Source organism: Geotrypetes seraphini, chromosome 18 (assembly GCF_902459505.1).
Source record: "Geotrypetes seraphini chromosome 18, aGeoSer1.1, whole genome shotgun sequence".
Taxonomy (NCBI): Eukaryota; Metazoa; Chordata; class Amphibia; order Gymnophiona; family Dermophiidae; genus Geotrypetes; species Geotrypetes seraphini.
The window spans coordinates 36,003,234-36,265,818 of record NC_047101.1 but is presented as its reverse complement, the minus strand read 5'-3'; the positions used below and the strand labels follow the sequence as shown (position 1 = coordinate 36,265,818).

The window sequence follows — 262,585 nt, the reverse complement described above, 5'->3', positions numbered from 1 at the left end:
TCTTCTGAGACTACATATGTTATTGTTTCATTTATTACAAACCACATAATTGCAGTTTGCTGAAGAACCAAAACAGTTTCGAGAAGATATTTTTGATTTGTGATTCTATTTCCTTTGAATAAAAGTGACCCAAGACAGACCTCATTCACAACACCAATTAACTTATGCTATGTCATTCTGTTGTACATTAGATCTCCTTCCTTTTCCTCCGACCTCCACAGATTTTCTTTACTTCTTTGTAAAAGAAGATTTGCAACTTTTATCACCAGTCTCAATCTGTTCCTTTTAGGCTATTTGTCAATCGTCTAATCTATCTTTTGGGTTACCAATGTGATACAAGCAGAACTTTCTGAAGACACTCATAAGAACAGCCTTACTGGATCAGACCAATGGTTCATCTAGCCCAGTATCCCGTCTTCACAGAGGCCAATCCAAGTCACAAGGACCTGGCAAAAATCCAAATAGTAGCAGCATTCCATGTCACCGATCCAGGGAAAGCAGTGGCTTCCCCATGACTGTCTCAACAGCAGTTTATGGACTTTTCCCCCAGGAGCTCGTCCAAACCTTTTTTAAAACCAGCTACATTAACTGCTTTTACCCATCCTTTGGCAAAGCATTCCAGAGCTTAACTATTCGCTGTGTGAAAAAAATTTCCTCCTACTGGTTTTAAAAGTATTACTCTGTAACTCCCTACTCAGAACAACCATTTACCAAGAATATTTGAAGATAGGGCTGGAAGAGGAGGAGTTACAAAATGAAAGGAGCAGTATTCTATAGATGGAATAGAAAAGGTCAAAAATGGACGAAAACTGGAACAAGCACAAACATCAAATCAGGTGCCATAAGGCGGCAAGAGGGGCCAAAAGAGACTACGAGGAGAAAATAGCCAAGGAGGCAAAAAACTTCAAGCCGTTCTTTCGATATATTAAGGGGAAACGACCTGCGAAGGAATCGGTGGGGCCATTGGATGACCATGGAATAAAGGGAGTGCTAAAGGAGGACAAAGCCATCACCAACAAACTGAACACATTTTTTGTGTTTGTATTTACCGAAGAGGATATACACAACATACCGGAAGCTGACAGGCTATACGCAGGAAACGAAGACGGGAAACTGACAGAGTTGATGGTCAGTCTAGAAAAGGTATACAGGTAGATTGAAAGGCTTAAAAATGATAAATCCCCAGGACCAGATGGCATCCATCCGAGGGTAATCAAGGAACTGAAAGGGGCTATAGCTGAACTGCTCCAACTAATAGCCAACCTGTTGATCCGTGAAAACTACAGACCGGTGAGTCTGACCTCGGTACCGGTAAAGATAGTAGAGGTACTGATAAAGGACTGCATTATTGATCACCTAGACCAGTGGTCGGCAAACTTCGGCTCGTGAGCCACATGCGGCTCTTTAGCCACTTGAGTGCAGATCAGCTACCTAGAGAAGGGGTGCCCAACCTGCTTCCCTTCCCCGTAAAAATAAGGCTACCATACATTCCATCTTGAATGGGACTGTCCCCTTTTTAGAACCCCTGTCCCGTTGTCCCCCACGCACAGCTTCAGGACGCCAAAATGCCCTGTTTTCAGGGACAGCATCCCGAAGCTGTGCGGGGGGAGCAACAGGACAGGCGATTGCTTCCCCTCCCTCCAGCGCTGAAGCCTGCCCTCTCTCCGGACTGGCCCCCGCTTCTGCTGTCTTCTGCCACTGTAAACATCCCCCCACCGGTCCGCTGCCAACCGCTGACCACCGCAACTAAAGAGAAGGAAGGTCCAGGCGCCGGCCCACAAAGCTTCTTCCTGACATCAATTCTGATATCAGAATTGACGTCGGGAAGAAGGTTTGTGGGCAGGCGCCTGGTCCTTTCTTTGCTTTAGTTGTGGCAGTCGGCAGTAGCGGTGGACTGGGGGGGGTGTTTGAAGTGGCGGTAGGCAGCAGCAGTGGGAGCTGGTCTGGGGGGGCAGGCTTCGGCTTTGGTGCTGGAGGAAGGGAGGCAGGCAGGCTGGCTTTAGTGCAGCAGGGAGGGAGGTAGGTAGGCTGGCTAGCCTCGGGGGAGAGGGTAGAACAAAGGCAGTGAGGGGGATATAGGAAGCAGCACTGAGGGCACTAAGGATATGGGAAGGAGGCACTGGGGGCACTAAGGACATAGGAAGGAAGGAGGAAGGGAATAGAAAGGGACAATTGTTGGGCCTGAGTGCAGAAAGAAAATAATGAAAGAAAGGATGCACAGTCAGAAGGAAATGCAACCAGAGACTCATGAAATCACCAGACAGCAAAAGTAGGAAAAATTATTTTATTTTCAATTTAGTGATCAAAATGTGTCCATTTTGAGAATGTATATCTGCTGTCTATATTTTTCACTAAGGCCCCCTTTTACTAAACCGCAATAGCGGTTTTTAGCGCAGGGAGCCTATGAGCATCGAGAGCAGTGCAAGGCATTCAGCGCACCTCCCTTTGCTAAAAACCGCTATCGTGGTTTAGTAAAAGGAGAGGAGGTATTTTTGTCTATTTTTGTATAGTTGTTACTGAGGTGACATTGCATAAAGTCATCTGCTTGACCTCTTTGAAAACCCGTGGAATATAAATGATAATTAACATTTTCTCTGCGTACAGTGTGCTTTGTGTTTTTTTTAATTTTATTGTTGGTAGATCATTTTGACTTGGCCACGAAGGGGGAGGGAGGGGAGCTGCTGAAAGACATCTAATAATCCTTGCAGGCTTGACTGTGCAGGGAATTATTTTTATAAAATCACGTTTTGTTATGTGACTGGCATTATTTAGATTTTAATTTCTATGAATGAATAGAATGAAAAAGGATATAAAATTGCTTGCTTGTTTTTATGTGCATGTGCTGAAGGGAAGTGGAGAGAGAGTGGGCCGAGGACGCTGAAGGGAAATGGGGAAGAGAGAGTGGGGAGAAGACGCTGATTTATAAATTGACAATTGTACAGAATATTGTTTCTTTTTATACTTTAATATAATAAGTTCAGTATAAAACTATTTGAGGCTTGTATGGATGGGATCAAATGGTTTGCGGGGACGAGGACCGAGCTCGCGGGGACAGAGACAAATTTTTTTCCCCGTGTCATTGTCTAGGGCTCTGCCACAAATCGATTTTGACTACGTGCACGCGGGCGAGCGGGGTGTCAGTCAGGTTGACGTAGCCGTCGTAGCGCAAGCGGGCGCGGGGTATGACTCGCGAAAGAAATCTTAAAACGTACTGCTGCCCTTTTGACTAATGAGTTTGCCTACCACTGATCTAGACGGACACAATCTGATAAGGACCAGCCAGCATGGCTGCTTTGAGGGAGTAAACTAATGAGTTTGCCTACCACTGATCTAGACGGACACAATCTGATAAGGACCAGCCAGCATGCTGCTTTGAGGGAGTAAACAGGCAGATAGACAAAGGTGACCCGGTTGACATTGTATATCTGGATTTTCAGAAGGCGTTTGACAAGGTCCCGCATAAACGACTACTTCAAAAACTTGTGAGCCATGGAATTGAGGGTGAAATACTAATGTGGATTAAAAACTGATTAACAGATAGGAAACAGAGAGTGGGGGTAAATGGACAATACTCAGACTGGAAAAGTGTCACGAGTGGAGTGTCACAGGGTTCGGTGCTTGGATCCGTGCTCTTCAACATATTTATAAATGACCTGGAAATTGGTACGATGAGCGAGGTGATTAAATTTGCAGATGATACAAAGTTATTCAGAGTAGTGAAGACACAGAAGGATTGCGAGGACCTGCAACGCAACATAAACGGGCTCGAGAAATGGGCCGCAACATGGCAAATGAGTTTTAACGTAGAAAAGTGTTAGGTGATGTATGTCGGTAACAAAAATCTTATACACGAATACAGGATGTCCGGTGCAGTACTCGGAGATACCCCCTAGGCAAGAGACTTGGGGAGTACTGGTCGACAAGTCAATGAAGCCATCCGCGCAATGCGCGGCGGCGGTGAAAATTGCAAACAGAATGCTAGGAATGATTAAGAAGGGGATCACAAACAGATCGGAGAAGGTTATCATACCGCTGTACAGGGCCGTGATACACCCCCACCTGGAATACTGCATCCAGCACTGGTCGCCGTACATGAAGAAGGACATAGTACTACTCGAAAGGGTCCAGAGAAGAGCAACAAAGGGGCTGGAGGAGTGAGAGATTAGATAAACTGCTCATTAAGGCTTAGAACAATGACAAGGATCTTGCACACCCAGAGTTACTATTTTCAGATTCAAATACCTGAACCCTGGTTAATTGATAGGAGCAAGAGAAGGCAGGTTTGGATAAGAATCCCTGCGGATGAGAACACTAAAGTTCTAGCCAGGATAGCAAAGCACGGCAAGACAAGGCATATCTGTGCTGAGGATTGACTGTTCTAAGACTGGGAGATAAGAAGAAGGAAATTTCCAACAGAATATTTATTTATTTTTCTATACAGTTCTCCCAGGGCAACTCAGAACAGTTTATATGAATTTATTCAGGAACTCAAGCATTTTCCCCGGTCTGTCCTGGTGAGCTCACTATCTAATGTACCTGGTGTAATGGGGGGATTAAGTGACTTGCCCAGGGTCACAAGGAGCAGTGTGGGATTTGAACCCACAACCTCAGAGTGCTGAGGCTGTAGCTTTAACCAGTGCACCACACTCTGGATAACTTCTGGGTCCATTCCAATCGGACCTCTTTCCTCAGTGCCACCTGCTTCTTAAAGGCGGTTAATCAAGGAAGACAGAAAAGAGATATAGCCTGTCCATGACCTTCTTTTCTCTGAAAGTGGAAACATATGAAGTATAAGTTAAACCAATTCCTTCTACCTGACAAGTGAACCCCCGGTGTCTTGTCACTCTTTACTCTATAGATAGATAGATATACATGGTGACTGGGAAAAAAAAAAAAAAAAATAGAACCCATGCATTTTACCTGATTTTACTGTGCGCCTATTTAACCCCTTATTTTACAAAGCCATGCTAGTGTTTTTCACGCCGGCCACTGTGATAACATAGAAGTTAAAATTTTCAGTAAATACGCAGAAATATATTAAAACAACACAACAATAATACATATTACCGCATCCTAATGCTATTGTCACATACCTCGTAAAATACAATAGCAAAAACTTATCAGACCTACGTATTTAGATTAGTAACAAACATGGAGTTACTCCTGTAAAGTACTGGGTTAATTTCAGTTGCAGAATTTGTTCAAAATGGCCTCCTTCATCAAACACCATAAATACATAGAAGTGCACACCATATCTTGTTCTTATTTATTTATATTCTGCACTGTTCTCATAATAGATTCTAGGCAGATAACAGTTAAAAAATATTGTGTCCTACAAAATTATTCATTTAAACAATCATTAAAAATAAAAAGTTTTAAACAATTTTCTAAAAATAAGAAGAAACTGTTATTTATGTATCAATAATCTTAATTACCCTATCCAACCTACCATAAAGATACTAGGTGTAACTTTGGATCATTGCCTAACCATGAGAGACCAGGTGGACTCCTTATTCAGAAAGGGATTTTTCACTCTCTGGAAACTCAGATCTATTAAAGCTTATTTCGATACAGCGGCATTCAGAACCCTAGTCCAATCCCTCGTACTGAGTCTACTTGACTACTGTAACATCGCCTATTTAGCAATTTCCCAAAAGAACATGCAGCGTTTACAATTGATGCAAAATGCAGCGGTCAAACTGATCTTTGGGCTGAGGATGTTTGACCACGTGACACCCTACTACCAGCAGCTGCATTGGCTGCCAATGGAGGCACGCGTAAAGTTTAAATTTGCCTGCTTCTGCTTTAAAGCACTACACGGACTGGCCCCTAAATATATAACTGACCTTTTCGTCTTCGCAGCCAATAGACACAAGAGAAGCTCACATTCCAACTTCGATTCCCCCCCAGTGAGAGGTTGTAAACTGAAAAAACACCATGAACATCTTCTCTCGCACCAAGCAGCATCATGGGGTAAAGACCTAGAACAATTGCTTTCGCCCACTACTTATGAGGAATTTAGGAAACGTCTGAAAACACACCTGTTCCTAAAGTATCTAGACAACTGATCCTCTCTTCTCTCTCCCCTCTATAGCGATTAACTTGTTCTATTGATCACTCTCTCCTCAAAAATGGATTTCCTGTCCTATTAACCCTCTTTCTTCCTCCCCTCTTAAAGTCAATCAATTTGTACCTTTGCTTAATCTTTGTAAACCGCATAGAACTTCACGGTATTGCGGTATATAAGCTGTTATTATTATTTACATATAATCATAATGTGATCATTGAGTTCATCAATATTTCTAATCTTGCTTGTATGCTGTTCCTGCATTGCCACCTAGACTTTATAGTCCATTGGATTTCAGTCCAGGCTGTTGGGTGATGAGTGACTGTTTCTCGAACTCAGTAGGCAACCGCACTGTCTGTCTCAGAGATAAAATACTTGGACAGCTTATGAATATCTAGAAGCAGGACCCACATCAGCAGCATATCTCAGTAATATTTGTCATCTATGTTACACCCAGTTCTACAAAATGAACAGGTGTTCTGATGAGTGCCACCACTCCAACAGACAGCAGGGGGCGTGGGGGAGAGGAACCCCCACACACACTTTACTTCATACTCTTCGCGCTGCTGTTCGGGGGGGGGTGCAAACCCCCCCCCCTTAATAGAGAAAACTTAACTTTTTCTGAAAAAAATAGGGGAAAGTTAAGTTTACTTTATAATGGAGGGTTCCAACCCCCCAACGGCAGCTCGAAGACTATGAAGTAAACTGGGGGGGGGTTCCCCACTCACACCCCGCGTCAGAGCTCTTTAAAAGTAAGTTTTTCACCGGTGCGCTGAATTGTCTGCGCTGCAATGTCGGCGCGCAAATGACTATGAACCAAATAAAAGCATAAAAGATACTAGCATGGAGCAACTGTTGCAACCACTTTACCCTCAAAGCTGAGTGGGGGGAGGGGTCCTGCCAGTAGGGGGTGGTGCTTCAATATTGTGTCTTCCATCACTAGGGGACAGGCAGGTTCCCTGGAATCCTACAGAGTTTGCCTGTCTCCCACTACTGAAAATGTGATAATAAAACAACACCCTCCACGGGTAAGACAATGGGTGGAAGAGTTGCAACCACTGTTCCCTCAGTTGAGGGAACAGTGGTTGCAACTCTAAATCGAGCCATGGGGGAGGGAAAAAGCACAGAGTAGCAGTTGCAACACATCCACCTAATTGGGGAGACTAGATGGGGCATCTGCCATCATCGATTGATACTGTAGGTTCCATATAACAAGGTCATTAGTGTTCAAGGTATTTGACTAAGTGGATCTGTGTTCTATTCTGTCTACATTGTAAAACGTAACAGCAAAAACCACAGTTCAAACTTTTGAGCCGCATTATATGGTCTCTACAGTGAATATCCCTGCTGGCTATAGAAGCATGCATTTTTGAGTAGGATTATTTCAATCAAGTAACCAACGTATAGTATGTATATTTAGAAAAACATCACCTGATTTTTTGGCGTCAAAACTGATAATAAGTTAGACTTCTAATGACACCTTGCCCAATAAGGCAGCACTGCTCCCTGTTTCCATCCCGGAACACCCTCAGAAAATTCAGCCTACACAAGTCAAAGATACATTCTCCTAACATCGGTGAAACAATCGGTTCCGTTCTTCCTTCTGAAAAAAACAACAACACCGCAGTGTTCTGAGATTCAATCCTAACTCCCCCTTTTACTAAACCGCGATAGCAGTTATTAGCGCAGTGAGCCATGCTGAATGCTCTGGAGCTGCTCCCGACGCTCATAGGAAGTCTATGAGAGTTGGGAGTAGCGCGGAGCATTCAATGCGGGTCCCTGTGCTAATTGCTATTGCGGTTTAGTAAAAAGGGGGATAAATCCGCTAAGGTTATCTGACTAAATCATCACTGGGGAATGCTAGACCTTCTAGTATTGTGTAGATATATGTATAGAAAACATTTTAAAAGATATATAGATTGCCTATTTAATATTTGTGTAGTTTCTTGTTATTTTATTGAAGTTAAAAACGAGTGTGTTCCTTTGGAGTATTCTGTCTGCATTGATAGGCTACCTTTCAGTCTGCATTTTGCACACCAAATGTGAATATTCCTTAGTCTGCTTCTTGCTATGCAAAGACTGCGTTATCTCACATCTTAGTTTGTTACTATATGTTAATAGTAGGCTATATAAACCTTGATTATCCACCGTTTAAAGTAGTCGATGTAGCTTTTATACAGTGCTTTGCTAAACCATGTAATAATAGTAAGTCTTCCTTACAAATAACGATACACTCTTATAGAGGACAGGTTCTATTTACTCCTGGGCAATTTTAAAAGATGACACTGAATGTTTATTGCACTTTGGTGCGGTGATGTGGCAATAAAATCTAAAAATATTAGAGGTTGTTAAAGATAGACGCATGTAATGCTTTACAGAGTTTAGCAAAAGCTCTTTGTTTTATGTCAAATTGTAATTCTAATAAAACAATAAAGTTAAAAAGTTCCATAATACATCTCCATGTTTTTACTTTCTTGACATGTGATACAAAAAAACAAGGAGATAAACCCCACGGGGAAACAAATCTAAATCATACAGGTGGGGTACACATCAACCAGGTATATATCAAATTGAGTAAATATTTATTAGAGTATTAATATAACAGTCTTAATCATATATTAACTGTATGTCATGGACCCGACAAGGTCCATGTTTCGGCTTAGGAGCCAGCCTCAGGGGTGTAATTGGCATCCAGCAGGTGGCGCTCTAATCACATTGAAAATAGCTGGGGCAATGAGTTGCGTACTTTCCAGAAACTTAAAAAAGTGTATCCCTCCGATTGAATGAGCAGCAGTATAAGCTCTATCAAAAAGACATTTCTTGACTGCAGCTGCTGCAAGTTAGTTTACTGCTTTCCCAGTATTTACTATTTATATTGTTTACCCAGGGTATTTGTATTGTTTACCCAGGGTAAGGAACTCCGGTCCTCGAGAGCCGTATTCCAGTCGGGTTTTCAGGATTTCCCCAATGAATATGCATTGAAAGCAGTGCATGCAAACAGATCTCATGCATATTCATTGGGGAAATCCTGAAAACCCGACTGGAATACGGCTCTCGAGGATCGGAGTTCCCTACCCCTGGTTTACCCAGTCAATATTCAGCCTGTGGAGCAGCCTCGAACTGTTTGCCACAGACTGCTCAGTGGTGTGCCCTGCAGAGATTCTGGGTGTGTCACATACACAAGAGTCTGTCAGTGTTATGAGCATCTGTGTGCATAAGGATACAACTGCCCAGACATGCATCATTCTTTGACATGATTGGTCTTTGAAAACTGACAAGTAATTGTAGTTTTATTTTTATTTTTTTATGCAGTAGTTATCCTAACTTTGAGTCTCAAGTTTCAAGTTTATTAAAAATTTGATTAATCGCTTATTCAAAATTCTAAGCGATGTACAAAAAGTAAAATTGCAGATTTCAGGGGTGGGGGGGGGGGGGACAAAACAAATAATTAGACTAACCAGACAGAACAAACCAAACCAAACAAAAGAGGAAAAAATGGGGAAAGAAATACAAATTGTTGATAGTAAATAAGACAAATAAGAAAAAAAATCAAAACCTGAGCAACAAAACAATCAAGGCTTTGTTACTGTTTGGATTTTCAGCTCTGACAGAAATTAAATAGAAAAAAAAAAAAAAAGAGAGAGAACTGCAGATGGTAGATGATGAAATGTGTTTACTTGTCAACTATCGAGCCACGTTTTAAGTTAATTTGCACTCAAAAACAAGCTCATCCATCACATTGATTAGAAATTCTAATCTACATGCAATTTTATAATTTTAATTATAATGTTCTTCAAAAATATTTTCTCTCTTTAGGGTGCCGGAGCTAAAAAAAAAAAAAAATTTTAGAGAAACTGCTTTGGAAATTGGCAGGTTTTTTTTTGTGTGTGTGTGTGTTTTTTTTAATGCTGACCACTGAGGGCAGAATTAGTTCCATATGTTCACTGCCAGGCTTGGTCTTTGGTGGATTCCAAAACCTATCTGGATCTGGCCTTGTAAGTTATCTGGGCACTGGCACAGAATACTGGCCAGATCTGGATAATTTCCAGGTCCTTTCCAACTCCACTGCTAAACCACCCTGGAACTAACCAGATAGTGCCATGCCCGTCAAATGTAATATTCAGGAGCAATATCAAGTTATTATATTATGTTATCTATATATTATGTCCTGAAGTCCCCGCCCTTGTGGATAACCGTGGGAAACCATCCCCATATCATTCTTTAAGGAGAGAGAAGAATCAGAGTATGACTGGCCCTCAAGCATTGCATTGAAGAATGCTGATGTAGAAGGACTGAGGTTGAGATAGACACTAGGGACAAATTCCGTCACCGTGTCATTCTCTCCTGACCAAGCCAGTATAATTTACCTGGGTAGTAGTCTTTCCTGCCCAGTTAATCTCACTACCTTGGATGAATCTCTTCATAAAGGCAGTTAATATAGCCCAATAAATAAATATTGCTGAATAGCTACCCCAAAGTTTATATTTGTGGTGTATTGCCTTAGTAGAGACAAAGAATAAGATTGTTGCATGTTTCCGGGGCCAGTTTGTCTTAGTAAATAGTGGACCCACTATTTAAAAAGACAAACTGCAGACCCCACAGCATACCCTGAAGAAAGCCACAGCATGGTGGCCGAAACATCGGTTTCTACCTGACAAGATGCAGTGAGACCTGGAAATCTGCAGCAAAGAATTATGTCTTATTGATCAAGCCATAATATTGTATATTCCAAAAACAGAACAGAAAATGACATCCATTAAATGTTGCAGCTTTGCTCGGTTCAACGATATCTAGTCATCTAAAGTCATCAAATTGCTGCAGGTAATGTCCCACTGGTTGTTTGCAGTCAACTCTGGTATTTCTGATAGTTCCAGAATAAATTTCTACCCATTTCGAGTATGTGGATGGTCCTTGGCGCTTCCTTTTGTTTCATATAGTCTGATAGTTTTGGAAGTTCAGCTTTCATGTTCACCGAGTTTCACAAATAAGGGTAAAAGCAGGTGAAGTTATTTGAGGAAAAACAAATTTAAAAAGGGATGTTATCACATTAATTAGACCCTTTTTTTCTTTTGAAATAGAAAGAATAGAGGATCCAGCCCCTCCCCACCTTCCTCCTCGCCCCCCTGCTGCGCATGCGCCCCCTTGCTTTTCCCCGTACCTTTTTTTAACTTCACCAGTGACAGCAGCATGCCCACGTCGGTGTCAGCTCGCCCTTTGATGTCATGTACTAGGTGTGGGTCCTGAAAGTGACATCAGAGAGAGCGCTGATGCCGATGTGGGCTACGACCTCACGCCAGGGAAGTAAAAAAAGGTACGGGGAGGCATGCGTAGCAAGAAGAGGAGCAGAGGAGCCGAACCCTTAGGAAGACCGTGCCTGGGGCGGACCGCCCCCCTCTCCCCCCCCCCTCCCCTGCACCACACTACCGCTTTTCAATCAAGTGAGAGGAAAGGAACAAGTGAGAGAAAATGACGGTACTGCCTCACCTGTCAGCTGTCTATACCGTGAAACTGTACTTGAAATCAGGAGTGTACATTGGATCTAAGATCTGTTTCCCAAACATACCGAAGTACATTTTAGAAAGGAATACACACTGGAATTCAGGCAGCCTTGTCGAGACTACTGTTCCCTCTTAGCTGAGCGGGAGTCCTCCAGAATGTATTGATACCAGTGGGAGACAATTTCTGAATATTGTGTCTTCCATCACTAAGGAGAGGTAGGTTCCCTGGAGCCCCGACGAGCTTGCCTATCTCTCACTATTGAAAATGTGATAGTGAAACAGCACCCCCCGTCCCCCCCCTTGGCAGGACTGCAAGTGGAGGACTCCTGCTCAATTTAAAAGTAACAGTGGTCGAGACATAGGTTCTGCTAGTATTTTAGAACAGAATCTGTCAATATAGAGCCTGTTCTAAAGTACATGGTGAAATTGATGCTTATGTGCCAGTTATGTGTAGCAGAAACATTCATTTTAGAATCACAAATGTCTAAAATATCAGGTCAACAAAGGCATAGGCTTGATCAAAAAGAACTACAAAGCACCATCTAGATAAGTTGCCTTCACGTATTAATTCCACAAAGCAGATCTCTTTGGCACAATGCAAGTTCTGTTAGCAGTAAATTTGAGAGAATGAGATCAGTGGTGTAGTAAGGAGTTTGGAGGCCAGGGGGGCCAGACCGCCCCCAGGTGTCATGTTAGGAAGGATGCTGCGCTCGCATGCAGCCTGCCTCACAAGTGCAAAAATCAAAGCTTTTTTACTTCCATGCCGGGACCCCGCCCCCATGAGAGAGACTCATCCCGCTCGCTCCGGCATGCACAAAACCGCTGAAGCCAAGCGTTATTAGTGGACTGGAGGCAGGATAGGCACAGTGGGGAAGTGGGGGGGGGGGGGGGGGGAGAGCACGCATATCCAACCAACAAAAGAGTCTTTTGTGGACTGGAGGCAGGATAGCCAGGGAGGGGGAGTGGAAGAGACCATGTATGTACAGACTCAGGGGGCCCGGCCCCTTGAGTCTGCACTTGTGTGCTGTCTTTCTCTCTCTCTTCACCCCACCCCCATGCCTACCTTGCCTCCAGTCCAGTAATAATGCTCAGCCTCAGTGGTTTTACGCATGCCAGAGCAAGCGAAACGAGTCTCTCTCCTGGAGCAGGCGCGGGGCCACAGTGCGGCAGTAAAAAAGTTTCGATTTTTGCAGTGGAGCGGCAGGCCAAGGGTAAGAGCAGCACCCTTCCTGAGATGGTTTGACGGGCCCAACCAAGAAAACAGTCTTTAATGGACCGGAGGCAGGGTAGGCATGGGGAGGGAGAGAGGCCAGACCCATGCAGGGAGGAGGGGACAGGGACAGAACTTAAGTTATGGAACGGAAGAGAATTACACCAGGAGTACCGACCTGTGACTGGCTTTCTCAAGTGTAGGGGAAGGGAAACGTGAAGGGTGGCAGGCACGGGCCAAGAGGGCGCCATTAATTTCCTTCCTCCCCAGCCGCCCTCTACCCTTATTACACCACTGACTGAGATCATGTTCCACATACCACGGCTTAGAAATAAGGTTCATTCCTGTCATGGTATGTGCACAAACTAACCCAATTGGAGAAATTGCCCCGGCACATAAACATTTATGTTCTGAAGCTGTGACAGAGCCTAGTTTTGCTTTTGGGGAAGGGGGGAATCAACTACTGGGGAATGAATGGGGATGATATCCTGTGACATTTCCGCTCCCCGAGACGGTCATGTCAGAGTGAAACCCCGGTCTCAGTCTCTTTCTCGAGACCAGACTCTCCCTGAAAAGGATCAGGAAGAAGATCCTGAAAGCCTAGCTGCCTATCCTGAGTCTTCTAGCCTAGAGCAGTACCCAGAGTATAGGTTAACTGCACGGCCCAGAAAAGCTTCCAGTCACACTAAGAGGTTTAATCAATCTCCCAGTGATATTCTGCCCTGTAGCCTGAGGGGGAGCCCAAGGACACACAAGCTAGGTACACAATCACCCAGTGTAGGGCGTGGCCCTAAGCCTGTTAAGCAGCTCTCCAGAGCATTAAAGGAGGCTGCCCAAGAGAGTCTGGGGGAGAGAGTTCTCTGGGCCAGGAGAAGGCCAGACCTCACTCCAGAGCCAATGGAGTGTGAGGCTCCAATGCCTCAGGAACCAGCAGAGCAGCTGGATACCCCAGAAAGCATGGACCTGGATGAAGGGTGTATGCTGGAGACCGTTATGGAAGAAGCCATGGATGTGGGCTTGGCAACTTTCCACTAAACACTACAGGTACAAGGCTGTACAGCAATAATAGTGGAGAGGAGTTTTTGGCAGAACTGTTTTGATTGTTTGTGCTGTAAAAACTAGCTTAGAGCAGTGCTGCACCAGCTTGATTGGATTGCTACATTGCAGCTGTGCAGGAGCTCAAGAGAAGCCCAAAGGACTGTGAGCTAATCAAGGCTGGAAATTTAGGAGCCTGCAGTAAGGCTTCAGTTTTGTCTTTTGTTTTTGCTTAAAGTTTACTTTATATTCAAGAATGTAAAACACCTGGTGAAGAAACTGGACTGTGTTGGTTAGTAAGCCCAGGACTCCAGCTCAAGGCTGGATAAGTGCTTAAGAGACTAATTGTGCAGTGTTTTTCAGAGACTGTGTGATCAGGTAGAGCAAGCCCTAAAACCTGGACTGGAAGCATACCTGATAGAAAGCTTGCTGTGCTTTCACTGGACTGGGGTGAAAGTTAAAAGTCTTTTTGTTTTCTGTTTTCTTTCTTTTTGCCCTTGTTTGGGAAGAAAGGAAACTTGGACTATAATAATAGCTGATATGATTTATGTGGCAAGTGACTAATTAAACTTCTCACATTATTGTGTTCAACTTGACTCACGGTGCTTTATTTTTAGCAAAGCCCAAGATAGTGAGACACCAGTGAGGTCTCCCCCTTTGGGAGCCACGTCAGGAGTGTGCTACCCTCTACCGGAGGTCTTCTTAACTTTACCAAGACCCCGGCAGGTGACAGTCCCCTAATTCTTCTAGTAAAGTGCTGCTCAATAAAAACACTTCTCTGAAACCTGGGTAGCAGATATAAATTTCAGTATCAATCTTTTTGGACATAGACATTCATATCCCTTCAGAAATGGAAAATACACTTTTATTCTTTAGGCCTGCCTGAAACTCACCAAGACCACACCCCCATGCGATATGCAGGCTTTAGGGGGAAGTTATTAATGCGGGCTACTGTTAAGACGTTATTTTACCATGAATCCTAGTTATCAGTAACTAGTTCTCATTGCATAAAATGGTGTTTGTGTTTGAACAGTATGAGTGAATGACAGAATCGCGTATCTTAAAATGGTACCCACACTGATGACTCCCTCCTTGTGAATATATATCCCAGCGTTGTGAAATCAGAATTTAGGGCCAGATTCTCTAATATAGCCACTACAATGTGTCCGGAATGCTGGCAAGTTGTCCAATTTCAAAACGGTGATCGATTTTGAAACAATTTCACATGCAAATGAGTTTCACAGAGATCCAGCATAATCCTATCCGATCAGTCACTGGAAAAGCGATCGATACATGTGCTGGCAGCTGTTGGGGGCAGAAAGCCTTTTTTTAACGGGCTCTATTTAACCAACCAGGACCTGTTCCTGGCCGGCTAAATAGTGCTGAATATCAAGCGGATTGAGTGCATGATCTTTCAAAAGAGTATGCACTATTTGTAAAAAGGGCACACGATATACAACACCCAGTGGCGTAGCAGGAGTAAGAAGTGCCTGGGGCAGTGGCGTCCCTCCCCCTCCCACCGTATGGCGCCCCCTTCTCTTCCCCCATACCTCAAGTTGCTCACTGCTGCGAGCAACGAGAACTTCAGCGTGCTCCTCACGACTCCTTCGGCTCTCCCTCTAATGTCACTTCCTATGTGCGGCACCCGGAAGTGATGTCAGCCGGAGGGACAATGCAGTTGCTCATGGTGGTGAACAACTAGAGGTATGGGGAAAGGGAAGAAAGGGCGGTAACCCTACTTTTACCACAACTGCCAGCAAGAAGACTTCGTTTAAGGAATTGAAAAAGGACAAAAATGGAAGAAAACTGGAAAAAGCACAAACAGCATCAAAGCAAGTGCCATAAGGTGGTAAGAGGGGCCAAAAGAGACTACAAAGAAAAAATAGCCAAGGAGCCCAAAAACTTTAAGCCGTTCTTTCAATATATTAAGGGGAAACAACCCGCGAAGGAAGCAGTGGGGCCGTTAGATGACCAGGGAATAAAGGGAGTACTAAAGGAGGACAAAGCCATTGCCAACAAACTGAACACATTTTTTGTGTCTGTATTTACCGAAGAGGATATATCCAATATACCAAAAGCCGACAGGCTATACATAGGAAATGAAGACTGGAAACTGACAGGGATGACGGTCAGTCTAGAAGAGGTATGCAGATAGATTGATAGGCTTAAAAATGATAAATCCCTTGGACCGGACGGCATCCACCTGAGGGTAATCAAGGAACTGAAAGGGGTTATAGCTGAACTGCTCCAACTAATAGCCAATCTGTCAATCAAATCAGGAAATTCCGGAAGATTGGAAAGTGGCAAATGTTACACTGATCTTCAAGAAAGGTTCAAAGGGAGATCCAGGAAACTACCAATGAGTCTAACTTCGGTACCGGAAAAAGATGGTAGAGGCGCAGTTAAAGGACCGAATCATCGATCACCTTGATGGACATAAACTGATGAGGACCAGTCAGCATGGCTTCAGCAAAGGAAGATCATGCTTGACAAACTTACTGCACTTCTTCGAAGGAGTAAATGGGCAGATAGACAAAGATGACCCGATCGACATCATATATCTAGATTTTCAGAAGGCATTTGACAAGGTTCCGCATGAATGTCTACTTTGAAAAATTGTGAGCCATGGAATCGAGGGTGATATATTCACGTGGATTAAAAACTGGTTGGCAGATAGGAAACAGAGAGTGAGGGTGAATGGACAATACTCGGACTGGAAAAGTGTCATGAGTGGAGTGCCGCAGGGTTCGGTGCTCGGGCCTGTGCTCTTCAACATATTTATAAATGACCTAGAAATGGGCACGACAAATTAAATTTGCTGACAATACAAAGTTATTCAGAGCAGTGAGGACACAGAAGGATTGCGAAGACCTACAAAGATACATAAATACGCTCGAGGAATGGTCCACGAAATGGCGAATGAGGTTCAACATGGATAAGTGCAAGGTGATGCATGTTGGTAACAAAAATCATATGCATGAATACAGGATGTCCGGTGCTATACTCGGAGAGAGCCCTCAGGAAAAAGACTTGGGCGTACTTGTAGACAAGTCAATGAAACCATCCGTGTAATGTGCGGCGGCGGCAAAAAGAGAAAACAGAATACTAGGAATAATTAAGAAGGGGATCGAACACAAACAGATCTAAAAAGGTTATCATGCCGATATACCGGGCCATGGTACGCCCCCATCTGGAAAACTGCATCCAACACTGGTCGCTGTACATGAAAAAGGACATAGTACTACTCGAAAGGGTCCAGAGAAGAGCGACTAAAATGGTTAAGAGACTGGGGCAGTTGCCGCACAAAGAGAGGCTAGAGAAACTGGGCCTCTTCTCCCTTTGAAAAGAGAAGACAGAGAGGACATGATCAAAACATTCAAGATATTGAAGGGAATTGACTTAATACAGAAAGAGAGATTGTTCACCCTCTCCAAGGTGCAGAGAACGAGGGGGTACTCACTAAAGTTAGAAGGGAAAAGATTCCATACAAAAGTTAAGGACGTTCTTCTTCACCCAGAGAGTGGTAGAAATCTGGAAGCACTCTTCAGAGATTCAAGGCAAGGTTGGATAAGTTCCTACTGGAACAGAACATACCCAAGTAAGGCTAGAAAATAGGGCGGACTACTGGGCACAATGGACCAGTGGTCTGACCCAGCAGCAGCAAATCTTATGTTCTTAATAAAACACCCTAACACAGCTTGATAAAAGGGGACCATAGACTTTAAGTCTACCAATAACAAAGAAAGTACCTGTATTTAATATGTAAGCTGCTCTGATTGTATCACCAAAAGGCAGTATATCAAGAATCTAATAAAAAGAGTCAGAAAGTTAATGTGAACACAGACAATGTGGTTTAATAAATAGGCCTATTAGTTATTGAGTTCTAACCACAAGGTCTACATTATGCAAAACATAGTTCATAAAAATTAAATGTGTCTTTTTGGAAAAAAAATAATCATATACTGTAGTTTACTTTCATCAGTTGCCAACTGGGGTAGGGAAGAGGGGGGAGAAGAACTTTTATGCATGAAAGCAAGACTTGGGTGTGTATGTGGACAGTCAACAGAGGGCTAAAAAGATGTTTGGGTGCACAGGGAGAGGAATAGATGGTAGGAAAATGGAGCTGATGATGCACCTGTATAAAACTCTGGTGAGATCTCATTTGGAATATTAACAATTCTGGCAACCACAACTTCAAAAAGATATAAACAAGATGGAGTTGGTTCAGAGTGTAGCCACCAGGGTTACAAGGAACAGGACAACAGTGCCCTGTGTGGCCACAGCAAACACTGAACCTAGGGGCACTACTCAAAAAGGAGTTAGCCCTGCAGGGTTTAAAGAAAAACAAAACCCCCAACCACAATGTTCTCATTGCAAACAATTTAATACAGTTTTAATGTCAGAATGTGCCAGAGCATTTCAATGCATTCAAATGCAGCAAAACAAAAGGGAAAAATCATGTGAAGCTCTCAGGATTTCCCTGCAAAAAGAAAAAATAAACTTCACTTTTCTAAACAGTTCTTTTCTAGATTTCTTTACTTCAAGCCTGTCTCGTACAGACTCCAGGTAAGTCTTTATAAGCTTTAGCAGTCCAAGTACTTCCAACTCACCGACACTATAGGGGCAGGAGGGAGCCCAAGCCCTCCTTCCCCAACGTAAGGGCCCCCCCGAACCCCGTTGTCCACCACTCCGACCCGCAACCCCCCCGCCGATCCCACGATCCCCCCACCCCCCACCCCCCGCCCCATACATTCAATAACGTTGGTCGGACGGACAGGTGCCAAGCTCGTCCGTCCGACAGGCCAGCCATCTGTTGAATGGCTGGCCTTAGGACCTGATTGGCCCAGGCGGCTCAAATCCAGCTTTTAGGCGAAGGACTGGCTCCTCCTTCGCCTAAAAGCCTTGTTTTGGACGTTTGGGGCTTAGGTTTTTTTTAGGTTGATTATATGGTATAAGTTTAGACGTAGTGGTGGTCTGTGCGTTTAAACAGCTGAACACAGAGGCAGGCCATTATCAAAAAAACCTCCTTTTGGACGTTTTGTTTTGATAATGGAAATTTTCCCTGCTTCTACTTTCAACGTTTAAGGCCTTAGGCCAAAAGGGGACTTAGACGTTTTTGTTTTATTTATTATGCCCCTCATTATGTTCAGATTTTCAGGATTTTGAAACACAGGCATGAACTTTATCATCTAGATTCATACAGAGGGGTTATCCTGAGAGATCTGTTTTTCAAGGCTTAAACAGAGCACAGTTTGCTAATAGAGATAATCTCTTAATACATGAAACTGTCAGATCAAAACCGGATATTGTTTGCACCTTGAAGTTCTCACATTACGCACATATTTGTAACAATTAAAAAACATTGGCATATCCTCACATAAATGTTTCCATAACAAACTACCTATCATAGCATATGCTCAAAATAAAAATTTGTTTCATCAGCATTACCAACTCAAATACCGTATCCTTTAGGTCGCTGTAGCAGTGGGTCATGCTCTGTTTGTAAACATCACAACGGTTAACAGTTACTTCTTCACGTTAAAATATTTAAAGCCTTCTACCCATGGACCTCGGTGGCTACCTTCAGAGCTTACATAGATGACTCAAAAAGATCTTGTAGCCAAAATCTTCATAAGTCCATATTATGTTAATTAAATATTTTCAATATTTTCAAAAATTTCACTTTGCTTATACAGTATCTCCACTTTCATAGTTTCCATACTAGAAAAATTGTTTTAACAACACTCATCTCATAAGTGCTCCCAACGATCTTAAAATGGAACTCCTGACATGATATCATGTTTCGCCATCATGCACACCATTCATCTTCAGCTTATTTTCTCTTTTCTGAAGATGACGGCAGCATCTTGATAGAAAATTTAAATACCTCAGCTACAGGCATACCAATCAGACTACACAATCATACCAACATTATCTACTCAACCTCCACATTTAAACCAAACAGAGAGACAGTATTCAAATTAAATATCCATTGTTACTCCTGATAGCTTAGCTAAGAAATGCAAGATCATACATATGGGCTGCAAAAACATGAAGGAACGGTACAGTTTAGGAGGTAAAGAACTTTTGTGCACAACAGAAGAGTGGGATTTGGATGCAATTGTATGTGATGATCTTAAGGTGGCCAAGCAGGTTGAAAAGGCAACAGCGAAAGCTAGAAGGATGCTAGGGTTCATAGGAAGAGGTAGATTAGCCAGCCTGCCACCGAAGACACATCTTCCCTTCTTTGATAGATGTATATCATCCCATTGTCCAGGAAGCCAAAATGCTCTCAATGACACCATCCACTTAGCCACGCATTCATCTTCAGGATGCATGCTTCTCTGACCTGGCCCTTACCCTTAACAGGGAGGATGGACTGAAGAGGCCTGGTTTGGCACACACGGCGCAGAAGCATTAGCAGGGCGTGACAGAGACCTTCCTAGTCCTGATCAGAGGGTCTTATATATATGCAAACACATTTAAAACTTTGAAAAAGTCAGGATGATAAACAAAAGACAAGGAAACCGATATATAGCAAAGAAAAAGAGGAATTCACTATTTGTGTGAGGTGTTTGGGGCAGAATCATAGAGGAAATCAGGTAATGTGTAACATACTTCTAGAGATATTAAGAACTCCATCTTGAGTTAGTGACTCCATTTTGTGTCAGTGACTTTCTGTTGCTGTCTGTCCCTGTCTTTCTGCATTTCCCGCCTTGAGCCTCAGTATGGCTTAAGAAAGATATAGGGTTTCATATTTATGAATACAGATAGTTATATGTATCTTATGAATGCAATATGTATGTTGGTATGTGTGTGTGGTATCCCACAAGTGATTATGTGTGTGATAAGAGGTATAAATGATATGTGAGAAAATGATTTGTATTTAATTTCAAATGTTTTATATAAGATATAAGAAACTTTAAGGGAGCCTAAGAGGCAACATCTGGAAATAGTTAGAGCCAGAAACACTGTACCAGTTTTTGAGAGACTCAGAGCAGGAAGGGTCAGCTGGTTTGTCCTCCAGCATAGGAGGGAGGGGGAGTAGGTCTCCTCCTTCTTCTAGTGCTGACAGGGACACAAACTTTTCAGCAGATGCGGAAAACAGAAATGCAGGCTGGCTTTAACACAGACAAGCTGTTTGATTTAAGTTTTGAGAATGACAAAAAGGGTATTTGGTATGTTATAATGGTTTTAGGCATATTTAGAAATTAATGTAAACAAAAATATGATTTTTAAAAACTTTGTCTTGGAGTTTGAAAAACGTGCTCCTATGTAAAGAAATGTTCTTTGTTTAAAACCTAAGGACAGCCTCTATTAGCCAATTGGCTGACAAGTGTGATGTCAGACTGGACAGAAAATATATATTGGTGAGCAACGAATTATCGGGTGGGGATTCTTTGCCAGAAATGCCAGTGTTTAGCACCTGTAACGACTCCCACCGATGACGCAATAATCTTCTGATAAATATTATGGAAATAAATAAAATTAATACTTTAAATACCTTTTGCATCATGTGCCATCATTCATGTACATTTTACCCACCTATGAGCAAACCTGGATGCTCAGGACGAGAATACCACCTGGTACCTAACTTCTTCACCTTCTCTCCCAGAGCCACAACTTTTGATACATTCGCAGGGGTACCTGGCACTATCATTAGTGCTAATGTTATATATATCACCAACTAAAAGAGTACACTACTACTTATGAAATACTCAAATACATTTTAAACAGAGGAGTCTTCAAAGGTCTCTTGAACAGTGAATAATTTTGAATATATCTAATACACCAAGGTAAATTATTCATATATTCAGCACTGGCCACTAGTCAGATAGCAACACTGAATATCACAGCTGGCATTTAGAAAAAAAAAATTGCTAACCATGGTAGCTGAATATGGAACTGTTAGATTGTAAGCCCTCTGGGGAGAGGGAAATATCAATTATATCTGCATACATTTGCTTTCACCCACCATTGAAAAGGCATAAGCTAAAGCTCAAATAAATTAATAAGCCAGAGATGCCATATAGCTATTAGAAAGTAGGAGAGATTAACTGATCCCTGTGGTCCCCATACTTCATGGCATTTGGTACAGAACATTTACCCTGCTACATTTTCTTCTTGACAGAAGTATTCTGAAAAATAAATTATTATTGAGAATGAACCTCTAAGACCCGCATTATGTGGAACAGAATTTTTTTTAAAGGACATTCAAGTGTGATCATGAGATATTGATGTTCATTTCTTGTGTATTTTAGAACATGATCTGCTCACATACAACCAGTTCTAAAATAAATGAGACATGGACCTCAAAGTGCTAGCAAAATCCCCCATGAATATCCATTAAAAAAGGAACATAATAGCCTTACTGGGTCAGACCAATGGTCTATCGAGCCCAGAAGTTCGTTCTCATGTACCTGGCCAAAACCCAAGGAGTAGCAATATTCTATGCTACTGATATAGGGCAAGCAGTGGCTTCCCCCATGTCTTTCTCAATAACAGACTATGGACTTTTCCTCCATGAATTTGTCCAAACCTTTCTTAAAACCAGCTACGCTATCCGTTCTCATCTCATCCTCTGGCAACACGTTCCAGAGCTTAACTATTCTCTGAGTGAAAAAAAAATGTCCTCCTATTAGTTTTAAAAGTATTTTGAAGAGCCGGCTATTACGGCCTTCACTGACAGACTACTCGACTCTCTTTATGCTGGTTCAAATAATATGAGTTTAATAATCAATAGCAATAGCTTACAGGAACAAATCACACAGCATACAGAGTAATAGAGCATACACCAGGCTGGCCAGACTGATGGAGAACTTCCGATGAGTTCTGAATCCTTGGTTCAAGGAGCTTTCTTTTATATGATTCTGACAGCTCTGGCCCACGTTGGTGTATGTTACATTTTACATTTTCATTGGTTAATCATATTCCTTATCTCATTTATTAATCTATGGATTGGTTAGCCTAATTGAGTGATACTGTGGGTCACGCCTTTTTTCATCTACTTCTCCCTTACTTCTCCGTAAATGTCCTATTAATATATCAAGAACCTCCCTCGAGCATCTGGGCCTAACGGCTTTTCAGTTCTGTGGTCAGCTCTATCCTTTGTTTCCTGCGCAGCATTCATACTTCTTGTGAAACTTTCAAAAGCTTATCATACCACTATAGGGATAAGATCTCTTTTTCACTAGAATTGTTTTCTCTCCAGCTGTGCCTTCTGTTTGACCCTGCTTCCAAGAAAGCAGAAGTGTCTTTCAGAGCTGACAGTTTCCTAGTCAGAGTGTCCATTTTGTTCTTTCAGCAACCATTTTAGGTCTTAGCTGTATTGGCCTGTTTTGGCCTGTTCCTGCTATATTGGGGAAATTCTCAGGGGTCTTCACCCGGGCTTATAGGATTTCTCATCCCTTCCTCAATTTCCCTGTAGCTTCATTGAGTCCCCTAGTCTTTGTAATTTTTGACAGAGTGAAAAATCGATCCACTTGTACCCGTTTTACTCCACTCAGGATTTTGTAGATTTTAATTATATCTCACCTCAGCCGTCTCTTTTTCAAGCTGAAGAGCCCTAACCATTTTAGTCTTTCCTCATATGAGAGGAGTTCAATTCCCTTTACCATCTTGGTCGCTCTTCTTTGAATCTTTTCTAGCGCCACTATATCTTTCTTGAGATACAGAGATCAGAACTGAACGCAATACTCCAGATGAGGTCGCACCATTGAGTGATACAGGGGCATTATAACATTCTTAGTCTTGTTAACCATCCCTTTTTTAATAATTCCTAGCACCCTGTTTGCTTTTTTTGGCCACTACCACACATTGGGTGAAAAGTTTCATTGTATTGTCTACAACAGTGATTCCCAACCCTGTCCTGGAGGAACACCAGGCCAATTGGGTTTTCAGGCTAGCCCTAATGAATATGCATGAGAGAGATTTGCATATGATGGAAGTGATAGGCATGCAAATTTGCTTCATCCATTTTCATTAGGGCTAGCCTGAAAACCCAATTGGCCTGGTGTTCCTCCAGGACAGGGTTGGGAACCACTGGTCTACAATGATACCAAGATACTTTTATTGGGCGCTAATCCCCAAGGTGGACCCTAACATTCGGTAACTGTAATTCAGGTTAATCTTCCCAATGTGCATCACTTTGCATTTCTCCACATTAAATTTCATCTGCCATTTGGACACCCAGTCTTCCAATTTCCTAATGTCCGCCTGCAATTTTTCACAATCCGCATGTGTTTTAACAATTTTGAACAGTTTAGTGTCAAGTTTCAAGTTTTAGTAAAATTTGATGAATTGCATAACCTTAATACAAAGCAATAAGAACATAAGAACATAAGAATTAACGCTGCTGGGTTAGACCAGTGGTCCATCATGCCCAGCAGTCCACCCACGCGGCGGTCCTCTGGTCAAAGACCAGCACCCTAACCGAGACTAGACCTAACAGCGCACGTTCTTGTTCAGCAGGAACTTGTCTAACTTTGTCTTGAATCCCTGGAGGGTGTTTTCCCCTATAACAGCCTCCGGAAGAGCGTTTCAGCTTTCTACCACTCTCTGGGTGAAGAAGAACTTCCTTACGTTTGTACGGAATCTATCCCCTTTCAACTTTAGAGAGTGCCCTCTCGTTCTCCCTACCTTGGAGAGGGTGAACAACCTGTCCTTATCTACTAAGTCTATCCCCTACAGTACCTTGACTTTTTCGATCATGTCCCCTCTCAATCTCCTCTGTTCGAGGGAGAAGAAGCCCAGTTTCTCTAATCTTTCACTGTATGGCAGCTCCTCCAACCCCTTAACCATCTTAGTCGCTCTTCTCTGGACCCTTTCGAGAAGTACGGTGTCTTTCTTCATGTACGGTGACCAGTGCTGGACGCAGTACTCCAGGTGAGGGCGCACCATGGCCTGGTACAGCGGCATGATAACCTTCTCTGATCTGTTCGTGATCCCCTTCTTTATCATTCTTAGCATTCTATTTGCTCTTTTTTGCTGCCGCTGCACATTGCATGGATGGCTTCATCGACTTGTGGATCAGAACTCCCAAGTCCCTTTCCTGGGAGGTCTCTCCAAGTACTGCCCCGGACATCCTGTATTCGTGCATGAGATTTTTGTTACTGACATGCATCACTTTACACTTATCCACGTTGAACCTCATCTGCCATGTCGACGCCCATTCCTTAAGCCTGATTATGTCACTTTGCAGATCTTCGCAATCCCACTGCGTCTTCACTACTCTGAATAACTTCGTATCGTCCGCAAATTTAATCACCTCACTCGTTGTACCTATGTCCAGATCATTTATAAAGATGTTAAAGATCACGGGTCAAAGCACCGAGCCCTGCGGCACCCCACTGGTGACGCTCTTCCAGTCCGAGTATTGTCCATTTACCCTCACAATCTGTTTCCTATGCTCCAGCCAATTTTTAATCCACATATTTCACCATCGATTCCATGGCTCGCAATTTTCCAAAGTAGTCGTTCATGCGGAACCTTGTCGACCGCCTTCTGAAAATCCAGATATACAATGTCGACCGGATCGCCCTTGTCTATCTGTCTTTTTACTCCCTCAAAGAAGTGCAGCAAGTTCGTCAAACACGATCTGCCTTTGCTAAAACCGTGCTGACTGGTCCTCATCAGCCCGAGGCCGTCAAGGTGATCCTCAATAAAGGCCAGGGCTTTATGGAGTATTGATTTAAGAGTTAGTAGGCAGATCTTATAAGTTATTTGGTGTACTACCGGGAGCCATCTCTCTCTCTCACTCATTCCCTCCCTTGCTGCAAAAGGAGTGGGGAAAGAGAGAGAGATAGAGGGAGAGAGGGATTCAGGGTGCCTCTCTCCCACCCCCTCTACTGCCACATCCAATATTTCTCCCTCTCTTATCCCCGGACTGTGTACAGCATCTTTTGCCCCTGCCCACCAGCCCCATGTCCAACATTTCTGATTCTATCACCCCCCTCCAGTTCCATATCACATCTCTTCCTCCATTCCCTCCAGCACAATGTCCAACATTCCTCCCTCTTGCATCTATTTACATCTGGCTCACTGTTTCCTCTCCACCACCACATGCAACATTTCTTCCTCTTATCTCTCTCTATCTCACTCCTCTCCCATCACCATGTTCAATAATTCTCCTCTTTCTTCCTTTCCCCATGTATACCATCTCTTTCCCTCTCACTCACACCCATGCTTAATTCTCCCTTTCTATTCCCTCCCCCACCCTCAGCATCTCTTTCCTCCATCCTTCCATCCTCTGGTATTTTTCAGTATCAGAACGCATTTAGAATACAAACCTCTTCCCTTCTACTGCAGAGGAACTTGTTTTGTGGCACTGAGCTGGAAGAGAGATGAGAGCTCTTGGTGAGGAGGCTCTTCTGCTAGGAATTGAAAACAGAGACCCTTTGGAGAATAGTTTGGAGGTTTGTTTTGTAACCAAAGAGTATATATCTCTGTTTAATGACCTGTAGGACCCAACAATCTGATGTAATATGAATCCAGCTTTGAGGTAATGGAGAAGTCAACCTCCTATACATAGAGTTTGGGGTAAAGGATGAAATATACTGGCCATGCTCTCTAGAAGTAAGTCAAAAGGACTGCTGCTGTTTAGGCTGAGTTGGCACAGAGATTTTCAGTTGCCTTTGATTCTAGGGTGCCTCTGGGAAACTAGGCAAGTAAGCACAGAAGACTGATGATACTTTTGTCTTGAGTAGTAGTTAGATTGCCTAGAGAAGCTGGAATATCTTCTTGGTGGTAAAGACTGGTGAGATTATGAAGAAGACAAAGTAGTCATGCAATCTGTGTGTCTCTTGATTTTTTTGTAAGGCCTCCTTTATACAAACGCCAAAGAAATAATTTCCTAAATAAGGTACATTAGAGAGACAGTCTTCAACATTTGCATCTAAATCTAAGATTCTTAGCCAGGCTTGTCTGTGCATTGCTAATGAGACTGCAGAGATATGAGAAGTGATCTCAAATGCATCAAAGATAGAATGTACTATATATTTCCTGGTCTCTAAGAAATTATTCATTAGATTTTAGTATGATGAAAAATGCTGTGATGGAATATACTGATCATACAGCAACATCTTTTGAATGAGAGACTTTAAGTAAAAAGTCATATTGAAATTGTAATTTAAAATTCTGTTTGCCAGCATGGATACTTGAAACACTCTCCATCCAAATTTATTCAGAGTTCTACTGACATAAGTTATGGATGTATTTGATTTGTTTCAGGATGGACTCTACCACTAGAGACCAGTGTGGTAACTGTGTCTTATCAAATCCAGGAGATGACTGAATGCAGTAAAGAGCATCTAACGTGAGTGTAGCCACAGATACCAGCAGAAGATTTTCCCAGTTTTTAAATAACGTCTCTTTCATAAGATTAAGGATAGTGTGACCAAACAGACACAAGGCCTGTCAAGGTCCCGGCTAAGGTAAAAGATAAAGTACCAATAAAACCCCAGAAGAAAAATTCCAGGATCTCTCAGGAATTTATTATGAGAAATAGGGTCAGTGACCACCAGGTGGAGCCTGACTTATCTGGGGATGAGATAGGTGAATTATGTACAACTGACCACCAGGGGAGCTCTAGAGGACCCTGGGCTACTGCTGACTCACCTAGAGCAGGGCACGCCCCTAAGGTAGATAAGCCAGCAGTAGCATTCAGACCAGCAAGCCGGTTAGGGAGGAAGTTTGGGCCTTGCCTCCCTAGGAACCCTGCCGAGCCAAACAGGGACAACATGCCCCAACCTATGGAACCAATGGAGGTTGAACAGCTAGAGGATTTGTCTTACCTGTTTGAAGAACCCATGGACTTCCAAGAGTCTTGTGCTGGCTGTGAGAGTAATTTGCCTGAACCTATGCAGCTGTACCTGACTTTGAGCCACAAACAGTGAGTGTGTTTTGGAACTGTTTGTGTGCTGTGTATTTCGTTGTTTTTTTTTGAATGCTGATTATTGTGAGAAAGCTTTGAGAGAGTGGGGAGAGGTTTTGCTTCCATTCTGGGAGGGAATTTGAAAGCCTTTTCTGAAGGCCTTTGTTTTTGGCAAAACCTGTTACTCTCTCCTTTTCCTGGTAACCATATTTTGATTGCCAGAGGCTTTCCTTCATTTGCTGCAAGGACTATAAATTAAGGAAAACTTGAATGCTGAACTGTATTTTGATGAAGTGAAATACCTGCTTTTCAGCAGGCAGAGTAAGCTCTGTATTGAGCTGAGGTCTCAAGGATAAGTGGGACTTAAGAAACACAGAAAGAAAGTTGCACTGTATTGTGAACAGCTTTATTTTCCTGCCTTTTTCCCTTTTGGCAGTTTGTTTATTTTGTTTTTGATTATTAAGGCTGTATGGAATCCTGACTGAGGTTATAAAGCCTGAGAAAGTACTTACCTGCCTTAAAGAATTAAGTAAAAAGAACTTTATACTGACAAGACAATTGTTGAAACTTTATTGTGTTTGATTGAATTTTTCATTGCTACTTTAAACTCCAGTCCTGCAGGGTGACTCCAGGCCGGGTCACACGCGATTGCATTATTGTTTGTAGCCATCAAGTTTCTACAGAGCCCTGCTCTGGGTAATACCGATGGCCACAATAGGAACTTTAATGCATTCCTTAGGCAGATTTTTATAATCCAGTGCATCCATGAATTCTGCCTGAGCTTGAGATTCTGACTATTTTATTGATAGAGCTTGCCCAATTGTCTGATAAACTTGGTGAAAGACAGACTTTCCGTTGGTGATTCATTATAAATAGGAAGAGATGATCTACAGAAATACTATAAGTCTCCTCTGCTGACAACTCTGGATAATCACTAGAAGTGTGAAGAGTTAGGTCAGAGTCATAGTCTTCAATGTCATGCTCTCTCCTCAGTTGGATGTTGTAGAGAGCATTGAGGAGAGTGAAGTTGTGAAGAGCATTGAGGAGATCACCATCCAGAGGAGTTTTGAGGAGACCAATGTGCAGAGGAGCTTCAAGGAGATTGATGTCAAGGAGAACATCAATGTGAGTTTCGATGAACATCGAGATGAGCACTGAGAATAAGATGAACTGCGTTCTCTCGATGTAGACCTATGCGCTGATGCAGGTCCAGGTGTCTGAGCTCGACATCCTGATGAAGATGAAGGCTGATGTCACAGATGTTGAAGTCGTCTGTACTAGAGCCAATGTTGAAGCATGTGCATTGGTGACTCCTTCAAATATCAATGAGGAGGACCAAAAAGTTTATTGTACTGTAATTTTCTGGCTTTTAGCAATCTTTTCTAAAGTTTATTACAGAGCAGGCAGGAAAAATCACAGTATTCAAGAACAAAGCACTGGATGCACAAACTATGAGAATCATTATTTGACATGGTCCTTTGACACTAGGCACACCGCTTAAAACCACTAAGAGCCTTCGGCATTGAAATAAAAATCACCAACGCAAAATCGAAGGAAAGAGTGGTTTGGAGGGGGGTTCAGTTATTTTGCGAACGCAACACACTCAACCTGAAAAAAGGGCTGAGGCCTAAACTTGAACTATCAGTAAAAAGGGAATTTTTTTTTCCAGGAAGGCACAAAACAGATGTTAAAATGTACGCAAAAAATAGACATCTAAAAATAGGTTTTAAAGAAAAAACATACATTGACACACTGAGAGAGAAAGACATCCCCTCAGCTCCATGGAAAATAAAGAACTGGTGGTCCCACAAAACATTGTCAGGTGGAAAGGTACTTGCATATGCATGGTGTGGGCAGTCTCAAGTTTCTAAAGTGACAGAGCACTTGTTGACTGTCCGTAGCGGAGCTCCTTGGATGATGTCACCCTCACATGTGAGAATATACTGCCTTCTTGTCCTCTGATAAACTTAGAGTACTTGATTACTATTCAATATAAACATTTTTTTTAAAAATATAAGAACATAAGTAGTTGCCTCCACTGGGTCAGACCGAGGTCCATCTCGCCCAGCGGTCCGCTCCCGCGGCGGCCCATCAGGTCTGCGACCTGTGAAGTGGTTTCTGACCACTTTTATAACCTACCTCAAGTTCTATCTGTACCCCTCTATCCCTTTATCCTCCAGGAACCTATCCAAACCCTTCTTGAACCCCTGTACAGAGTTAAATAAATAAAAATAACTGCAATGACTGCGGTGGTTCAGAGCCTTGCCTTGAGCAAACAGAAGGAAACACCATGGCCCTTGGGGCTACTGAGCCAGATCCCAACTCATAGCAGCATCACACACAAGTACAATCCTCTGAAATCATCACCAGTCCTGTATTAGGAGGGTAGTGGTGGAAAGGGAATGGGGTGTACATGTTGGGGAGTGTTTGTTGTTGGCTTGGCTTTGTGTTTGGTTAGGTTTGCTTGTCTTGACGTCTAGAGAGGGGTTAGTTGCAGCTGGTGTTGAGATGGCAGGAGATATGTGACATCATGATTGGTTACATAAGAACATAAGAATTGCCGCTGCTGGGTCAGAGCAGTGGTCCATCATATCCAGCAGTCTGCTCATGCGACGGCCCTTAGATCAAAGACCAGTGCCCTAACTGAGACTAGCCTTATCTGCATACGTTCTAGTTCAGCAGGAACTTGTCTAACTTTGTCTTGAATCCCTGGAGGCTGTTTTCCCTTATAACAGCCTCCGGAAGAACGTTCCAGTTTTTTACCACTCTCTGGGTGAAGAAGAACTTCCTTACGTTTGTATAGAACCTATCACCTTTTAACTTTAGAGAGTGCCCTCTCGTTCTCTCTACCTTGTAGAAGGTGAACAACCTGTCTTCATCTAAGTCTATTCCCTTCATTATCTTGAATGTTTCAATCATGTCCCCTCTCAGTCTCCTCTTTTCAAGGGAGAAGAGGCCCAGTTTCTCTAATCTCTCACTGTACAGCAACTCCTCCAGCCCCTTAACCATTTTAGTTGCTCATCTCTGGACCCTTTCGAGTAGTACCATGTCCTTCTTCATGTACGGCGACCAGTGCTGGACACAGTATTCCAGGTGAGGGCGTACCATGGCCCAGTACAGCAGCATGATAACCTTCTCCAATCTATTCGTAATCTCCTTCTTAATCATTCCCAGCATTTTGTTTGCCCTTTTTGCTGCCGCCGCACATTACACGGACAGCTTCATTGACTTGTCGACCAGTACTCCCAAGTCTCTTTCCTGGTGGGTCTATCCAAGTACTGCACCAGACATCCTATATTCGTGTATAAGATTTTTGTTACCGACATGCATTACCTTACACTTATCCACGTTAAACCTCATTTGCCATGTCGCGGCCCATTTCTCGAGCGTGTTTCTGTCACGTTGCAGGTCTTCGCAATCCTCCTGCATCTTCACTACTCTGAATAACTTCATATCGAATTCAAATTTAATCACCTCACTCATTGTACCAATTTCCTGGTCGTTTATAACTATGTTGATGAGCATGGGTCCAAGCACCGAACCCTGTGGCACTCCACTCGTAACGCTTTTCCAGTCTGAGTATTGCCCATTTACCCACACTCTGTTTCCTATCCACCAGCCAGTTTTTAATCCACCCTCAATTCCATGGCTCGCAATTTTTTGAAGTAGTCGTTCATGCGGAACCTTGTCAAACACCTTCTGAAAATCCAGATATACAATGTCGACCGGGTCACTCTTGTCTATCTGCCTGTTTACTCCCTTGAAGAAGTGCAGCAAGTTCGTCGAGCAAGAACTTCCTTTGCTGAAGCCGTGCTGGCTGGTCCTCATCAGCTTTTGTCTATCAAGGTGATCAATGATGCATTCCTTTATCAGTGCCTCTATCATATTTCCCGGTACCGAGGTCAGACTCACCAGTTTAACTCGGTGAATACATTTGGAAGGAGAGGACTGTGATGGTCTGGCATCAGTACCCAAAGTAGCCACACTGCTCCAATCCTACAGTCCTCTCCTTCCAAATGTATTCACCAAGTTAAACTACCCAATCATGATGTCACATATCTCCTGCCATCTCACCACCAGCTGCAACTAACCCCTCTCTAGACATCAAGACAAGCAAACCTAACCAAACACAAAGCCAAGCCAACAACAAACCCTCCCCAAACAGGAGGGGAGTATAAATTCACCACAACGTGTATACCCCATTCCCTTTCCACCACTACCCTCCCAATGAAATGATTCCCTCCTGAACTTCCTGTTACACCTATATCAGCACTGCCTCAAATCCCACCCTATAGTCCCAAACATCTTTTTCCCTCTGAAACTACCCAGCTCCTTCACTAACCACATGTAAACCAATTCCAGCTCTCACCTGCCTTCCACCTTTCCCTTGGTTTCTATGTGTGGCAGCCAATGAAAATTGATCATTGTCATTAACCAGTAAGCAAGTATATTTAGGAATTATTTTTGATTAAATTTATTTTAAAAAAAAAATCTCAAGAGGAGAGAGTCCAAGGATAAGTAGTTGTTTTCATTTTTCAGATTCCTAAACAGGCAGTTAGATGGAAACCTAAGGTCCTTTAAAAATAGAGCAAAATTCCTAGAGTAAGTGAATACTCAGGGTACTGAAATCCCAACATTGGTTCAGAAAGAATAAAAAGTAAAATTTAAAAGGAGGAACAATTTGAGCCCCAAATACTCTTCTCTGTTCTCATATCTTTCACTTTTTTACTTAAAAAAATATTATTCAGTTATAAGTTCACAATCTGAATCTGGCCTAAATGGGACACCAGTAATTCTAATTTTCCAGCATACTCTACAAAAGTAGAGTCATAAATTCCCAATTTAGCTCAATCTTTTCTGGAGAAGTCAGGAGGTCCATCAATGGCACAGAACTGCAAATTTTTCTGAGGCTTCAACAGTGACCCATGTAGACTTCAAGGTCACTACTTTAGGTCTTACCAGAGCAGTCACACATGACAGGAATAGTTTTAGGGGAGTGCAACTAAGGCAACTGCTCTCTGGTCAGAGAGCGCCCTAAGCCAGCTGGAAGCTAAAGATGCACTGCCTGGGTTTGCAGTCCCCAGTTATGTCTAACACCAGCTCTAGCAGGATATATATTTCAAATCTGATATATTCTAATGACAAAATAGAAATACAATTATTTTTTTCTACCTTTTGTCATCTCTGGTTTCTGCTTTCAATCTTCTCTTCACTCTCTTCCTTCCAGCGTCTGCCCTCTCTGTCTCTTCAATCCAGCATCTGCCCCTTCCATCCACTGTCTGTCCTCTTCCCCTTCCATATGGTATCTGTCTTCTTTCTATGCCCCTCTCCCCTTTCCATCTAGCTTGTGCCCCCTCTCTCCTTTTTACATGATTCATTCCAGCCTCACTGCTCTCTTCATTTTTATCTCTCCTACACCAGATCTATCATCGTTGTCCCTCTCTGCTTATTTTTCTGCTGACCCCTTCCTATCATCAATCTCTCTACTTTCTCATGCCTGTGTCCCCCCTTCCCCTCCTCTAATCTCTCTGCCAGCTATTTCCTTCCTTTTTTCATTCTCCCTTCCCTCCTCCTCCTGTCCAGCAGTAACTCTCTTCCCTTCCTCCCCTCCCAGCAGCATCTCTCCTTCTCCCTCTCCAGTAGCAGCTGTCCCTTTTATTTCCCTTGCCCATGTTAATACCCTTCAAGTATTTGAACGTCTGAATCATATCTCCTCTGTCCCTCCTTTCCTCTAGGGTATACATATTCAGGGCTTCCAGTCTCTCCTCATACGTCTTCTGGCGCAAGCCTCCTATCATTTTCGTCACCCTCCTCTGGACCGCTTCAAGTCTTCTTACGTCCTTCGCCAGATACGGTCTCCAAAACTGAACACAGTACTCCAAGTGGGGCCTCACCAACGACCTGTATAGGGGCATCAACACATTCTTCCTTCTACTGGCTACGCCTCTCTTTATACAGCCCAGCATCCTCCTGGCAGTAGCCACCATATTGTCACACTGTTTTCTTTGTGCTAGAAACTGCTATCGCAGTTTCATAGAAGAGGGGGTAAGTGTTTCTGAAAATCCAGGTATGGCCTGTTCACCATGATTTAACCAATCAGGGTCATCTTATGGTTGGTTAAACTATTCTGAATCTCAAGACTTCCAAATCTATCTATCCTCAATTGCACTAAAAACACAATCTTAAATATAGATTTGATGAATACAATTTTTTTTCACCATTTGTCACAGAAAATATAAGCAAGACATATGGACTCATAGCTGTGATAAATGTTTCAGCAGCTGTTTATTACTAACTATAGGAGTGGGCCATCCTTTTAATCATGATAGAGCCCTGAGAATTATGGTACAGTATGATACAACTTCCTGCCATACAAGTATTGATAAGCTTATGAATCATTTTATTTTTATTTTTTCAAACACTTATAGCCAATTGTCCTAAAATAGAAAACACCTCTTTCATTTAGTAAGAAGTGTAAATTATCCAGCTGTTGATTTTCCATTTGACAAGGATTTTTTTTTCCTGATTAAAAATTGGTTCAAATCCAATCCAATCTGATTGCAAACTACACATTTTGATTACCTTATTATACAATTTGTATGGAGCTCTTTCTAGTATTAAAAATACAATTCATTGGCATATATGGTGGGAATATATGACCTGACAGATTTGTTGCATCCAAACAGTTGTGCTGTATCTTAAAATATAAATTTGGGCTGTTTAACTACCTCTCTCCTTAGCATTATAAAATCAAGGTATTTTAATTGAAAGTGATAATGGAATTCTACCATCAAATACACTTCCCAAGAAATTAAAGTTCCAGATTCTAATGCCATCAGTCACGAGACAGATTGCTCTAACAATATTAAAGATCTTCACAAAATCAAGCAATAACAATAAACGCACAAGGAACTTACCAGTGTTTTAACTTACAAATGTGTTCATAAGTTTTTATACAAGTGTATCTTCAGTGTGAAGTCATAAACTCTGAGAGCAAATTGTCCAAAAATCAAAAGCTCTTATGTTTTCAAATAGCCTTGACATCAGTAAGAAACATAGAAACATAGAAGATGACGGCAGAAAAGGGCTACAGCCCATCAAGTCTACCTACTCTGCTTACCCACCCCCTGTCTATGCCCTAATGACCCGATTTTCTTATCTTGACCCTCGTAGGGATCCCACATGGGTATCCCATTTATTCTTAAAGTCTGGCACGCTGTCTGCCTCGATCACCTGCACTGGAAGCTTGTTCCAATGATCAACCACTCTCTCTGTGAAGAAATACTTTCTGGTGTCGCCATGAAATTTTCCGCCCCTGAGTTTGAGCGGGTGCCCTCTTGTGGCCGAGGGTCCCTTGAGAAAGAAAATATCATCTTCCACTTCGACACGTCCCGTGAGGTACTTAAATGTTTCGATCATGTCTCCCCTCTCTGTAAACTGCATTCACTTACTATATTACATAGTTTGGCGTCATCGGCGAATAGTGTTATGGCCTGCTTTAGCCTAATACCATACACCATCATGGGTATACACTTGCATGTGAGTAAATCAAATGTGCCAAATTAAATAAAGTGAAACAAGCTCAAAACTTAACGGTGCGTCCTCAGTGCAAGAACGCAAGGAAAGTATGAATCAAATAGCAGAGACTAGTGCACAATTTTTTCACTTTTCTTGCAAAGAAGTTTATCTTTCATCTTTTCCAAAACTTCAAACAGGTAGCAATTATTTTTGTTTAAGATACGGGCAATCACTTACCCCCTCCTTTACAAAGCCATGTTAGCGTTTTTAGCGCCTGCCACGGCAGTAACAGCTCAGACACTCACAGGAATTCTATGAGCGCTGGAGCTGTTACTGTGGCGGCTGGCGCCAAAAAAGCTAGTGTGGCTTTGTAAAGGAGGGGGGGGGGGGGTTAAAGACGTGTGTGTTACAATATTCTGCTCACACCCTGGCAATTGCCCAAATGATTCATTTTAAAGTTACATCCTGTCTTTAAAGATTTAAATTTGCATATAGCATATTCACATGATAGAAATCTAAAAGACCAATGAGAACACATTAAGAGGATATTAAAAATGTGGAATTTCCAGCATATGCAGCGTTACTTTACATGCTGGTTTTAAGAAAGGTTTGGACAAGTTCCTGGAGGAAAAGTCTATAGTCTGTTATTGAGAAAGACATGGGGGAAGCCACTGCTTGCTCTGGATCGGTAGCATGGAATGTTGCTATTCCTTGGATTTTGGCCAGGTACTAGTGACCTGTATTGGCCACTGTGAAAACGGGCTACTGGGCTTGATGGACCTACATTTGTAGGTTGTAACCAGACAGGCTTCGTGCCTGCCCTGGTTCCGGATAGGGTTCCTATTGAGACTCCCAGTAAAACCCGGAAAGGAGTGCCCAAAGGTTGTCCTTGGAAGAATCGGTCTGATTCTCACCCTGACCTCCAGAGGGAGTTGGAATATCCTGAAAGTCCCCTAGACCAGCAATATTCAGGTCACCAAAGGAGGAGCTCTAGAGCTGCTTTGAGGACTGCTGAATCAGCCAGGTTAGGATGTGGCCCAATCAGTACAAAACCAGCAGCTCAGTTCAAGGGAGGAAGCAGGTTAGGGAGAAGGTTGGGACCTTTGCTCCCTGCGAGTCTCCTTGGGCCAGGCAGAGGCGAACCCGTCTCACCCATGGAGGTACAAGAGGCTGGAGATATTCTGGAAGAAACTGTGCCTGAGCTGGAACTCCCACTGGAAACTGAACTCTTACCAGAGGAAATGAGTTTGGCTGAGGAAGCCATGGAAGTTGGTTTGTCTACCAGCTGTACCTGCTAAAGGAAGCTAACAGGGAAGAATCAGTGAGTGCATTTTTTTTTTCTCTCCTTGTTTTTGTTCAGCTTTCTGTGTGTAAAAGACTGTCTTGAATGAAGCTGAACCTTGAAGGACTTTGTAGTTATTTTTCTGCTCTGTTTTTCTTTTTGTTAAGAAGCTGTTGGTGCCTGAATTGAGGGAGAGGTTTGCTATAATCTGGGAGGGAAATTTGAAGCTATTATAAGCTAAAAAGTAAAGCAAACCTGAGGCACTCTCCTTATCCTGACAGTGCAAGGCTTGGCTGTCAGAGGCTTCTTTTGAAACACTAGCAATAGGGCAGCCAGTGCCTTAAACCCTATTGTGTTATTCAGTGTTTGGAAGGAACTAAAATGCCCTGTTTAGGAGCATGGTTAATTGAGAGCTAAGGAAAACATAAAACCCAGTGGGGTGAAGAAAAAAAAAAAAAGTATTTTTTTTTTTGTTTTATTTATGTTTGGACTGTTCATTACTTTGCTGGGTGAACTTGGACTGAAGATATTTCACTTACCTGTTTTGAGTAGGACTTCTAATAAGCCTGCCCTTATTACTTTGAAGAAAATAAAACCTGAATTTTTTTTTACTTCTCATTCTGAGGAATTGTGGTTTATTTTTGCTTTTGGTTCTTGGTGTCATTTCTTGACTGCAGGGTGGCTCCAGTCTGGGTCACACGCAGGTGTCATTGTTATGTAACCACTGTATGTGCTGAGGAGTCTCACGCAGGCCCCAGACCCGGTTACAAGGTAGACGCGGCCGCTAAGCTTATCGTGGCAAGGGATCTCCCTGCTCCAATAAGTTTAGCGGCCGCCAGTCCCCCCCTCCAAACGAACGCGGCAGGAAAGATACCCAATCCCTCCTGCGTAAAATACCCCCCACCTACCCCGAACGAACGTGGCAGGAGGGATGCCCAATCCCTCCTGCCCGGATCACTCCCCCCTAAAGATCGCCAGCAAGAGGGTGCCTAATCCCTCCTGCCGGAACACCCACCCATGCATGGATCCTCCCAAACCTCTGCTAACCCCCCTCCCAAGACCCACACACGGTCCCCCCACCTCTGCTACCCCCCTCCCCGAACCCCCCACTAACCTCTTCCTACTGTCTAGCCGGCAGGCCTGCCTCTGTCAAAATGAGGCGAACCCCTTCCCGGTGCATTGTGGAATGCACCAGGGAAGGGCCTACGGCATATGGGCCAACCGGAATCTTAGGAATCCCACCATCTACTACATTGCTAATATTGTTGTTTAATATTGTTGCTTTTGTTGGGAGTGACTACCTGAAAATGACCCACCTCCTTATGTAGGTCACTCCCACCTGCTAGTTTAAATGCATAGTTTAAATGTGGTTCTCAAACTTCTTACGCTCCCATTCCTACACCGTCAACACAAATGGCACCATGTCCACTCCTTGGACTCCATCTTGCGGTGTCCCTCAAGGATCACCCCTTTCCCCTATCCTCTTTAACATCTACATGTCCTCCCTGAAACTCTTTCAACTATCCCCCCTGGAAACAATCTACACTTATGCAGATGACATCCTTGTCCTCCTTGAGACTGACCAGAACCTCACCAACCTCCACGAAAACATTACAGCTTGCATAATGAGACTCCGTGCCTGGTCCCTCTCGGTACAGATGAAACTAAACGAATCTAAAACAAAACTACTCTGGCTCGGCCCAAAATTCGAACACCTGCCCACACTTTTCACACTACCCACAGGCGATACACTACAGCTCGAGTTCTCATGCAAGGTCCTTGGTATCACTATCGATTCCTCTCTCTCCCTCAATGACCACCTCAACTCCTTGGCAAAATCATGCTTTTTCAGCCTTCACATGCTGAGGAAAGCTAGATCCTACTTCAGCCAACAACACTTTGTCCAATCCATCATCCTCTCCAAACTAGATTACTGCAACGCCATCTACTTAAATCTATCAAAAAAAAGTATTCTAAGACTCCAGCTAATCCAGAATACTGCAGCCAAACTGATCTTCTCAAAACGCAAGTCTGACTATGCCTCCCCACTCCTTGCCAAACTTCATTGGCTCCCAATAATCTCCAGAATCCATTTCAAATGTTCTTGCCTGGCTTTCAAGATCATTCACAGAATCCTGCCTCCTCTTATCCCACTGTCTTTCAACTCCTCCAGTCCCGACTCCTCCAGAACTGCCCAAAGGCTTAAACTAGCCTTCCCCTCTCCACGCGGCATCCACTATTCAGGCAAACTGGGAAAATCTCTTCTCTTCAAAATCACAGGTCTTTGGCACGACCTCACCACCCCGCTGCGGAACCTGAGCTCCCTTCAGTTATTCCGCAAACAACTGAAAACCTGGCTTTTCAGCAAATTGTAGCTCTATCCTTCCCCCCTTCTACACATAAGTTCATGTAATCCTTTTTCTTCTTCTCTACCCACTATTTTAAGTTCTTGTAAACCGTGTCGAGCTCCATTCTCATGGAGATGATGCGGTATATAAACTTAAGGTTTAGATTAGATTAGATTAGATTAGATATATATGGGCTGAATTTCTCACTAAGGATTCTTTTTCCTGCCACAGTTAGATACAGCCTATCATTACAGAGTAGAGCTGTGCATCTCAAACTGTGTGCCACACTGAGGAGGAAGAGAGGTGCCTGCCAGATGACTTCCCTACGTGGTATAGCGCCAGCGCTGCCCGATTCGCCGAAGGCCTGCATGTTTCCCCCTTCTCTCTAGCATCCTCCGTCTTCCCCCCTGATCTCCCAGTCTCACCTTTAAAGCTAATTACAGCAGCCTGCAGAGGATCGCCGGTAGGTAAAATTATTATTTTTTCTATATAGTGATTAAAATGTGTCATTTTTGAGAATTTATATCTGCTGTGTATATTGTGTGCATATGAAATTACACAATTAGTAAAGGGGATGTGATCTGGGGCAGAGCTTGGGTGGGCCTAGGTATGTGGTTGGGGTACTCAGTTGATATTTGTTAGACTTAGGGGCAGGGCCGCCATCAGAAATTTCTGGGCCCCTTACTGAGCAATCCTATTGGGCCCCCCACGCACCCCTTTCCCCCCCCCCCGACACCCCCCCTTCTTCCATGGACCGAATACACACATACTTTTCTGCTAATGCTCCACCTAAGCCAGTCCCGTAAAATCTTCTCACGTCCATTGGGTGATTTGGCATAGAGGAGATATTCATAAAAAGAACGTCCGTCAAGATCTTTACTCATTTGCTTTAAATCATCTTCCATCATTAATCCAAATTGCACAATTCTTTCTCTGTCTTTGTCCTGAATGGCATCTGGCCACATTGCTGGATCCTTCCAGTCAACAAATTTATGAGCAGGCGCAGAGAACGCACTTTTAAACAAATGTAGTTTATCCTTGTACTCCTTATGTAATTTTAATCATCTATGGATATGTTTGTATGTTTATTGTTCAAATGGTTTTATTTATTTCCCCAAATTTATTTTTGTTATACGCATTGAAAATATTTGATATTGCGTTTAAATCAAAATCTCAATAAACTTGAAACGAGTGCCCGTGAGATTGTGGGAGGGTTAAATACTCAAAACTTAGAAGAATAACAATTTACTTAAAGTTTTTGCTACGCCAGCTTTCTGGTATCTTTACATACAGTGGCGTACGTAGCATATGTAACACCCGGGGCCCATCATTTTTTGGCACCCCCACCCCCCCATCTGTAAGAAAAACATGATTTTTAGTAACAAACCACACGTCACACATGAGTACCTAGGAAAAGGCGGCATCTTACATATTGCAGTGAGCAGTACATCAATACACCCATTGTAAAACTAAACAAGCCAGACCAGCACAGATCAATCCTACACCGTCAATCCTAACAGAAAACCATGTCTTTCGAACACACAGAACACAGAAAACACCTTCGCCTAGTATGGAATATGTCATCACAAACTAACCCCCTTTTACAAAACTGTAGTGTGGATTTTAGCCACAGTGGTAACAGCCCTGACGCTCATAGAATTCTGAGCATCAGAGCTGCTACCACCATGGCTGGCGCTAAAAAACGCTCCACAGTTTTGTAAAAGGGGGGATAAAATAGAAATACTGTACACAGTTTCAACGCTCTAGCTCAGAGGTGCCCAAACTTTTTGAGCTTGTGAGCTACTTTAAAATGACCAAGTCAAAATGATCTACCAACAATAAAATTAAAAAACACAAAGCACACTATACGCTGAGAAAATGTTAATTATCATTCCTATTCTGGGTTTTTTTCAAAGAGGTCAAGGCAGATGACTCTATGCATTGTCACCTCAGTAACAACCATACAAAAATAGACAAATATACCCTCCATCCTTTTTATTAAACCACAATAGCAGTTTTTAGCGCAGGGAGCTGCGCTGAATGCCCAGCGCTGCTCTTGACACTCATAGGCTCCCTGCGCTAAAAACCACTATTGCGGTTTAGTAAAAGGGGACCATATTGTAAAATATAGACAGCAGATATAAATTCAGAACTGTTCATAGTAAGTGAAGGGAATTTTTCATCTCTGGAAATTTACCCAGTTAACTATTAATTTATTTGGGCAAATTCCTTTGAAAACTGTGGTAATACTGCCTCCACTTTGCTAAATTTAAAATAAAATCATTTTTCCTACCTTGTCTGGTGATTTCATGAGTCTCTGGTTGCACTTTCTTCTTCTGACTGTGCATCCAAACTTTCTTCCCTTCTTTCAGCCTGTATGCTTCCTCTCTTCCACACCTCATTCCCTCCCCCAACTTTTTCTTCCTCTCTCCCTGACCTTTCTTTCTCTTTTTCTGTTTCTCTTCTTTCCTTCTGTTTCCCTGCCTGCCCCCTTTCTTTCTTTCTTTCTCCCTGCCGTTCCCCAAGCCACTGCCGCTGCCATCGGGGAACAGGACCCACCAATGGATAACAGGCCCCAAAGCCGACGCCGACGCATGCCCGCCCTGCTTCGGGCCGATCAGTCTTCCTCTCCCCGACGTCAATTCTGCCGTCAGAGAGGAAGTTCCGCCCAGCCAGGCAGCGATTGGCTGGCCCGAACTTCCTCTCCGACTGCAGAATTGACGTCGGGGAGAGGAAGACTGATCGGCCCGATAGATTAGATCGCCAAGACAAAGTGAGTCCTTGGTGATCGACTCACTTTGCCTTGGCAAGCTACTGGCCCCCCTGCCTTAGAACACTGCCTAGGACCCTGGGGGAGCCCGGGCCCCCTGTCAGCTCCGGGCCCCTGAATGCAGGACTGGTAGTACTGCCCTGATGGCGGCCCTGCTTAGGGGGTACTTAGCTTGAAGTAGTTGAGAAACACTGCTGTATGTAATCAGCTGACGCCAGTGCCTCTCCTTCTCTCCAGCCCTCTTCCCTGCTGGCACCCCCTACTGGCATCTCAGGGCCCATCTGGAGGGCCTCTGCACATGATGATGTCATGCATATGCGTGATGTCATCAAGGCAACATCCGCGCACTTCTGGGTGCCTCAAGCGGTGGCTAGTACCTTTAGTGTGCCCCGGCTCGAGAAAGTTTGAGAGACAGTGGTATAGAGGAACATTTTTGAAAAAAAATCATCCAGCAAAAAAACATCCAAATAAAATGTCCATCTCATAGCCAATTTTCAAACAGGAAAAATGTTGGAATTTCCTGTTCAAAATATGGCAGAAGGACATCTTTATGCTAGAGACATCCACCTTAAACAACCATTTTACAAACTGAAACATTTAAATTATAAATGTCACAAAGTTGTTACATTGTGAAAGGATTGTGAAAAATTGCAAGAGGACCTTGTGAGACTGGAAGACTAGGCCTCAAAATGGCAGATGACGTTTATTGTGAGCAAGTGCAAAGTGATGCATATGGGAAAGAGGCAATGGCGTAGTATGGGGGTGGTCATCCCTGGGCGCTGTTGGTGGGTGCATTGGCACCCCCAATCCTCTTCTCCACCCCTCGTTCTTCCCAATACCCCTTGTCGCGTGCATGAGTCCCTTCCCTTCCTTCGTACCTCTTTGCTTTCCCAGCACGAGCAGTATCACAAATGTGCTGCCTGCATTGGTGTCGGCTCTCTCTGACATCACTTCCATGTCCCGCACCTAGGAAGTGACATCAGAGGGAGAGCAAATTTGTGATGCCACTCGCACCTGGAAAATTAAATAGGTAAAGGGGAAAGGAATGGGATGGCACTTGCAGCAGGGGGGAGCAAGAAGAGGGTTGGGGGTGGACACCACCACCCTGGGTGCCGTGCACCCTCAGGTCACTGGAAAGAGGAACCCGAACTATAGCTATTTGATGCTGGGTTCCACGTTAGGAGTCACCACCAAGGGAAAAGATCTAGATCAGGGGTGTCCAACCTTTTGGCTTCGCTGGGCCGCATTGGCCGAAAAAAATGTTTCTGGGGCCGCAAGACGCTGCAGCAAAACAGAGGAAGGAGCCAGCAAGACAGTAAACACCCGAGGACAGCAAAGGAAAACACTGCATCGCCCTCGACCGGGGCTGCACAAAATACTTCACTGGGCCGCATGCGGCCCTTGGGCCGCAGGTTGGACACCCCTGATCTAGATGCTCAATGTGCATTGGCAGCTAAGAAGGCAAATATAATATTTAAGATGAGCCATAAACATTAGTTTAGAAGGAGACAACATCAAATTAATTTTGCTGAATATCATTATTAATATACATCCATGCTGTTACTTTCATTTGTGTATTGATTGATTGTATTAATGTTGGTTTTTTTTTTTATTGTTTAATGTGACTATTATTGTTTGGGACAAACTTTGGTTCCTATATAATGTATTCTGTTATGATTTGTTTGTATTCATAATTTATATAATAAAAAAAAAACTTAATGAACATAAAAAGAAGGCAAATAGAATGTTAAAAATTATTAGGAAAGGAATAGAAAATAAAGATGAAAATGTTATAATGCCCTTATGGTACAGACACAACTTAAATACTGTGTGCAGTTCTGGTTGCCATATCTCTTTTTTGGAATTAGAAAAGGTACAGAGAAGGGCAACAAAAATGATAAAAGGGATGGGGGCGACTTCCCTATGAGGAAAGGCTAGAGCGGCTGTGGCTCTTCAGCTTAGAGCAGAGATGGCTCAGGGGTGATATGATAGAGGTCTATAAATTACTGAGTGGAGTGAGAGAGTAGATGTGAATCGCTTGTTTACTCTTTCCAAAAATACTAGGACTAGGGGGCATCCGACGAAGCTACTAAGGAGTAGATTTAAAACAAACCAGAGAAAATATTTTGTCACATAAAGTGTAATTAAACTCTGGAATTTGTTGCCGGAGAATGGGGTTCAAGAAAGGTTTGAATAATTTTGTAAAAGAGAAGTCCATAAGAACATAAGAAATGCCTTCACCGGATCAGACCGAGGTCCATCTTGTCCGGCGATCCGCGCACGCGGCGGCCCATTTAGGTACTCCTTTTTGGAGACCCGGATTTCCCGTATCCCTCAATATGATTTGCAAGAAGGTGTGCATCCAACTTGCGCTTGAAACCCCGAACAGTAGTCTCCGCCACAACCTCCTCTGGGAGGGCATTCCAAGCGCCAACCCCTCGCTGTGCGAAACAGAACTTCCTAACATTTGTCCTGAACCTGCTGCCGCTCAGTTTCAGGCTATGACCCCGCGTCTGTGTCACCTCCGAAAATGTTAAAAGGCTGTTTCCTGGTCTATTTTATCAAATCCTTTTAATATTTTAAAAGTCTCTATCAAATCCCCTCGCAATCTTCTCTTCTCGAGGGTGAATAGTCCCAGTTTTCTGAGGCGTTCTTTGTAGCTCAAATTTTCCATACCTTTGACTAGTTTCGTGGCTCGCCTCTGCACCCTCTCCAGCAGAGTTATATCCTTGGGGAAATCCACTGCTTATTCATAGGATAAACAGCGTCAAACCTGTTTTACTACTTGGGATCTAGCTAGGTACTTGGGACCTGGGGTGGCCACTGTTGGAAACAGGATCGTGGGCTTGATGGACCTTCAGTCTGTTATGTTCTCGTGCAAGCCAAGTATAGGACAATCACACCATTGTGTCATCACTGATAAGTTTCTCTCTTAGGCATTGGTGGAATGAGGCATTATGACACCACAATCTCAGCTCTGGAATGTTGCTGCTCTTTGGGTTCTTGCCAGGTACTTGGGATCTGGGTTGGCCACTGTTGGAAACAGGAAACTGGGCTTGATGGACCTTTGGTCTGTCCCAGTATGGCAACTCCTATGTTCTTATATGAGCCAAGTATAAGACAATGAAGGCATTATGACATCACTGCTGAGGTTGGCTCTTAGACACTGGTGGTGGAATGAAGGCATTATGACATCACTGCTGAGGTTGGCTCTTAGACACTGGTGGTGGAATGAGGCATTATGACACCACAATCTCAGCTCTGGAATGTTGCTGCTCTTTGGGTTCCTGCCAGGTACTTGGGATCTGGGTTGGCCACTGTTGGAAACAGGAAACTGGGCTTGATGGACCTTTGGTCTGTCCCAGTAGGGCAATTTTTATGCTCTTATGAACAGGGCACAAACATGTCTGTGTCAACGTTCTTATGAAAATAGCCACAGAGTCATCATTACAGAGCAGAGTATTAGCCTAGTGGTTTGTGCAGAGGCCTATAAACTAAGACAAAGAGGTTCAAATTAAAGAATGAAACGGGAGCAAATTTGTCCTCGTCCCCATGGGATTTCAGCATCCCCATCCTGTCCCCGCAAATTCTACCCTTGCCCCTATCCCATTCCTTCAAGCTCTGCCTTAACCTCTCCACTCTCATCTCCAATTCCCCCCACTATCAAACATTCAGGAAGTTAACTAAAACCTACCTTTTTGACAAATTCCTCTGATTTATCCTCCCTCCTCCTCCCTTCTCTTCTGACCTCTCCCCCCAGACCCTTACCGCCTCACGTAACACCGCCATTTGTAACGCCGCTGTATCGAACTTATAACAAATGTAACTACTCTGAACATATAACCTAGCTGCCAAAATAACTTCACCGTATACTTATTGTCTAGAATGTATAGGTAACTTGCCCGAATATGTATCGTCTAAAATGTAAATGTAACATTAACGAAATTGTAACTTCGCTGTAAATGTACAGTCTCTTCATCTGTTAACCGCATAGAACTTCCATGGTAATGCGGTATACAAGAATAAAGTTATTATTATTATTAACCGTAGAGTACAGTAAGTATTTTTCTGTCCCTGAAAGTAGCTCCAAGTTACAGTGGAATTTGAACCTGTGCTCCTTGGTTTGCTTTTTTTTTAATGATATGGTTTCTTACTGTTATTGTCTATGCTGCTTGTATTTTTCTGTGTGCTTTTCTTTCTTTGTCCGGTTCACAGTGCATTTCCTTGAATAGCTCCATGCCGTCCAAAATCCCTGAAGCCATGCACTTAAATAACAAGGTGAGGATCACTAACTCTGAGGCAGTAGAGAAAAGAAACTGCATTGCCAGCACAGACTCGGTACAGAGATAGTGTTCATTAACTGGACCTAAGTAAATGCATTCATTATTTATGAATATCATCTACAATTTTCCGGGAGCCTTACACAAGAGAAAATTGGACTGAATGTTTTAAGCTGATCCTCCCACTAAGGACCCGATTCACTAAAGTCATCAATTTTCAAAGGGTTTGGCTGCCTGACTTCCCAACCAGCAGGCATATATCTATTTTAATGCAACATAGGTAGAGATTATTATGTCTGCATTATCTGCAATGCAGTTACCACATGACAAAGCATTTCTCGGTATTGGGGAACGCTGGGTGTGTCACCATCGACAATATCCAGATAGAGTAGGTTTCTTTAAATTCATACACTAAATATGCCTGCTCACTCTTTTTAACAAGCTAAGCTTGCATTTCAAACTTGTACCTTGCTACAAGGAGGAAAAAAGCTTCAGATCCCCATCCTCAGCCAGAACGAATCTTGCTGAAAGACGAGAAAGAACAAGCTCCGATACCGCCTAGGGAGGAGCGCGGCCGAAGCCGGAGCGAAAGGATGGGAGGGGGGAGGGGGAAGGGAGGAAAAGGAAGGGCCAATCAACAAAGACGCAAGGGGGGGGGGTTTAGGGGACAGGAGGGAGTGGAAGGGAGGTCGCCCTTTCGATACGGCGATCCCGAGAGAGAGACGCGGCTTCCCTTCCTCCCACCTTTTGGCGGTCTGTTACCTCGCAGGTACCGGCGCTTCCAGCTCCAGCGGCGGACTTTCCTCTCCTGCGTCCTCTCTCCGGCAGCTGCACACCGGAGTGTCTCGGACCGGTGTCGGTTTCCCCACGGGACGCTTATGCAGCTGCCGGATGGGTGAGTCCTGGCGGAGAGGGGGTTGGGCCGCTGCACACGCGGCCAGGGGGCGCACCGCCCCGGAGCGCCGGTCGGATACAGTTGGTGCCGTGAGCCGCTAGCCCCAACGCGGCCCGCGGCCTAGGAGGAGGGGAGTCGCTGGCCTTGAATGCCGGTCGCTGGTTGTCTGTGCCGCGAGCCGCTGGCCCTGACGCGACCCGCGGCTAAGGAGTGGAGTCAACAGCCCAGCCCACCGGTCGGGAGGGTTTGAGTGGTGCCCACGTGGCCGAATTTCGTCCTCCTCCGTTGCCGCACGTCGTGTCTGCCTCCGGAGAGCTCCACCGCCGCCCTCCTGCTGCGAGGGAGAGAAATATGTGTTTGATCTCCCCCGATTTCTACTCTGCGGCCGCTTCGGGCCCGATAGGGTTCCGTATCCCTAGCCGCCGCGTCCCGTCCCACTCGCCCTGTCCCCCCGTCTTCTTTCCGCTGGGGGGGGCGGCCCGCCCCGCCCCGGCTGTTTGTCCACCGCCCTGGTCAGAGAAAGGGTAAGAACCTCACGGGCTTAAAAAAAAGCCACCTTGCTCACTGTTACAGGGTTTAAAAGCAAGAGTAATAGTGAGCAAGGAGGGTTTTTTTTTTAAAGCCTGTGAGGTTCTTACCCTTTCAGCAAGATTCGTTTTGGCTGACGATGGGGTTCTGAGGCTTTTTTCCTCCTTGTAGCATGGTATAAGTTTGAAATGCAAATTTAACGTTTAAAAGAGTGATAAGAACATAAGAATTGCCTCTGCTAGGTCAGACCAGTGGTCCATCGTGCCCAGAAGTCCGCTCACGCGGCGGCCCTTAGGTCAAAGACCAGTGCCCTATTTGAGTCTAGCCTTACTTGTGTATGTTCTGTTCCAGTAGGAACTTAATACAACCTTGTCTTGAATGATGCATGATTCTATGAGTGTTGGAGCTTTTGTCGCAGCGGCCGGCAATAAAAAAAAACAACCCTAATGTAGCTTGATAAAAGGGGGTCTAAATGACCACTGAAATGCTGCTCTGCTCTGAAATAGTGCTGCAAGGACCTCTGAATCACTTGAAAAATGTCACCCTTTCTAAAAAAAAAAACCCTTTTTAAGATTTTGAAACTGAAAATAGTCAGATGGAGCAAGATCTGGTGAGTAAGGTGGATGTTCTATGCCAGTGTTTTTTCCCACCTTTTTCCACCTATGGACCGTCAGAAATAAAATAATTATTCTGTGGATCGGCGGTTGAAGAACACTGGGCTAAGTCGTGGGCCAGACCCCACCCCTCTCTACCCAATCTCCACCCCAGACCCCGCCCCCATAATAGTACTAATTGCACCTTGCACTTCCAGTGCCTCATCTGGAAGCCTTCCCTCTGACGTTGCAACGTCTTGCAAAACACTCGCAAACCGAGGTACCACTGTATTTGCCTCTCTGTCAAAATAATTCATGGACATAGTCAACAATTTCAGGAGTTGACATTGTTTGAGGCCTCCCGGACCTTGGCTGAATCTTTGGTCTCAAAATCTCCTTGCTGAAAGTTTGCATACCATTTCTTCAGTGTGGAGTATGATGGGCATTTGTTACACAATGTTTGCATCATACATTCAAGGATTTCCTTTGGAGCTTTCTTCTGCAGGAATAGACACTTCGTGATGACTCGGAGTGCCACACTTGAAAATTCCACACTTTTTGTTGACATGGTTCAGTTAATGATCTGAAACGATGTCAAAACATTGCATTACAATTCTGCAAATTGGCACTCTGCAAAATAAAATAGCACTCTTTCAGCTACAGTGGCAGAATTTAGGAAGTTGGTTGGGCTGAGAACTTTTCTGTACCTCCTCTTATACAGAAGAAAGCAACCACACAAATGAGGGTATTATATCCAATATTGAAAACAACAGTTGCTTAAATAGGTTGTCCTACTGGCTTCCACTCTTATTTTAGAAATTTCTAAATGCTGCATGACTGTTGACAGTCTATCTCAATTTAAAGATACAATTTAGAGCCACTTTTGGTTTTTTTAAATTTATTTTGCCTCCAAAGAAAGACTGCATGAAGTTCAACATTTATCCCAAAATAGAAATATGCAATTAGCCAGGTGGTAATCTATAAAAGGCAGCACAAACAGTCTCACCATACTGCTGTGAAGAAAGCTTGATGATAAGACTGAAATGTCACTTCCTCAAGGCAAGTGAAAAAGGCTCCTTGGGATTTCTTCACTGCAGTATGGTGAGGCAACAAATTAGATATAGATAAGAACATAAGCAATGCCTCCGCTGGGTCAGACCCGAGGTCCATCGCGCCCAGCAGTCCGCTCACGTGGCGGCCTAACAGGTCCAGGACCCGCGCAGTAATCCTCTATCTATACCCCTCTATCCCCTTTTCCAGCAGGAAATTGTCCAATCCTTTCTTAAACCCCAGTACCGTACTGTGCCCTATTACGCCCTCTGGAAGCGCATTCCAGGTGTCCACTACACGGGTAAAGAAGGAGTTCGCCGCCAAGATGCTACCCGTCCGAGAGTGGTAATCTTCAAGGTGTTGAATTATGCCCACAAGGTGGAGATCCTGCGGGCTATTCGGGCGAAAGGCCCCCTCACCTATGAAAATCAGAAGATTTTGTGCTTCCAGGACTTCTCGGTTCAATTGGCTGCCCGGAGAAAGGAATATGCCGCTGTTTGCCGTCAACTCCATGAGCGGCGTATCCAGTTCGCGCTTCTCTATCCTGCACGCCTCAAAGTTCAACATGAAGGTCGCTCTCACTTTTTTGACTCTGCGGCTGATGCCTTGGCTTATGTGCATCGTCTGGCGGGAGCGGCGCCTAGCCCCTGATCGTCCTCTGTTTCCTGGTTTCTGGTTTCTGGACTGTACTGGGCTGGATCTCTTGCTGTTTTGATGCTGCTAGCAAGCTGCCTTGGACTTTGCCATGGACTGACGGTGGGGCGGTGGTGCTGGAGATTAGGGGGCTGCTGCCAGGTTCTCTGCCTGACCCATGTCCGAGGACTCCAGCCCTTTGGATTTGTTCCTGCTGTTCTTGTTTGACTGTGTATTGGATTATAGGGCGCTGTTCCTCTGTGGGGGATGGCGTGCTTTTCTGCCATGGTGCCTCCATCTGCTTTTGACATAGCTCTCGTTTGGTTTCTCTCAACATAAGGGGGATTTATTTTGTTTTATTTATTGATATGTTGTCTTTTTTTGCGGCTTATATTGGGAATGTTTCCCCGCATAACTGCCTGTTCCTCCGCAGTAATTATGCATTCTTGTTTATTTGTTGAGATATGTCTTTAGGCTAATTTCCAGTACTTCTTCTTCGTGGGTTTGTGTTTAGTTTCTATGGAAGTTGGGGGGTGGGCTCGGGAGGGCTTTTCAGCGTGATTGGTATCTGGGTTTCTCCCAGATCTGTGCATGAAAATTTGGGGATGGGAGTTTGGGAGGTTGTTGGGGGGGGGGAGGGCTGCTGGGTGGTTGGGGGTTGGGCTGGGGAGGGGGGTATGTATGTGTGGAATGTTTGGAAGGGTGTGTTTGGGTGTGACTGGAGGTGGTTGTGTGACCCGGGGTATTGGTGTTTGGCTGTATTTGTGTTTTTTTTTGGACTATGGATGACTTTTTGCTCTGGGAAGGAGCCGCTGGCTGGGACGGTTCCCCCGGTAGTCTATTCAGCTATTTTTCTTTTTCTCTTAGCTTTTCCTACTCATGGTAATTAAGTTTATTTCCTGGAATGTCCATGGTATCACATCTCCTGTTAAACGCCAAAAAATTCTTAGTGCATTGAATCGACAAAAGGTGGATATAGCATTTTTGCAGGAGACCCACCTCTCTTCTGCGGAACATGCTAAACTCTGCCGGTGGTGGGTTGGTGAGATCTTGGAGTCTTCGGGTCTGCACCGGAAGGCGGGGGTAGTCATTTTATGTCGTAAGGGTCTGCATTTGACTACCCATAAGGTATGGTCTGACCCGCAGGGGCGTTATCTGGTTGCTAAAGTGACACTTAATAGGCAGGATTTGCTCTTGTGTAATATATATGCTCCTAACACTTGGGATGGGTCCTTTATGCGTTCCCTTACCAGACTTCTTCACCAGGACCTTCCAGTGGTGTTGGGTGGGGATTTTAATCAAGCTTTTGATCCCACTATTGACAAATCTAATCCCCTTCCTCACGACAGGTATGCCCCGAATAGAGGCCTTCCCTTGTTTGCCTCTTCTATGTCTTTGATTGATGTGTGGCGGGTGTTACATCCTGGCGACCGCGACTACACTCACACATCTAGTGCCCATGCAACGCAGTCCCGTATTGATTATTGGTTGCTCACGGATTCCCTGTTTTCGCAGGTGAGCTCGGCGGAGATTGGGGGATATGATGTTTCGGATCATGCTATGATTGTTCTTATTTTAGAGTTTCCTGGAGATACCCCTGGGGGCTTTCATTGGCGGTTTCCTCTCTCGCTCTATTCTGATCAGGAGTTTCATGCTTTCCTGGTGGATAAATGGAAGGACTATGCTTTTCACAATGCGTCTCATAGGGGTGACGCATTTCTTTACTGGGAGGCTGCTAAAGTGGTGTTGCGGGGTGAGATCATTGCTTACTCTAGCCGAAAGAAAAAAAGGCGCGACCGTCAGGTGCTCCGGCTGGAGCGCCAGGTTCAGGAGGATCGTCGCCGCTATGGGGCTCATCCCACCGGAATCAATAGAGCGTTATTATTGGCTTCGCAGTTGTCGTTGCGGGAACTATTACATGATCGGGCAATGAAATCTTTGGCATACTATAAATTTCAACTGTATTTACATGCTAATAAGAGCGGTAAGCTTCTGGCAAATTTGATTCGACGTGCTAAGGGGTTTTCCCCAATTCTCCATCTCCGCCGGGCAGATGGTGGTTTGGTCCACAAAGATGAGGATATGGCGGCGGTGTTTCATCATTATTTCCAGGAGTTGTATGCTGCTCCACCGGTTTCTTCGTTGGCGGGTGATCTTTATTTGGATCAGGTCTCTCATCCGGTGGTGACAGAAGCTCAGAATGCGCGTTTGCAAGCTCCTTTTACAGTTGAAGAGCTATCGCTGGTTCTTGGTAGTTCTCCGCTGCAGAAGGCGGCGGGACCCGATGGCTTTCGCAGTGAATTCTATAGACTTCTACTTGCGGACGTGGCCCCGGTTCTGGTTGATGTGTTTAACACTGCGGTACGCGAGGGGGCTCTTCCGCCTTCTCTTCGGGTTGCTCAGATTGTGGTTCTGCTTAAGCCCGGCAAGGACCCATTACAGGCCTCCTCGTATCGCCCCATATCCCTGTTGAATGCTGAAGCTAAATTCTTTGCTAAATTGTTGGCCAACCGGTTGGCGGGTATTTTGCCCTCTCTGGTGGCGGAGCCTCAAGTTGGGTTCGTCAAAGGACGGTCGTCCACTCGCAATTTACGTACAATATTGACTTCGCTGGAGTGGGTGGAGCGGGAGCAGGTTTCTTCTTTGCTGGTCAGTTTTGATGCCCATAAGGCCTTTGATAGGGTTTTGTGGGATTTTTTGTTTTGTACTCTTCAACATTATGGTATGGGAGGTTTCTTTAGTGATGCGGTGGCTGCATTATATCATGATCCGCTGGCTAGGGTGCTGGTTAATGGAGTTTCTTCGGCGGTGTTTCCAATTCAGCGGGGTACTAGACAGGGTTGCCCCTTGTCTCCTCTTCTTTTCGTACTCACCTTGGATCCCTTAATTCGCGAAATCTCTGCTAATCCGGCGGTTCGGGGTGTTTCTCTTGGCGGCCGAGAGTTTAAGATTTCGGCGTTTGCAGACGATTTGTTGGTTCATTTGACCTCCCCGTGGGACTCCTTTCCTGCTCTTATGTCGCTTTTTACGGAGTATGGCGATTTTTCGGGCTTCCAATTGAATTATGATAAATCTTTGGCATTAGCTACGGCCGAGGCGGTGCGCTTGGAGTGGCCGGGGCAGTTTCCTTTACGGTGGGCGGATGGTGTATTCAAATATTTGGGAGTGCAACTCACGAGCAGTGTGGGACGGTTATATCGTGCTAATGTAGATGTTTTGTTGGCCGCTACGGAGGGTTGTTTTGCAAAGTGGATGTCTTTACCTCTCTCTTTTTATGGAAGGGTTCAGTTGTATAAGATGGTTATTTTTCCCCGCTGGTTGTATGTACTCCAGTTGCTGCCTCTTTGTCTGCGTCGTAGCGATCTTCAACGGCTTCATAGGCAGCTGACCCGATTCCTCTGGCAGGGCAAGAAGTCTCAGATATCGATCTCTTATCTGTTCGGCTCAGGAGGGGTCGGGGGTGCGGGGCTCCCGGATATTGGCCTCTATAATCTGGCTTGCTTGTTGCGATTTTTGGGTGACTGGTACTTACAGAGTGATGACTATCTTTTTCGGGACTTTGAACATGCTCTTTTCTCTCCTTGGCACTTGTTTTCGCTGTCTCAGTTACCTGTTCGCCTCTTGCCTCCCGCGTTCCGTTCTAGTTTCATCCTTAGGTCGTGGCGTTTTTCGTGGAAGGCATTGGTAGGGTTACTGGGGGGGGACCATCAAGTTTCGGATCAGTTGTCTATACGGGGGAATCCGCAGTTTCTGCCTGGCTGTGATAACTCGGTCTTTGTGCGATGGACTGGAGAAGGGTTTCTTCTTCTTGAGCATTTATTGGATGTGGAAGGGGCGCTGAGACCTTGGGGAGATTTTCCCATGCTTCATTCTTTGGGTGTGGGAGGTCTGTTTGCGTACCGGCAAATTCATCATTATGTGGGATCCTTGGCGCGCCCGGGCTTACGGTTCCGATTGGGTAACCAATTTCGTCAATTTTTTGCCCAATTTTATGCTTGTGGCTTGACGGTGTCTGCGTTGCATGGGGCTTTGCGGAGGCTTACTCCTCAGAAGTCTTATACGGCTCTGGAGAGCCGCTGGGGTAGAGATCTGGGCATACCTGGTGAGTCCCTGAACTTTCCTTCCCTTATTGGTCGTATCTCTTCTATTTCTATTAGTGCAGAACTGAGGGAATGCCAATTTCGAGTGGTGTATAGAGCGTATTTTTCCCAAGAGCGGGTCCACAAGGTTGGGGGCATTTCTTCTCCAATCTGCCCTAAGTGTACACTGGGTTGCAACTCCTTTTTTCATGCATTTTGGGGATGCCCTCGAGTGAAAGTCTTTTGGAGAGCCGTACTCCGCTTTTTGGAGCGGCTGGTTGGTCATGCTATTCCGATGTCTCCGGTAGGCTTGCTTTTGGATAGATATGAATCTTTGCGAGTGCCTGCTCGGAGACATCGGTTGCTGATCCGGAAGGGTGCTGTTATAGGAAAGAAGATCATTCTTAGCGTTTGGACGCAAGATATAGCGCCTGCTTACTGGGCTTGGAGGAATCGTTTTCATAATTTGATGCTCTTGGAGCAGCGCCATGCTCGATTATCTGTCCGGCGGACGAAGATTTTCCTGCAGACCTGGGACCCCTACATTTCCTCGCTTTCCCCTAGGGCCAGAAGTCTGGTCTTGAATTCACTCTGTTGTTGATACCTTATGCTCTCAGCTGTTTTCCCCGGGTTGGTGGGTGGATGTTTGAGAGAGTGTGAAAGGTAGGTATGAGTGGTTGGACGTATGTGGAGTTCAGGGGGTAGGGTGGGATTACACATTGTGGGTGGGAGGATGGGAATTGGATCTCTTGTTTTGTTTGATCTGTGCTGAGCGGCATAAGCAAACAGCTTGCTCAGCATAATCCTTTCTTGCTGGGGGGTTTTGGGTATGGAATGGGTCTCATGGTGTGGGTTTGGGTTGGGGTGGGGGTTTGGGATTTGGAGTGGGTGGGGATTGGGGGATTCTTTGGTTGGGGTGAAAATGTGTTTGATGGTACATTTGATGTTCGCGACCTTGTTGTATGGTCGTGTTGTCTTGTGTGTTTATTGATGGTGTGCCAATAAAACATGATTTATACTACACGGGTAAAGAAGAACTTCCTAGCATTTGTTTTGAATCTGTCCCCTTTCAACTTTTCTGAATGCCCTCTCGTTCTTTTATTTTTTGAAAGTGTGAAGAATCTGTCCCTCTCTACTCTCTCTATGCCCTTCATGATCTTGTAAGTCTCTATCATATCCCCTCTAAGTCTCCTCTTCTCCAGGGAAAAGAGTCCCAGTTTCTCCAATCTTTTCTATCTCTCTCTTTCTATTTCTGTCTCTCTCCTTTCTCTCTCTTTCTTTCTATCTCTCTCTCTCTCTCTCTCTCTATTTCTCTCTGTCTCCCTTCCTTTCTCTCTCTCTTTCTGTCCCTCTCTACTCTCTCTATGCCCTTCATGATCTTGTAAGTCTCTATCATATCCCCTCTAAGTCTCCTCTTCTCCAGGGAAAAGAGTCCCAGTTTCTCCAATCTCTCTCTATCTCTCTCTCTCTGTTTCTGTTCCTCTCCCTTTCTCTCTCTCTTTCTTTCTCTCTCTCTCTCTGTCTCCCTTTCTCTCTCTCTTTCTGTCCCTCTCTACTCTCTCTATGCCCTTCATGATCTTGTAAGTCTCTATCATATCCCCTCTAAGTCTCCTCTTCTCCAGGGAAAAGAGACCCAGTTTCTCCAATCTCTCAGCGTATGGAAGGTTTTCTATTTCTTATCAGCCGCGTCGCTCTCCTCTGAACCCTCTCGAGTAGGAGTGATCTAGTGGCTAGAGCTAGAGCCTCAGGACTCTGAGATTTGGGGTTAAAGCCCTGCACTGCTCCTTGTGACCCTGGGCAAGTCACTCAATCCTCCATTGCCCCAGGTAAGTCTGCCGGGACAGATAGGGAAAAATACTTGAGTACCTAAATGTCAACCGCTTAGACAACCTCCATTGATAGGTGGTATATAAATAACTAATAATAAAAAGCGAAAGGCTGACCATTGGCTATACATTTGCACCATATATCCTATAAAATACAATTACTAATATTTAAAATCCTTTATTCAGGTGAACCGCCCTATGTTTCCCAAATTCTGATACACTACCTTACTCCTAGGACATTGTCTTCCCAACAAAATCACTTAATTGTTCCCACTTTCAGGGAAATAGCGTACACCGTCAAAAGCGCACCAGACTTTGGCGTGCCGATGATCCCACGGCAATATTTGCGCAAAGGACATATGCGCACCACCGTTTCCGCCGCTTTTAAGCCTTTCTGTTAGCGCTGTGAGGGGTGGGAGAAGGGAAAACTGCCCCACTACATTTACAAGTCCTCACGCTCCCGTTGGGGGGGGGGGGGTTTGGGGGGAATCCCCCCCAACTACACTGAAAACTCCCATTTTCCTTTCTGTTTTTGCAGTTCAGGAGTTTTCAGTGTAGTGGGGGTGGGGGGTGTCCCCCCACCCCAACAGGAGCACGAGGACTTGTAAATGTAGTGGGGGTTCCCCCCACCCCCTCACAGCACTAACAGAAAGGCTTAAAATGGGCAGAAGCGGCGGCCTACATATGTCCTGTGCGGAAATGTCGCTGGCACGCTTTTGACAGGTCACTGGAAAATAGTATATAAGTCTTTGTTAATAAGTTATTTTCTCTCTAGTCTAACTACTTTTACTTTGATTATTATTATTATTTTTTTATTTATAAAATTTTCATTCTTACAATAAATGAATAGCATAATATATAGTTTATAATAATTATAGTTGTATGTACAATATCATATCATATATATTGAATCCCTTTCCCCTGTTATTTGTTTTTTCATTTTTCCTCATATTAATTTCTTTATTTCCCTCCCTAACCCTATATTATTATTATCAATGTGTTAAGATATCTGATCTTTAGAATATTTTGTCAATGGATCCCATATTTTCTTAAAATTTTTTATATTTCCTTGTTGTAATGCCAATATTTTCTCCATTTTGTATATGTGACACACCGAGTTCCACCAGAATGTATAATTTAGCTTGGTATAATCCTTCCAATTTTGTGTGATTTGCTGCATGGCAACTCCTGTCAATATTAAAAGCAATTTGTTATTGTTTGCTGATATTGGACTTTGTGTTCTCATTGCAGTACCAAATAATATGGTATCATATGAGAGACCAATATGATTTTCTAGTAATATGTTAATTTGGGGCCAAATTAAATTCCAAAAGGCTTTTATGCAAGGACAAAAAAAAATTAAATGATCTAATGTCCCTACTTCTATTTTACAATGCCAGCATCTATTAGATCTAGTATTATCTATTTTTTGCAAGCGCGTCGGGGTCCATAACACTCTATGTAATAAAAATTAAAAAAAATGTATTTTTTTAAATAAATTTTATTATTTTCTAATATGAACAGTGCAATATAAATATATACATCTGAAACATATCAAACCATTACAAAGCACTTTCGAACTACAGAAATTAAAATACATCATTACCCCCCCCCCACCCTGTATAACTCAGAAATGTAAACATACATCAAATATATATGCGGTACCCCTCCTCCCCTCTCCCGGATGTGTATAGGAACAAAACCTAATTTAAAAGAGATATAAGACATAAATATATAACTACATATCTTAAATAAATGCAACAAAAGCTGCTAATGGGCCCCACACTAACTTAAATACCTTATTATTCCCCCAAAATTCTGCATTCATTTTTTCATATTTGTAACTAGAACACAAATTTGCCCACCAAAAAGGAAAATGTAAAGTATCCGAACTCTTCCACTTTCTTGCTATCATTTGGATTATCATGAAAAGCCTGCCTTTATACCGGTCAAATGGGGGTTTAACATACAATAAGGTACCCAGGGCCGCCATCAGGGCAGTACTACCAGTCCTGCATTCAGGGGCCCAGAGCTGACAGGGGGCCCGGGCTCCCCCAGGATCCTAGGCCACAGTTCTTCAACCGCCGGTCCACGGACCGGTGCCAGTCCCAGTGGGGGGGGGGAGGTCCACCCCAGGTGCACAGGAGAGAGCTGGACGTGGGACCCGCGGAGTTAAATACATCTCGAGCCGCGAGGCTCATCTTCTGTTCCTACCTGCCCTGCCGCTCACATATAGCCGATCAGAAGTGTTCCTCGATGTCAGCACTGACGTAGGAGGGAGGGCTCAAGCAAAGCCTGCCCTCCGATGTCAGTGCTGACATCGGAGAATACTTCCGGTCGGCTATTTGTGCGCGGCAGGGCAGGCAGGAAACAGGAGACAAGCCTCTCGGTTCGAGCTCCGTTTTGCTGAGAAAGTTGCAAAGATGGGCTGGGAGGCAAACGCGGAACACAAAAGGGGGAGGGAGTGCGTTTTGGACACAAGGCATGAACTTGGGAGAGAGGAAGGGAGGGAAAGAGATGCTGAGGTGGGGGATGGAATGGATTTTTGGACACAGAAGGCATGGACTTGGGAGAGAGGAAGGGAGGGAAAGAGATGCTGAGGTGGGGGAGGGAATGGGTTTTTGGACACAGAAGGCATGGACTTGGGAGAGAGGAAGGGAGGGAAAGAGATGGTTGTGTACACGGGGAATAGAAGAAAGGAGAATTTTTGGTTATAGGGAGGGAGTGAGGTACAGATAGTGGCATACCAAGGTGGGGGAGGGTGGGGGGCGGTCTGCCCCGCCCTGCCCTGCCCTGCCCTGCCCTGGGTTTACGTCCCAAGGGGGTGCACAGCTGGCCACCCTCCAGTGTTCTCCCTAGGCCAGCAAACTGCGGCTCTTTAGCCACTTGAGTGCCACCGCCGCCATCGGGAACAGGCCGGCGCCAAGTTCTCCCTGCTTTTCCCTGTGGGGCCGATCAACTCTCGCCACTCGCATCAATTCTGATGTTGGAGAGGACGTTCTGGGCCAGCCAGTCGCTGCCTGGCTGGCCTAGAACGTCCTCTCCAACGTTATAATTGACGTCGGGTGGCGAGAGTTGGTCGGCCCCGCGGGGAAGAGAAGCAGGGCGAACTCGGCGCCAGCCTGTTCCCAATGGTGGCAGTGGCAGCCTATTCCCCAGTGGCGGTGGCAGCATTTTCCCAATGGTGGTGGCATAGGGGAGGGCAGGAAGAAAGAAAGAAAGGGGGGACAGCAAGCCAGAAAGAAAGAAAGGGGGCAGGGTGAAACAAAGAAAAATGGGGCACGGAAAGAGAGAGAAAGACAGACAGACATACAGAACGAAAGAGGGTGTGGAGAGAGAAAGAAAGAAGGGGGCAGGGTGAGAGAGAGAAAAAAACAGACATACAGAAAGAAAGGGGGTATGGAGAGAGAGAGAAAAAGAAAGAAGGGGCAGGGTGAAACAAAGAAAGTTTGTGGAGGGAATGAGGTCTGGAGGAGAGGAAGCATACAGGAGGCTGAAAGAATGGAAGAAATATTGGATGCACAGTCAGAAGAATAAAGTGCAACCAGAGACTGATGAAATTACCAAAGGTAGGAAAAATGATTTTATTTTCAATTTAGTGATCAAAATGTGTCTGCTTTGAGAATTTATATATGCTGTCTATATTTTGCACTATGGCCCCCTTTTACTAAACCGCAATAGCGTTTTTTAGCGCAGGGAGCCTATGAGCATTGAGAGCAGCGTGGGGCATTCAGTGCACTCCCTGCGCTAAAAACCGCTATCGCAGTTTAGTAAAAAGGAAGGGGGTATATTTGTCTATTTTTGTATAGTTGTTACTGAGGTAACATTGCATAAAGTCATCCGCCTTGACCTCTTTGAAAACCCATGGAATATAAATGATAATTAACATTTTCCATGCTTACAGAGTGCTTTTGTTTTTAAAATTTTATTGTTGGTAGATCATTGGGACTTGGCCACGAAGGTAAGGGGGAGGGAGGGAGGGGAGCTGCTGAAAGACATCTAGTAATCCTTGCAGGCTTGACTGTGCAGGGAATTATTTTTGTAAAATCATGTTTTGTTATGTGACTGGCATTATTTTGACTTTAATTTCTATGGATAAATAGAATGAAAATGATATAAAATTACTTGCTTGTTTTTATGTATCTGAGTTGAAGAAAAGTGGAGAGAGAGTGGGCTGAGGACGCTGAAGAGAAATGGGGAAGAGAGAGTGGGGAGAAGACGCTGATTTATAGATTGACAATTTTACAGAATATTGTTTCTTTTTACACTTTAATATAATAAGTTCAATATAAAACAATTCAAGGCTTGTGTAGATGGAATCAGGTGGTTTGCGGGGATGGGGACCGAGCTTACGGGGATTAGTCCAATAAAATGGTATTTTCTTAATTCTCATTATTTGTTTTATTTTTATTGGTTAATTTGTAAAGTGGTGATATGTATCAGTTTTTTCAAATTTACATCTACTGTCTTTATATTTTGCACAGTATTAGAGGACATGTATTACTGTTTTTGTGGTGTTGTGGTATCTGGTTTCTTGGCGGTTCAATTTAACTTTTATCTACATATTTCTATTTTTAGTTTGTGATTATTCCATATTGGGTGAGGGTGTATCTGTGTGTATGAAAGGGACATGACTTTCTGATAGCATCGACTGTACAGGATCAATTGACTATGCAAGATCTGGCTTGTTTAGTTTTACAATGTATGTGTTGGTGTTCTAGTGCTCACTGCAGTGTTTCAGATGCTGCTTTTTCCTAGGTACACTTTTGTACGATATGTGGATTGTTACTAAAAATCATATTTTTCATATAGATGGGGGGTGGGTCAAAAAATGATGGGCCCCGGGTGTCACATATGCTAGGTACGCCACTGGTTATGTGTTTAACATGTTCAATTATGTCACTGCCTTGAGCGGATTGCAAGTTTGGGCCCTGCGGCACCATGGGCCCATTATTGGGTTAATTGACTAGTTGCATCACCAACTGCCTGTTTGGGGTTCATGTTTATTGTTTATATGCATAAAATTTGGAAAGGCTGTGCTGAATATATTTACTGGAAAAAAAATGCCTATAAGATTATTATCTGTAATATAATGCGAGTTTTTGAATAAAAGCTGCGGCCAGTTGGTTATCACTTAGTCAATGTGTCATGTTGCCTTTGTGATAAATTTATTGGGATTGTACCTGCTTATGCTTATGTTATGCTTTTCTAAGTTTGAATTATTCATTACCTTTGTCATGAAATAATGCCACAACGAATTAATCTACAATTTACAACTTCCAAACAGAAAAATAAACCAATTTTTAAAGCTCTTCGTGAAGCCATGCTTCTATTTCAGGCTATCTTCATATTTCAACAAAATACTTTTAAGTTAAAATATCTTTGAAATTGCTTGTCATACAAGTACAAACAATTTATTTCACTGGAAAGCTGAACTGCTTTATGTCTGTGACCCCAAGGAGCCCAAAGCAACTGACCTGTGACAGAATCAGAAAGCTTTAAATTGATGACTTTCCTCCCATGAAACAGTCATTGCAGGAGATTAATGTAGATGCTTTTCAGTTGCGACTTGAACTTGCAGACTTCATTTGCTGATTTAACTAGAGGATTTAAAATACACGGTGATGAATTTCACAATATGCAAATTCCTTTAAATGTTAATTACATAAGGGAGACCCCAAACAAAAGAGAAAATAACTCTGACTGATCATTGTTCACGTTTCCTATTAAAAGGAAAATTAAGGCCTTACTTGCGTAGAGGAGTTTGCAATTTTAATATGTGATAGTCTGCATTCAGTCCATTCTTGCAGGCAAGAGTGTTGTGCACTAACCTTTAGATGCAGGCATTTATGCCAATGAAAACCAGGCCTGTGTCTAAGTTGTGTGCAGATCAGGAATATTCTATAAGTGTGCCTAAGTTTTAGGAACTCCCCTGACCTGTCCATGCTCCTTCCCTGACCCTTTTGAGATCCACACATTAGAAAGTACATGTACCACTTTATAGAATACGCTTAGAAAGTCGTTCATGTAAATTCTAATTAGTACAAATCAGTGCCAATAATTGCTTGTTAATTGGCAATTAGCGCAGATTGCTTTGTTGAACAAGTTCTACGTCTAAAGTGGTAATGTGCACAGATTTGTATGTGCTACTTTGGCCGCAGTGTACAGAATCTGGGGGGGTAGCCCACATATTCTAATGGCAAGACTGTCTTCCATACCACTTAGTCTGTTGAAGATTTGCTTCAATCTTTGGGGACAGACATCAATACGATACATACGTATTACTATCGTGTTTGTTGAGTGCCGATCATGGTAAACAGTCTAAATTAACATCGAGACTACTTTTGTAAAGAATTTATATGACAGATACCTAACGAGACCCCTGATGTAAGCCTAGAGCTGAAACACTGGCAGTGTCGGGTCTTTTTAGTGAATAAAGAATCATCTGTCCCAGTTCTATTGTGTTTACTCTTTTCAAGGGAGAAGAGGCCCAGTTTCTCCAATCTCTCACTGTACTGCAACTCTTCCAGCCCTTTAACCATTTTAGTCACTCTTCTCTGGACCCTTTCGAGTAGTACCGTGTCCTTCTTCATCTATAGCGACCAGTGCTAGACGCAGTACTCCAGGTGAGGGCGCACCATGGCCCGGTACAGTGGCATGATAACCTTCTCCAATCTGTTCTTGATCCCCTTTTTTATCATTCCTAGCATTCTGTTTGCCCTTTTTGCCGCCACCGCACATTGCGCAGATGGCTTCATCGACTTGTCAATCAAAACTCACAAGTCTCTTTCCTGGGAGGTCTCTCCAAGTACAGCCCCAGACATCCTGTATTTGTGCATGAGATTTTTGTTACCGACATGCATCACTTTACACTTATCCATGTTGAACTTCATTTGCCATGTCCATGCCCATTTCTCGAGCTTGATTATGCTATGTTGCAGATCTTCGCAATCCCCATGTGTCTTCACTACTCTGAATAACTTTATATCGTGCGCAAATTTAATCACCTCACTCGTTGTACTAATGTCCAGATCATTTATAAAGATGTTGAAGAGCACGGGTTCAAGCACCGAGCCCTGCGGCACCCCACTGGTGACGCTCTTCCAGTCCAAGTATTGTCCATTTACCCCCACTCTCTGTTTCCTATGCTTCAGCCAGTTTTTAATCCACGTGAGTGTTTCACCTTCAGTTCCATGGCTTGCAATTTTCTGAAGTAGTCCATGTGGAATCTTGTCAAATACCTTTTGAAAATCCAAATATACAATGTTGACCGGGTCGCCCTTGTCTATCTGCCTGTTTACTCCCTCAAAGAAGTGTAGCAAGTTCGTCAAACAAGATCTGCCTTTGCTGAAACCGTGCTGACTGGTCCTCATCAGCCCATGTTCATCAAGGTGATCAATGATGCGGTCCTTTATCAGCGCCTCTACCATCTTTCCCGGTACCGAGGTCAGACTCGCCAGTCAGTAGTTTCCTGGATCTTCCCTCGATCTTCCCTCGATCTTCTTTGACTGAATAACCAGAGAATTGGATAGAAGCAGAGTGCTAGATGTGGTGTATGTAGATTTTAGCAAAGCCTTTGACAGTGTTCCACATAGGCATCTAACAAATAAACTGAATGCCCTCAGTATGGGCCCTAAAGTGACTGCAACTGGTTATGTAGAAGGTGACAGAATGTAGCGATCAATGGAGATCACTCTGAGGAAAAGGATGTTACCATGATGTGCCTCAAGGTTCAGTTCTTGGGCCTGTTCTTTTTCATTTTTTTCTAAGCAATATTGCTGAAGGGCTGACTGGTAAGATTTGCCTCTTTGCTGATGATACCAAAATCTGCAATAGAGTGGAAATTTTCTTGCAATTTTCTGAAGTAGTCGTTCATGTGGAATCTTGTCAAATACCTTTTGAAAATCCAAATATACAATGTTGACCGGGTCGCCCTTGTCTATCTGCCTGTTTACTCCCTCAAAGAAGTGTAGCAAGTTCGTCAAACAAGATCTGCCTTTGCTAAAACTGTGCTGACTGGTCCTCATCAGCCCATGTTCATCAAGGTGATCAATGATGCGGTCCTTTATCAGCGCCTCTACCATCTTTCCCGGTACCGAGGTCAGACTCACCAGTCAGTAGTTTCCTGGATCTTCCCTCGAACCTTTCTTGAAGATCGGTGTAACATTCGCCACTTTCCAGCCTTCCGGAATCTTTCCTGATTTGATCGACAGATTGGCTATTAGTTGAAGCAGTCCAGCTATAGTCCTTTCAGTTCCTTGATTACCCTCGGATGGATGCCCTCTGGTCCCGGGGATTTATCGCTCTTAAGCCTTTCAATCTGCCTACATACCTCCTTTAGACTGATCGTCATCCCTGCCACTTTCCCATCTTCGTTTCCAGCATATAGATGGTATGCTGTATATATCCTCTCGGTAAATACAGACGCAAAAAATGTGTTCAGTTTATCGGCAATTGCTTTGTCCTCATTTAGCACTCCCTTTATTCCATTGTCATCCAACGGTCCCACCGCTTCCTTCGCGGGTCGTTTCCCCTTAATATATCGAAAGAACGGCTTGAAGTTTTACACCTCCTTGGCTATTTTTTCCTCGTAGTCTCTTTTGGCCCCTTTTACTGCCTTATGGCACCTGCGTTGATGTTTGTGTTTATTCTAGTTTTTGTCCGTCTTTGACCTTTTCCATTCCTTAAACGAAGTTTTCTTGTCACTGATCGCTTCTTTCACATTTACAGTGAGCTTTGTTCTTTTTTCTCTCGGATCCCTTGTTGATACATGGTATATATAGATTTTGTGCCTCGGTGACTGTGTCCTTAAAAAGGGACCAAGCTTGCTCTAACGTTTTTACAGTGCTTATCCTCTTCTTAATCTTCTTCCCCACCATGAGTCTCATCCTTTTGTAATTCTCACTTAGACAATTAATAGGTGGTATATAAATAAAATTAAAATCTTCTCAAATAGCTGTGGTGAATAAAATATACCCCACCTTAAACCAGTCAGGGACCCTGCTTCCATCAAGCTCTGTAATCTATCCTTGAGAACAGGGGTAATCCCAGAGGACTGGAAGATAGCAAATGTTACGCCTATCTTTAAAAAAGGATCGAGAGGCGACCCGGGGAATTACAGACTGATGAGCTTAACCTCAGTTCCGGGGAAGATGGCCGAATCATTGATCAAGGAAAGAGAACAAGCCAGCATGGTTTCTGTAAAGGAAGATCATGCCAAACAAACCTACTGCATTTCTTTGAGGGAATAAGCAAACAACTGGACAAAGGTGACCCAATAGACATCGTATATCTGGATTTCCAAAAAGCTTTTGACAAGGTACCCCATGAGCGCCTACTAAAGAAGCTGTGGAGCCATGGGGTGAAAGGGGATGTGCACAGATGGGTCAAAAATTGGCTGGCGGACAGAAAGCAGAGGGTAGGAGTTAATGGACACTACTCTGACTGGAAAGGGGTCACGAGTGGTGTCCCACAGGGGTCAGTGCTGGGACCGTTGCTGTTCAATATATTCATTAATGACATGGAAACAGGGACAAAGTGTGAAGTTATAAAATTCGCGGACGACACAAAACCCTCCAATAGGGTCAGAACTGTTGAGGAATTCAAAGATCTACAAAGTGACCTGAACAAGCTGGGTGAGTGGGCAAAAAGATGGCAGATGAGCTTCAATGTAGAGAAATGTAAAGTCATGCACATAGGGAAAGGGAATCCGATGTACAGCTATACGATGGGAGGGAGGGTATTGGAGGAAGGCAACCTTGAAAAAGACTTGGGGGTATTGGTGGACACAACAATGAAGCCAGCGGCACAATGTGCAGCGGCCTCAAAAAAGGCGAACAGAATGTTGGGCATTATCAAAAAAGGTATCACTACAAGAACGAAGGAAGTTATCCTGCCGCTGTATAGAGCAATGGTGCGCCCGCATCTGGAGTACTGCGTCCAGTACTGGTCACTGCACCTTAAGAAGGATATGGTGATGCTCGAGAGGGTCCAGAGAAGAGCAACAAAAATGATTAAAGGCATGGAAAACCTTGCATATACCGAAAGGCTGGAGAAGCTGGGGCTCTTTACCCTGGAAAAGCAGAGACTTAGAGGGGACATGATAGAGACCTATAAAATCATGAAAGGTATAGAGAAGGTGGAGAGGGACAGATTCTTCAGGCTAGCGGGGACATCAAAAACAAGAGGGCATTCAGAAAAACTGAAAGGAGACAGATTCAAAGACGAATGCTAGGAAGTACTTCTTCTCTCAGAGGGTGGTGGACACCTGGAATGCGCTTCCAGGAGAGGTGGTAGGACAGAGTACAATAATGGGTTTCAAAAAGGGCCTGGATGACTTCTTGAAGGAGAAAGGGATTACAGGGTATAGATAGAGGGGTACTATACAGGGTACTTCAGGATTAGGGCATAAACAATTCAGGTGGTGGGCTGCTGGGCACGATGGACCCCTGGTCTGACCCGGCAGAGGCAATACTTATGTTCTTATGTTCTAAGTATTGCTGAACAAGATAACCACTGGAGCTATGACATTAATTCAGTTGTGGAGAATGAAAATCACCTGGGACATTCCCTTTCCAACCGATAAAAAGCTAGATGAAAGAAAACCTGATATAGCATTAAAAGAAAACAATATGAACAAGATATTTATATAGTAATAGAAGTATCACTGCCAAATGATTATTCTGTATATTTTGTGGTGAAGCATAAGATTCTCAAGTTCAAAGAGATACAAACAAAGGCCAAGAAAAAGTGATCAATAAAGGTCTGTTTAAAAGCATTTTCCAAGCACACCTTGATAAGCTGCCTATATAAATAACATCCTATCAATTTAAGGGAAGCTCTCTTTGTCATGGTGCAAGTGTTATGGTAAGCACAAGAAATAAGAACATAAGATTTGCTGCTGCTGGGTCAGACCAGTGGTCCATCATGCCCAGCAGTCCACTCACACAGCGGCCCTAAGGTCAAAGACCAGTGCCCTATTTGAGTCTAGCCTTACCTTGCGTACGTTCTGTTCCAGTAGGAACTTATCCAACCTTGTCTTGAATCCCTGAAGGGTGCTTTCCCCTATAACAGCCTCCGGAAGAGCGTTCCAGGTTTCTACCACTCTCTGAGATCTGAGAAAATGGAGAAGGTGGATGTGATGGGAATACAATTGAATGTAATGGTGTTAGGGTTCAGATTAGATGGGACTCATCTCATGATGAGTCATCAGATATCAAAAACTTTTCCGATAGGTTATGGCCAGCTGGACGTGTTGTATAGACTAAAGCCGATGTTAACGCCTTATGACTTCCATACTGTGGTACAAGTGATGATACTGGAAAGACTGAATTATTGTAATGTGATGTACTTAGGGGTGACAAAATTAAAGTGTAAAGCTTTACAATTTTTGATGAGCTCAACAGCAAGATTGATAACTGGAACTCCACGGATAGCCCATATTACACCCGTGTTCAGACAAATGCATTGGCTTCTGATTCAACAGCGAGTATAATATAAAGTACTGCCAATAATTCATTAGACTGTGTATCATGTAGCTCCTGCCTGCTTTCATGATTTGTTTGTAAGTATAGTAGTTCAAGAAAACTATGATCAAAAGTCTGCTGCATACACGCTAGCCAAACAGCTCATTAATACACAAAAGTCAACAAAGAAGTGTAGAAATAGAGAGTTCAGAAAAAAAAATTTTTGCTCCTTACTTTCAGTACATCAAGTCCTACAATGGCGCTAACACATTCATTGGTCTCTCAAAAAATACTCCACAAAAACATATTAACTATTAGGATAAGTACCTGGCTGCATATTATTATCGAAGAAAGTGAGAAGAGTTAATGTTTTTGGGGAGCAAAAACTTTTTTCTGAGGTCTCTTTTTCTTCACTTTTTTTCTATATTAATGAACTGTTTGGCTAACATGTATGCAATGGAGTTTTGATTTTAGTTGTCTTAAACTACTATATTGTTATTTCAATAACTGTATATTTATAGTAGAAGTTCGTTGTTTGGGTTGTTGGGAGAATATCAGGTATTAAGATCTAAGAGTAGAATGAGATTGTCAGAGGGCAAAGTAGTAAGGATACTTCATGCAAAGAAAAGTGATTCAATGTTATCAACGGTCGGAGTAAAACTTGCAGCTTTTAAAATATTACTAAATTGCAATAGTTATAATATATATTGGATTTTTGATGTTAAGCGTCCTATTCCAAGAGGCTTTCTTCAAAGAACAATCTTATCAGGTTTGAAAGTCATACTTTATCTTTGGATTGGACCTTTAAGACCAACATATAGTCATTGGCGTTCTAGAATGTTACACATTTTAACAATGGAAAGTCTGCAATTGTCAGAATGGGACACTAGACAGGAAAGACAATTTTTTACTATTTGGCAACCTTTTGGCTCTTCTCTCTGGAAAAAAGGAGGCTCAGGGGAGATATGATAGAGACCTTCAAGATCATGAGGGGCATAGAGAGGGTGGATAGGGACAGATTCTTCAGGCAGAAGGGGACAACAGGTACGAGGGGGCATTCGGAGAAACTGAAGGGAGATAGGTTCAAAACGAATGCAAGGAAGTTTTTTTTTTCACCCAAAGGGTCGTGGACACTTGGAATGCGCTACCGGAGGAAGTGATCAGGCAGAATACGGTACAAGGATTCAAACAGGGATTGGATGGATTCCTGAGGGATAAAGGGATCGTGGGATACTGAGGGAGGAGCTGGGAGGTAACACAAGTATAGGAAGTTAATCAGGTAATGAGTATAAACTAACCTGGTCGTGCATGTGCAAGACCGGAGGGCTAGGACTTCGATAGGAAGGCAGGACTTAAATGGGAAACCAAGGTGGCAAGGGAGCCCCTTCTGATGATTCAGACAGGTCTTGACCTGTTTTGGGCCGCCGCGGGAGCGGACTGCTGGGCGAGATGGACCTGTGGTCTGACCCGGCGGAGGCACTGCTTATGTTCTTATGTTCTTATGTTAACACCACATACTTGTAGTTGCATATTATTTAATATGTAATTAGAGTTCTAAAATAGGGGAAAAGGGGAGGAAATTGGGTATATTTGCTTTTAGTGATAATGTTTATTATATATTAACTCTGTAAATGTTGGTTTTCTTCTTGTATTTGAAATGGATTTTTTTTACTATTTTACATTACATTACATTAGTGATTTCTATTCCGCCATTACCTTGCGGTTCAAGGCGGATTACATCCAAACTAAAACAAGAATTACATTTCAACATGAAGTAATAGATTAAACGATGAGATAAAATTTTAAGGGAGAATTATGGGTTTTAGATAATGTTTGGTAACTAGAAAAATTAGAGAGTACTAAGGGTTTATAGCGTGTTAGATGTTGGGTTAGGATTGTTGTGCTGGATAGGTTTAACGTGTTTTTTGAAGAGTATGGTTTTAATTTCTTTCTTGAAGGTTTTGTAATCTGTGGATGAAGATAACAGAGTGGTGAGTTGTTTGTCCAACTTAGCTGCTTTGGAGGCTATTAGGTTGTCATAAAGTTTTTTTCATTTGACATTTTTGGATGGTGGGTAATTTGTTTGTATTTGAAATTTAATACAATATATTAAAATATTTCTAAAGACGTGAAGGGCCTAAGTCGCAAGTCGCCCAAAGTCAGACATTTTAGAAAAATATATCCAACTTTTTTTTTTTTTTTTAATCATCCAACTGTACATCCGGCCGTCTGATCGCCCAGACCACTAAGTCGTCCATCTTTATACCCCATTTTCTTCCAAAAATTCATCCAAGTCACAAACGCCTAGAAAAATACATTTTGGGCATGGGAGGGGGCTAGAAAAGTTGTGGACTGGACACCCAGACATGGCACCAGAATAGTGGGGTACCTTACTGCTGTGAACTTCACAAAAAGGGTCCCACATAAACATCTCACTGCAGCTTATAGGCCATTATGAGCCCCCCAAAACACCCCCAGAATCTAACCTATCTACCACCCCAATATCCCTTATGGCTGCAGGAGCTACTTATATGGCAGTACAAAAGGGTTTGGGGTTTTTTTGGGGGGTGCACATGTTTCACTATGAATGCAGTGATTAGAGTGGCTTAAGGGCCTCGGTCCTCCTCTCCATGGTTCACTAACCCACCCCCAAGACCACTTAAGCCACCTCTGTGCAGCTCTACTAGGCTTTCCTAAGCCAGGCTGCCAGGTGCTGATGTTCTGGAGGCAGATATGTAAAGTTATTACGATTTTTATAGGGGGGGGGGTGTCATTGATCACTGGGGCAGTGTGTGGGGGTCTGTACTTTGTGTCTGCATTGATTATCTTGTCACTTTGGATACCTTCTTGTGACTTAGACCTGGTTTTAGATGGCCTAAGTCACAATGTCCAGGTTCCATCTAGGCAATGTTGTTAAACTTTCGGTTATACATGCAGTACGACTAAGACTAGGACGGCCCAAATCCCACCCTCGACACTCCTCCTGACACGCCCCTTTTAGCTCTGGTCGTTCAGCAGCACTGTGATGGCCTAGGTCGTTTTTAAATACATCTAAAACCCGGTTCAATTATCGGCACTTCGACGACCTATCTCACTGATCGTCTATGTGCCGATTTAGGCTGGTTTTTAGATGTATTTTTGTTTAGATTATGAGCCCCATAGCTGTTTATAAGTACTTTCATGTGAGGAAGTAAGGGGATGAGCAATAGGGCAGGTAATAGACTGTATGTTAATATATGTATTTGTAATGTATTGTACAAGGATTATGTATGTTGCTTTGGAAACCACCTAGGTTTTCGGTAGGTTATAAATTTTTTAATAAATAAATGCACAATATGAGACAGCTAACATGGTATTATCAGCACAGTAGGCAGTAGCGTAGGGTCATGCTAATGTCTAATGCGCTGAAAAAGGAGCCTTTCTGTTAATACACCACATTAGCTGCCTAACACAGGACTGGGGCCCGGACTGGGCATGAAAAAGACAGGATGAATCCAGAGTCTCTCTATTTTCCCCCCTTTCCTTAAGTGTTTGGCCTTTTGGAGTCATCAAGTTCTGATTATCAGATTTCTTTCTAATGGCTGTGAGAAAGGAGTTCCATTTATATCATTGTTTTCACTGATTGTCCTTCTGCTCTGTTATGAGAAATACTGGCTGACCAAGGAGCATGATATCCTGTGTGGCAGAGTTCAGTTTAATGTTCTCTATCTCCACCTGCTGGTAGATGGTCATAACCCACAACTCTCTGGATTCATCTGCTGTGACTAAATGAAAGAATATTATCAGATAAGACTGTTCCTGGAGGGAACACAGTTAAAAAAAAAAAAAAAATCACAAACAACTGAAGTGGGATTTGAGCAAGGGTCCTCTGAGTCCTAACCCACTGCTTTAACCATTAGTCTTACACCTCTGCTCTGCATGAATGTCTATGTGATCAATTTATAAGATAGGCGTTCCCATGCTGCCAAATGGACACACAGGCATCCATGTTCCATTTTTCCCTGTTCATAATTTGGACATTTCATTTTCTAAAATGAATGTTCATGCCGCATGTTTCCAGTACCTGGACATCCATCTCAAGTGTATTTTAGAACAAGCTGTATCCTGTTCTAAAATACATATGAAATAGACATCCAGTGATATAGTAAGGTGGGGTGAGAGAGGGCGGTCCACCCCGGGCACGGTTTTTCTAAGGGCGCAGCACTCCTCCTCCTCTCCACTCCTCTCCTTGCTGTGAGTGCATGCCCCTTGCCTTCCCCATACCTTTTTTAATTTCCTGGCATGAGGTTGCTGCCTGTATCGACATTTGCGCTTTCTCTGACGTCACTTCTGGGACCTGCGCCTAGGAAGTGACATCAAATAGCGAGCGGACACCGACGTGGGTATGCTGTTCATGCCAGAGAAGCTAAAAAGGCACAGGGAAAGGGAAGGGGGCATGGACACGTAGCATAGGGGTGGGGGAAGGGGCACCACCGCACAAGGCTCTGCTCACCCTTACTACGCCCCTGTAGACATCCATTTGTGACGTTCCGACTTAGATGTCCACATTCTGAGTTTGAGCTCCTTTCTAGAATGTCCCAGCAATTATTTTAAATTATTTGGAATATATAGCCTCCCTGCAGATTTGCATTTGCGAGAGCCTACTGTTTTTTAAGCCTCAGCACAAATAAAGAAGCATAAAAAATGCATAGAGCGTCTACTGTACCAACAAAAAAAGCCAGTGTCAACGGAAAAGTAACATAAGACAGTCAATCAAAGGATTTCTCTGTGAAGCCTGATAAGAAGACCTGCTTTAAAGGTAGATGCAGGATGTTACACTCAGTTCTCTAGCATCCTTTATTCTGAAAGTTTCAAAGTACCTGGGTACACTATATATACTTCAGCAAGGCACAGAATCACAACTTTAAGGTACTGTGAACTTGTAGGCTTTAAGTCTAAAAAAATAAAGAAGAATATATATTTCAAAGCATTGAGACAGCAAGAAACATCATTAGAATTTCTCATATATACAAGTATTATTATTGATTGTTATGTTTGGCTGTCATTAATAACATTTTGAGAGAGTACAGATGTCTCCAGAGATTTAAATAATAGAATTACCATATTATAATAAAATGCTTGATTTCAATGTTGTGCTTTAATTAAACCGATATTGTTTCTTTAAATGAGATTAAAATCTGGTCTGCTGCCAAGAGTATAGTAGCTGGATTCCCTAAAATTATATTGAACTGAAACAGAAAATCATGCAGCAAAGACACTGGGGATGGACCATGAGCAATCTGCTAGAACCAGCAGCGTAAAATCAAGCCAGGATGTACAGTAATAAGGTCCTGACAGAGTACTATGTTTCAGCAAGCACAAACGCCTGCATCAGGAGTCACTGTATCTCAAGCTTCACAGAAATAGACCATGCCTTTGCAAATAAACAAATACGGGGTGCACACATAGTAACATAGTAGATGACGGCAGATAAAGACCCGAATGGTCCATCCAGTCTGCCCAACCTGATTCAATTTAATTTTTTTTTTTTTTTTCTTCTTAGCTATTTCTGGGCAAGAATCCAAAGCTTTACCCGGTACTGTGCTTGGGTTCCAACTGCCGAAATCTCTGTTAAGGCTTACTCCAGCCCATCTACACCCTCCCAGCCATTGAAGCCCTCCCCAGCCCATCCTCTACCAAACGGCCATATACAGACACAGAGCGTGCAAGTCTGCCTAGTACTGGCCTTAGTTCAATATTTAATCTTATTTTCTGATTCTAGATCCTTTGTGTTCATCCCACGCTTCTTTGAACTCGGTCACAGTTTTACTCTCTCTGGAGCGCATTCCAGGTATCCACCACCCTCTCCGTAAAGTAGAATTTCCTAACATTGCTTTTGAATCTACCACCTCTCAACCTCAAATTATGTCCTCTGGTTTTACCATTTTCCTTTCTCTGAAAAAGATTTTGTTCTACGTTAATACCCTTCAAGTATTTGAACGTCTGAATCGTATCTCCCCTGTCTCTCCTTTCCTCTAGGGCAGTGGTTCCCAACCCTGTCCTGGAGGAACACCAGGCCAATTGGGTTTTCAGGCTAGCCCTAATGAATATGCATGAAGCAAATTTGTATGCCTATCACTTCCATCATATGCAAATCTCTCTCATGCATATTCATTAGGGCTAGCCTGAAAACCCGATTGGCCTGGTGTTCCTCCAGGACAGTGTTGGGAATCACTGCTCTAGGGTATACATATTCAGGGCTTCCAGTCTCTCCTCATCCAGGAGAATACTGCAAACACAGGTAGGTAATCATGCACCATACATCTACTACTACATGTTAGGACTGGATTTTTTTTTAGTCTGGTCTTATCTGTTTGCACTTGTTAACTGGGTCAAGAAGTAGACTAATCACAATTGAAGAGTTTCAGCGCTTACACTTATCTTTATTAGCAAATTTGCTGGAACGGAAGGGGAGTTTGCAGAAACCCATATAATAGCAACATTCCAAACAGAATCCCAAAGAATAACAAGATTCCGAAATCCCAAATAGTAGTAACATTCCATGCTATTGATCCCAGGGTAAGCAGTGGCTTCTCCCATGTCTGCCTATGATGTGTGCATATATTGTGCTCCAATAAGACACGGACACAATATGTGTACCTACAGCGTAGCTTTTCTCAGCACATGTACACATGTACGACTCTTACCGTGGTCTACTCTGCGCATGTGCCAATTGCTATCACCAGCAACTCATCTTATGTAAATTTGGCAACCCACCACCTCATTTGCATGCATGGTTTTTCAAGAGTGACTCGTCTTGTTGAAATCGTTACATTTATGGCCACGACAGCAGCCCATCGGATTTGACTGCCAATATTAGAGAATCTTCCTCTCAGATCCTTTCAGTCCTTTTGAGTTGGGTTAAATGAATTTGTAATGACTTTTAATGTACATGTTTGGGGAATGTAAAATGAGTGTGACTTGTAAGTACACTGGATTATTAAGATTAAAGTTGAGAGGTATAATTTTTGTAATAATTTTGTAATTAAATGCTATGGTTTTTATTGATAATTTGGAGTTTATATGATTTGAGTATAGTATAATGATTTAAGAATGTGTGGGTAATTGTAGCTTCATATAAGCAGGGTATGCATATTAGGAATATCCTGAAAACCCAGCCTGTTGGTGATCCTTTAACCTTATATTTTCCGTTAGTCAAAATGTCCAAGTATTAGTTTTGTTATTTATGTTGTAATTTTTTATCCCTTAAATCTTTTATTGTAACTCGCTTAGAAATCCTGATAAGCAATTTTATCAAATTTTAATAAAACTTGAAACTTTATCCTCTAAGAATAAGTGAATATCACTGTTCTAGAATATTTTGCAGCCCTTTTTACATGCCATTGTATATTCAAAATGAGAACTACCCATTCCATTGTAGGTAAAAATGAATCATAGAGACATTTAGGGGGGAATTTATCAAATATGTGTCCATGACCTAACCGCTCTGAGTAGCTTTGCTCTTGTTTCAGAAGCTAAGCAGGGTCTGGCCTGGCTGGGAGACCTGGATGGGAGACTACCTGGGAATACTGGGTGCTCATGGCGACACCAGGAAGTATTTCTTCACAGAGAGAGTGGTTGACCATTGGAACAAGCTCCCAGAGCAGGTGATCATGGCCAACAGCGTGCCTGATTTCAAGAATAAGTGGGATGCCCACATCGGATCTCTACGAGTGAAGTGTAAAGGTATCGCCACCTGAGTGTGATCTCTAGGAGGGTAGTTAGGGAGGGTTAATAGAGTGGGCAGACTTGATGGGCTATAGCCCTTTTCTGCCGTCATTTTCTATGTTGGACAGCAGCAACATAGTGGAGCCACACAGGAGAATGTACCAACAAACCATTCCTATACTCTGCTGTGAAACATCACAGGGTAGATTCCTCACTGTGCATGTTGCCATGAGTCAGTGGCATAATGCATCCGTCATCAAGTTCAAGTTCACTTTTATTTGATGAATCGCCTATAACACTTTCTAAGCGATGTACAATTTAAATCATATATGATAACAAACAGTATTAAAAACAAAACTTCTTAACAAATTTTTGAAAAGCAAAAATTTATGACATACAATGTTAGAACTTAAGGGGTTACATCACTAACTAGATACAATAGGGAAAAATGGGGAGCAGTTACAATTTTCAGTCAAGATGGAAAAAACATTAACGGTAAATACATAGGGAAGGGGCAAGAGTAAATTTAGAAGAATAAAAGTATGAGCTTGAAAAACAATGATATTTAACAGCATTTAAAATATTAAATAGTAAAAGCGTCTTTAAATAAAAAAGTTTTCAAAGAATTTTTAAAGGAATTGAGGTCTTTTTCTTTTCTTATATAGAGGGGCAAGGAATTCCAAGTTTGGGGTGCTAACACGGAGAACATTTCGTTTCTTCTTGTGCCTACTATTTTTAAAGAAGGGACTGATAATAGATCTTGAGATATTGTTAAGAGAGGTTATTTTAGCATAAGGGTCTTAATTTGTCCATTGATAAATTCTCCCCTTAGGCTTCTATTTTGTTTGTTTGTTTTTTTTGGCCACCGCTGCACATTGGACGGAAGTTTTCAGCATATTTGTCTACGTTTCTTGAACACTGACCCCCCAAGGTTCCCAATGTGCTTCACTTTGCATTTGCAAGCCTACGTGACCATCTGAGAACCTCATTTGCATGTGGGGTCCTTTGAAAATGACTCGCCTTTTTGAAATTGTTACAATAGCGACCTCGGTAGCAGCCCTTCAGATTTTACCATAAGGTTTTAAGAATCTTCCCCTTAGTGAGTTGGTGGTGTCTGCTTAGACTTCTGATGGTTATTTAGACTTTTATTACTGAATCGCATTAATATTTCTAAGAAAACTCTTTATGGATTCATTGCTCTAAAATGGATCATTTGGGAAAGTGTATTTGGATAACGTGTGCATAACTTATTCATTTCTTCTCTTCATTGGGCTAGATTGCTGTGGGTTATTTCATAAAGATGCTTCTTTCTTACTAGATTTGAATTTTGAGTGCTTTTAAACTAAATTTTAGCACTGGTAGCCTTTAATTTTATTTGCTTTGGCACCTGCTTTTTTTAAAAATATAATTGGGGCAACTTATTTTGCAGTAGCTCAGGGTTTCTCAGGACATGCAATTGAAAAACTGGCGCACTGACATTCAAGATCATTTAAAAATTATATCCAGTGATTCATATTGTAATAATTCAGCTCTAATTAGAGCAAGTCTTCCCCAACAAAATAATTTTCAGTTGATCCTCATAGTGTTGAGTCATACAGAAAAAGAAGGATTACGCATTCAACCATCTTAATTGTATGGTTGAAAGGTAATGATTAAATGGGGTGGCATCTGCTAGATTAGCTTTTATTAGCACTGTAGATATATCAGATCTGTGCTTCAATCAATTACACTGGATTTTGAAAGTGCAAAAAAATATAAATGAAAAGACTTGCTAACTTGCAGGGTTCCGGACGGAAAGCCTAGTGACTACGATATTTTAAAAAATCTGATAGCCCCTAGATTGCAAATCATGATTCACAATGAATAATAATCTATCTTGCATGTATTAATGAGTTAATCCATTTCTCCACTTCCTCAAATACAACTAAACATGAAGTCTATTTGATTGAAAAAAGTATACATGTATACATAAGAAGATATTAAAAGTACGAACAGCCAAACTTGCTGACAAAGACTGAATACCTGTACATAATGCATGCATTACATTACATTAGGGACTTCTATTCCGCCTATACCTTGCAGTTCAAGGCGGATTACAAAAGAGCTAACTGGACATTTCCAGTGAAGTTACAACAGTTTTGGTTTTTTGGGGGTTTTTTTGGTTACAAGAGAGGAGAGGTAGCTGGATTAATTCCGGAAGAACTTGCAAATTGGATATTAAATTGACTGTACGTTACTGTGTGATATAACAAATAGATTACATGAAGAAGTCTTAAACCTAATTCCATAAGATCTCTGTTCATAATAATTGCCAATATGGAGGGCTCTCTCTACTGATTCTTAAGTCTATCCTAAAATCATGAGCAATCATTTAAGAACAGCAATTTGGAAGAATGAGGTGGCTGGAGAAAGATCAATATATGGAAAAGCAAACTGGTAAAGTCTGCTGGATTTTGACATTGGAATGTTTGAATAAATATGTCATTTGAATCAGAGAATTTGTAAGCTAGTTTGGGATAACTTTTGCCATTGACAATTCTGACATCTTCATTTTTATCTCCCAATTTAGGGGTCCTTTTACTAAGGCGCGCTAACCGGAGTGCGACCTCCCTCCAACGCTTCAGAAAACCTTTGAAAACTTGGCTTTTCTCTAAAATGTAACCACTCCCTCCCTCTCCTCTTCACTTAGTCCCATCTTTCTTCCCTTTTTACCAAGCTCTTCTTCTCCCCATTGGAGTTACTTTCTTTTGTAATTCCTGTAAACCGTGTCGAGCTCTACTTCTGTGGAGATGATGGCGGTATACAAACTTAAGGTTTAGTTTAGTTAATTTAGTGCTAAAAATTATCATAAGGTTTATACTTTTTTTGATTATACTGAATTCTAAAATTCTTACCTAAACTCAATACATCAAGGCTGGATCAGAATCTGATTTCAACCAGAGTAAAGCTGATCACTTGGATAAACATGAGTGAAACATTAGTTTAGGCTTTTAGTTTAATATTCATTTCTATTATCAGATCTGAGGTGATTCGCATACACATGTGAACAATTTTCCTCACGGTCATTCTTATTCTATCCAGTCCCACTTTCATTACTCCCATCTAGTCTTCAGTCCTCTAACTCTCCATAGGTTTGTCTCAAGAGTCATGCCTTCAATTGCCTCCTAGGGAGAGGGGAGACATGATCGAAACATTTAAGTACCTCACGGGATGTGTCGAAGTGGAAGATGATATTTTCTTTCTCAAGGGACCCTCGGCCACAAGAGGGCACCCGCTCAAACTCAGGGGCGGAAAATTTCATGGCGACACCAGAAAGTATTTCTTCACAGAGAGAGTGGTTGATCATTGGAACAAGCTTCCAGTGCAGGTGATCGAGGCAGACAGCGTGCCAGACTTTAAGAATAAATGGGATACCCATGTGGGATCCCTACGAGGGTCAAGATAAGGAAATTGGGTCATTAGGGCATAGACAGGGGGTGGGTAAGCAGAGTGGGCAGACTTGATGGGCTATAGCCCTTTTCTGCCGTCATCTTCTATGTTTCTATGTTTCTAGAACTCAAAAGATCCAACAACTCCTCAACCCTTCAGGTAGTATATTCCATCCTAATAGTGCTTGTTGACTAGTACACACCAGTAATACCTGGAAATGTGGCAGAACTACTAGCAGACTGTACCATATTATCACAAACCTTCTCTAAAACCCTCTCTGGCTGATACTCTCAGGTGTTTCTTGGTAATACTATAACCATTTTAAAAGTCATCAACAGCATTTTGCTTGAGACTGAATAGGAACCAATGTGAAGGAAGTTTTATTTTTTAAATTTTTGGATAAAATATTCAGCTGCAGTGAGTTTTGCCTAACTGCCCATAAGGAAAATTAAACAGCTGATGTCATCCAGACGCTGGTTTCACTGGGAGGGTAGAAACATAGAACCCACTTTAAACCTCAAAGAGCTGCGCTGGATGTATGAATTAAACACCATGCTCCCCCCCCCCCCCCCCCCAGGATTTGAACGAAACCAGCGACTGGATGACATCAGCTGTTTCATTTTCCTTATGGGCGGTTAGGTTGTACGCTTCACGCTCCTATTAGTCTTTGATTGGCGCTTGAGCTTCCACATGATAGGGGTGTTGCTTTCTTTAGGATTGCGCAGCACGCTGCGGCCATGTTAGAAATCCCGGCATGTCTCTGCATGTGTAAGCTAAAAGCTATTTGCTTGAACATTTCTAGTAAGCTTAATCTCAAATCAAATGGTTTATTAGAGGAGTCTTAGTCATAGAGATGAATTAATCCCCAACCCTGATGAAGAATGAAACGCATTGGTGGAGAATGAGACAGTAATTGTTCAAAGCTAAGTCTTATGTTTTTTAAACATATTTAAAGAAAACTTTTAAAGTATAGGCACTTTAAGAATACATGAAATATAGAAAATACATATAAAGCACAAATGATGGAAAAAAACCACCGATTTAAAAAGTTCCGGTTGAGAATTTCTCTAAAAACAATAATCTTAGATTAATTAATTTTCCTAAAATTTCCACAGCAACTCCTAGAGAAATGCTCAAACGTTACCTAGTAGAAATACTTGAAATTCCTGAAACTCCACCGTTTACACAGACTTATTGTTTGCCTGTTAAAGACACTAATGATCTGGAGGTCTGGAGGAGAGGAAGCATACAGGAGGCTGAAAGAAGGGAAGAAATATTGCATGCACAGTCAGAAGAATAAAGTGCAACCAGAGACTGATGAAATTACCAAACAAAGGTAGAAAAAATGATTTTATTTTCAATTTAGTGATCAAAATGTGTCCGTTTTGAGAATTTATATCTGCTGTCTATATTTTGCACTATGGCCCCCTTTTACTAACCCCAATAGCGGTTTTTAACGCAGGGAGCCTATGAGCATCGAGAGCAGCATGGGGCATTCAGCGCAGCTCCCTGCGCTAAAAATTGCTATCGCGGTTTAGTAAAAAGGGAGGGGGTATATTTGTCTATTTTTGTATAGTTGTTACTGAGGTAACATTGCATAAAGTCATCTGCCTTGACCTCTTTGAAAACCCACGGAATATAAATGATAATTAACATTTTCTTTGCGTACAGTGTGCTTTGTGTTTTTAAAATTTTATTGTTGGTAGATCATTTTGACTTGGCCACGAAGGTAAGGGAGAGGGAGGGAGGGGAGCTGCTGAAAGACATCTAGGAATCCTTGCAGGCTTGACTGTGCAGGGAATTATTTTTGTAAAATCATGTTTTATTATGTGACTGGCATTATTTAGACTTTAATTTCTATGAATGAATAGAATGAAAATAATATAAAATTACTTGCTTGTTTTTATGTGCGTGCGCTGAAGGAAAGTGGAGAGAGAGTGGGCTGAGGACACTGAAAGGAAATGGGGAAGAGAGAGTGGGGGAAAGGGAAAGGAAAGAGATGCCAAGACCATGGGAGGAAAGGAAAGGAGCTACCAGACTATGGAGGGGGGGAGTAGAGATGTCAGAGGGGAGGGGGAGGAGGCAGAAGCCAGACCAGGTGGAAGGAAGGAGAGAAAGGAAGGAGAAGAGATGCTAGATAATGGAGTGGGAAGGGGGAGACGAAGGAGAGGAGAGAGATGCCAGGGCATGGGGGAAGAAGGGAAACTAAAGGAGACAAAATGCCAGACCAGAGGGAAAGAAAGGAGATGAGGTGCCAGAGGGAGAGATAGGAGGGAGATGCCAGGGCATGGGAGGATAGAAGGGAAGGAGATAGAGATGCCAGACCATGGGGTGGAGTGAGAAGGAAGGAAGGAAAGGAAAAGAGAGATGCCAGAGCATAGGGAAGGAGGTGAAGCCCAAATGAATCATGTACAAAGGAGAGAAAGGGCACAGGATATACAGTTTATTGAAAGGACATAGAAAGAGGGAAGATGCCATATGGAACAGAGAGAGGGTGAACAGTGGATGCGATGGGCAGAGAGAGAGAGGGCACAAGCTGGGTGGAAGGGGCAAAGAGAGGGCAGATGTTGCATGGAAGGGAGAGAGGACAAACGCTGTATAGAAAGAAGAAAGCAAAGAGAAGTTGATTAAAGCAGAAACGACAAAAGGTAGAAAGAATTTTTTGTTGCTTTACTTAGAATCAAGTAGTATTGTAACTGTATTGATAAAATTTTATAAATAGGAAATGGAAATAAGGCAATTTTTTGGACTAAACCCTCTTTTCCTCAGGTCAGTACAGGATACCATAACAGTACTGTTCTGAAGAAAGATTTGGTCTCTGAAAGCTAATTGAAAAATGGATTAGTCCAATAAAATGGTATTTTCTTATTTCTCATTATTTGTTTTATTTTTATTTGTTAATTTGTAAAGTGACGATTGTTATGTATCAGTTTTTTCAAATTTATATCTACTGTCTTTATATTTTGCACAGTATTAGAGGACATGTGTTACTGTTTTTGTGGTTTTGCATTGTATGCAGAGTCTGGTTTCTTGGCGGTTAAGTTTAACTTTTGTCTACATATTTCTATTTTTAGTTTGTGATTTTTCCATATTGGGCGAGGGTGTATCTCTGTTCATTATGTATGAAAAGAACTTAGTTTTCCGTTGGCATTGACTACAGGATCAATTGACTGTGCGGGATCTGGCTTGTTTAGTTTTACAATGTATGTGTTGGTGTTCTAGTGCTCACTGCAGTGTTTAAGATGCTGCCTTTTCCTAGGTACACTCTTGTGTGATATGTGGATTGTTACTAAAAATCATATTTTTCATATAGATGGGGGGAGGGGTGTCAAAAAATGATGGGCCCTGGGTGTCACATATGCTAGGTACGCCACTGATATGGCTACCCTTATTTCTGAATCTTTTCAGATCTTGGATTGGAATTGAATGCAGTACTCAAGTTCCTATGTCCCTCGTTTTCCCCATTCGCAAATTGGGCATTTCAGGTTGTAAATTGGATGTTCATGCTGGAAGTTTCCAATACATGGTTGTTCATAAGCTGTTGTATCCTGTTCTAAAATATATCTACTTACTACTACTATTAATTATTTCTATAGCGCTACCAGACTCACCAGAGTCATAAAGAAGAAGAAGTTTTCTAAACTGTTATGCCTGTCATAAAATTAAAGAGACTCACTTGAAACTAGACAAAACCTTATTTCCACACTGTTTAAGGCCAACACTAAAACTAAGAAGTCTGACTGGCTCACTCTCAGAGAAGAAGATTAAATTTCTCAAGAGCCCACGTTTAATTACCAGAGCTAATCATGGTTATTTAAACTCTTGTTAGGGCCATCATCGAATACAATCTTATTTTCTCTGTGAGCCTTATGTTATTTTATGCTTTTTTGAATTTTTATTATTTACTTGATGTTTTTTCACATTTTACCATAAATATATTATAAATCAAACACTCTACTAAGTGCTCTCATAGTATTCTCTGCTAAATTTGCTAGAAGTAGTCTGGTACTTAGCTCAAAAATAGGAGCCGATTAGCGTCCACACTTAATGAAACTGCAGACGGAGGATCTCCGTTTCGCCCTTCAGAACCGCTATTTTATAAACAGCAAATCTATAAAGAAAATAGATATTTATCTGATTATCAAGCACTTAATATTCTAGTTGTTATATACTTTTAAAATGTCCTAAGAAAATGTCACTTGCCTACACTCCTTTCAGGAAATACTGAAACTCTTTACATTTAACAAATACTTTTAACAAATACTTTTTTCGTTTAACTCATTATTTCAAGTTACTTACTTTTCACATTAAAAGTTTTAGTTAATGTGCTTTAGCTATGCGGACTATGCCGACGCTGCCTCAATCTTGACAGAAGAGAAATGATTAAGATGCCAGCCGCGGACTTTTGATCTTTAAATTCACTGGCGGCGTCTGATGTCATATCCGGAAGACGGACCATTCAGGATGCTTTCTACCCCATACTATACTAGATTGTAAGGGATTATAAAATTTTTAAGATTTTTAATCCTACCTGATGTGGATATTTAATTGCATATTTAATTTTTAACGTTACATTTTTTGACTCTCGATTAAAGGAACTTAAAGTTTTTTCTCAGTTGAAAAACGCTTGCCAATTGACGGCTATGTTTAAACCCTTAGGTTGTACTGTGTGGAGCCTATCTATCCACTTTTGTTCCAATTGTAATAGTTTTTTACCCCTATCTCCTCCTCTGCATGATTCTAGTACATGGTCAATGGCCATGCAAGTCAATTGTTGAAATGTATGTTGATATGATAAACAATGGGCTACCAGCGGAGCCTCTTTTCTTTGCAAATGTAAACATGATTTGTGCTCCGCCATGCGCACTTTAAATTGTCTAGTTGTCTTCCCTATGTACAATTTGGAACAGGGACATTTTATCATGTACACTACATACTCTGATCTGCTTGATGTTTTATGCCTAATGGTATATACCCTATGGTTAAGGGGATTTTCAAATGTGGAACCCTGAATTGTCATACTACAAATTTGACACCCTCCGCAGATTAAAGAGTACATGATTAAGACTGAGCTAGAATAGGTCAATGGAGGAGGCTAATTACATTGTTAAGTTATCATAAAGGCTGCTAGAACCATTTGTCTTAGCAGTGAGATGTATAGACAGGATATCTGAGATGGATGTCTATTTTCAATGTTTTGAGTTGGTCATCTCTTCTAAAATGCCACTCCACACCATCAGGCTTGCAAAGGAAAATCTCAAGGTCAGCTGCACAGAGTGGGTACTTAGTTCCTGCAGATATTTTTACCTATTGGAAACAGGATACTGGTCTAGATGAATCATTGACCTGACCCAGTGTGGCTACTATTATGTTCTTATAGACATCTGTAGTGTAGAATAGGAATGCTCATCTTATAACTGAAGGGAGATAGGTTCAAAACAAATGCAAGGAAGTTTTTTTTTTCACCCAAAGGGTCGTGGACACTTGGAATGCGCTACCGGAGGAAGTGATCAGGCAGAGTACGGTACAGGGATTGGACGGATTCCTGAGGGATAAAGGGATCGTGGGATACTGAGGGAGGAGCTGGGATGTAACACAAGTATAGAAAGCTAACCAGGTAATAAGTATAGAAACCCAATCAGGTCGTGCATGTGCAAGACCGGAGGGTTAGGACTACGATGGGAAGATAGGACTTCAATGAGAAACCAAGGTGGCAAGGGAGCCCCTTCTGGTGATTCAGACAGGTCGTGGCCCTGTTTGGGCCGCCGCGGGAGCGGACTGCCGGGCAGGATGGACCTATGGTCTGACCCGGCGGAGGCACTGCTTATGTTCTTATAACATGTTCTTCTAACTGGGTTACTCACTCTAAATTATTATTTAACCAGGAAATAGATCAACCTCATATGTATTAATGCAGAGTTCAAAAAAATGACGTAAGTCTTTTGACTTTAGAGTTATGCAGTCTTAGGAGCGTTTGGTTTGATAAAGGGGACGGATCTTTGAAAAAGCCTGTAGGCGAAATATGTTGGACGAAGTTCCCACCGGCATTCAACTTAAGTTCTAATATTTAGAAATCTTTAAAACTTTAAAGTTGAATTAAAATATAAAGTATAATAAAGTTAAGCAATCATTCAATTATAAAATTGGTTACAAGAGACAGATGAAGATGATGTAGTATGCTAACTTGGCAGAAAAGTTGTTCCAAGGGTGCACCGCTGAGGTCTTATAAAGCGATAACCTTACATAACATTAGCATTTGCATTCCCACAAAACCAGCAACTGAGAGCTAATCACCATCAATCAATAATCACACAACTCAATTTTATTGGAATAAATATTTGGCCGCAGCTTTATTATCTATCTGAATATTATCTTCACTTACAATACAATCCGTGTCCAAATCCAACAAATCCCCAAAGCATATTTCACACACCCTCAGGGAGCTATTCGGTGTTGAAACTAGCTCCCATTAAATCTTTAAACTTATAACATTCCCCCAAACATGACCCATGGTGACACCAGGCCATGCTGCCCCTCCACTCCCCCCAAACATGACCCACATTGACACCAATCCATGCTTCCCCTCGCAGTGGTGTCACCTACAAGTGTTACATTTATTTATTTATTAACTGCTCATCTCCCAGATCCAATTGGGCCAAACCCATTGTCCAAAGCTGCAACCACCTCCCCCAACCCCATAAGCTCAAACAAACCCACCCAAGTGCAAATATAACCTGTAACCTCCCCTCCCCAACACTGACACAAAACATACCACCGGCATACATGGGAGGGAGGGAGGGATAATTTTTTTCCTGACTACTCTAGTTCAAGTTCAAGTTCAATTTTATTTGATGAATCGCCTATAACACTTTCTAAGCGATGTACAATTTAAAACATCATATAAGATAACAAACAGTATTAAAAACAAAACTTCTTAACAAATTTTTAAAGAGCAAAAATTTATAACATACAATGTTAGAACTTAAGGGGTTACATCACTAACTAGGTACATTAGGGAAAACGGGGCATAGTTACAATTTTCTCAATCTAAGATGGAAGAAACATTAAAGGTAAACACATAGGGAAGGGGCAAAAATATATTTAGAAAGTTAAAATTTTGAGCTTGAAAAACAGAAATTTTTAAACAGAATTTTAAATATTTAAATAATAAAAGCATCTTTAAATAAAAAGGTTTTCAAAGATTTTTTAAAGGAATTGAGGTCTTTTTCTTTTCTTATATAGAGGGGCAAGGCATTCCAAGTTTGAGGTGCTAAAACGGAGAACATTTCATTTCTTCTTGTGCCTATTATTTTTAAAGAAGGGACTGATAATAGATCTTGAGATAAAGATCGAAGGGATCGAGAAGAATGATAAGGAATAATCATTTTGGATATAAATTGTGGTTCATTAGATGCCATAGTCTTAAAGATTAGTAGTGCTATTTTAAAAGTGATTCGGTGGTTAATGGGTAACCTCACAGAACTCACTCCAACCTGCCACAACATCCAACCAAGTCTGTGACTACTCCCCCCCCCCATCACCTTAGAAACCTCCCTAATCCTTTTTTTTTTTTTTTCTTGCAAGCTCTGTCTATTAATTCTTTCTTACCTCCTCTTATAAATTTGTCAATCTTTATTCTACAGACCCTTAACATCAGCTCATATATTCCCCTTACCCTTTACACCCCCAATCCCTTGATTTCACACACACCACCATCCAATAAATATTACCAGCAGGTGACATCAGCTCAGCTAACATTATATTATCACACCAGATGAATCTGAACTCTACATTAATGCATTTGAGGTACATCTTATAACATGGCCACACAATGTATCCCATGCCAGTTGTGTTCATTGGGACATAGGGACCTTACTGCCCCATCTAGAAAGGAGATTAGACTGCAAACGATGAGGGCAGGAGCATTTTCCTGTGTTGGTCCTGAGGCATGGAACAATCTTCCGCAGTATATATGCCAACAAGGGGAGCTTTTTTGGATTTTTGTTTTTAAATTGTGAGCCCTCCAGAAAAAAGAAAAATACCTACTGCCTTTGGGCTTGAAGGTGTCATATATTCAGGTACAATAGATTCCTTCTGCCATCGGAGAACTCGCAATTAAGGGGGGTGGAGGGGGGAAACTAATGACTTGGGAGCATTAAGGCATGATACCTCCTTAATTCTTCTCCCCTTCTTCTCCCCCAAATGTGGAACTGTCTTGGGAGCTCAATGACTGCTTCAGGTATTATGGACATTCTTCACAAAACAACACACAAGTCTGAGGAGTATCCTATGGGTTAGTGCAGTCCCTTGGCTCACAGTTCACCGCACTAACCCATAGGATACTCCTCAGACTTGTGTGTTGTTTTGTGAAGAATGTCCATAATACCTGAAGCAGTCATTGAGCTCCCAAGACAGTTCCACATTTGGGGGAGAAGAAGGGGAGAAGAATTAAGGAGGTGTCATGCCTTAATGCTGCCAGTGGACAACTGCTCAATCAGAGCACCTATCTGTAACCTGGATGTGACAAGTACCAGGTTTAAATAACAACATCCATCTTCTTAGACTTGGATATCTCTTCCCTTCTGTGACTGGAGTTGGATGTCTTTGTCCAAATGTAAGAAAATTCTTAAATCTCACTTTTTTAGTCTGGCCTTTGAGGATGGGTAGGTTAGAGGTGGCCAGTTAAACTGATTAATTTGCAGACCTGTTTGAATGACAGTTGTATATAATATGAATGCAGTCATTCTTTCCTGGTTTTAAACTGATTTGTATTCCTGTGTTGATTTTTATTGTTTTGAGGTTGTAAACTGTCAAGACCCGCTTGTCGGAATAGGCAGTATGACAAATTCACAATAAACACTAACATCCATATTTTGTGCCCTCTCTGGTCTTGCCCAAAACATGCCTAAACCGCGCTCCCTTTTCATATGAACACACTGCTGTGTTAGATGTCTATATCCTGCCTTTGTAAAATTGGGATCTGAATGTCCATGCAATTTTCAGACATCCAAAACAAGAACAGAGCTTCCAAAATAACCACCGCAGTGGCCAGCAGAAGATAAAGTTTTAACAGGCTTGTGAAAATGTTTGATGATCATATGCTAAAAAATATTCAGCACAAATACACCAGACTTTAGTCCTCCCGAACTGACTCATTCTTTCAGGGGTGGCTGGTTGAACTAAAAACACATTCATTTGTGAAGAGGGAACATTTTGTCAGTTCAGATTAAGATGCCATTTTGTCATGCTTAACAGGGTCAGATCTATGTACAGCTGGAAAGATGAAAAGGGATTGAAATCTATACGATTTTATTATGCTGTAATTCAAAACTGAATTTAAACTGGCTATTCTTCCCTTTCCATAAATGCACTTTGAATGCAGAGAGATTTGTATATAATTTATATACCTTAAGTAAATGTACTTAGAACAGAAGAATAAATGTTAAAAAATCTTCTTGAAACATGTAAAAGTAATCCTGTCACCTTGAAACCTGAAGGATATAATTTCATCAAAAAGGTGCTGATATTTACTTGCCAAATATGCATGTAATGATTAGAATACTGGCATATGCACGAGTTTGTATGTTCATAAATGCAGAAAATATGCTTAATCAATATTCTGTTTATATTTATAAAATCTTACATAGTGCTTATTTTACATATGGACAAAGTCTGGGTGAAGCATGGATGGGACTTGCTGCCATATAACCATATGACCAGAGAATTGGATAGAGGGAGTGCACTAGATGTGGTGTATTTAGATTTTAGCAAAGCCTTTGACAGAGTGCCCTCAGCAAGGGCTCCAAAGTGACAAACTGGGTCAGGAACTAGTTGAGTGGAGGGTGACAGAGGGTAGTGGTCAATGGAGATCACTCTGAGGAAGGGGATGTTACCATTGGTGTGCCTCAAGGTTCGGTTCTTGGGCCTGGTATTTTTAACATTTTTGTAAGCGATATTGCTGAAGGGCTCTTAGGTAAGATTTTCCTCTTTGTGATGATACCAAAATCTGCAATAGAATAGATACCCTGATGGTGTGAAAAACATGAGGAAGGACCTAGTGAAGCTTGAAGAATTGTATGAAATTTGGCACCTTCTTCTTCTTCTCTACCTATTGTTTAAGTTCTTGTAAACCGTGTCGAGCTCCTTACTCATGGAGATGATGCGGTATATAAACTTAAGGTTTAGATTAGATTAGATTAATGTTAAGAAATGCAAGGACATGCATTTGGGCTGCAAAAACCTGATAGAATGGTACAGTTTAGGGGGTTAAGAACTTTTGTGCACAAAAGAGGAGAGGGATTTGGGTGTGATAGTAAGGGATGATCTTAAGGTAGCTAATTTACTTCCAGGATTTACCAAGATTTCTTTGAATTCCTCAGGATCTTTACTCTTGAAAAACATTTCTGGTTCAGGTAGCTCGCTTACATCTTCTTCCATAAAGACTGAAGCAAAGAATTCATTCAGTCTCTCTGCTATGGCCTTGTCCTCCCTCAATGCCCTTTTGCTCCTTCATGATCTAAAGATCCCACAGATTTTCTCACAGGCTTTCTGCTTCTGATTTACCTGAAAAAGTTACACTGCTTGCCCTGGAATGTTGCTACTTCTTGGGGTTTGTCCCGGTACTAGGGACCTGGATTGGCCACCGTAAGAATGGGCTACTCGGCTTGATGGACCATTAGTCTGACCCAGTAAGACTATTCTTATGTTCTTATTTTGACTCTATGGCAAGTTTCTCTTCAAATTCTCTTGCAGCTTTCTTTATCAATGCTTTGCATTTAACGTGCCAGTGTTTATTTTGTTTCTTCTTCATGTGAATCCTATCCCATTCTTTGAAGGACATTGTTTTGGCTCTAATAGCCTTTCAGTTTACCTTTTTACCATGCCGGCTGTCGTTTTCTCTTCTTTCCACCTTTGTTACTACTTGGAATTCATCTGGTCTGAGTTTCCAAGATGGTATTTTATCCATTTATTTTAACATTATATTATATTATATTACATTGAGGTGCATTTTCAATAGGACATCTAAGTCTGAATTTGGACATTTTGGAAAAGATACCAAGAAATCCAATAGAGAAAATGTCCATTTTCAAAACAACAAAATGTCTATCCTTTTTTTTTTTTTAAAAATGACCTATCTAGATATTTTGGCCCTTAATACATGTGAAGGGGCATTTTCGATAGGACGTCTGTCTGAGGTTAGACATTTTGGGCAAGATTTCCACAAACCCAGTAGAAAAATGTCCATTTTTAAAGCTGCTAGATGTCTATCTTTTATTTTCGAAAATGACCTATGCATAAGTTTTAGTCCTTAGGACTACTATCTTTTTTGGCCATTATGAAAAATAAAAACATCCACATGAAAAACACACAAAAGCAAGTTTTGTAGACATACCAAACTACCTTGTCTGATCGTGGCAGGGGAATCCCCATCAGCTGAGCCAGTTTTGGGGGATTCCTGCTGACTCAGCAGATGGAGATTACCCCTGCCAGAATCAGTTGATGGGGATTCTTCTGCCCCGATCAGCTGATGGCAAGCCCTCAATAGGCTGTTTTCCCCCATCTCTGGGTAGTAGGAGGGGATGCCTTAATCTTGCCAGTGGCGCGTTTTTGGTGCCACTCTGTTCACATTCACAGTCTTCTGGAGTGTCGTTTAAAGACACTCATACTGTTTTTTAGTCTACATTTGTTCTCTGAGACCATTGTATCTAACTAGACCCCTGAGGAAGGTGTGTTCGCTGAAAAATGGACCTTGTAGGGTCTGGTAGGACTACACATATGGACTTTTATATTTGTATTTATTCTTTTGGAAGAAGTGATAAATAAATCATCTTTTAGAACATCATCATCCACAGTCTTTTGTTTTTATCGTTTGGATTGTTTTTCACTGTGGAACATTGAGTCTTCCATTTTTGTTGCTTTCTGCTAAATAAAAGATTTTCTACAATCGAAGGCACTTGACAAATTGAGCTAAAATGGCATTATTAGCTTGACTAAGAATGGACTTCCCTTTTGAAACAAAGAACAGAGTAAAGTTTCTGTACTATAACCTGACCTAAAACGAGATTGAATCAGATGGAATAAATCAAATTGTTCTATAAAATCCATCAATTTCATGGTAACCCAACTTCCATTATTTTTGTTAAAAGTGGTGTTGAAGCCACTGGTCTATAATTTACTACATCTTTTATTTGTAATTTATGATTTTTTATCAAGGGATTTATTAACTGCCTTTTCATGAAGAGATTCATGCAAAGAAATCAGGTGTTCTTATGTATTTTCCCTATCTGTCCTGGCAGGCTCACTTTTTAAAACAATCTCCATGCCTGATTTAAAGTCCTAACCTTTTTTTTCAGATCCTTTTAGCTTTATTTTAACCATTTTCCTCATTTTATCATAGTCTCTCTTGGAAAATTAAATGCCACTACAGTAGATTTCCTTTGTGATTTCACTCCAGATAAGAGTATTGGCTAAAATTTATGTTATGATCACTGTTTCCCAGTGGATCCAATACCTTTAACTATCGCACTATGCCCTGCATTCCACTAAGGAGTAGATCTAAAATGGCTCTCTCTCATCAATTCCTGGACTAGTTGCTCCAGGAAACAGTCATTTATTATGTCTAAGAATTTTACCTCCCTAGCACGACCTGATGTAACATTTATCCACTCAATATTGGGATAGTTGACATCACTCATTCTTATACTGTTATCCTATTTGTCTGCTTTCCTAATTTCTGCAAACATTTCTTCATCTGTCTGCTCATTCTCTCCCAACAGACGGCACACATGGAATTTCTATCCATAAGGATTTCGCGCTACTATCTGTTTCATGTAGAATGTGTATTCTGTTTGACTTAATTCTGTCTTTAACATATATTGCAACCTCCTCCATTTTGATCCGCTCTATCATTATGATATAATTATTACCCTGATAACAGTCTACCACAGATTATCCTCCTTTTACCAGGTCTATGAGATGCCTCTTCATTTAGTGTATGTTTTATTAACATTTGATATACCGCTTAAGCATATTACAGATCTAAGCGGTTACAATAAAATACAGATACTATACTTAAGACTTTCCTATCTGTCCTGAAGGCTCACAATCTAGCTAAAGTACCTGAGTAACAATTATTAAATGGTACAGATTTAACAAAATTCAATAATAATAATAAAGAAATTGAAAGATTAAAATAAAACACCCCCCCCCTCAAAATCCCAAAACAGTCCAGCAACAGCAAGATTTCCAACTATAGGGTGCAATCCTCAGCAGCAAAACATCAGCTCCAGTCCATATCACCATCGGGCCGCAGCACTGACAAGATGGCAAAAGAATAGCTGCTCCTCACACCACTCTCAGCCCCTTCTGGCTGTTCCACTCAGGGCTCAGTGTCCGATCTAGAGAAAAGACAGCAGCAGAGAACACAGTGTAGATGAGTTTCAGGCCGATCAGAAGAGATTTTAGTTTTGAAAGTAAAATGTGCTCAGAATCACATTGTATGTAATGTAGTCTGGTTTCCTAGAGCAGTAACACAGTGTGGATGAGTTTCAGGCTGCAGATTCCACCCGCAGGGCCAACAGTTGATTTTCCGGATGAGTGCTGCATTGGCTCCTCGTCTCCAACTCCATTAAACTAAGGGCTCCTTTTACAAAGGTGTGTTAGCGTTTTTAGCGCACGCACTGGATTAGCGTGCGCTACCTGAAAAACTACCGCCTGCTCAATTTAGCACGCGCTATTCCGCGCATTAAGGCCCTAACACGCCTTTGGAAAGGAGCCCTAAGTGGCAATAACACAGCAGTAGAGCAAGCCATACAGCAGGAGAGCAAGACTGGCTCTGAGGCAGAAAGACTGTGCCCTTGCTGGTGTGCAGAATGCCGCCATAGGCCGCCTCCTCCATCGATGCACACTCTCTGAGATCTTCACAGTGTGCTGCTCTCACCCTCAGCAAACTCCCCATCAGAAGAATAACCATCCTGCCCTCTCAAAATAGTGATGATTGTTCACTGCCATCGAGGCCGCTAAAGCCGTTAGCTCAAAGAACCAACAGGCATTTGTAGGAAAATGGGAAGAGAATTAAATAAATAAAATAAATAAACTGTAGTATCAAAAATTCAAATCTGATCAGAAACAAAAGGAAAAATTAAAAGATGATGAAAAATCAAGCTAATATGTAGGGGGAAACAAAAAAAAAAAATTCAAAATAAAAATAAGGAAGGGAGACGGCACAGCAGATAACTTAACTGGCCCCATTCACCTCCATAAACTCTAACTCTCCCATTTATTTTTCAGGTTTCTGGCATTTGTATACAGACACTTCAAATTGTGTTTTTAATCTGCATGTACAGAAGTTGACAGGGATAATTAAAAAAAAAAAAAAAAATCTTTATTCATTTTCAAATCAAATATAAAAGTGCCAACAATATACACTCAATTAATTCATAAAACAGCACTTATATCCAAACAAGTATTAATACAAAATACATTTCCCCCCAAGCTCTATCTTTATGGAGATGATGCGGTATACAAATGTAAGGTTTAGTTTAGTTTAGTTTAGATTGACAAAGTTTTCCACCAAAACGTAAAGTTTAGTCTGTCCCAGTTCTTCCAATTTCTCGTTATTAATTGCATGGCCACCCCCGTCATAACAAGAAGTCTGTTTTGTTTTCCATCAATTGGACTCTTAGGTGTCAATAAAGTCCCAAATAAAACAGTATCATAAGACAATTGGACAGAAGCCTCCAATATCCTGTTAATTTTACCCCAGAAATTGAGTATCAAGGGACAGTAAAAGAACAAGTGATCCAGTGCCCCTACCTCAAGATGTTAGACTTAGAACTATCCAACTTTTGCAAACGAACTGGGGTCCAGAAAATTCTATGTAACAAAAAAAAACCCAAGAAGTTTGTCTCATAGATGCTGACGCCATACATCTCATCCTCCAAGTCCAAATCCGTTTCTATTGTGTAGCAGAAATATGCTGCTTTGTTTCAATACTCCAAATATCTTTTACGCTTGTTTTTGGCTTTTTATTCAAATATTCAGATAGTAATTTGTACCACTTGGCTGCCTGATACCCTTGCAAATCTATCTGGAAACATAGGCCCGGCAAGCTATACTGATTTTTTAAGGTGTGCCAATCAGGGAACCCTTTCTGAATGGCCTGTTTCAACTGCAACTATTTATAACCTTCAGATTTTGAAATGCCAAATGATTTTTGCAATTGTAATAAATTTAGCAGTTTCCCATTAGAAATTACATCATCAAGTGTACGTATGCCTGCCTGCAACCAATGTTTCCAGAGGATTTTAGACTCGCCGATTTGTATCTTGGAGTTTAACCATAGGGATTGACATGTGGAATGTTGTATTGGAGTAGGAGTTAAAGTATTCCAGGTAGAAAGAATAATAATATTGTCCTTGTATATTCTAGGCAGCTTGATACTCAAAATATGGCTAAGACGTAATGGAGAAGTGCATTTCTTTTTTTTTTTTTTTTATTTATAATTTTATACAATATTCCCAAGCATAACATCTTGTACAGTAAGATTATAATAAAACAAATAATGACAAAGAAAATAAATTACAGTATAGAAGATATTAACATCTTAACATCTTCTCCTTATGGAAACAATCTCTAGTCCACAATTATTGGGTCCAAGACTTCAATAGAGTGACAAAATCAAAATAATCTTAAACTTAAGAAAATCTAAGTGACTGAAATCGCGGGGAGCTAATCATGAATCTCTGTTGTTACTTCCATTATTTCACCTTTCTCAAGACGTTTCAATGCCACAAATTTAGTTAGGTGTGTCAGATCAAAGAAAACATATTTATCTGAACCATAATGAACAATACATTTACAAGGAAATCTAAGGAAAAATTTTCCTCCCACTGAAATTACTCCAGATTTTTAATAGCAGGAACTGCTTTCTTCGTTTTTGAGTCTCTTTGGTAACGTCCAGAAAAATTTGTACTTTCTGACCCAGGAACTCTTTAGTTCTGTTTTTAAAGAACATCTTCATAATCCAATTCTTATCTGGCATCAATACAACAGTTACCAGCAATGTCGCAGGTTTAACTAATTCCTTCATTGAACTTTCCAGTAATATAGTAATGTCCAATTTTGATTCCTGTTGTCCCTCGTTAATCAATTGCTGATCCAATTTTCTATTAGGCAAGTAAAATACTTGTGTGAATGGTGGAATTAATTCTTCTGAAACTGAGAAAATCTCCAAAAAATATTTTTTTATTTCCCTAGGAGACATAGAAGAAATCCTAGGGAAGTTTAGGAACCGCAGATTATTGGCTCATTGGCCATTTTCAATCATTTCCAGTTTCATCCTGATATTTGTACTATCTCTAATCATAGTTTCTTGTACTTGTTTAACCTCTACTATTTCACTTTCATTTTTTTGAGAAATGATTTTAACTGAGGTCATTTCTGATTGTAATTGAGTCAGTTCTTGTTCCTGCTTATCAATTTTCATTTCCAATACTTTAATTTGTGGATTCAATGAGTTTCCTAATTTAACGACTAAGTCCCAGAGAGACTCCATTGTAATTTCAATGGGTTTTTCAACCAAAAAGGAAGAAGTCTCACCTCCCAAATTTGTTGGTTTCAAGGTTTGTTGTGCCTCCCTTTTCCTTGATGTACCAGCTGCAGTATCCCTCTCCAGACTCAAAAAGTCTTTCGATAGATCCATATCATAGCTAACTGATGAACCAGCCTCCTGGGTTACAGCACTACCTCAATGGACACGCCTGATGCCTACGGCGAGCTAGTATGCTGCGGTTGGGGGGGGAGTGTCTCTTGCTTCTGGGCTCAGCATGACCTCTAGCCCATGGATCCTAGCGGCGTCACTCCGTACCGCCAAGTCCTGCGGGCGATTTCCCGAAGTTGTCGGCTCCCTCTGAAGCCGAGTCAAGAGCCGTTCGATAGTGAGAGGAGGAGGATTTTCAGAGCGCCGCGAGGCTCCGGTGGCACTTCTCCCTCTCCTCTTAGGCATGAGGAAATTCTCAAGACAAGCTGAGCAAATATAATCAGGTAAATTCCAAAATCTACCGAACGCTCAGGAGACACTTCCGAAATTCAGCCACTCTTGGATCCAGTCGAGAAGTGCATTTCTAGTGACTTTTGAATAGAGCTAAATAATTACATTACATTACATTACATTACTGTCTTCTATTCAGCCTGTACCTTGCAGTTCTAAGCGGATTAATTCAAAAGATAACTGGACATTTCCAGGAAGAGGATTACAATTAATGGCGCTGGTAACTAATTCAATTTTGAGGTGAGGTTACAAAGTGGGAAAATGAGGGGAGCGTCAGAAGGAGCTGGAAATATACGAGAAGGTTGCAGATTAGATGCTGGTTAAATTGTTGAGCCTTAGAGGGATATTACAGGTAGGGAGAGGGAGAGGGGAGAATAGCATGGGGGAAAGGAAGGGGGGTTAGGACATCTGGATGAATTTTTTGAATGGTAGGGTTTTGATTTCTTTTCGGAAAGCTTTGAGGTCCATTGTTGCTGTCAGCAGGTTGGTGATGGAGGGGTCCAATTTTGCTGCATGTGTTGCTAGTAGATGTCATACATCTTTTTGTGCTTAGTTCCTTTGAAAGGGGGGGTAGGAGAATGGGGACTGGGTTCTCCTTTGTCTGGATGAGAGGTTCCTGTTTAGGCGGTTGTTTAGGTGGGTGGGTGCCGTTCCGTTTAATGTTTTGAATAATAGGCAGCATAGTTTGAATTGGATGCGGGTTTGTATAGGAAGCCAGTGTGAATCTAGGTAGGCGTTGGTGATGTGATCAAATTTTCCAAGAGAATAGTGTTCTGTACAATCTGTAGTTGTTTTATTAAGTAGGTGGGGCAAGGTAGGTAGAGGATATTGCAGTAGTCCATTAGACTTAGGACTAGGGATTGGACTATGAGTCTGTATTGTTCTTTGTCGAAGAATTTTCTAATTTTGCGTAGGTTGCGCATGGTAAAGAATGCTTTTTGTGTGGTTTTGTTGATTTGCACCTGAAGAGTGCAGCATCTATCTACTGTTACTCCTAGGAGTTTGAGAACGGGCTGTATGGGATATTTGGTGGCATTTATTTCTAGTTCGGTTATAGAAGGGGTTTTGTCCTTTTCAAGCAATAGAAATTTTGTTTTGTCTGGGTTGAGCTTCAGTTTGTGTTCTATTATCCATTTTTCCACTGCTTCTAATGTTTTTTCCAGGTTGTCTGTTGTGGTGGGGTCTTGTGAGTCAAAGGGGAGGAGTATGGTTATATCATCTGCATAGCTGAATGAGGTTACTTCAAGGTTGTCTAGCATGGTACCAAGGGAGGATATGAAGAGATTGAAGAGCGTAGGTGACAGTGGTGACCCTTGAGGAACTCCGCAGGGATTGGTCCAGGGGTCCAAAATAAGATCTTTTGTTTTTACTCTGTATATTCTTGTTTTGAGGAATCCTTGGAACCAATTGTATACTCCGCCTGAGATCCCTATTGCTTCTAATATCTGAAGAAGTATGGTGTGGTCAACCAGGTCAAATGCAACAGAGATGTCAAGTTGAATTATCAGCATCCTTCTTCCTTTGCTAAGGTGCTGCCGGGCTATATCTAGTAGGGATACTAGCAATGTCTCAGTACTGTGATTGGATCTGAACCTTGATTGAGTTGGGTGGAGTAGATTGTGGTCTTAAGGTAGTTGGAGAGGTATTGTGCAACCAGACCTTCTATTAGTTTAACATATAATGGAATTGAGGCAATGGGGCTGTAGTTGGAAGGGGTGTCTATTGGGCCTTTGTGGTCTTTCAGTATTGGGGTGATTATGATTTCTTCTTGGTCTTGTGGGAATTGACCTTCCGTGAGAGTTGTTTGAATCCATTGCAAGAGGCTAGCTCTAAATTTGGGGGAGGCATTTGTTCAGGTCGCATGACGCTTGACTATATTTTTTGTAGAGTCGGTTCATATCCGACCATTGTACCTCTGGGAAGTTGGTCCAGTACCTGTCAGCTGCAGTGGCTTCATCTGTTATAGGGTTTATTATGATCTCGTCAAGGTGGGTTGGTGAGTTGTTGAAGGAGGTTCTGATTGTGGTGATCTTGTTTTTGAAGTGGTCTGCTAGTTGGGTGGCTGTTGGAGGGCAGAGTCCTTGAGTGGCTAGGAATGGCTTAGTGTCGGTTAGGTTTTTTATTTATATGTTGGTTGCTTCTTGCAGGGTTGATTTCAGAGCCGACCACAGTACCTCCACACTGTCATGCTCTGGTTTTGCAGTGCTTTGTAGACATAGTCCCCCATGCATTAAAAGTTAGTCCCTTTAAAATTTAGGACCTTAGTTGATGTATTTGACCTAGTGATTCCTTTCTTCAGGTGGAACCACACCATGTTGTGGTCGCTGGAGGCTAAAGCTTCTCCTACCGACACCTCTGTGACACTGTCCCAGTTAGTGAGCAGCAGGTCCAGGATCGCCTGATCCCTGGTGGGTTCTAGTATCATCTGTTTGAGGCGTGCTCCTCATATGGAGGCTAGTAGCCTCTTGCTCTCACTGGTTGTAGCTGAAAGTTTGTTCCAGTCCACATCGGGCATATTGAAGTCTCTCAACAGCACTGTGTCTCCTCGCAGTGTGATGGTCTCAATGTCTTCAATTAGTTCTTGGTCCGCATCGTCCTTTTGTCTTGGTGGTCTGTACACAACACCAAGATACAGGCATTTGTTATTGCCCCTGGCAAGGTTCACCTAGAGCAGGGGTGTCAAAGTCCCTCCTCGAGGGCCGGAATCCAGTCGGGTTTTCAGGATTTCCCCAATGAATATGCATTGAAAGTAGTGCATGCACATAGATCTCATGCATATTCATTGGGGAAATCCTGAAAACCCGACTGGATTCCGGCCCTCGAGGACCGACTTTGACACCTGTGACCTAGAGGAATTCTACCGTATACTTGATGTCTGTGATTTTAGTAACTTTGATGTCCTCTCTAATGTATAGAGCAACTCCTCCCCCTGATTTGCCTTCTCTTTCGTGACAGAGTAAGTTATATCCTGGTATGACCATATTCCATCCGTGGGACTCCGAGAACCACGTTTCTGATATCGCCACCACATCAAGGTCGGCGTTTCTCATTTCTGTTTCCAGTTCCAGAATTTTATTGCCCAAGCTACGGGAATTAGCATACATGGCTGTCCATTCTTTCTGCTTGCATGGAGTGTTTTCTGCCCGAGATAGTTTGTCCCCTTCAATCTTGCCTTTGTCGCTCTTAGTATTGCCTCTGCCCCCTTCATTATTCGCGCGATTTCTTACTCCACCCTGGAGTCTCTTTCTCCTTCTTTGTTGACGCAATTACTTAGCTCAGATTCCAAGATGGAATCTCTGCCTCTTGCACTGTCTCCCTCTGTACTGCCGCGAGATGTTTTGTCCTCCTTGATCTTGCTCTTGTATCCCTTGATATTGCCTCTGTCCCCTTCAGTATTCGCGTGATTACTTACCTCAGGCTCCAAGATGGAGTTACTTACCCTACTAGTGTGAGAGTGGGTCCCTTCCCTTGGCTCACCTAGTTTAAAGTCATCCAGAGCAGGTGAGCCAGGCGTTGTCCCAGGATGTTCTTCTCTCTTCTGGTTAGGTGTAGCCCATCTGGTCCCTGCAGTCCCTGAAGTGTCCCTCCTGCCTACCCTCCCCCACCCCCCTAGGGACTATGGTTATATTCAGTTGGCCAGCTGTGAGCAGAGCTTTTCACCAGGCTTGAGTTTAGGCCATTGATTCTGAAAGTTAGTTCTGGGGACTCCCCAGCCAGTCAGGTGTTCAGGATATGGAAATTTGTTGCTTACTATATTTGCCCAAATTTAGTCAAATCAATTCTGATAGGTAAATTAAGAGGTGGAATTAATGTTAATACTGGAGTTTCTAGTGATGTCTCCTCCTATGGGACCAGTATGTTTTTCACATAATTGGGGCCTAACTTGTTTAAAATCCTGGACATTTTTTTTTTACAACAGTCAAAATCTGAATTATGTCTGGTTAAAAGCAGTTTGGTTAAATTGAGTTCTATATATGATATGAACAGGAAGGATTTTGTACACACCTTTATGATGAGTTGCTCCAGGTGAATTACATTCATGTACAATCACATGTTTTTCATATCCCCAGATAATAATAATAATAATTTATTTTCTTATATACCGCCCTACCAACAGTTCTAGTCAGTTCACAACAGAAAAAAATCTGAAACATCTCAGCGAAAAAATACAATTTCATAAAAACATTCAGCAGTCAGATACAGCATTAGTTAAAATACAGTTCCCAATATTGCATTTTTGTTTATCAAATAAATAAGTTTTTAATGATTTCCTAAATGTAAAATAAGAGTAGGTTTGAGCAATCAGCGGATTTAACCAGGAGTTCATCTTCCCAGCCTGGTACTCCAATGTCCTGTCCAAAAAAGTTTTGTAACAGCAGGCCCTTGGGTCAGGGAAGACAAACATACCCAAATTTCTGGTACCTTTTGTTGAACAAGACAATTTCAAATAAGAAACCAAATAGGCTGGCAATAATCCATAAAGTGCCTTATAACAAATACACCGAAACTTAAACAACACTCTAGCCCCAAATGGCAACCAATGCAATTCAGCATAGAAAGGACCGCTGAGCAAGATGGACCTCTGGTCTGTCTCAGCGGGGGCAACTTCTTATGACTTGGGAATGGAGCAGTAGCCCAACTGTTAGCACAGTGAGCTGAGAATCACTTAACACTTGATTGCCTTGAGTACAAAACTTAGACAGCGAGAGTACCCACATGTGATATGTAAACCACTTTGATTGTACTCCAGAAAGATAGTATACAAAATCCACAACCCTTTACTCTTTAAAATCTTGGCTGCCTTTAATCTCAGCCCTCTGCTGTATCATTAAGCTAATCCTCCATTCCTGAACAAGTACTGAAATAGGTGTTCTTTTTCCTGGTTTATTCCCTGAACACACGTTGGTAGGTTCTTTTGCATTCTTTATTTTATGATTATGAGACATATGTAAATTAAAGTCTTTGAAATATTTAAGTTCCATTAGGAGGAGCTCTTGCAGTATTTGACCACTGATTGCATTCTGTTTTAGCTAGCATTTTAAAGAGAGTAATCATTTTCCACTGGAAAGAAACAAAATTTGTTTGAATTTCAAGAAGTAAGATTTTAAGCAACATAGATTTTTTTTTCACTATACACAATAGCTGTCCACATTATTTTAACAACAAAATTGTGAGTCCGATTTACTAAGTTTTATTTTCCTCAAAGGCAGATGGTGAGAGCAAGGGTTTAGTAACCCTATGTATAGTGTAAGACTATTGAACTCTACTAAAAGAAACTATTCCCCTCTTCTATTAAACTGCACTAGCAGTTTTTAGCACAGAGAGCTGTGCTGAATGGCCTGCACTGCTCCCGACGCTCTTAGAAACTCTATGAGCGTCGGGAGCAGCGCGGCTCACCACACTAAAAACTGCTAGTGCAGTTTAATAGAAGAGGGGGTATATTTTACTCATACTATACATTAGTACATTATAGAAAATAAATCTTGATTGGAGTAAGGGGGGGGTCAAGAGGGGCAGACCACCCCAGGTGCTGGCTTGGCAGGGGCTCCGGCACTTCTCCCTTCCTATACAACCTTCTCTACCCTCCGTACCTCTTCAAATCTTTGCTGGCCATGAGTAGCATCTTTTACTCACTGTTCTCCCTGGCCTCATCCCTCTCTCTGACATCACGTCCTATTTGTGGGGGCCAGGAAGTGATATCAGAGGAAAGGATGAGGCTGGTGCGAGCAATGAGTATGAGATGTTGCTCGTGACTGGTGAAGGTTTGATGAGGTGTGGGGGTGAGAGGTAAGGGGATGGATGCACGGGGGGGAGTGCATAGTGTCTTGATGCCTGGAGGATAGATCAGTTGGTGCATGGTACGGCTAAATTAGGCGCCTCTGCCCAAGGCAAGCTTCCCCCACTACACCACTGATGGTTGTGGATGCTTTTGTAGCAGATTTAGTTTGGTTTATTTGAGCATCTACTATACTGAAATGGTGAGAGACTTGGTTTCTTTTCACAGTGATTGCAAGCAACACTGAGGCTCTTCCTCCTTCCCTCTGGCTAGGCTGCATGCTGCCAGTGGCTCCTCATTCTTACATGCTGGCATCCAGGTGGGACGAGAGCATTGAGACAAGGGCATCTAGCCCAGTATCCTGTCTTCACAGAGGCCAATCCATAAGTGTTCCTTCCCTGCTCATGCACCCCCCAAAATTCTTTATCATTAACGACCTACATTGCCAACTGTTAGCATGACTCCCACACTCATACTGGTACCCAAATGTCATATCTCCTACCCTCAAACCACAACTGTGCCATCTTCAAGGGTCTCCACAGTTGTGGCAATGCTCAGACAGTACCACAAGTTCCCATGGTGGGTTTCAGTCTGTATTGGAATATATATGATTCCCAATACACCTGCTCCCACAGCCTTGTACACACACAATGGTCCCATCTGTACATCATCGCTGGATCACTCCATCCACTGTCACACACTGCCAGGCCACCTATCAGGGTTCTATGCTATATCATCTCATTGGTGCCACTCCTCAGACTTGACTCCCTGGTGTCAGTAAAAACAACACATACCTGTGCCATTCCTTGCCTCCTGACCCTCAGCAGCACTACTATGCTACCCATGTATGATGTAGTTACCCTAACTCTATGTCTTTATCACACAGACCAATGTTAGCAGGCGGAAGAGGAAGGCCAACAGATGGTGAAGGCCAGCAGGCTGAGGCTGAGGGACTAGATGGCCAGGAAGAGCAGGAATTAGCTCAGGAACAGCAGGAGGTAGCCCAAGAGGTGGCCCAGGATGACTAGGGGGTGGAGAAAGTACCCAAGGAGCTTAAGGTGGACCAGGGAGCCTGGGAGGTTCTATTCCAGGGCACAGAGATGGAGGAGGACCCCTGGGCAGACTTGCCACTCCTGGAAGGGGATGATGAAGAGGAGACTGAGGAGCCTCAGGGCCCACCTGCCCAGCCCCAATGATCTGCTGCTGTGACAGCACCCGCTACAGGGCGCACCCCTCCTGAGCCCCTTATGCAGCTCCTGTAGAAAGTCTCAGTCATGCAAAGAGACTTGCTGCAGGAGGTCAGGTCCTTGGGCAAATTATGGGACTCCTGCAGCAGCTGCCGGAGGCATGCTGGCAGCCTCATTAAGAGACTGGCCCAGGAGGGGCACAATAGTGGGCAGACTGGACAGGCCAACAGTTCATCGAAGGCTAGATCCTGTTCCAACTGTGGCCAATCCAGCTCACAAGTAGCTGGCAACATCCCATTGACTGAAAAGGACAATTATGAGGCCTATCTTTTTTCTTTTTTCTTTTTTTAATTTTGTTTATAAGTTTTCAATATACAATCAAGATAAACTTGTACAGAAAGAGGATTCATGACAAGAAAAAAAATAACACTAAAACTAAATAAGCTTAATATGTTAACATAAATCTTCTCAAGTCCTCAAATTGATCCAAAATATAATTCAAAAGCGAATTAACAAAGAAAAATATTCTTTATGAAATCATAAGCTATCAGAGAGTAAGGACATTTATTCTATTGAGCACTCTCCTTCTCCAATCGAGACAGGGACAGGAAAGTCGTCAGCTGATGAGGTTCAAAGAAAACATACTTCTGAGTTTTATAGAGAATTACACGTTTACAAGGATGTCTAAGAAAAAAAGTTGTCCCCAAAGCCAAAACACCAGGTTTCAACAAAAGAAATTCTTTTCTACACCTTTGGGTCTCCCTTGCCAAATTTGGAAACATTTGTACCTTATAACCTAGAAATTCTTGCCTAAGTTTATAAAACATTCTCATGAGCCAACTCTTTTCGGGGATAAGTGCAAGTGTCAACAATAAAGTAGCTGGAACAGACATTTCCCTATCTGATGATTCTAATACTGCTGAAATGTCTATTTGTTCTTGGTTTGCCACATGTTGAATGTCTCGAGTCTTAGTCGGAAGATAATAAACTTGTGCAAAAGGTAGCAATGAAGACTCGGGAATTTCCAATATTTCTTGAAGATATCGTTTCAGCATTTCTCTAGGTGTTATCATAGGGACTTTTGGAAAGTTAATCAATCTCAAGTTATTATTCCTAGAAAAATTCTCCAGTGATTCAATTTTTCTTCTTAAGTTTGTATTGTCTTTAATCAATGTCTCTTGGAGTTTCTTTGATAGTCCCATATCTTCTTGTAAATTATTTGTTAAAGATTTAGAGACTTCTAGTTCTTTTTTCAAGTTTCCAATTTCACTATCATGATTTTTAATTTTCCCTTCTATTTGTTGGAACTGAGAATTAAAGGTTTTTCCCAAATTAGATATCAAGTCCCAAAGGGATTCTAATGTGACTTCATGGGGTTTTTGTGGCAAGAAAGGTTGTAAAGTTAATTCAAACTGCTCACCAGCTGCTAATTCTTCCTGCTTCTGTATCATCTGGGATGATCTTGCTCCAGTTGGTGTTAAATCTTCACTTTCCAAGTTCGGGCTCTCTTGAAGAAAATGAGAGCCTAAGCTTCTACTCTCCGGTTCGATTTCTCTGGCCTCTGGAGTAGAGTGTCCTCCATCTCCTGGCAACACCCCCTCCCACGGAGAGCTAGTGGTGTGGGGTTGTTGGAGCGGTGCTCTAGCCCCAAGGAGATCGCCTGCACCTCGCCTCGTTGTCGCACCTCCAACGGGGAATCTACCGACGTCACTGTCATGTCCTGCATACGCCGCAGGAGTTCATCAATATTGCCGAATGCAGCCGGCCGGAGCACCGCGAGGCACCAGCCGCGCTCCTGCCTCTTCTCTTCGGCATGCCCAAGAAAAGTTATCCTCAATGAGAAGAAAAAAGGTAAATTATTGATGTGTTCCCCGGCATCCTCCTGTCGAGCTCAGACAGATGCCATCTTGGATCGACCTATGAGGCCTATCTTTCCCATATCCTGTGGAAACTGCATTTCATCAGGACATATGGATTTATGTGGTGGAACATTAACAGTCTACTTGATGTTACTGGCTTCTATGCTAAATGGTGTCAGCACATTCTCTGCAAATAATTGCAACAATAGATGTGTAATGTTGAAAAAGCTAATTACAAGGTGATATGTAAGGTGAATGCAGTTTGCAATTTTTTTTTTTTTTAAACATATGTATCCTGATCCTGTGACTGCAGTAGGGAGATATGGATTTTCCGGGCTTATATTCCCCACAAAGGAAGGATATCCTCCCCTGAGTTATGAAACAGTGCTATATGGTACTGCAGGCTATCAGTAGGTCTGAATTCTCCCAGAAATAATACAGCCTTTTTGGTACTTCATAGAATGGAATGTGCTGATGAGCGAGTAATTAATGACACTTTGAGAAAATGCTCACAGAATAGTGCTAGGTTAAGAGAAATAAACTATTTCTATAAATATAACTAGAACCCTCTTATAATATATGTCGAGTCCTCCAAACCTCCACCAAAAACCTACTCTACCCACCAATCTACAACCCTAATAGCCCTTATGGGTTCAGGTATCACCTACTCTATGGCAGTATTTATTTATTATTTAATTTTAAAATTTCTTTTTTTTGTAAATCATAATTGATTTTTAAACTACAATAGCGCAATACAATTGATATATCAGAAAAACTGCACAAAAACACACCATTAACTATATATTACATTAACAATCATTTCTCCATTCCTGACCTTATTATTTGAACCCACCCACCCTCCCTGGATGTGCAAAGAATGTAATGAAAAAAGAAAGAAATATGACCTTAATTATAATACAATAAAATTAGTCAATTTCTATACCGTTTTTTTCCAAAATGGTTTACATGGAATTGCATACATAAAATATTAAAAGCCAATACCAAATAAGAACAAAAACAAAAACATGACTCATTTGTTATCTCCAGAAATATTGTTAAGGAAATATTTCAAAGAAATACTGGGATTACCCAATACGGAAAACTTCCCAATAATTGATTGTTACTATATTCCCCCAAAGAAAAAGAAAACCAATCAGGAGGTGGACCACCTGGTAACAGATGAAATAAATCTGACACCGTTTTTGGAAGACACTCAAGATGTTATCCAGAGTAGGTCCACCATGGTAATAACATGCATGAGTGAGACAGATAAAATGTTGATAATGAAACTTTACTTTAAAAATAGGCTGACCAAATTTTGTGGAGATTTGGTTAGTATTTTTCCTGATGTCTCAAGAGCTACACAATTAATTAAGAACAAAAACAGGCAGATGCAATCTTACATAAAGTCAATTGCTCGAAGAAATGCATCTACAAATAGTTGTCTTTAACATTTGCCTAAAAGAGTTCCTCTCCACATTTTCGAATCTAGCTAACAAGACCATTCCACAGCTTGACTCCTGCCCATGTAAAAGTCATGACATTCGTTTCCACATATTTAGGGTTAGCCTTTGTTTTCAGCAATGCAGAACTCTCGGAACGTAATGATCTTAGTGGTTGATAACCAGACATCATACTCTTAAAAATTTCAGGAATCGTACCATATAGAAATTGGTGACATAACATAATTGCTTTGTACTGAATTCTGAATACAACTGGTAACCAATGCAATTGTCAAAGATATGGAGTAAAATGTTCATATCTTGATGTTCCAGTTATCAATCTGGCCACAGCATTCTGAGCCACCTGCAATGCCCTGCACCTGGTCTTAGTTATTCTCAGGTACAGGACATCTAGCTGGATCATCCAGCACGTGGAGGGACATAATAAAAAAAACGCCTAAGCCCCCTTTTGCCTAGACCCTAAACGTTGAAAGTAGAAGCAGGGAAAATGTCCATTCTCAAAAAAAACCAAAAACCGTCCAAAAGGAGGGTTTTTTTAAATAATGGCCTGCCTCTATGTTCAGCTGTTTAAACGCCCAGACCACCACTACGTCTAAGCTTACAACATATAGGGCTCCTTTTACAAAGCCACACTAGCGGGTTTAGCGCGCGTGACTTTTAATCACGCGCTAACCCCCGCATTGGCCAAAAAAATTACCGCCTGCTCAAGAGGAGGCGGTAGTGCCTAGCGCGGCCGGTGGTTTAGCGCACGCTATTATGCGCGTTAAACCGCTAGCACGCCTTTGTAAAAGGAGCCCATAATAAACAAAAAAAAAGCCTAAGTCCCAAATGCCCAGGGGCTTCAAGGTAAAATAACATTATTCGCAGATGACGCCAAAATATGCAACATAGTAGGTAAAAGCCCTTTGACCGACAGTATGACGCAGGACCTACTCTTATTGGAACATTGGTCCTCGACTTGGCAGCTAGGCTTCAATGCTAAAAAATGTAAGGTCATGCACCTTGGCAGCATAAATCCGTGCAGAACTTACACTCTAAATGGTGAGACCTTAGCTAGGTCTAAAGCAGAATGTGATTTAGGAGTAATCATCAGTGAAGACATGAAAACTGCCAGTCAAGTGGAGAAAGCTTCATCAAAGGCTAGACAAATGATGGGTTGTAACCGTAGAGGTTTCACAAGCCGGAAGCCCGAAGTCATAATGCCGTTGTACAGATCCATGGTGAGACCTCATCTGGAATATTGTGTACAATTTTGAAGGCCGCATTATCAAAAAGATGTGCTGAGAATTGAGTCGGTTCAGCAAATGGCCACCAGGATGGTCTCAGGGCTCAAGAATCTCCCATATGAGGAAAGGCTGAATAAATTGCAGCTATACTCACTCGAGGAACGTAGAGAGAGGGGAGATTTGATTGAGACATTTAAATATATCACAGGCCGTATCGAGGTGGAAGATGATATCTTCTTTCTTAAAGGACCCTCGGCCACAAGAGGGCATCCACTGAAAATCAGGGGCGGGCAATTTCATGGCAACACCAGGAAGTATTTCTTCACTGAAAGGGTGGTTGATCATTGGAATAATAATAATAATAATAATAACAGCTTATATACCACAATACCGTAAAGTTCTATGCGGTTTACAAAAGATTAAGCAAAGGTACAAATTGACTGACTTCATTAGGGGAAGAAGAAAGAGAAGTAATTAGACAGGAAATTCATTGTTGAGGAGAAAAGTGATCAAAAGGACAGTAGGTCGCTATTGAGAGGAAAGAGATAAGTGGATCAGTTGTCAAGATGTTTTAGGAACAGGTGTGTTTTTAGACGTTTCCTAAATTCCTCATAAGTAGAGGGCGAAAGTAATTGTTCTAGGTCTTTACCCCATGATGCTGCTTGGTGTGAGAGAAGGAATTCATGGTGTTTTTTCAGTTTGCAACCTCTCACTGGGGGGGAAACGAAGTTGGAATGTGAACTTCTCTTGTGTCTGTTGGTTGAGAAGGAGAAAAGGTCAGTAATGTATTTGGGGGCAAGTCCGTGTAATGCTTTAAAACAGAAACAGGCAAATGAACTTCCACTGCAGGTGATTGGAGCCAGCAGCATGCTAGATTTTAAGAAGAAATGGGATACGCATGTGGGCTCTCTGGTAGGGTAAAGTTAGGGGGGTAGGTCATTACGGTGGCCAGACTTGATGGGCTGTGGCCCTTTTCTGCCATCATTTTGTATGTTTCTATGTTTAGGCGAAGGAGGAGCCAGTCCTTCACCTAAAAGCTGGATTCTGTAACCGGTGTCTGTCAAAAACAACACCGGTTACAGAATCCACCCCCCCCTCTCCCAGCAACGATTACGGCAGGAGAGATGGCTCATCTCCCCTGCTGCGATAATGACCCGAAGTGCCATCAACTGCGGCACTTTGGATCGCTATCGTGGCAGGAAAGATAGCAAATCTCTCCTGCCGCGATCCACCCTCCCCCCCCCTGATCGGATTGGGCAGAAGGGAGCCCAACCCCTCCTGCCCCGAAGTAGCCCCACACCCACCTGATCTGATATGGGCAGGAGGGAGCCCAACCCATCCTGCCCGGCGATTCCTCCCCCCTCCCCGTGACAAGATCCGGGCAGGAGGGAGCCCAAGCCCTCCTGCTGCAATGACCCCCCCTACCCCCCACCCCCTCTAAGATACGGGCAGGAGGGATCCCAGGCCCTCCTGCCCCGATGCATCCACCCCCACGACTGCCCCCTCCGCCGAACCCCCACACCCGCCAACCCGCATCTTCACTGCAGTTTATGTTGGTTCTTTTTTGCCTTACTTATCTACAGTGGTCTTTTGGTCAGTTTAGGTATCTTGTAGCATTTAGACACTTCCAAAACAGTTCTGTCAAGAACATCTTGAAAAAGGTTTGGTTCTTGCCCAAGCCGTCCAACTTTAAGCACGCCCAAATCCCACCCATAACACACTTCTCAACACACCCAAGAAGTCTATACAAATAGTGGGAAAACTGTCCTGCTAGCCATCCAGAAAAATTGCTTTGATTATTAGCATTTGGATGTCCCAATGATTAGGAACTCCAAGTGCCAACTTAGGCTTTTTTTTTTTTGGACGCTTTAGTTGTTTTTTTTTTTATTATGCCCTAGTAATATATCTCAAAATAGCAAGAAAAACAACCACCAGCTAGTGGGTCAACCAAAAGTCTGCTGGGGGATCTCTTTCACTTGGTGGATCTGTGTGATTCAATGTCAAGTTTCTGCAGATTTCCTCCAAACCTCTGTGGTGAAGCAGAAACCAACATATTTTTTTTCCTGCTGATCTTGTAGAATAACCACAGCTTATTTATTACTTTTCTTCAAATCAAGCCAGGCTGTTTCACAAATACCTAGCTATAAATAACTGCATAGTTAATTGCAGACAGACATCCTAATGCTTTTTCTTAAAACTCCAAATAATGTGGATACACGTCATAAATAATTCATGCCATCAAACTGTGATTTTAATATATGCATGTATTTATATATTTTGCATGAGAAATGGTAAAGTATCATTCTGGGCTCACTTTTAGTTTTATAGTTAAATCTTTTCAAAAATATGCATTTTGGGTTGATATTAGACAGGCTAAGTTCTAATCTCTCCACTGGAAATATTACTGCACATGTCTCTCTGGTGAGACTGTATACAGTTCTAGAGGCAAAAATAAAATACAGACTTATGCCAATTAGCTATCCAGATCTTTGGAGGTTCCCGGGAGCTGTCTGGATATGGCTAGTGTTAAGTGCCTACCCACATACTGTAACTACTTGGACTTAGGATTGTTTTTTATGTAGTCCAACATGCATGGGGGTCCTTTTATTAAAGGCGCAGCAAAAGTGGCCGTAGCGCACCCCTTATGCGAGTCTTTCCCACGTGCCATGCCCAAAAATTGGCCAATTTTTCTATGTCCAGAATTAATAGCCACATCTTAATTGTGCAATTAGTGGGCAGCCATTAAAAATATTACCACAAGAGCACACACTGCCACCCATTTTGTAGTCTTAAGGGCTCATACGCTAACCCCATGCTAATCAAGGGACCCTCGGCCACAAGAGGGCACCCGCTCAAACTCGGGGGCGGAAAATTTCATGGCGACACCAGAAAGTATTTCTTCACAGAGTGGTTGATCATTGGAACAAGCTTCCAGTGCAGGTGATCGAGGCAGACAGCGTGCCAGACTTTAAGAATAAATGGGATACCCATGTGGGATCCCTACGAGGGTCAAGATAAGGAAACTGGGTCATTAGGGCATAGACAGGGGGTGGGTAAGCAGAGTGGGCAGACTTGATGGGCTGTAGCCCTTTTCTGCCGTCATCTTCTATGTTTCTGTGTTTCTATCATGCTCACTCTCTACCCCAAACATGCCCCCTTCCACAAAATATGTATTTAGTACACAGGGTGGGCATGCAAATTAGCAAATTTACTGTGGGATGCCACAGCACATTCCATGGTAGGCCTTTCTAGCCCATGGTAAGCATGCATTAGTGCTTAATGTAGTTTAGTAAAAAGATTAGGGTTACCAGATGTCTGGATTTCTCGGACATTTCCTCCTTTTGAGGACATGTCTGGGGGTCTGGATGACTTTCCAAAACCCAGCAATTTGCCCGGGTTTTTAAAAGCTTCCTCAAATCAGGTCGGGCAGGGAGGAGGACTACGCATGCACTGACTTCCTTCCTGCCTGACAATGCCTAAGTGTGCATTTCTAGGAGTGGAGCGCGAGTTAGGCGCCGCTAAGCACGATTCTACAAAAAGGTAGGTGCCTGAAATGTAGGCCTTTAGAACCCTCGTCTACATTTCAGATGCCTACGTTCTTATATAGGCGCTGCTAGTTGCGATTCTGTAAATGGTGCCTACGTATGATTGGGAACGGACAATGAGCAATCCACAAGAGCCAGCAGTATGAGTCAAAGCCTTGTTTATTTTAATCCAGGATGTACAGTAACATGGACTCAACACAGTACTGTGTTTCAGCAAACATAAGTGCTTGCATCAGGGGTCACTGTAAATAGGAATTCACAAAACAAAATGGCTTCCTTGTTGATGTATAAATCCAATCCAACCTTGCCGAGTGGTGCCTATAATATAGGCGTGGGTAAGTGTAACTTATAGAATTTGACCCTATAGGGAATATTCTATAAATTACACCAAAACGTAGGTGCTGGTAGGTGCCTTACTGGCACCTAAATTAATTGAAAAATGCTGCTTAAAACAGTGAAAATGGTAAAAATAAAGTGCCTACCAGCACCTAAATAAAAGGCACCAAAATCACGCTTTAGGGTGCTTAATGCTACTATGGGCATGGCTAACTGCAGAAGTGGAGTTAGACTCCATAAAGTGTCTATGTAAGTGCGATTCATGGCATAGATAGGCACCAGTCATGTGAGTGACATGTGATCGGCCGATATCGGCGCCGTATAGAGGTTTCGATCAAATTTCCTCTCTTGGGTCTCAAATATTTCAATTTTTGGAAGCTACTCAAGAAGTTATCACTAAATGTGCCACTATGTTGGTTACATTTTCCTCAGAAGCAGTCAAGAGGGATATTTGAAATTAAATTTTTCTAAACAAGGTCCTTTTTGTGGTCAGCAGATATATGTTTAACCAGATATAGCCAGGCAAACTATTACAGTTTATTACATTCATATAGACTGCTGTTCTACTGTTCTACAGCTTGTCAACTGTATTCAAATACTTGGTCTACCTAAGCTGCTATTGTTTTGCGGTATCCCCGTATTTCAAATGCAGTACTGGTATTTCTTTTGTTTGCAGGCAAATTCAGTGTCATTGAAGCCAATTCTTACAGCTAAAGCTTCACGGTTTTAGCTGTTGAAGCTACATCTTTCCATAGATATAGTAACATAGTAAATGAGGGCAGATAAAGACCTGAACAGTCCATCCAGTCTGCCCATTAGTTATACCCATTAAAAATACATGATTAAATTAACTTGTCTCTTCTTTGATATTTCTGGGTCATAGACTGTAAAGTCTGCCTGGTATTGTCCTAGGTTCCAACTGCTGAAGTTGCCATCTAATCAAGCCATTATGACATCACTACTGAGGTTGGCTCTTAGGCCTTGGTGGAATGAGGCATTATGACATCACAATCTCAGCTCTTCTTTGATATTTCTGGGTCATAGACTGTATTATCCTAGGTTCCAAATGCTGAAGTTGCCGTCCAAGCTCACTCCAGCCTATCTAACCATCCTGTTTGCAGGATATCTACCATAAAGTCTGGCCAGTAACATCCTCATGTTCCAAGTTAGTGGAGTTCCCATGATGCCCCAGCCCAATCCTACACCAAATCATCACATAGGGGATACAGACTGTGCAAGTCTGTCCAGTACCGGTCTTATCCCTGCTAATTCTTGATCATGACTGGCAATAATACATATGTTTATTCATATACTACTCATTTGGATACTTTCTACCAGGACAATCCCGCCGTTGCAAGATAACGTTGCTTAAGTTTTAAAAATTGTTTTATAACTGTAGACAGTTAAGGAGTTAATTATTTGAGAATTTATCCTGTCATTTGCTATTACAATGTATATATTTAGGGCCCTATACTATACGCATATGTAGGTTTACCAGATGTCCGGATATCCCCAGATATGTCTTCCTTTTGATGACATGTCCAGGGGTCCAGATGGCTTTTCAAAACCCGGTACTTTGTTCGGGTTTCGAAAAGCTTCCCAATGCTTCCTGACAAAATTGTATCAGGAAGGGGCATTCGCACATGCATGAATGCAATGCGGTGATGTCACGTGACATCATTGTGTCACATTCACACATGCGCAGATGCTGTCTAGGGGCGGGGCTGGGGGTCGGATCAGGGCATGGCAAAGGTGGAACTGGGCAGTCCTGGGCACATGGCCATGGGTCTGGATTTTCCTGAAGGAAAATCTGGTACCCCTATATATATGGCTCCTAAAAAATTGACACCAACTATAATGTCATCCCTTTTATAGAATTATAAATAGTGCCTGTGTGGGATGGTGTCAGGTCAAAAGCGCGCCGGGACAAAGGCGCGCCCAGACAATTGAGCACAGTGCGGAGGCACGCGCCGCTCAAAATTACTGTTTTTAGGGCTCTGACGGGGGTGTGTGGAGGGGAACCCCCCCACACTTTACTTAATAGACTTTGCGCCGCATTGTGGGGGCGTTGTGGGGGGTTGTAACCCCCCACATTTTACTGAAAACTTCACTTTTTCCCTGTGTTTAGGGAAAAAGTTAAGTTTACAGTAAAATGTGGAGGGTTACAACCCCCCAAACCCCCCATAACACCGGCACAATGTCTATTAAGTAAAGTGTGGGGGGGTTCCCCAACAAAACCCCCCGTCGGAGCCCCTAAAAACTGTAATTTTCTTCAGCACATGCCTCCGTCTTGCGCTCAGTTGTCGGCGTGCGCCTTTGTCTTTCGAGCCGTTGTCTATGAACCGTGTGGGATGCATAACTTAGGTGCCTAAATGCCTGTGTCTAACTTGTGCGAGGATTGGGCAAATTCTATAGTAATGCCTATAACTTCTACGAATGCCCCAATCTACCCATGGCCATGCCCCCTTTTCAAATTTGCACACTGCAACTGGCACATACTTTTCATAGAACTGCGCTTTTCGAGTTGTACATGTAACTTTTAATTAGTCCCAATTAACATCAATTATAAGGTATTAATTGCCAATTATAATTACCAATTGGCGAATTAATTAAGTTGTACACACACATCGGCAATGCGTGCCAATGTGTATGCACATTTGGAGGTTAGTCTTTAAGTGCAATGGTAGTTGAGATGATTTTGATTGCCTGTTAGTTATTGGTTCTAATTTTTGTATTTTCTTTTCCGTTGTAACATCATGTATATAGTACTAATAAAATAAACAAAAAAGGGCTGTATTCATAATTCACTCTCACACATAATTCACTCTCAGCATAGTACAATCTAAGCCCATTTTCTAGAGTTTGCTAACATGGGAATGTCTAAGCACATTTCTAGCATGCCCACTCAACTGAGAATGACACGGTGACAGAATCTGTCACTGTCTCCGTCCCCATGGATTATCATGGAAAACCATTCCATATCATTCTTTAGTGTCTATCTCAACCTCAGTCCTTCTAGACCACCATTCTTCAATGCAAGGCTTGAGGGTCAGTGGCTGAGCCCATTTATACTCTGATTTTTCCTTCTCTCGTTAAAGAATGACACTAAACTAAACTAAACCTTAAGTTTGTATACCGCATCATCTCCACAGAAGTAGAGCTCAACACGGTTTACAGGAATAGATATAGAAGGAACTCCAACGAAAGTAGAAGGACTTAGTAAAGAGAAAGTTTAGAGGGACTTAGTATATTGAATAGAGAGAGGTCAATTATATTTTAGAATAAAGCCAAGTTTTCAAATGTTTTCGGAAGAGTTGGAGGGAGGCTAGACTCCGAAGCGGGGCAGTAAAGCTGTTCCACAAGTTCGGTGATCCTGAAGACGATGGATGTCCCTAATTTTCCTGAATGGGATATGCCTTTTAAAGAGGGGAAGGATAGTTTGAATTTTTGAGTGGATCTGATGGTGTTGGGATTCGAGGAGTTCCAGGATAGTGGAAAAAGGTGAGGAAGGATGCCGTATAGAGATTTGAAGGTTAGGCAGGCGCATTTGTAGTGGACCCTAAGGATTACTGGGAGCCAGTGAAGCTTAGACATAAGCGGGGAAACGTGGTCAAATTTGCTTTTTGCGAAGATTAGTTTAGCTGCGGTGTTCTGAGTCCATTGAAGTCTATGAAGGCTTTTCTTTGTTAGGCTTAAGTAGATGGAATTACAGTAATCCAGTCTGGAAAGAATGATGGATTGTAAGAGGACAGGAAAGTGTTGTTGATGAAAGCAGGATCTCACTTTCCTTAACATGTGAAGATTGAAAAAGCATTTTTTTACTAGGGAGTTAAGGTGGTCGTTGACGGACAGTGTAGAATCAATGATGATGCCCAGAACTTTGCTTGAGTGCTCAAGCTGCAATGTGGTGCCAGAGGATAGTGGGATGAGGGTGGGTAGCTGATCTAATTTTGGGCCAAGCCAAAGTAATTTTGTTTTGGTCTCGTTTAGTTTCATTTGTACGGTGAGGGTCCAGGATTGGAGGTTTGAAATACATGAAGAGATGTTCTCAGAGAGCTTGGTGAGATTAGAGTCTGTCTCGAGGAGGACAAGGATGTCATCAGTGTAAGTGTAAAGTGTTTCCAAGGGGGATAGTTGGAGGAGTTTCAGGGAGGACATATAAATATTGAAAAGAATCGGGGATAGAGGTGAACTCTGAGGAACTCCACAGATCGGTTTCCAAGGGAGGGACGAGGAGCCATTCATGTTAACGGAGTAGGAGCGGGAACATAAGAATTTTGAGAACCCGTCCCCACGGTTAACTGTGGAGACGGGGACAAAGAGTAGCAACATTCCAGAACTGAGATTGTGATGTCATAATGCCTTATTCCACCAATGCCTAAGAGCCAACCTCATCAATGATGTCACAATACCTTGATTATCCTATACTTGGCTCACTTAAAAATATAAGAATTGCCATATTGGGAGAGACCGAAGGTCAATCAAGCCCAGCATCCTGTTTTCAACAGTGGCCAACTCAGGTCCCAATCTTTAGTGTCTCTCAGTTTCAATCCTTCTCCACCAGTATTCTTCAATGCAAGGCTTGAGGGTCAGTGGCTGTGCTCATTCATATTCTGATTCTTCCCTCTCCCCTTAAAGAATGATATGGTGATGGTTTCCCATGATTATCCTCAGGGATAGGGACAAATTCTGTCACTGCGTCATTCTCTAAGAAATAGGGCATTTTCAAAGTGGGGTGGCTTTTTTTTACATGCATCTTGAAAAAAGTTGATGCAGGGACACCCATGTTATAGACACACTAACCAGTTATTGCATACAAAGTCAACATGCTAGCTGCCCCTAAAATTCCTCCTCCAAAAAGAGAAATAAAAAATAAAATATGCCTAGTGTGCCCAAAAGATTACTTTCCACAAAGCACTTTAAAATGCTTTAAAATGCTTTGCAGCAAGTATTTTCATACATACTAAGCATATGTTAGGGCTTAATGCCCTAGTGTTACACGGGCACATAGCACAGCGTGTCAATGTACCCTTACAGAGCACAGGCTGTGAATAAATACAGAGAATAGAAGTTTGTCTTTTATTTTTAAAGAAGCTAACCCAGAATTTTAAATGCCAACAGCCTTCACAGCCATCTCCTTCTATTAAATCAAGAGTTCAGTCACAGCTTCCTTTCTGACTTGAGTTCAGCACTGACTTAAAACCCAAATGCTCAGTAAACACAGGGAATCCACAGAAATGCTCTCCGAGTTTCATCAGCACTCTCACAATCTCTCGTTGAAAAGAGTTTTACAAGCTCAGAAATAATTGTCAATAGCTTTCTGGGCTTTAATAACTTTGCACTCAGCATAACACCACATTTTCCAACTTAGGGCTCCTTCTACGAAGCCGTTTTAGGCCTTTTTAATCGCCAGCCGAAGCGGTATTGGCTTCGACACTCATAGAATTCCTCATAGAATTCTATGAGCTAATACTGCCATGGATAGCGAAAAAAAAGTCTAATGCAGCTTCATAAAAAGGGTTAGACTTTCACAAAATCATTTTTTATTCACCAAATACAATAGTCACAACACCTCGCACAGCTGAAGCATGTTTTTTCTCAGTTTCTATATTTTTACTGGACACTGTCTCACACACATCTTACCTCTTTCACATCTTCAGCCCTTTGTAACAGAAGCAACAGTGGTGTAGTGAGGGTAGGAGGGGCCTGGGGCGTTGGTGCTCTCCTTTCTCCCCACCACTCCTTCCGCGCCTCCCACGCCACACTCCCACTCTTCCTTCCCCCCACATACCTCTGTTAATCTTCGCCAGAGCATGTGGTTTCTCTACTATGTAATGTAATGTAATGTAATGTAATTCATTTCTTATATACCGCTACATCCGTTAGGTTCTAAGCGGTTTACAGAAAATATACATTAAGATTAGAAATAAGAAAGGTACTTGGAAAATTCCCTTACTGTCCCGAAGGCTCACAATCTAACTAAAGTACCTGGAGGGTAATAGAGAAGTGAAAAGTAGAGTTAGAGGAAAAATAAAAATAAAATAAACATTTTAAAAAGACAGCATTGATCTAAATACTTTGGAAGGTAGAGGAGAGGAGAGAAAGGAATAGAAGCAGAATGGGTTATTATGCTATTAGGTTTCCCTCTGATGTCACTTCCTGGCCCCACAACCCGGAAGTGATTCAGAAGGGAACCAGGCCGATGAAGTTCTACGGAGGTATGGGGTAGGGGGGAGGGATGGCATGAGCGTGGCATGGTATGGTGTGGCGGGGAGATGCCAGCGCCCCCATTGAGATGCCAGCCAGGGCAGTCTGCACCAGCCCTCCTTACTATGTCACTGAGAAACAGTGTTCCTTTCCTTAGGAAAAGAACTTGTCTGCATAAAATTCTCCTGCCAGAGAGCAGGATGGTCAATTTGACGTTTGCACTTGTTCAGACAGAATTTTTTCACGCAGACACTGACTTGTTTGCAAATTAGTTCAAATATGACCTTAAAGTTCTAAACAGCCTTTCATCATAAATTCAAAATAAATTTTTTTTTTAAATACTTTTCCATAGCGTTTCCCAAAACACTTAAAACAACTGAGTTTCTTCCAAAATAAACCATTTAACACTTTCATATTAATACTTTCTCAACAGGGGTATAGCCAGTCACCCACACCCACCCATCATTTCTCCCTCCTATCTCCCCAGGCAGTTGGAGTCTCTTAGCTCCATTCCCCTAAACCTCATTACCTCTTACGCCCCTTCCTCTGCAAAGCTGCACTAGCATATTTAGAAACCGGCCGCAGCAGTCACAGCTCAGACGCTCATAGGAATTCTTTGAGCGTTGGACCTGTTACCACAACAGCCGGTGCTAAAAATGGTAGCATGACTTTGTAAAGGAAGAGGACAATTTTTCACAAGCTTCTTGTGATTTTACAACTCAAAATAATCTTGTGTCATTAGCAAATTTGATCACTGGTAAGCTGGGGGCCAGGTGTCCTCTTTTTTTTAAAAAGGAAATCTGTCAACCCTACCCATAATTAACAAAAGACTTTTGACCACTAGGCTACTCTTCAACTTTCACATACATGTTGAAAAATATAGAAATAAATAGGGGGGGGGGGGATTTTCAAATTGTCAGCACTGGGATAAAGACCTCTCTTAGGGGCCATTTTACAAAGCAGTGTTAGGTGATAACAAGCGCCCAGACCGCAAAAATGGCCTTCTATGAGTTATGCTAAGGTGTCCCATGTTAGTTTTGGCATGTGTGTGTACCCTAGAGGAAAGGAGAGACAGGGGAGATATGATTCAGACGTTCAAATACTTAAAGGGTATTAACGTAGAACAAAATCTTTTCCAGAGAAAGGAAAATGGTAAAACCAGAGGACATAATTTGAGGTTGAGGGGTGGTAGATTCAGGGGCAATGTTAGGAAATTCTACTTTACGGAGAGGGTGGTGGATGCCTGGAATGCGCTCCCGAGAGAGGTGGTGGAGAGTAAAACTGTGACTGAGTTCAAAGAAGCGTGGGATGAACACAGAAGATTTAGAATCAGAAAATAATATTAAAGATTGAACTAGGCCAGTTACTGGGCAGACTTGTACGGTCTGTGTCTGTGCATGGCCGTTTGGAGGAGGATGGGCAGGGGAGGGCTTCAATGGCTGGGAGGGTGTAGATGGGCTGGAGTAAGTCTTAACAGAGATTTCGGCAGTTGGAACCCAAGCACAGTACCGGGTAAAGCTTTGGATTCTTGCCCAGAAATAGCTAAGAAGAAAAAAAAAAATAAAATAATAATTTAAATTGAATCAGGTTGGGCAGACTGGATGGACCATTCGGGTCTTTATCTGCCGTCATCTACTATGTTACTATGTTACTATGTTACCTCACTAGTTATTATAAACAAATATAAATATTTTCAAAAAGCAGCAGTCTCAGCACAGATCACTGGGGAACCCCACAATTTAGGAGAATATTGATCATTTAGCCCTATTCTCCTGTTGTCTGTTTTTTTAACAAGTTCTTAATCTATAATAGAACACTGACTCCTATCCCATCACTTTCTAATTTCCTCAAGTCTTTCATTGCCTTTTGAAAATCCAAGAGAAGCAACCTCCCATCACTGCTGTCAGGGCTTCTGCCGGATTTCTTTTCTTTTTTTTTTTTTTTAAACGGTACAGATATTTTGTGTGTATTACACACGCAAAATATCTGCCCAATTTTTTTTTAAAAGAAAAAAAAGCCCCCCCCCCCCGACAAAGCACCCCTCCCGAACCCCAAAAAATTGGTAGTAAGAATGCCCACTCCTTCCTGCCATCTCCACCACTGCTGCAAACGGAGAGAGCAGGAACTAAGGCAGATGCTCAAGGCCCAGCGAACAGGAGGACACATCTTCGGGCACCGGCACCGGCATGTCCTCTGCGTTGGTGCCGGGTGCCAAATGGGGGGTAAGTGATGTGTTTGGTTGGGTGATGGGTACGGGGAGAATGTTGGATCGCGGGGGGGGGGGGGGGTGCTGGATCGCGGGGGGGGGGGGCCTTCGTGATTGGGGGGGAGCAATGCTGGTTCTCGGGGGGGGGGGGGGGGTAGAGCAGTGCCACTGGCCTGGGGGTGGGGAGAAACGAATCAAGCGTGTTTCCCTTACTTTCTATGGGGAAACTCGCTTTGATATATGAGTAATTTAGTATACGAGCATGCTTCTGGAACGAATTATGCTCATAAACCAAGGTGCCACTGTATATTGTATTTCTTTTATCTCATCCCCAAATCTGATTGCTTAGGTAATTAACACTTTTGCTCCAAACCCTGTGTCTTTTGTTCTACTCCAGCCTCTGATTACTGTTCATAGCTTGAAGGATAGCGTTCTGTTTGACACTGATATCAAACCCAGCCATCATTTGTATTCACTAAAATGGATGGTCCAAGGTAAAAGGATCTATAAAAAATGGCAGCAGAAATCTATGTAAGGTAAGCTAATAAAAACAAGAAGAAAAGGAAACTATTATGGTTCTCTAAACAAGTGGCTGAAAAAATAAAGACAAAAGAGATAGTGTTCAAGAAATATAAAGAAACTCAAGAAGAGAAACAGAAAAGAATACTGGATAAAACTTAAATATGTGAAGACAGAAATACAATTGGCGAACACACAGGCGGAAGAAGAATGGCTAGAGATGTAGAAAGAGGAGACAAAACTTTTTTCAGGTATATTGGAGGAAGACTGGGCTATCTCAGCTGGTTTATAGTCGGGACTCCCTGACATCTAGAATGATATCTTAGGAGATCACAGCCATCTCTGAGTGTAAAAGTGATTTTCCCTTTGGGGACAGGGAACTGCATACTCCAGATGCAAATAGCAAAGTCCTCTTGATGACTGTTGGACGCCTGCCCATAACCCCCAATATCTTGTGTGGCAAAGAAGAGGGAAAATACGTGGGGGATTATAGATCAGAGAAATGGATCAAGTGGTACATGCATTGGAGTTTCCTGGGGATTTGAACCCACCACCTGTGAATGATGGAACAAGCATCCTTAACCACTGGGCCACTTCATCTCCTCAGTAGGACAGCATGCCAATCTGTGTGTGTTAGAAGACAATAGTCCTATGGAGACCGGGGCCTGCAGTGTGCAGAGGAGAAGGTCCTCGCCACATATTCATATTATGGCATTGATCAGCCTGATAGCAAACAGCCCTCTATACCCTCCAGTAGATCTATTAATGTGAGTATACTGTAATAAACACTGTGCCGAAAGGTGCACTGATATGATTCACGCCTACTCAGCTTGGAATCAATTTGGAATGTTCTAGATAAAAGGTAAATTTCAACATATCAATGTTCTGGTCACAAAACATTGGTTCTAGTCACAAGAGTTTGAGGGGAATTATTACCATTTTCTATGCTTTTGTAGCATAAGCAATTAAGAAAGAACACTTATTACACAGGAACAAAAAAAATACAAGGTTGTTATATAGTATGGTTTTTTAAATATGATTTCCTAGAAAAATGATACATACTGCAACAGCCCACATGAGTTACTGGCATCTGTGAAAGCGTTGCTAGCATAATGGCTCCTTAATGTACTGTGTTTCAAGAAGCATTATCTTACTCTGGACATGTGCATATATTTTTTATGAGATCTTTTATACATCCTCTATTGCCATAGACAGTGTTCCAAGAATGTTGGGTAGGGAGCTTTAATTTATAGTAATAATTAAACAAATACTTCCCCCCACCCCCTTTTACAAAACTGTAGTGCGTTTTTGTAGCGCTGGCTATGGCACTCATGAGCATCGAAGCTGTTACCGCCATTGCTGGCAATAAAAACCGCACTATGGTTTTGTAAAAGTGGGGAGTATTTGCTTTTCTTTCTCAACCCCAAAGGTAAGGAATCTACTTACTGTATTTTTGTTTTTCTTTTTTAATTCAATTCAGCAGGAGTAACCATTATTTAATTGTAACTAGCTTTTAGCTGGACTTTTGGCTGAAGATAATTTCCAAATCTCTCCTAGACAACCCCAAGTCAATTAGGTTTTCAGGATATCCACATTAAAAATGCATGAAACAGATTTGCATTTACTTCCTCCATCACATGAAAATTGATCTCATGTACATTCATTGAGAATATCCTGAACATCAATTGATTGGAGTTTTTCTTGGACAGGTTTGGGAACCACTAGTTTAGATGTTTGATAGAAAATGAATCTAAATCTAAAAATATGACATTTTCAACTTAGGGCTTCTTCTATCAAACTGCGCTAGCAGTTTTTAGCACAGAGAGCCGCGCTGAATGGCCCACGCTGCTCCCAACGCTCATAGGAACTCTGTGAGCATCGGGAGCAGTGCGGGCCATTCAGTGTAGCTCACCATGCTACAAACTGCTAGCACAATTTGCTAGAAGAGGCCCTTAGAGTTAACCAATGGACCAATATTCAAATACCCTAGAGGAAAGGAGGGACAGGGGAGATATGATTCATACATTCAAATACTTGAAGGGTATTAACATAGAACATATCTTTTCCAGAGAAAGGAAAATGGTAAAACCAGAGGTCATAATTTGAGCTTGAGATTCAAGAGATTCTACTATACAGAGAGGGTGGTGAATGCCTGGAATGCGCTCCCGAGGGAGGTGGTGGAGAGGAAAATGGTGACTGAGTTCAAAGAAGCGTGGGTTGAACACATGGAGGGGCATAATCAATAAGTCGTATAAAAGCTCTATGCGTCGGCGGTGTAAGACGTCCAGGGAAATATGTCGATAATCGAAAGACGTCCAAGCCAGTCGATTATTGGCACGTAACAACGTCCACCAGAAACATGTCCACATGCGCTATACCGAAGCGTCCAACTTTACCTACCAAAATGTCACTCGTCCAAACAGGACGTACAACTATTTTCGCCGCGTTCCGCTGACGACTTGCTAGTCGTATAGCGCTCTTTATCTATTAGTTGGCCTGGCACATGTCCCACTGATGTCACACTGTCCCCAACAACGTCCTGCATGCCCATATATAAACCACCACATGGAAGTGCGACCCTTGTGGGTGTAGTAGGCGTTTAGTGAGGAGCAGGAGAGTGGTTGGTGTTTGGTGGAGGTTAGGATAGTTAATATTGATTACTGAGTGGGATCGAGTGATTGGAGAGTATTTCTGTGAGTGTGTGTGTGAGAGCAAGTGAGAGAGATTGTAAGGGAGACAGACAGGAGAGACAGTGTGAGCGATTGTGGGAATGAAAGATAGTGTAGTGAGGAAGGGCGTGCCAGGAAGAGTGTGTGGCCACCAGGGTGAGTGTGGGAGAGGGTGTGGTACTGTGTGTGTGAGAGCTTTTGTGAGTGTGTGCGGGTGTGATGGTGGAGCGAAGGGAGTCTAACTACCCCCTAGCGGAGACTGAGTCCCTTGTGGAGCTCTGTCTCCAGTATGAGGCACGGGTCTTTGGCCACAATGGCAGGAGGCCACCCCGCAATGTCGCCATGAAGGCCTGGGCCAGAATACGGGACACCCTGCATAGGTGAGAACCCCCCAGTAACTATCACTATGTAGCCAGTGTGTCCTAGTCACTAAACCTGTCACCTATTGCTCCCACCATCTTTCAAGGAACTGCTTGCTTATTCTGTGTTGCCTATATATATATCCTATATAATAAAGAGCTAGCCGCGCATGCGCACTCCTATTTGCGTGTTCTGTGCGGTGTAGATCTGTGGCCGCAGGAGTGCGCATGCGCGAGTCCCCAGCCTTGGCCGCGGCTTGAGGCATATGCGCCAGTTAGCTGCATCGGGCAACAGGAGCGGCTCTGGCAGCGGATGGCGGGAGGAGGGCTCATGGTCCTGCCGCCCCTGTTCACAACGGCCTGCACGTCGCCGACTCACACCCCCCCCCCCCGCAACAACCGCTACCGCTCCTGTTCTTCCCCTCCCTCCAGTCACCGCTGCCATTCCTATTTAAAACGGCCTGCTGAGGTTCGCGGCCAGCTGTAGCGAACCTCGCAGGCCGCTCTCCACGTGGTAGCACGTTCCCTCTGACGCGATCGCGTCAGAGGGAACATGCTACTGAGGTGAACACTCTGAGCTCTGAGCACTCACGATTGGCTGAAGGGTGTCGTGCCAGTTCTGCAGGTACAGGGGGATGCTTTTGTTGGAGAGGTGTGCTGGGGGGGGACAGCTTTGCTCGGGGGGGAGGGGGAAGACACAAGGGGTCAGGGAGAGGGAAAGGGGGCTGTTTTGGGGGAAGGGGTATGCTGGAAGCAGACAGCTTAGCTCTGGGGGGGGCGGGGGAATGACACAAGGACACAGACACAAAGAATGACACACAGGGGGCCATTGAGACAGACAGAAAGAAAGACATTCAGGCAGCGTCCAAGGAGAGACAGTCAGTGTCCAAGGAGAGAAAAACAAATAAACATAGACAGACAGCGGCCAAGGGGAGAGAGAGAAAGAAAGAAAGACAGACACACACATCTATTCTAGCACCCGTTAATGTAACGGGCTTAAAGACTAGTATATATATATATATATATATATATATATATATATATAGGAAACATAGATAGATATTTTGGAGGTGCCCAATAAATAGGCCAGCTCTAGGCACAACTAAAAGACTTCCCTTACTTTAACACTGTATGCAAATTCCCCCTCCTATTGTTTTTTTCCCCATATGTGTCTTATTTACTATGATGTGCCTTATGATGTAGACATATGTGTCTTATTTACATAGATAGATAATGAAGGATAACAATATGTTGGCAGGCAGATGTTTAATATCTGGATATGTCCCTACGTCATCAGAATATACATGACAGATGTGATGTGCTCAGTGCCCTCATAATGCTGCATATGTTTGATAAGGACTGTCACCTGAACCTATTCTCCACCATATCTTTCTTCCAGGCGATATGGTATGTACCGGGACCTCGAGTCACTGAGGCCCAGGACACCTCAGCTGTCCCACCTGCACAGCCTTCTGGTAAGTACCTGTCCTCATCCCCAGTCTCACAGCTATGTCCCATATTCTGAGAGCCCTCTCTTTCATCCGCCTTCCTCTACCCCTCTAATGGGCCAGTGAGTACACCTGCTGTTCAAACCTTCACATAACACCTGTTTGGTACTGCTGATGGCACAGCATGGAATTGGAGTCCACCACCCTTATACTCACAAATTGGAGCATTTGCTATGATCAGCAGGTGTGGTCACGTAAGGTGTCTACACATACACTGCTTTCATCCCCTTCATACTGTCACCAACACACCGCCCTATGGTTGCTGGCTATGTGGTAATACACCTTTGGGATGCATGTTACTTCCAACTCATCTCACCTACACACAGGTAGCGTACCTGTGCTATGCTGTGACATCTATATGTGCTTTTCCCCTATGTAGATGGCAGCTCTGATGAGGAGCAGCCCTGCGGTAGTGGCATGGACACAGCAACTCTGCAGGATCAGCCAGCTACATCTACAATCAGCCAGCAGGAGCTTGAGGGGTCCCAGCACACCCTCACACAGGAGCCTGCGAGTGGAGCTGAGGACCTGCCAATCCTCCCACCACCTGAGCAGTTTGCCACTGTGGTTGGCGAGACTGAAGACGGCAGTGAGGGAGGCCAGGCTGGCCGCTAGAGGGCACCCAGTCGCCAGCGTCGACACCTGGTTCGACTGGCCCAGAAGCTACTGGGCCACAATCTGACCCTGGAGGGGTATCGCCAGCAGAAGCTCCAGCTGCTGAGAGAGGCTGTTGAGGCAAAACAGCAGGGAGTGGAGGCCCAAGGGGAGACGAATGACCTGCGCCAGCTTGTGCATACCAGCACTGCCATCGTTGGCAAGCTGGAATGCCTCCGCAGTGAGCTGCGAGCTGCACACCGTACTCCCTCCACAAGCCACCACCACCCTCCAGCACTGGCTCAGTGCCAACTGGGCACAAAGCCACACAGAAAACAAAGCACCCCCAGGTATTGGGGCCTGTTCCACGCTTGCCTTCCTCGGCTCCCTCAAGATGGCCAGCTTTTGACCACAACACTACCTCCAGCAGTGAGAGTGGCAGCTCAGACACTGATGTGGCGCCAGTTGTTCCAGAGGCTACATCTCTACCTAGAGGGGGAGCTGGGAGGGCTGTCAGGGACCGTGGGCGAGGTAAGGGGAAGTAGGTGGGGGGCTGCAGTTGTTTGTGTATGGAGTGGGGGTGGTTTGACGAGGATGTGTGTATGTAGGGGTGGTGTTTTGCACAATATGTGGGATAATAAAGGTGTTTTTGGAGAAGAACCTATTGTCAGTGCTGTTTTCCAGCTTCAGTTGATGTTCACTGAAGCTGACTTGGTTTTGCAGTCCAGTTAAATGGCACTGGACTGATATAGTGTCAGGTGGCTAGGGTACACCATCCATGTCACACGAAGTGGGTCTGTATTACAAGGTACCTGGCGTGATAGGAGGTAGGATGAGAGAGGGTTGTTTGCAGAGGTGGATGAAACGTGGGGTGACACACAGCAGTGAGAACATAAGTGGGGAGGTTGAGATAAAGATGGTGAGAGTGAGGGGGTATACACACACGATATTACACACTCTTCCCTTACCTGTAGACTGCATGACACACACTCTAGAATAGCTTAGACGTTGTGAAAGCAGGTCTAAGTCAAAACGCTACTTTGAACGTACTGAGCAAACTGATGTGGCTTTGGTTATCGTATTTGTACGTTTGGGGCCCAAACCCGCCCTCGGAACGCCCCCGGAACGCCCCCAAGTTGGATGACTTACGTTCGACGTTTTGCGGCGTGGGACGTGCAGCTGGCCGATTTTTGATTATGGTTACTTGTACGTTTTGCCGGGTAATACGTCCAAACCCCGACTTATGCGCTTTTTTAGACGTTTTTGTGTTTTGATTATTACCCCCAGAGGATCTAGAATCAGAAAATAATATTAAATATTGAACTAAGGCCAGTACTGGGCAGACTTGCACGGTGTCAAACGCTCCTCAGAGCGGAGCTCCTCTGTGACAAAACTTAGGCTCTGGCGTGTCCCCTATGACCAGGGGTATCTTCAGGACTTTTGGTTGGCCCTAGGAAACTGCCTAGGCCTGGGAGAACACAAGGTAAGTCCTGGCTTCAAGTCACCACACCTCAAACAGAGTTCTTCAAGAAAGAATAATGGATTTAATCTGACCTTGGTGGTCCAAAAAGGTGTAACACAAAGGCAAATATCTGCAGCATTTCACAAATTCAGCTTCAAAACAAAATAAAGGTACTAAAGAAAACCAAACACAGTTTGTCTTGCTTGAGTTCTTGCACTCTGGTTCAGCAATAAATTTATACAGTGGTACCTCGGTTTACGAGTGCATCGGTTTGCGAGTGTTTTGCAAGATGAGCAAAACATTCGCAAACTTGGTGCCTCGTAAACCGAGCTTGCCTCGCTGTATGAGCGCCCCCCCCCCCCCGCGAACCGGCACCCCCCCCCCGCTGCCATCGGGCACCCCCCCCCAATGCCATCGGGCACCCCCGCCGCAACCTGAGATCCCCTAACCCACCCGAACCCTCTTCTTACTTCCAGTGTAGCCTCCGCATTGGCACCGGCACCAGCATGTCCTGTGCGTTGGTGCCGGTGCCCGAAAATCTGCTTCATTTGCCGGGCCTTGAGCATGCGCACCAACACACAGGACATGCTGGTGCCGGTGCCAATGCCGATGCGGAGGCTACACTGGAAGTAAGAAGAGGGTTCGGGTGGGTTGGGGGATCTCAGGTCGCGGCGGGGGGGGGGGGTGCCGGTGGCGGCGGGGGGGTGCCTGATGGTGGCGGGGGGGGGTGCACGATGGCAGCGGGGGGGTGCCGGATCGCGGGGAGGAGGGTGCCAGTTTGCGAGGGGGGCCTTCGGGGGAGCAATGCCGGTTCTCGTGGGGGGGGGGGCAGCGCTGCTGGCCTCGGGGGGGGGGGGAAGGTGGGGGGTGGGAACATATCAAAGCAAGTTTCCCTTACTTCCTATGGGGAAACTTGCTTTGATATATGAGCATTTTGGATTACGAGCATGTTCCTGGAACGGATTATGCTCGTAATCCAAGCTACCACTGTACTGATATTCAGAAACAAAACACAAACTTCCTCTGAGCAGTATTTGTCTCAGAGGTATGAAAGATAGCTTTCCAGCAAACTTATAAAGTTCAGATAATTCTTATAGCAGCAAAATTCATGTACTTAGTTAGGCAGCAAGCCACAGCATAGCTTTGCCCAGAGATTACTTTCACTGCAGCTACCTTTTGGAAGGCAGCACAGCTGTGGGAAATCAGGTGATTACCCTACCAGGAAAACAGTAGCCACAGTAAGCTTTCAAAAACAAAAAACACATTCATTCAGTTCCCAAGTTCTTTAGCTCCAAAATTTACTGCGTCCAATATTGGTCACCGTACCTTAAGAAGGATATGGCGTTACTCGAGAGAGTTCAGAGGAGAGCGACACGTCTGATTAAGGGGATGGAAAACCTTTCATACGCTGAGAGATTGGATAAACTGGGTCTCTTTTCCCTGGAGAAGAGGAGACTTAGAGGAGATATGATAGAGACTTACAGGATCATGAAGGGCATAGAGAGAGTAGAGAAGGATAGATTCTTCAAACTTTCAGAAAATAAAAAAACAAGAGGGCATTCGGAAAAGTTGAAAGGGGACAGATTCAAAACGAATGCTAGGAAGTTCTTCTTTACCCAACGTGTGGTGAACACCTGGAATGCGCTTCCAGAGGATGTTATAGGGCAGAGTACGGTACTGGGGTTTAAGAAAGGATTTGACAATTTCCTGCTGGAAAAGGGGATAGAGGGGTATAGATAGAGGATTACTGCACAGGTCCTGGATCTGATGGGCCACCGCGTGAGTGGACTGCTGGGCGCGATGGACCTCAAGTTTGACCCAGCGGAGGCATTGCTTATGTTCTTATGTACTTTAGGAAAGACAGTTATCATCATTCAGGTAAGTATACTTCTCACACCACAAATACTGATTAGCTCAAAGACAGACAGTAAATTCCTAAAGCATTTCTTGCTCGGAGAGAAAAAAAAAAAACAACAAAAAACCACCAGCTGCTTCTCAGCTACTCACTGTCTTTCAATTAGTGTCCATGAGTTCTATCTGGCTCTCTAGCATAGGGCCAGCGTCTTGCACTTCCATACCTTCCACACATTCAGGGATCTGGAAGTCTGAGGTGGGGAGGCTTTCTTCCACCTCCTGCATTGGCCAATCTGGAACCTGTGTCCTTCCTTCTTGGCTCCAAAGCTCTTGCACTGCTTTGGGCTGCTGGAGTGACTCACCCTTGTCACTCTCTCCTCTCCCTGATGCTTGCTTCAGCCTGCTTTTAATCAGTCCACAGCCAATCCCCTTCAGCCTGTAGAGGGGGGATGGGCTTTGGTGCTACTGCAGGCTTTTCTTGTTTGTACTGCCTGGGATTCCTAGGCTCCCCTAGTTTATCTTTGACTGCCCTAGCTGACTTATGAACAGCCTGCTGTTGCTGCCAGTCTGCCTGCCCCTGATCACCACCGCTCTGGTCATATGGGCAAGGGAGGTCAGCCTCCAGTTGGTCACCAGAATTAACCTGGTCAGCTCTTCTGCACCAGATCCTATTAGGGGCAAAACTAGTGCTGGTGCTAGGTTTGTCACAACGGTCTGTGTCTGTATATGGCCGTTTGGGGGAGGATGAGCTGGAGAGGGCTTCAATGGTTGGGAGGGTGTAGATGGGCTGGAGTCGGTTGTGATGGAAATTTCAGCAGTTGGAACCCAAGCACAGTACCAGGTAGAGCTTTGGATTCTTGCCCAGATATAGCTAAGAAGAAAGAATTTAAAATGAATCAAATTGGGCAGACTGGATGGACCATTCGGGTCTTTATCTGCTGTCATCTACTATGTTACTATGTATCATGTTTCTATGTTTCTATATATACTCTGGAAAAAAGATGGGAGAGAGTGGTTATGATAGAAAGTTTAGTCTTTTTCAAATGAAGAAAAACTCCAGAAAGAGAGGGCATAGGATGAAGTTAAGAGGTGGTAGGCTCAGGATTAATCTAAGGAAATATTTTTTAATGGAAAAGGTAATAGATGCGTGGAATAGTCTCCCGGTAGAGGTGGTAGAGACAAAGACTGTGTCTGAATTCAAGAAAGTGTGGGACAGGCGCATAGGATCTGTTAGGGAGAGGGGGAGATAGTGGATGGGCCATTTGGCCTTTATCTCCTTTCTATGAGCAGCTAATCAGTGAACCGAGAGGCATGCATTTATATTAACCCACTGTGTGCTAGCCTACCTGCTATAGCTGTAGCAGTCACAGAGTAAGTAGTTGGCTTGGGGAGTTGAGTTACTAATGACTCTTGCACCTTCTGCTTAACATGGAAACTGGCACCTGATTTGGTGGTCATGCTTTTGCACAATGCCTCCTTCTTTAATAGCGGTGATTCCGGCACAACATTCCTCTTTTTCTCTCCTTTTAGAGTTAAATGATGTGGTAGACATATTAGGCAGCTTTTAAAGGTAATATATAGAAAGAAAACAAAGCATAAATGAAATAAGGTGATATGACCTTTCTTATTGGACTAGCAATGCATTTTTTAATGAATTTTAATTGTTAGTACAATAAAAAAGATATCACCTTATTTCATTAATGTTTTATTTTATTTCTGTCTCTCTCCTTACAACCAACCTCCTTTCTCCACCCAGAGGAGTTAGGGCTCGAGCTTGGCAGGAGGGATGCTATCTTTGGAGAAGGCTGGGGGGATCGGTGGATGGGAGGGAGGGAAGAGAGGAATCAGGGATCTCCCTGCAGTTTCAGCTGCTCGCAACAGGAGAATCCGTAATTGGAACCTAAACACAGTACCGGGCAGAGCTTTGGATTCTTGCCCAGAAATAGCCAAGAAGAAGGAAAAAAAAATTAAATTGGGTCAGGTTGGGCAGACTGGATGGATCATTCGGGTCTTTATCTGCCTTCATCTACTATGTTACTTTGTTAATCAGCTGAGCTGGCAGGACTCCCCAAAGCCCTGGTTTTAGGGAGTCCTTCTGGCTCAGTTGATTGGGCCCCAGTGGTAATCAGCTGATGGCAAGCCATGGACTATTTCAATTTTTAATTTTGACATTTCTGACAGGGTAGGACAATTGGTAGATGTAGGACAATTGGGTATGACAATTGGTAGGAAGATCCTACCAATTGTCTCCTACCAACTGTTGTATCCTACGAATTGTCTTCCTACCAATTGGCGGGATCTCGAACATCACTTATTGTTGTGTTTATTTTTCTTATATTATAGAACAGAATCTGATGACATACAGCTTGTTCTAAAATATATGAGAAATGGATGTCCAGGTACTAGTAACATCCAGCATCAACATTGTTTCACAAACCAAAATGTCCAAATACTGAATGAGGAAAACCAAGAGACATGACAGCATAGGAAAATCGGTGTTATGCAATGGACACATAGGGGGGACTTTTATTAAGGTGCGCTAGCCTATTTAGCACACGCTATATGCTAACGCACCCATTATATTCTATGGATGCGTTAGCATTCAGCACGCGCTAAATCGGCTAGCGCGCCTTAGTAAAAGATCCCCATAGAGAGGTAGCTCAATAGTTAAGAGTAGTGACTAGAGAACCAGGGAACAGGTTCAAATCCATCTGTTTGCGATTTTATTTTAATGGAAATCCCTCTAGGAATTGAAAAATATCGACTGTGCACCACTTCAATAACCTTCAGGCTGTGAGGTTTCTAATACAATCAGGTATGGTAGGTGGGGGGGTTTTTCCTAGAAGGCTTGCACTTAAAAAAAATATATATATATATATCAGAAAGAGCTACAATGGGATTTGAACCTACAGTAAGCCACTTGCTTCTGAACCCACGTCAAATCCCACAAGACAGAGCCTCTGAAGGATGTGTTAAAAATCTAAAGATGTGTGATTTATTTAGTTCAACTAGAAAGATATGTATTGCTATCTCCCCTGTCCCACATACAAAAATCCATAATACTAATAAATAAATCTTTTGACCAGTTTACAACCACCCTTGGTACTGAAGAGGTTAATAGCAGGCTGAACCTTGCAGCCAGTGGCAGCACGCATGTGTTAAATCCCTGCTGCAACAACGTACATCATTTCCACTTTGACCTCTCAGTTAATCTGCATTCAGGCAGTTCGGATCTAGAGAATTGGTTTCCCCCCTTCCTGACGGATTTTGCACGAGTGTATTTCTGCCTTGTGATTGCTCCTTCTTCCAAGCTGCCTTTTCCATTTTGTAGCTGCAGGAAAGGATCCGATTCCTAGCCTGCTTCACATTTATTCTTGCAGGCTGGTACAATGTCTGCTCACATTCATTGTACCTGCTAGGGGGAGGGGGGGTACCAGCACTCACCCATCAATAACAGAAAGGATGACAAAGGGAGGCAGAAAGATGGAGAGAGGTCCCATGAAGCAACCGAACCCTGGAAGCATTGCATCTTCCCACCGAATGATCATCAGGACCCTTCTGCTTCTTTGCCTCATCCATTGGTAAGATGCACAATTCTGCTTAGATTCTGTAGGAAGCAGCTCTGCTGATGCCTTTTGGCATATCCGTAGCCATGGGAATCGGTTTTGTGTTCCGTTCCGCCGTTCTTTCAAGCAAATTAATGGGCTCTGAATAGAATGAGGTGTTTCAAGGCACTTGTTCTTAATGAAATCTGCTGTCCAGGTTAATAATGCAGTCATGGCGTGCCAGGGTGCACAGCAACCATGCCAATGGCTAGCAGTGTTTGTAGATTGTATGCCATTGCCTTACCCTCAGACAAGTGCAGCGGGCTCTCTGTCTAATATTTGTATTTATAGCTGGTTATTTTCAGTGGATCTATAGCATTGCAGAACTCCATAACACCATAAACCAAACAATGCACAGTGCCCAGGAGAGTTCTTGAGCACTGAACTCCCCCCCCCCCCCCATACACACACACACAAAGACGAGCAAACACATCTAGGCTTGTATTCTCTCATGCTGGTGATATTTTAGTTTTCATATAATTGGAGAGGAGAAATTTAACCGGTGCAGGAGTCTGTTTACTGCTGATGTCCATCTGTGCGGACACACCTGGACCTATATGCAAATTTTTGTTATATGCAAGATTTCATTAACATATTTATCTATGTGTGCATGTGTAATCTCGTATATTATCTCTGAATGGCAGAAAGAAATAACATTTTAAAAAAAAGCTATCTCAGTTCCGCTGCAGTGATATGTATCATGCTGAAGCAAGCATTCCTGTAAAAACTGTGGTGTGTGCATTTAACAATTAAAAAAACGAGGATACGGGTAGACTGCTTGTCACAGCATCTGGCTCTTCACAGCCTCTGCTAAGCTTTCGTTAAATGCACACATTTGATTGATTCCACCAATATATCCACCCTAAGTTGATTCCCTCCTTTATTTTGAGTGATCTTTTAAGAATAGACGGCTTGATGTTCGCGCTTACTTTCATATACCAGGTTTGAGGGCTGCCATATTGAAACAGGAAAGCGAGATTAAAGCATGGCAAATGTACTACAAGTCTGTTTCAGTGGTGTTTCCTGTGTAGATCAAAGTCACTTATTGGATGTGTATTGATGATGTCTCTTGTCTAATCCTTGAAGCTGAAATTCATATTTTCATGTGGACTGCAAGAAGTTTTAAGATGTGGGAGATGACAAGGGGTGAGCATGAACATATAATGAGAGTATTGCCAAATATTTTTGATTTACACAAGTTATAAACGTGACGTCTAATGGGTGGTGATACTTGCTATACATGTTACAAACAGAAAAGAAACTTAAGCAGATAGATTTGAAAAGTATGTTACAGTATTTTATGGATGGAGTTTGAAGTGAAACCTCAAGCAGGCAGATATAAAAACTTTTTTTTATATTCCCTAGTCTTTTAGAAAATTACTCAAAACTCACCTATTCCGAGACCAAGACCCTTAATGCCCCTTTCTACCCTCCTCCTCCCCCCGTCCTGATCTACTCCCCTCCCCCTTCTCCCTCCTCTCCCCCCACTTCGCTCCTTGCTGTTTGCAACTCTATGATCAATTTGATATGTAACCACTTGTAATCTCTGTTTAACTAATGTGAACCGCCTAGAACTCTTCGGGGTATGGCGGTATACAAAAATAAAGTTATTATTATTATTTTTGAGGAAATTGATAGAATCTTTATGCCAGAGGCTGGGGGAAAACATTTCAAATTTGAAAAATCAAAACATATGATTGAAACAATTACCATGGATTCTTCAAAATGGATCCACAAGCAGGTAACATTTGCTGCACGGTATTCCAAAATTTGAATTGGATTTTCAAATCTGTTTCAGGTTTTTGTCTGAAAGTTGTAATTTTGGCAAATCAATAGACCTTGAAATCTATTTTTACAGATTATTAAATTGTTTAATGAGTGTATTTCAGCGTATGCATCTCTAAGGGCTCCTTTTATTAAGCCGCAGTAGAGGTTTCTATGGCGGGCCGGCAAAGTAAATGCTCCGACATTCATGGGAATTCTATGAGCGTTGGACCATTTACCTTGCTGGCCTTTACCGCAGCTTTGTAAAAACCAGCATAAATGTCATGCAACAAGGAGGTTTTCTACTGAAAATAAGACAATTTTATGTCCTAAAAATGCTCTAGGGCTTATTTTCGGGGATGTCTCCCTTCCTCCCCTCTCACCCATCCCCTTCGCAACATCTTTCCATCCCTCCCTCCCATCTTCCCACACAGCAGATCCCTGCCGACCCTCCCACTGCGAGACTGACATACCTCTGCTCTAAATAGCAGTGGCGGCATCACTCTGAACAGAGGGAAGGCCCCAGCAGAAAAAGCCTGTTCAGAGTGCTGCTGCCGCCGCTGCTGTTTGGAGTGGAGGTATGTCGGTCTCACATAAGAACCTAAGAACATAAGAATTGCCGCTGCTGGGTCAGACCAGTGGCCCATCGTGCCCAGCAGTCTGCTCACGCGGCAGCCCTTAGGTCAAAAACCAGTGCCCTGAGACTAGCCTTACCTGTGTACGTTGTGGTTGAGCAGGAACTTGCTTAACTTTATCTTGAATCCCTGGAGGGTGTTTTCCCCTATAACAGCCACCAGAAGAGAATTCCAGTTCCCACCACTTTCTGGGTGAAGAACTTCCTTACATTTGTATGGAATCTATCCCCTTTTAGCTTTAGAGAGTGCCTTCTTGTTCTCTCTACCTTGGAGAGGGTGAACAACCTGTCTCTATCTACTAAGTCTATTCCCTTCATTATCTTGAATGTTTTGATCATGTCCCCTCTCAAGGGAGAAGAGGCCCAGTTTCTCTAATCTCTCACTATACGGCTGCTCCTCCAGCCCCTTAACCATTTTAGTCGCTCTTCTCTGGACCCTTTCAAGCAGTACCGTGTCCTTCTTCATGTACAGCGACCAGTGCTGGACGCAGTATTCCAGGTGGAGGCGTGCCATGGCCAGGTACAGCGGCATGATAACCTTCTCCGATCTGCTCGTGATCCCCTTCTTAATCATTCCTAGCATTTTGTTTGCCCTTTTCGCAACTGCCGCGCATTGCGCAGATGGCTTCATCGACTTGTTGACCAGTACTCCCAAGTATCTTTCCTGGGGGGGTCTCTTATACACCAGACTTCCTGTATTTGTGTATAAGATTTTTCTTACCGACATGCATCACCTTATACTTATCCACATTAAACCTCATTTGCCATGTCGCAGCCCATTTCTCAAGCGTGTATATGTCACGTTGCAGGTCTTCGCAATCCTTCTGCGTCTGAGTAACTTCGTATCATCTGCAAATTTAATCTCTTCGCTTGTCGTACCAATTTCCAGGTCATTTATAAATATTTGAAGAGCATGGGTCAAAGCACCGAACCCTGCGGCACTCCACTTGTGACGCTTTTCAGTCCGAGTATTGTCCATTTATCCCAACTCAAGGTCAGAGGGTCGGCGGGGTTCTGCTGTATGGGGGGATGGGAGGGAGGGATGCAAATATGTTGCACAAAGGGATGGGTGAGAGGGGAGGAAAGATGTTGCACATGGTGGGTGGGGGGGAGAGAAAGCACTGCCACCAGCAATTCAGGTAGAACTATTGTTGGGGATGGAGTCGAGGAGTGTCAAGGACATTCAGGAGGGGCTTCGAGGGTCGATCTAAACATAGAAACATAGAAATAGATGGCAGATAAGGGCCACGGCCCATCTAGTCTGCCCACCCTAATGACCCTCTCCTACCTTTCTCTGCGAAAAGATCCCACTTGACGATCCCATTTGGCCTTAAAATCAGGCACGCTGCTGGCCTCAATAACCTGAAGTGGAAGACTATTCCAGCGATCAACCACCCTTTCAGTGAAAAATAATTTCCTGGTGTCCCCATGCAGTTTTCCGCCCCTAATTTTCCATGGATGCCCCCTTGTTGCCGCTGGGCCCTTGAAGAAGAAGATATCTTCTTCCACCTCGATGCGGCCTGTGAGATACTTGAATGTCTCGATCATGTCTCCCCTCTCTCTACGTTCCTTGAGTGAGTATAGCTGTAATTTATCTAGCTGTCCTCGTACGGGAGATCCTTGAGTCCTGAGACCATCCGGGTGGCCATTCTCTGGACTGACTCGAGTCTCAGCACATCTTTGCGGTAATGTGGCCTCCAGAATTGTACACAGGGCTTATTTTTGGGGTAGGGCTTATATTAGGAGCACCTTTAAAAATCATGCTAGGACTTATTTTCGGGGAAACACGGTATAAGTATAGTAAATAGTGAAAGTCTTCAGTATTAAACACTGAAATTAATATGCATTTAGGTTCATTTTTGAAAGAGAAATGAGCAAAAGAATAATAATTCAAATTGCTATTTTTGAAACCCAGGATAAAACAATTTTCTGCAGTTCATTAAAATCTCAAGGAGGCATGTTGGAAGCATGTTTCAGGTGAGACTAGGGCGGTCCTATAATTTGGATGTTGGGGGGGGAGTTTGCTAATGGAATATTGTAAAAACATACAGGGGATAAAATAGAATGTTTTTGACTAGACCTGTTTCAAAAATGACTACGACTCGGATTCTGTAAACGGCGTGTTAACTTAGGCGCTGTTCACATCAAAGGTAGGCCTTGAAAACCCTTGCCTGCATTTACAGTGCCTACCTTTGCTGAAGGCATGATTCTATAAACAGCGCCATCGAGTGATTGACAAGTGATCGTCAGCCACTTTTAAGGCGGACGCTGACAACGGCACCGTTTCTAGAATCCAGGCCTAAGTGCCAAAAGGGTGCCCAAACTGGCCAGATGACTACTGGAAGGATAATAGCATGACCTCCCCCTTTAATCCCCCAGTGGCGACTGACCCCCCTCCCACCTCCCTAAGAGGTAAAAGTGACAGTACATACCAGCTGCAGATATAATGGCTATTCTTAAAGCAGTAAGTAGGTCCTTGGAGTAGCCTAGTGCTTTGTGCAGTGGACTGTAAAGAAGGGGACCTAGGCCCATATCCCATTTGTTGTAGAAAGTGTGACTACCCCCAAAAAACATAGAATACCTGCAGGCATAAGGGTATTGTAGTGGTATACAATTGGGTAGGAAGGGAAGGGATTGGGACTTGTGTACCACTTTTAGTAGTTATACAACCACATTCAAAGTGGTTTACATACAGGTACTTCAAGCATTTTCCCTATCTGTCCCGGTGGGCTCAAAATCTATCTAACGTACCTGGGGCAGTAAAGAATTGAGCAACTTACCCAGGGTTGCAGGGAGCAGCATAGGGTTTGAACCCACAACCTCTGGGTGCTGAGGCTGTAGCTCTAACCACTATACCATATTCTCAGTACATTTTTTACTATTCCTGGAGGGCTCACCATACAATCTAATTGGATTATGATGCGATGTGTACCTGGGACTTATTCTGTGAGTTTACTGCAGCCTGTTCCACTGCTCTGCTGGCCAGTCTAATAAAACTGCTGGCCCCCAGACATCCCAATGGCTTCTTTTTATACATTTTTTCTTTGAAACTGGTCATTTAAGAAAGATGCATTGAGCACAAAACCATCTAAAATAGGGTCATTTTAAAACAAAACAAAAAAAAAAAAAGTTTTTCTGATTAAAAAATGACCATGTTTGGCACTGGAGTTTTGGATAATTTTTGCAAAATGTCCAAAATAGGACATTCACTCTGTCTAAGTGGAAAAATAAACTTTTCTGAAACATGTATTTGGCCAAAAAAAATCTTACAAATCTTTATTTATTAGACATCTTGGGGGAAACTTTCTAATACTTGTCTGCAAATAGCTCCTATAAATGTATTTGCAGCTATACATTTACAAAATGTAGGCGCGATGCATTGACATTTTTGAAGGAGTAGTTTGGGTACAGCTGGAGTGAGTTTATAGAGATAAAAGGTTTATGAAATATGCATAGAGCACATGAACATACTTTGGGAGTAGATGTCAATTTGTTTGAATTTATGTACTATAAATGATAGTTAGGATATAATCTATAATAATAAAATGCTAGCCGCGCATGCACACTCTCGCTGCGTGTTCCCTGAGATCTGATCTGTTGCGCTGTGCTGGCGAGAGTGCGCATGCGCATACGACGTCACCAGCCGACGATCGCCTCCACAAGCCCACTCCCAGCCAGCCGACGATCGCTTCCACAAGCCGGGACTGGGGCACAAAGAGCGCCTCCTGCCCCCCCCTCTACGGGACGAACCGAGAAATGGAGCAGGGCCACCCTCCGCGACAGACCAGAGGAGTCCGAGTCCTTTGCCGCCCCCCCCTTCCCTTCCCTTCCCGCGGACCCGACTACGAACCTGGCGATTCAAGCAGCGTGTGCAGCAGTCTTCACATGCTGCTTTGGGGCCTTCTATTGCCCTGATTTGCTCTGCCGCATCTCTGATGATGTCATCAGGGACGTGCCAGAGTAAATCAGGGCAGTAGAAGAACCCGAAGCAGCATGTGAAGACTGCTGCACATGCAGCTTGAATCACCAGGTTCGCAGTCGGGCCCGCAGGAAGTGAAGGGGTGGGTGGCAAGGACTCTCTATCCGAGTAAAGAACAAACGGCAGAGACCAGGCCTGTACTAACTCCCGTGGACAGGGGGAGCAGGAAGAGGTGCTGATGGACAGGGGGAGAAAAATGAAGGGAGGCCTACTGCTGGACAGGGGGAGCAGGAAGAGGTGCTGATGGACGGGGGGGAAAGGAAGGGAGGCCTACTGCTGGACAGGGGGAGCAGGAAGAGGTGCTGATGGACAGGGGGAAAAATGAAGGGAGGCCTACTGATGGACAGGGGGAGCAGGAAGAGGTGCTGATGGACAGGGGGAAAAATGAAGGGAGGCCTACTGCTGGACAGGGGGATCAGGAAGAGGTGCTGATGGACGGGGGGAAAGGAAGGGAGGCCTACTGCTGGACAGGGGGAGCAGGAAGAGGTGCTGATGGACAGGGAGGGGGGAAATGAAGGGAGGCATACTGCTGGACAGGGGGAGCAGGAAGAGGTGCTGATGGACGGGGGAAAGGAAGGGAGGCCTACTGCTGGACAGGGGGAGCAGGAAGAGGTGCTGATGGACAGGGAGGGGGGAAAGGAAGGGAGGCCTACTGCTGGACAGGGGGAGCAGGAAGAGGTGCTGATGGACGGGGGGAAAGGAAGGGAGGCCTACTGCTGGACAGGGGGAGCAGGAAGAGGTGCTGATGGATGGGGGGGAAGGAAGGGAGGCCTACTGCTGGACAGGGGGAGCAGGAAGAGGTGCTGATGGACAGGGGGGAGGTAAAACAAAGGGAGAAGGGCTGCTGCTGGATAAGGGGAGCAGTGAAGGGGTGGTGGTGGACACAGGGGAGGTAAAAAGAAGGGAGAATGGACAGGGAGAAACGCAAGGGGTGGTGGTCGACAGCCAAAAGAAAGAAAGACAGAAATACAGAAAGCGGCTAAGGAGACAGAGAAAGAAAGAAATAAAGGCAGACACACACATATATTCTAGCACCCGTTAATGTAACGGGCTATAAAGCTAGTATTTTTATAAAGTCACACATGCTCTTATTGTGCCTTTATCAAGTTAAGGGGAATTCCATGAAGCAGCCTATCAGGTGAAGCCCCCTGACTGACTGAGAGGTTTGTGAATCTTCATATAAGCATTTAACTATTATGCTCAATTTTGGGACATTATTTTAAAAAACAAAAAAAACATTAAGGCATGCTAATACACAGTGGCGTACCTAGGGGGGGGGCGGGGGGGGCGGGCCGCCCCGGGTACCAGCCCTAAGGGGGTGTTCCCGGCCTTGCCGTTCAGTCCCCCGCCACCCCCGAAGGACCGCTCGCCCCCCTGGCCTCCCCGCACCACCTATGAACAGCCGCAGCAGGATCGCGAAGTCAGCGTCAGCATCCCTGCGCTGCTTCCTACGACGCGATCCCGCCCCTCCTCTGACGTCAGAGGAGGGGCGGGACCGTGGCGCAGGAAGCAGCAGGGATCGCTGACGCTGACTTCGCGATCCTGCTGCGGCTGTTCATAGGTGGTGCGGGGAGGCCAGGGGGGCGAGCGGTCCTTCGGGGGTGGCGGGGGACTGAACGGCAAGGCCGGGAACACCCCCTTAGGGCTGGTACCCGACGCTGACTTCGCGATCCTGCTGCGGCTGTTCATAGGTGGTGCGGGGAGGCCAGGGGGGCGAGCGGTCCTTCGGGGTGGGTCGGGGCATCAGGCCTTCAGGGTGGGGCGGGCGGGCAGGCAAGCAGGCTTTCAAGGGGGAGGGGGTGACAGGCAGGCAGGCAGGCCTTCAAGGGGGGACAGGCCTTCGGGGGGGGGTGCAGACATTCAAGGGGTGCAGGCCTTCAAGGGGGGCAGGCAGGCCTTCAGGGGGGTGCAGACCTTCGGGGGGGGGTGTAGGCCTTTGGGGGGGTGCAGACCTTCAAGGGGGTGCAGGCCTTCAAGGGGGGAAAGGCAGGCAGGCCTTCAAGGGGGGGACAGGCCTACAAGGGGGGGGGACAGGCCTCCAAGGGGGGGGACAGGCCTACAAGGGGGGGGACAGGCCTTCAAGGGGGGGTGCAGGCCTTCAAGGGGGGGTGCAGGCCTTCAAGGGGGGTGCAGGCCTTCAAGGGGGGAAAGGCAGGCAGGCCTTCAAGGGGGGGACAGGCCTTCAAGGGGGAGACAGGCCTTCAAGGGGGGGAAAGGCAGGCAGGCAGGCCTTAAAGGGGGGACAGGCCTACAAGGGGGTGGGACAGGCCTTCAAGGGGGGGACAGGCCTTCGGGGGGGTGCAGACCTTCAAGGGAGTGCAGGCCTTCGGGGGGGGGGTGCAGTCCTTCAGGGGTGGGGTTTAGGCCTTCAGAGGGGGACAGACCTTCGGGTGGGAGGTAAAGTCCTTCGGGGGGTGCAGGTCTTCAGGGGTGGGGTGTAGCCCTTCGGAGGGGGGACAGACCTTCGGGGGAGGGGGGGTCCTGGTGTAAAAGTACACAGAGGGAGAGAGGGAAGGGGGGGTTCAAAGATACATGCATATGCCAGACTTTGGGGGTTAGAAATAATGGGTCTAAAAACAGAGGAGTGGGAGAGAGATGGTGCATAATGGGATTTAGGGAGGGAAGGAACAGAAAGGGAGAGAACTTGGAAACAGGGGATGGTGTGGAGGGGGGATAGAGATACTGGATAGGAGGATAGTTGGGAACAGAAAGGGAGAGATGGTGGATCCTGGGGTGGTGGGGAGTTGAGAAAAGGTGAATCTGTGGATGGAGACAAAAAAAAGGAAAGATGCCAGATCTCCGGGAGAGGGAAGGGAAACGGAAGGGGAGAACAGAGATGGCAGACGGATGGTTAGCACGGAGAAAGGAGACCCTGGCAAGCAAGACAACAAGAGCCTGGGACCAACAAGATTTGAATATTGATCAGAGAACAAAAGGTAGAAAAAATAATTTTATTTTCTGTTTTGTGATTACAATATGTTAGATTTGAAAAGTGTACATGAGACAGCTTGAAATGGGAACTTTTCTATTTTTGTGAATGGCAAGGCTGAGTTCAGTTAAAATATATGCTTTATAAGAAAATATAATAATGTGTTTTATAAAGTTTATAAGCATTGCTGGCATACTCGGTGAGGTGTTCCTAGTGTTGGTGGTGGTGGTAGCATGTCAGTGTGTTGAGAGGAAGAGGTAGTTTGGGAAATTCTGCTGAGCAAACTCTGGGCCCATTTCCACCCCCAGTTAGTCCACTCCACTCAACTGGTTCACACACTGAGTGGGTCTTTGGGTGTTATTTCTGGGTAGTTGTTTTAGAATCTCTTCCAGTGGTTTGTCAGTATCTCCTTCTGGTCCAAGGAAGGAAACTTTGTCAACCTTAGCATTGACCTTCAGAATATGTTTGTAACAGCGCTGCTTGTGTGGCATTAGGCTATGTAGTGATCGAAAGAAAAAAACAGACCTTTGCACATTTTTGCACTATATGGTGGGTGTATGAGGAGATTCATTTCCTGCACAGTTAAGTCCATTTTTTCTACTGAATAATAGTATAGGTACAATGAAAGTAAATAGCAAAAATGTTTGAGTAGATAATTAAGGAAATCTTTTTCATATTGCTTGCTTATGGACTGGGAAAAAAGACTGTTCAAGCAAATGTCTCCAGAACTGCTTTAATGGAAAAATGTGATTTTTTTTTTTTTAAGTACTTTGTGAAATTTATTGTTGTTGTGAAATTTATTGTTATACTTTGTTTAAACTTAAAAAGCGGTGTCATTAACAGTGAATCTAATCGAAAAATCGATTCAACAGGGTGAATCGGATCGAATGAAATATTTTTCTCTGAATCGGGCAGCACTATTGGCTACCATGAGAATGGGCTACTGGGCATGATGGACCATTGGTGTGACCCAGTTAGGCTATTCTTATGTTATGTTCTCATCTGTAGGGGCCTTTGTTTTCACTTCTTATTTTAATGTATTTTTTTCCTGGGAACTTATCAGTGTTTTTTTATAATGGGAACAAAAATGGAAGAGAATTAATGTGTGTGGAATGGGGGGGGGTAACTAATTTCTTCAGCTAAATAATTCAATCCACTTCAAACAGACATAGGAGAACTCACGCACCATTCACACACCCTCCAACCAAAAACGTCAAAAGAAAAAAAACTGTTCGACAACCTCCTAGCCATTCGAGCTGCAACACTTGACCCCCAACTCTACAACCTATTGACCTCGACCACAAACTACAAAACCTTAAAAAAAGAAATAAAAACCCTTCTATTAAAAAAACACATAAAACCAAACTAACATAATCAGAACTGTCCCAAGCATCACCTGCAACTACTCCATATGTACTTCTGATGTCATGACAATTCAGACATAATTTATGTTATGTTATGTTTGGAATAATGGTTACATAAATGAGGTTCAATAAAAGAAAATTTTCTGTGGGAGCATTTGTTGGAACTTCTGTTATCCTGATTTCTTCTATCTGTGGGCTTTCTTTAGCTAACCTACTTATCTGGGGCTTTCCACTTCTGCAGCTGCCCTTTTCACGGTCCACTTTGCCCTTGCACTCTCTGGGGAGGGGGGGTTGGGTCTGGGCTTGGTGGGGTAGGTGTGTCTGGTAGTTTTGTCTGGGTGGTGGCTGGGTGTTTCTTGGGTGCTTGTTGTGCGGATTGGTGTGTCTGGTGAGCGGTCTGGGTGTTGTTGCTTGTGGGGGTTTTTTTCATTATAAAATATGGCTGAGGGTCTAGTCCGGCTTATTATTCTTGTGGGTTCTGGGGTGGGATTTGTTTGCTTGCCCCAAGTTTTGGCCTTTTGTTGTGTATTGCTATGCCTCTCATTGGCAATTTTCTCTTGGGAGAGGCTTGTTCATGCTTGTTGTTGCTGTTACTCTCATTCTGTGTTCTTTTTGATAATGTATAAGTTTCTGTACAGACCATGGTTGCTTGTCTGGACCTTTTGCCATTCTCAATAAAAATACTTTGGAAAAAAAAAAAAAAAAAAAAAGAAAATTTTCACTGCCTGTTTCTATTCTGACCATTTATTCCATTTCATGGTTATTGCAAAAAAAAAAAAAAAAAAAAATTTTACATGAGGGGGGGGGGGGGGGTGTCAAAAAATGATGGGCCCCGGGTGCCACATACCCTAGGTACGCCACTGCTAATACATAAGAAAATAGGGAAAGGAAAGGGGACTTGCATGCTGCCATTTTGTTGCTTTGGAATTTCAGAGGTGGGTCAGAGCAGTGCCCAGCAGTCCGCTCACGCGGCGGCACTTAGGTCAAAGACCTAACTGAGACTAGCCTTGCCTGCATACGTTCCAGTTCAGCAGGAACTTGTCTAACTTTGTCTTGAATCCTTGGAGGGTGTTTTCCCCCATAACAGCCTCCGGAAGAGCGTTCCAGTTTTCTACCACTCTCTGGGTGAAGAAGAACATCCTTACGTTTGTACAGAATCTATCCCCTTTTAACTTTAATAATAATAATAACTTTATTTTTGTATACCACAATACCACAAAAAGTTCAGAGCGGTTTACAATGCAAGAGACTGTACAGCGAAGATACAATGCAAAAGAATGTACAATGCAGTTGTGGGCAGTTTACAGTGTAAGAGACTGTACATGTACAGCGAAGATACAATGCATGAGAAAGTACAGTACAGTTGAGAGCAGTTTACAATGCAAGAGACTGTCCATATACAGCGAGGATACAATGTCAGAGAATGTACAATGCAGTTGAGAGCAGGCACTAAAGAAATTTATCAAAGAGGTAAGATTTGAGAGATTTCCTGAAGAATGAGTAGGATGGAGCAGATGAGATGAGGGTAGTCAGGCAGTCAGCCCTCTCGTTCTCTCCACTTTGGAGAGGGTGAACAATCTGTCGTTATCTACTAAGTCTATTCCCTTCATTATCTTGAATGTTTCGATCATGTCCCCTCTCAGTTTCCTCTTTTTAAAGGAGAAGAGGCCCAGTTTCTCTAATCTCTTGCTGTATGGCAACTCCTCCAGCAGCATGATAAACTTCTCCGATCTGCTTGTGATCCCCTTAATCATTCCTAGCATTCTGTTCGCCCTTTTCACAGCCGCCACGCATTGTGCGGACGGCTTCATAAGAACATAAGCAATGCCTCCACTGGGTCAGACCTGAGATCCATCGTGCCCAGCAGTCCACTCACGCGGCGGCCCAACAGGTCCAGGACCTGTTCAGTAATCCTCTATTTATACCCCTCTATCCCCTTTTCCAGCAGGAAATTGTCCAATCCTTTCTTAAACTGTGTACTGTACTCTGCCCTATTACGCCCTCTGGAAGCACATTCCAGGTGTCCACCACTCGTTGGGTAAAGAAGAACTTCCTAGCATTCGTTTTGAATCTGTCCCCTTTCAACTTTTCCGAGTGTCCTCTTGTTCTTTTATTTTTTGAAAGTTTGAAGAATCTGTCCCTCTCTACTCTCTCTATGCCCTTCATGATCTTATAAGTCTCTATCATATCCCCTCTAAGTCTCCTCTTCTCCAGGGAAAAGAGACCCAGTTTCTCCAATCTCTCAGCATATGAGAGGTTTTCCATCCCTTTTATCAAAAGTGTCGCTCTCCTCTGAACCCTCTCGAGTAACGCCATATCCTTCTTAAGGTACGGATACCAATATTGGACGCAGTATTCCAGATGCGGGTGCACCATCGCCCGATACAATGGCAAGATAACTTCTTTTGTCCTTGTTGTAATACCCTTCTTGATTATGCCTAGCATTCTATTTGCTTTCTTAGCGGCTGCTGCGCACTGTGCCGTCGGCTTCATTGTCATGTCCACCATTACCCCCAAGTCCCTTTCTTGGTTACTCTCATTCAATAATATCCCTCCCATCGTATAGTTGTACCTCGGGTTTCTGTTTCCCACATGCAATACTTTACATTTCTCAACGTTGAACTTCATCTGCCATCTCGCCGCCCATTCCCCCAGTTTGTTTAAGTCCCTTTGCAATTCTTCGCATTCCTCTTTAGTCCCAGCTCCACTAAATAGTTTTGTATCATCCGCAAATTTTATTATCTCACACTTCGTGCCTGTTTCTAGATCATTTATGAATATATTAAATAGCAGCGGCCCGAGCACTGAGCCCTGGGAACACCACTCGTGACCCTCATCCACTCCGAGTAGTGGCCCTTCACCCCTACTCTCTATTTCCTACCCGCCAACCAGTTTCTGATCCATCTATGTACATCTCCGTCCACTCCATGGTTCTTCAGTTTCCGGAGTAGACGCTCGTGAGGCACCTTGTCAAAGGCTTTTTGGAAATCAAGGTATATGATGTCTATGGGGTCTCCTCTGTCCATCAGTTGGTTAATTCCTTCGAAGAAGTGCAATAAGTTCGTTAGGCACGATCTCCCCCTGCAGAAACCATGTTGGCTTGTTATCAGAAGTTTGTTTCTTTCCAAATGTTCATCGATGTGTTCTTTAATCAGTGCTTCCGCCATTTTCATCGACTTGTCGACCAGTACTCCCAAGTCTCTTTCCTGGGGGTCTCTCCAAGTACTGCACCGGACATCCTGAATTTGTGTATAAGAGTACAAAAGTGCAAACTACATAACAAAGAATACTATCAGTGGAGGTGGCAAATCATTCCCGGACGGGAATCAGTCAATACGGTGGAGCATACAACAGTCTACTTAACTGAATGACTATTGTGCCGTAATACAAGACAAAGCCACTGGTTGAATAAGTCCCCCTTTTTCCTTTACCCAGAAGGTATGCTAAGCTCTAAATACGGTATTTTTTAGGAAGTATGAACCCCCCCCCCCCCTTAAATCACAGGTCGGGAGTCTCTGGCTCCTGCTAGACTCAACACTCTGATCTCACAAATTCAAACAACCTTTAAAAATTGTCTCAATCACCTACGTCAACTAAGAAATCTCTCCATATATTGAAAAGACAAGTCTGATCACAGTGGGCCATGCCACGATAACATCATGACTAGACTACTGTAATGCTCTGTACACTGGTCTAATCAAAAGGAGTTTGCATCAGCTGTAACTAATTCAGAATGCTGCAAAGACCAACAACCCCAAAACCCGCACTAGCTGAAACAGAGTGAGATCTATCTAGATAAACTTATCCAATCAAGTTTCATCAATGAAAAGATATTTTCCTGTTAAGGTCATGATACACCAACAGGGAAACCTTAAAAAAAAAAAATACCCCAAGGTTATAACAAATGTGATCTCAAAAGCCAGACAAGGTTTTTGCCTCATCTGAGTGACATTGGTTACGTCTGTAAAGAAGTGAATTGTTGACCACAATAGGAAAGGTATTTCTTTTAAAAGAAAGATTGTAATACTAATTTTGTTCTCGCTCATTGACAAGAGTGACTTAAAAGTGTGGGTCTAGTAGAAATCAAATCTGTGGGACTTTCTAGGATGCGTGTGAAATCCAAACTCAGTGTTCTCCCCAGAACTTTTTTTCCAGCCGGGTGGCATGAAAAAGTAACCGGGGAGAGCACTGCAGACTTCTTGCCACTTCAAGAGAAACAAAATCACCTTCTGCCCAATTGGTACCCATTGCCCACCCAATTGTTTCCAGTAAGTCATTTGTTGTGTTTATTGTTAATAAATGTTTGACTTTCTTTAGTAAGGCTACATGCTTATTTTAAATGTAAACCACCTTGAAACTACATATAGGCGATATATCAAATTTTAAATAAACTTTGAAACTTTGATTATCCCACTAAATTAGGAAGATTAAGGAAACCTGTAAAATAATTAAACAAAAGTATTTCAGGAGATATCAAACGAGCAATTGGAAAATTGAGAAGCCAAAGGCTTCATGGTTTAGCATCATTTTCCAGCCCCTGTCTTTATTATTGACAGAAAGACTTTTCTTTAATTGTAGAAATCCCAGTCATCTGGAAAGAAAGGAGTTGTTTGTGATTCTAGAAACTGAACTTGCCTTTCCACAGAAATAAGTTTAACATCAAATTCCATAAGCTTGGAGATTCAGTCCTGGTCACCACTGACCATGCATTACATAAAGAAACTTCTTAAGGCCCAGATGACTTTAGAAACCATAGGCAAAGTTAAAGGCTTTGGCTTCTGGATATCAGGAAATCTGCCTCCATCACTTTCAAAACTGAACACTACGCAGGGGGAGCCCTGAGGTAAGGCGAAAGAGTCCTCTGCAGGACTCAATGAAGATCTTTCTAGGGGAGAGTTCACCTTCCAAGAGTCACTACATTTAAAATTTGGAGTTAAATATTGATCCATACCGTCCTTCACAGATGATATAGCCAATGGATCTTACTTTAAGTTTTAAGTTTCAAGTTTCAAGTTTATTATGGGACTTGATAAATCGCTTAATCGGATATTCTAAGCGATTTACATTTAAAATTTACAACGTAAAATCAAAAAACAATAACAATGCAATACATAATAATATATACAATTTAAATAATGGCTAAAATATTCTAAATTTAAACAATGTTAAATACTGGGAAAGGAGGGATGAAATATAATTTTAAAGTAAAGAAGAAACATTAAGGGCAAATACAAAAAGGATATAGTTAAAACAGGTTCAACCAAATAAATAATTCATGAAGTATAAAATTATGTAGAAAAGGCATCTTTAAAAAGGAAAGTTTTTAACTCAGATTTAAATTTTCTAAGGTCTTTCTCCTCCCGTAAAGTAATAGGGAGGGCGTTCCAAGTTTGAGGTGCCGTACAAGAAAAAATGAGTTGTCTTTAGCATAACTTTCCTCTTATGCATATTTCATAAGCCAACATTGACTCACTGGCTTCCAATTATTTCTAGTCTATTTCAAATGTGCTTGCTTTACATTTAAGATCTTGTATTGCATTTTTCCTTCCTTACCTCCTCTATTTTGGAATTCTATAAGATCTGAGATTACCAAACCTACTCCAATTATTCCGCAAACATCTGAAAACTTGGCTTTTTTCAAAATTGTGATCTTCGCTTCCTTCTATATTATCCCTATCCCTACTGTATTTTTTTTTTCCTTCATTTTCTGTAAACCCTGTCGAGCTCTATTTTTATAGAGAAGATGTGATATATAAGCTTAATGTTTAGTTTAATTTCCCAAATATTCCAAGTTTCCTGAATCTAAAATGATCCAAAAGCATTCCAAAGGGCATGCCTGTGGATAAACATTGCCCACATAAGGATAACATAGTAACATAGTAGATGACAGCAGATAAAGACCCAAATGGTCCATCCAGTCTGCCCAACCTGATTCAATTTAAATTTTTTAATTTTTTTTTCTTAGCTATTTCTGGGCAAGAATCCAAAGCTCTACCCAGTACTGTGCTTGGGTTCCAACTGCCAAAATCTCTGTTAAAACCTACTCCAGCCCATCTACACCCTCCCAGCCCATCCCCCACCAAACGGCCATACACAGACACAGACCGTGCAAGTCTGCCCAGTACTGGCCTTAGTTCAATATTTAATCTTATTTTCTGACTCTAGATCCTTTGTGTTTATCCCACACTTCTTTGAACTCAGTCACAGTTTTACTCTCCACCATCTCTCTCGGGAGCGCATTCCAGGCATCCACCACCCTCTCCGTAAAGTAGAATTTCCTAACATTGCCTTTGAATCTACCACTCCTCAACCTCAAATTATGTCCTCTGGTTTTTACCATTTTCCTTTCTCTGGAAAAGATTTTGTTCTACGTTAATACCCTTCAAGTATTTGAACGTCTGAATCATATCTCCCCTGTATCTCCTTTCCTCTAGGGTATACGTATCCAGGGCTTCCAGTCTCTCCTCATAATAGAATTCTAGTAATTATTTGCTTTCTTAACTGTCACTGCACAGTGAGCAGAGTTTCAACATATGATTAACGATGAAACGTAGATTCTCTCCTAGATGGTGACTCTTAGGGCTCCTTTTATAAAGCCGCATTAGCGGTTTAACGCATGTAATAGCACATGCTAATTTGCTGGCAGCGCTAGCCGCTACCACCTCCTCTTGAGCAGGCGATAGTTTTTCGGCCAGCACGGGGGTTAGCACGCACTAAAAATGTGCGTACGATAAAGTCGCTAACGCGGCTTCATAAAAGGAGCCCTCAATGTTCAACCTTGCATCATGTAGCTATAATTTGGGATCCTCTTTCTTTCAAGCATCACTTCTCACTTTACACTCGCTCATATTAAACATCATCTGTCATTGGGATTACCAGTCTCACAAGGTCCTCTTGCAATTTTTCACAGTCCTTTAGTGATTTAACAACTTTGAATAATAACTTTGTTATCAACAAATTTTGGACTTCTTTTACAAAGCCACGGTAGAGATTTCTACTGCAAGCCAGTGAGGTAAATGATCTCACACTCATAACAATTCTACGAGTGTTGGAGTATTTACCTCGACAGCCCACGGTAAAAGCCTCTACCGCAGCTTTGTAAAAAACAATGTGAATTAGTTCATCAGTTATTACCATCTCCAGAACATGTTTAAATATATTAAAAAGCAGCGTCCCAGAACAGACTCCTGGAGAACCCCACTATCTACCAATTCTACCTCTCTTATCAAATAATTATAATCTTTAGACCAACTCAAAATATGAAGGACAGTAATCTCCACTATCAGAAAAAAAATGTCTAAACACTGTTAAAGGAGGAGAAAAGCCTCAGATCCCCGTATGCTGCAAGTACAAGACTGAAGAGAGGGAAACCACCTCATCGGCCAATAAACCTCCAAACTTGAGCAAATGCTCTAGTATGCTTCTACAGTCTTGTATTTCCAGCATACGTTGATCTGAGGCTTTTTTCCTCCTTTAACAGTGTTTAACGGTGTTTAGACATTTTTTTTGATAGTGAGGATTACTGTCCTTCATATTTTGAGTTGGTCTAAAGATTATAAGTATTTCATAAGAGAGGTAGAATTGGTGGATATTGATTTTTCCCTCTTTCCTACTCCATTGAAAATATCTACCTTTTAACCCTACTCTTTGTTTTCTTGGAGGATTAGGCCTAGTAGTTACTGCAGCAGCCTAAGAACTTGGGCAACTGAGTTTGATTCCCATTGCGGCTCCTTGTGACTTTGGGCCAGAGCTGACAATGGGTCAATGGGTCATAGGTCAAATGGGTCAACAATAGTATAGAGGTCATGCGGGTCACAGGTTAGTGTCCGTGACCCACTGACCCACAATAAAATTTATCCATAGCAGTTTGAAATTTTAATATAATGCTGAAAATAAGTTTTTTTTTTTTCTTTCTGATTTCGGTGTCTGCACAATAAAATATCATTGCAGTTATCCATTAAAATATAGAGGGTTAAGTTCGACAAAGCAGAATGAAGAATTGCAGAGAGCATACATACAGTCATATATACATTAATAATGGAAAATAAATAATAATAAAAATAAAAGAAGAGGAGAACTTTCATCATTGCTGTCACAATTAGAAGTACAGTAAATTCTCAGCTATCCAGCACCCAAGGGGATAACTGTAGTTTCTGGTTGCTTGAGAGTTACTGTAAAAATAGTTTTGTCTCCTTTCCCATCTCACTCTATCATCCCCCTACCACCACTTGTAGATCCAGTAAGTAAAAGTAAGAGGACAAGAAGGCTGCTTGGGTTCTCAAAAGTAGTAGCTGAGAAGGTAAGGAATAAGAGGTTAGCTTTCATAAGCTACAAAAGAGGAAGACAGGCAAAAATATCTGGAAAAGTTAAGAGAGGCTGGTCATATAGTCAGGAAAGTAAAGATGCAAATGAAAGAAAAAATAGCTAACATGGTAAAACAGGGAGCCAAGACATTTTTTAGATATATTAGTAATAGGAAGAAGTGCAAAAGTGGCATTGTGAGACTCAAAAGGTGAAGGGGAGGAATATGTAGAAGCTGATAAATAAAAGGCTGAATTGCTTAACATATATTTCTGTTCTGTGTTCACGGCTGAAGCACCAGGAGCGGGACCGTAGAAGACAAACGTGAATAGGAATGGAGGAGTAATAGACCCTGATCGATTTTCAGAGGGTTGTGTTTGTGAGGAGCTAGCTAAAATAAAGCTAGACAAAGCGATGGGGCCGGATGCTGTACATTGGAGGGTGCTGAAGGAACTTAGGGAAGTTCTGGTAGCTCTGCTGACTGACCTTTTCAACGAGTCTAGAGTCGGGAGTGGTACCGGAGGACTGGAGAAGGGCAGATGTGTCCCTCTCCACAAAAGTGGAAGTAAGGAAGACGTAGGGAATTACAGGCCGGTAAGTCTGACTTCTATGTTGAGCAAATTAATAGAAATGCTTTTAAAATAGAGAATGGTCAAGTTTCTGGAATCCTGTGAATCTTGTCAGACAAATCTGATCAATTTCTTTGACTGGGTGACCAGAGAATTGAATAGAGGATGTGCGCTAGATGTGGTGTATTTAGATTTTAGCAAAGCCTTTAACAGTGTTCCACACAGACGTCTAATAAATAAACTGAGTGCCCTTGGGATGGGTCCCAAAGTGATAGGCTGGGTCAAGAAATGGTTGAGTGGAAGGCGACAGAGGGTAGTGAGCAATGGAGATCGCTCTGAGGAAAGGGATGTCACCATTGGTGTGCCTAAAGGTTCTGTTCTTTTTAACATTTTTATAAACGATATTGCTTAAGGGTTGCCAGGTAAGATTTGCCTCTTTGAAGATGATACCAAAATCTGCAATAGAGTACACACGCTGAATGCTGTGAATATAATGTGACCATTTATTTTTTCATCAAAAAGGGACATCTATTAATATTCAGTCCCGCCTCCAATCCCGCCCTAGCTACACCCCAATCCCACCCTAGCCCCGCCCCCAATTTCTTCCTTTCGTTTTCATGTACACACAATATCTTATTATTTCATAATGGTAACCATAAAATTTTTAAAAAACCACAAAGCACCCTATCCGCAGAGAAAATGTTAATTATTTATATTTGGGGGGTTTTCAACGATGTTACCTCAGTAACTAGAGAAACATAGACAAATATAGTGCAAAATATAGACAGCAGATATAAATTCTCAAAACAGACACATTTTTATCACTAAATTGAAAATAAAATCATTTTTCCTACCTTTGTTGTCTGGTGATTTCATGAGTCTCTGGTTGTATTTCCTTCTGACTGTGCATCCTATATTTCATTTCTTTCTGCACTCAGGCCCAACAATTGTCCCTTTCTATTCCCTCCCTACTTCCTTCCTATGTCCTTAGTGCCCCCAGATCCAGTGTCAGTTCTCCTTTGTACTTTTGTTCCAGGTCTCCCTCTCACTCTCTCCCTCCTCTGTTATGATCTTGCCTCTCTCTGCTCTTCCTCAGGGGCTCTCCCCCTCTGTCTGCACCTCCCAAAGTCCTGCTTCTGCTTTCTGTCTTTCCCCTTTGGTCCAGGCCTTTATCTCTCTAGTCTTTCTTCTACTTACAACCCCCCCTTCTCTGCCGTTTTCTCTCCTTTCTTCATCCCTCCTTCCTATGTCCCCTCACTGCCTTCCAGCCTTTGTCCCAACCCCTCCCAAAAAGCCTGCTGGCCTACCTCCCCAAAGCCAGCCTTCCCCAAAGCCAGTCTGCCTGTCTACCTCCCCCAGAGCCAGCCTTCCTGCCTCCCCCAAAGTCAGCCAGTCTGCCTGCCTACCTGCCCCAGAGCCAGCCAGCCTACCTGCCTCCCCCAGAGCCTGCCTGCCTGCCTACCTCCCCCAAAGCCTGCCTAACTACCTCCATCCCCCAGAGCCAGCCAGCCTGCCTGCCTACCTCCCCAAAGCCTGCCTGCCTGCCTACCTCCCCCAAAGCCTGCCTACCTACCTCCATCCCCCAGAGCCAGCCAGCCTGCATGCCTACCTCCCCAGAGCCTGCCTGCCTGCCTGCCTACCTCCCCCAAAGCCTGCCTACCTACCTCCCTCCACCAGAGCCAGCCAGCCTGCCTGCCTGCCTACCTACCTCCCTCCCCCAGAGCCAGCCTGCCTGCCTACCTCCTCCCCCCCTACCGCGGAGAACAAAAGCCTCCCTCCAGGCCCGATTTAGATCCACTGCCGCTGCTCCTCTGCTGCCACTACTCGAACCCGGAAGCCTTCTTCCCGACGTCAATTCTGACGTCGGAGAGGACGTTCCGGGCCAGCTAGGCAGCGATTGGATGGCCTGGAACGTCCTCTCCGACATCAGAATTGACGTCGGGAAGAAGGCTTCTGGGTTCGAGTAGTGGCAGCAGAGGAGCAGCGGCGGTGGACCTAAATTGGGCCTGGAGGGAGGCTTTTTTTTTTTTTGGTGCAGCAGGGGAGGGACAGGAAGCGATCGCCTGTCCCATTGTCCCCGTGCACAGCTTTGGGACGCTGTCCCTGAAAACGGGACATTTTGGCGTCCCGAAGCTGTGTGTGGGGACAACGGGACAGAGGATCCGAAAACGGGACTGTCCCGTTCAAAACGGGACGTATGGTCACCTTATGTGAATAACATGAAGAAAGACCTGGTGAAGCTTGAAGAATGATCTAAAACTTGGAAGCTACTATTTAATGCTGCAAAAACCCAAGGGAATGGTACAGTTTAGGGGGTGAATAACTTATGTGCATGACAGAAGGGTGGGACTTGGGTGTACCTTCAAAAAGATATAAAAAGGATGGAGTTGGTCCAGAGGAAGGCTACTAAAATGGTGTGTGGTCATCGTCATAAGGCATATGGGGACAGACTTAAAGATCTCAATCTGTATACTTTGGAGGAAAGGCGAGAGAGGGGAGATATGATAGAGACGTTTAAATACCTACATAAGTAAACGCACAGGAGTCAAGTCTCTTTCATTTAAAAGGAAACTCTAGACTGAGAGGGTATAGGATGAAGTTAAGAGATGATAGGCTCCGGAGTAATCTAAGGAAATACTTGTTTACAGAAAGGGTGGTAGAGACAGACACTGTGTCTGAATTCAAAAGGGCCTGGGATAGGCACGTGGGATCTCTCGGAGGGAGAAAGTGCTGATGGTTACTACGGATGGGCAGACTAGATGGGACATTTGGCCTTTATCTGCCATCATGTTTCTATGTTTCTCTTCTTTTGGGGTCACATTCTCTCCCACTTTCTCTATCCCTTTCACTTCCACGTTCTCTCCCCCTTCTCCCCTACTTTCTCATCCCTCCCTTCCTCTCTTACCCGAAGTAGAAGAGCTGGTCCTGACAAGCCCCTCCCTTCCTCCATTCCTGAAACAGCAGAGATGGTCCTGACAACCCCCTCCCTCTGTTCCCAAAGCAGTAGAGCCGGTCCTGACAACCCCCTCCCTCCTTCCCTCTGTTCCCGAAGCAGCAGAGCCAGTCCTGATAACCCCCCTCCCTACCTCACTTAAAGCAGTAGCGGCAGTCGGTGAGCAGAGGAAGCACTAGTAAACAGGCAACTTCTCTGCTGCTGATGCCTCTAGGGCTGGAGGGAGCAAGAGAGGGGAGGGGGTGTTGGGTCAGGAGCACGACTTTGAACTGAGGAGCGCGGGAGACAATTTTTTTTTCGGACAACCTTTTTTGGGTTGGTTGAGAGTGCCGATTAACTGAGTGCTGGTTAACTGAATGTCTACTGTACTTGGCAGTTAACAATGCAGTGCCAGTTAGCAAGAAGTTTATATTCATCAATTGTGGTCTTATCTGCTGATACTACATCTGGAGCTGGAAGAATGCACCACAGATCACATGGGTCATGGGTCATAAAAGATGACCCACTGTCAGCTCTTCTCTAGGCAATTCACTTAACTTTCCATTGCTCAGGTAGAAAAATATCTACCTGTATATAATATGTAAATTGCTTTGATTGTAACTACAGAAAGGCAGTATATCAAGCCCCAACCTCATTCCATTTCTATCTTTTAACTAATTCTTAATCCACAATAGGACATTTTCTCCTATCCCATGATGTTCTAATTTCCTCAGGAGTTGTTCAAGAGGTACTTTTTCACCGGCATTGAATATTTGTCAAGTGCTTATTATGATGCAATGCTCTTTTGGTGTTGCTTCAATATTCTTCCTGAAGGGAACATTTGAAATATTTCAAGGGTTAGTCTGCTCTCAAAATGACAAGAATTATTTTCAAGTATAAATTTATGTGATAGGGCCCATAATGTTTGCACAGAATATGGCTGAGAGTTGAGAAGTTAATCCTTATAATAACTTAGTGCATGAATGGATAGCATTTCACACATTGCTTACTTTGATAAAAATGCTCAGCAAATGTCATAAATAAAAAAAATTCTTCAAGCAGCATGACTATAACCAATTCCTCTATTAAAATACTGCATTTTTACACCTCAGCAATGGTTTTGTTTTTTAACAGATGAACTAAAAGACCAGGAACAGTTGACACAAGTAAATATACAAATGTCTTTTGTAGAGCTTAAAAAAAAATTATTATCTTTCATGATATATTAAAAAATTGTACTAGCTTGAGGAAGGAACCAAGATATATTTAATTTTCCTGAATGGGGTCAGGATCGGAGAAATTGTCTATAAAAAGACTAATTCTGACTCACATAAAGAAAACTAGGGACTTTCATGTGGTTTTAAAGCAAGTAGACATTTATGAAGACATCTGCCCCCTTCTGTTTTATGCTGCTGGCCAAGATGTGGTAGACTGGGCCACGGCTCAAGGTTCATTGTATGACTCTTATGCAAGGAGCAAAACAAATCCACATCAAACACTCAAGAATGCAAAATAATATTTACTAAGCTGCGATAGAGGTTTCTATCTCAGCTCGGAGCACCAAATGTAGAAAGGGGGGTGTTAGTTTTTTATTTGCAATTGGTGATATCATGCAGGTGCAGCCAATTATTCATCAGAAGACAATTAGATTCACAGATAGTAAATCAGGAGGCACAACTTGCTTCGCCAGGACAGGGAGGGCAAAATGGGAGGAGGTGTAGCATTATATACTAAAGATGACATTAAGGTCACCAGAATCACAGATGTCCACTACACTGGGGAATCCCTTTGGGTAAATTTGGCCAGAGGGAAGGACAAATGCCTGTATCTTGACGTAATATACAGACCCCCAAGACAACAGGATGACCTAGATATGGAATTAATCGGAGATATAGAAAATATCACCTTGCGTGGGGACACAGTATTGTTAGGTGACTTCAACATGCCTGATGTGGATTGGGACACGCTTTCCTCTGCTTCCGGCAGCAGCAGGAGGCTATTAAACTCTTTGAAGGGAGCAAGACTCAGGCAACTGGTGTTGGAACCAACAAGGGATCAGGCAATACTGGATCTGATATTTACCAATGGAGAAAGTGTCACAGAGGTCTCGGTGGGCGACACATTGGCCTCCAGTGACCACAACATAGTATGGTTCAATCTCAGGAAAGGTTTCACTAAATCTACCACAATGACCAAGGTCCTCAAATTCAAGGACACAAACTTCAAAGAAATGGGAGATTTCATTCACCAAGCGCTACAAAGCCAAGCAGAAACCGATAACGTGGAAGAAATGTGGTCGACTTTGAAAGCCACCATACAAGAAGCAACAAACCGTTATGTTAAATCAGTAAGTAAACAGCGAAGGAACAATAAGCCACAGTGGTTCTCTGTGATTTCGGACCTCATCAAGGAGAAGAAAAAAGCATTCATCTCTTACAAACAATCAGGGAAACAGGACTCTAGGGAAGTCTATCTGGCCAAGTCAAAAGCCGTCAAAACAGCAGTTAGGGAGGCCAAATTCCACATGGAGGAGTCTCTAGCGAAGAACATCCAGAAAGGAGATAAATCCTTCTTCAAGTATATCAGTGACAGAAATAAGAACTCAGGCGGGATAGTACGTCTTAGGAAACCAGATGGAGACTATGTAGAAGCGGACTAGGAAAAAGCCCAACTGTTAAATGAATACTTCTGCTCAGTCTTCACCCGCGAGGCGCCAGGACTCGGCCCTCAGCTACAGACAAGGGTTGACGCAGATGACCCATTTAGTAATTTCGAGTTTACACCCAGCGGTGTCTACTGCGAGCTGTCAAAGCTTAAGGTTAACAAGGCAATGGGGCCTGACAACTACACAGGGTGCTCAGGGAGTTGTGTGATGTCTTGGCGGAACCGCTATCCACACTCTTCAATCTCTCCCTTAGTACGGGTAACGTCCCATTGGACTGGAAGACGGCTAAGAAAGGCTCCAAGATGGAGACAGCAAACTACAGACTGGTGAGTCTCACATCAATAGTGTGCAAACTAATGGAAACTCTAATCAAACGCCAATTGGATACGATCCTGAACGAGGAGAATCTACGGGATCCCTGTCAACATGGATTTACTAAGGGGAGATCCTGCCAATCCAACCTGATCAGCTTCTTTGACTGGATGACGAGGAAGCTGGATGTTGGGGAGTTCCTGGACTTCAGTAAAGCATTCGATAGCGTACCACACCGCAGGTTGCTGAGCAAGATGAGTTCTATAGGATTGGGCGACACATTGACGAAATGGGTTGGGAACTGGCTTGGAGGTAGGCTTCAAAGGATAGTGGTGAATGGCACCCCCTCCGAAATGATGGAGGTAATCAATGGAGTGACGCAGGGCTCGGTCCTGGGCCCGATCCTATTCAACATCTTTATAAGAGACTTGGCAGAAGGGCTGCGAGGTAAAATAACATTATTCGCCAATGACGCCAAACTAAGCAATGTAGTGGGCAAAAGCACAACAGACATAAATTCAATGTCCGACAACATGATGCACGACCTACTCCTACTGGAGCGCTGGTCTAGGTCTTGGCAACTCAGCTTCAATGCCAAAAAATGCAAAGTCATGCACCTGGGCAGCCATAATCCATGCAAGACTTACACCCTTAATGGCGAGATCCTAACAAGAACTGAAGCAGAACGAGACTTAGGGGTAATCGTCAGTGAGAACATGAAGACTGCCAATCAAATGGAGCAAGCTTCATCCAAGGCAAGGCAAATCATAGGTTGCATACGCAGGAGTTTTGTCAGCCGTAAGCCTGAAGTCATTATGCCATTGTATAGATCCATGGTGAGGCCCCACTTGGAATACTGTGTGCAATTCTGGAGGCCGCATTACCGTAAAGATGTGCTAAGACTGGAGTCGGTCCAGAGAATGGCCACCCGGATGATCTCGGGACTCAAGGATCTCCCGTACGAGGAACGGCTGGATAAGTTGCAGCTGTACTCACTCGAGGAATGCAGAGAGAGGGGTGACATGATTGAGACATTCAAGTATCTCACGGGCCGCATCGAGGTGGAAGAAGGTATCTTCTTTTTCAAGGGTCCCGCGGCAACAAGGGGGCATCCATGGAAAATCAGGGGCGGGAAACTGCACGGGGACACCAGGAAATTCTTTTTCACTGAAAGGGTGGTTGATCGCTGGGATAGTCTTCCACTTCAGGTTATTGAGGCCAGCAGCGTGCCTGATTTTAAGGCCAAATGGGATAGACACGTGGGATCTATTCACAGAGAAAGGTAGGGGAGGGTCATTGGGGTGGGCAGACTAGATGGGCCGTGGCCCTTATCTGCCGTCTATTTCTATGTTTCTATGACAAGTTGATTTGCAGGTAACCACGTCAGGTAAATACGTCAGGTAAATGGGGGCAGAAAATGGGGATTACCAGTTGTCCCTGCCCTGGGGAATGTGAGCTAAGAAAACAGCAAGGAATCGAACTACAATATCCAAGCTGGAAGAAAACACGAGAAACAGATTAAAAATAAAATACCCCTCCCCCCTTTTACTATGCTGCGGTAGAGATTTCTACTGTAGCACGGGCCGCTAAATGCTCTGACGCTGCTCCAACACTATGAGTGTTTAGTGTCATGAAAAGACGGCTTTTATATTATCCAAAGTAGGCTTAACGTGCAGTAACGTACCACAAATTATGGCTTCATAAGTTAAGGGAATAGATGACTCAAGAATAAGATTTATTTATCCCCAATTTGACTACTGGATAATCAACATCGGAACATGATCAACCATTTGTGTCACTACTACCTTATTCTTTTTTTTTAACTGCTTTTCCTGCTGCTACTTGTTATTCGTTCTCTTCCATTGACATCCAGTTTGGACTACCAGTGTTACTGTTATTCTCTTTGCTATATCTTCCTACTGAATATAGATGATTGATGAGTCATGTTTTTCTCTTTTTGTACGATTTCTTTTTTCCCTTTCCCTTATATTTTTCTTGTTCTTTGATCTTTGGATGTATTTGGCCACCCGGATGGTCTCAGGACTCAAGGATCTACCATACGAAAAACGGCTTGACAAATTACAGCTATACTCGCTCGAGGAGCACAGAGAGAGGGGGGGACATGATCGAGATGTTCAAGTATCTTACGGGCCGCATCGAGGCGGAGGAAGATATCTTCTTTTTCAAGGGTCCCACGACAACAAGAGGGCATCCGTTGAAAATCAGGGGCGGGAAACTACGAGGTGACACCAGGAAATTCTTTTTCACTGAGAGAATGGTTGATCGCTGGAATAGTCTTCCACTACAGGTGATTGAGGCCAGCAGTGTGCCTGATTTTAAGGCCAAATGGGATCGGCACATGGGATCTATTCACAGGGCAAAGGTAGGGGAGGGACATTAAGGTGGGCAGACTAGATGGGCCGTGGGCCCTTATCTGCCGTCTATTTCTATGTTTCTATATTCGAGTTATATACTGTCTATCAATTACTTTTGTATTATGCATCCTCGGATCTTGTTTATGCCTTTTTGCTTTATTGTAAAACCAATAAAACCTTTGAACTGAAAAAAAAGTATCAATGGACAAAAATATAACAGATGATCCAAAGTCCCTATATTAATACGACAATGCCAGCATCTATTAGACTTAGAACTGTCTAGTTTTTGTAAACGAACTGGGGTTCTAAAAGTCCTATGTAATAAAAATAACCATGACGCTGTACATTTCAACCTCCAAGTCCAAATTCGTGGCCAACGAGATACAGAAATATAGTGTTTTATCTCCATGCTCCAAATGTCTCTAAGACTATCTTTTGGCTTTTTATTCAAAAATTCAGAAATCAATTTGTACCACTGGGCGGCCTGATGTCCTACTAAATCTGTCTGGTAGCAAAGGATCTGCAAGCTATAATAAATTTTTAAGTTTTTCCATTCAGGGAACCCACTCTGAATAGCCTGCTTCAACTGCAACCACCTATAATGTTGCGATTTTAAAATACCACATGATTGTTGCAGCCGTGAAAAATCAAGCAGTTTCCCATTAGATAAAACATCATCCAATGTCCGAATCCCTGCCTGCATCCAATTCTTCCATGAGATCCCAGCACCGCCTGCGCTACACATTAGTAAAAGAGGGGGTTAGTGTGCTGGAACTACAAAGGTTTGAGAGCTACTGCTCTACAACATCTAAAAACAGCACCAGCGGCAGTAAAAAAAAAAAAAAAAAAAGCACCAGAACTTAAGAAAAAAAATAACAACCCCCCCCCTCAAAAAACAAAGAGCATGTCAGGTGGTGTTTATAAAGCCATAAAAAAACATGTAGGCAAAAAAATTTTTTAAAAATGATCAGAATTGCATCACAAGAGCTCATTGGTGGATAAAAATTGAGAAGAAAGCTTGCATCAAAACAAAGTCATCATAACATGGACTAAAAGGAATGGGGATCAGAAGGAGTAAAAAGAAGCGTGGGATGAACACAGAAGATTTAGAATCAGAAAATAATATTAAATATTGAACTAGGCCAGACTGGGCAAACTTGCATGGTCTGTGTCTGTGTATGGCCGTTTGGTGGAGGATGGGCTGGGGAGGGCTTCAATGGCTGAGAGGGTGTAGATGGGCTGGAGTAAGTCTTAACAGAGATTTTGGCAGTTGGAACCCAAGCACAGTACCGGGTAAAGCTTTGGATTCTTGCCCAGAAATAGCTAAGAAGAAAAAAAAAAAAATTTAAATTGAGTCAAGTTGGGCAGACTGGATGGGCCATTCGGGTCTTTATCTGCTGTCATCTACTATGTTACTATGTATGTTACTATATAAAAATATGCATAAGTAGTTCTGTCTTTAGCCTGAAAAGAAGCAGTGCTGCCATCTACTGATCATCTAAAATATCATACCATATATATTTGAATATAAACCCATCCAAATATAAATGGAGATACCATTTTTGCCCCCCCCTCCCACTTTTTAAGGAAAGTATGGTAACTCTAATATAAACAAGGTTTTTATTCCACCATTCCTCCCTTTCCATCCCCTGTGCTGTCAAGCATTCTTACCACCTCCTTCCCTTCCTCGCTCCTGGTAGTGTCCCAACTCTGCCACTGCCATCAACCAGCCACTCTCAGCCCTACTGGCAGCGCCCTCTCTGAACCATGAGACTTCTCCCACCATCAGCATCCCCCGGGCCAGGAGACTTTCCCCACCATCAGCTTGCTTCTGACATGAAACGCCAGCATTCCCCCACCCTAGGGTTACCAGATTTGTTTGTGCAAAAAAAGACAACACATGGTCTCACCCTGTTCCACTTCCAGCCCCACCCAATTCCACCTCTTGCCCATCCCCATTCCATCTCCATCCCTGCTCCATTATGCCTCCATCTCAGTCCCTACACAAACCTCGTCTCTTCTTCCCTGGGTCTGGGCCGTATCTGGAGGGCCTCTGAGCATGTGTGGATGTGATGCGATGATATCACAGGCATGAGCACATGCATGTGACATCATTACATTACATTACATTAGGGATTTCTATTCCGCCTGTGCCTTGCTGTTCTAGGCGGATTACAATATAGAAATATCTGGGATATTCCAGTAGAGTTACATTTCAGGATAAGAGTAAGTTACAGGAACAGTAATGAGATATGATACTACAATTTCACAGAAGATAATACATATAACGGAAGATAATGCATTTAACAGAGGTAATACATGTTAACTCGATCGGTTGAATCGGGTGTAGTGTAGCAGAATTACAGTACATTCTAGATCGCAGATAAAAAGATAATATAGGTGGGTATTTCCGAAGTCGTTGATTGGGAGGTCATTGGGTGGCGGTTAGAGTGATGGGAGATATTTTTTGAACAGTAATGTTTTTATTTCTTTGCAGAACTCTTTTATGTCTGTTGTTTTGGTCAGTAATTTTGAGATGTCAGAGTCTATTTTAGCTGCCTGTGTCCCCAGGAGGTTGTCGTAAAGTTTCTTACGACGAGTACCGTTGAGTGGTGGGTAGGTGAATAGGTTTTGTGTTCTCCTTCTTCTTGGTGGGAGGTAGTGGTGAAAACGGTTATTTAGGTAACTGGGTGCCGTGCCGTGGGTTACTTTGAAAATGAGACAGTAGAGTTTGAATTGTGTTCTTGCTTTTATTGGTAGCCAGTGGGATTCAAGGTATGCATTGGTAATGTGGTCGTGTTTGCTGAGTGAGTATATGAGTCTGAGGGCTGTGTTCTGGATGGTCTGTAGTTTTTTTATTGTGTTGGTCGTGCAAGGTAAGTAGAGGCTGTTGCAATAGTCTATAATACTTAGCACAAGGGATTGGACAATGATCCTGAATTGCTCTTTATTAAAGAATTTTCTGATTTTTCTTAGATTTCGCATTGTGAAGAATGCTTTTTGGGTGATTTTTTGGATTTGTGTTTGCATTGTGCAGCGTCTGTCTAAATGTATACCTAGGATTTTGAGGGCGCTTTGTATAGGGTACTTGATTGAGTTTACTTCCAGTTCTGTTAGGGATGGTTTTTTGTCCTTCTCTAGTAATAAGAATTTAGTTTTGTCGGAGTTCAGCTTCAACTTGTGATCTGTCATCCATTTTTCCACTGTTTCCAATGTAGTTTTCAGGCGTTCTGAGGAGATTGGGTTGTTTATGTCGAATGGGAGGAGGATGGTTATGTCGTCCGCATAGCTGAAAGAAGTAATATTTAGGGCATCCAGGGTGGTGCCTAGGGAAGCTATGAATAGGTTGAAAAGTGTGGGAGAGAGGGGAGAACCTTGTGGTACTCCGCATGGATTGGACCATGGTTCAGATAGAATGTCTTTTGATTTGACTCTGTATGTTCTAGTTTTAAGGAAGCCTTGAAACCAGTTATAAACTTTACCTGATATTCCTATTGCGTCTAGTATTTGGAGAAGTATGGAGTGGTCCACTAGATCGAATGCAGCTGAGAGATCAAATTGGATGATTAGCAGTCTTTTTCCTTGGCTGAGGTGACTTCGAGCTATGTCTAGTAGAGATACCAGAAGAGTTTCTGTACTGTGGTTGGTTCTGAATCCGGATTGGGATGGATGTAGGATGTTGTGGGCTTCTAGGTACATGGACAGTTGTTGTGCGACTAGTCCTTCTATTATTTTGATGTATGTTGGGATAGAAGCGATTGGTCTGTAATTTGATGGGTTATTTGTTGGACCTTTGGGGTCTTTCAGTATAGGCGTAATTATAATTTCTCCGAGGTCTGGTGGGAACTGGCCTTCCCTGAGTGTGGTTTGTAGCCATAATGTGTAGCTGGCTTTGAAGTTGGTGGAAGCAGTTGCTAGTAGGTATGGTGGGCAGTTATTCAGATCACATGATGATTTGCAATATTTTTTGTATAACCTGTCCAGTTCAGTCCACTGGGTTGTAGGGAAGTCGGTCCAGATCCTGTCTGCTGGTATTGCTTCACCTGTTGTGGGCTTTATTAGAATCTTGTCTGTGTTGTTTTGTGGGTTAATGAATGTTGTTCTAATTGAGATGATTTTATTTTTGAAGTGGTCTGCTAATTGAGAGGCTGTAGGTATTAGGTTTTCCTGGGTGGCTAGACATGGTTTGGTGTCGGTAAGGTTTCTTACTAGGTTGAACAGTTTTTTTGTGTCTGGTTTATCGGTGCCTATGAGGTTGGAATAATAGTCTTTGCGTTTTTCCTTCAGTTTGATTTTGTATTGCTTGATTTGGATTTTCCATTCTGTTTTAGTAGTATCTTGCTTCTGTTTTATCCATGCCCTTTCTAGTTGTCTACATTTCCTTTTTAGTTGTAGGAGTTCGGTGTCAAACCATTTATCTGATTGTCTATGTATTTTGTTTTTAGTGGTGCTAGTTTGTTCAATGTCGATTCGCTGAGGGACCGCCAGGTGTTTATGAATTCACTAGGGTTGCTGTAATCTATTGCTGGATCCACTGCGCTCCAGAATGTGTTGGGTTCGATTTTCTGCCTGGTCATAAAGCTTGTTTTGGGAGGAGTGGGTTTATTTTTGTTTTGCTCCCAGTTGATGGTGAAGTTGTATTTATAGTGGTTCGACCATAGGGTGGGCTGCCAGGCGCCGTTGGTGATCTGTATGTTTTGTGAGTTGAGGTTTGGGGATGAGTATGCTGCTATATCGAGTTGATGGCCTTTTTCGTGTGTTGGTTCCGGGTTGAGGATCTGGTACGACAGGGTACTGAGGTATGATATAATATCTACTACTTGTTTGGAGGTGTGATCTTCTAGGTGGAGGTTTAAATCACCAAGGATCAGATTATTTGTAGAGGAAAGAGAGTTCTGGAGGATGAACTCTTCTAGATCATGTTTAGTGGTGTTCCATTTTCCTGGGGTGATGTAGCATAGAAGGCAATTTAGATTACCTGTGAGGGTGGTGTCAGAGAGTTGGCAGGCTAGAAGGTCTAAATGGGGGGTGGAGTGCTTGGCTAGGACTTTGATGTTGAAGTTGTTTTTTACTATGATTGCTAGTCCTCCTCCTTTTCTGTTGGCTCGGCATACTAGTTCAATTTTGTATCCTTTGGGACAGATTTCAATAATGTGAGGGTCTATGTCGGATGTGAGCCAGGTTTCAGTGAGGAAGAGGCATCCTAGATCTTCTTTGATTAGCCAGTCTTTGATTAGTTCTGTTTTTGGACCTACCGATCGTATATTTAAGTATGAACATGCTATTGGTGTGATTTTTTTGGGTGGGAAGGGGGTAGGAGCTATATTTGATAGTATTTTTTGTGATATCTGAGGTCTTTGTGAGCTCGTCTTGGTTTTTGTAGTATGTCTTTTTCCCCAGATTGTGGGTATGCTTGATTGGTTGGATGGTGAACAGAGGATCAAGGTTCTGGGGGTTTGGAGTTTCCTGGTTTGAAGAACGGATTTGTGTGGTACTGTAATGATTGGGATCGGCTGTGTGTGGTATCCAGCTATTTTCCAATTGTCTATGAAGAGGGATAGCAGTAGTATGGCAAGGATGAGTTTGGATGTGCTTGTATCCATTGTGTGGGTGGTTGAGAGAAGTTGTTGTGGGATTTGCTGGTACTTTGGAGGGACTCAGTATATAGGCTGGTCGGGTTCCTGTTTGTAGTTGAGTCACCTAGTAGTTGTTTGGTTGATTTTGCACATATTCAATGGCTCTCCAGACATGGCCCCGAGCTTGAGGCCTTCCAAAACTTGGACAAACTGCCGAGTTTTGGAAATCTGCCCGGGCACCCAGACAGCCCTCTAAAATGAGGAAATGTCCATGTTTTCCCAGACATCTGTAAACCCTAATTCTATTTCAGCTTTACTGTATTCCAGGCCTTGTGTTGGTGCTCCTAGACCTCTCTCACTGTATTCCAAGCCTCGTTTTGGTGATCCCAGGGCCTTTTTTAGTGTGTTCCAAGTCTCACTCTGATTTTGAGTTTGTCTTATTTAGAGCTTGCTCTTTTTAGTTTTAAGACCTGCCTCTTCTTTTCTCCTCTCTTGTACAGCTGCCTACTCCCTGCTGTGTGTCTATGATTATGCACAGCAGGCATTTATTTCTCAAGCTACTAACCCCGGACAGAACAACTTTTAAAACATAAGAACATAAGAACATAAGCCGTGCCTCTGCTAGGTCAGACCAGAGGTCCATCATGCCCAGCAATCCGCTCACGCGGCGGCCCATCAGGTCCAGGACCTGTATAGTAGCCCTCTATACCCTTCTGTCCCCTTTTCTTTCAGAAAATTGTCCAATTCCTTCTTGAACTCCAATACCACTCTGCCCTATCACGCCCTCTGGAAGCACGTTCCAGGTGTCCACCACCCGTTGGGTGAAGAAGAACTTCCTAGCATTGGTTCTGAATCTGTCCCCTTTTAATTTTTCCGAATGCCCTCTCGTTCTTGTAGTTGTCGAAAGTTTGAAGAATCTGTCTCTCTCCACTTTCTCTATGCCCTTCGTGATCTTCCAAGTCTCTATCATATCCCCTCTAAGTCTCCGCTTCTCCAGCAAAAAAATCCCCAGTCTCTCTAATCTTTCAGCGTATGAAAGATTTTCCATACCTTTTATCAAACGCGTCGCTCTCTCTCAATTAAATGCATTAGATGTTATAATCACGAACAGATGTTTCGATAGGTTTCCCCTTCAATTCAAACCAACACAGAGGTTAAACATTTAAATATTTATATTTAATTGTTGCAGCTTAAAAAAACCCAATAACAATTGAGGGTGAAAGAAAATTACGAGGGGCCACTGCATAGTTCTCAGCCCAACCAACAAAGCTGGGGTAGTCTCCATCGAGGGCCATACATTTCGTCCAGTGATTTTCCACCTTTTTCATTCCATCATGAAAGTACGGAATGAAAAAAAGTAGAAAATCGCTGGACTAAGTGTATAGCCCTCAATGGAGACCGTCCCAACCTCTTTGGTTGGGCTGAGAACTGTGCAACGGCCCTTCATAAATAGGTTTGTCCTACAATTGTTGTTAGAAACATAGATGTTAACTCAATTTTCTAGGGAGTTAATATTAGATATTCTGTGATGATATAAATTAAATCACTCTGTTATCACAGCTCTAAATATATTTATAAAAATAAATACTTAAATAAATAAATAATTGTGTAAAGTGCTCAGACCCATCAACCAAAAATATTGAGTGATGTCACTAAACTATGGTTGCCGTTGGGACTATCATTGCCTTTACTGTCCCATTACCGCCTATTGATACCGTGATACTGTTCAACTGAGAATAACCCTAATTGAAGGTAACTTATCTGAAATGTTGATCAGGCGGCTTCTTGTTGGATAGAATGGCAGCCATAGACTGAATTAATAAAAGTGCTGGGCTCAAAAGTGCTCATAGATAAGCCCCTACTATCAAAAACTCCATTGGCTGCCCCTAGAGGCGCAAATCCTGTTTAAGTTCTCCTGTCTGTGTTACAAATCAATATTTGGCCTAGCCCCCACTTACCTGGTTTCCCACTTCAATCTGGCAAGTTATCTTAGGCCCACACGAAGAATACATCTGTTCTCCTATCCGACTATAAAAGCCTGCCACTACAAAAGATTCTTGGACAGAACTCTTGCCTTCCAGGCAGGCAAATGGAACGATTGGCTTGGTAACGTTTTCGCGCTCTCATCATCCTACGTCAATTTTAGAAAACTGGTAAAAACAAGCTTGTTCAATCGATTTGTTAACTAAGAATCTACTCAGCTCTGCTTACTCAACCAGTAACCCTAATGAACTCTAAACGCCTCCCAGACCTCCTACAGAGCCCTGAAAAAGAGGACAGGTCTGGGTTTTCCCAGATATCTAGTAATCCTACTCCTCCCTCCCTGAACAGACACAACCAACCCCCCTCCTGGACCCAGCGAAAGACCCCCAGGCCTACCTTGCTTTCCTGATGGTTTAGCAGCACGTTGGAGCAAAAGCGATTCTCACTCACTCCTACCTGTGCTCTCTCAGAGGTAAAAATGGCTGCCAAGACTTCCAATGGATTGTAAATATTCAACAGAGATAAAGGGTTATTTCCCTCTGAATATTCAGGGATAACCAGTTATCTACAATCTAACCAGTCAGCAGCTGTTGCTGACTGGTTTAATCATTTTGAATATCTGGCACAGTGTTTCTGGAAATCGGATAAGTTCACAGCCTAAATTTCATTCCAAATATGATAGCATTTTTCCATCTTGTGTCAGTTTCTATTGGCATTTATGGAAGATATGTTTAATAGCTTTGGAATGATATGACAGTAAAGGAGGTAAGCATGCTATAAATATATGGCAAAGGATGGACAATTCCTTATGCATTCCCTAATTGTATACTTTCTCTAAGCACTAGTGATTCCCAATTTGATTTGATTTGGCCTATTGAATTGATTTTCCCACCCAGCTTTTTATTTCCCCAAGCATCCTGGAAGGTTTATTTTGTAGCCTCTTTACCCATCCCACCCCCTTTTCCCGCTTCCATTCCATGCTGGAGCAGGGTGTAAACAAACAAAAAAATAATTTTCTTCTCTCTGTTAGGTCCTAATTCATGCTTGCTATCTAACACCAGCTCTGGTAGGATGCACATTTCAAATCTGACATATTGTAATCACAAAATAGAAAATAACATTATTTTTTTTCTACCTTCCACTGCCATATTCAACATTTCTGTTTCTTTCCCACTGTCAAGTTCAAGTCAAGTTTCAAGTTTAATTACATTTGATGAATCGCTTATTACAATATCTAAGCGATGTACAGTTTAAAAACCAACAGATTGTGGTAATACATATAGTTTAAATGGGCTAGACAATAGACAGACAATTTGGACAGACACGAATGAGTAGGAAGGAGGGGGAAAGTTACAATTACGATATTTGTTAAAATTTACATAAAAAGGAAAACACATTAGGTAAAAATGGGGTGAGGTAAGGTAGAAATTTTATTATTAGAAGAATGCGAGAATTTAGAATAGATCTATCATAAATCAAATGCGTCTTGAAATAAATATGTTTTTAAAATTTTTTTAAAAGAAATAAGGTCTTTTTCGTTTTTAATAAAATTTGGAAGGGAGTTCCACAATGAAGGGGCCACCACGGAGAACATATCATTTCGTCTTGTGCCGATAATTCTCAACGAGGGGATTGAAAGCAAGTTTGATGAGGATGATCTTAGAGAGCGAGAAGCGTTGTATGGGACAATCATTTTTGATATAAATTGGGGTTCGTTAAAGATTAATGTTTTATAAACCAGAAATATAACTTTGAAAGTGATTCGATGAGAGATGGGGAGCCAATGTGATTTAATAAATAATGGGGTAACATGATCATATTTTTTTGCTTTGTGAATTAGTTTAATTGCAGTGTTTTGGATAATTTGGAGCCGTCTCTTTTCTTTCTGGGTTATGTTGATTAAAAGGGAATTACAGTAGTCTAATTTTGAGATGATTAAAGAATGAACTAGAATATTAATTGATTTGGGATCTAAAAAGGAGGAAATTGAACGAAGAAGCCGTAGTCTGTAAAAGCAAGATTTAACTATTTCGCTAATATGGCTATGAAATGAAAGATCTACATCAATTATTACTCCAAGAATTTTCAATTGGGGTACAGATTCAAGAGGAGTATTGTCTAATATGAATGGTGTTTTTGAAGTTATGTTTCCTTTCCAAGTAAAAAGCATTATTTTTGATTTTTGAGTATTGAGGGCTAGTTTATTATTGCTTAGCCAGTTTTTTTATCAGTTCTAGTTTGTCATTGATAATTTTTATTTCTTCCGCGTTTTCTGGGTTGAGAGGGTGCAAGAGTTGAATGTCATCTGCGTAGGAAAAGGCTGTAAAACCTAGTGACTGTGAGATAGTAATAAGAGGGGATAAAAAAATATTGAATAGTAGAGGAGATAGTATTGACCCTTGTGGTACTCCATATGACGAGGTGAAATTTGCAGAATAAACGTCATTAAATTTAACTCTAGAAGTACAGTCTGATAGAAAAGAAGTTAACCAATTAAGGATTTGGCCTTCTATGCCTAATGATTGCATTCGATTAAGTAGGAGTCCGTGATCAATTGTGTCGAATGCAGCGGATAGGTCTAAAGAAAAGAGAGCTACGGATTTGTGGTGGTCGAGATAATAGTGGATATTTGTTATGAGGCCGATCATAGAATGTTCCGTGCTGTGATGTTTGCGAAAGCTGGTTTGGTTAGGATGTAGTGCATTAGATGATTCGATGAATTCTGAAAGTTGTTCAAAGACTAGTTTTTCGGAGAGTTTCATTAAGAATGGTAGGTTGGAAATGGGGCGGTAGTTGGATATGTCGTCTTGACTGGTTTTGAAGTTTTTTATAATTAGAGTAACGATAGAGGTTTTCCACGAGGTGGGGACGGTTACAGAAGAAAAACTGTTTTGGATAAGGGAAAGAATAAAAGGACCGAAGTAATGAAAAAATTTCTTTAAATAGAATGGTGGAAAAAGTTCTAAAGGAGAGCCTTTTAGATTAATTGATTTTAGATGTCCTTCAAGTTCCTTTAAGGATGGTATTCTGAGATTTGTATATTTGGCTGTTGGAATGAAAGTATTTGTGTTTGAATTTTCCAATGCAGGTGAGATTGTTGTATTATTTTTGAAGTTTTGTCTAATCATAATGATCTTTTGGCAGAAATAATCAGCTAGTTCTTGTGCTGTTAGAGTTGATTTTTGAGTAGATAGATTCTTTTTTTTATCTGGATTAATAGATTTTAAAATATTAAATAGGACCGAAGTGTTTTTTGCTTTTTGAATCTTATTATTGTAATAGGATTTTTTCGCCTGGCTAATTTTATTTTTATAATGAATAGCATTATCTTTAAATCTTTGGAGGTTAATAGGAGTTTTAGAGGAACGCCACTTCCTTTCTGAGGCACGAAGTTGTGTTTTTAGTTGAGATAGTTCTTTAGAATACCATGGGTTATTATATTTTCGAGTGGATACTGTTTTAGTAATTAACGGTATTTTGGTATTTACAATTGATTCTAGGGTTGAGTTCCAGAATTTAAGTTGTTCTTCAATGGTTTTAAATTTTTGAATGTTTATGGAAGGACTGAAATATGGTGTAATATCAGAGTTCTCCAATTTGGAAAAGTCTCTGTATGAAAATGTTTTAATTTCAGAATGAAGATTTGGGGTAAAAAGTTCTGTAAGATAAAAGTTTACAGAGATCAGATTATGATCAGACCATGGAACTGAAAGAATATTCGGAGCTGAGTGGGAGATTGATTGAGAAGTAGGTATCAAGATCATATCTAGTATGTGTTGAGCTTGGTGCGTGGGTTAATGTTTTCAGATTTAAGTCTTTGAAAAGCTTTATAGTGTCTGAGGTATTTGGGTTATTAAAATTATCGAAATGAATATTGAAATCTCCCATTATGATTGGGCAATTGGCAGTTGAACAGAAGTCGAAAAGCAGGTTATGGAATAGTGTTAATTTTGAGTATTCAATTGGAGGGGGGATGTATAATAAGAGAAGATCAATTTTTTGTTTTAGGTTAATTTTAATATGAAGATATTCAATTATAGAGTTATTGATGGATTGATCTTGAGGTTTAATTAAGTTTTTTAGAAAAATTATGGCTAATCCTCCGCCTTTACGGTTATGACGGTGGTTCCATATAAAATCATAATTAGGGGGGCAACAAAAGGAAAGGTAGGCTTCCTCACCTTCGGAGAGCCAGGTTTCGGTGATACAAAGGATGTGTAAGTTTTGTTGGAGAATGGCATCTTTTAATAGGTGGTATTTGATTTTAAGGGATCTTGAGTTGATTAAGCCTAATCTTAGATTCAAAGATTTAGAAGTATTGAATGTTTGAAGTGATAAAGTAGTATTTGGTACTGAGTCGTTTAATTGAGAGGTAAGGGTAGTTATTGGTAAAAGTGTGCATGGTGCTGATCTAGGGGATCTATAAATGGTAGGTCTATTATTTAATTGAACTGGGATGTTTTGATGGTTCAAGTCCATGTTAGCATTTATCTTAATGAATATATTTAGGGAGTGTGAAAAGAGAAAAAGAAATGCCAAAAGTATGTAAGTAGCTCGCATAAAATTGGATGTAAAAGGCATTGAAAAAGTGTTGGAATGGAGGTTAATGAGGGCGCCCTCGGGAGGCGAACGAAGGAGCGAACTAAGGAGCAGGTCCTGTCTACCATTTGTCTCTCTGACTTGTGCCCTGGATCAAACCTCTCTATTCCCCTCCATGCAGCATCTCTCCCTCCCTTTCCTCCATTACCATGTGCAAAATTTTTTTCTCTCTCCCCGTGCACCATCTCTCCCTGCCCTCCACCCTATATCCAACATTTCTCCCTCTCTCTTCTCCATGCATGTCTCCCTCCCCTGCAACAGATGCAGGATTTCTCACCCCTTTCTAACTCTTTGTTGCATCTCTCCCTTTCTCTCTTCCACCCCATGTCCAACAATTCTTCCTCTCTCCTCTCTTCCCCCTTGTGCAGCAGCTTTACTCCTTTTCCTTCCACCCATCCCCCTATGAAAGATTTCTATCTATCCCTCCTTCCTATCCCCTTGTGAAACAGCTCCACACCGACACACTTCCTCCCTTCATGAGATCTAATATACCTCCGGGCCTCCCAAAGCAGCAGCAGCAGTGGCGGTGGCTGGCTGGCAGAGACAGCGCTGTGAACCGGGGCCTTCTCTCTGCCACATCACTGATGATGTCTCTGATTACACAGCAAAGAGAAGCCCTGGTGGGGAAGGCTGCAAGCTTCCTGTTCTGAATGCTGCCTCTGTTGGTATGTCAAGTTTCACCGGGGGCAGGGAGGGTGTTGATCACTGAATCAGTAAGTCTGATTTTTTCATCGAATGAATCGATATGACTCAATTCATCAAAGTAAATCGGTGAATTGATTCGAATCAGCGAATCAGGCAACATCACTACCTGCGATTTATCACAGCCAAAGACAGGATGCCGAGCACTATGGACCTTTGATCTTAGCCACCAGGGCATATCTTGTGCCATTATACAGTAATACTGCAGTTATGGATTTTCAAATAAAGCCTTAGCTGAAGAAATAAGATGAAGTCATCATCTGTTGCCTAAAATCTTCCTATACCTTTAAGAGGCAATTGAGAAACAGCAAAAATGCAATCTCTTATTTTCTGTATTTTAGAAGTAATTTTATAAAATATTTCAATGTATGAAAGGTGAGTTTGAGTGCATAAATGTATCTTTATAAAATTAGGTCATACCTAAATCTATGTATGGTGCAAGACATTGGGTAATTAGGCACAGTCAGGGGCAAACAGACAAAACATCAGTGCCTTCAATCTGGCACAGCTGCTGCAGGGATTTGTGCTAGTATTTTAAAAGGACACAGGCATTGCCACAAAGCCTGAGATCTTCAGGGTGCAGTTTAGAGATAGATCCTTAAACTGCCTAGTCTTTAATACCAAAGCTAGGACCTTACACCTAATTATAAATAAATGAATAAACAGTCTGCACATATAGAGGGAAATTGTATAAAGTATATGGTGCCAAATGTTAAGTGATACTTTTACGCCAAATTTTCAGTATAAAAAAAATGGACAGAAAGCACTGAAATAGGACAAAAACAGTAGATCCATGTGAAAACACTTGTGTACGCCCATTTAAAGAATAGCTCCCAAACCTCTGACCAGTGGCATAGTAAGGGGGAGACCGTCCCACGCTATCTTGGTAGGGGCGCCTGCACTTCTCCTCCTCTCCAACCCTCGCTCCATCCCACCCCTCCCATGTCGTGTGCACGGTCCTCGAAAGCCGTATTCCAGTCGGGTTTTCAGGATTTCCCCAATGAATATGCATGAGATCTATTTACATGCACTGCTTTCAATTCATATTCATTGGGGAAATCCTGAAAACCCGACTGGAATACGGCTCTTGAGGACCGGAGTTCCCTACCCTGCTCTAGCTCTTTGCTGGCACGAGCAGAAACTCCAACCTGCCGCTTGTGCCAGCCTTGGCTCTCTATCTGACATCACTGCCTGGTTGCGGGGACAGGAAATGATGTCAGAGAGAGAGCCGAGGCCAGTGTGGACAGCAAGTTGGAGATGCTAAAGCGGTACAGGTAAGGGAGGGGTGTGCGCGTGCACAGTGGGGGGCGGGGAAGGAGTGGGGGTGAAGAAAAGGTGGGTGGTGCCACCACTATGTCACTGCCTCTGATAAAGGCTATGATGTCTCTAAGCCTGGATTTGAATGAGATGCCTCTACAGCCAGTGATGTAGTGCACGATAAGAAGCAGTCTTTGAGGAATAAAGAAGTGATGTCTTCCTCAAGCGAACGTGTCTAGGAAAACTTGTTAGCCATGCAGTTGATGTTCTGCGGGTCAAGACACTGGAGGAATGCATCAGAGCTCTTGGTAATAGAAATTTCACTTCCCTGTTCTATAACAGGTCACCAAAATTTAAGCATCATTCAATTCTGGTCTACTTATCTCAAGAAAGATATAGTGGCGCTAGAAAAGATTCATAGAAGAGTGCCAAGATGATAAAAGGGATGGAACTCCTCTCGTATGAGGAAAGACTAAAAAGGTTAGGGCTCTTCAGCTTGGAAAGGGAAAACATAGAAACATGATAGCAGATAAAGGCCAAATAGCCTATCTGGTCTGCCCATCCGCAGTAACCATTATCTCTTTCTCTTTCCGAGAGATCCCATGTGCCTATCCCTGACACAGTCTCTATCTCTACCACCTCTTCTGTAAAAAAGTATTTCCTTAGATTACTCCTGAGTCTAACACTTCTTAACTTCATCCTATGCCCTTTCATTGCAGAGTTTCCTTTCAAATGTGACTCGACTCATGCACATTTACATTACGTAGGTATTTAAACGTTTCTATCATATTTCCCCTCTCCCGCCTTTCCTCCAAAGTATACAGATTGAGATCTTTTTAAGTTTGTCCCCTTGTACAGGTCATTGCTAAGGCCCCACTTGGAGTATTGTGTTCAGTTTTGGAGACCGTATCTTGCGAAGGACGTAAGAAGACTTGAAACGGTCCAGAGGAGGGCGACGAAAATGATAGGAGGCTTACGCCAGAAGACATATGAGGAGAGACTGGAATCCCTGAATATGTATACCCTAGAGGAAAGGAGAGACAGGGGAGACATGATTCAGACGTTCAAATACTTGAAGGGTATTAACGTAGAACAAAATATTGTCCAGAGAAAGGAAAATGGTAAAACCAGAGGACATAATTTGAGGTTGAGGGGTGGTAGATTCAAGAGCAATGTTAGGAAATTCTACTTTATGGAGAGGGTGGTGGCTGCCTGGATTGCACTCCCAAGAGAGGTGGTGGAGAGGAAAATGGTGACGGAGTTCAAAGAAGCATGGAATGAACACAGAGGATCTAGAATCATAAAATAAGATTAAATATTGAACTAAGGCCAGTACTGGGCAGACTTGCACGATCTGTGTCTGTATATGGCCATTTTGAGGAGGATGGGCTGGAGAGGGCTTCAATGGCTGGGAGGGTTTAGATGGGCTGGAGTAGGTTTTAACGGAGATTTCAGCGGTTGGAACCCAAGCACAGTACCGTGTAAAGCTTTGGATTCTTGCCCAGAAATAGCTAAGAAAAAAAAATTAAAAAAATTTAAATTGAATCAGGTTGGGCAGACTGGATGGACCATTCGGGTCTTTATCTGCCGTCATCTACTATGTTACTATGAAACATATCAACTACTGGGCAGGTTGACAGATTTCAATTAGCTATGTTGCTCTGAGGCTCAACCTCAGTGGTTCTGATAGTAGCTCTGGGCCGAATTCCGTCTCACAGTACCACAGTTCCAATTCTTTCTGGGTCATAAACTTCATTGAGCCTTCCCTGTTCGCTACTGCATCTCAGTCACTGAACACACCATTTCCAAAGTACCACCATAGATGACCTTTAATTCTGTCTTATCAGTAAGGCATGAAAGGAGTACTGAGCAGGCACTCTGATGCTGGGTGCTTTTTAAAAAATGTATTTTATTTAAAATTTATTTAAATTTAAACTTTTTCTTTTTTAATTCTGAACAAATTTTCAAGAGTTACTACAAGGAGTGTCTTAGTATATCAGGCAAATCCATTTCCCTAACAACTAGGGTATTTTGTTTTTCATTGATAATTCTATATTTTATACAAGATGTTTTTAATATTTTATTTTAAAGCTGTCTGGCATAATTTATGATGAAAGCAGTACAACATATTAAACTGAACAATATTTGCAGTATTTTGGAAATAAATGAAGGCACTTTCACACTTGGCTGGCAGTCGGTCCTAGCTTCCCAGTCCAGCAGAACAATGGTTATTAGCAGCACTGTAGCAAAACTGGGTGGAATTGTCCAATCAGAAAGGTGCACAAATAAAAGTGTCTTTCAACTCATCTGATTGATCTTTTATTCATCCAAAGTAACTCGACCCGACATGTACATGTTTCGGCCCTAAGGCCTGCGTCAGGAGTCTTGATGATCTTTGGATATATGACCAAAAATGAGAACCACTTGTAAATGCCGTATGTATCAAAACGCCGTAGTACCGCAACTTGGCAGTAAATGAAAAACTAAAGAGATTTTTTATTCATCCAAAGTAACTCGAGTCGAGTTACTTTGGATGAATAAAAGATCAATCAGATGAGTTGAAAGACACTTTTATTTGTGCACCTTTCTGATTGGACAATTCCACCCAGTTTTGCTACTTTGTACTTTTGTGGATTTTGTTTCCCCTGTTTTTTGCGCTCCTATTAGCGGCACTGTAGCAGGGTGTCAGGTCAAAAGCGCGCCGGGACAAAGGCGTGCGCAGACAATTGATCACAGCGCGGAGGTGCGGCCCGCACAAAATTACTGTTTTTACGGCTCCGACGGGGGGGCGTGGGGGGGAACTCCCCCACTTTACTTAATAGAGATCGCGCCGCGTTGTGGGGGGCGTTGTGGGGAGTGTGGGGGGTTGTAACCTCCCACATTTTACTCAAAACTTCACTTTTTCCCTGTTTTTAGGGAAAACGTTAAGTTTACAGTAAAATGTGGAGGGTTACAACCCCCTAAACCCCCCACAACGCCGGCGCGATCTCTATTAAGTAAACTGGGGGGCTCCCCAACAAAACCCCCCGTCGGAGACCCTAAAAACTGTAATTTTCTTCGGCGCGTGCCTCCGTCTTGCGCTCAGTTGTCGGCGCGCGCCTTTGTCTTTCGCCGAGTTGTCTATGAACCCTGTAGCAGAAATCCTGTGGCTAATGGCAACTATAAAATGGTTTGCCTTGCCATTTTTTGGATAGCTTGCCAAATTTCCACCAGGCTTCACATCCTCTTGCCTGTAGTTTAAGTTTGACTTACCAAACATGTTTGCAATGTTTTACCTTTATTAGCTGAGCCTAATGTTCAGAGCAGCAGTCATGGAATCAGGAAAGTTTCAAGTTATAACATTTAAAAAACTTTTAAAATCTTATTTATTTAAAGACGCCTTCAATATTTAAATGTTTAGTGAGATTCCAGATTATGCTGCGGTTCAACTTCCCCTTACCCTCCTGTTCTTCCCATTTCTTCTACCTTAAATTGAAAATTGTAACTTTTACCCTTTCCCTCCCAATTCATGTTTGTCTTTGATGAAAATACTTTGTTAAATGTTAGTTTCTTTTATTATACTGTATTTTATTTTGTACATCGCTTAGTGATTCTAATAGGTGATTTATCAAATCTATATATATAAAATCGGAGGTATGTATGTGTGTATGTATGTGTGTGTGTGTGTATGTGCCGCGATCACGCAAAAACGGCTTGACCGATTTGAACGAAACTTGGTATGCTGATCCCTCACTACCTGGGATGATATGTTCTGGGGGTCTGGCGGCCCACCTGCACACGTGGGCGGAGCTACAAACAGAAAATCAGATTTCACCCATTCATGTCAATGGAAAAAATGTAAAAAGCTGCCATTCTCACTGTAATTCCAACTATAAAACACTTTCTATGACACTATAACCACTAGGGACATCGTTTCTATTCTACCACGGACACCATACATATAGAGTTTGTATGTTCTAACTGTGTTTGTAACTGTTTCCTTCATGCACCCCAGTTCATATTGTTATTACATTTCATGAGTACTCACATATCCTGAACTAGGAACACAGGTTCCATTCTGAACCGGGAACAAACTGCATGGAGTTTCTTTTCAACCTGAGTTTCCACATATTGAGTTGTTTAAATCAATACTGAAACTTTTGGATGCCACTTATTCCTACAGATCTTCCTTTTCAGTTTAAGAGACTGCAAATTCCAGTGAGACTTGCATTCTCTATCACAATCAACAAATCACAGGGACAGACTATTACATACTGTGGAGTGGATTTAAGATCCCCCCTGTTTTTCCCATGGACAACTCTATGTTGCTTGATCAAGGGTGGGTTCACCCAAGAATTTATATGTTCTTGCTCCTGGAGGTGAAACTAAAATTGTTGTTTATAATCAAGTTTTGTGTTAGTTGTATTGTATTCATTTTGTCAAATATTTCACATTATAATTTGATTATTGTACTTTTTATAAAGCTGTAAAAAAATAATTTCATTCACCACTATAAAGTATCTTTATTTCAATCCATTTACTGTGTTATTGCTATAATTAAATACCCGTGCAACGCCGGGGCATCAACTAGTTTATTAATAAACTTGAAACTTGAAACTTGACTTATTCCGCCTATTGAGAAACCTGATTGCAAAACCGCTTAGATAACCTTGATAGGCGGTATATAAAATCCTAATAAAACTTGAAAACTTGAAACTATTGGGAGTACCTTCTAGGTGGCTTCAATCTAATAGTAGCATATAGTAATGTGAGGGAAGAGGTTTAAACTAAAATAAGTATAGGATTACTATGTCTCACAGATGTCTGCCCCAGTCCAGAACAGAGATGGATCTTATAAAAATGGAAAGCTTGTTCAGCAGTACAGGGCGTCGATATCAGCGGCCGCCTTAAAAGCAGCCACCAATCACGCGTCAATCACACAATGACACCCTATAGAGAATCCTGCAAACGACAGGTGCCGTAGGCGTAAGCCGGGGTTTTCCAGCCCTATATTTCCGGCACCTATCTATGCGTGAATCGCATCTACGTAGGCTCTTTATTTATTTATTTATTTAGATTTTTATCCCGTCCTCCCAGTAGCTCAGAACGGTTTACAAGTAAACATTCACAATGGCGTGAATTGGACATACAAGATTATACAGTAAATTTAAATACTTGGACATACGAGACTGTGCAGCAGTTTAGATATAGGGACTATACAGCAAATTAAGAACAGTAAGTTAAATATAAGTAGTTTCGTTTAGATACGAGTTATTTGAGTATAGGCTGAGAGTGGACTATACAGAAATTTAGGCAGAAGATTAGAATGGAGAAAGAAGGGTAGAGGTGGGGTTTAAGGGGGTTGGTGTAGGCTGAGGGTGACCTTTAGTTGAAGAGGAGGGTCTTGACCATTTTCCGGAATGTCATTAGTAAGTTCTGTAGTCTGAGTTGAGGGGGAGTTGGTTCCAGAGTTGGGGAATGAAGTGGCTGTAGGAGCGTTTGCGGGCGGTTTCTGAGAGGAGGGACCTTCCGGGGGGAATGCATAGGCGTATCTCCGTTTCTGAGCGGAGGGTGCGGGTGGGGATGTAGATGGGTAGCTTGGATTTTATGTAGGAGGGGGTGGTGGCATAAATTCTTTTGTGTGCTTTATGGCACCTAACGCCATTTCCAGCATTAACCACACCCATAGTGGCATTGAGTGCCATAAAGCAAGTACATAGGCATGATTCCGGCACCTTTTATTTAGGTGCTGGTAAGTGATTTATTTTTACAGTTTTTGCTGTTTTAAATGGTATTTCCCAACTAATTTGGGCACCTTCCAACACCGAAATTTTGATGCCATTTATAGACTATCCCCCATATTGTGTTAAACTGGCTCAAGCCTTCTGCCTGGTCATAACCTGATTATACAAGGTTATACCAACCCATAAGTGCATGTCTATCTATCTATCTATCTCATTGCTTTGTAGCTGCTTAACAGCTGTATAAAACATTTGATTTAACTATTATGAAACAATTTTAACTGCTGTAAATGTAGTATTTTCAGACTGGCTTCCCTGGTGTTCTTTTCAATGTTTTGATCCTTGTTCTGCATGCAACATTTCCCACGAAAGTGATTCCATTCTATCTAATAATAAGAATAAGCAATAGTGATTTTAGCAGGTATGTACAGTAATTTGTTATCTGTTGCTTTATAGTAATAACTAAACACACTTCTTACTTGTCGCCAAAAACAAAACAGGTACATAAGTATATCACAAACACTGATACAGGGCCACTACAAGTGTTTGTGATATACAGGTATATATGCACCTGTTTTGTTTTTGATGACAAGTAGAAGTGTGTTTAGTTATTATAGTATTTTTCTGCTTTCTTTTGTTTTGATTTATATTGCTTTATAGAATAATAGGTCAATATTCAAAGACACTTATCCAGTCAGCAGGAGCTGAATATCCAGAGTGATTCTAGAAACACAGAGTGCTGTAGGCTGGATGTTGGCTCCTTTATTTCCTTTTTCTGATGTTGTGTTAACTTCTGTTTTATGTTTGTTTTTGTTTTTTTTCCAATTTACTTATTTTAGCTTTTTAGAGGCATTGTGTGTTGTCTTTCTCTTAAATAGCCATACCTAAGGCAGCTATGACTTGTTCTGGAACCTCACAATCAAATTTAACCAAATTGAAACACAATAAGAATGCAACTATTGAGGAGTGGCCAAGATGGCGGTGTGAGCTGTGCATGTTTCGTACCTGCCCTTGAATCAGCTGGAGATAATTTTTTTTCTTCCTTTTGAAAATGCCACACACAAAGAGAAAAGGAATGGTTAAGACTGTGCCCTCACTGGCCAGAACCATCTCTCCTGTCCAGCAGAAACTTGAACAGGTGCATTAGATAGATTGCCCCATTGCCCCATTGCCCGCTGGGACAGACAGGGAAAAATGCTTGAGTACCTGAATAAATTCATGTAAACCTTTCTGAGCTCCCCTGGGAGAATGGTATAGAAAATTGAATAAATAAATAAATAAATAAAACAGTATGCCGTGAAACCCCTACAAGTTTGACCTAGTGGAAAACTCAAGCTGGGAGAGATATGTTGGCATTAATGGTGATTATCTTCAAGCATGCGTGGAAAATTCTTCAGAGACTAGATTCTACACTGGCAAGATCAACACTAGAGGTCTCTATTTTGGTGAGCAAAGTAGACTCACAAAATTTGGAAAAAGTCAGGATGAATTGTTCCCATCAGTTTGTTCAGGTGGCAAACAGAAGTTAAAGAACTTAAAAGAAACAGAAGTCATAATTATGAAAGATAAAATATTGATACAGATGTTTAAATATATGAAAGGTATTAATATATAGCCAAATCTTTTCCAGAGAAGAAAAAATGGTAAAACTAGAGAGCATAATTTGAGGCTACAGGGAGGAAGACTTAGAAGCAATATTAAGAAATTATTCTTCACAGAGAGGGTGGTAGATGCCTGGAATGCCTTTCTGAGGGAAATGGTGTAGAGGAAAACGGCGATGGAATTCAAAAAAGCGTGGGATAAAAATAGAGGATCTCTAATTAGAAAATGAAGGGTGTAAATTGAAGAACTAAGGCTGGTATTGGATAGACTTGCACAGTCTGTGTGCCATATATGGTGATTCGGTATAGGATCGAGGTGGGCATCAATGGGAATTCCACTAACTTGGAACATGAGGATATTACTTTATGGTAGATATCCTGCAAACAACGGGATGGTTGGATAGGCTGGAATGAGCTTGGACAGCAACTTCAGCATTTGGAACCTAGAACAATATCAGACTTTAAAGTCTATGGCCCAGAAATATCAAAGAAGAGACAAGTTAATTTAATCATGTTTTTTGAATGGGTCTAACTTATGAGCAGACTGAATGAACCATTCAGGTCTTTATCTGCCGTCATATTACCACAAAATTGAGCAAATTGAGAACTTTAATAGGCGACTTAATCTTCAAATGTTAAATTTTCCAAGGGCTATGGGCACATCCCCTTTAGATTTTGTAAGAGATTTCTGACTGAAAATGTAGTTACCTAAAGAAGCAATTCCTCCATTTAATAAGACGTATTATATACTTATTTCTTTAACCCTAGAAGAGATGGCAGGAAATCAAAGTCACTTGCAAGATAGGAAATATGACAATAAGGATATATCTGCTATTCTGGAAGATTCATTATAAGACGTAAAGGCAAGAGCTACATTATTGGTGCCCTTATTTTTGGACAGGACTTGAATGCAATAATGAGATTATACTTTGGGAACTCTCAGATTCTTTTATGTAGTCAAAGGGTCTGAATCTATCCAGACAAGACTGAATCTAATCAGGATAGGGGAAAAAAATTTGGGGGGATGAGAGAAGAGGTTAAGAATTTGGGAGCCTCCTTTCTCTTGGCCTATCCATGCAAATGTTCAATATTTAGGGACTAAGGGCCAGATTCTATAAATGGCGCCAAGCGGTGCCTATGTTGTAGATGCCGTGTGGCACAGTTGTCAATCAAAAAAATAGTGCCGTTTATAGAATCACACCGAGTGGTGCCTAAGCGGACTTAGGCATCGCTAGGTGCCGTAAACATGGTACCATAGATATGGCTCCATTAGGCCAGCTTTTCACTCACCTAATTTGGCGTTGCTAATGTTGGACACCTAAAGACACCTAACTCAACCACACATATTCTCCACTCATAACCACGCCTACTTTTTAGCATAGGCATCAATAGGCGTGAGAGGGTGGCTTCACTTAGGTGTTGCTAGGCATCCTAAGAGTTCAGCACCAATTAAATTGCTTAATTTGTTTTTTCTTTGATTGGCTGAAAACCAGCATGGTCAATTAATATGCTGATTAAGCCAATTAAAAAATAAAAGTTAGACTCCAATTCTGAACTTAGGTGTCAATAGGGGGCTGCAATTAGGGCATCTAGCAGTGCCTAATATAGGCACCATTTATAGAATTGCCCAGTAAATGTGTCTTCTTTGTCCCAGATCAATTTAGAGCCTTTTTGGACTTGAAAATTTCCTGAGTGATAGTGGCATTTGATAATTTGTTTCTTTAAAATTTTTTTGGCTCGTCTTTAATTTGTAAGTTCTTACTTTCCCCTCATTATTCCCCTCATTATTGTGGTCTAAGGAAGAGTTAGTATATTTCCTGTATTATATACCTGTTATAAGAATGTGATCTCTGATTTCCTGGTACAAGTGTTTTGCTTGGATTATATCTGGGTAATAAATAATAATAATAAATGCAACTATTACTGACTTGAGAAAGAAAGTGTTTGGCCATACTAGACCCACTGGCCTATTCCACACAATCAAGTCCTAATTCTTCAAAAGGGGCATTTAATTGTTAAACTGGGAAGAGGAGTCACTTTTTTGTAAGTGAAAAAATTCTAGTAGAATATCTGTTGGAGGCACCCTGGAGTAGGACGGCCAACTCTGTTTAGGTAGTCGGGGGCATTCCCTCTCGGGATCTTAAAGGCAGTGATGCCTAATTTTAACTTCATCCTTGTATCCAATGTAGTTTCATATAGTAGGGTTGTAGGTGTTCCGATTCCCATAGTCCATATGAGTCTTACTTATGCATTTTGAGCTAGTTGTACACATGATAGCAATATTTTATAGCAAAGAACTAGTGTTATACTACAGTAGAGAGTTGCGCGGGGACAAAAATCCCACCCATCCCCGCCCATATCCGCCAGGATCCTTTCCGTCCCCACCCGTCCCCGTCAGGATCCTCTCCATCCCCACCCATCCCCACAAGGAATTACCTCCATCCCTGCCCATCCCCATAAAAAGCAGCAATTACTTCTGACAGGATCATCAATTCCACAGTTTCTTTTGTGTTTGTGCTGCTGTTTTCCTTGTGGAATCTCTTTGGTGGAGCCCTTTTTTTGTTTTCTGTTCAGGTAATTAACTTATAAACCCCCTCTTTTACTAAATCTGACGTGTCCATTATATTATATGGGCGAACCCTGCTTCCAAAGCCTTCCATCCCTGTGGGAGTCCCGTTGGCTAGAGGGGGGTCCCCATGGGAGTCCCGTGGGCCAGAGGGGGGTCCCCGTGGGAGTCCCGTGGGTTAGGGGGGGGGATTCCCGCAATCCCCGTTCCCGTGCAGACCTCTATACTACAGTAGTAACTGGGAAGACAAAATAAACCATTTAAAACTTTTTACTCTGATTTAATACTTTTCGCAACACTGTCCAAATACACCAAGCACAGTACTAACTAACTGAGAACTATGTATTGAAAGGTACAATCAAGTCTAAAGTGCTCATTTTGGCATGGTTTTCAGCTACACATGGTACATGAGACTTTCGTGTCGAGTCAATTACAATAAAAAGAGACTGAGCACAAATTGGTCACCTTTGTTGTGTTTTCTTGCTAAAATAATGATACACATATGTAGTCCATGCATGCATTCAAAGTGCTATATTACAAGTACAGCCTTTTGGATTTAGGTATACCATTTACATATTCTTCATTTTATTCCTGATTTACCAGCCCAGTGTTGCTGTATGAAACATTGACCTGCATGTCAATGCAAAATTAAATGGCACAAAACCTACCCCCTTCCCCTTATACAAAACCGTAGCACGATTTTTCACGCCGGCTGCGACGGTAACAGCTTCAACGTTCATAGAATTCCTATGAGCGTCAGAGCAGTTACTGCTGCAGCTGGCGCTAAAAACTGCGCTACAGTTTTGTAAAGGGGGTTTTAAATAGTAGATGAGACAGGTAGGATGTTATTTTGCTGTCAACTAAAGAGTGAGGACAAAGGAGTGCAAGGAATTCAGATTTGTTGACTGGGGTAGAGTTATGACCCAAATGTGATGAGTTGTAGGGGGAAGGTGAAATTTGGCTATTGGGGAAGGCTTAGGATAGTCCTGGTGTGTTCATGTGGGGGAATGCCAGAACGGCATTTGAATTACCTGGGTAGGAACCAAATCCCTTGTGTAAGTTTTTAGAATATTGATCCCGCATGATAGGTTGATACATTATGGGGCTCATAATCAAAAGAGAAAAACGGCCAAAAACCAGCCTAAGTCGGCACTTGGACGATCATAAGTCAAAAACGTCCAAGTGCCGATAATAAAACCGGGTTTTGGACATATTTAAAAACAACCTAGGCTTTTATAGTGCCGCTGAATGACCAAAGCTAAATGGGGAGTTTCAGGAGGAGTGTCGAGGGTGCGAGTTGGGCGGGACGTGGGCCAGCTTAGACTTAGTCGTACAGCATGTATAACCGAAAGTTATACAGTCCAGGATCGACAGAACTTGGACGTTGTGACTTAGACCATGTAAAACATGGTCTAAGTCACAAAAAACCACCTAAAGTCACCAGATAAGCACTGCAAACACATGAAACAGACCCCCACACACTACCCCAGTGATCACCGACCCCCTACCCCATAAAAATATTAATCACACCTTTAAAATTCAGCCTCCAGACCATCATCACCTGCCAGCCTGACATAGGAAAGCCTTATCATCCAGCACAGAGGCGTCTTAAGACATCTTGAGGGTGGGTTAGGGATTCATGGAGAGGAGGACCCATGTCCATAAGCCCCTGTAATCACTACATTGATACTTAAACATGTGCACTCCCCTATTGTGACCAGCCAGATATTCTCCCTGCTCAGGTCCCAGTTAGGATAGAGGAGAAAGGAGAAGAAAAGAAATCCTGGAGAGGAATTGGGAAGGGACAGGTAGTTCCTGAACATAATAATAATACTGTCCACCGGGGGAGCCCAAGAGGCCCTTGGAACACTGCCAGGGCTGACAAAGCAGGGCGTTTCCCCAAGGTACTTAAACCTGTGTGTAAGAACAGAGAGGGAAGCCAGCTAGGAAGGAGGTTTAATCCTTTCCTCCCTAAAGAATCCTCCCAGTCAAGCAGGAGCAATGGCCCCGTTCCAATGGAGGTGCTAGAGGAAGGCCAGGTTGAAGATCCTGTGTTCCCTGGAGAGTTACCTATGGAATTGGAGGAAGGTTGGTCAGAATTTGCTCCTCAAGTCACTGAAGCAATGCAGGTGGACTTTGCCTCCATTTCCAAATAGTGAGTGTGATTTTGAATGCTGGACTGTTTAGAGAATGTTTTTCTTTTTTGTTCTTGCTATTCTTCTTTTTACAAGCTGGGGAGTGATTAATGGGGAGAGGTTTTGCTGTTATCCTGGGTGGGAACTGTGAGAGTCAAACTAATGACTGTTTGTGTGCAAAACCTATCACTCCCTCATTTTCCTGGCAATATATGGAACTAGCCAGAGGCTTGTAGAAACTGTGGCACTTCTGAGAGGTGAAGATAAAGACCTAAGACTGTATTGTTTGTTTTGATGATTTTGAAAGTTGCCTGCTTTAGTAGCAGCCAGTGTTTGGTTTGAGTTGGACTACAAACCCTGGGCACAGCTCTAGTGTCCTCAGTTCTGAAGGCAAGGCAAAGACTGGTTTGTATTCTGGCTTTGTGCTATTTGAGTTGTTTCTCATTGTTGGTGCAGCTGTTTGAACATTCTGATCAATGTAGCAGTGGTCTGAAGAAAACTACTTACCTGAATTCAGGAAGAATAAATATGATTATGCTTTTGAAGAAATAGATGATAATGACTTTGTGTTGTTTTTGATTCCATTTTGGAATCCGGTCCTGCAGGGTGGCTCCTTTTCCGGGCCACACGTCTGGGTGCTATTGGTGAAAGGTTCCATTGTGATAGTTACATAGGACTGTTCCGCATTACAGTGGGCCACACAATACACCCCCTAAACCCTTTTGTACTGGCATATAAGTGACTCCTGCAGCCATAAAGGCTATTGGGGTAGTAGATAAGTGGGTCTAGGGGATTCTGGAGGTGGTTTGGGGGGCTCACCATGACCTATAAGGGAGCTGTAGTGGGATGATGACATGGCACCCTCTTTGTGATGTTCACAGCAGTGCCCTGTAAGGTAGCTCACTATTTAGGTGCCATATCTGGGTGTTCAGTCCATCACTTTGCAGACCTCTCCCATGTCCAACAGGGCTTGTCCTAGGCGTTTTTGACTTAGATGAAAATTTGGACGGAAATGTGGTATAAAGATGGACGACTTAGCGGCTTGGACGATCAGATCTGCAGGACGTATAATTAGACGATTTTCGAAAGAAAAAATATTTTGGACGTATTTTTCGAAAATGTGTCCTAGGCTGTTTTTTACTTTGGACGACTTGCGACTTAGATGCAAACGGACTTAGACGTCCCTTTCAATTATGCCCCTCCACGAGTTTATTTATAGCTCTAGACTATAAAGTCATTTTCACTCATATATGAATACATGCGCACAGTTATAAAATACTGACTGGCATAAAAGTAGACATAATGATTTGATGTTTCAAACTTAGCCATTAGACTTGTTTAAGGATGGTGTGTGGATGGAATTTGTAAGAATGCAATTACCATAGATTATGAAACGTGATAATCTATACACAATTCATATAATCTCTGAATGTTTACATTTGCAATGTAAGTAGGATTTCTTCCACTTATACTAGGCACCAGCTAACGATGGTGAGCGTTTTGCTGACCACTATTGTTATTCCCGAATATTCAATGTCAGGCCAAGTCTAGGCTTTGGCATTGAATATCTGATTTATGAAGAGCTGGCTAACGCATAGCTGGTTAAGTCGATATTCTGTATAGGTTACTGCATAAAGATAGGACTGTGTTTTGTGCGGTCCCATTTAAGTGGTTACTCTGGCCATTTAAGCAATGAACATCAATATTTAACTGTCCAACTGCTGATTCTATCCCTGGAACTACCCCCAATTAGGTGCTAACTGCTAATGTTCAGCATCGATAACCAGTTGAGTTAGTTTTTGATAATTATGTACTGTATGTTTGTAAGCTGCCTAGATTTGTAGATTCTAACAGGAAACAGGGAAAATTTGCTTTTATACAGTCGTCAGTAAAGACTAAATGTAATGGAGAAAAAAAACGGGGCCGCGTTGGGACCCCATATTTACAGCTGGGTCTCCTGAAGCAGATAACGAAACGGGGCCGCGTTGGGACCCCATAGGACTTTCCTCATAAGATAAGTGATATCGCATCAATGTTCCAGTGACACATATTTCAACAAAGTTATAGTATAAGAAAACACGTTGATTTTTGGACTACAAAAATTTTTTTGAAACAATACAAATTAAATTCACCATCTCTCAGAGAGTGATTTATTCAAAATTAAGTGTGCTATGACTGGCGGTAAACTCTTGTCCCAAGAGGGGGTTTGTCTCTCTCTTCAGAGTTTCACTTTTCTGAGCGTATTTCAAAGTATAATCGCTCTTCTGAAAGTGGTGTTTATCATAAGTCAGTTTTTTCTCCATTAGATTTGTAGATTGGCAGGGTAGAAGATGTTACATAAATAAATATAATACAGCAGTATACATGATAAATCTAGCTTCAAACGATATAAGAGAACTTAGGATAAGAGGTTTAGTTTTTAAAATAACTTGCTTCCCCACACTGAATTTTGTTGCATTTTAGGGTCAAGTATGGACCTAACTTATTTTATTTTTTTTAAAGGTTCTTTTGTCTAATGTGGTCTCCTTTCATTGTTTTTTGCTTTCCGAGCAGCTCCAGCCAAAAAGATGATGACTATGAGGATATGGCATCAAACAGAACATGGGTTTTAAATCGTAAATTCCATGAGAATGACGTAACTCGCATTTTAAATGGATTGTTGGAGGGGTACGACAACAAGCTCAGGCCTGATATAGGAGGTGTGTATTTTCCTGTTGTACTGTTTCCTTTGGGGTGAATGGGGATGGATGGCAGTGTGTTGGAGGGTGGTCAGAGGGGGTGTAGGTTTTCATGGTACTCTGTGACAGCTGGGTTCCTTTCTTATTTTTGATTTTTATTTCAAACCTTTTTTTATCGTAAGCATCGACAATATCGCTGACATTCATTAATCATCCATCATATTGACAACAGAATTTTTATTTCCCTTCTAAATGCAATCATTTTGATTAGTCCAACATGTAAACCGCTTTGATTGTACCATAGAATGGCGGTAACATAAATAGATATGTATTTGCCTATATTTACTGAAGCATTTGCTTCTTTTTGCCTTTGCAGGACAGAGATTACAAACAAGTCTATAACTTTGGTTTTATATAATTACTATGGGGGTAATAATAAAAAATAAAAAAAAAACATCTAAAAAGTGTCCTAAATGGCTACTTGGACGATCAAAAAGCCTGATCGACCAAGTACCCATAACCAAAGCTGGTTTTTAGACGTATCTAAAACCAACTTAGGCCTTTCCCCTGCCTCTAAACGCACAGAGAGAAAAGAGGTGTGTTTAGAGGAGGGGAAAGGGCGGGCAGTGGGCGGGAGGTGGGCCGACCTACACCTAGCCATACAACAGGTATAACCAATACAGTTTAGTCGGCACTTAGACCTTTTTCACTTAGACGAAATAAAACCAGGTCTAAGTGCCGAAAAACGGGCCGCTGAGCTGATGGCCGCTGGCGCCATCAGTTCAGCGGCCCGGCAACCTAACCATCGCGGCAGGAGAGATGCCTCATCTCCCCTACCGCGATGCCATCACTCTTCTACCCGAACTGCCGCGACCCGCGGCATCTCTTTAAATCAAACCTACTCCTCAAAGCCTTCCATATAGCTAAACTCAAAAAACATTAAGGGGGAATTTATCAAAGCATGCTACTGTTAAGATGGGTAATTTTACAACAAATCGTGCTATTTTAGCACAGGGTTCCATTTTATCCAATGAAACCTTGTGCTAAAATAGTACAACTTATGGTAAAATAACCCATTGATGAATTCCCCCCTAAGTGCTTCATTCCTTCTCTGAGGAGACAGGGTGTGACAATTCTGCAAAAATCTCTTTCTTGTCTTTACACATACTAACCTAGCAGTAGTCAAGCTCTCAATTCACAATAACTCAAGCATCTGCATTTTTTTAATTTGAATTTTTACTTTTCAAATTGTCTTTATTGAATAATTTTATGTATAAGTGAAATTCTTCTCTGTAATCTGAACTGATTTTGGACATATACTGCCTTCTGATCTTATAACATGTACTGAGAAAAAGGTTCAAACCCAGTTTTGAATGTCTTGTAAAAAAGCTAAAAAGGACTGCACCATTTATTACTTGGTATTATTAACTGAAAATGAAAATGATCTATAACATCTGATTATCAAAATCAAGTTACATGGTCTCAAAATGAACCAGCATCTTAATGTAGAGAAGAGAAATATTCTGACAACTGGTAAAATTAATAATGGCATAAGTTTTATGTACAGGGACAAGCCTCAGATTATGGAGTAAATTTCCCCATACTGGGGTTTCTTCAAGAGAAAGAGAACCACTATTCTGCTTAAGAGTAAGAGAATAGTGGTTTTCTTTCTCTTGAAGAAACCCCAGTATGGGGAGATTTACTCTATAATCTGAGGCTTGTCCCTATACATAAGATTTATGTTAAAATTTAATAAAATAACTAATTGATGTTATGTGTATTATTTATATTGTGAAATTTTAAATAAATAATGTTTAATAAATAAATGATTTAAATTTAATGAGGGCATTATATATTTATTTATTATTATGTAATGATTGCCAGAAAGATAAATAAATCATCCCATCTTTGTTATTAGTATTAAAAAACAGACTGGTCTTTCACTAACACTTAGTATGTGCTATCTGCCTCATGGCCCATTTTATTCCTTTGTCATAAATATTTATTTATTTTTAAAATTTCTATACCCTCTATATCTAGATGGTTTCCATATAAAACATAGATAGCATGAAATTAACATTATAAAAAGCTGAGTTATCATGACATTTCTCGCCCACTTCTTGCCTGTACAAATAAAAATCTTTCCTTACCTGAAAGCAGATACAAATAGCTGCATTTTCAATATTTTTTAAATTTGACTCCGTCAGCACATTGGTGTACTTGCCCCGTCAATGTGTTCCGCATTTTAACACCTGCCACACAAAAAGCAGCTGCTCTAGTCCCTCGTATCGCACTTTAGTCGATGTTATGAGTAACGTGGCGTTTTCTGCTTATTGTGTGCTAAGCATTAGTAAAAGACCCTCGTGTTCTAAGATGTTCTTTTTAAATTACAATAATAAATCTTATTGTTTTGTTTACAGTCAAACCAACAGTAATTCACACAGACATGTATGTAAATAGCATCGGTCCTGTGAACGCCATTAACATGGTGGGTATAACTCAAATTTGGATATACTGTACATTTGGAGGGTAATTTGATAGCAGATTTCCTAGGTGAGAGACCAAAAAGGTTATTTTGATGCTATTTTATAAAAACAAAGAAGTGCTCAGTTGTCTTAATAAAATACTTCCAATCACTCAATCCTGAAACGGTTATTGGGAAATGGCAAGGAGTTTCCACTAGTGCACCATGAAATTTTACCCCTGAAGAAGTCGTATTTCGGTGAAACCGGGATCTCTGGGGTACGATAGTTCTTCGTTACCAGAGGGGATTTTCCAAGCTGTATCTCTCGCTTACTGCTGGACATACAAGAGAAGTGCGATGACTGGAAATGGTGCTGCTTCATTGTGTTGAAAAAGAACATGTATGGCAACTATAGTACAAGCAATAGGAGTAGAATACCACTCTATCAGACCCTACACCTCAGTATACTCACACTATTATTATCTATTTTTTATAATCTATTTTTTATAATTTTTATAGATTTTTGTACTTATCCAACTAAATAGCCTCAGAAATGGAGCCTACTCATAGCGACACAGTCATCAACTGAGAAAATCTGCGTAGTATACATGCTCCTGCTCCAATCATTGGCCTCTAAATCTAATGTTATCAAACATCTTATATACTTGCTGAATTTACTAAAACTTAATAGAGTAACCCCACACTCTAAAGTGCTATAGACTTAATGGCATTAAATTGGGTACTCCATATCAAACTACTGTGTGTAAAGTCCAAATTTGAAAAACTCGACCAAGCAACTTATCTTGGTAGTTGAGTGTTCTTCATTGTCGAAGTTTAAGCAATAAAATTCTCAAAACATTCCGTTCACCAACGCGGCCAGCGTTTCGCGGGTATATTATACAACCGCTGCGTCAGGGCCATCGGAACATTCACACACACATCCTAACTGAAAAAATAAACAAACATTAGCACAAACTCATTCAAAACCTCAAAAAATTCCTATAAAACTTTTAAATAATTCAATACTCACATACGTATACTCAGTCAACGCTTTTCAAACAGAGATAAAATGGCTAAAATGAGATAAAATGGTTTGTGCTAATGTTTGTGCTAATGTTTGTTTATTTTTTCAGAGGCCAATGATTGGAGCAGGAGCATGTATACTACGCAGATTTTCTCAGTTGATGACTGTGTCGCTATGCGTAGGCTCCATTTCTGAGGCTATTTAGTTGGATAAGTACAAAAATCTATAAAAATTATAAAAAATAGATTATAAAAAATAGATAATAATAGTGTGAGTATACTGAGGTGTAGGGTCTGATAGAGTGGTATTCTACTCCTATTGCTTGTATTTATAGCTAATACCACATGGTTATATTACGTTTGGCAACTATAGTAGCCATTTTCTGAGCACTCTCACTAATCTTCTTTGAACCTCCTCCATAAGAGGCTCCTGAGAAAATTAAAGAGTCATGGAATAGGTGGCAAAGTTCAGTTGTGGATTAGGAATTGGTTATCAGATTGAAAACAGAGGGTAAGGTTAAATGATCATTTTTCTCAATGGATGAGAGTAAACAGTGGAGTGCCACAGGGATCTGTACTGGGACCTGTGCTATATAACTTATTTATAAATGATCTGGAAATTGCAGATGACACTAAACTGTAAAAAAAATAAACAAACAAGATGCTAGGAATTATTAAAAAAGGGATGGTTAACAAGACTAAGAATGTTATAATGCCTCTGTATCACTCCATGGTGTGACATCACCTGGAGTATTGCGTTCAATTCTGGTCTCCCTATCTCCAGAAAGATATAGCTACACTAGGAAAGGTTCAAAGAAGAGCAACCAAGATGATAAAGGGGATGGAACTCTTCTCATTTGAAGAAAGACTAAAGAAGTTAGGGCTCTTCAGCTTGAAAAAGAGATGGCTGAAGGGAGATATGATTGAACTCTGCAAAATCCTGAGTGGAGTGGAATGGGTACAAGTGAATCAATTTTTTCCTCCGTCAAAAATTACAAAGACTAGGGGACACTTAATGAAGTTACAGGGAAATATTTTTAAAACCAATAGATGAAAATATTTTTTTCACTCAGAGAATAGTTAAGCTCTGGAACACATTGCCAGAGGTTATGGTAAGAGGGGATAGCATAGTTGGTTTTAAGAAGGGTTTGGAAAATTTCCTGGAGGAAAAGTCCATAGTCTGTTATTGTGAAAGATATGGGGAAAGCCACTGCTTGCCCTGGATCGGTAGTATGGAATGTTGCTACTCCTTGGGTTTATGCCAGTACTAGTACCTGAATTGGCCACTGTGAGAATGGGCTACTGGGTTTGATTGACTGTTGGTCTAACCCAGTAAGGCTATTCTTATGTGATATCACAATGGTTTGATTGTCCTATACTTGGCTCACATAAGAACATACAAATTGCTATACATGGACAGACCAGGGTCCATCAAATCCAGTAACCTAGTTCAGTTCAACCCAGGTCCCAAGTATCTAGCAAAATCCAAAGGAGTAAAACAGATTTTATACTGCTTATCCTAGGAATAAGAAGTGGATTTCCCCAAGACATCTCAATTAAGGCTGGTTAAATCGCTATGAATATTGATCCATTTGAGTATAAATGTATGTATTCAGCACTAGTAAAGTTTCAAAGTAACTGTCAAAGTTAGAAATCTTTTGATTATCAGATTCATAGGCCCTAATTCTAAAAATTCTAACGCATAGGCACCATTGAGCACAATTGCAAATCATCCACTAGGTGCAGTTTATAGACTCATGCCTAGCGGCAGGCGCCAATAGGTGCTGAAACTTTGGTACATTACCATTTAAGCCAGGGTTTTTTTGGCCTAAATGAGTGTGCCTAAGTCAAACCATGCCCAAAAGCTACCCAGAATCTACCCTAGCCACGCCTACTTACTTGTAGGTCCCTCATAAATAGACACCTACCTTAAAGTTTTAGGCACTTACCAGATAATTTTTTTAAATCATTTTTTAATGGTGTTTCAATTATCAGCGCTGCTTAAGTCTAATTGAAAAATTAACGGCTCCTTTTATCAAGCTGTGCTAGAGGTTTTTAGTACGGGCCGATGCGGTAAATGCTCCAACGCTCATAGATTTCCTATGAGTGTCACAGCATTTACCTCGTTGGCTCATACTACAAATCTCTAGCACAGCCTGTTAAAAAAAAAAAAAAAAGGCACCCAGGTGCACCAGTCTAGGCACATAACTCTAGGTGTTTGTGGCATTTGCTGCACGGACTTGGCTGCGTGACTTTATAAAAAGGGGGTATATAAAAATTAATTAAATAAAAATTTTATTTTATAGTATGCTCATAGGTAGCAGGCACATATGCAAAAACTACTGCTGGATGCCTGTGTGTGCCCCATAGTAGTGAGTTTTAACTTGCAGTGAGCTTTCGTTAGTATTTATCGTAGCTTAGAAAAAGGGCTCTTTAGTCTGGTTTTCCTGAACAGCAGCCCTAAATTAAATACAGTGGTACCTTGGATTACGAGCATAATCTGTTCCAGGAGTATGCTCGTAATCCAAAATGCTCTAAATCAAAGCGACTTTCCCCATAGGAAATAATGGAAACTCGCTTTGATAGGTTCCCCCCCCCCCCAAGGCCAGCAGCGCTGCTCCCCCCCACAAGAACCAGCATTGCTCCGCCCGAAGGCCCCCCCACGAACCGGCACCCTCCCCCCTGTGATCTGGCCCCCCCCCACCCCGCCGCCATAGGGCCCCCCCCCCCCCGCCACGACCTGAGGTCCCCCAACCCACCCGAACCCTCTTCTTACTTTAGTGTAGCCTCCGCACCGGCACCGGCACCAGCATGTCCTGTGCGTTGGTGCCGGTGCCCGAAGATCTACCTCCTGTGCTGGGCCTTGAACATGTGCGCATGCTCGAGGCCTGAGAGTTCACGTATTTTCAGTGCTATTTAGGGTTATCATATGACTCCAGAAAAAGGAGGATGGTTTGAGACATCTTGGTTTTACTTCTACTGAAAGCAATGGAAGTAGGGAGGACAGATAGAGGCATCTTGGTTTTACTTCCACTGAATGCAATGGGATAAAACCCGGATGTCTCAATCTGTCCTCCTTTTTCTGGTGACCCTAGTGTTACTACCCACTGTATATAGATAGCAGTGCCAAACATACATCCTAAGAGGCCCTTGTACAAAGCTACGGTAAACACTGATGTAATTACCGCAGTAAAAAGTGTCTCACTCTGAGGCATCCTGCAGTAATTTGGAGATGTGAGCATAAGAATATAAGAAGCTGCCTCTGCTGAGTCAGACCAGAGGTCCATCGCGCCCAGCAATCTGCTCCCGCTGCAGCCCATCAGGTCCATGACCTGTAAGGCGATCCTTTGTCTAAAACCCCTCAATCCCCTTTGTCCATCTATCTATACCCTTTCATAATCCTATCTCTACCTATATCTCTCAATCCCTGTATCCTTCAGGAATTTATCCAATCCTTCTTTGAACCCCCGTAATGTACTCTGTCCTATCACAACCTCCGGAAGCGAATTCCAGGTGCCCACCACCCTCTGAGTGAAAAAGAATTTCCTAGCATTGGTTCTAAACCTGTCCCCTTTCAATTTCTCCGAGTGTCCCCTTGTTCTTGTGCCCACATGCTAAAAAATAACATTTACTTAATTAATTAGTGCCGGGGGAGTGTTTGAGAGCAGGAAGTGGGTGTGGCTATGCTAATTGATAGGTGGGTCTGGGTCTGTTCTAATCTGTCAGTGTGTGGACATTGCCACACACTAAGGCCTGGATTTTCTAACTGGCACCGATTTTTTAGGTGCTGGCATGCGCCAAGCTCAGTAAAAAAAATGCTGTTTAAATGTTTTTAACTGAGTTTCAAGGTGTCTACTGGTGCCTAAAAAACTGGCGCCAGAATCACCTCCATAGAAACTTTTAGGCTGCCTAACACCACTGTAGGCATGGCTAACGCCGGAAGTGTCATTAGGCGGCCTAATGTGCCTATGGAGGCACGATTCACATCAAAGGCAGGCGCCATGCCAGAAATGGAGGCCTGGAAAACCCTGGCCTATATTTCTGATGTCTACCTTTGCTGGAGGGTTAAGTCTGTAACCCAGTGGTGTTGCGTGATTGACACGGGATCTGCAGCCGCTTTTAAGGTGGCCACTGACAACAGCTCCGGTTACAGAATCCGGTCATAACCGATTAGTGCAGTTTTAATATATGAGTCCCTACTGCCTAAGTGCCACCGCTGGCGCCTGACTTACCGTAATACAATTAACAGTCCTTAACATTGTTCCCAATATGTAATTTTTCTTATCAGTTAGTTGCCTCATTGTGTAGATTCTTATTAACAAGAGGAATGTACAAAGAAAATAAATGAAAAATAATAAATTAAATGATATAGCTTTATGGCATATTTCATGTTTCTGTGTTTGATTTAACAGGAATATACCATTGACATTTTTTTTGCTCAAACCTGGTATGACAGACGTTTAAAATTTAACAGCACTATGAAAGTACTCCGATTGAATAGCAATATGGTTGGTAAAATCTGGATCCCCGATACCTTTTTCCGAAATTCCAAAAAGGCTGATGCCCATTGGATCACTACGCCCAATCGGATGCTTCGAATCTGGAATGATGGCAAAGTACTATATACATTAAGGTATTTTGGCCCTTTTACAGTAACTGTTGTCTGTATATTTTGGGGGGGAAGGAGATAGGGATTGTTTCTTAATTGAAAACATGATAATTTGGATTCTAAATTCATTTAAGAATTGAAGCAAAATTCTATGTGTACATAATGGCATTTACTGTATATACTATAGTTGTATATATGTACTAATAATCACAGAGAAAACTTAGGTGAAGGAAAAAAGCCAAAATAATTTCCAAAATCCTATATTTTTCAAATAATCAAATAACCAACTACAATATCTGTCCTAATCCTTCCCTCCTGAGCAGAAGCTCCAAGAAACATCCTCTGGTGGACAGGTCCTGGCTACTGGATTTTTCACCAGGGTGATGCTCTCCTTTTAGGATGCCTCTCTCCTCCAATGCAGCCCAGAGGGTGCCAGACTGGAGGTAGGACTTCTCTACAACATCACTGTAGGTATCCTCTATGTACTTCTCTGTGTCCTTCAGCGCCTCCAAGTCTGCTACTCTAGCAAGGGAACAGACTGGATAGTACCCCTCTTATTGCTGGACTACTGTCTGCGTTTTATTATTGAGCTGATTAATTAAACCCTATTAAGGTACAGTACTAGGAATATATTAGACTAGTATAGAGAGCCATATGATTATATATTGTATGCTTTATTTAGTGTTTGATTTTTAGCAGGCAATAAAATACAATCATAATATGTAATAAAGAATTCTCATGTTGTCCTAACTCGAATAATTGACTATAAATTAAGTCTATAAGTAAAGAAATGAGCTAGGGGTGGGTAGGAATGAAGCCCAAGGACAGATCCCCGCGGCACTCCACTAACAAAATCCTTTTCCTCCAAGCAAAATTCATTTACCACTAAACTTTGTCTCATTCCACTTAACCAGCTTCTAATCCAGTTTAGGGCCCATACTGAAGGTACCCAGTGTCGCTTATATGGTGCCATGTCAAAGGCTTTGCTAAAGTCCAAGTACTACTATTAATTATTTCAATAGCACTGTCAGATGCACGCAGTGCTGTACAGAGTCACAAAGAGTAAGAAAGCAGTACCTTCTCGAAAGAGCTTACAATCTAAACAGGCAAGACAGACAAACAGTATACCACATCTAGCATCCTTCCCATATCCAATTACGTGATCAGATTTGTAAAACCATGCCGCTTCGGTTCCTGCAGTCCATTTGATTCTAGAAATCTTACCATCCTCCGCTTTAGAAGCGTCTCCATTAGTTTACTCACTACTGAGGTCAGGCTAACAAACCTATAATTCCCAACTTCCTCCTTAAACTCTTGTGCAGAGGGACCACATTTGCCCTGCTCCAGTCCTCCGTGTCCACATCAGACTCTAAAGAAACATTAAAAAGATGAGACAATGGAGCCTCTAAAACCTCCCTGAGTTACTTGAGTACTATCGGATGTACCATTGCTTTGTCTATTTTTAATTTAGCTAGCTCCTCAAAAACACAGTCTTCTGAGAATCTCTCATGGTCTACCTCACATCCATTCCCATTTGCATTAATTTTCTGCAGTCCTACTCTCGGTCTTCCATCTGTGAATACAGAACAGAAATAATTGCTAAGCAAGTCAGTCTTATCATCAGTTTCTGTATATTTGTCCCCTTCACTTTTTGAGCCTCACAATGGCATTTTGATACTTCTTCCTATCACTTACATATCTAAAAAATGTTTTGTCCCCCAATTTTACCATATCTGCTATCTTTTCTTCTGTTTGAATCTTTGCTTTTCTGACAGCTTTTCTTGCATCTCTTAGCCTTTTCACATATTTTTGCCTATCTTCCCCTTTCTGCAACGTCTTGCAATGTATGAAGGCTAACCTTATTTCTCTTACCTTTTCAGATATTACATTTAAGAATCAAAGCGACCTTCTTTTCCTTTTACCATGTACTTTCCTAACATAAAGGTTTGTTGCCTTTACAATAGCTCCTTTCAGTTTCACCCACTGCTGTTCTTTTTTTGTTCAGCTGTTCCCATCAAACTAACTCTTCTCCCATCTTGACAAAGTTAGTTCTTTTAAAGTCTAGAACATTCAAACTTGAGTAAGTCATTTAGTTCCATATGTTAATATTGAACCTCACCATTTGGTGATCACTAGATGCCAAATGATCTCCCAACGTAACCTCAAAAATACTTTCCTCGTTTGTAAGCACCAAGTCCATGAGGGGCATAGAGAGGGTGGATAGGGACAGATTCTTCAGACTGAAGGGGACAACAAGTACGAGGGGGCATTCGGAGAAACTGAAGGGAGACAGGTTCAAAACAAATGCAAGGAAATTTTTTTTCACACAAAGGGTCGTGGACACTTGGAATGAGCTACCGGAGGAAGTGATCAGGCAGAGTTCGGTACAGGGATTCAAACAGGGATTGGACGGATTTCTGAGGGATAAAGGGATCGTGGGATACTGAGGGAGGAGCTGGGATGTAACACAAGTATAGGAAGTTAACCAGGTAATGAGTATAAACCAACCAGGTCGTGCATGTGTAAGACCGGAGGGCTAGTTCTTCGATAGGAAGGCAGGACTTAAATGGGAAACCAAGGTGGCAAGGGAGCCCCTTCTGATGATTCAGACAGGTCTGACCTGTTTGGGCCGCCGCGGGAGCGGACTGCTGGGCAGGATGGACCTGTGGTCTGACCCGGCAGAGGCACTGCTTATGTTCTTATGTTCTTAGTTCTATCCCATGTGAGTTCCATTACTAATTGCCGGAACAATTCTTCTTATAAAGAATCTAAGATCTCATTGCTTCTAGATGACCCTGCAGCAGGGTTAGCCCAATCAATGTCCAGCATGTTAAAATCACCTATCAGAAGTTCTTCCCCTTGCCTAGCTATCTTGTGAACATCTTCAATTAAATCTTTGTCCATTTCTTTTGACTGTGAAGGAGGCTTGTATATCACCAACGTAAATACATTTTCTATACCCTCTTTCCAGATTAACCCTCTGCTTCTGATTATGCCGAGGATAATAAAGGCTATGATATCAAATTGTGCAACTGACCTCCATTATATGACAAAATTCATGGAGAGTGATCAAAATGATGTTATAAAATTCCTCAGAGATATGGAACTCTGTAAGGAAGGCTTGAAAACCTCCCTTGGGTGAAGAGTTCACCTTCCAGTCATAGTTGTTTTATAAAAAAACCTTGATCACTGCTCCACAGAATATTGCTTGATTTTGGTTCAATAAACTTTTATATTTGAAAAAACTTCAATGCATTCAAAAGTCACTGTATATGATGGTATATACAGGGTAATAATACAGAGGATATACAGAGGATAATAAAGGGGAAATCAACACCTTCAATTAAAGATTTATACAGAGCCAAGGCTGTGAAGCCAGGAGCTGCTCTGGAACTCTATTTCCACAGGTGCCTTTTAGGGCAAAGCAATGAGTGTACAGCCTGATAATACATTTTTGGTAGTGCTCAAGCCCTACCCATTTCCCCCTGCTTCCCCCTAATCCCCAGTCTTTAGTTTCCGCCCGTTCCCATCGGTCGGATTTTTTCTACAGCTCTCCATTACAACTTTTCTACTCAACTTGAAGATGCCTGAATCATCTAAAGAAACAACTGGGATGCAGGAGGAGGATGAACACACTGGATCCTCATGAATTGTGCGCCCACTGATTGGATCCGGTGCTCGAGGTTTCCGTGTGGCTTGCATTGTGCGCACATGTCACCACGTGCACGCAAGCTAAGGAAGAGGGCACTGAGAGACTTCATGAAGAGAAGTGAGGCCCGAGAATCTTCCTCCAGCAGCCATCCTCATCGGAGCGTAGCAGCGGGGGATCCACAGACGAATCCAGTGAGGAGCCTCCAGGACATCCTGGCTCAGTCAACCCCCCCGACTGCAACTTGCCCGGTCGAGAAATCTCTCCCGGAAGTCCTGCATGCTGTCGCTAGCCGCCAGCCCCTTCAGGAAGCTGATAGGAGTCTCACCAGACCGAGAGATCTCTCCAGGAGTTCCTGCATGTTGCTGCTTACAGCCAGCCTCCGCAGGGCATGAAGAGAAGTGAGGCCCGAGAATCTTCCTCCAGCAGCCATCCTCATCAGAATGCAGCAGCGGGGGATCCACATGCTACAGTGGCAAGGAGCCTCCAGGATGGCCCATAGTTTGAAGAATCTATCCTTGTCTACCTTCTCCATGCCCTTCATGATCTTGAAAGTTTCTATCATGTCCCCCCTAAGCCTCCTCTTTTCCAGGGAGAAGAGCCCCAGCTTGTCCAGCCTGTCAGCGTATGAACAGTCCTCCATACCATTTGTCATTTTCGCAGCTCTTCTCTGGACCTTCTCAAGTATCGCCATGTCTTTCTTGAGGTATGGCGACCAATATTGGACGCAGTACTCTAGATGTGGGCGCACCATTGCACGATATAGTGGCATGATGACTTCCTTCGTCCTGGTTGTAATTCCCTTCTTAATGATGCCCAGCATTCTGTTAGCTTTCTTCGAGGCCGCTGCACATTGCGCTGATGATTTCATGGTTGTATCCACTAGCACGCCCAAGTCTTTTTCAAGATTACTCTCCCCCAGCAATGTTCCCCCCATTTTGTAGCTGTACCTCGGGTTCCTTTTCCCTATATGCATGACCTTACATTTTTCTATGTTAAAGCTCATTTTTGCATTGAATGATATATACCACATTAGAAGATGAGCATGTGAAGGATCCCCTTTGCTCAGTGGAATAGTAAGAGGGGGGCGGTGCACCCTGGGCACCATGTTGGTGGGGCCCGAGCACCCCTCCTCCTCTCCGCCCCTCCCACCTCTTCCCATTCCTCTCCTCCACATGCGTGCCCTCCATACCTGTAGTTAAAGTTGTTGGTGGCAGTCAACAACGTGCTCTTCGCAACCCCGTCAGCTCTCCCACTAAAGCCACTTCTGGGTTCTGCACATAGGAAGTGGCATCAGAGGGAGAGCTGATGGGGTCGTGAGGAGCACTTTGTTGACCGCCGCAAACAACAACTTCAACTAGCGGTACAAAGGAAGGGGAGAGGGTGCGTGTATGGCAGGCGGAATCAGGTAAGGAGCGGGGGGGGGGGGGCGCATGCAGCAGGTGGGATTAAGGAAGAAGCAGTGAGATGGAGGCAGGGAAGGGGCTCCACTGACGCGGGCGCCTCTAATCCTCGCTATGCCACTTACCTTTGCTGAATGTTTTTACAATGTGAGTAACTGTGGAGTTCTATGGTTTATAACTTGTTATATTGCAGGGAAGTGTGCTGCTTTTTTCTATGTGAGTTTGTGTTCAGTTTGTTTTTCACAAGTTTTTGTTTCAAATTAGTAGCTGTTGGAAGACCATCATCCTGGAGTAGTGGCTGTAGATTTTATATAATTTGTCTGTTTTTCCAGCTCTAGATTGTAAGTCACTACTAGGGGGATTTTCTCTGTGGTTTTCTTGTCTTTGTACTGAAATAAGTCATGCATTTTAGCTGTAAAAACCCAAGGGAACGGTACAGTTTAGGGGGTGAAGAACTTATGTGCACGACAGAAAAACGGGACTTGGGTGTGGCCAAACAGGTTGAAAAGATGACGGCAAAAGCTAGAAGGATGCTTGGGTGTATAGGGAGAGGTATGGCCAGTAGGAAAATTGAGGTATTGATGCCCATGTATAATATTGGTGAGACCTCATTTAGATTATTGTATACAATTCTAGAGACCACACCTTCAAAAAGATATAACAGAATAGGAGGAAGGCTACTAAAATGGTGTGTGGTCCTCATCTTAAGGCATATGGGGACAGACTTAAAGATCTCAATATGTATACTTTGGAGGAAAGGCATAGAGGAGAGATATGATAGAGACATTTAAATACCTATGTGGCTTAAATGTGCATGAGTCAAGTCTCTTTCATTTGAAAGGAAGCTCTGCAATGAGAGGGCATAGGATGAAGTTAAGAGGTGATAGGCTCAGGAGTAATGTAAAGAAATACTTTTTTACAGAAAGGGGGGTAATTATGTAGAACAGTCTCCCAGAAGAGGTCGTGGAGACAGAGACTGTGTCTGAATTCAAGAAAGCTTGGGATAGGCATGTGGGATCACTTAGAGAGAGGATGAGATAATGGTTACTGTGGATGGGCAGACTGGATGAGCCATTTGGTCTTTATCTGCCATCATGTTTCTATGTTTCTCTTGGTATTTTAAGGGAGGAGGCAATATTCTTGGAGATTATTTTGGGGTTTATCCTTTATGTTTCAAAGATTCAGGCAGGGTTTTGAAGTGTTGGATCAGAGCAGATATGGGTGAGGTAGCTGCATCTATCTGTAGGTTTCCTGTATACAGTTGTTTATATATAGCCATTGTTGATGGAAACTGTGGTGTCTAGAAAGTTGACTTTTTTTGAGGAGTCGTCAATTTTGAATTTGATTTTTTTTTTTTTTTGCATGATAGCAGATAAAGGCCAAATGGCCTATCCAGTATGCCTAGCCGTAGCATCCACTATGTCCTCCTCTCTCTAAGAGATACTACATGCCTGTTCCATTCTTTCTCAAATTCAGACACAGACTGTCTCCACTACTTCTACTGGGAGACTATTCCATGCATCTTCCACCCTTTCCAAAAAAAAGTATTTCCTTAGATTACTCCTCATCACCTCTTAACTTCATTCTATGCCCTATCACTCTGGAGTTTCCTTTCAATCGAAAGAGAATCGCCGCATGTGTATTTATGCCACATAGGTATTTAAACGTCTCTATCATAACTCCCATCTCCCCCCTTTCCTCAAAGTATATATTTTAAGATCCTTACATCTCAATCATTTTAGTTGCTTTTCTCTGGACTGAATCCATCCTGTTTATATCTTTTTGAAAGTGTGATCTCCAGAATTGTACACAGTATTCTAAATGAGGTCTCACCGGAGTCTTATGCAGGGGCATCAATACCTCCTTTTTCCTATTGGCCATACCTCTTCTTATGCACCATAGCATCCTGCTAGCTTTCAGTGTCACCTTTCAACCTATTTTGCTACCTTAAATTCATCACATACTATCACACCCAAGTCCTGCTCCTCTTTCGTACACAAAAGTTCTTCACCCCCTAAACTGTACTGTTCCCTCAGGTTTTTGCATCCCAAATGATTGCCCTTGCATTTCTTACATTAAGGGCTCCTTTTACGAAGGTGCACTAGCGGTTTTAGCGCGCGCTTAGCGTGCGCTACATTGCCACACGCGCTACACACTAACGCCTCCATAGAGCTGGTGTTAGTATTTGCCGCACCTTAGTAAAAGGAGCCCTAAATCTTAGTTGCCAAATTTCAGACCATATTTCAAGCCTTGCTAGGTTCTTCCTCATGTTATAAACACCATCTGGGGCATCTACTTTATTGCAGATTTTGGTATCACCCACAAAGAGACAAATCTTTTTAGACAGCCCTTCAGCAATACTGCTTACAAAAATGTTAAAAATTACAGGCCCAAGAACCAAACCTTGAGGCACACCACTGGTAACATCATTTTCCTCAGAACACTCTCCATTGACCATTACCCTCTGTCGCCTTCCATTCAACCAGTTCCTGACCCAGTCTGTCATTCTGGGGTCCATACTGAGTCCACTCAATTTATTTATTCGACGCCTGTGTGAAACACTATCAAAGGTTTTGCTAAAATCTACATATACCAAATCTAGCACTCTCCGTTTATCCAATTATTTGGTTACCCAGTCAAAGAAATTGGTCAGATTTGTTTGACAAAACCTACCTCTAGATAATCCATGTTGCCTCTGGTCCTGTAATCCACCAGAGACCAGAAACTTCACCATTCTCTATTTTAAAAGTTTCTCCATTAATTTGCTTACCACAGAAGTCAGACTTACTGGCCTGTAATTCCCTACTTCTTCCTTACTTCCAAGTAAAACAACATAGTCTCTGTCAAGGGCTATACATTTTGGCACAGATTCTATAAACTGCATCCTGACTGTAGGTAGCTATAGGCGTCCTACAGTTGTCTAAACAGCCAATTGGGATGCACGTTTTTTTTATAATGCTCCCCAGGCAGGCCGCCTATATTGAAGGTGCCTCTGAGAGCCTAGGGAGGCCCGCAAGCCCGCCTGAGCTTGCCTAAGGCTAGGCTTAGCCTTAGGTGAACCTTAGTGGCCATATGCGGCCACTACACTTATCATGGTAAGGGATCTACCTGCTGCAATAATTATAGCAGCAGTGGCTGCGGCCGCCAGTCACCCCCTCCCTCCCGAATGATTGTACAGGAGGGATCCCAACCCCTCCTGCCCAAAGACTGCACACCCTTCCATGAATATCGCGGCAGGAGGGAGCCCAACCCCTGCTGCCCGAAGACTGCCACCCCCACAAAGATTGCAGGAGGGGTTGGGCTCCCTCCTGCCGCGATCTTCGGGGAGGGGTGGGTAGTTTCATGGGGGGGTCCAGCAAGAGGGATTGGGCACCCTTCTGCTGGTTTTATTCAGCGGGTGGGACGTGAGGGGTTTCATTGGGAGGATCTGGCAGGAAGGATTAAGCACCCTCCTAGCGGCAATCTTCAGGGAGGGGTGGGAGGTTTCGTTGAGGAGGTCCAGCAGTAGGGATTGGGCACCCTCCTGCTGGGGGTGGGGTGGGCGGTCTTCGGGCAGGAGGGGTTGGGCTCCCTCCTGCTTCAATCATTCAGGGGGAGGATGAGGGGACTGGCGGCCGCAAATGCAGCCGCAATATTTATCGCAGCAGGAAGAATCTACCAAGGCTGCCAATCAAGTGGAGCAAGCTTCCTCCAAAGCAAGGCAAATCATAGGTTGCATACGCAGGAGTTTCGTCAGCCGTAAGCCTGAAGTCATTATGCCATTGTATAGATCCATGGTGAGACCACACCTGGAGTACTGTGTGCAATTTTGGAGGCCGCATTACCAAAAAGATGTGCTGAGACTAGAGTCGGTCCAGAGAATGGCCACCCGGATGATCGCGGGTCTCAAGGATCTCCCGTACGAGGAAAGGCTGGATAAGTTACAGCTCTACTCACTCGAGGAATGCAGAGAGAGGGGAGACATGATCGAGACGTTCAAGAATCTCACGGGTCGCATCGAAGTGGAAGAAGATATCTTCCTTCTCAAGGGTCCCACGGCAACCAGAGGGCACCCGTGGAAAATCAGGGGAGGGAAACTGCACAGTGACACCAGGAAATTATTTTTCACTGAAAGAGTGGTTGACCGCTGGAACAATCTTCCACTTCAGGTCACTGAGGCCAGCAGCGTGTCTGATTTTAAGGCCAAATGGGATAGACACGTGGGATCTATTCACTGAGTTAGGTGGGGAAGGGTCATTGCGGTGGGCAGGCTAGATGGGCCGTGGCCCTTATCTGCCGTCTATTTCTATGTTTCTATGTTTCTATAACCCAGTTCTGTAACTGACGACTGTGACATGGACTAGCAGAATTTCATCCAGTTTGCTAGCAGAACAGAGTGAGAGTCCTTTAGACAGTACAGAGATTTCCTGCTGTGATAATTGGTAGAGAGTTTTACTATTCCCATTTGATTTGCACTTCCATCCCTGTGGTCAGTGGCAGTTTGCCTGTGGGGAATCTGCTGACTTCTAACCTTGATCACCTTGTCAATTTGAATTCTGATTCTAATATTGCTCAGGTGGATTGGAAAATGTATCCAAGTTCTTTGGGTCTGTTCTATCAGGTGTTGTATCACCCATCCTTCAATATGAGATGCTGTTCTCTGTGTGATTCTGCAGGAGAGAAATCAGCTTTTTGTCTTTTTTTTGTGAATAACAATGTATTGTTTCTTTGCTTGGAGTTTTTGCAGGTCCTTCTGTAGTTGGCTCATGAGTTAGGAATTTAGCTCCTATATATTCTTTATGATTTCTTCTCTCTGGGTTTTTATCATTTACTTCTCGTAGAGTTGAGGTATAAGTTAATTTCTCAGTTTCTGATTAGTGTGTTTACAGAGTTTTTCTTCATAGTCAGAATTATAAATGTTGGACATAGGATTTTTGATCTTGAATCCTTTGGGAATGATATTCTTCTTCTTGCAGATTGTCAGAAAGTAAAGGTGACTCTTCTGTTTGTTTTCTTTTTCTATAAGTCTGCTCATTTGCCTTTTCATGCGGCTGTACAGTAAGTGGTATCTTTCATCTTGAGTAAAAAGGTATGGTAGCCATTTTAGTCCACTTTTAATGGTTATAATCTATATATACTGCTCCTTGTGACCCTGAGCAAGTCACTCAATCCCTCATTGCCCCAGGTATGTTAGATAGATTGTGAGTCCACCGGGACAGAAAGGGGAAAATGCTTCAGTACCTGATTGTAAACCGCCTAGATAACCTTGATAGGTAGTATATAAATGCCTATAAAAATAAATAGATAAATATATTTATATTTATAGAAAACAAGCTTATGAATTGTAACACCTTTACTGAAGCTCATGCAAACCACTCTGAATTGACTCCCCAGTCATTAGAAGTGGTATAGATGCTTCCAATAAACATAAACAAAACATAAAGGAAATAAGGTAAATTTTTTTTTTTATTGGACTAACTAATAAAGGTATCACCTTATGTCCTTTAGGGTTCGGGTGGATTCCATAAAATTTATATTTTGTTTAATTTCTATATATTATATTGAAACATGCTAAATCTTTTATGGTTCATCAAGGATCCTCCGGCTACAATAAGAGAAGCATTGAGAGTACATCATGCAAAGAAAAAGGCAGTATTGACCCAGGAAGTGGCACTACAGAGATCTCACCTTCTGTTGGGGGTTGATGTTAGCTCTATAATATCTCATTCTATCAACTGCCCAATGAAAAATGCTGGAGAGGATAATGAGCTGGGAACAGAAACTCCTGGTCTTCTAAAAGCAGCAACTTATAAGGGATTGATTATATGCTGGAAATATATGCATTTTAATAATGTGAAGTAACAACTTGTAGGATCTGGGAGGAAGGTAAAGCCTAAATGAGGGGTATCTTTATTCAGGCCATGGCTAGAGATAAAAAATCTAAAACAATAAGCAAAAATTGTTGTAAGACCTCTCCTACCTTCAAACAGTACATTAGCATCAGCCATCTAGACCAGGGCTGCCCAAGTCCGGTCCTCCAGATCTACTGGCAGGCCAGGTTTTCAGGACCTCCACAATGAATATGCATAAGAGAGCTTTGCCTGCACTGCCTTCATGATATGCAAATCTTTCTCATGCATATTCATTGTGGATATCCTGAAAACCTGGCCTGCCAGTAGATCTCAAGGACCAGACTTGAGCAGCCCTGATCTAGACTTATAAAGGCTCATAATTAAAAAAAACAAACATCCAAAAAGCATCCTACATCAGCACTTGGACGTCCTAATCGCCAGGACGTCCAAGGGCCGATAATTGAAATAATTTTTCTGTATGTCTAGCCAGATGTTCCAGCCTCTGTATGTTCAGAGCACGAGATGGGCATGGTGGAGGCGTGATACTGGGGGCATTAGACAGTCTCAAGGGTGGGTTAGACATGGATGTCTTGCAGCAATCTAATATAATAAAATGGTAGGACGCGCATGCGCACTAAAAAAAACGTGTTCCCTGATCCCGTCGGGTTTTTTTTAGTGCGCATGCGCAGGTTTACGTCACCAAACTCGGCAACTTGGACAACAATCGCGCTTATGCTCAAGCCGCCGCCACGAATCCTCTCTCGAACCGCACCAGGATCGAGAGAGGAGCTGCGGCGGGGGCTTGAGCATAAGCGCCATTGTTGTCCCCCTACCTAGCTGCGAGGCTGCGGCGGCCTTCCTCACGGTTTCACGGTGCTTGGTCCGCCAAACAATTCCTGCCGTTGACCAAATTTGCCCCACCGTTCCTTCCCTTCCTCCATCAGGTACAGTTCAGCTCTGCCTATGTTAAAAGCAGCTGCTTTGAAATTGGAGCCCTGCCGCCACCGTAACACGTTCCCTCTGCCGCGGTCCCATATGTCAGAGAAGGGGCGGGACCAAGGCAGAGGGGAAAGTGCTACGGCAGTGGCAGGGCTCCGATTTCGACGCGGCTGCTTTTAACATTGGTGGAGCTGCACAGCACCTGATGGAGGGAGGGAAGGAAAGGTGGTTGTGCGCTGTTGAGCCCCTCTGCACGGGCCCAAACCAAAAAAGGAGCCAGGACTCTTCCCAACCCGGCGCCGCCAGACCCGACAAAACGGCCCTACACTCACAGACCCGCGAGCAGGGTTGCCATGGAAACCTAACCGGAATTACATGCAGTCGTCAAGGGTCAGTGAGAGGGGATCAGGAGCTAAAGAGAGATTGAAAAAAACAAACAAACAACAGTGCACAAGTAGAGAGAGACACACAGACAGTCACAGAAGGACAGGGGGGCTAAAGACACAGATTGAAAAAATAACAAAACACAGAGGACAAGGAGAGAGAGTGACACAGACACTCACAGAAGGACAGGGGGCTAAAGAGACAGATTGAAAAAAATAACAAAACACAGAGGACAAGGAGAGAGAGACACAGGAAAAAAAAATGACAAACAGACATACAGCAGCCAAGGAGACAGACATACTTACATACAGCGACCAAGTAGACAATCAGCAAAAAAACACAAACAAACACACAAAGCAAAAAATTAGAAACATACAGCGGCCAAGGAGACAGGCATGCAACAAATAGGAAAAATAAAAAAACTTTTAATAAATCAACCATACATGAAGAAGGAATATAAAAAAAATAAAAAAAAGGGAAAAGACACCTACAGGGAAACACAGGAACAAGAGCATACAGAGAAAACAGAAGTTTGCAGGAATCAGGAACATATAGAGAAAGGAGAGCAGAGACCCCTGCAAGAAGAGAAAAATAGCAAAGAGACTGGGGATGAGAAAGAGAGCAGAGATGCTTGCAGGGAGAAAAAGCTAAGCAGTAATGTTACAGCTTGAGAGTGCAGACTGAGGAAGAAAGCAGAGACAGCGCTACACAGGGAAATGGAGGGAGGAAAGAGACAGAAAGAAAAATACAGACAGACATAAATTCTAGCACCCGTTAATGTAACGGGCTTAACGACTAGTAATCAAATATTTTGCAAGACATCCTGGATGGAACTTATGCGTTTGAACCTAGACCTGTTTTAGAAGGGTCTAAGTGCCACAGAGGTGCCCAAACTGACCAGATGTATACAATATTCAAAGCAATCCTTACATAACTAAATATATAAGGTTCAAGGAAGAAATACAAAAAAAATATTTTGTTTGTTTTCACAGATGCCAATAGCGCCACCTGTGAATAAATATCCAAAAAGAGATAGGTCTTTAAATTTTCCTTAAACTTATCTGCTGATATTATTGATTTAATTGCCAAGGGGATTGCATTCCAATATCATGGACCAGTTACAGAGAAAATTGTATCTCGAACATGTTCATGTACATTCTTTGTATAAGCAACTGCTTGTTTATGGATCTCAAGTTTCTAGCAGCCACGTATGGAGTGAGCAAACGTGTAAGATACGGGTGCTCATCTGTTTTCAAAACCTTGAAAGTAATAAAAATCAACTTATATGCAATACAATATTTTACTCCCTTCTGCCCTCTGCTCACCACCTTAGCCAGCAGTTTAGCCATTCCTTCTAAATGTATCCCCTACCCTGGCATCCTGTTTGTCTGTCTTGATTGTTTAGATTGTAAGCTCACTCAAGCAAGGACTGTCTCCTTTGTGACTCTGTACAGCGCTACATACATCTGTTATTATATATTCTTGATAAAACATAAAAGATAAGAATATTTAAAGCACATTTCTTCACACATAAAACATATGCAAAAAAGGTTGAATCTATAAATAGCACCTAGCTGGTTTCTCTGCAGAACTTAATTTTTTTAAATTGCTTTAATAATTGAAAATACCATTAAAAGGCAATTAAAACATTAATTTTCACGCAGAAATCATCATGGTGCCTACGCCACGGCACCTAGCAGTGCCTGCCCACACCCAAAATACGGGTATGATTAGGGGCAGAGTTTGGGCATGGAATGACTTAGTGCGCAACTGGATGGCGTTCTGGGGAAATAGCAAGTACTGCAGAAAGGACGGACTATACCTCAACAAAGAAGGAGCAAGAGTATTGGCAGGCAACATGAAGAGGGCCATCGAGAAGGCTTTAAACTAAAGGACAGGGGAAAGCCGACAGTCGACCACCAGTCGATGACCCGGGTGACAGGATGCCCTGAAGAAGGAACTACTGACAACTACTCAGACACGGGAGGGGACGACTACAAAGCAAATAAGGAAGACAATGCAGGAGCAGAAAAGGATACCGTGAAAGAAACAGTAGAGACTGCTAAGCTTAGAAAGTCCAAGAAGGTAACACAAAGGGAATTCAAATGTATGTATACGAATGCTAGAAGTCTGAGAAACAAAATGGGAGAATTAGAGACAATAGCAAGACACGATGAACTGGAAATCATTGGCATAACAGAAACATGGTGTAATGATGAAAACAAATGGGACACAGTACTACAGGGATACAAACTATACAGAAGAGATAGAGTAGGGCAGAAAGGTGGAGGTATTGCCCTATATGTTCAGGATGGAGTAGAAACTGTTAGAGAGGCTACGATGGAAAGGAAGGAGAAGCTGAAGTCCCTCTGGATCAAGATTCCTAGACACAATGGTGCAGACACAAAAATTGGCCTTTTCTATCGACCTCCAGGACAGATGGAGGAGACAGACTCAGAAATGATAGAGGAAATTAAACAAGAATGTAAGACAGGTAATGTAATAATCATAAGAGACTTCAATTTCCCGGGGATAGACTGGAACCTGGGAACCTCGAACTGCGGCAAGAAGGCCAAGTTCCTGGAAGCGCTAGGGGACTGCTTCCTGGAACAAATGGTGGGAGAGCCGACGAGAGGAAACGCCACCTTGGACTTGGTCCTCAATGACATTACGGGACCGATAAAATAAGTAGAAGTCATGGTCCCGCTGGGGACGAGCGATCACAAAATGATCAACTTTAAACTTGACATCGGGAAAGGGAAACGTACCAAAACCTTAACCACGACCCTTAAACTTTAAAAAGGGAAGATACGATAGCATGAGAGCCATGGTGAAACAACGGATCAAGAAAAAGATGGACAAAGTTAAAACGGTAGATCAGGCATGGTCCCTACTGAAAAAAGTGACGGGTTTTGAAAAGCCATCCAGACCCCCGGACATGTCCTTGAAAAGGAGAACATATCCGGGGAAATTGGATATCTGCTAACCCTAGGCCAGGAAAACCCTGGTCTAATATACCGACGCCTAACATTATGACGCCTACCAATGCCTAAGTTGAGTTAGGTGCCACTAGGCCTTAATTTGATTGACATGCCATAGGAGCTTTTATCAATGGTTTCTACCAATGTAGGCACTGTTCCCCTTAACTATATCCATGACATCCTGTTTGTCTGTCATGGCTGTTTAGATTGTAAGCTCTTTCGAGCAGGGACTGTTTTCTTGTTCTTTGTGACTCTGTGCAGTGCTGCTTTTGTCTGATAGAGCTATAGAAATAATTAATAGTAGTAGTGGAATCAGGCCCAAAATGTCTGAAATTTGTTCTTCTATTATGGTGGTTTTGTCAGCATCTTCAGATAGTTACTTCAACATTCTCTCCAAGGCAAATGTTATATTTTAAAATATGTTTCTTTGTAGGTTGACAATAGATGCAGAATGCCAGTTACAATTGCACAACTTTCCCATGGATGAACATTCCTGCCCACTGGAGTTTTCGAGCTGTAAGTAATGTCTTCCTTTACCATGAAAGTTTGTTAAAACTAAATTAACTTAAGAAATGCCAAGCTGGATCAAACCAACTATTTTCCAATCCTAGTGTCCTCTTTCCGACAATGGTTAATCGAGGCTACTTGAAAGTACCCAGAAAATCCTGATGTTTATTCCCAGAAATGATCACCCTGCCCAATATTTAAAAGTCTGAAACATTTTTGATAGCAGTTAAACTACAAACTTTGACCACATCCTCAAAGAGGTAATTCCCCAACTTAATGATGTGTTGTCTGAAAAACAATTTTCTTTCAAATCTGCTACCAATTAATTATGGAGTATCCCGTGATCCTTGTACAATTTGTTTTGCAGAGTACTGAGACGAGTTTGTAAACCCCCTAACTAGGTCTCAATTTGGGGATTCTTCGGAGAATATTTCTTTCCCTTTGCCTAATTTTTGTAAAGTGTTTTAGTCTCAATTTTTGTTGGTAAAAGTCAGTCTAGAAATACTAATATTAGATTAGATTAGCCCTTTATTTGACATTGTTGCTCAGAAGCAACATGTGTTTCTATGGCTCCTATGGGAGATCTGAATCTCCAAATGCCTGTTACTTGGCATTGTTACTCTCATTCAACATCAAGTTAAGTAATGCAGCCATTTTCACCATCTGTCAATTAAAGAGTTAATATTCTTATGTGAAAAGTATGTAAACCCTTCATTCAGGAAGATATGGCACCTCTTTAAACATCAAGAATTTTAACTAAATATATGCCGCCCAATGTCAGCGGTATTTAGCTGGCCGAGAACAACTCCTAGCCATTTAGATACCCCTAGGCTGGTTAATTACTGATATTCAGCAGGAGATGAATATCCATGTAAGTATAGTCACCCAGAAGTTAACAAACACCAGCCAATATTCACACTGGTGCCCTGTTAATTCCTAGCTCATCCCACTAGACTACCAGAGATCACCTCCAGGTAAGTCCTGGAGAAAGGGGGTTGTGTAGGTGATCTGAGAGATCAGAAAGGAGAGGAGGGTTCTAAGAGGGAGATCAAAATTTAGGAAGGGAAACTTGGAGGGGAGATCATTGGATTGACAGACTCACTTATCCAGGTCCTCTCAGATATTCAGCCAATACCTGGATAGGTGTCTAATGTGGGTCCTGAATGAATATTGTCTCAGACTACTTAAGTGTTGGTGGCTAACTCTCATCTCGTATATTCAATGCTAATTCCTAGACATGGCCCAGAATTGAATATCTGGATCTAATTCAGCAAGTGGCAGTCAGAACTTAATAAAAAACACTAACCACTGCTGATTGAATGTTGGCTGGTAAGTGAATATATGTGATAGATAATTTACAACTTTGTTTGATTGTATTGAAGATGGTTATCCGAGGGAGGAGATTATTTATCAATGGAAGCGAACTTCAGTGGATGTCGGAGATACCAGATCTTGGCGGCTTTATCAGTTTTCTTTTGTTGGTTTGAGAAATACAACAGAGTTTGTGAAGACTACCTCAGGTAGGTGTTACTACAGTTGAGGTCTTTGTGATAAGAGCATAAGAAGTACCAAATCAGAATCACAAAATATTGTACATTAGCCTGCTTTAATCCAATTCAATATATATATACGTGTCAAAGATCCTTATGGAAGCTTTCTTTGACTTTTTAAAGATTTATACCCAGGGAAAGATTCAATCTTTGAAAGGCCCTAGGCAAATCATTTCCATATAAATATATTTTTAAAATTCCCACAAATGGAGCTCCTATGGATCTGAGTGTTACAGATGCCCCATATAAGAGGCCTGAGGAAGCTAAGCCACAACTAGAAACCACTACCTTCACACTATTGCCTGTACCTCACTATCTTCCCTTCCATCCTGTTCTCCTCTACCCCACCACTGTGCCCTTCTCACATTGCCACTACCGCTAGGCCTATGTTAATACCCAAACAGTATAGCTGGGCGGGACCGTGACTTTCTGCATGCCGCTAATGCCAAGACCAACAGAAAAAGCAGCAGTGGCACATAGAGAGACATAGTCCCATGCGTCTGACTGCTTACTAGTGTGGACTTGAAGTTGGTGGGCAGGGTAGAGGAGAGAGAAGGAACACAGGAATAGAAGGAAGAGAGAGAGACTGGCAATACTGGAAGACAGACAGGGGCCATGCTCAATGGGGGGCACAGATAGAGACATGACAATACTGAATAGGAGACGGCAGAGAGAGCCAGGCAATGATAAATGAACTGGAGAGAGTAAGAGACAGACAAGTGAAATATTGCATCAAGGGAGCAATGCTGTATGAGGAAACAGAGATAGGCAAGGGCAATCCTAATTGGGGAGGGGACAGGGAAAGATTCAGACAGGGGCAGTGATGAATGGCAAAGGGGTGAGGGAGGGGGAGAGAGAGAGATTGAGAGAGAGACACAGAGATAGAGGAAAAGGCATAGGGAAGGAGAAGATGGGGCATTACTGCTTGAGGGGAAAGAAAAAGAGATGGGACAATCTTGAAAGGTGTGGGGGAGGAGGAGAGAGAGAGGACAATACTACATGGCATGGGCAGAGACAAGTTTACAAGTTTATTAAAAATTTGATATCCCGCCAAATCAAGCTTCAAGGCGATTTACATATTAAAACAAAGGGAGATACATAAAAAAAATATATAAGAAAAAAAACCATATGCATTACAAATATACACTAATCACGCAGACTAGCACAGGAACGAAAGGAAAAAGGGAAATAACTACAATATTTGGATAGAAATAAAAGGAGGGGGAGAACGAAAGGGCGGGGAGACTTAAAGACAGACAGGTATGGCCGAGGTGGCAAGACAGAAAAATGGCAAGACTCCCCCCAAAAAAATTTTCCATAAGCGAAGGCAGTTTTGCTTGTTACCCGTCCCCTTACCTCCAAAGTAGGTAGTCTGTGATTAGATACAGAGACCTCCAGTAAGTCCTGTAGCAAAATCTGAAATATGTTCAAGCCTAAATCTAGCATGTAAACTCTGTCCAGGTAGTATCCAGCCAATGTACACTGCAAGTTAACCGGCTGAGACCAGCAATGGCACTGAAGCAGAAATTGTATATACACAAAGGCAATGCGACGTGGTACATACAGTCTGCCAACACCCAACAATTAGGTTCAAAGTGGATTAATAAGTAGAACAGATCTACAGAAATTATTCAATCAGAGTTACAAATTAAGCTTCTGAAATAAATACATTTTAATCTTTTCCAGAAAGATAGATATGTAAGTTCAATCCTTATTGGAAGACCAAAATTAAACTGCCTGGTAAGGAAAAGCTAATTGCAAAGATTGCTTATCTAATTCCAGAAAATAGAAACATAGAACATGACTGCAGAAAAGGGCCAGGGCCCATCTAGTCTGCCCACACTAATGGCCCACCCCCTAACTACCTCCATGAAGAGATCCCACATGCCAATCCCATCTTTTCTTAAAATCTGGCACGCTGCTGGCCTCAATTACCTGTTGTGGAAGATTATTCCAGCGGTCAACCACCCTTTCGGTGAAGAAAAGCCAGTCGGCCCGTCCACTTTGACTGTTCCTGTACTCAGTGAGCCTTCACCAGTGTCCCTCCCTGACGAAGAGACGAAATCCGGGTCGGAGGGACGGGAATTTAATCAGATAAGACAAAACATTCAGGATTTTACTGAAGCACTTATATTTATATTTTTATTTTAATAAGTCACCAATGAGAGTCAACATCATTAATTGCTCCCTAATATAGATAAGTACAACAAGCTGGAAATATTTACCAGATAGGCTTTAGATATGCTTTAATACATAGGGAGGGCAGGGGACTTATGAAGGCGATGATGGTCCCCTTGTAAACCTCATTGTAGTGACATCACTATTACATGGGTTTCTTGGTCTGAGCACTTCACAAATATTTTAAATAATGTATTTTGCACAATTATAAATGGAAAAATTTCTAATTGGAATATAGCTGTGATTATATGAATATATAGCAATTATTGTCACAGATTACAAAGAAAGTTATCTCTCTATTTTGTAGTCAATATAAATCCAACATGCCATTTTAAATAAGATTTGAGACTTTACTGTCAACCAGTGAAGCCTTAATAGACAAGGAGTAACATGATTGAAACACTTTTTTTTTTTTAACACCATCTTCACTGCTTTTAGATAATAAAGAGACTGATAAAAAGCAATAAAGGCCATTACAAATAGTCCAGACAAGCCAAAATTATTGATTGGGTCAAAATAGTAAAATGTTTAAAAAAAAAAAAAAAAAAAAAGACTGAAGTTGGCGGTTTGTTTGTTTTTTTTTTTCTAAAGGTGATGACCCAGAAGTGTAATAAAAGGCTCAAGAGTCTACTGTAGCTGCAAGGATTTATTAAATCACAGTGCCCCACCCTGCCACCTTTTGGCATAGTCTTCCTGCTTCAGGGATCTAGGACTGCATATATATTAGATTCTATACAATCTTTCCTCTATGAGATGTCAGGAATACCCCAATGGCTTAGTTATTGCCTTGCATTCACCAGGCTCCTCGTCATACATGCGGTGAACTGAAAACTGGTCAAAAGAATTCGTCAGCATTTGAAAGCCAATAAAGTGCATTTTCACGCAGTATTGGGGAAAAATTCAGTTTGTAACACACTATACAAATAAGCAACCTAGCACACAGCACAGCACTAGGGTTACCATATTTGTGAAGACAAAAAAAAGAAGACATGTGACCCCACCCATAGCCCCACCCTGTTCCACCCAAGCTCTGCCCCAGCCTCCCGCAAACTGAGCCAAATGCATGCGCCAGTAGATCAGGTGACTGCAGTGGCATACCTAGTATATTTGACACCCAGGGCCAATCATTTTTAACAACTCCCTCCTCTATATAAATGTTTATCAAAACAGAAATAATACTATCCTAAAGCAAAAAAATAAAAAAAAAGTTGTTTTTTTTAATCTTTGTCATCTCTGGTTTCTGTTTTTCTAATCTCTTTACTCTCATCCTTCCATCCAGCATCTCTTTACTCTCATCCAGCATCCAGCATCTTTTACTCTCTCTTCCATCCAGCATCTGCCCTCTTTCTCTGCCCCTTCCATCTACTGCCTGCCCCCTTGCATATGGCATCTACCCTCTCCCTCTTCCATCCAGTCTGTGCCCCATCTCCTTTTTACATGATTCATTCCAGCTCCACCCCCTCTTCAATTTTATCTCTTCTTTCTCTTCCCCCCCCCCCATGTCTCTCCTCTCTTTTCCTTTCTTCCTTTCTTCCACTTTCCACCCCATCCCATGATCTGGCATCTTTCTTCTTCCCTTCCTCCCTTCTTCCTCTCCCCCAATGGTTTGGCATCTCTCCTTTCCACCCCCCAGGTCTAGTATCTCAGTCTCCTTCCCTTCCCTTCCATTCCTCCCTTCCACCCCATCCATGATCTGGCATTGCTGTCTCTTTCCTTCTCCTTCCCATCCATTCTTCCCCCCCCCCACATGCTCTTACATCTGTCTCCTCCTTCCCCCCTCTCCTCACCCTTCAACATCTGCTGTCTTTGTCCCCATCAGCCCAGCGTGTCACTATCCCTTCTCTTTAATCTACACCAGATCCAGCATCTCTTTGTCCCTCTCTCCATCTTTCTCTGATCCAGCCTCAGTCTCTCTCTCATGCCTCTGTCTCTCTTCTCTCTCTCATCTGATCTTTCCACTTCACCCTGCCCCTCCACTCCACTCTCCTCCCACTTCCTACCAGCTGCCTGTTTCCTTCCTCCCACCCCCTCCAAGCATCATCTTGGTCTGGTATTTCTCACTATTTCCTCCCCTCTCCTACCCAGGTTTTTCACTTCTCCTACACGTTGATGGCAACATCAGTGATTGAGATGCCCGCTGCTGGCCAGCTCCTGAACTCTCCTCTCTACTGTGTCCTGCTTGCATCAAAAGCAGTGGGTGTCTCAATCACTGACGCTACTGGCAATGAATCTGGAGGTAGGGGGTGGGGTTACAAGGGGATAAAGAGAGACAAGAAAGGAAGTGCAGAAAAGAGAGAAAGCAAGCCAGACTTCAGGGGTGAAGATAACAGAGGGTAGGGTTAAATGGCCATTTTTCCGTCACATATTCACTTAAAACCCTCCTATGCCAAATTCAAGTCACTACATTGGATTAGGGTTACCAGACGTCTTTTTAAAAGGACTGTCTGGGCTTCCGTACGGACTTTCCAAACCTGACATTTGGCCGGGTTGTGGAAAGCCAGTATCAGCTCTGGATGCATCTGGAGGGCCTTTGGTCATGCGTGGATGATGTCACACGCATTCGTGCATGCTCCAGGCCCTCCATATGCAGCCGGAGCTTATAGCAAAGAGAGGAGGCTTTCTGGGATCGGGGCTGGAGGGCAGAATGGGGTGGCCTAGAGGCAGAACTGAGCAGGGCTGGAGGCAGAATAGGGCAGGGTCATGTGTCCGGGATTTTCTTCTTTAAATATGGTAACCCGACATTGGACTGATGAAAAAAGATAACTAATTAGTTAATGTTAAAGCTGTAATGAAAAAGAGACCTGGTGGAGGAAAGCTTTTAAAGTAATTGTGGTAGAAAACCAGAAAAGCTTACCGGAGGAGTTAATGCTTTAATCCTTTTCTAAATGTGTTATCCTTTTCCTCCTATTAATGGGGATTGATATTTAAGATATTTAACTGTGTTGTTTTTTTTTAATATCTTTGATTGTTTTTATATGTCTTGTATTTATACCATCTGGACTAGAATTTCCCAGGAAAAGGATATATAAAGATTTTAAATACGTGCATAACTTGCAATAGATCAGTTTTGATGCATCTATATCCTGGAATAGCCATCGCATATTTTCATATTGAAATTATTCCATTTGTCTCACTTTTCTGTCTTTCCTACTATTTGTGTTTGCTTCTATATAGCACCCTGTGAGTTGAAAACCTTTTTGTTGAATAGGTGGGGGAAGGGTTGTTTGCCATTGATATTGGTATTTGAATGCAACTTGTACCAATTCAACCATCACACTCTATAGTTTACTATAGAACTGCTTATTTTCACTGTGGAATTAATTTTTTTTCTTTTGTTGATAAACCATTCATAGCAAAATTGTATTCACAGTCACTGTTCAACTACAGTTTGACATGAGGTGCAAACCTGCATCACTCCAACAAATGAAATAGAATAGTTTACCCTGCGGACATGGCATTTAGCCAGCAAAAGAAATCTCTTGTATCCACCTGTCTTCAATGGTAATAGTAATGGTAATTGTAAACGGTAGTCCCGGGGATCCAGTTGGAATCCCTGCCAAACTACCTTAAAGATACCTTGAAAAAAATGTGTTGGGGTTTTTTTGGTTGGGAAAGCAAACATTAGAGTAATTACATTTTTTTTTTGTAAATCTTTATTGATTTTCAAACTTTGATAGTGCAATACAAATGATATATCAGAAAAACTGCACAAAAACACACTAACTATATACCGTAATTATTACATTACATTATATTACATTTGTGATTTCTATTCCGCCTGTGCCTTGCGGTTCTAAGCGGATTACAGTTAAAGAGATCAGGACATTACCGAGAGAATTACATAACAACGATTCAAGTAAATTACATGTTGTGGTATAGAAATACAAGTTAGTAGATAACTGGATTTATCGATAGAGTAACTTAGCAGGGTTCAAGTAGTTACAGGGTATAGTGGGGAAAACAATATAGGTAACTGAAGAAAGATACCTAACATTGATGGAATAGGTTAAATGTATATCTATGGGAGATGCTTATTTAGGAATAGGTTAAATGGATACCTATGGGAGAAGCTTATTTAGGAGTCTGGATATTTTTGGTGTTTGAGGTTCGAGGGGTTGACTGATGTGTTATTTACTGGGGAGAGTGCTTGTGCTATTGTGGAGGGGAATAGTAAGTAAGGACGTGTTTTTTGAAAAGAAATGTTTTGATTTCTTTTCGGAACACTTTGATGTCTGTTGTTTTGATCATCAGTTTGGTGATGGTGGGGTCGATTTTCGCTGCCTGTGTCGCATTCGCTGCCTGTGTCGCATTAACAATCATTTCCTCCTCTCCTTAACTTATTATTTAAACAATAGTACATATAAAATAATTTCAATATTATAATGAAATAAATTAACTTTTCAAAATATATTTCCCAACCTCCCTGGATGTGTAAAGAATGTAATGAAAAAAGAAACATGACCTTAATTATAATACAATAAAATTAGTCAATGGACTCCATACATCTTTAAAAGACTTATTATTCCCAAAACGTTCTGCCATCATCTTTTCATACTTATACGTGGTACACACAGTTACCCACCAAAAAGTAAAATTAATCCTATCATAGCTTTTCCAATTATGAGTAATCAGTTGAACCCCTATTCCTGCCAAGATCAGGAAAAGACGACTTTTATATATATCTAAAGTAGGTTTAACATGAAGCAGCGTACCACAAATTATCGCCTCGTATCACAAGGGGATAGATGATTCAAGAATGAGATTAATTTGTCCCCAAATTGACTTCTAGAAATCAAGTATCAATGGACAAAAATATAACAGATGATCCAAAATCCCTGTATTAATATGACAATGCCAGCATCTATTAGATTTAGAATTATCTATTTTTTGTAAATGAACTGGGGTAATTAAATTAACAGGTGAAAAGTCAAGGATATTCAGATGATAATTGGCACAGCAGCTAATATAAGGCTAGATTTTCACAAGTTTAGCAATGATCGCTACTAACTGACCCAATTCACAAAATGGCCCACCGCGTGTTTTTCCCCTTGATCGTCCATTTTCCATTCTGGCCATGCAAATTAGTAAAACCCCATGCACAATAGCCAAGCGATTGATTCAGTTACATTGCTTGGCTATTTAACATCAGGTTTTACCGATCCTAAAACTCGATTACTGTTGACCTATCGGTAATTATGTTACCGACAGGTCTGCCTGGTTTTTGGGTTTTTTTCAATGGCATAGATATTTTGCATGTATTACACAAGTAAAATATCTGTCCATAGAAAATGGAAAAAAACACTCACTGCTGCCAACGATCCTCACCCAAAGATCCCCAACAATTGCACTCCCCCCCCCCCAACAAACGCGATGACCCTAAAACAAATGGCAGGAGGGATGCCCACTCCCTCTTGCCCTGAAGGCGCATGCCCGCCTGCTCCCTCCTGTCAGTTTCAGTTAGTAGCCCCCCCAATGTATGGTGGTAGGTGTTAAGTGAAATGCGCACTGACCAAAGCCAGGTCCCAGGTTCAGTTCCCTCACAGATGACTCACCAGCAGAGTCAGATTGATATAATTTCCCATAGGCCTTCGCTGACATAAGTAATGCCAACTAAAAATGCTGAATGGTAGCGATAGCTAGGCTGACACCTCCCTCCCCCCCAAAAATAAAAAACAGCAGGAGGAATGCCCATACCCTCCTGCCACCAGATTTCCCCTCCCCCTCCAGGCCCCCCTCCCCCGTACCTTGAAGTTGAGAGCAGGAGATACCTTCTGCTCCTCCCATGATGACACTGGGCCTTAGGCCCCTTCCTGGTGTATCATGTGATCCACGGGATGGGCCTAAGGCCCTGATTGTCTCAGACACCTTGGGAGGGGCCTGAAGCATCTGAGCCAATCAGGGACTTCCTTAGAAGGAGCCTAAGGAAGCCCCTGATTGAGCAAAACAAATGGCCAATCAGGGACTTCTTTAGGCTCATTCCTAAGGAAGTCCCTGATTGGCTCCTTTCTCGATGACACTGAGCCTTAGGCCCCGCCCTGGTGCATGTAAACTTGATAGTGAATCAATTGCTGTTGGAAAATCAGCCAGGGAATCGGCCAACAGCAACTGAGTTGCTATCTTTAGTGAATCTAGCCCATAGTAATATCACAGTACGGGGGGAATTCATGTGTTAGCGTGTGCTAAACACTACAGATGTCCATAATATCACTATTGGCAAGTTTAGCATTTAACACATTCTAATTATTTTAGTGCATACTAATGCGAATAGCACCTTAGAGAGTGGCTAACCGAGCTGGGCTAGGGTTCAGTCAAACACAACAGAGGCAGTTGGAATTGACAATTTAAAAAACTTTATTCTACATGCATTGATGTCCAGTGACTCTGCAGTCAGAAAATAAGTGATAGGAGTCCGTAATATCTGAGACTGTTGCTTCACAGGTCAGAGAACAGTGGCAAGTCCAGAAATCCTGAGCCTGTTGTTCCACAGGTCAGAGAACAGTGATAAATTTAAAGAAAACTTCATCCTCAGCACTGAACTTCTCTGCTTTTAGTCCAGCATAATAGAAAGCAAAAAAAAGATGACCCAAGTTTCCACAGAGAACAATGGCAAACAAAACAGAATAGAACTGTGGAAACCAACAATGTTCAAAACCCTCATTTTATTTCTTCAATAACATAAAATACTGTCCATATTGGTATAAAACGAACCGTTTTATACCAATGAGTCCAGCATAATACATAGCTGCTGCACCCCAAATGCTGGCCTACCCTAGAGAAAAGGAGGGACAGGGGAGATATGATTCAGACATTCAAATACTTGATAGGTATTAACATAAAACTAAATCTATTCCAGAGAAAGGAAAATGGTAAAACCAGAGGGCATAATTTGAGGTTGAGGGGTGGTAGACTCATGAATAATGTTAGGAAATTCTTCTTTACGGAGAGGATGGTTAATGCATGGAGTGCGCTCCCGAGGGAGGTGGTGGTGAAGAAAACGGTCACAGAGTTCAACAAGCGTGGGATGAACACAGATGATTTCTAATCAGAAAATAATAGGTATATATTGAAGGAACTAAGGCCAGTACTGGGCAGGCATGCACGGCCTGTGTTCTGTATATGGACATTTAGTTGAGAATGGACTGGGGAGGGCTTAGATGGATGGGATGGTTAAGATAGTCTGGAGTGAGCTTTGATGGAGACTCCAGTAGATAGAACCTAAGCTTACTACCGGGCAGGGCTCTGGGTTTCTGACCCAGAAATATCAAGAAAAAGGGCCATTTAAATTAAATTAATTTATGGAGCATGTATGGTTGGGCAGACTGGATGGACCATTCAGGTCTTTATCTGCCATCATTTACTATGTTACTATGCAGTTACTGTATTTTAACAAGCTATTCAAGTCTCTGACTAGCCTAAAAGATAAATCAAAAGAAAAGGAAAAAAAACCTTTTCTTTTAAACCCCTATAGTTTTATCTCTGTCAGTGGCTTTTAATAGCTTCAAGAGATCCACAAAAGATCCACTTCTCTCTTTCTCGGGCCTCCCTTTTGCTCCTCTCTCTTCCTTGCCCTGCCTTTTATGTTTTCTATGGGCTGCTTTCTGATCTCCTCTCCCCCACCCCTGGGACAAAGTATCAGCTTTAGTGTGGCTGTAGCTTTGTGAAGGAGTCTCCAGCAAGGGTTGTGGCAATGTCCTATACACTCCCTCACACCCCCTAAGTTTATATAAAAAAGATAAAAACTGTATACTGTACAGATGCTGTTGTATGCAAAAATTGGTTTTCATATGAGATAAGATTCTCCACAGGTTTGAAGTTGAAAAAAATAATAATAATAGAACCAAGATGGCTCTGAGGAGAGATGTATGAGAGTAAGATCAAAGGTCTTTCGAGTCTGTGTTCCCTTGAATCTATTGTGAGAGTAGGAAACAAAATGCCACCCTTCTGACCCCGATGTTGTGGCAGATGACATGAATTACATTTCAAGCATGCCTTTCTTCAAGGAGCTACCTCTCTATCAGGCTTTGTACCCAGAAGATAGAGTGGCTGCCTTATGAACTGGAAGTGTAACTCACAGTGAGTTGTTGCAGAGTCCCAGCAGGTTAGAATGTGAGATGCTGAGCTCTGCATTGGGGGGGGACACACACGCCTATTTTCCTGGTTACTGTGCAAAATAGGAGGTTTGTGCAAAAACTTTCACCTCCCAGTCCACTCACTAGTGTAAAGTTGATTGTACAGCTAGTACCTAGGTTCATGGAATGTATAAACCTAACATTGTATTGATGGATTTTTCTGGAATGGCATTCAGTCAGTGAATTCCTGCTTAATACTAGAATTTGAAAGTTTGATGGGGAAGGGATTGCTTCCTGCTAGAATCATTGAGGCAGTTCTGGAATAGAGGGTATAGGATGAAGTTAAAAGACAATATAGGATGAAGTTAAAAGGTGATAGGCTCAGGAGTAATCTAAGGAAATACTTTTTTAAAGAAAGGGTGGTAGATGCGTGGAATAGTCTCCCGGTAGAGGTGTTGAAGACAGAGACTGTGGCTGAATTCAAGAAAGCATGGGACAACCACATGGCATCTCTTACGGAGAGGAGGAGATAGTGGTTGCTGTGGATGGGCAGGCTGAATTAAATCTTCAAGCCACCAACATTGAATCATTTGGAATCCAGGGATCCAGGTAGTGTGGCTTTAATGAATGATAAGGAATGTATTGAGCTAATGTGGAACATTTGGAAAACCAATTAGTAACATAGTAGATGACGGCAGATAAAGACCCGAATGGTCCATCCAGTCTGCCCAACCTGATTCAATTTAAATTATTATTATTATTTTTTTTTTCTTCTTAGCTATTTCTGGGCGAGAATCCAAAGCTTTACCCGGTACTGTGCTTGGGTTCCAACTGCCGAAATCTCTGTTAAGACTTACTCCAGCCCATCTACACCCTCCCAGCCATTGAAGTCCTCCCCTGCCCATCCTCCTCCAAACGGCCATGCACAGACACAGACCGTACAAGTCTGCCCAGTAACTGGCCTAGTTCAATCTTTAATATTATTTTCTGATTCTAAATCTTCTGTGTTCATCCCACGCTTCTTTGAACTCAGTCACAGTTTTACTCTCCACCACCTCTCTCGGGAGCACATTCCAGGCATCCACCACCCTCTCAATTGAGAAAGCATAATTTAAAAAAACACATCTAAGTCCATTTTGGGCCTAAGGCACTATTCATCCAAAGTCAGATACCCAAGCCCTCCTGGCCCCGGCGACCCCCTAACCCCACCCCCCACTACAATACCGGCAGGAGGGATCCCAGGCCTTTCTGCCCTCCACACAACCCCCCTCCCCCCAACGACTGCCCCTGAACCCCCGATTGCCCCCCCACTGACCCGCGACCCCCCCCCACCCCCACTTCCCCGTACCTTCAACATTGGCCGGACGGATGGGTGTCAAACCCGCCCGTCTGGCAGGCCAGCCGGCTCCGGAATGGGGCCGGATTGGCCCAGGCATCTGAAACCCCACCCACAGGTGGGGTGTAAGGCGCCTGGGCCAATCAGAATAGGCCCGGGAGCCTTAGGCTCCTCCTGTGGGTGGGGCCATAGGCACATGGGCCGGGTTGGGTTGGGCCAATCGGGGGGGGGCCGATCAGGGGTTCATGGGAGGCGATCATTAGGGGGAGGGGGATTGTGTCAAGGGCAGGAGGGCCTGGGATCCCTCCTGCCCGTATTGTAGTGGGGGTGGGGGGTAGGAGGTCGCCGGGGCAAGGAGGGCTTGGGCTCCCTCCTGGCCTGATCGTACTCGGCGGGGGGGGGGGCACGATCGCCGGGGCAAGAGGGCTTGTGCTCCCTCTCGCCCCGATATCGTCGGGGGTGCCGCGGGGCAGGAGGGCTTAGGCTCCCTCTTGCCCTGATATTGTCGGGGGGGTGATGTATCGCGGCAGGAGAGATTGGCCATCTCCCGTGCCGCGATGCGATCACTCCTCTACCCGAACAGCCACAACCTGCGGCAGAAGAGATTGTGCATCTCTCCTGCCGCGGGTCACGGCAGTTCGGGTAGAGGGGTGATCGCATCGCGGTAGGGGAGATGAGGCATCTCTCCTGCCACGATGGTTGCAGTGGGTGGGTGGGTAGGTTGCCGGGCCACTGAACTGATCGCACCAGCGGCCATCAGCTCAGCGGCCCCTTTTTCGGCACTTAGACCTGGTTTGACTTCGTCTAAGTCAAAAAGGTATAAGTGCCGACTAGGCAACCTGCCTAGGTGTAGGTCGGCCCACCTCCCGCCTACCACCCGCCCTTTCCCCTCCTCTAAACATGCCTCTTTTCTCTCTGTGCATTTAGAAGCAGGGAAAGGCCTAAGCTGGTTTTTGATACTTCTAAAACCAGCTTTGATTATGGGTACTTGGACGATCAGGCTTTTTGATCGTCCAAGTAGCCATTTAGGACACTTTTTAGACTTTTTTTTTTATTATGAACCCCATAACGTGCATTAACAAGATAAGACAGGTTAATAAATGAGTTCCTACATTTGTACTTGATATAATAGTGGGTGAAGTGACTTTTGCAGGGTTTATCAGTGGGAAGATTTCTGAAGGAACCAGGCAAAGAGGGTGACAGCAATCAGATGGATGGACATGTTGAAAAACATCCATGGGGATGACACTGGAGGACCTTTCTGGACTAGCACACAATTGATTTCTTTTTGGATCTGTAATTCATCAAGTTGCTAGGACTCGAATACGAGTCGATGGCACCTAACACTTCAGTGGAATATGAGCTCTGGTTACAACTACTTGGATACTCCTTTATGCCACCCTATGCTCAGCTGCTATGCTAGGCGGGGTATTTTGCTAAAGGATCTTAAGATCCACAAAGAACCAGTTATTTAAAGAAATCATGATTGAATTTACTGCACTTCCTACATACTGAATTCTAAAAATAGAGCTTAACATTTTCCTACAGGAGAATCCAATTTAATCCATGCTTAGCTTAGAAATAGTTGTAGGAAAGTTGAAATAATTGTAAAAGCACTAATAATTTCTTTCAAAAATTTGTATATTTTCAGATAGTTGCAGTGACAATGCTAACGGTTGGAGAACTGGATTTTTTTTTGTAATCAGATTATAAAGAAGTCATGATCACAGTTTAATTTTTAACCCGAGACTGATTTTGTGAAATTATTTTCTTGTATCTGTTCTGAGATGAGCCCTGTGATGTATGCAGTAAGTTGCCTACTTCAGACAAAATTATAATTTGCTGTAAAAATGATAACAACCCTTGTTGGGAATGAATGCATTTTAACGAGGGCCATCTGCCTAATCATGGATAATTATATTTTAGAAGTTTGAAGAACTGTTGACTTAAGTAGTGCAGAAGAGAATCTTCAGCAGACTGTTTACTAAAGTGAAGTTAGCTTTTGCATTTACTAAACCTTAAGTGTGGTAAAAACAGAGAATCTGTACTGCATCTACTTCACAGGGCAGACACCTCATACCATGGACCATGTGTCAGATGATAGTGCAGGTGTAACCACACTACTGAGACATAGAACACGGGTAACTACTGATAAACTCTGAGGCCCCGATTCTATAAAGTTGGCCTAAAGTTAAGCATGATGCAGACTGGAACTCATTTTCAGCGACAACTTGCGGTAGCAGGAGGCTCTTAACCTCCATAAAGGGAGCACGTCTCAAACAAATGGTAACGGAGCCCACTAGGGCCCAGGCAATCCTTGACCAGGTACTCATCAACGGGGAAAGCGTCTCAGAGGTCTCAGTAGGAGATACGCTAGCCTCCAGCGACCACAACATAGTATGGTTCAACCTTAGGAAAGGCGTCCCTAGATCAAACACGAAAACAAAGATACTCAATTTCCGGGGCACAGACTTCGCACGCATGGGAGATTTCGTCCATCAGACGCTGCAGGACCAAACGGAGACCGATGATGTAGAAGCTAAGTGGTTAACACTGAAATCAATCATACATGAAGCAACTAGCCGCTTCATAAAATCAGTAAATAAACGACAAAGAAACAATAAACCCCAATGGTTCACCGCAGAGATCTCGCACCTCATTAAGGAGAAGAAAAAAGCGTTTCTCTCCTACAAGCGCACGGAGAAAAGAGAGGCAAAAGTAGAATATAGGACCAGGTCTATAGCGGTCAAAATGGCAGTTAGGGAGGCAAAACTTCGAGTGGAAGAAATTCTGGCAAAAAACATTAAAAAGGGGGGCAAATCCTTCTTCAGGTATATTAGTGACAGAAAAAGGAACACAGGCGGGATAGTACGCCTTAGAAGACCGGACGGAAGTTACGTGGAAGCAGATTCCGATAAAGCCGAGCTACTGAATGAATACTTCTGCTCAGTCTTCACCTGTGAGGCACCGGGACACGGTCCCCAGTTGAAGGCAACACAAAGCACAGAAGACCCGTTTCAGAATTTTGAGTTCACACCAGGTGAAGTTTACAGTAAACTGGCAAGGCTCAAGGTGAACAAAGCCATGGGACCAGACAATTTGCACCCAAGAGTGCTCAGAGAATTGAGCGATGTCCTGGCGAAACCATTGGCTGAGCTATTCAATCTCTCCCTAAGTAAGGAGAAAGTTCCCCTGGACTGGCAATTATCTAATGTCGTTCCCCTGCATAAAAAGGGTTGCAGGGCAGAGGCTGCGAATTATAGACCGGTGAGTCTCACATCAATAGTGTGAAAACTCATGGAAACACTAATTAAAAGCAAATTGGACACGATCTTGAATGAAGGGAATCTTCGGGATCCCAGTCAGCATGGATTCACCAAGGGTAGGTCCTGCCAATCCAATCTCATCAGCTTCTTTGACTGGGTAACAAGAAAGTTGGACTTGGGAGAGTCTTTGGACGTCGTGTACCTGGACTTCAGTAAAGCTTTTGACAGTGTCCCACACCGCAGGCTGCTAAGTAAGATGGAATCGATGGGGTTAGGAGAGACACTAACTGCATGGGTCAATGATTGGCTGAGTGGCAGACTTCAGAGGGTGGTGGTTAATGGTACCCTCTCTAAAACATCAGAGGTGACCAGTGGAGTGCCGCAGGGCTCGGTCCTGGGTCCACTCCTTTTCAACATATTCATAGGGGATCTGACTCAAGGGCTTCAAGGTAAAATAACACTATTCGCTGATGACGACAAACTATGTAAAAGGGGTGGTGGACACATGGAACGCGCTTCCGGAGGTTGTGATAGGCCAGAGCACGCTACAGGAGTTCAAGGAAGGTTTAGATAGGTTCCTAAAGGATAAGGGGATTGAGGGGTACAGATAGAAGTAAAGGTAGGTTATAGAAATAGTCAGGGACCACTTCACAGGTCACGGACCTGGTGGGCCACCGCGGGAGCGGACCGCTGGGCGTTATGGACCTCTGGTCTGACCCAGTGGAGGCAACTTCTTATGTTCTTATGTTCTTAATATCTGCATCCTTTATTTATTACATTTCTAGCAAATCTACATTTTAAAATGTATGGGTCTTAATCTTGAAAACAGCAGTGAATATTATATCCCTTAGTGCCTGTTTTGCTTTATAAGATAAACATAAGGTTTTTCAAATAATCACAGGCAGATAAACTTTGGATGTGATTCCAAATTTACTGTCAATAGGTAATTGCAGGTAGTAATTAGATACTGATGGGAAAAATCAGCTTCAAATAGAATACTGTTTACTATGCTAACCTCATTAAGAATTGATTCTCTAGATATTAGAACCACATGATGGATGGGATTGCTAATGTTCTACAGCGGTTACCCTTGAAGAAGACATTGAGATTTCAGATCAGGAATTCTTTGTACACATTAGTGCCTGTTTATTTGGCTTAGAAGAAAACAGAAAATGTTGTGTTCGATTTACCTTAGAAGACAAAATAGCCAATACAAGTAAACGTCTGAGGGTTTTAGTTTGTCTACGTATATGCTTATATTTATTTAAAAGATTCGCTATACCGCTATTTCTGATTAAAGGTCACAGCAATTTACAAAATAACTAAAAAAAAAATAAAAAAAAGAACTCCAGTTGAAATAAGAAAGAACAGAATCATGTGCACACGTGTGTTAATGTAAGAAATATATGTGGTATGAGTCCATTCTCATTATTTGCGGTAGTATGGTTCACAAAATCGTGAATAATGAAACGTTGAGTCTATGGGAAAATAGAGGTTAGGTTCCAGCAGTACACGCTTCAAAACTGTGGAAAGTGAACAATGGATCCTATTGGGAAAATAGGATTAGGTTCCTGTATGGGACAGAACTTGAAGCACCTGTAATTCACCTTCCGGACGTTTGGGAGCCATATCAGAAAGCAAATCCTGACCGCAAGGTAAAAGTGAGAGCAAAAAAGCTGGTTTGATTTTTTTTTTTTTGAAGTCCCGATTTATGAATATGCAAACACAGCACAGTGGGATAAAACCCGCTGATAAATGCTTTTGAAAAGTGGTAAAATATTCTCATTAAGGGGATGGGACTTTATATACTACCTTTCTGTGGATACAAAGTTGTTTTACTTATTAATAATAATAATAACTTTATTCTTGTATACCGCCATACCCAGGGAGTTCTAGGCGGTTCACATCAATTAAACAAAGTTTAATAAGAAATTACAATAAACTAGATTTACAAGTAATGTAGATATTGAGGTGAGCATGAGGAGGGGAGTTTTCACAACAGATAAACAAAATTTAACAAGAACTTACAATTGATCATAATTACAAGCAATGAGGTGATGAAGGTGAGCATGAGAGGGGGGGATTGTAAACCGCATAGAACTTCACGGTCCTGTGATATATAAACTGTTATTATTATTATTATTATTATTAGACAGCCTTAGGTGTCTCCCTAGGGCCGCAATAGGTGCCTGAAATATAGGGCAGCAAAATACTTTCCTCGTTTGTAAGCACTAAGTCCAGTATGATCCCAGCCCACGTGGGTTCCATTATCAACTGCTGGAACAGTTCTCCTTGTAGAGAATCCAGAATCTCCCTACTTCTAGAAAACCCCGAAATAGGGATACCTCAATCAACATCCAACATGTTAAAATCACCTATTAGTAAGACTTCCCCTTTTTTAGATATATTCTGAATGTCTACTATTAAATCTCTATCTACTTCTTCCATCTGTGAAGGAGGCCTGTATATCACACCAATGTAAATATATTCACCATTCCCTCTTTCCAAATTGATCCACAATGCCTTTTCCTTGCCCTGCAGATCCTGCAATTGTGTGGCTTTAACATGATCTCTAACATATAACACTACTCCCCCTACTTTTCTTCCTACTGTCTTTCCTAAACAGATTATACCCCAGTATAACTACATCCCATTCATGGTTCTCCGTGAACCACGTCTCCGTGATCGCCACTATATCCAACCCTTCTTCTTCTGTCACAGCTTCTGGATCCAGAATCTTGTTTCCCATACTTCAATCATTAGTATACAATATACTGCTTTCCAGACATTGCCCCCTTTTCCCATTCATGTAGAGGTATTCAGTGATTTACTTACATGAGGGCTTTACTTACCCGGGAGCTTTGATCACCCTGCCCCATCACTTCTAGCTTAAAGCCCTCTTCAATAGATTAGCCAGCCTGCCGGCAAAGACATTTCTTCCCCTCTTTGATAGATGCACACCATCCCTGCTCAGCAGCCCTTGGAAAATCATCCCATGATCCAGGAAGCCAAAACGCTCTTGATGACACCATCCACGTATCCACACATTCTTCTCCAGGATGCAAGCTTCTCTGCCCTGTCCTTTACCTTCGACAGGGAGGAACCTGAGTGCTCTCCAACCCTTCCGTAAATATCTGAAAACCTGGCTTTTCTCAAATACCTAACACTCCCTCCTCTTCTGACATCCTATCCCGCTAACACTCTTCCTTCTCCGATCTTTACCCAACCCTTCCTTGGAGTTCCTTTCTCATTACAATTCCTGTAAACCGTGCCGAGCTCCACAAATGTGGAGATGGCGCGGTATATAAACCCAAGATTTAGTTTAGTTTAGTTTAGGATGGACGAGAATACCATCTGCGCACCTGATTGCTTTACCTTCTCTCCCAGAGCCTCAAAGTCACTTTTGACATGTTTGCAGAGATACCTGGCAATATTGTTAGTTCCAATGTGGATGAGCAGCATCGGATAGTAGTCATCAGGTTTGATGAGTCTCGGCAACCTCTCCATAACATCTTGGATTTTGGCACCAGGTAGACAGCATACCTCGTGACATCATGTCTGGTCTGCAGATGGACGCTTCTGTACCCCCTAGAAGGGAATCGCCAACTACTACTACCTTAAGCCTCCTAGCAGTCACGGATCCAGTAATTTTTGGGATCTCAAGCTTTGGTCCTTCCTCTTCTTGGGATGCTCTCATCTGCTTCATTTCCAGGACCGGTTCTTCAGTTTAAGGCCTAGATTTCTGTGGTGTCAATTTTATAGGTGACATCAATAGAATTCCCCCCCCCCCAGTGTGCCTTCTTTCAATAGAGTGTGCACTCAATGACTTTGCTTCTGTGATGAAAATTTGGCCAAACAAAAATGACTAAAACATACATTTCAAAGAACACAGGAAATGACACAAAATGAAGAGTTTCTGGCTACTTATTATTACTGTGTATTGCACTTTTAAATAACTGACTTGTTGATCCCTGTCGTTCTTGACAAGCATTCTGTTAGTTTTATTAATAATGTTTGAACTGATATCAGCTGAGTGTTCCATTCAAAATATGTCTTTATTTTTTTTTTTTAAATCCAGGGGATTATGTGGTAATGGCGGTGTACTTTGATCTGAGCAGGAGGATGGGATATTTCACGATTCAGACGTACATTCCATGTACACTCATTGTTGTCTTGTCCTGGGTGTCCTTCTGGATTAATAAAGATGCTGTTCCGGCCAGAACATCTTTGGGTAAGCTATTCATTGCTGAGCACCTATCTAAAGAACATAAGAGCTTAAGACAACCCATGTGAGTCACACCAAGGTCCATCATCTTGACAAAGTATCCAGACAACAGTATTTGATGAAAGTGTGGACCAGGGGCCAGTTTTATGCATATGTCCTGGACATCATCCATGAATACAACTTTTCCTCTAAACTGATATATTGTGAGGTATTTTAGCAAAATGTATACAGTATGACACCCAGTTTAAGAGGGTTTGTTTGCTGAAAAGTAAATCAAGTTTGGTAGGGTTAAAAATATTTTGTAGCTTGAGGATAGTATAGGGGCATCTGTAATGTAGCACATTTGGTGCTTCTTTTCTTTTGTAAGAATCTAGAGACTGACACGTGGACAAATAAGTCCCCGTCCCATTGGGATCTCAATATTTCCGTCCCATCCCTGTGAGTTTTGTCTCTGTCCCTGTCCCATTCTTGTAAGCTCTGCCTTAACAAGCCTCGAACACTTATGATTTTAAAGTGTTTGAGCCTTGTGAAGATGAGGACCGAGCTTGCCGGGGTGGGGCAGGAACAGGAAAAGAACTCGCCGGGATGGGACTGGAAAATGAATTCCCACAGGGATGGGGAAAAATTTGTCCCTGTGTCATTCTCTACTTGGGAGAACAGTATAGAAAATTGCATAAATAAATAGTATGAAAAGTTTCAATCTCTGATAACCAGAGCTGGTAGTGTGACATCATAATGCATCATTCCACCAATACCTAACAGCCAACCTCATCAGTGATGTCACAATGGCTCACTTTTACTACATTTTGATTTCTAGAGTGGTGCAATGTAGAGAATGGCATAAGAAAAAATTTTTCTCTGTCCCTGCAGGAACTCAATTTCCCCATCCCATCCCCATGAGTTTTGTCATTGTCCCTGCTCCATTCCTGTGAGTTCTGTCTTAACCGCACAAGCCTCAAATAGCTGAGAACCACGCCCCAAACGCTCAGGTGTGCCGGATATCCTGTTTCTCCTTCCCAGATTAAGTGGGGAAAGGGAAACCTGCAATCTGGCATTAGGACTCCCTCTGCTGGCTACAGGAGTAATGTCAGGCAAAAGGTTACACTGGGGTTTTAGCTGAACAGCTTGGGAACCATCTGCTCTGGCAATTTGCTTTATACTAGGGACAGTCCTAGCAGGCACACCTTGCACATCACAATATCTAGATATTTGAACCTCTTCTCATACGTCTCTCAGCACAAACCTGATATCATTTTTGTCATCTTCCTCTGGACCACTTCTAGCCTTCCTACATCCTTAGTAAGATACGGCCTCCAAAACTGAACACAGTATTCCAAGTGGGGCCTCACCAGCAACTTGTACAGGGGCATTAGTACGTCCCTTACCTTGGTATCCCATGACATGATTTAATTTGGTTGTTGTAAAGTGGATCTGTGGTGTAATATTTATGGAATAAATGATGCCTCTTCTTAAACTGTTATTCTGACTGTTTCAATCCTTTTTTCTTTCCAGGCATTACAACTGTACTGACAATGACCACACTCAGTACCATTGCTCGTAAATCTCTCCCCAAGGTCTCCTACGTGACTGCAATGGACCTGTTTGTCTCCGTTTGTTTTATTTTTGTTTTTGCTGCCTTGATGGAGTATGGGACTCTGCATTATTTTGTGAGCAACAGAAAACCAAGCAAAGAGAAAGAAAAAAAGAAAAAGAATCCAGTAAGTAGGTTTACAGTCAAGGCTATAAAGCATCCTTTTTGGGTAGCAATTTCAACTGCAAGTGAACATGTGATCTAAAGTTTCTGCTTCTGTTTAGACAGTGTCTCCTCTACAAAAGTAAGGGAACTAACTTATCCACATACAAAAATGATTACGAGGGGCCACTGAAAAGTTCCCAGCCCAACCAAGAAGAGAACAATATAGAGCCATGAAACTTACAAATTATTCCACACTTTTCTTGTCACTTTTTGTTTCGATGATATGAAACGAAACAAAAGTGTCAAGTGTGGAATAGGTCTGATTTTGGTAATATTATAGAGGAAGAAGTGAAAGGCTTTAGTAATTTGTTGTATCTGCGTGAAGAAGGAGAGAGAGGAGTCAAAGATGACCCCCAAGGTTGCAAGCTGACAAGACAGGGAAGAGGAGAGTGTTGTCCACAGAAAATAGAGAATGGGGAGGGAGAAGGTGGGTTTAGGTAGAAAGATAAGAAGCTCAGTCTTAGCCATATTCAGTTTTAGATGTCGATGAAACAACCAGGCCTGGATTCTTATGAAGATATCTGGGGTGGAGAAGTAGATCTGGGAGTCATCAGCATAGAGGTAATACTGAAAACCATGGGAGGAGATCAATGCACCAAGGGAGTGGGTATAGAAAGGGCTGGATTAATAGGTAGGCCCAGTAGGCACGTGTTTAGGGCCCGAAATAGTCAGGGGGGCCTGCTGAAGAGTGACTTACTTTGCCAATTTTTTTTTTTTTTTTCAAACAGCAATGGGCCCCCCCGGTATCAATGACAACAACACCGGCCCTCCCCCACCCCCAGCATCGATGGACGGCAATGCAGCCTACGCCCAGCATCAACGGCAATGAGGGCGACTCTGCTCCAGGAAGGACCCGCGATGACTGTGTCTGCTGGTCCATCTCCCTCCAATATCACTTAATTTTCCCAGCAGACACAGTCATCGCAAGGGCCTTCCTGGAGCAGAGCTGGCCGTATTGCTGTTGATGCTGGGGGAGGCCGTGTTGCCATCTGTCAATGCCGGGAGGAGGGCTGTGTTTTCTTGTTGATGCTAGGGGAACTGTTGCCATTGCCATGGAGGGGGGTGTCGCCGTTACCATGTGGGAAGGGTGGTGGAGGGAGAGAAAGGAGGCTGATGCTGATAGAATTGGTGTGCAGGGAAAGAGGAGAGAGACATAAGGGGGAAGGATACTGGAGGGAATTGGGTTGGAGGGAGAGAAAGGGGGAAGATGCTGATGGAATTGGTGTGCAGGGAAAGGGGAGAGAGACATAAGGGGGAAGGATACTCAATGGAATTGGGTTGGAGGGAGAGAAAGGGGGCAGATGCTGATGGAATTGTTGTGCAGGGAAAGGGGAGAGAGACATAAGGGGGAAGGATACTTGATGGAATTGGGTTGGAGGGAGAGAAAGGGGGAAGATACTGATGGAAGTGGGGGGAAGGGAAAGGGGAGAGAGACATAAGGGAGAAGGATACTGGATGGAATTGGGTTGGAGGGAGAAGAATGGGAGCAGATGCTAGTGGAATTGGTGTGCAGGGAAAAGGAAGAGAGACATAAGGGGGAAGGATACTGGATGGAATTGGATTGGAGGGAAAGAAAGGGGGCTGATGCTGATGAAGTGGGGGGAAGGGAGAGGAGAGAGTAAAATGCCAGACCATGAGGGTATGGGAGAGGAAAGGGAAGAAGAGGAGAGTAGAGAGATGCCATACCAATGGGGTTAAAGGGAAAGATGGAAGGGATAGTATTATTGCTTTACAGTATATTTGAACACTTTTATATATGTACTAGTGTTTAGGCCCGTTAGATTAACAGGTGTTAGAATAGATATGTAGACGTAACAGATCACAAAATTTAATGAAAACGTACCGTGTGAGCTGTCTGTCTTTTTTTTTCTCTCTCTCTCTCTCCTTGGCCGCTGTCTGTCTGGTTTTTTTTAATTTTCTTTCTCTCTCTCTCCTTGGCCACTGTCTGTGTTTTTTTGTCTTTGTCTCTCTCTCTCCTTGGTCGCTGTCTGTCTTTTTTTCTTTGTCTCTCTCTCTCTCCATGGCCGCTGTCTGTCTTTTTTTCTTCGTCTCTCTCTCCTTGGCCGCTATCTGTCTGTCTTTTTTTCTTTCTCTCTCTCTCCTTGGCCACTGTCTATCTGTCTGTCTTTTTTTCTTTGTCTCTCTCTCTCCTTGGCCGCTGGCTGTCTGTCTGTCTCTCTGGCCCCCTGTCTGTCATTCTTTCTGTTTGTCTCTCTCCATGGCCCCCTGCCTGCCTGCCTGTCTCTCTCTGTGGTGCCATTCCTGCCTGCCTTTCTTTTTGTCTCTCTCCGTGGCCCCCTTCTGTCTCCCTCCCCCCGAGAGCAAACCAAGATTTCTGCCTGCCCCCCAGCACACCCCTCCCCCAAAGCATAGCAAGTTTGCTCCCTGGCTCCCTTTCCCTCTCCCCCCTCCCACCTCCTTGTGCAGCAACACCTCTTGCCTGCTCCCCCTGTCCTGCAGTTGCCCTTCTCCCTTCCTTTTACTTCCCTCCTATCCAGCAGCACTCATTCCATTCTCCCTGTCCTGCAGTAGCCCTTTTCCCTTCCTTTTATCCCTCCCTTGTCCAGCAGCACCCCTTCCCTGCTCTCTCTGTCCTGTAGTAAGCCATCCATCAGTAGCGTTTCTCATCCCCCCCTTCCTTCTCCTCCCGGGTCTCACACAGCCGTCGGCAGCGCAGCATTCACAGCTCGTTGCTCTTGCTTGCTTCGGTCCTTCGTCGCTGCCGGTTCCCACCTACTTTCTTTTTGCGCGAAGGCAGGAGCAGGACCCGGCAGCGAGGAAGGCCCGAAGCAAGCAGGAGCAGCAAGTTGAAGCCTCCCTCCCTGCCCTAAGCTGGAAGCGACATCAGCAATGGCAATGCTACTCTTACCACTGCAAATCAAACCGCCACAGGCTCCATCGCCGCACACGTGCCGCAAATGGAACACGGCACGGAAGCACAAATCACGGTGGCAGGGATCATGCCGTTTCAACTGCGCATGCGTGGGTAAGAGTTTTATTATATTAGATGGAAAGGATTCAGAGTTAAAGTCCTGTGTAAGTAGGTGGGAAGAGAAGGAAGGGGGATTTGTTCAGAGATGTTTGTGGGTTGCATAGAAGAAAAACTGTGCACTGGTATGCTAATATTTGTTTGTTTTGAATAAAACAAAAAAACAAAAAAGAAAGAAATACAAGTGGAAATAAAGAAGTAAATAAGAAAACAGATAAATGGGGGTGGGGCATGGGCAGGGCCAGGGGGACCCAGTATACTTGTGTGGCTAGGAGCCCTCGAAGAAGCCCTGGGTATAGATGGAGAAAAGGAGAGGTCCCAAGACAGAGCCTTCTTGAGCTGCACTGACTAACAGAGTTATAGCAGTGGAGGAGGATCCACCATTGCATACACTGAAAGTATGATGCTTCTGAGGCTTAAGTGTAATTTTACAGTAATATTGTGAAAATTAAAATGGGATTTTGAATCACAGAGGGAGGAGCATTACACAGAAATGTATTTACAAAGCTTGGTTCATACAGAATAAATTTAATGTGCTCATTGCACTCATTCTAAACATATAATACTGCAAACAGGTAATAGGATCATCAACTTAATTTTCCAGAGACACGGAAGTGGTAGAACTAGAGGACATGATTTGAGATTGCAGAGAGGGGAAGGGGGTCAACTTAAAGTAACATCAGGAAGTAATTTTTCAAGGAGAGAGCTGTGGATGCCTGGAATGCCCTACTAAGGGTGGAGACAAAACAGTGATGGAATTTTAAAAATGTCCATAATAATGAACCAGAAAGAGCATATAATCTAAACCAGTGTATCACAAACTGTGTGCTGTGGCATGCTAGTGTTTTGCCTGAGATTCCAGGTGTGCTGCAAGTAAGAGAAGCACCGGCGCCAGCTGACTGCCTACTGGACGTGCCTCTCGCAGCGAGAAGCACGTCCTGTAGGCAGTCAGCTGGCACCAGCACTTCTCCTTCTCTCTGTGCCACTTCCAGCACCCCTATTGACGTCTAGAGGGCCTTTGTGCATTTTTCAGACGTCAACATTATGACATCATGCATGCGTGTAACATCATCATGTCAACAGCTGCACATGCTCAGAGGCCTCGAGCCCTGGCCACCACGTTTAGTGCTCTGCAGCTTTGCAAAGTTTGTGAGACACTGATCTAAACAAAATGTTAACGATGCATAGATTGCAACTCTAGGAGCTGGAAAGTAAGGCCAGTGCTGGGCAGACTTTTACAATATGGCCCTGATTTTATAAAAAACACCAGCCGTTAGATGCCTAGATGGGTGTGCTTAACCGATCTAGGGGCCTAGCTTAATTTTTAATTGGTTTAATTGGAGCTGTTAATTGAACAGTGCCATTAAAAACCAATTAAAACAATTAATTTTCAGGTAGGCCCCTAACTCGGTAGGCACCATTTAGGCATCTACACCAAGGCACATACCAGCTCCTACCTACGCCTAACTGAAAAGTAGGTGTGGTTAGGGGCAGAGTTTGGGCACTTATTGTTTTAGACACTGGTAGACATCAACCTTAGGCGCTGGTATTTTAGGCCAAGAAAACCCTGGCAATATTATTAATGTGAGTTAAAACTGATTGAGAAATCTACATGAAATAGCAGCCCTTTTCATCAAACAATTGTTTCTGATCCAATCTGCCAACCAGTGTCCTCATGAAATGTGAAAGTTTTCCCAAATGCATTAAATCTTTCAACTTTCCTTCTTTTACAAGACACTTTAATCATGCAGTACTTAGCTTTTCATGGACCCTTTAATCAACAGCCTGACAGGTCCTGTTTCGCAGCGCAAACATCACTGCTTCAGGGGAACTGAAAAAACTGAAGCAGCGATATCTGTGTCACAAAACAGGACCTGCCAGGTTGTTGATTAGCTATGAAAAGCTAAGTACTACATGATTAAAGTGTTTTGTAAATCTCTGTAGTAAGAATGTGATTTAAAGTGTTCTATAATCTCTATAGTAAGTGCATACAGGAAATCCAATACAATAGCATTTAACTTTAAAAAGGAGACTGATAACATGAGGAGAATGGTAAAAAAAGAAACTTAGAAGAGCAACAGCAAAGGTCAAAAATTCACATCAAGCATGAATGCTGTTCAAAAATTCCATCCTGGAAGCCCGAACCAGATATAATCCTTGTATTAAAAAAGGAGAAAGGAAGTTTCAAGTTTCAAGTTTATTGAAATTTTGATTTACACGCAATATCAAATATTTTCAATGCATATAACAAAAATAAAATTGGGGAAATCATTGAATCATTTAGACAATAGACATAAAACATATCTATAGACGATAAAAAATACATTAGGAGTACAGGGATAAAATTACATTTGTTTAAAAAAAAAAAAAAGAAAAGAAATAACATTTAGGGCGGAACAACATCAGGAAAGGTATAGGAAGGAAAAAAAAGAAATTATCTAATTTAAGGTTCAAATGCATCTTTATAAAGATAGCTTTTTAAAGACCAAAAGGTAGCTGGTGTGGTTAACAAGTAAGGTGAAGGAAGCTATTAGAGCTAAAAGAAAATCCTTCAGAAAGTGGAAGAAATATCTGACTGAAAATAATAGGAAATAGCATAAAAATTGGCAAGTCAAATGCAAGGAACTGATAAGGAAGGGAAAGAGAGACCTTAAAAAGAAGATTGTGTTGCAGGCATTTTATTTATTTATTTTATTTATATACCGTATGATCCAAAATTCTCTGTGGTTGCCAATAAAACATACATAATAAAGATTGATCTAGAACAGAGACATACCCAAGATATAGAAATACATTACATTACATTAGTGATTTCTATTCCGCCATTACCTTGCGGTTTAAGGCGGATTACATAACAATTGTCATGATATTAAGAAATACATAAGGCGGATTACATAAGAATTGTCATGATATTAGGAAATATATTAGGAGTAGTTTGAACATTTTTGATTTGCTAAGGAGTAGATAGTAATTCTAGGTGAAGCTTGGGACGGATCTGGTTGTGTTATAAAGGTTTTTATGTATTTTTTGAAGAGTAGTGTTTTTGTTTCTTTTTTGAAGGTTTTGTAGTCTGTGGTCGAAGACAGCAGAATGGTGTGTTGTCTGTCCAGTTTTGCTGCTCTGGTTGTCATATAGTTTTCTTCATTTGACATTTTTGGTTGGCAGGTGTGTGAATAGTGTCTGGGTTCTCCTGTATCTGGTTGAGGTGGATTGAGTTAGTCAGTTGTTCCAGTAGGTTGGGCTGTCTCCGTTTATAGCTTTAAATAGTAGGCAATGGAATTTGAAGTATACTCTTGCTTGTATTGGGAGCCAGTGTGAGTCATGGTATGCCTCTTTGATGTGGTTGTATTTTTTCAGCGAGTAGATGAGTCTTAGGGCTGTGTTTGTAGTTGTTTTATTGTGGTTGCTGGGCAGGGGAGATATAGTATGTTGTAGTAGTCTATTAGGCCTAGGATTAGAGATTGTACCAAGTGTTGGAATTGTTTTCTGTCAAATAATTTTTGAACTTGTCTTAGGTTTCTCATAGTTGTGAATGATGTTTTTATTATTTTGTTGATTTAAGGTTGCATGTTACAGCCTCTGTCAATCAGTACTACAAGGAGTTTTAGTATGGATTGTATGGGGTATGAGATCGAGTTTATTACTAGGTTTGTTAAGGTTGGGGTTTTGCTGTTTTCTAGTAGGATGAAGTTTGTTTTGTCAGGGTTAAGTTTTAGTTTGTGTTCTGTCATCCATGTTGCTACTGTTTCAAGTGTTCTGTGTATTGTGCCTATCATGATGGTCACTGGTTGGTCGAAGGGGAGGAGAATGGTGATATCATCTGCATATCTGTAGGAGGTTAGGCCTTGTTTGTCTAGGCATGAGCTGAGGGAAGCAATGTATAGATCGAAGAGTGTGAGCGACAGAGGTGATTCTTGGGGTACTCTGCAGGGGTTGAACCATGGTTCTGATTTTTCTTTGTTTCAACTCTGTAAGTTCTGGATTGTAGGAAGCCTTTAAACCATGATAGTACTTTGCCTTAGATTCCTATTGAGTTTAGTGTTTATAGAAGGATGCCATGGTCTATCAGGTTGGAAGCTGCGGAGAGGTCTAGTTGTGTGATCAGCATTTTCTTGCCTGTGCTGAGGTGTTGTCTGGCAGTGTCCATGAGTGTTCCTAGTAGGGTCTCAGTGCTGTAGTTGGTTCTGAAATCAACTACAGTGTAGTTTAGACTGTATGGGGTGGAGTAAGTTGTGGTTTTCCAGGTATAAGGTTAGGGTTTTAGCTACGAGGCCTTCCATTAGCTTGACGTAGAGTGGGATTGAGGCTATGGGTCTGTAGTTGGATGATTGATCTGTTGTTCCTTTGGGGTCTGTTAGGATCGAAGTTATGAAGATTTTGCTGAGGTCTTGTGGGAAAAGGCCATCTGTGAGTAAAGTTTGTATCCATTGTAGGAGCAGGGTGCGGAATAGTGTACTTGGGTATGTGGTACAGTGGTTAAGGTCACAGGCTTTATTTATTATACAGTTTGTTGAAGTCTGAGCATTGTATAGGTGAGAAGTGGGACAAGATTCTGTCTGCTGCAACTGATTTTTTCTCTGGGGGGGGATTTGTTATCTCTTCTAGGTGCATGGCTCTGATAGTTGTGATCTTGTTTTTGAAGAATGTGGCTGAGGGAGGGGGGAGGTGCTATTGATCAGATAGGGTGTGGTGTCTGTGAGTTCTTTTAGTAACTGGAATAGCTTTTTTGTGCCTTGGGTTCCTTCTCTTATTTGCTTTGTGTAGTATGTCTTTCTTTTTTCTTTCAGTTTTTGTTTGTATTTTTGGTTCAGTAGTCTCCATGCTGTTTTTGTGGATTCTTGGCCATTTTCATTCTAATCCAAAAAATACATAAAATCAAATCATCCTAAATTATCTAGAACAGTCTGTTATCCACCTTCACTGGACAACAAAGTTTTTGCTTCTTGAACACTTTCGGGTGTATCTTACAGATTTTTGGCTGCTGATCACAAAAATCATGTTTAAAATTACATATCATGGATCATTTTAACAAAAAAGCATATATTTACAATTTCTTGTTATACTTTCAGGCTAATGCTATTAATTTTTAGCCTAATTCTTAATATAGGCCTATTGCTCACATTATACATTGCTGGTCCAGGTGTACATTCAGGGCAGGTTGCATAACATCCATGGAAATGATGCAGTCTGGCCTTGCCTGAGCATGTTTGTACATGAGCTTGATGGATGCTGCCTGAAATAAAGCAGTTTGCATACAGGGATAATCTTAATTACGTGATTGTCAATTCGAGTGTATTTTGATGCTTCAAGGCATAGTATTGTCTATGTAAGTAACTTAATTAGTAAGCCAGTTAATTATTAATTGCTATAGGTCAATTTGTGACAGCAGAAATGTCTTGCTGATGTCGCAACAGCTGTGATACATTTTGCTACATAAGCCTCAAAGACGCACCATGACTCGACTTATTAAGAAAGCAAATGAGCTGTACTTCAGTTGCAAGATTGGTGATCAACACAAACCATGGGCTCTTCACATTTGTTGTTTAAGATGTGCTGTTGATCTTAGAACTTGGCTCAGAGATACTCAGAAGTCAATGCCATTTGCTATCCCAATGATATGGCGAAAACAGAAGGATCACTCAACAGATTGTTACTTCTGTCTGACAAATGTATCTGGTTTCTCTGGTAAAAATAAGAAATCAATTGAATACCCCAATCTTTCTTCAGCCTTGAGACCAGTGCCTCATGATGATAGTCTTCTGGTACCGAAACCACTAGAGAAATAAGAATAGCCTTACTGAGTCAGACTAATGGTCCATCAAGCCCAGTAGCCCGTTCTCACGGTGGCTAATCCAGGTCACTAATACCTGGCCAAAATCCAACGTGTAGCAATATTCCATGGCTTCCCCCATGTCTTTCTCAATAACAGACTATGGACTATTCCTCCTGGAACTTGTCCAAACCTTTCTTAAAACTAACTAAGCTATCCGCTCTTACCACATCCTCTGGCAACGCGTTCCAGAACTTAACTATTCTCTGAGTGAAAAAAAATTTCCTCCTATTGGTTTTAAAAGTATTTCCCTGTAACTTCATCAAGTGTCCCCTAGTCTTTGTAATTTTTGACGGAGTGAAAAATCGATCCACTTGTACCCGTTCTACTTCACTCAGGATTTTGTAGACTTCAATCATATCTCCCCTCAGCCATATCTTTTCCAAGCTGAAGAGCCCTAACCTTTTTAGTCTTTCCTCATACGAGAAGCTTAAACAAAATCAACGAAGAATCTGCAATACACTGACAGTGACATTGATCCTGATTTGGAACCATGTACATCTGGTGAGCCTCGTCTTATAACACAGTCGGAATTAAACCACCTGGTCAGGAACTTAGGTTTGTCAAAAGCAAAAGCAGAATTATTGGGTTCAAGACTGCAGGGATGGTGTTTGCTCTCACTAGGTTTGAAAATTTCAGTCTTTGGAAGCCACCAAGATGATTTAACAAATTTCTTTGCACAGGATGAAAACCTCTGTATCTGCACTGACACTGAAAGGTTATTCACAGCTTTGGGTTGTATGCATGACCCACAGGAGTGGCATCATTTTATTGATTCATCAGTGTTAAGCCTCAAGGCTGTTTTGTTACAAGGTCTGTCGATACCTATTGGCTATGTTGCGCACATGGATGAAACAAATGAAAACATGGAATGGATGTTAAAGCGTATCCAGAACACAAAGTACAACTGGAACATCTGCGGTGATCTTAAAGCAATAGCTCTGCAACTTGGAATGCAGCTTGGATATACTAAGTACTGTTGTTTTATTTGTGAATGGGACAACCATGCTAAGGAGTTGCATTATATTCAAAAGAACAGGCCACTCCATAAGAATTTGGTTCCAAGACATAAAAATGTGGTACATGAACCACTTGTTGACCCGACAAAGATATTTTTGCCTCCTCTTCACATAAAACTTGGACTGATAAAAATTTTTGTAAAAGCAATGATCAAGGAAGGCAAAGGTTTTATTTATCTAAGACAGATGTTTCCAAGAACAACTGATGCCAAGATTAAAGAAAGTCAGTCCACCGATCAGACACATCATCAATGACAAAAGATTTGAAGATCTGTTAGTCGGACCAGAGAAAATTGCCTGGAAAGCATTCAAGGATGTTGTTGAGAATTTTCTTGGTAGTTACAGAGCACCAAACTATATTCAACTGGTTGACAAACTTCTTAGAGCATACAAAACCATGAAGTACAACATGTCACTGAAGATGCACTTTCTACATTCACACTTGGTCTTCTTCCCTGCAAATCTTGGTGCAGTCAGTGACAAACATAGCAAAAGGTTTCACCAGGACATTGGCACTATGGAAAAAAGATATCAGGGCAACTGGAATCCATCAATGCTGGATGACTATTATTGGACACTGCAACGAGATGCACCAGACTGAATACAAACGAAAATCAGCAGGAAGACACTTTTAGCCACAGTGAACTATCACAATATATTAGAAACTTTTTGGATTAAAACATGTTATAGTCAATTAAAGATACCATTGTGTTTCTCAAAATTCCTACGTGATACAGTCAGTGGGAAATTATATTTGTGTTTATTTTGAAGGGGGTCTGTCATAATCACCAGTTTGTTATAAGGAAGCAAAACGTTTGGAAAAATTTTGTTGTCCAGTGTATCCAATACCTTTTCCAATTAATTCCAGAGTGTAGCACAGTGGTTAAAGCTACAGCCTCCATACCCTGAGGTTGTGTTTTCAAGCCCGTGTTGCTCCTTGTGACCCTGGGCACATTAGATAAGAGTGTGAGCCTGCTAGAACAGACAGGGAAAAATGCTTGAGTACCTGAATAAATTCATGTAAACCATTCTGAGCTCCCCTGAGAGAATAAATAAATGTCAAATGCTATCAGGAGCAATGTTGTTTTAAATCCCTTCTTAAATGATTGAGGGGTACAGATAGGAGTTGAGGTAGGTTATAGGAATAGTCAGGGACCACAGCACAGGTGATAGACCTGAAGGGCCGCCGTGGGAGCAGACTGCTGGGCAGGATGGACCTCTGGTCTGACCCGGCGGAGGCAAATTCTTATGTTCTTATGTTCTTAAGTTGTAATAGCATGACCCTCAGGAGAAAGAGCATTCCACAACACAGGTTCTATAGCCTGAAACAGGGGTTTTCTACAGTATAACATTCTAATTTGATCCTGTGAACAGAGAGAATCTCTAATGATAGCATATTTGCTGAACTGAGTGCCCATTTTGGCTGATATAATTTTAACATTGATACCAGGATATTCATTGGGGAAATCCTGAAACCCGACTGGATTCCGGCCCTCAAGGACCGGAGTTGCCCACCTCTGATCTAGACTCTAGATATATGCTCACCTACCTGTAAAACAAGACAAAGATCATGAACATGGAAAATGATGAAGATTTTGAGTTTGAAGGCACTAGAAGTTGAAAAGGATTTCAATCTCCTGGGCTCTTTCGTAAACAAAGAAGCAACTAGCAGGGAAGAAACTCCAAACGAAGATGAGACTTGTCTACTCATTCATTTTCTCAGTGGTCACTTAAGGATGTGAAAGCTGGACGCTACATAAACAAGACAGAAAGAAGATTGCCTCATTTGAGGTTTGGTGCTGGAGAAGGATTTTTATGTGTGCTGTGGACCACAAGAAGAACTAACAAATCAATTCCAGAAGAGATCAAACTGGCTATGTCACTCCAAGCCCAAATGATGAAGTTATGACTGTCTTATTTTGATCATGCAGTTAGAAGAGAGAGAACACTGGAGAAGAACATCAGGTTTGGGAAGATCAAAGGAACCAGGCGAAGAGGGTGACCTGCAACCAGATGGCAGGACACGTTGAAAACAACCATAGAGATGATGCGGGAGGAACTTACCGAACTAGCACAAAATCAATTTTTAAAAAAAATCTGTAATTCATCTTGTCATTAGGACTCGAACATGAGTCAATGGCACCTAACACACACACCTGTAAAAAAGGTGTTATATAAGATATGCTCATACTCCCAGAATTGTGCCGGGCAAGTTTAGGGCATTTACATGCATAAGTGCACAAATACATATTAGTATAATCATTTTCATGTGGAATCAGCACATAAGTTTCAAGTTTATTTTGGTTTAATATACTACTTAAAACAATCCTAAGCGGTTTATATTAAAAAACGTAGGGGTCCTTTTACTAAAGCGTGTTAGCCATTTACTCACCTTAGTAAAAGGACCCTATAGTCTAAAAAAAAAATCTAAAACATGGGGAATTAACATGGATTAATTAAGATAACAAGGGGGTCAGCATAGGATATAAAATGAGAACAGCAAAGGTTCCATCATTTCATGTTAAAAAAAAAAAAATGAAATGGGGAAGGGGAAAAAACAAAAGGGAGTTGAATGAACTGACATCAGTATCCAGATTTATATCCCACTAGTCATTAAGCCCGTTACATTAACGGGTGCTAGAATACTGTTCACCCTCTATGTTGCCCCTTCCATTCACTGCCCTCTCTTCTCTTTCCATCCAGTGTGTGCCCCCTCTCTCTCTGTCCCATATGGCCTCTCTCCATCTCCTCTTTCCTTTTCCCTTGGTCTGGCATACCTTCCTCCTTCCCTCCATGCCCTGCCATCTGTTCTTCCCTCCAAGCCATTCTCCCCTGTGCTCACTTTCCTCCTTCAACTACTTCATCGGGCAACAGCAGCATTCACAATTCATTGCTGTTACTGGCTTCAGGTATTCCTCTCTGGCGGGTCCTGTGTTCATGAAGTAGGCAGGACCCGCCAGAGAGGAAGGCCTGAAGCCGCAACAGCAGCGAATTGTAAACGCTGCTGCTGCCTGAAGCACCCGAGGCAGACGGTTCTCTCCCCTCCCAGCCCAACCCCCGCTGACTCTGCGACCCTCCCGGCGAGATGACTTTAATAGCAAACCTCCCTCCAGCGTTGGCAGCCACGGCACGCTAAACAGGCTGGTTCGCGGCTTTCTTCTGCCGTTGAGTCTATCTGTCGCGTCATTGATGACATCATTAGTGACACGGCAGAGGGACTCAACTGCAGGAGAAAGTCGCGAAGCAGCCTGTTTAACATGCTGCGACTGGCAACGCTGGAGGGAGGTTTGTGTAGAAGCGATATGTGTCTATGTGTCTCTTCCCCTGCAGTACCTTTGCAGCACTTTGCTGCGGCGCATCCTCCCATCCTGAGTCTGTTTCTCCCGCTTTGTGTAGCCGCCGCATACGCACTCTGGCCACGGACCTACGGATCAGGGATTACAGATCATGCAGGTCTGAGTGCGCATGCGCGGCTAGCGTTTTATTATATAGGATAGGCATCTTTAAAAAGAAAGGTTTTGAGGTTTACTTTAAATTTGGCAGCTTTAGATTCTTGTCTCATATTTGAAGGGAGGAAGTTCTACAATGTGGGTGCCATTACCGAGAAAATTGTTTCACGGCTTGTATCGTAGACTATCCGGTGGATGGAAGGAATAGCAAGAAGATTTTGTTGTGGCGATTGAAGAACCCTAGACGTTGTGTATGGAATTAGCAGTCGATCTATGAAAGCTGGCAAGTGCCTGTTTTACAGAATTACGCTGTACGTGTGCGTACACATGTGCGAATGTGTGTGCTCATGCTGTATGGAGCTAGCACACTTTAATAAAAGGGCTCTAAAGTTTTATGTTTGAAAGTATGATGTCCAATTATGCATTTTGCAGAATTGGTAACTTACTTTATATTTATTATTATTTATAATCTGCCTTTATCCAAGTTAGAGAACAAAAGTACACATACACCATACAATAATGACATTCAAACTAACAAATAGTTTTTTTTTTGGATGCCTGAAGCACTTTGCGTCCATTTCTAAATTGTGATCGGAGACGTTACACCCTGAGGTAGCTGTAGAATGAAACGCTGGCCACCGTCGGTGTACCGATCATTTAAAGCTAAGTAGTGATAAGATATTTTTTATCTACCATTCAGTACTTCTATTTAAGAACTTTTTAATAGTGCAGAGTTTTTGTTATTTCAGGAGATTTTTTAGCCAATGAGGTGAATGCCTTACCACCGCTATTCCACCATTGTGGAGGTGGGAGGGCCCTTGTCTGAGGCTTTTTCCTCCGTTGATATCGACATTGAACCTGCACTTGTCTTTATTCCATCTGTAGACAACTGATATCCGACCATCGTAGAAGTTTTTTTCTATTACAATTGGGTTTCTACTGCATCTGTATTTTGTGGCTATATATTCAAACTAACAAAAACATAAAAAAAAAAAAATAAGTCCAAGTTCAAACGCAGTGGTGTAGCAAGGGAAAGAGTCCTCCAGGGCGGTGGTGCCCAGCATTGCTGCACCATACGCCTCAACCCACGTATCTCTTTCCCCTCGTGTATGTCTTTGTGTACCTCTTCAAAATCTTCCAAAGCAACCAGCAGCATCTGTTAGACTGAGTTTGGCTCCTCAGCTCTCCCTCTGATGTCATTTTCTGGTCCCATGACCAGGAAGTGACATGAGAAGAAAAGCTGAGGTTGGCACGAGCAGCAACTGAGATGCTGCTCGCTACTGCCAAAGATTTTCAAGAGGTGGGTGGGCAGAGAGCACCCGGGGAAAACCACCCTCTCCACCTCCCCTCGCTACACCACTGATCATAGGTAAATCAGGGCAGATGGTAGGCCAAACAAAAGTTGTTCCTTTACTAGGGTTACCAGATGTCCAGGAAAACCCAGACGTCCTTTTTATGGAGGACTGTCCGTCTTCTCGGATGGACTTTCCAAAACCTGGCAGTTTTTCCAGGTCTTGGAAAGCCCCAATGAGCTCCGGCTGCATCTGGAGGGCCTCTGAGTATACGGAGATGACGTCACACACATCCGTGCATGCTTAAGGCCCTCCAGATATGGCTGAAGTTTGGGGAAGAAGACAAGGCTTTGAGGGGGCGGGGCTGGGGCAGAACAGGGCGGGACTTGAGGCAGAACTAGGTGGGGATAGAGGCGGAACAAGGCAAGGATGGGGCAGGGCCGTGCATCCAGGTTTGTGAGGCTCCAAATATAGTAACCCTATCCTTTACTTATGTTTGAACAACCTCAAGTTTTCCTGCTTCCAGGGATCCAATGGTAGTTTATTCTATTCATATAGACCATCTTGTCGATAAGAAGGTACAATAGACCTGATATTCAGCACTATTTAGCCAGTTGAGAATGGTTCCCAGCCAGCTAAATAGCACATAGCCGGGTATCCAGCGATATTCAACAGGAAATAGCCGGCTATCTCTCGCTGAATATCTGGCTCAGCAGATTAGCCGGTGACTGGCTATTCTCTATCTTTGGCGCAGTATATAGGCTAGGATTTTCCTGGCTTAATGTAATGTAATGTAATGTAATTTATTTCTTATATACCGCTACATCCGTTAGGTTCTAAGCGGTTCACAGAAAATATATATTAAGATTATAAATAAGAAAGGTACTTAAAAAATTCCCTTACTGTCCCAAAGGCTCACAATCTAACTAAAGTACCTGGAGGGTAATAGAGAAGTGAAAAGTAGAGATAAAGGAAAAAAATAAAAAATAAAAATAAATATTTTAACAAGACAGCATTGATCTAAATACTTTGGAAGGTAGAAGAGAGTGGAGAAAGGAATAGATGCAGAAGGAGGAACCGTTCAACAATAGAATTCTGGAAAAATTTAAATGATAGAAATAGAACAAAACAATGAATAAGATTAAAAAATAATTCATAAACTGGAAAGAAAAAGAAAACATTGTCTTCAATCCACGGTTTCAGCGTCAGTGATGAAGTGGAGCAAGTAAGTTTAGGAGGAGCGATGACGTTCCCAGAAAAAGGGCTTCTTCAGGGAAGAGATTTGGTTGATAGTCCCAGGATGCCCATGTCTCCTCCCCTGCGATGGTCTCCTATCCAAGTATTCCTTCCCACGACACACTGCCCGTGCCCCAGCCGCCATCCTGAACTGTTGCTCCTGCCCTGTTGTTCCTGTGTTCACCGGCAAGAAGCTCTGGATAGAAGCCGGGCTAATGGACGATGGGACTCCGGGGCAGAAGTTCCCAGATTTCGGGCCGGGCAAGCGATGATCAGACCGTTGCCGCCGAAGTCAGTTGCGCAGGGGATAGGCGGAGGTGGCGAAAAGCACTGCACCGACCACGGGATGCTGAAGCCGGATATTGGGGGTGAGGCGGAGCCTCCACGGGCCAAGGGACTGGCCATTTCCTGTATCAGGCAGTTCGCTGAAGCCAGCGCTTCCTAAGCCCCCGCTGCCGCAGCTTGGCAGGTGACTCCCAGTGAGCTTCAGAAAAATTATCAAAAATTATCAAGCTGCGTTAGGTTTTTTTTTTAAATCACACGCTGTTGCTGTGAAGGCTCCAACGCTCATAGAATTCTATGAGCTTTGGAGATTTTACCGCAGCGGCCTGCAAAATACATCTAACGCAGCTCAATAAAAGGGGGCCATAAACACCTGTTGGTGTCTAACTCAGTCCACACCCAAATGCCACCATTAACCATTCCCTGTAGATGCTTCTGTTTAGACGCCTACTATGAGATTGTAGGCACTTACCAGCTAATTCATTAATTTTTTTAAAAATTTAATGGCACTTTCAATTAGCGCCAATTAAGCTGATTAAAAAGAAAAATAAAGTCAGGTGCCTACTGATAGGCACCTTTTATGGAATCAGGGATTTTGTCCTCCAAAGAATACCAGCATTTTAGTAGCCTACAATGTACCCTACTTCACTGAAAGCAAGACCAGTTTTCTCTTAAGTGCTGTACATTTCAATAGATAGTAGCAGGATACAGTGGCATAGTAAGAGGGGTGCAGGGGGGGTTGCAGCCCATGGTGGGCATGGTCTTTCTAAGGGTACAGCGGCACCCCCTCCTCCTCTCCACCCACCTGCTCATTCGCTTCCCGCTCCTCTCCGTGCCGCGCACGCCACTTGCCTTCCCCCATACCCTTTTTGGCGCTCTTTCGGATGTCACTTCCGGGACCCACACCTTGGATGTGCCGTCAAAGGGGAGCCAACACCAAAATTGAGCAGCATGCTGGTCACGCCAAAGAAGTTTAGAAGGTACGGGCCTACGGGGAAAGGGAAGGGGGCATGCGCGCGGCTGAGGGGATGGGGAAGAAAGCAGGGAAGGGGCCCCACAGCCCTGGGCGCCGCTCACCCACTCTACGCCACTGGCAGGATAACCCTCCTTTCATTCAATGTCAGACTTAATGTTATTCCCTTCATGATTATAATTGTCTTATCTTTTTAATTGCCAATGTTTTCAAATAAGCTTTCTTAATTATTTATTTTTTGTACATGCAAAAAAGAATAAACCAAAAAACAAACAATGATTTTCTTTCCTGTCTGCAAAACAAAAGCTTCTTCGGATGTTTACAACGAAGGTATAATGCTTTTGGAATGGTCATTCACTGCATGTGATTGATGTGATTGCTGAGTTATTAAAGAAGCTTAAATGATATTTTTTCTTTGTCCAACATTTAAGCCTTCTGTAGAAATGTGATGCTAGAGATTTTCCATATAAAATGCAACATATTAATTCAGTAGCTAAGGTACTGCCTTGCATTATCCTGTTATATTCAAAAGCTATCCATAATCTGAGATCACGTAAGCAGAGAAAAATAGATGTTTGCTATCACAATGTATGCTTTTCTCTTCCTCGCTTCTCTCTTACTCATCATCTGTACCAAGCATCATCATTATGCCTTTTCAGAACTTATACACGTCTTGAAATTTTATTGGTAAACCAAAACTAAAATGATGACTACAATTCTGAGATGCAATCAAAATCTGATATTAGTACTGCAATCAGTACCAGTGCTGTAATTTAGAGTTTTGAAAAGGTTTAAATTGCACAAATCTTCTAGTTCTGGGTCTTAAATCTGTTGCATATAATAACATATGGGAAAAGCTGCAGAAACTCATATTTAATTTGCTGGTTTTGTAAAACATATTGTAGATTCACACACACAAAGAAGCACATAGATGGCAATTCTATAACATAGGTGCTAACATTACCTACCCATTATGAGGGTAATTGTTTAGAATAATGGCATTTATTTGTGTATGTACACACAAAGGCCAGTTGCGTAGCCAGATCTGTTATTATGGGTAGGCCCACAGTTATGTTGGGTGGTCTTTCCCAAACTATTCCACCACAACATAATTTATCCTGTATCTTACCCTCTTTCCTTCTGCCCTTGAATCTGGCATTTGCCTCCACCTTCCCCTACCCATGGCTTAGCAACCTCCCTCCCCCTGAGTATCTCAGTTCCTGGGTGGCAGTGGTAGCAAAATGCATTGTGCAAACCCTGCAGGCTTCCATCTGTCATGTCCTGGTAGGGAAAAAACAGGAAATGACATCAGCGAGGGCGCAGCAGAGGAAAGTCTGTGGGGTCAGTGCAAGAAATAAATACATGTCACTGCTCCTGCCTGCAAAGGTGATGAGGTTTGGGAAGGAAGTTTAGAAAAGAGGGGAGTTGCCAGGCAATGGGTGGGGACATGTATGAAAGAGATGGGAGAAAGGCAGCCACTGTTGAATTGTCTTGGGTAGGCCTGAGCCAAGAATGGATGGGCCAGGTTTCACCCAGGCCCGTTCGTAGCTATGCCACTGACATACACATGAAAATGCCAAAAGTTCTGCAAATACCTGCTTAGCTTATATGGAGAACCAATTTTGATAGGACATCTAAGTCCGATTTTGAGGTTTCCCGCTAAATGTCCAAAGTCGTAAGCACAGAAACATCCATTTTTGAAGCCAAACCGCTAGACGTCCAAAAAAATATATCTTTTGCAAATCACCTGCTCGGTCTTCTAGGCCATCAGGACATCCAACCTTTATGATAAACCCCATTTTTGACCATAGAAACATTCAAGTTGAAAACGTCCAAACCCAGACCATTTGGACACAGGAGTGGCCATCAGTGTGATGGACTGGTCGCACAGACATGCCAACAGAGCAGTGGAACACCTTAGAAGGTACTGCTATGAACTTCACATAAAGAGTGCCAGAAGTATATCTCACCATATACCACTTATAATTTATGGTGAGCAAAACTCCCCCAAACCCTACTAGACCCACCTGTTTACCACCCCAATAGTCCTTATGGCTGCAGGTGGCACCTATATGGCAGTAGAGTAGGGTTTTGGTGAACTCACACTTTCCACCATAAATGTAGTGGTTAGAGTGCTTTATGGGACTGAGTTCGTCTCTCTATGGTTCACTAGTCCACCCACTAGGTTACTTAAGACACCTATGTGATGCTCAACTAGGCTTTCCCATACCAGCTGCTGATTTTCTAGAGACAGGTATGTACTCTTTCATTCAGATTTTGGGGGTGGGAATGGGAGAGGGTTAGTGCGGAATAGGGGAATGTGTGTTTGGGGGTCATACCTTAATGTATCTGGTGGTCATCTGATCAGTTTGGGTATCTTTGTGGCACTTAGACATTTCTAAAACAGATCTAGCTCTGGACATCTAAGTTCCATCCAGGGCATCCTGGAAAAGGTTTGATTATATGTGCTGGACGTCCAAGTTAAGCATGCCCAAAGCCCACCCAAAACACTCTTCCCAACACGCCCCCTGAAACTCTGGACACAACAGCAGGAGAAACGCCCTCTAGACATCCAGGAAAATGGTTTTGAATATAGGCACGATTAGGACGTATAAATCCTGACTTAGACAGATTTTTGGATGTCTTAGTTTTTTTTATTATGAGCCCCATAAGGATGGAGCTCAAATATACATAAATTATAGAACATTATGATTTATGCATGGTTCTGCAGTATTTAAGCAGTAACATATAAGCTTTATGGTCGATGTAGGTGCTGGTACTTAAATGTTAAGCAGGTATAGGCTGGTGCTGTATAAAGGAGAGTAGGCACCTGTGAGTTATTAACCTCTAATTTTGAGTTGTAAAGAAGGCATTATATAAATTTTTGCGGCTCCGCCTCTTGTACCTATGAGCTCCTCAGTTTTTACCTTCTACATGCGAGTTGAAGGTGTCTGATCTGCCCTGATATTTTTTTTTGGGGGGGGGAAATTATCCTGAATTTGAAGTCTGTACCTGTGGTGCAACCCTTTCACAGGGCACCTGCCTAGCTAGCCTGCACTAACACTTTTGGAAGGCTCGGAGACCATTTCCCTAGTAGCAAGGCTTGCGTCTGGTTACTACTAGAGCTTCAGCATAGGCTGTGTGACCCTGTGTTGTTTGGTCCTGAGGGCTCTATCGGATGCTGGCTGTGCTCCTTCCCCCCTCCCCCCCCCCCAAAAAAAAAAAGATGCATGAGGAGCTACGGGGTTCTGGGGTCTCAAGCTATTCCTGACTGGCAGCTCAAAAAAAGACAAGCATTTGGAGTCATTTGCTATGTTTGCCTGAGGCAGTAGTCTTCTCCATATTCCAGTTGCCATTTTAGCTAAAGCAGACACAGCACCCAGCATAACTATGAGTACAGACCATCAGGGTCCATGACAGACTTGGGGTGGGTCTTCCTTTATGGAGGTTTCAGGGGCTGGGATTTATGTCACCTACCTCCAAGAACTCCTGTCCTGACTTTTTTGTACTTTTATTTAGATCTCCTGGGCTGTTTCATGGAGCCAAAATGCTACCACCATGGTTATCTTGGATTTCTCAGTCTGATTTTAAAAGCTTCAATCTGCCTCCAAAGCACCTGAATTTTGTGGATAGTTTTGTTCCACCTTATTTTATGTTATGTTTCTATTGACATTGGCTGTTTTAATTGTATTTGGTTTTGGTGTAGTATTTGCAGGTCTACATTCGTTCCATATAGGCGTTTGATATCTTTTATGTGGTTTGTCTCATACCTTAACCACCATTGGCCCCTGAGGAAGGCGTGTTATCTGAAACACGGACCGTGTCGGGTCCCCTGGTTGGTAATAAGGTTGTATATTTTACTGCATTTTTTTCTACTAATAAATAATGCCTGCATCTTGTACATTATCTGCAGTTTGTTTGTTGTTTTTTGCCACCTTATTTTATGTTATGTTCCTATTGACATTGGCTGTTTTAATTGTATTTGGTTTTGGTGTTTTGTTTTGCTTTTTGTAATATCATATTTATTGGAGCAGAAACCAGTCGATAATACAAAACACATCCAAAGGTATATAGACATAATCAAGCAGAACAGTGGCAAATATATACAAAAACTGGGCAAGAATATAAAAGAAAAAAAGAAATATACATGCCAAGTACACGCAGATTGCAGAATGCCCCCTGAAGCAAAACCATAGAATGCTGGACAGGAGGCTGAACCACCGACTGGGGCTGCCTATTTTTAAATAGGAGAAAATAACCAATCACACGGAATCCCCAAACGATTCTAAACACATGCACACTCCAAAAACACGCATCAGACACTCACAGGCATGTCAATACACAAGTAGTCCAGCGAATGGCCACCCGGATGATCTCGGGACTCAAGGATCTCCCGTACGAGGAACGGCTGGATAAACTGCGGCTATACTCACTCAAGGAACGCAGAGAGAGGGGAGACATGATCGAGACATTCAAATATCTCACGGAGTGTATCGAGGTAGAAGAAGATATCTTCTTTCTCAAAGGTCCAACGGCAACAAGAGGACATCCATGGAAAATCAGGGGCGGGAAATTGCACGGTGATACCAGGAAATACTTTTTCACTGAAAGAGTGGTTGGTCGCTGGAATAATCTTCCACTTCAGGTGATCAAGGCAAGCAGCGTGCCTGATTTTAAGAAGAGATGGGATCATCAGTGGGATCTCTTCACAGAGTTAAGTAGGGGAGGGTCATTAGGGTGGGCAGACTGGATGGGCCGTGGCCCTTATCTGCCGTCTATTTCTATGTTTCTATGACAAACACACACACACACACACTCCAAAGATAGTACGATGCGTTGGGTGCTTAAGAAACAAAGGAAAAAAGAGAAGAGATCCATTTCCTCAGGTGTGTTCAAAAAGATGGTTTTATTATTGAAAACAACATGGGCCCTCGCTGGGTACAGTAGAAAGAAGCGGATATTTCTGGTGAACAGGGCGTTGCAGTAAGGAGCCATGGCTCTGCAGTGCGCTGAAACTTGAGGTGAAAAATAAGGATCTTAGTGCCCTCATAGACCAAGGCTCAGCCCTTGTGGTACTGGGCGAGAATTTTTTCTTTAGCCACATAGCTGAGAAAACGGGCTATCACTGGACGAGGCCTCAGATCGTCCTCTCGCCATTGCCCCACGCGATGGGCCTGGTCGATAGAATAGGGTGTTAGGAGGTTCTGCAGATCCAAGGCCTTGGGCAGCCAGCCCTTCAGCCAAATGCAAAGATCAACGTTGTGAATTGAGGCAGGGATGCCGATGACTTGGAGATTATTGCGACGCCCCCTGTTCTCCTGATCTTCAAGGTGCTCTGAGAGGGTACGATTCGTCGATTCCAAAGTGTGGAACCGCTCTTCATAATGAGCTGCGCTCTCCTTCTGTTGCGCTATACGATCTTCAGCGCCTTGCAGTCTTCCAGCATACGAGTCCAAACTCCTTTATATCCTCCATGAAGGTGTGTATTTTAGCGAGTTTGTCCTCCATGACGAGGGTAAGAGAGCTCGTCAGCTCCTGCACCGCGGCAGTCTCTAAAGTAAACATCGGCGCCTCATGGGATTCCGCCATCATGGGCTCCGGGCTTTCTACCTGTCCTTCACCCCGCGCTGCGGTTTAGCCGACATCCCTCGGAGGACGCTCAAAGGAGGAGAGGCGCTGCTCGTTGCGGTAATAATGAGCAGGAAGAAGCCAAAAGTGTAGCCGCAGATGCAAATATAAAAGGTCTGTGCAAGGTTTTACTGTGGCACGGCACGGAGCTGTGGAGGCGCACGTCCGTTCACTCTCCTGGCATCACGTGACCCCCAATTGTATTTGTTAAGAGCAGAACAGACTTGGCAAATTGGGGGGAGTTTCCCATGCCTCTCCTTTTTTATTTATCCTCATATAGGGGGGTCCTTTTACTATGGACGCATTAGCATTTAGTGCACGCTAAAATGGTAGCACGCCTTAGTAAAAGGACCCCATAGTGCTCTATGAACTGAGGAGCTACAGCACAAGCCAGAGATACAGAAGGTGGAGCCAAAAAAATTTACATGATGTCTTCTACATAACTTGCGATTAGAGGTGAATAACCCACTGGTTCAAGACTCATATGCCTTTGTATCGAGGTAATCTTCCTTTAATGCTAATAATTGCTTGCTACAAAGCCAATGTAAACCACTTAGCTATAAGTGGTATATAGAGTAAATAAATAAAACAATTATCAGTGCTAATTGGCTCATTATTTAATTAAGTTGTGCAACAAATCGGGCACCATTTATAGAGTTTGGGGGTTAACGTATATTAAATGCAAAAATAAAGGCCGTAATGATTTCTCCTGTTTTGAGTCTATAGTTCCCTCTAACCTACACATCACTTGTACAATCCCCACTCCCCATAAAAAGAGCACGAACAGGGGCAAAACCTTCTCATGCAGCTCAGAGGGAACACTGGTTGAAAATCTTCCCTATACTGTATCTCATGTGCCCTTAGATATTTAACAGGGTCTTAATTCTTTTTTTATATATATTTTTATTTATCAAATTTTATATTTTACAAATCAAGTAGCCACTTGTACAGAAAGTTGAAGAAAAGCAAGCAAATAAAATTCAAGAATTAAAATACATAATAATCAAATAACATAAATATTTAGCTTAAATTCAGCTCAAGTCCTCCATTTAGATCCAAGAAAAAATAGGCGAACATTTTAACAAATATTAACAAAATATTTGAATCAGATATATAAGAAAACAAGATCCCTTTAGCTGAGAGAGGATACCATTAAATTCAATTTGCACTTCACTTTTATTTCCCTTCATCCAGTCGAGTTCCTGCCAGAAAGGCTGTCAACTGGAAGGGTTCAAAGAAAACATATTTTTTCATACGATATTGTACTACACATTTACAAAAAAGTCCCTCCAAGGGATGTAACCCCTGGCTTCATCATAAGAAATTCTCGTGCAGAAAAACTTATACCATAAGAGTTAGCCTGAATATAGCGAGAATAGGGTCTTAATTCTGCAAAATTCACGATCCATATAGAGATATTCAGCATGGTAATATTTGGTCTGTTAAATATTATTGCCATATTTCATTTGGTCCTTTTGCATGCCACGGAATTTCATAGAGTAAAGGGCCAAATTTGTAAGATATTTGGGTTAGTTAAACTGTTAAAATATTATATATGCAACAAAATGCGGTGATGACTTTAGATAATTCTAGCTGTTAAAGCGTTATGGAGGTCACTGTATGCATAAGAAGCACCGTGATCTTTAAAATGAGTGCAGAAGGTCCATCAGAACATGAGAATTCTTTGTAAACAGTATTAAACATTCCTATGTACTTATTTCAGTAATGGTTAGCATTTTAAGCACAAAACTCAGTGCTCTTTTGCTACAGCAAAGCAATTATGTAAAAATATTTTCCTTAATTATCTTCCAATATTGAACAATAAAAATATGCTGAGAAAGCTTCCTTAGAGATGTGAAAGACAATCAAAATGAATGTTATATAATTTTAATATTACTTTAACCCAAAATACGATTGAACGTTTCTTTAGAGCACAATTAACTGAAAATGGGCCAGGAATCAGTAGGGCTTCTGTGGAGGGGCCATTGAGGCCACTAAGGCATAATGCTCTGTACCACAAGCAGAAATCCATGGTATTGCTGCATGAAAGACTGCAATGCATCACAAAATATGACCACAAGATCTCAAGTTAACTAATGTCACTACATTATGACCATTCATTGACAATTATTTCTAGGTCTAGCTACCAAGTTAAGCCTAAGTCATAGAAATATAGTAATGGTGTCTTCCTTCTCTTCATGCTAGGCCCCTACAATTGATATCCGGCCAAGATCAGCCACGGTTCAAATGAATAATGCCGCACACCTACAAGAACGAGATGAAGAATATGGATACGAGTGCCTTGATGGCAAGGACTGTGCCAGTTTCTTCTGCTGTTTTGAAGACTGCCGCACAGGGGCATGGCGGCATGGAAGAATACATATCCGCGTAGCCAAAATTGACTCCTATTCCAGAATCTTCTTCCCAACCGCCTTCTGTTTGTTTAACCTGGTATACTGGGTGTCCTACCTTTACCTTTGAAAGAGCGACATGAGCCTTACAAGTTTCTCGTCATGATGTTTTGTTTTCTACACTTAAAAGTATATGGGGTCAATACTCAAAATGGTTTATTTGGGCAGGAGAGGCTGCTGCCTGGTTAAACCCCGCTGAGTGAGCTTGAAGCCAAATTCAGCAGCACTTTATCAGTTAGTTCCAGTGAATATGTCAGACTGGCCATCCCTTAATAGGTTAGGTTAGGGGTGGGCTGGGCAAGGGACAGAGTCAGGATTGAGTGTCAATTTAGCCCATTAGGTCAATTTTCTGTCCGCTGACCTGCTAAGTAACAGAGTTAGGATAACAAAACAGCTGTTTTAACTTTATATGCTGAGTTAACCAGTTTCAATCGGAATATCTACTAGTGCCCAATTATCTCCCAGATCGGCAGACATACTCGGATGTTCATGCCAAGAGCTGTATATGTGCATTGAATATTCGGGGCTAGTTCAGCCCAAGGATACATGAGGCTTACTAGCTGCTTCCTGCTGAAGGTTGATTATTGGGCCCATATATGACGCACTTTCCAGTGGCCTGATTTCTCTAGTATTGTCTATAACATATCATGCATCTAAATACAATGCCATAGGGTTATTGCGATATTTAAAAAAAATTAAAATTAAAAAGAAAACAACGCATTTCTAGTTCCTACAGCAGCGACAAACACTAGAAAGAAATGTACATCGGAACATCCAATGTCAAGGTCCCCTCGTTTCTCACATGCAGCAGGTGATGGCTACTGGAATGCCTGATTGAAGGTATGTACAGTTTGCAGTAAATTATAAATAGGCTTCAACATTGTCCTCTGTAAACCGTTTCTTTGGCTTTCAAAAGACCCATTTTCCATGTCCAATACATGATATCAAGTTACAGCTAATTTATTTTTATTTTTCAAACCAGAAGTTTGCTATCATCTCTAAGAGCACATGTAAAATGCTGTAAATATTTTATTACCTGGTGGTGCATAACATTTAGTGCATGCAACTTGCTTCAGTCAAAAATAAAATAAATGGATCAAAGTACAGACCCGTAATGTTATGACTTTTATTTTGTGTCTTTGCCTATATTCATATAAGGGCCTTTTTGATCAAACTGCGTTAGAGGTTTTTAGCGTGAGCAAGCATAGTAAATGCTCCAACGCTCATAGAATTCCTATGAGTGTCGGAGAACTTACCTCGCCGATCAGCAGTAAAAACCTTTAGCGCAGCTTAATAAAATGGGAGGGGGGTAAAATTTTATTTAAACCATGAATGATACATGTTTTAATTTTCTTTTTTTCCCCACTTGAAAAGATATCAATACCATGTATGATAATATGGAAGAAAAACATAGCCACCACCACCACCACCTTTGGGTTTTGACCAGGTACTAGTGACCTGGACCTGGATTGGCCACCGTAAGAACAGGCTACTGGGCTTGATGGAACGTTGGTCTGACCCAGTAAGGCTATTCTTATGTTCTCGTTATACCAATTGTTTCCTATATGCCTGCAAAATTATTTATAAATTCTAAATATTAAGCTGCACTTAAACATGGCCAGCACTATCCCCAGTGGGGGCCTTTCCCACATGCCGTGGGCACTTTTAGTGTGGCAGCAAAATGGCCCCATTTTCCATTATTCTCACATCACACATGAATTTTCCAGTATTGCTTGGCCATTACCACGTGATCACTTACTGACCTCTATAGTCTAGGCCAGTGTGTCGCAAACTTTTTAAGCTGCAGAAACACTAATCTCAGGGCCACGGCTGGAGTGACACGATGTCTCTTTTCCCTGGAGAAGAGGAGACTTAGAGAGGATATGATAGAGACTTACAAGATCATGAAGGGCATAGAGAGAGTAGAGAGGGACAGAAAGAGAGAGAGAAAGGAAGGGAGACAGAGAGAAATAGAGAGAGAGAGATAGAAAGAAAGAGAGAGAGAAAGGGAGAGAGATAGAAAAGATTGGAGAAACTGGGACTCTTTTCCCTGGAGAAGAGGAGACTTAGAGGGGATATGATAGAGACTTACAAGATCATGAAGGGCATAGAGAGAGTAGAGAGGGACAGGTTCTTCAAACTTTCGAAAACTACAAGAATGAGAAGGCATTCGGAAAAGTTGAAAGGGGACAGATTCAAAACCAATGCTAGGAAGTTTTTCTTCACCCAAAGGGTGGTGGACACCTGGAATGCTCTTCCAAAGGGCGTAATAGGGCACAGTACGGTACTGGGGTTCAAGAAAGGATTGGACAATTTCCTGCTGGAAAAGGGATAGAGGGGTATAGATAGAGGATTACTGCACAGGTCCTGGACCTGTTTGGGCCGCCGCGTGAGCGGACTGCTGGGCACGATGGACCTCAGGTCTGACCCAGCGGAGGCATTGCTTATGTTCTTATGGGAGAGGACGAGATAGTGGATGCTGCGGATGGACCATTTGGCCTTTATCTGCCATCATGTTTCTAGGTTTCTATAACCATAAAGCTCTATGACATCACAATGCAGGTGCAAAGAGCCTTAGCCTATAGGAAGAGGAGATGCAAATGTTAAAAGCCTTAGCCAATGCGCTTCAAGAGAGCATAATAGGGCAGAGTATGGTACTGGGGTTCAAGAAAGGATTGGACAATTTCCTGCTGGAAAAGGGGATAGAGGAGTTTAGATAGAGGATTACTGCACAGGTCCTGGACCTGTTGGGCCACAGCGTGAGCGGACTGCTGGGCACGATGGACCTCAGGTCTGACCCAGCGGAGGCATTGCTTATGCTCTTATGTTCTTATGCACATGCGTGATATCACGTCGATGTCCGTGCATGTGCGGATGTCCAGCTGCAGCCCTGAGCCTTCTATTAGTGCTGGTGGGGGCAGGGGGGGCTGCAGAAGGTGAGGAGGAGGAACAGAGGCACAAGTGTCGGCTGACTGACTACAGGACGTGCGTCTCGCTGTGAGAGGCACATCCCGTAAGCAGTCAGCCAGCGCTGGCATCTCTCCTCCTCGCCAGAATCTCGGGGCATACTTGGAATCCCCCGTAGCACACTAGCACACAGTTTGCGATAGACTGTTCTAGGCGGTAAGGACTCATGCAATAATTGGTTAGTGCATGG

The 262,585-nt window shown here is 42.7% G+C and overlaps 1 protein-coding gene across 3 annotated transcripts; it reads left to right on the top strand.

The window, feature by feature from the left end:
• The first annotated feature begins 36,296 nt into the window (after positions 1–36,296).
• On the top strand, positions 36,297–260,500 carry GABRG2 (gamma-aminobutyric acid type A receptor subunit gamma2). 3 transcript variants are annotated; one of them, XM_033927639.1, is made up of 9 exons: positions 36,297–36,519; positions 188,025–188,170; positions 190,570–190,637; positions 196,049–196,269; positions 211,866–211,948; positions 213,322–213,459; positions 232,417–232,569; positions 234,076–234,281; positions 259,223–260,500. In XM_033927639.1, exons 2-9 carry the CDS (start codon positions 188,056–188,058, stop codon positions 259,496–259,498), a joined length of 1,260 nt encoding a protein of 419 aa, XP_033783530.1. In that variant the 5' UTR covers positions 36,297–36,519; positions 188,025–188,055; the 3' UTR covers positions 259,499–260,500. The 3 variants fall into 3 exon arrangements, with proteins under 3 accessions (XP_033783530.1, XP_033783532.1, XP_033783531.1); XM_033927641.1 differs by lacking the exon at positions 36,297–36,519 and adding an exon at positions 131,454–131,484; XM_033927640.1 differs by lacking the exon at positions 36,297–36,519 and adding an exon at positions 180,152–180,307.
• The last annotated feature ends 2,085 nt before the right edge of the window (positions 260,501–262,585 follow it).

Coding starts and splice junctions, on each gene's coding strand:
- GABRG2 (XM_033927639.1), top strand. CDS start 188,056: ATGGCATCAAACAGAACATGGGTTTTAAATCGTAAATTCCATGAGAAT. Junction 190,638..196,048: donor CTGTGAACGCCATTAACATG/GTGGGTATAACT, acceptor TTGATTTAACAG/GAATATACCATTGACATTTT. Junction 232,570..234,075: donor TCCGGCCAGAACATCTTTGG/GTAAGCTATTCA, acceptor TTTTCTTTCCAG/GCATTACAACTGTACTGACA.